Here is a 228,297-nt window from a genome sequence, read left to right on the forward strand (position 1 = left end):
ATAGATAAATTTTCTCAAAATTGTCTTATTACACATCAAAGAAATAATGTAGTAAAAAAAAAAAAAATTCATGAGGAGCACTCCCTTTTTCCTTGCCCACAAACAAAAATGGCTGAGATTTCAATTTGATACAGGTTTTTTGGAAGTTTATAATGCAGCTTTCAAAAGAGATTTTTTCTTAATTTTGTCAGGCATACATGTATAATGTCTATTGTCTTCACCACGTCTGCCTATCTGCATGAAAAAGCTCAACTCCTAATGGATGGATTTTCATAAAATTTTACAGTTGGCTCTTTTAGAAAAATTTGTCAGGCCATACTGTTAACAGCCTCCTGTCTTGCTGAATGCTTACATTCCCTTTATTCAGTCAAGACATTGTCAAGCCATCCAAAATTCATTAAAATCAGGCCAGAAATCCAGCAATTTTTTTTTTTTTTTTTCCATATCACACACACACAGGCTATCCACATATTGTATATATAGCAGCCAAAGTATCAACATCATCTTCAGCCATTGTTGGTTTACTGCAGGATGAAACCTCCTCAACACATTTCCAGCAACTGCAGTCTTGTGCATCAGCAAATTTCACAATTTCATTGATTCACCTTATCTTTGGTCTTTTTCTTGTACATTTAGAGTCAAGTGGTATCCATTCCAAAATTCATTTTGCCCATCTAGCATCAGTTCTTGATATGTGGCATTTCCATTTTAAGTGCTTTGTTCTTTCACTAATGTCACAGATCTTGGTTTGTTGGCAAATCCATGCATTTTTTTTGGTCTCTTTTGGTTATGTTCAAAATTCAGCACTCCATGCCTGTGTGGATACATTGATCAAAAACTTTTCATTTGATATAGAGTAGCAAGTTTGTCTTGAAGACTATGCATACCCAGGATCCTGAGCTGGATCTCTCTCTCTCTCTCTCTCTCTGCTATATGGCTAATAATATTTATATTAAGCTTTCCAAAATGCTTGCCATCCCAATTTTATATGCCGTTTAACTTTCATCAGAATATTTCCATCTATTGAAATTTCTTGTCCAGGGTAAACATACATTTCCACTTCTAGTTCTTGCCTATCGGCCATGATTTTCTTTGGTCTGGTAAATTTGTTGAACATAACCTGTGTTTTCTTGATATTCATCTTCAAACCAAACTTCTTGCTTTCATGCTGCAGTTCTTCAGCGTTTTGCTGTAATTCTTCCGGTTCATTGGCAAAGACAATGATATCATCTGCAAATCTTAAATGATTTAGGTAATCTCCATTAATCTTGAGTCCTTTATTATCCCAATTTAGCTTGCAAAAAATTCTAAACAGCAGGAAATAGTTGAGGAGATTGTCTCCACTTGTTGGGTGCCTTTTTCTATGACCTTTATTATTGTGATTTGAACTTTATCATTGTTGACACATATTGATGCAGTCACCTTTTCATATATTGATGTAAGCTCTGTCTATGTCTTGGTTGATTACACCCCAACCCCACCACCATGGCCATCCGATACGGGCAGCCAAAAACACCAACTACAATGTGAACAAGTTTTCCACCAAAAATCGTAATTAAACATTTAAAAAATAATAATAATAAAATAAATAAATTTTGCATATTTGTAGCATACACTACTTTTGTATCATTCTAATTTTTAACATTTTTTTTTTTTTTTTTTTGTTATTATATTGTCCTGGCATTGACTAATAATCAAATAGACCGTGGAACACTTTATTTTGGCAGGCTTTGCATAGAGAAGCATGTGTAGAGGTAATGATATCTACGAAAAAGTAGCAATGTAGTGATCCAATATGCTATTCATATGGGATTTAGCCTCGAGTACACAGGTTGAGAGATAGGGGGAAGCAAACCAATATCATGCATCGTTCGGGTGCATGAAAAAAAGTAGCCTTCTGCTGACATGTTTACAGTGCTGGTGGAGCAGACTGTCTTCACAATTACGAGATTAGTTCTGTAGTAGTGCAGAAAACTAGTAAGCGTAACTAAACTCACTTCCTTGTATAAATATTTTTTTGATAATTATCAGTATTTTTGAAATATTATTATTAAAATAAATGACCATGGATTTGTGGTTGAAAAAGGGAACTTTAAAACGAGAAGCAAGTACTTTTAGTAGTGCAACTGTGGTCAATGAAACGAACACAATATTGTCATGCTTCAAAGTGAGGATGAACAATTGCAGCAGTTTGATCCCCAAAAATCCAAAGTGAAAAAACAGGAACCAACTAATAAAAGACCAAAACAAAAGTATGATGACAGATATTTGACTTTCAGCTTTACATGCATTGGAAATAAAGATGCTCCTGATGCACAGTTAGCATTAGTAGAGGCATATGATGCAAGAAAGCAAGCTTATGTAGCATTAGCGAAAAGAAAAAAAAAACATCTCATTTCACTGATCCAATCATTCCAAATGTTTGTCTAATTTTGCCTTGAATTTATTTAAGCTATCAACTTCCACAACAAAAGATGGAAGTTTGTTCCAGTAATCAACTACCCGCTGGCTATAGGCAAATTTCCACACTTCTATTCTACAACTGTCTTTCCTCAGTTTGTAATCTGAGCAAGAAAAAGAATCTCATCAGCATTGAGCCTGCTCAATCCATTCAAGGCCTTATACACCTCAATCAGATCACCTTGCAGGTGTCTAGTCTCCAGAAGCTTCAATTTGCAGAACTTAAGCCTTTCTTTGTAAAAGCATCCCTTTATTTCACTCGCCAGTCTTGTTGCCCATCTCTGTACTACTTCTAGCAACTCTACATCCTTCCAGACCTGTACGCAGTACTCAAGGCATGGCCTGACCATTGCCTTATACAGAGGGACAATCACCTCCTTTTCCCTGCTAGCAAAATTTCTATATATCATTGACAAAACCCCATGACCTGCCCTGGCAGCCTGTCTGCATTGCTCAGAAAACTTCATATCTGACTGCACAATTACTCCCAGGTCTTTCATTTTGTACCACACAGTTGGTACGTTTCTCTGGGGTTACTTCTACCCATATACAGTACTTTGCATTTGTCAAGGTTAAACTTCAGTTGCCACTTCTTAGCCCATCTGCCCAAATTTTCTAGATCCTGTTGCAGTAGCACACTGCAATTATTGTCATTAACAACCCTGCCAATCTTTGTATCATCTGCAAACTTCAATACTAAGCCTGATATACCTTCATCAGTATCATTGATAAATATACAAAACAACAGAGGACCCAACACCAAAACCTGTGGGACTCTACTAATAACATTAGTTCACGAAGAGCAGCGCCCATTGATTACTACCCTCTGTCTTCTCCCACTCAACCATCCTTTTATCCATTGTAGCAACTTACCCTTAATACCATTCTGCTCCAATTTGTACAATAGTCTTCCATGTGCAACAGTGTCAAAAGCTTTCCTGAAATCCAAATATATGATATCAAAATTATTTTTTGCATCCAGTTCCTTTGTAACCATATCATAATATCCATCAAATTTGTCAGACAAGACTTTCCCTTAACAAACTTATGCTGTGTCTGAATTATTGCTGCAATCTTGTCTAGATGATCCTGCAATGCATCTTTAACCAGTGACTCCATTATTTTACCCAGAACAGAAGTTAATCTAACTGGTCTGTAATTACTCGTGTCACCATTCGATCCCCCCTTGTGAATTGGGGATACATTTGCACATCTCCAGTCCGTGGGGACCATCCCCTGAGTCCAAGGATGGTCTCATAATTATGGCTAAGGGTTTGCTTAGTTGCTTTGCCACCTCCTTTAATATAACTGGATAGATCCCATCCACCCCAGGTTCCTTTCTTATGTTTAACTTCAACAATTGTACTAAACTTGTTTGCTCTTTGAGTTGTCCTGCTTGTGCCTATTTTTTTTGAAAGTACCTTTGTGAAACCTTACAGACAACTGGTGGTAGGCTTGCATTTTTCCATACTACAAGTACTTTGTTAAGTAGAAGGCATTTTGAAAATAGTTTAGCTAGAGCTTTAAATACTGGCTGGCCTCCAGCTTTCAACAGTGACTATCAGATCCTGCTGCTTTGCCATTTTTCATTGGTTTTATAGCATCTTCTACTTCCACTAAAATTTCTGGTACAGCTCATGCATCTGTGTTGGATCTACTTGTTATCCTTAAAGATTTGAATAAAATTCTTCCACTTGTTTTAGTATTTGTTTTGCACCACCCTCAAGCTTCAAAGCAAGCATTTTACTTTTGTATGTAACCATTTTTCATTTTGCTTTCTTTAGCCCTCTGTTTTCTTCTAGTGTTCTTCTGATAAGATCAACATTGAACTTGCACATTTCTTCTTTTATGGTATTACACATTTCTACATATTCTACCTTGTTTCTTATGTTATCACTTTGCTTCATTTCTTGTCTCTTTTTCATCATGCCAACTGTTTCTTTTGATATTCTGGTTGGCTTTTCTTGTTTTACAGTAGATGCATGGGTATTGGCAGTATTTACAAGTCTCAATGACTGTTATCGGTTAAAATATCTGTCAGGAAGGTCTTGCAGCACGTGAAAATGATTGGACAGTTCAAGTTCAAATTTTTGATTTTTCTATAGTTGGTTAGTGTCACTTTAGTTGACCAGTTTCATTCATTCATTCTTGCAATCAATTTTGATTTTTGCTCTCAGTAACCAATAATTGCTTCCAACATTAAAATGGTTCAACTCTGAGCAGTCAATGAATATCATTTTACTGCTTGTCAGTGTGAAGTCAATTTCACTAGTAGTTCCAAGAGGGCTCTTCCACATCCATTTTCATTGGGGCTTTTTCTTGAAGAATGAGTTCATGATGAACAAATTTTGTTCCTCTGCAAATTCAATTAGTAGACTGCCTCTATCATCTCTTTTTCCAGCTCCATTTGGGCCAACAGATTCAGCTATTCAGCTTCATAAAAGCTGAATAGCACAGCAAGCAATTCCTTCGGTAATACTTTCTACTTTTATAGTTGAATCTATTAGTCTTTTGTTGATCAGGAACCCAATTCCACTACACCATCCACTGCTTGTTCCTTTGTAGTACTACCAATGTCCATTTAGTTTGACCAAATCTTTGCCTTTTCTTCAAATCTCATATAAACCGATCATGTCCCAATCGATGTTTTTCAGCTCTTGTAATAGTTCTTCTAGGCATGAATCTGTACTTGTAGACTGAATGTTAAGTGTTCCAATGTCTAAAGTTGATGGGCAGCCTGATCGAGCCCGGTGATTCTTAGCACCCTCTGCCAATGAGCTGGTCTTTCCGCTGCTGTAGGTAGTAGCTTGCAGGCTTCCCGGGAATGAGGACCATTTATTTTGTTGTGAAGCCATGTTAGGGGAATAATCTGCCACACTGGTCCAGTGCAGGGTTGGCAGATTTTCGATTGGTTTAATCTGAAGTGTTATTGCACTGGATATTGTTTTTTGCTGTGTACTAATTAGAGGAATGAATTCTTTTGGTTCATATGTACAAGTTGTTCCTTTCAACCTTCCCCCCCCCCCTTTTTTTTTTATAAATTGTGAATTATTATTATTTGTTAATGTGCCTAAAATGCAACATACTGTATACATAACTTGTTAGGTCAAATGCAGGAAAGGTCCGTAGAATATCATTTAGAGCAGTGTTTCTCAACCGGGGTCCACAGAAGCTTTGAAGGGGTCCACAAGAAAAAAAAATTTTTTTTTTCGGGGGTCCATAATATGAGCTAAGGGGTTCGTGATAAAATATAAATAAAATAATTTGTTTAATAATAAAATAAACTAATGTCATAGAAAAGTCCAGAAATTCGCAGTTAGAAGATACTCATATTTTCTGGAACCTTCTTTAGTTGACGCAAAAAAAAATTTCTTTCCATAGAAAATTCTCGAAGAAGAAAACATTTAAGCACCGACTAATCTAGAAAGAGTCAGTCAGTCAGTCAGAGGCAGTAATTTCATTCTATATTGAGTAATCGGCATCGTCATGGTGAAATCTATTGTTTGTGTTATTGTTCTAGTGAACTATATTTCCATTAGTACCTACAAGCATTTCCAACATTAAATATTTGAGGTTAATAATATTGTTTTCAGATTACCCATAGCTCATGCAAAGAAGAAAACAAGACAATATTTGACTGAATATCTGTCATATGGTTTTATTGAATCACCAGAGAATATCACAAAACCAATGTGTCTTATGTGTATGACTGTCTAAAGCCAAGTAAGCTTCATCACCATTTGGAGACAAGGCACGGCGAAAAGAAAAATAAATGTGGAGTATTTCCGAAAACTACGAGACAATTTTCAAGGAAGAAACAAATTGGATCAGATTTTTAGTAAAAATGCAAGCAATAAAGATAGCGGTTTATTAGCATCATATGAAATCAGCAAAATCTGGAAAGCCACATAGCATTGATGAAACTGTCATCTTGCCTTCGATATCAGTTGTAATTTCAACAATGTTAAACAAAAATGCACGTAAAATTACCGATAACCTTCCTTTGAGCAATAACACAATATCCAGATGCATTGATGAAATGTCTGAAGATGTAGAAAATCAACTTATTGTTCAATTACGAGTGAAACAGTTTGCAATGCAACTCGATGAATCAACTTTGATGGGCAATGAAGCACTTTTATTGGCATATGGACAATTTTATTGGTTGGCATATGTAACTCAGAAAGGAAATGCTTTTTGCAAGATTCCTCAAAACAGATACTAAAGATGAAACAATATTTAAGGAAGTCCAGTCTTATTTTAGAGAAAAAAAATATTCCACTCAAAAATTTAATGGCTTGTGCTACTGATGGCGCTCCTTCCATGGTCAGTAGGTACAGAGGGTTTATCACTCATTTAAAAAATTCATTGCCAAAAGTATTTTGCATACATTGCGTGATTCATTGCCAACATCTGGTGGCGAAGAGATTGAGTGGACATCTTCATGAAGCCTTAACTCTTGTAATAAAAGCTGTCAACCTCATTAAGGCTAATGCTCTTCACGATCGTCTCTTTCGCAAATTTTGTGATGAAAATGAAGAAGGATTTGACCATCTTGTACTGCATACAGAGGTGCAATGGTTGTCTAAAGGCAATTGTCTTTGTTGTCCTTTGGGACAGTATTGTATCATTTCTAAACGAAAAGGAGACTGGAAAACAGTTGGTTGCCATGAAAACAGACATATTTTACCTCTTAGATGTGTTTGAAAAACTGAATTCTCTTAAGCTGCAGCAAGGACATAATTGTGATTTAATATCTAGCAAAGAAGCCATTAATGCATTCCTAGGAAAATTCAAATTGTACAGTCTTAATATCTCATGCTGTGTGTTTGACCAGTTTCCAAACCTTGCTTCAGTTAGCAGTGATTTAAAAGATGATTGTGTTGTGTATGTTGATCATGTAAAAAAAATTTATGAAGATATGCAAGTTCGGTTCAAGGATCTACTAGAATTGAACATCCCAGATTGGGTGCTGATTCCATTTGAGGTAAATGTTGCTGACGTTGAAATTGATTTACAAGAGGAACTAGTTGAATTACAGTCTGATGAGACAGTCCGAAGTCTATTCAAAAAAGGAAAGCATGGTGTATGGAAAAATAGTGACATTGCATGTAAATATCCGCTTTTATGGGAGAAAGCTAAAATGTATGTCATTGTCTTCCCCATCATTTTATCTTGTGGAATCTGGCTTTAGTTGTGTAAAACAGTTGTTAACAAAAAATCATAATCGACTTGATATAGTAAAAAGAGGTGATCTTCGTCTGACTCTCACAAAATTGGAGCCAGATATAAAATACTAATATCAAAACAGCCACAAGGATCTCATTAGTAGGGCATATTTAATGGGATCCTATTTAATAGCCTTAGGAATAAATTTATATAGGTTGTTTGAAATAGTATATATATATATATATTTTTTTTTTTACTAATTCTGTAATTACAAGTAAAAATGTTTCAGTTTTATCAATTAAAATTTTCAAAATTTTTAATTTACATTTTTTATATTATATTGGAATTGTTTAATTATTAGCTTTTACTAACCTACAAATAAATATTTCATTTAGGAATATTACATATGCGTATATGGGGGTCCACATATGTAAAGTTAGGACTCAGGGGGTCCACAAGCAAAAAAAAAAGGTTGGGAACCCTTGATTTAGAGTAATGCAAACTTTTTTTTATCCAGTTTGCAAGGTAGTGTTTTCTATTTGGCACCAAGTTTTGTTCCGATCAATGTCTATTTGCCTAAATAATAATACCCACCAGAGGCAGATATAGGCTGTTTTTCTAGGAAGGACAGTATAACAGTGATGTGTGTTTAAGAGTAAATGAAAATTAAGTTTCACTTTAGTTTAAATTTTTAAGCAGTACATATAACATGAATAATTGTATATACCATATTTTCCCATGTATAAGATGCACTTTAATTTTGGGGCCCGAAATTTGAAAAAAAATGTATTACATAAAGTTATTGAACTCAAGTTTTATTCATCATAAAATTCATACAACTCATCACTGTCAAAACTCCCATCCATTAGCTTGTCCTCATCTGTGTCTGATGACAAATCACTGTCTTCATATATTGCCTCGTCCTCAGTTCCATCTATGGCATTTGAAATGCCACACTTCCTAAATGACTTGACAACAATCTCAATCTTGATATTATCCCAGGATCTTTTCACCCAGGTACAAACTTCTCCTATAGTTGGTTTCTTCACTCTTCCTGCTGGTGTCAAATTGTCACCAGAAGACTTCATCCCTTGGTTCCATTCATCTCTCTTGGCAGCTTTGAAGGGTTTGTTAATGCTGACATCAAGTGGTTGGAGCTGGGATTTCAAGCCTCCAGGTATGACGGCAAGTTTTGTTTTTTCTCTGCAGCAATCTTCTTTGTATTTTTTGTTACGTGTGCCTGAACTGATCAAGCACCAATATGGCAGGTTTGCGTAAGAGCCCACCTGGTCTCCTGCTCCAAACTTTCTCAAAGCAGATCTTCATCCCATCCTGATCCATCCAACCCTTGTCATGAACGTGGACAATCACTCCTTGAGGAATGTCTTCTTTTAGCATTGTTTTGCATTTGAAAATCAACATAGGAGGAACAACTGTATAATGGCTCTTTTCATGTCCACTTGTCTTCACAGTTACAGTTTTCACTCCCTTCTTATCAACAGTTGTTACCTGGGACATCAAATTGAAGGGGGGACTTTGTCCATATTTGCAATCTGTCCCAACTCAAACTGATGTGTCTTCCAACATTGAATGACAAAACGATGCAATTCAAGGACCTTCTGCTCATAGCTTTCAGGCAACTTTTGGGCAAGTCTGGTGCGTGTACACATGCTTAGTCCATTCTGTTTCATGAACCTGAAGCACCAATTGTGTCCTTTGAAATCAGTAACTTCTTTTTCATCAGCAATTCTTCTTGCCTCATGCTGAACCATCTTTGTGGACACAGGAATTCCAATTGCCATTTGCTCCTCAATCCATATCTTAAATTCCCTCTCTAAATCAGGCCATTTTGCTGACTTGCCTCTAATGGCCTTCTTCTGCCGTGGCGTTTTCAGTAGGGTTTCTTCTTGCCGTAGCCAGTGTCAGATTGTTTTCTCAGTTGGAGGGGGATCAAACTTACGTTCAGCAGCACGATTTCCATTCACTTTTGCAAACTGGATCACTTTTAACTTGAATTCAGCACTGTTATAGTACGAAAATCTTTTCTGAGCCATTTCTGGGCAGAATGTGGCAAAACATAACCTAATATACAGTAACAAGTGCGAAACAATGAGCACGAAAAAGCAGGAAATGCAAGTAAAAAAAATCTACAACCACTGTATAAGACGCACCCAGTTTTAAAACACCAAATTTTTCGAAAAAAGGTGCGTCTTATACATGAGGGAAATATGGTAATAGCAATATTATAAGATACTCAGTATTTGCTCCAATTTACTCAAGGTCTGGTGTAAAAAGCAATACAACAAAAGGGGGAACAGTGGCAAAGTAGGCCCTCTGGGGCTACATAAAAACTTTAGAATAACATTGGCTGCAGATGCACCACCCTCACAAGTGATATATGAACAAAATTAAATTGGAAGTCAAAATTATATACAGAGTTTGGGAAGGACATCAGGTTTCTGGGAGCATCGGCAAGAGGAGTCTATCGGTAGCATGGTCTGATGGGTATTGGTAAGATGCCTGAAACGTCACTTTAATGTATAGTAGTTTAGGCAAATAGCTTAATAAACAACATCATTAATGCCACATGGTATATGAGTGGTATTAAATATAATAATAATCTTAAATACAGAGATTTTATTAATTACCGTATAATTCAATTCAATATTTAGAATAAAAAACTTCTTTTTTACTTTCTATAATACTGCCTATATGTGAAGGCCCCTAGTCACACTGCTGTGCCTGGTGGTTAATTGTCAGTTGTAACTGTGGAAGAGGGCCGTCACTGATCTGCTATAAATTCATTGTGTAAAACAGCAACTAATTGCCAAAACAAGCAGTGCTGAGGGCACGTATTTAGCATTTTATCCCTGATGACTTCTGTTTAACTTGTGTCAAATCACAATATCCTTTGCTGAATCTCCAAACAGCATAACAGTGAAAGCATATCTGATTATATACAATTCTTGTTTCATTTTTGGTAGTCAGTATTTTTTTTTTCCATAAATGAATTGCTTGCTGTTATAATAGTTTTTTGGAGGCAAACTAATTTTTGTGGTGCAAGTCTATTTTTCTTTTATATCTTTACTGCTGCTGAAAACATCAGTAAAAGCCTTGATGCTATTCTGTTCAGTTCATTAAAAGTTTCTTTGTGCTCTATGGTGAAACATGACTCTGGGTTACATTAGTAATATGATATCTGTAGAAAAATAATAAATTTAATTGTTAGATAAATTCACAAAGTAGCAGAAGTGTGCATGGGCATTCCCCCAAGCCACGTTTAAATCAGCCATACAATACTGAATTATCTCCAGTTCATTCTTTGCTATCATTGACTACATTGCTTTAAATTTTTAATAATTTTCTCAAAAAAACTGGCACATTATAAAAATACAGAATTACTTCTTTGGACGACTCCCATTGCAATGACGTGATAGACATGAATCACAAGATCTAATTTCTACACCTACTCTAATTTATAATTAGGATAGATATATGGGTAATAACCCAAACCTAGCCTATTCAAACATGTTGCTATTCTGTACATGTACATCTGTGCCACTAGTATTGTTCTGTTGGGTGTTATGTAATCTAGCAAATGGTTATTAAATGAACTGAAATTATTAAAGCATAGGTTACTGCTTTTGAACTTCTGTTAATAAAATCTAAATTAAAGAAATATTTTTATATAGAATAATAAAGATATCTCTGCATTGTGAATTCCTATTTTTGTGCAGAGCTTGACCCTAAGAAATTTTTAGGTGTGTGCAAAAGTACATTAAGACGACCCTAATTCTACTTAACAAAATAAGCTAGAATTGGGCAACTAATAAACAGCTCAACAAGTATACAGAAAAGAAAAGACATTTAATAAAATGTTCACTGAATAACAACCTGAACATTTACATCTAATTATATGCAATATTTGGATAAACTTTAAGTCACATTAATTTGTGCTTTTGTAGCAGAAAAGTCTTTAATATGGTCAAGATTTAACTTACCCACAATATAATTTCCCCTGAAATTACTGTGGATCTAATGCTTCCGTGCCTCATTATAGACCACAAGTAATTTCTAATTAGCTTGACTTACTTCTACTGCTTTCAGCTAGCAGGAAAACATTTATCAAAATCTCAGAAATCTGAAGTTTTCAGCTATTCCTCCTCCATAGATTTTCAGAACATTCTAAGACATACTGAGCCCTTAGTACAATAAATGTACAAAGGTAACAAATATATTGTTCTCTCTATATGTATATAGGATACTATATATACACTATGCTGCCACTTTATTAGGTACACCTACCTAGTAGCATGTTGAGCCTCCTTTAACCTTCAAAACAGCCCGAATTCGTCTAGGCATGGATTGAACAAGATGCTGAAAACGTGCTGGAATTGAGTCCCATGCATACATGAAAGTGTCATGCAGTTCCTTGAGATTTGATGGAGGTGTAGGCTTGTAGCACACAGCCCTTTCCAGCTCATCCCAAAGATGTTCAATAGGATTCAGATCCACGGACTAAGTGGGCCACTACAGCAAAGAAAAGTCATTGTCATGTTCCTTGAACTTCCATAGTGATTTGGGCTCTGTGCACCGGCGCATTACCCTGCTGGAAGTAACCATCTGATGGAGGATAAACTGTCAACATGCACAGATGCACTTGGGCAGCAACAATGTTTAGGATGTGGCATTCAGACGTGAATCTATAGGTATCAATGGACCCAACGTGTGCCAAGAAAACATTCCCCATACCATAACACTGCCCCCACCACCTTGCACAGTAGTCGTCAGACATGATGGGTCCGTGGATTCATGTTATTTTCACCAAATTCTGAGCCTTCCATCAACATGATGCACCAGGAACTTCGACTCATCAGACCAAGCAACTGTTTTCCAATCCTCAATAGACCAGTGCTGGTGTTGCTGTGCCCACAGGAGGTCTGCTCTCTTGTTCTTCACTGATAACAAAGGTACACGATGTGGCCGTCGGCTGTTGTAGCCCATTCGCGACAAAGTGCGACTAGTCCATTGCGAAGGTTGGGTCTGTGCAACAAGGTTGTATTCTGACATGATGTGTGACATTGTGGCCTGTCTGTTTGCTTGCACAGTTCTAGCCATTTTCCTCTGACCTCTCTCATCAACAAACGATTTTCTTCCACAGGGGTGCCATTGAGAGGATGTTTTCTGTTTGTTGCACCATTCACGATACGCCCTTGAAACTGTGGTGCATGAAAAGTTCAGGAGAACTGCCGTTTCAGAGATGTTTTTCCAGCACATCTTGCACCTACTACCATGCCACGTTCGAAGTCGAAGTCCGTCAGATCAATCCTTTTTCCCATTCTTGCTATGGTTTGTACGCTTAACGCATACTAGAAAGGTTCTGCTGCATTTATATCACCAACTGTGGTCACGTGACTCGCAACGTTGTCGGACAAACTGTTTGTGTGCATAGCAGGGAAGTACCAAATAAAGTGGCAGCACTGTGTATATATATATATATATATATATATATATATAAAATAAGTAAAATTAATGTGAAGAATAAATATAAAAATAGTAATGCAAACATTTATTATTAAAGTATCAAAAATTAAATTGTATTAGGAGTATTCCTTCCACAATACCCTCCTCTTCATTTTCTGTTTCCCCCCATTCTTTTTCTCTTCTTTTCATATTATTCTGTGGGTTTAGTAATTATTTCCTTCTACTGGTTTTTTTTTTTTTTTTTTTTTTTATGAAAACCCCAAACACGAAAGGTATCAAAACCTATAGTACTTAGTACCGTGCATGGGTTGAAGGAGAAGTATGGGGGGGAAACTTTGCTCTAGAGACTAAACATGGGTTTCACCACTTCAAGCCTCCAATAAGCAAAGTGGTGGTATTTCACCGGTTGGCCATACTACTGGCATACATTTTACTTTAGTTTATATATACACACACTGATGTTCATAGAAAGTGCATCACCCCTTAAAATTGTAATTGTCATCCGAATAACTTAAGTATAGGGCAATGTTTCTTATAGATTGCATCAGATAAAATCAGTATGTGAAGGTGATGGTGTAATATTGCATCAGCTGTTACTTTCAGCTATATAAGCACGCTCTGCAAGAGTTGCAGTCATTCCTTGCTTGTGTTAGGATGGCGAGTTACATGCAGTTGACACCATGAAGAAAGAGTGCTATTGTTGCTTTACGTGAGGAAGGATGTTCTTCATGTCATATTGCTTGTAGAGTGTCTTGTAATCATTCAACAGCGAGTAGATTTCTTTCCAACCTCAAGAATACTGGTTCTGCTGATAGGAAAAAAAGAACCGGATGCAAACGAGTCTCTACGCCAAAACAGGACTGCGTTTTAAGGCACTTATGCCTTAAAAACCGTAAAGAATCTTCGTCTAAAGAACATACAAGAGTGGTGGCAAGTGCAGTAACAGTCAGAAGACGCCTCTTCAAAAATGGACTTAGCCCGTCATCCTAAGAAGACCCTCCTCACACAAAAAATGAAAAAAGGCCCGATTAATTTGGTGTAAGGAGCATGTCAAATGTACCCCCGAGCAGTGAAAGTGAGTTATTTTCTCTGATGAGAAAAAATTCAACCTGCATGGCTCTGATGGGAGATAAACAATTTGTTTGCTGTAGACATGGTGAAGAATACCATCCAGACATTATGGTGTCTACAGTGAAATTCTCTACCAGCCAAATGATATGGGGGTGCATTTCGTATCGCGAAGTAGGTCACCTGCAGTTTATAAAAGGTTCCATAAATGCCAATGGATACCTGGCTATATTGGAAAGCAAATTGCTGCCAACCATTAGAGACCATTTCAACCTGCCAAATAACTGCATCTTTCAGGACGACTCTGCTCCTTGTCATCAGGCGAAAAGTGTTAGTAAGCACTTTCTGTAGTTATTTTAGCTTCATTTCTGCACTAGAGGTTCGACAGTAATGTGTTTACATTTGTTACAGGTGAAAAAATGGTTGGAAGAACAGTCCATTACAATGCTTAGCTGGCCAGGAAACAGCCCGGACCTGAATCCTATAGAGAACCATTGACATCGTGTGGAATCGGCAGTTGCCAGAAAGAAACCAAAGACCCTTCGTGAACTTCAGGAAGCCATAATTCGTGTTTGGAACCACGAACTATCAGTTGATTATTTTCAGAAATTGATCTTGTCAATGCCTCGACAGTGTGCTTGCTGTCATCAGGGCCAGGGGTGGTTCAACTAAATATTAGTTTGCACCTGGTGAACTTTTCATTTTGTTTTCCATTTAAAATGATAAACTTAAGCAAATTGAGGGCTTCTGATAACATTTCATCCATAATTGTCATGTTTACTAAAACTGTTGTACAAGGGTGGTTCAATAAAGAATTTCCCTCACCTACTTCCACATATTGCAGAGTTGTGATATTTTGTGTAGCATTATACATATCTCTGTACTAAAGGTGTAAAATTTCAGCCCTGTGTTTTAATTTGTTTTTCTCTTACAGAGCTAAACGTGTGACGAAGTAGCATCATGGACAAAGTTGAAGCCAGAGCTGTAATCCGGTATTTGTTCTTGAAGGGGAAATCTCCTAAAGGAATCCATGAGGAGATGACTGCTGTGTATAAGGATGAAGCCCCATCCTATGGCATTGTGAAGCACTGGCATAGACAGTTTAGGTGTTGTCGGACATCGGTAGAATCTGAGCCCATTCCAGGTCATCCCCATTCAGCCATTGATGACAGCACGATCAGAAAAGTGGAGTCATTAATCATGGAAGATTGCCAGATATCTGTGTGAATTGTCCCAGGAGATGAAGATTAGTGTGGGCTCTGTTGAAACAGTCCTTCGTGACCAACTACATTTACGGAAATTGAGTGCTAGATTCCCTGATTATTGCCTGGTTTCCAGAAGACTGATCGACAACAGAAATCACAAGAGTTGTTAGCCCTGTGCCAAAAAAAAGAGGAAGATTTTTTCTCTCGTCTAATCACTCAGGATGAAAGTTGGATACACCATTTTGACCCTGAAAGTAAAAAGCAGTCTGTGGACTGGCGACATCGTGGTTCCCCACGCCACCAAGAAGGCAAGGGTCCAAGCATCAGCAGGAAAGGTCTTGCTGACAAAGGCGTAATAATGACTGATTACCTGCTGAAAGGTAGAACAATTACAGGTGCCTATTATGCCAACTTACTCACAAAATTACGGGAGAAAATCAAAACATGTAGGCGTGGCATGCTGTCCAAAGGTGTGAGAATGCTTCAAGACAATGCCCAGTTCACACTTCTGAAATTGCAACAACACAAGCGGCCACTTGTGGATATGAAATACTGCCCCATCCAGCCTATTCCCCCAATCTTGCACGATCGGACTTCTTCTTGTTTCCTTCCCTCAAATCATTTCTTCAGGGGACCCACTTCCCTGATGACAAGGCACTCATTTCTGCAACTGAGTCATGGTTCATAGACCAACCTCACCACTTCTACAAAAATGGTATCCATAGCCTCATCGATTGATGGAAAAAATGTGTAAATCTGCACGGTGGCTATGTAGAGAAGGACTAAAACCTGTGCCAAGACTCACAGGCTAGCACTTCTGCAGCTAGGTCAGGGTGATCTTTATTGAACAACCCTCATATAAAGGTTGCAAATGCTCATTTTGAAATATTTTGAGAGCACTTGTCAAATATTACTTAGCTTTGCCTTAACTATTAATAAATATCTTTGGGTTATATTTCTATTTGTGATGCTAGTCATTAATGTACTATACCATCGCAAAAAAGGGTTATAAATGTGAAATTCCCAGGTGATGCACTTTCTTTGAACACCAGTGTATATATACGTGCAGTAGTGTACAGTATACTCATATATATAATTTATAATTACATGCTATACACGAACTGTATAGTATGTAATTCATAACTATGTAGTTATGGGAGAAGAGTTTCCCTTCATCTTCAACATTGATATGTTGAACATTTTGAAGCTTTATTGCACTTTTCCCTAATAAGAAACAAAATTTGATGCAAATTCACTGCTAAATAAAATTTCTTATTTTAAAATGTGACAAAATGCATAAAACACCTTATTCAGCACATGCCAATTCAGACTGCTGATAAATGGACAATCTGTGTTATTATGGAAGAGTCACTGAACATGTGAAAAGTCACCACTCATTTGTGACAATATCACATTTATGGTGTGATCAAACTTTTTGATCACACGTCATGTATCTTAAAACGTTAAAAATAAAATTTTAAATCTTGTATAATATTTTAAATAATGCTCATGGTTATTTCTCATATTCATGTTGTTCTGCATGAAATCCTAATTTTTCAGTGTAAATATTTACAAACTGAAAATTTCAGGCTGCCTCATTTTGAAAAAATCAAAAAACCTTGTCAGTGGCTGTAATTGTGAAATACTGTTAATAATAATTTATAAATATATACCCGGCAACCCAAAGGTCGCGGGTTCGATTCCCGCCTCGGGCTTGGATCAAAGTACTGCAAAAACCTTGGGAGGTGCAATATGGCCACAGAAGCCGATGCGCCAACAACTACCAAATCAAAAAAAAAAAAAAAAAAAAAAAAAATATAAATATATATTACCTATAAGTATACAAAATGTGGTTTTATAGCGAATAATTTAAATGGAAGGAAAGTATACAATTTTTTTCAACTACTCTGTACCCTGGCATGGTCTTTGCTCATACTCAATAGCCAAAAATCAGTTGGCTAAGAGTAAGTGAGGTTAAAAGTAATGTAAAGGAGCTCTAAATTATTAATCATTGACTTTTTAGGCATATACAGAAGTACATTAAGTTAGTGTAGAAAGATTAAAAATTTTGGTCTAGAAAACAATTTAAACTTATTTACAGAAAAAGCTTGATTTAATTAAGAAAATAAAACAACCTAAAAAAAAAAAAAAAAGTAATGAGATTTTTGTGAGAAGAAATGTTTTGATGCTTGTGGCAGTTGGTGTGACATTAATAATTATGCAACTGCTAAACTTAGTATAATTCTACCTAACTACCAAGGGCTGGCAGTTGTGATTGTCCTTAAGATACATTAGTTCTTTTTCAGTACAGTTTTTAACTTTTTTCTTACTGCTGTTTGTGGGGGCTCGAATTTTTTCACTTCAAAACTGGAAAATTACAAAAATCTGGTATATATGTATATAAAATTATATAGTAATTATGCATTTCATTTTATGTAACAAAAAATCTGCAGAAAAAGTAAGATTGTGGCTCACATTATGAAGATTTAAAAAAAAAAAAAAAAAAAAAAAAAATGGAGGAAAAAGAAATGAAAGCACTAAATGTGTGTGGCTGAATGAAAAAGTTCATTCCTGGAAGGTTTTTGCCATTAGCACATTTGTTATCAACATGTGGAAAAGCCTTGATTCAAATCCTGTTCAAAGGGAGAAATATTCAACTTGTTTCTGAATTTGACCAGGTTAGTGAGTTTTATCTTCCAGAAACCCTGGTTTATTCATCCAGCAAACAGGCAGACTGATAAAAGCAGGGATCAAAATTGAAAATTTTACAAACGGATTGTACTTTAACAAAAATATCTTATTTTTATCAATAAAGTAACTACATGACATTACTAGTGTGCATGATAAATCAAAATTGCATTCTGCTCCAAAGAATATATGCTATAACAGCAGGTTTCGGTATTAGTAAAGCGCACCAGAATGCTAATTCAGTTCATCATGGGGATCAGTAATGTAATATACTTATTTCAATAAATAAAAATAAGATATTTTATTAAAGGGTGTTCTGCTTCCATTTCACCTCTTATTGTAGTCAATATACTGATGCTTCATGGCCTTAGTTGCCTTAACTACCACTTCTGCAAATCACTAAATTTGGCTTATGATTAATTATAATCATTGTCTTGGGAATGAGAATTTGTTCTCCACTGCTAGCTCTCACAGATAGTTGATATAATCACCGTCCTCCCACACCTGGTGGAAAAGGCCTGGGTTCAAATTCTTGTTAATAATACAAGGAATTTTTATTCTTTTTCACACCATGACTGAGTTCTAGTCAGTCTCAGGTGAGAGAGCATGATTTCGAATTAGTAGTGGCATATGATGCAAAAAAGCAAGCTTATACAGCATCAGCCAAAAAAAAAAACCTTCTCATTTCACCTATCCATTCACTCCAATAGTTTCTCTAGTTCTTTCTTGAATTTATTTAAACTATCAACTTCCACAACGAAAGATGGAAGTTTGATCCAGCAATCAACCACTTGCTGGCTAAAGGCAAATTTCCACACATTTATTCTGCAACTGTCCTTCCTCAACTTAAATCTATGACCCCTTGTGTAATTGGAGCAAGAGGAAGAATCCAATCAGCATTGAGCTTGCTCTAACCATTAAAAGCCTTAAACACCTCAATCAGATTGCCTCACACAAGCATAGTCTCCAGATGCTGCATTTTTTGCAGAACTGAAGCCTTTCGTGGTAAGAGCATTCCTTTGTTCGCCTCACCAATCTTGTCGCCCTTCTCTGTACTCATTCCTTCAGCTCTACATCCTAAAATGAGATCTCCACACCTGTATATAGTACTTAAGATGTGGCCTGACCATTGCCTTATACAATGGAATAATCACCTTACCCCTGCTTCCATATATCATTGACAAAACCCCATGATCTGTTCTGGCATTATGTCTGCACTGCTCAGAGAACTTCATATCTGACCGAACAATTACCCCCAGATCTTTTTCATTTTCCGCTAGGCTGAGTGAGTACCACATAGTTGGTACGTTAGTCCGGGATTACTGCTACCCATATGCAGTACCACTATTACTACTACACTGAAAGGACAGAATTCATGGGGTTCCTGGGCAACACGATGCTGTCACCCCTCTCGCTAGTGGACGAACCCACCACTTAGCAAGTATATAGGTACACTGCATTCACATAGATGGTAATTTGATGTCAGTATGGATAAACATTGTGAGTTAACAGACTAAAAGAGGGATCAGAGTGAGTCACTCTATCACAGAGTTCTGTTTGCACTATCTCCGTTTGTCAGTTTCAAGAGTGTATCAGGAATCGCCATTTCTGGAAAAACATTTCATCATGGACAGCACTGGGAGCAGAGAAAGGTGGTGGATGAACGTGGCCGTCGATGTCTGTCTCGCATTGTTTTGGCCAACCAGAGAGCAATGATGGCACAAATCACTGCCGACTTGAATGAGGGAGGTGCCAGAAACATTTCCACCAAGACCATCATTACCCACAATAGGTTATGGGAGTTGCCAACCCACCAGAGTCTCATTGCTAACACCACGACACAGGATTCACCTCAACTGGGCGAAAGAACATAGGCACTGGAACTTAGTTGATTGGTGATGGGTCTCCTGGTCCGATGAGTCACGTTTGCAGTTATTTCGAGCGGATGGGAGAGTGCATATCTGGGGGAAACTGCACGAAGCTATGAATGTGTCATGTCAACAAAGAACTGTTCAGGCAGGTGAACAATCAGTAATGATTTGGGACATTTTCAACTGGCACACGTGACCTCTAGTACGTCTAGGCACATCTCCGAACGGTACAGGTTACGTGTCCATCCTTGCCGATCATCTGCATCCATTCGTGGTCATTGTGCACCCACAGGGCATTGGATTCTTCCAGCAGGAAAATGTGCCTCCCCACAGAGCCATGGTTCGAAGATTATTCCACAGATTTTACCACCATGGAATGGCTGCCCCATTTGATGGGGGCATGAACCCTGTGGAGCATCTTTGGGATGCTATAGAAAGGTGTTTGAACTTTGGATCCTACACCCAGGAATGCGGCAGAATTATGGACAATGGTGCAGTAAGTATGGATGGAAATACCTGTGGATTGCTTTTGTGAACTAGTGGATTCAATGCCTCGTTGTGACTATGCTTATCCAGGCGAAAGGTGGGCTACCCGTTACCAGGTAAGTATTCCATGATTTCTGTCCATTCGGTGTATATTACTACTACCCATTTGCGGTACCTTGCATTTGTCTATTTTAAATTTCAGTTGCCCTTTCACAGCCCACCTGCCTAAATTTTCTATATCCTGTTGCAGCAGCATACTGTCATTAACCACCCTGCAAATCTTTGTATCATCTGCAACCTTGGATATATAGCCTGATATTAATATAGAAAACTTCATCAATATAATTGATATAGGAAACAACAATGGGCCTAACACTGAACCCTTGGGGGACTACACTAATAACATTAGTCTTGTGGACTAATAACATTAATTCTTGTGGACTAATAACACTAATAATATTAGTCCATGAAGAGCACACCAATTAGAACTCTGTCTTCTCCTACTTAACCATCCCTTTAACCATAGCAGCAACTTGCCCTTAATGCCACACTGCTCCAATTTGTACAGCAGTCTTTTATGTGCAACAGTATCAAAAGCTTTCCTGAAATCTAAGTATATGAAATCAAAATTATTTTTTACAGCCAGTTCTTTTGTGACCACATTGTAGTATCCAATCAAATTAGTCAGACAAGATTTCCCATGTTGTGTCTGAAGGATAACTGCAGTCTTGTCTGGATGATCCTGCATTACTTCTTTAACCAGTCATTACTTTCCCTAGAACAGAAGTCAAACTGACAGGCCTGTAATTACTTGTATCACCCTTTGATCCCCCTTTGTGAACTAAGGATACATTTGCACATCTCCAGTCTGCGGGGACCTCCACTGAATCCAAAGATGCTCTCAAAATTATGGTTAAGGGTTTGCTTACTTCCTTCGGTGCCTCTCTTGATATAATTGATAGTCCCATCCACCCTAGGTGCCATTCTTATGTTTAACTTCAGCAATTTTTCTTCCACTTTCCTCTCACTTATTACAAAATTGTTTAACTCCCTGTTAGATTGATAAACTTCTAGCCTCCATTTCCCTAAAGAATTCCTCTTTAGGAATAATAATAATAATAATTAATAGTAATAATAATTCCTCTTGTGTGAATGTAGATACAAAAAACTCAGTCAGTTTGTCAACAACCTGAGCAGAATCATCAATGGTTGAACAATTTGATTCATCCCCTTCCTAGAAGAATTTACATAAGAATCCTTTGCTGTTTTTTTGTGCATCCTTTGCCAAAGATTTCTCAAAATCTGCCTTCACTTGCCTGAACTTGTTTGTGACTTAATTACAGACTAGCTTATATCTACCATAGTTTCTGTGTTGGCTGATACTTTATATGCATCCCATGCATTTTTCTTTTCTGCCACAAGTCTCATTAGGTCAACTGACATCCATTTAGGCCTAAACCTTGAACAGTATTTCTTAGTTGGTATGAAAAGCTTAATAGCTTCCATGATTAATTCCTTGACTGCTTCCCATTTTAGAAATTGCTTATGGTAACATCATCAGTTGGTCCCACTGTATAGAATGTAAAAACTCTGAGACCACTGTAGTCACCGTTATGAAAGCAAAAACCCTTCCCTTCACCCCCTGATGGTACATCTTTAAGTAAATCCCACATCAATACACTAATCACTGCCACTTAGTTCCTTTATCTGCAGACTCTTAATGCATGAATAATCATTGCTGATAATCAGATCACAAGTATTACTCCCTCTGGTTACCTCTCTAACATGCTGCTCTATTAATAATCCAATAAATCCACAAGTCTTGCTAGTGTGCAAGTGACTAATCCACAAGTTCCAATCAATATCTGGAAAGTTAAAATCTCCCAGTATAAGACATTCTGATTTATTGGCCCACTCTATTTCTCTGTACATTTGTTTCTTGTACTCATCAGAGTCATTAAGCCTATAACACACTGCTACTCTCATTTTGCTTTCCCAGTGCTTATGTCACACCAGACTGACTCAACACTGCACTAGTCATCCATGTCAACTGGATGTGCGACTCGTCTCTGATATCCCAACAATGTCTGCATTTGATGTCTTGACCAGCACTTCAAATTCATCAAATTTATTTAATATGCTCCTAGCATTGGTGTATGTGTGAGTATACATGCACCTGTTCTCACTATTAGTTACCCTAACATAGCCCATGTATTTACTTGTTCCATGGTGAATCCCAGCAGTCCTTGAAATCCTCAGCACCTTGATTTTCAGGCTGCTACTCATTCCAATAGAAGCAATGCAAGAATCACCTTCACCTCTGCCTGTGGCTAGTGTTAATCTATTAGGCTGTGTATCACCCAAACTAACGTAGACACGGCCCGTTTAAAGCTAAACTTCACCAACTTGGTATCATAAATAATGCGGACTGTCCCTGTGGCAACCCGGAGTCCTGGAGACACTTAATGTTTGAGTGCGATTTGTATGACGACCTGCGACTACAGCTAATAACGTCAATCCAATATATCCCAGACAACCAAGAACCCAGACTGCTAGACACTCAAGAGGACTACAAGGCACTCAGTCAATATGCCCAGGATCTATTTTCTAGAAGGAAAACAATGATAGAAATATACCAAAGGCAACCCAACTAGAAAGAATGCAGGAGGTCAAACAAGTAAAAAAAAAAAAAAAAACACAAGCAAAAAACTCACCATACCACAGAAAGACAAGACTTTAGGATGATTTGAATGGCCTACTGTCGACCCAAAACTGCACTCCCTTGTGCGGGTTTTTTTTTTTTTTTGGGGAGGGGGAGGGGGTATTTGCTCTTCTCCTCTCCTCCCCATATTTTCACTCTGGTGGGGCATGGGCATGCCCCACTGAAAATGGGGGGGTCACCTCTCTATTCGACCCCTCTTCTTCCTATTTCATCCCCCCAGTCTTCACCCTTCCCTCCCAACACTTTCTCTTGTACAGCGACTGCCCCACATGTCCAAATTTAAATCACATCAAATTTTGCCCGACCTTTTAGGCTCTCTAGAAATAGTTCTTTCAGCGTAAAACCCCACGCAGCGCTTTCTAAATGCAATTTTACTTAAACCGATAACTCCAACCTTTATTTTAGGTCCTCGTCACCGAAATCCCAGGAAAGTAAGTGGCAGGACCTGCCAGAGTATAATTAGTCTCTTGGTACACCCGGCCGGCATCCCCGTCGCTAGGTATGGTAACGCCAGGTCCCACTGGGGGCCCGGCGGCCAACAGGCCGGATGAACAATGGGCACAACAAACTACATACCACATGACCCATACATTATTTTTAAACCTCTGGCATAGACAGGGTACTGTCACTCGATACAAAGAACATACGCGGAGATGGGAGAAATCCCCGGAGCCGTCAGACCCTCAACATACCTATACCTATACTAGCAGTCTTCTGACCCACCTAATACTGCTTCAATAGCATCAGCAAATATTCTTGCATCCTTCCTGTTTTAGTGTGTCTCATCCCTGTAGAAGCAGTCTCTCCTATTAACAAGCACAGAGCATACTGAGAAAAATTCTACTTCTGAGCCTTGCTCAATCTGTCCAGGGCCAAACTGATTGACAAGGCTCATCACATACTCCCTTCTGTCATGTCTGAGTGCAATTGTAGACACTTTTAAATTTAACTGCAACTCAACTTTTATTCAACATTGAACCTGTATTTGTTAAATAAGTACGCAGATATACTACTCTTATTGTCATCAGTGTCAATTTGCATAACAATATCACCCTTAACAGATATCTGCTGTACAACATCAACTTTTGCTCTTTGCAGACATACCCTGGTCCTATTTTACCTATTATTTTTGCACAATATATTTCCCCTTTTCCCTGATAATAGAGTCACAGACAACTAGGTCCTGTAGGACCAGCACTTTCTGCCTTTGGGTTGCCACTGTATTGCTTGATGATCAAGTGCAAGCTCTGGCATTGATGTGGGCAGCTGAGAGCTTAATGGCCCCCTAATTTAAATCCTTTGAGGCATCCACTCTGTTCTTCAAGCTCTCATAAAAAAGCCCATAACAACGCTGGCTGCTGCCTAATATCCTCACTCTCTTTACATTGAGCACACATGACATCCCTCTTGGCAATATCATTTCCCATTCTTGATAGTCCACAAACATCAAACAAGCAGTACATTTCATAAGGATGTGATTCAGAGCAGTGCTGAATCCAGGGAGTGACCAGAGGTTCATTTCATCCTAGTGGAATAAAATCCCCCCCCCTCCCGTGAAAATAGTAATTTTTATTTTAATATTCATTCAAAGACCTCAAACGTTGAAATTTTCACCACATTTTTTTTTTTTTTTTTTTATTTTAATTGAAATTTTCTTTTTACTGTGCTCTTTAGGTGCCATATCAGTTTACACAATGTTGTAATTATAAATCATGAATTCAAGAAAATTTATGTCAAATAAACACATCATTATACATTATTATAACATTCATAAATATACAGATTGGTTCGCAACATATACATATGTTGTAAATATCTAATAATAAGAAATATACTACATGTACCCCTCGAAGTTTGCATTCTTCCCCCAGGTGCATGTACCCCAAAGTTTAGAATCTCCCCCTCCGATGCAAACGCTCTGGATTCAACACTGATTCAGAGGACAACCGTTCCCCCCTCGGTTCTCCCCTAGCCACGACACTCTCACTACCTCGAGGCTTTTCTGCTCTGAGGCATGATTTCCATTTAAATTCAATAAAATTAAAAATACTACACTAAATTTATATACCTAATGCAGTGATAACACTATGCACTAGTACTCCAGACCTTGAGTACTGCGTACAGGTCTGGAGACCTCATTTTAGGAAGGATGTGGATTTGCTTGAGCGTGTACAGAGAAGGGCAACAAGATTGGTGAGGGGAATGAAGGGATCCTCTTAAGTTCTGCAAATTGCAGTGGCTGGAGACTGGACACCTGTGAGGTGATCTGATTGAGGTGTATAAGGCCTTGAATGGGTTGAGCAGGCTGAATTCTGATGGGATTCTTCCACTTGCTCAGATTATGAATCTAAGTGGGCATAAATTCAAATTGAGAAAAGACAGTTGTAGAACAGATGTGCAGAAATTTGCCTTTATTATTATTATCATCATTAGCCATATGGTGCAAGGAAGCCTGAGGCTTATGCTGCACCAGCCAAAAAAATTTTCTGAATTACCCCGAGAGAGAGATTAGCCAGCAGGTGGTTAATTGCTGGAACAAACTTCCATCTATCATTGTGGAAGTTGATAGCTTAAATAAATTCAAGGAGGAACTGGACAAACATTTAGAAGGAATGGTTGTGTGATTTTTTTTTTTTTTTTGGCTGATGCTACATAAGGTCATACTTGCTTTCTTGCATCACATACCTCTGTTCCTATTATTACTATATCGAGCTCACGGTATATATATTTCGTATCTCCTATTAAGTTTAAGTTATATATATATTACAGACCCCCCCCAGGAATAGGTTAGGCTACATTTTCTAACTGAATCTCCTGTTCCGTTTACACCTTTATAGAATTAATTTCTTAATTAATTTCTATAATACCTTTATAGAAATTAAATACCAGAAAATTGAAGTAGTTTAAACGATCAAACTATATATATATATAACGCTATACCATTACGTTTGTAAGTTTAAGTAGTTATAATAGATAGTAAATTTATCTAATGCCAACTTACGTGATTCGAATTTTCGAGCGACCTATTTGCGATACTACATTTATGCCAAACAACCGATACAAGAAGCATTGGTTAAAATTTAGTGACGGGTACGCCTTCCAAACGGCAGTGATTGACACCCTAACCTCCCTCCCGCTATGGTTAGTGTTAGTTAGGGTGTTTATTCTGGCGGGGGTTTAGGACTCTATTCTAAAGATCAGCCTACAATTCAATTAACTAATTAAGGTGTTTATCCCTCCCTCCCGCTGTTTTAAAATAGAAAAACGAGTTCCCGATTTTAAAACAGCGGCAAGGGGGGGGGGATAATACCCTAACTAACACTAACCATTGCGGGTTAGGCATGTCATTTTGCAATGGGGACCCTTTCTAAAGTTTTACCGAATTGTATATTCTCCATTAATGCTGATTACACTGCTACGTAGAAACCTCCGACTATCTACATCAAAACTAAAACAATGGCGGCAAATTTCGAACATTCTAAATCGATACAACACAGTGACGGCAGAAGTCGACTGTGGTTTTTTAAGCAATTACAATGGCCAAGTAAAGAACAAATGCACGAAATTAATCAGGGAATTGCAAATAAATACTACACTACTAATTTTAAATCAAAAGTTAGAAAAAAACTAATTTTAAACCAATAAATAAAGTTCCAATTAGCTGCTCCAGAAAGAGCATCTAATCAAATAGCCTCGTCAGCAGAAAATTTCCACACATCTCTCACGGTTTTTCCTCACTAAAACTTGGGTTTTTTGTTCAGCAGATAATTTTTTTTTTTTTTTTTTTTTATCATATGATGTGAGCCAGAGGTTCCCAACCTTTCTCGGTTCACGGCGCCCTTACTGTCCCAGTAATTTTTTCACGGCACCCCTAGGCCAAAAGAAATACATAACACAGTGGTTTTCGACCTTTTAATATATACCTATATATAATAACATTATTCTTTATATAGAGGTACTAAATAAAGATCAATTATAGATCACCACAAATTTAAAAAGATACGGTACAATGGATATTGTACTGTACCCTTTATATAATGAAATAAATAAATAAATTTCAAAATAATAATAACTTTAAGTAACTTAAACCCAAATTACACGGCACCCGGTTGAAAACCACTGATGTGAGCAATACACGACGTAACTAGTTTTTTCCTGCTTCGTGTATCGTGGCCATGGAATCCAACCGGATAGTGCGGCACCATCATGATATCCAAGCCCGAGGCGGGATTCGAACCCGCGACCTTTGGGTTGCCAGGCAGGCACTTTACAGCAGATAAATTATCCCCAGACTACGTGCAATTTACCCACAATACTGTATATTGATGACTCATTACCTTTAGATGATTTTCCGCTTAACACACGTACACTCCATAAAAGTTTGGCCGACCGGGCTAGCCGAGTGGGTAAAGTACCTGCCCGGCAACCCAAAGGTCGCGGGTTCGATTCCCGCCTCGGGCTTGGATCAAAGTACTGCAAAAACCTTGGGAGGTGCAATATGGCCACAGAAGCCGATGCGCCAACAACTACCAAATCAAAAAAAAAAAAAAAAATAAAAGTTTGGAATCACAGCTTGCAATAGTTTCCGTTAATATTTGGAAATTAGCTATGGCAATGTAAGGTTTAATAACGAGGGTTGAGTGTTAAACAACGTTAACTACAAAATCATTTAGTAGTAAACGTTTTGGAAATTTACCAAGAAATAGTCATTTGACATTTTCTTAATTTACCGGAAATGTGCTTAGCTTTATAGCCCAAGCTAGCTTGTAAAGTACTAAAGAAATACAGTTCTATGACATGATATGCATTGTTCTTTGTATAAAGTAAAACTAAAGTTGTCTCAAAACAAAAATTCAATTTTGTAATTAACATTGTTTGACACTAAACCTTCCATATATATATATAAACACATACGGAGTATTTTAAGATTTTTTTGAGCATTTAAGAATTTGCAAAAAAAAAAAAAAAAATATATATATATATATATATATATATATATTGAAATGATTACTATTAACCACTATACTGATTTATTATCAAAATATCCTCGAGGATATTTTATCACTGCCTTACACAGACGTGGCATTCTGGCGATTAATATTATAATCAATATTGTTAGTCAAGACACTGTAATATATTGTCTTGACTGACATTATTTTATTCCGAGGGATCTGCAAGGTTTCCCGTTAAATTTATGGAGATGGGCAGACTGGTCGGTGGTCTAGTGTTGACGCTGACAAGCCCACGCAAAGCACAATTTTTTGTATCTCTCAGTGAGTATGGATATCCGTGACGGCCGTCGATTGTCATTGCCTATACGAGTAATATCCAACCATAGTCCATGTGAATATTGGCTTTGCTATTCCTACGTTGTACTGGGTGGTTAGTTGGGCCACTTTACTGCATCGCTGCTGTGCTATGACACGAGACACTCACTATGGCCGTCGACCACACGTGTGATCTTTGGCTAGTTGTTCGACCGCTGTTGAGCAAGCACGGAATGCTAGTGATACTACAGAATAGGAGCACTTACCATGTTGGCTGTTGTCGAGATACTGTCACCTGTATGTCTTGTCCCCACAATCATTCCATGTTCGAAGTCGGAAAGATCTCAACGCCGACCCATTCTACTACGCAGATACTCAAAAACTGATCGCCACGAGTGCGAACCGCAATCTTATATCATCCATTCCCGGTTTTGAACCTTAACCAGCATCACAGACCAGTCCGTTCCTACACAAGGGGTATTGCTAATGCAAAGCCAAATCAGTGTAGTCCTAAGTTATTTTTAAAAAAATAAAAACTAAAACGGAGCATCATAGGAAAAAATAAATAACTATTTGCAGTCAATCAAAAATTTAAGGAATTTGTTTTTGAAAAAAGTTACAATTTTCACTACCAGAGGACTAAGATGTTACAACATACTTTTAAAAAGAGGGAAGTAGCGTTTTACTTTATTGTACTATACTATGAGAAAATGGATAAAGCTAACAGATGTTGCTGTAAGACAGAGCTTTAATAGTTTGCCTTTTATTTTTTTATTATATTATTATTTTTTAATAAAAATAACAGTGTTATTAAGGCTTTCTGCCGTTTTCAATCTCCCAGACATGTAATACGACTTCCCATATTCAATACAAACCAAGGATGTGCTGCCAACTTGCTAACAACGGGACTCGCTGGAGAAGAATTTCAGCCTGGAGTTAAAATAGCGTGTTAATTTTATCAAACAATTTTTTTAACAAAGAGATCGAATAATCCTTAAAAATTTAACAAGGGACCAGAGGCGGATTTAACGGCGGGCGCACCGGGCGCACGCCCTGGGCCTCGACTTCTGAAGGGCCCATGCAACACCCCAACTTTATACGCAAAACCCCAACAAATTAGTTGAACTAATATGTTCAACTATTAGTTCAAAACTTTGTGATTATTATTATGCTATTATTAATTATATTATACATATATAATATTCAAATCTTATTGGAAATAAAACATTAATAATACATAATATTTTTTATTTATTTAAAAAAATGGTTAACATGTATTTTTATTTCCCTGTCTCTCTCTTTTTTTTAAGGGGCCCAATATTTTCTTCTGCGCCCGGGGCCTCAACAGACCTTAATCCGCTACTGCAAGGGACTCGAACGAGCCCCGGTCCCGAGCCTTCCTCTAGCACACTCCAGAGACAAACTTTCATTGAAAACACGAGTGGACATCGTCGAGTTCGCCCGGTTGCTCTGTTTATACTCCGGCTCAACCATTACGTCAGAGGAGTTTTTACAACTAATTTTTCCAATTAATACAATCGTTAACATCATCAATCGTTTAATAGTCGCTTGGGCTTAAAGCTCGATCATCTGAAACGCGTGTTTATTGCACTCTCTCTCGTGCTTGACCACTCAGCTACGTCTGGACTTTGGAAACTGTCGAACAGGTAGTTGGATCTATTGATGAATAAAGTCTCCAGTGCTCACAGAGGGCGTCTCCGTAACCAGGTGGGAAGGAGCAGCAGTGCGTAGCACACGCTTCTTGATTAGACCGGGGTTCGAGCCCGTCACCACCAAATACGGAGGATGCGGAAAGGTCAGTGAATGACCACCGCATATTCCCGGAGCAATATGGCCTTAGTTGCTAATGCTCCTGAAAACCAAATAACAAACAAACAAGTGCTCACAGCACTTTTAGCATATGTATATGGTTATTGAACTGTTTATGTTTCTTGAAGAACTGTCAGGAGGGTCGACGCAAGGATATTGAGCCCCCTAGGCCAATCGTGAGCGCGCTTCTAAAGTCTTGATAAGTTCCTCTAGGAGCGAAACATTGATTTATTCTTCCTAAACGAAGTTTTTTTTCTTTTATCTTAACTAGCCTGCCATTCTTCCTTTAAGTTTTTAAATTAAGTTTTCATATTTTTACTGAAATTAGGTAATTTTATTCAATAAATTTTATTCAATAAACTTAAATGTCTGCCTTTGCCGAATACTGTAATTGTTCTGATAAAATGCACACATGCTCATCTTAGTTGACAAACGTGTTCTCTGTTAACGAAGAACATTTTCTGTTCATTGATGGGGGTGAACGTTCATAATTGTTGCGGTTGGCTCACAAATCTCCCAAAGTGATTTGAAAGTTATTCCATATCTATATTAAGTTTGTAATTTTGTTTTGTTTTACAATAACAGGTTAGCCCTCTGACGAACTATTTTTCTGTTTCTCAAAAAAAAAAAAAAAAAAAAAAAAATTCATTAAATTTTATGCCTGACTGGGTTTTTTTTTTTTTTTTTTTTTTTTTCATACCTATGTTTTGTTGTTGTTGTCGTCGTTGTTAATTAATATGATACGTTACTTATTGAAGGCCTCGATTTTGCGTGCTTTCAGGATCAAAATTCTAAATCATAAACCAATATTCCATATGTTATAATTGTTTCTGTTCGGAGGTTGCCCTTTATTGTTTTCCTGTAAATTTTCTATGATGACAAAACCCGAAACGCCTAAATTTTCACTTTTGTAGAACAGCTCCTTCCATCTTGAATCGGCACCCTTTAAGGGTGGGCAAACTCAATAGCCACCGTCCTAGGAAGTAAACCACCATCCCAGTTAGACTGTTCTGATTTCCTTGATTCCTGAAACGAGGCTCCTTGGCCCGGTCCCCCTTCTTTGAGTGACCCTTCCCGACCTACAATCATTCTCTCCGGCCTCGTCAACAACCGTCTGAACTCCTTTCGTTCACATCTCACCTACATACGATATTCACACTTCCGTACTGGCGATCCGCAAACGACGCAGGTTTCTAGAGCGGGACTCGTGCCAGAGCAGAGAGGATGTGGAGCGAGGAGGGCAACGTCTGCCAAACACGAGGGCAACGTCCGAACAATGCGGAAGGTTGAGGTCGTGTCGGTGAGTCCGTTCACTGATGCCGATGTAGAGCGATGACACGGTAAAAGCAACCTGTGGTTGCCCTCCACGCAGGTCAACTATCCGTGGAGTATCAGAACTTGGCAGGCCGTTAAATTGTTGATTTCACTCCGGCAGAGTGAAAGGAAACGTCTTAGGACATTCAATGGGTTGACCCCCCCCTCTCCGATTGAGGTCAGAAAAGAAATCAACCACGGAAATGGTAGTGGAAAAGAAAGTCGACTAAGGTATTGTTTGAAAGAATGTAGCGCATAAATGACAATTACAAGGAAATAAAAATAACTGAATGCTGCATTACCACACATTCAAATACCAAAAACTAATGCAGATATTCCTGTTTTGATTCACATATCTTCGTCTGCTTTAACTGCACTTTTGTTCGTTCGTTTCTTACTAATATCAATCCCCCTTTATGTTATGTTATTTTATGTTATTTCTTTTATTCATATAAATTCATCGAAATTTCCTTTCATTCATGAGAAATTATTAACTGAATATCTCATTCTTTCATAAGTATATTTCATATTCGCTCTTTCAAGTTTGTATTTGTTAAATTAACAGGAACATACTTCATCCCTGTAGCCATGCAACTTTGTTACAAATAAACGCACTACAGATTGAAGATAAATTGTAGTTTTTAAAACACTTATATACACAAAGTGAGCCCAAAAATAAATGTGGCAAAAAATCAATTAATATTTAATTTTTTTATATAAATACCTCTATAAAAGATCATAAAAAATGTCTGACCCTTTTAAACTAAATTATTGTAAAGTCTAAACGTGAATAATACTGGTTTTAACATGAATTTCGATAATAGCAGATTAATACATTTAAGTGATAATTAAAGAAATAAATAAATAGGTATATATCATTTATATTCCAGCATATAAGTAATTTCAGTTTTTGCCTTGAAATTTTGTATTTATTCACCATGTGCCATTTCATGAACTAGCTAATGTGGTCTGTCTGAGTATTGGCTCTGTGGAAGACATCATTCAGAACCAAATGCTCGTGCACAATGTTTCCGCTAGATGGATTCCTCAGCTATTATCAGAAGAGGCAAGATGCATTATTGCTGCAATGGTGACCAAAATGACCCCTTTTCCTTAGATGAGACTAGATTGAACATTTGTCCTTGAACAAGGAGCATTACAAAGAGTAAAAACGGTCACCACCCCAAAAGTGTAAACATGTGCTGGAAAGATGATTCTCTGTCAGTTCTCTGAGACTAGCGTACTGTAAAGCATATCATAGTTCACCTCGCCCGATGAATTCCTGGCTATTATCAGAAGATGCAAGATAGATTATTGGTGCAATGAGGACCAAAATGACTCCTTTTCCTTGGATGAGACCAGGTTTGACCATTAAAGAAAGTGTAATTATGATTATTCCAATTTTTTTTCTCGTTTCGTGTACATCTTTTAAGGAACAGTAGTGAGGAACATTACCAAAGATGTTACTTGGCGAATCTGACATGTTACCACATAGATAACAATGTGGCTTTGACAATTTGTCGCACCTTCCCAATTCTCCAGACCCTGTCTATTTAAATATTTTCCTCTTTCCATTCTTGAAGTCCTTTTTGCGTGACAAACAAAAGAAAAAAGAAAAAAACTTCAAGAAAGGAAACAGCCGTCCATCCCTTCTACAGAATGAACTCCGAAAATGTACCGATCGATAGGAAAAATGTATCTCCCAGCTAGTGGTTCTGAAGAAAAGGACTAATAAATGTGTTGATTTTAACTTTCTCTCATCAGGGTGTCTAGGTGAGTATGAATCTTAATTGAACCATCCCCATATATTATTTAATTCAATACGAAGTGCTACATAAGAATATTAATTATCCCTTAGAACTGAAATTAGTTTACTCTGTTTTGCTCTGTGGCACAATAACTTATTAATATTAATATTGAAATTATTTTGTATGATTTTTGCTTAATCATTTTGCTCATATGATTAAACCTTTTGTAGAAAAGCGTTTATAAACCAACATATAAACTTTTCAGGTGAAAAGGAATTTTCGTATTGAATAGGAAATGTTACTTTTATTACTTGGGGTCCAAGCCCCCAAGTATTAAGGGCTTAAAAAGTAGCGTCTCGGTGCCAAAAACAGTTCTGATTTGATTACTTTCTCCAGACTAAAAGCGGAAGAAAGCTATTTCGGAAGAACATAACAGTCACTTTTTCAGTCGAATTCTTCCCCCCCCCCCTAAAAATTGCAGAACATTAATTGATGAAATAAATACTCCATCCTAAATGAGGTTCGATTCCTTATAGTTCAAGCATGGAATTTATCCTGATATGCAGGTTGGTAAATCAAACCAAGTCCAGTTTTCTCTGTAAATAGGGAAGAGTGGGGAGGGAGGAAGAGTGGCACGGCCGTTGTCCGAGTTACATGAAAGGAAGAACGAGACAGTGAGGCAGGTTAATGGAACAGAGAAAGGAGGCGGAACTGGGCGAAACTCCAGTCAGCTATTCAACTAGGAAGAAATTAAAGGATCCGAATTTTCGTCGACCTACATTGGACTGTTTGTGACCTCCTGAAGTCCTCGGAGACCTCTTGGTCACCCCATGTGGCCTCCTTTCAACATAAGAATGCACCGTGTCACCTATTTTCTTACTTAACCCTCCGTTGCTCGAACCCAGGGCAATTACAGAAGAGAAATAGGAACGCCCTAGCTACATCTTCCGTGTATCCCAGTCGACCACCCGTTTGTGTTCTCCTGCATTCCGGTCTCAGAAATTAAACAAATAGAGCGGTCAATTAATGTAGGTCGACTGTAGTTTATAAAATATGTCAGTCCTTCGCTAAAAGTATGTGTGCAGTTCATCCAAAATATCCTGGTTTTCTTTTGGTTCTGAAGTGTTTCATTTTTGTTTCTGGGTATATTTTTGTTTCATTTTTCATTTTTGTTTCGCGGTATATTGACAGAGAGATATATTTATATCTCTCTGTCAATTCACATATTTATTGTGAAAACACTTTATTCTCTCTTCGTAGCTTACTTTAAAGGTGACAGTTATTACCCAAGTTCGTCGTCGCATAAATAAATAAAATTATCCTTTCTTTTTACTACTTCCAATGAAGATACAGGAGATCCCTATGCCCAGTTAGTATACATCCGCCGATATATACCGGTACATCACATTTTACTACCATCCATCCGTACGTGCGTACTTTACTATCATCAAATACATTGCTTGGTGATCGGTCAGAATCGTGCTTGCTACTTTCAGCTGGATGTTTACATTTAAATAATTTTTGTTTTATTGCATTTACTGCTTCTCATTTTAAAGGTAAGCATCACACGTGACAATATGTAATGAGTCACAGAAGAAATATGAAATATTTCTGATGAAATATTGAACTCTGTAGCAGAACTTTCTCTAGCTGATTGTGGTTTTTCCCTGTGCTAGTCATAGGGAATTATTATTATTAGCCATATTGTGCAAGGAAGCCTGAGGCTTATGCTGCAACAGCCAAAAAAAAAAAAAAAAAATTCCCAAGTTACCCTGAGAGAGAGAGAGAGTCAGAAGCAGAAAGGAATCACCAAGAAAGAGAAGAATGATGATATCCAGCTCAGGACCCTGGGTTTGCCAAGCCCATATGACTTTAAATTAAAACTTGGTGTACTCTTAAGCGAGATTGAGTCTCTGAGAAAACGAACTGATGCTTTTTAAAGCAAATTCATATTTGAGGTGGATGATCAACAGAAATCCAAATGTCTAAGTCTATACCAAGCGACGCTCTCTCAAGTCCCATCTCAGTACCGGATCATCAACGCAGAATGCTTTAGTCTTGTGCAGGGATTCAATTGTGAGGGAAACCTGGACTATGTTCTTCAATAAGGACAGATGAAACTGAACTAGACAATGTCTGCCGGGTAAAAGTATCGATGATGTAGCAAACCTGCTCTCGGTTTTTAAGAGTACTAAAGGGTGTATGGTGATCCATGTAGGAACTAATGCCTGAAACATAAATGAACTGAGACTTGGTCAGGAATACTGCATATATTAACCACACGAAGGAATCTACAAAGTATTATTATCTCGAAACTTGGCCAAATGCTATACTGAACATATCTCAAGTATGAGATTAGTTAATCATTACAGGGACACAATTACACAAAACTATAGAAAGAGAAAGAGAACTATTAACCATGATATGAAAACGAATGCCACTCTCCATACAGTGTGGTGACAAGAATAGCCAAAGCATCTGTTTTGGCTATTTTTGTCACCATATCAGTGAAGAGCTAGGCGTAAATAGAAAGACTTAAAGTGAAAATAATTATAGACAATGTCTTTTTGATCCAAAGTGGGTACAACTATGTTTGGCTCCGAAACTTGAATCTTGAAGAAAAAAGATGAAAGGAGGACATATAAATGTTTGGCTCTGAAACTTGAATCTTGAAGAAAAAAGATGAAAGGAGGCACTACAAATGAGATTTCTTAGGCCGCATTGAGAATACCCTGCAAATAGTACCCATATCCCAAACCACACCATTAGAAAACGTTTAGCATCAGCAATATAGTGGAAGATATTACAAGATGTAAAACACAGTGTAGGGAACACGTAATGAGGATGACTGACGAAAGACTACCTAAGAAGACTCTGTTTTATAGGCCACATGGACGGAGGAGTGTTGAAAGACCCGAGAAAAGATGGACAGACTAATTCGTGTCTCGGAACGGACCTTAACGGCCCAATCCCTGTTCGTAGAGAAGAGTGGGTGCAACCATTTTGACTAAGATTTCCAGTATACTTTGAGTCAAAATGATTTTGCCCATTTTGACTCACAAACTGGATGAGTTAGTCGGTCTCAGGCGAGGGTAGCATGGTTTTTTCTCCCGGAAACGGATTTTTCGTCCGGCACACAACAAATCGACCACAGAATATACAAAATTTATAGATATATTATATACTGTGCAATAGGGGTGATGAACCTAAAACCGTACAACAACAGCCATTTTGACTCATTGTTGCTCTGTATAAGACAGTGGTGAGACTACATTCTGAGACCATATTCATGTAACTTCATCAGTGAAGAGCTAAGGGTTAACAGAAAGACTTAATGCAGTGATTTTCGACATTTTTTTTAATAATGACGCCCTTAAGTAATTTATTTTATTTTGTGGCACGCACCCCCTATCCAGTTTTGTACCTTTTAGATCCGATTCTCTCTGTGTGTGTATATATATATATATATATATATAAAATAAAGTAATTTAAACCCAAATTATGGCACCCCTGGATTGTTGTTGCGGCAGTCCGGGTGAAAACCACTGACATATTGTGAAGACAATATCTTTTTTATCCAAAGTGGACATAACCATTTTGACTAAGTTTCTAGTTGACTCTGAGTCAAAATGGTTGTGCCCATTTTGACTCATTATCGCTCTTTATAAGATAGTGGTGAGTTTGTTGTTTGTAGGCCTTACGGCGCAAGGGTAGCAAAGCCATAATGCGCCGGTAGTGGTAAGACCGTTTTTGGAATATTGTATTCAGATCTGGAGGCCATATCAGGATAAACAGATAGAACTTCTAGAAACGGTTTGAAGCAGGGAAACAAAATTAGGGAGTGGCGCTTATCGATGTCCATGTGAAGAATGGCTTATAAGGTGCGAAGATTGGCAACTAGACATCTCAGGAGAAGGATCTAATTGAGGTACATAAGGCCCTGAAGTGGGGCGGTAAAATAAGCGAGTAAGGCATATTCTCACTGGAAAGACAGGGCCAGAGGTGACAAATATACCGAAAGTTTCCTTTCGGACAGCTCGTTCTAGATCATTGGAGTGCATTATCAGCACGCCTGTCGAAGCAGAAAGTTTGGTAAACTGAAAGCATAATTGGATAATCATTTTTTGGAGACGGGGAAAGTAGGAGTGTTGTCGGTGTTTATTTCATTTTATTTATTATTATTTTATTTATTTATTTTTTTTTTTATGGCAGATGCATGAAAGGCCACTTCGTAGCATAATTTAGCATTTCTAATACTAACGTAAATATTAATTTAGGTTTTTTTTTGTTGTTTGTTTGTTTTTGTTGTTATAAGGAGTCTGCAGAACTGTCTTGTCCTTTCATGTGATTTTACAGCCAGAAGAATTTAAACTGCTTACATAATGCAGTGGTCTTGTGCTCACAGCAGACTAAGCCTTGCCTTTACAACGAGTTACTCTAGTATTGCATTACTACAAATAGATGGCATCCGAAAGGCTAATTGGCCATTTGTTTAAAAGACGAAACACCGCTATGACAGCCTATTTCAGGGCTTACTGATCCCTCAATAGATAACAGGTTGTTGTTGTTGAAGTAGAGTTTTAGGGGCATTAGCGACTAAGGACATATTGCTCCTTATATACTGTCTAAGTCAAACTAAATGCAGCAAGGCATCATATGCTCAAGAGAATAAATTATCTATATAATATCAGTAGCAAAACTGGCAAATCGACCATAGAACATACGCATTTTACAGACACAAATGCGGGTTAATGTATTTAATTACGGGCAACCCTAAAATAATAATAATAATAATATATAATATCGATGTAAATACACCATAGATAACTCTTAAACAAAAAAACTACGATCGTACTGTAAAAAGGGAATCATTTTATCTGTATCTCATATTGTGCACCTCCTTCACAACCAGTTGCCATGTATTGCACTACCTCGAATAAGTAATGCTTCACTAAAAGAGAAGGCCTTCTCAAAATGAAGCATTACTTATTCGAGGTAGTGCAATACATGGCAACTGGTTCTGAAGGAGGAGGTGCACAATATGAGATACAGATAAAATGATGCCCATTTTACAGTACGATCGTAGTTTTCTGTTTAAGAGTTATCTATCGTGTATTTACACCGATATTATATAGTATATACTGTCTGTAAATTGCATATGTTCTGTGATCGATTTTCTGTTTGCTGGACGAAAAATCTGGCCCTCGTGGGTAGCACAATTGGTAGGATCGCCGTCCTCTCCACACCGGATGGAAAAGACCTGAGTTCGAGCCCCATCGATGACGGTAGAAATTTTTATGGGCCTTTTTCGGTCTCAGGCTAATGGTGTATTTACACCGATATTATATAGCATTTTAGCATTAGCATTAGTAGAGGCATTTGATGCAAGAAACCAAGCTTATGCAGCATCAGCCAAAAAAAAAAAAAATAATAATAATAATAAATAAATAAAAAATAATCACTTCCACTTCACCCCTCTGTTCGTTCGAAATACCTGTCCAGCTGAGCCTTAAACTTATTCAGGCTATCAACCTCCACGACAAGGGATGGAAGTCTGTTCCACCAACCAACCACCCGCTGGCTGAAGGCAAATTTCCGCACATCTATCCTACATCTGTCTTTCCTCAATTTGAATTTATGCCCTCTCAAGTGATTATTCTGAGCAAGAGGAAGAATCCCATCAGCAGTGAGCATGCTCAAACCATTCAAGGCTTTATACACCTCTATGAGATCACCTCGCTGGTGCCTAGTCTCCAGACACTGTAATTTGCAAAACTTAAGCCTTTCTTCGTAAGAGCACCCCTTTGTTCCATTCACCAATCTTGTTGCCCTTCTCTGTACTCGTTCCAGCATCTCTACATCCTTCTTGAAATGAGGCCTCCAGACCTGTATACAGTACTCTAAGTGTGGCCTGACCATTGCCTTATACAGGGGAATAATCACCTCCTTATCCCTGCTAGAAAAATTCCTATATATCATCGACAATACACCATGAGCTACTCTTGCAGCCCGTCTGCACTGCTCAGAAAACTTCATATCTGCCTGCACAACCACCCCCAGGTCCTTTTCATTCTCTACCACTGTCAGTGTAGTACCACAGAGTTGATACGTTGCTCTGGGGTTGCTGTTTCCCATATGTAGTACTTTACATTTGTCAATGTTAAACTTCATTTGCTACCTCTCAGCCCATCTGCTCAACCTTTCCAGATCCTGTTGCAGTAGCATAGTGTCAGTAGTGTCCTTGACAACCCTGCCAACCTTCGTATCGTTTGCAAACTTGGACATTAAGCTTGATATACCATCATCAATATCATTTATAAATACAGAAAACAATAATGGACCCAACACTGAACCCTGAGGGACTCCACTAATAACATTAGTCCACGATGAGCAGTGTCCATTGATTACCACTCTCTGTCTTCTCCCCCTCAACCACCTCTTTATCCATAGCAGCAATTTGCCTCCAATGCCACACTGCTCCAATTTGTGCAGCAGTCTTCCATGTGCAACAGTATCAAAAGCCTTTCTAAGATCCAAGTATATAATATCAAAGTTATTCCCTGCATCTAGTTCTTTTGTGACTGCATCATAGTATCCAATCAAATTGGTCAGGCAAGACTTCCCCTTAACAAAACCATGCTGTGTCTGAACTATATATACTGTCTGTAAATTGCATATGTTCTGTGAACGATTTTCTGTTTGCTGGACGAAAAATCCGGCTCTCGTGGGTAGCACAGTTGGTAGGATCGCCGTCCTCTCCACACCGGATGGAAAAGACTTGAGTTCGAGCCCCATCGATGACGGTAGAAATTTTTATGGGCCTTTATCGGTCTCAGGCTCATGTTCTGTTTGATGGACGAAAAACTTGGGTTTTTCGTCCATCAAACAGAACATCGATCACAGAACACACGAAATTTACAAGACAATACACACGGAGTAATATGGCCTTAGTCGCCGATGCTCCTAAAACCCTACTAGAAAAACAACGAAAAATCCGAGTTTCCGGGAGAAAAAACCATGGAGCCCTCGCCTGAGACCGACTAGCTCAGCCACCTTGTGAGAAAGGTCCACGGAATTTCTTCATCATCGACGGGACTCGAATTCAATTTTTCACCCGGTGAAAAATTGGGAGGACGGAGATTCTACCCACGAGGGCAAATAACAGGTAATCTCCAGTACACTAGCAGTCGTGCTTTCTAGAGTATATGCTAAACTCTTAAATTCCTATAATACTTTTAGTCAAAGCCACCAATAGGCTCTAGAAAGTTTGGAAACAAAATACTATGGGTCTCAGTGGGCAACTGCCAGTTTTGCCTTCTTAAGAAGTTATCTGGTAGCTGCCTAAGTATATAAAAAAAAAAAGGTAAAAGTGCAGCCATTATCAACCCACTGTAGGATGGAAGCCTCCTCACCTATTCATGCTGAGGGAAATGGACCATAATCTGCCACGCTGGTCCAGTGCGGGTTGACAGATCGACCGTATTCAGCAGTCAGGGGCTTGAACCCCGGTCTACTCAAAGAGCGTATGCTGCTGCACTCCAGCTCCTGACCACTCGGCTACGGAGGCCGGTTTTGACTTCTTAAGAAGTTATCTGGTAGCTGCCTAAGTATATTTGTTATTAGTTATTCTAATATATTATTTTTCAGAGCACTTAGTTCCAAGATATTACACGTCTGGAATGGAATTGACGACCCAGGCATCGCCCGAGTTATTTGGTATTATACCTTTGCCTCTTCGCTTTAGATGTTTTTTTGCTATCATCTGCTTCTATGTTTACGCCTTCCTGACATAACTAACAGACATGAAATTCACGAAAAGTTAATGAGATAAGTCATTAGTCATTAACGAAGGGTTTCTGTTTTTTTTTTTAACATAAATACCGGTAAATAAATGTCTGTTTATTCTCTAGAGTCTACACGGCCGAGGTCAGAAGAATAAGTGGATATTTATAGGGAAGAATTTTATAAAGTTTTTGTGGTAATTCGTAAAAATATTATTATATTAAAATAAAAGTGCGTAACTTTCCAATTTGTTATCTGTGTGGAATTATGAAACAGTCCAATATGCATTAACTGTAAAAACAGGAGCGGTTTAAGGTCAGTTGAGGCCCCGGGCGCAGAAGAAAATATTGGGCCCCTTAAAAAAAAAGAGAGAGACAGGGAAAATAAAAATACATGTTAACCATTTTTTTAAATAAATAAAAAATATTATGTACTATTAATGTTTTATTTCCAATAAAATTTGAATATAATATATGTATAATATAATTAATAATAGCATAATAATAATCACAAAGTTTTGAACTAATAGTTGAACATATTAGTTCAACTATTAGTTGAACTAATATGTTCAACTAATTTGTTGGGGTTTTGCGTGGGCCCTTCAGAAGTTGGGCCCAGGGCGCGCGCCCGGTGCGCCCGCCGTTAAATCCGCCTCTGTGTAAAAACTGTTTACATAACACATTGACAGAGTTCACCGCATCAATGTGTTGCTACGAAATACTGTAATGTGGCGCAACGACCTACTAAACCACCAGAAAGAGTTGGGGAGGTAGGGTTGTGCATTCTCAAGGAAAAATAGCGCACCAAGGCCAGAGACGAGTTGTCTGTGTCACGAGAGGACAGCAGGGGTGACAAATAGCGCAGAAATATAGGGAATTAGAATGTAGGAAGAATCCACTTGGTAAAAGGAAGGCTGATACCAAATTGGGCCGTGACAACTCCCATCTCAAATTGTGTTGCATTAATTATATATACAGTAGTTTGATAATTAGGAGCGTCGAAGCGATTACTTTAGAACACAGTACATGCTAAAGCCATTATATAATTTTTTAAATTAAAAATAGTCTCGAATTAGTATTTCGAACGTCATTATTTTAAAGTTTTCTACCGGGCTTCCTCGGGTCCATATATATGGATATTGGTCTATGGCCCACAGATGTGTTAAAAATGGCCATGAGTACATTTGTTTGTTTGTTTTTTTTTTGGAACAGTTTACTTCTTCAGATTTAAAAAATTGAAGAATTAACAACTTGATGCTAGAATTACATAATATAAGGCCTGACGTAACCGATTGGTCAGGAGCGAGAGTACAGTAACACGCGCTCTTTGAGGGGTTCAAGTCCGTGACTGCTAAATACGATTAATGTTTGTATTGATTATTTATTGTAAACTCCTTTCGTCTGGTGGTTGTGCCGGAGTATAAACAAGAACATTTTTATTAAATACAAATGCAGAGGCATGTGATGAAAGAAAGCAAGCGTTATGAGCTTGTTATTATTATTAGCGATATGGTGCAAGGAAGCCCGAAGCTTATGCTGCACCAGCCAAAAAAAAAAAAAAAATTCCCGAGTTACCCTGAGAGAGAGAGAGTCAGAAGTAGAAAGGAATCAACAAGAAAGAGAAGAATGATGATATCCAGCTCAGAACCCTGGGTTTGTCAAGTCCATACTCACCAGATGTGAGCCCCTAGTGGTTAAATATGTAGCATCAGCCAAAAAACAAAAAAAAAAAAAAAAAAAAACAATTTCACATCCATTCCCTCTAAAAGTTTGTTCAGTTCCTCCTTGAATTATTTAAACTATCAACTTCCACAACGACAGATGGAAGTTTGTTCCAGCAATCAACTACCCGCTGGCTAAAGTCAAATGTAATTTTAGTATACGAGTAGAAATATTTTATAACTGTACATGGAAAAATAAAATATACTAAATATACTACGCGACTTTTCGAGTCTGCTAAGAATTTCTGTTTTAATTTTCCTGCTGTATATATTTTTTATAATCAAATAATAATTCTTTACGCAGTGTCATATCCCTGGCGGAATGGGTAATAAATGGGCCTTGAGAAATGAAATAATTTATTTATTTATTTATTTTTATTTTTTATAATTTTCTTAGTGTTTTCTTTTGGATCCTAGTACAGTCTCGCCACCTGCTGTACGTTTTAAACAGTCTTATTTTGAGATATCAATTTTGAATATTTTAGGAAGCAGTAACGTAGCGAGGGTTAAAAGTGCTCGGGAAAGAACGAAGGTAAAGTAATTTTTTCTCCTTCTTTCCTTATTTTCCAGTAAAAATTTCATGCCAAAAGGTAATGTTGCGACCCGAAACCCCAACCCCCCCATGCAGTTGGGCCAAGGAACAGCTACCCCTCCCCATTATGCCCATTAGACTTCTTCTTCATAACAGACTTCTTCGACCCATGTCCCAGAGTGTGTGTAAACAGAAAATTTATTTCATTTAATATTTTTCAATTTGAGCACTGATTATTGTAAATGTAGGTTAGAGCTGGCCCACTTACCTGTCCCAAATCTTCACCAGACCACCCCAAACAATGGGACGGTAAACCGACCGTCCTACTGACTTCAAACTACTGTTGTGCAGCTTGGTTTCTGTCCTAGATTTTTGTAAAATGACCTTGTGATTAAAGAAATAACCTTGAAGTGTCAGTGGAGCAGTGATTCGAGCATTTTTTCTCTTCATGACCCACTCTACGGTTGCCATCGTATGGATCTGGGAGCTTTTGTTTTTAGGATAAAAAAATACAAAAAATTACTTAATGGAACAACCCTCTTTCTTTACTAAATTCGGGTTGTTCCAACGGGAATGAGAAAACTATGAAGCATGTCATCTTCTGAACTGAAGTACAAAAAATCCATATTGTGTTATATCCTTTAAATGAGAACTTTTTATTGGGAACAGGTTATTAAGATTTTGCCAGCTCATCGATGGGTGCACCTCTCGAAAATGCGGGACCTTTGAATCCCGAAGGGTGCAGGATTTTAAAGGGTTTGCTATACTTCAGTTCAGCAGATGCACTGCCACTTCTTATGGGGAAGTGGCATTCGGAATCATACTTAACAATAATAATATAATGAAACATTTTTACATGTTTATTACAATAGAAAAAGTAATGCTTAATTAAACGAATTTAAAATAGGTACATTTGAAACGAAGATATAAAGAAGATAATGTAAGAAAACTATAATAAAGTTTAAGTTTTCGTTCTTGTACAGTAGACTTCCAAAATAATGGCACCTTGGGGGATTCAAGATGCCGTTATTTCGATTTTTCCGTTATCTAGAAAATGTTATTTTAAATATATTTAATGCTGAAATAATGAGCCTAAATAAGAAATAGAGAGATTAAGAATGCAATTTTATTAATTGCACATAAAAAACATAAACATGTTGACGATTCAATGTTATATTCTGTCATTAACACACTCCTACTTACGCCCATTCTATTTTCTGTTATTTCAATTAATATTATTTCTATTATTATATCAAGTTTGCCACTTTAATGTTGTTCTTCTTTTCTTTTCTTCTCTGTACGAGGTTCATTAACTTTAGGAGACATAGTGAGGGGGTTTTTAATTTAAAATAAATGTAAAACAGCGGTATAATCAGTGATACAGTACAGAATTCACTTTCAAAATGGGGGAGTTACTAATGCAAGATATCTGCGCTGTATGTAAACATCCGATCGCAATGTGCCGTTAGCTCGAATGTTCCGTTATTTCGACAGTCTACTGTATTATGAAATATTACGCGTGAGCTGTTTAGATTATTAAAAATAAAATAATCATGTTTATAATAATATAATCATGTATCGGTGACTCCTGTTAGTAAAATAGCAAAGTACATGTTTGTCTCGCGTCAGGACGAGCTTGAATGCGTATCGCAGCCTGCGACAAATAACTGCACGCGCATAGTAACATAACTTTTGACCTATCTGTTATAGAAACAGTTGCTTAACCACTAGAAATTCGCTTTCCTTTGTATTTGAATTTTATTTTGTATACCGTATTATTTTCTACGCCGTTTTATAAGATTACGCTTATTCGGTTTTGAGATCATGTTATAACATTTGTTTGCGTAAAAATTTTTAACAACCAATTCGCACGAACCGGCTCCAGCTCATCACTGGTGCACCTGGCCATTGAGCAGTTTTAGAGTGCATTTCAATAAATATTAAACGCAAACACCTGAACTTATATACATCTGTAAACGTTTATATGGACTAAAAGATAAAATGTAAATTACTTCAATTTCTTAAATATGAACGAATGACAGTAAATATAGTCACAGCAAATTTTGTCAGAATATCAATGGATGTGCTTCAGAGAAAAAGTACTTTCACACTGGCGATTAAGAAAAAATATAACTGTTCTTCTTGAGAAATAATTATTATAACGAGGCAGTCTTTATCAGTTTACATGACTTTTTGCTTTTAATAATGTACTGTGACACACGTCGAATTTCTCAGACGTCGTTTTTGCTGCCATTATAGCTATAGCAGAAACAAAACAGGCTGCTTGGCCTTCTCTTCCAGAGTATTAGTACGGAATGGGAAGCCAGGTAAAGTGACCTTGAGCTACCTGTTGTTTGCGCCTTGCTTTTGTTATGAACTGACGAACTTCTTCACTATAGTCGAGAACATTTCTATACGCGGATCAAGGTTATTCACTAGGTATTCTCTGACGCATTCACGTTACATTTCACTTCAACCCCTTTTTATTACCACACTGTTGGTTGAAGAAACGCGCTGTTTACCTAAGCGGTCGGTACGACGAATTATACAGTTAGGCATACGGAATGAGCGAAACAGTGCATCTAGCAAATGACCTTGACCAGCCTAAAGACTATAGTCTCTTTTGACTATACTTATATATTAGCAGCAAAAAAAAAAAACCCTTTGGTTGTGGGAAATTAATTATTTGTGTGCGTCAATAAGTCGCTGTTTATAGAAGAGATCAACTATAGACTTAAAAGCAGAGATTTTCCCAACTGTACCCACATTGTACATTTACAGTCTTTCTCTGCCTTCGGCTATTCTAAAGTGATATTAGTCATCAGCTCAAGCAAGTGTTTTAGTCACGAATTAATGAGCTGTTTGACTATAGTTGAGATAACCCCATTGGCTCACATCTGGTGAGTATGGAGTTGCCACACCCAGGGTCCTGAGCTGGATATCATCATTCTTCCCTTTCTTGGTGATTCCTTTCTACTTCTGACTGTCTCTCTCAGGGTAATTCGGGAATTTTTTTTTTTTTTTTTTTTTTTTTTGATTGGTGCAGCATAAGCCTCAGGCTCCTTGCACCATATGGCTAATAACAATAAATTTCTAAGGGTGGGTCATTCACTAAGTATTTGTCGATGCATTCACGCTACATTTCAAATCCTTGTCATCAACATCAGTGTTGGTCGAAGAAACTGTGCGACTATGCATTGTCGATGCTGTTTACACCGTTTTTGCGGCCAGCAATATTCAAAATGGTACTGCATAGCGGTAATTTAGAAGCGCAGCCGCATAGCAGTAAGTTGACGAAGTTTACAGAATAAGAGATAGCACTAAATGAGTGAAATTCAAAGTTATAACATAGCTAAAGCTATACCGCTACAGAAAAATTATAGGATATTTGTAGGCCTATTCATCAATTCAGCAAAACTTAAAAAAAAAAAGAAGAAAGAAAACAAAAATCACACTTTCTAATGCGCAGTTTGGCCCAATATAGCGAAAGTATGTATGTCAGGTAATTATTAATAGGAATACTGTATACTGCACATTAATTTCCCTGGAATATTGAAATTTATGTGCTTCGTGGGCTGGAAGATTGCCCTATTGCAGTTTGCCTTGACATTTATATTTAATGGCTTTAACGCAGCCAGAAACATTTATTGTCTTTGTAAAGAGATCTGTGTGGAATTTATCCTGTTAACGCCCTTGAATTTAAAATATGAAAAAAAAAAAAAAAAAAAAAAGAAAGAAAGAAAGAAGGCATATTCTATGAGCACAGTGTCGAAAATGAATTGAGAAACTAAAAACCATAAATCATTAATGGACAGAAATTTGGATTTTGAGCGATACGTATTCCTGAGCCCGGAGCAGAATACAATTTTGGGCCTCCCTCCCCCACTTAGCTCCCTATAAATTAACAATGAATAAATTGTAGACGAAATGGTACCAAATGTGTTCTTGCTATTACTGATAATCTATGGCGCAAAGAGCGCACTTCGCCTGTCAATGTTCGTATTACAAAATGAGAGAATAAATTAATTCTTTTCAAGAAGGTGAAGAATTCGTTTGGATGCTGCATTGTCAAAGGCTCTTCCAATCTTGAAATGAATAAGAAAATTTTCATTTATATTATGCTGATACTCTAGTGTCTAGACAATTCAATAAGCACATGTGTAACTGTGATGGTGGAGTTCTAGTGAGTACATTGATGGGATCAATTTCCAGTTATCAGGTAGAAGCGTGCAAGATGAGTATGTTCAACCATGCCCTCACAGGGATAATTTCTTATTGGTTTGAAAGTGAACTGTATATCAAAAATTGCAGATCTTGCTTGATCTGCATGCGTTTATTATTTATATGGCATGTCACATTTGTTTCCACTGAATATGATAAGTAAGCTCTTCGTATCGAGGATCGATAGTCGATAAATGGCATACAAAGATGGGCCATGTAAGTTTTTATTGGATTTTTGGCCGCCTCATCAGCGTGCTCATTTCCTAAGGTTTCAGGATGAGCTGGGATGCAGCAAAAAAGTTACACACTGTTGGTTTTCTTGAATTTGTTTCTTAGCTGAGATCTGATTTGGTTCTGGATGAGGTGTTTATTGGTAGTTCCTGTTTGCAATACATGAATTGTACTTCAGGAGTCCATGTAAATTACATACATTTAATCAGGTGCTATTCTTAAGTTTTCAAGTGCTATTTCAATGACAACATTCTGCAATAAAAAGTTACTGCATTCAATTGGAATTCAGGTTAGAAGATATAGTAATGTCGAGAAAGGACAGTCACTACGCCAATTTTGAGCCATGCAGTGAAATACTAAATGGCTCAAAATGGCTAAATAGCTATAGCGAGGCATTTATTGAATGCTACATGTAGTTTGCTAGGCATTTCTTTTCTCAATGGCTAAAATATTTATCACAGGTTGGTGAGCAGACAAGTGCCCACGTGAATCAATACTTTCAGTTTCTTTCTAGATCTTGGCAAGGTCAATATTCCAAATCTGTGCTAGTTCAAATAATCTAAATATTGTTCATCTATTTGTTTTGGGTTTGTTTCTTTAAACGGTTTTCCACTGTGGCCTTTCTAAATGAGGTTAGGGTAAATAAAGACTTCGTGTTTTGTAATAAAATTTTCCTCGTAAGCTTCTAATACAGACTGTGAACTGATGGTGTTTTAAAAGCATCTCGCGGCAAAGGATATCAAAATCCTTCTGATATCCTTTGACGGAAGACCACAGGAGGCATTGGAGCGTGTTGGGAATGGTGGGAGGTGTTTTACCAAGATCATTAATACATGAGCTGGAAGAAAAATGGGATGCTAGCAGGTCAGCTTTATCCTTGGCTGAAGTGGCAACAGAACCATCTAGTTTGGACAGAGGTGGGAGCAAAGATGGGCAACAGTTGCGGCCAATAGCTTTGGCAAGAGACCAGAATGCTCGGCTACCATTAGGGCAAGAAGCAAGTTTTCTACTCTTAGCCTGTTCAAACTCTAGTTTGGACTGATTAATAACTGCTTTACAACTGTTGCGAGCTTCGGTGTAGGCAGAAAATGAAACTGAAGAATTAGAAACAAGCCAATTACGATATGCAACATTCTTCTCTTGGACAGCCTTAGCACATTTATTGGAAAACCAAGGTTTAGATAAAGGACGAGATTTTAAAGTGGAGTGTGGAATAAAGCATTCCATTCCTACAAGAATAATTTCATTGACACGATCTGAGCAAACGTTAACATCAGAAGTTTTGAAACTGTATTCCGACCAAAGAAAAGAAGAAAGGAAATCTCGCAGTTGATCCCATTTTGCATTCTTGTAATGCCAAACAATATGAGGTTGGGAATAGCCATGAGATAAAGGCTCCATTGGAGAAGAGAAAATCACCAAGCTGTGATCTTAGGTGCCTAAAGGACCACTCACTTTGACCGTGTACTTATAAGGGTTGTTTGTGAGAAAAAGATCAAACGTGTTGGCTGGATGGTTAGGACTGTCCAGTATTCTGGTAGGTAAATGAACACTCTGTGCGAGGTCATTAGTAATTGCAAAAGCCTTAGCATCTCGACCAGCTGGGTCTGTGTGACTAGAGAATGGAAGCCAGCTGGAGTTATGAACATTAAAATCACCAAGAAAAATTACCTCACTGTTAGGAAAGTTGGACTGGAGAAAGTCAAGTTGCAAAGAGAGGAAATCAAAGAGCTCCAAGTGATTGGAGTTGGGAGAACGGTAAAGACAACAGATGAATTTGACAGATTGAGGTAGAGAGATTTTAACCCAGAGAAGGTCGAAAAGAGGAGATTCCAAATTACTAAGTCTCTGACAGGGAATATCGGAACGGACATATGCATAAGTACAACCTTTGAGACGAAAGGAACTATACAGCGAATAATTTGGGCAACTGAGATAAGCAGTGGTTGAATCAACCAATAACTGAGATTCTGTCAGAAAACGTACATGGGGTTTGCCAGACTGCAGGCGGAAATGGACAACGTTTAGATTAGAACTGAGACCACGTATATTTGTGAAATGAACTAGGAAGTGTTTGGGAGGTTTAGATCTTTTCGCAGATAACCTTGCTCTATTAGTTTGACTATTCATGGCGTATTCAGTAGTAAGAAAAAGTGTGTGGGGGGGGACATGCTGTATGAAATAATGAAATTTTTGGATATGGCGTACACATATTCTTGTTTATACTCCGGCACAACTACCAGGTCAGTGGAGTTTACAATAAATCAATCAATACAAATATTAATCGTATTTGACACTCACGGGCTTGAAACCTGGTCCACTCAAAGAGTGTGTGCTGCACTCGCGCTCCTGATTACTCGGCTACGTCAGACCTGGTAAGAATATACCCAGATACGTGAAATAACATGGCCTCGACAATCCCCCCCCCCCGCATATATACTTCTCGGACTCCCTCCAGTCACTATCTGGTAGAGTAGAGGTAGCAAGATTATACACTAGTTGATCCGGAATCCTAGAGAGTTACCAATAGGTTCGGTCCAGTGCACTAACTAGCGGCCGGCCAGCGAACACCGTTTTAGAGCTGTACCCTCGAAATGTAAGGAAGTTTGGATCTCGCCATGATGTCCATCATAACCTCAAAAGACATCAGTCATACTGCATGATGGAAGATGTGGCGAGTCCTCCAATAAGCAAAGTGGTGGTATTGCACCAGTTGATGAGAGTCATCTACCACCTAGTATTGCCTGGTAACCCAGAGGGGCTGCATTCCTCCATGTGGTGTGGCGCCATACCTTGACCCCTGCTTACATTGTCTGACACCTGGGTGGTCATCTACCCAGGTTTCATCTGCTTGCGCGTGGGGGTTATACCCAGGATTACTAGCAGTCCCACCATCGTGAAGGTGCAAGCAGAGGATTTGGCTGTCACAGACCGTCCGGACTTCGCCTAAATTGGGTCCACTTGACTTAGTTGTCATCGAAATATCAGTTCCATCAGCGTTTTAGACTCCACAGGTAGCAAGTACAGCTTGTCTGGCATATCTGAGAGAATGTCTGCAACAACCTCAAGGATATGCCTCATTTCCACAAATACTTTACCAAGGCACTGATGAGGGAGATTATTTATATGAAATTTTGGATGATACGGATTTGGTCGGAACTTTTCCAGGTTTTGGAAAAGCTACCACAATTGGGCGGTGCTAAAATTTGACAGAAATGTTTCTGGAATATTTGATTGGAAAAATTCCGATGAATATGCCATGAGTTTCCATCAAGATATTGCAACATTAAACAGAAAGTTCCATCAAGTCCAGGAGCACTCTTATGGGCTCTAAGTATAGCATGGCAAAGATTGGAGAATGAAAAAGGTTGATTATACGAGAAGGAATGAGCAGTATTAAAATTAAGCTTACACCGTTCTGTTAAGGTTTTTATTCTTTGGAAGTTCTAATAGAATAGCTTTTATTGCAGATGCCCAAGTCGTCTGCAATCTTTGAAGAAGACAGTATTTTTCCATTCCAGAAAACAGTTGGAGTTTAAGCTGGAGAAAACTTGCCGTTAAGTTTTCTCATCTTTTTCCAAACTGAATTAAGATTTCTGTTAATGGTTCAGGCAAATTTACTTATTTTATAGCTTGACGGGCTTTCTTCCTGAACTTGTAATTTATGAGATTGTAAGTACAGTAGTTGAATGTCTGCGAAACAAATATCAGGCATTATTATTATTTATTTATTTTATTATTATTATTTTTTTTTACCTTTCTTACACCCAGTACATGGCATCTGTGGGTAAGTATAGTCAGTTCCCCCTCCTTTTGTTAAACTATGTTACAGTCATTTAAGTTAACATTTAATTAGATCGTATGTATAGCTTAGCTTAATTTTCAGCACTCACCTTCAATTTCTTTTTCTTCAATTCACTTTCAGTTTCTCCCCCATTTGGAATTTAGTACGTATTAAGTTTCCACGTGCACTGAAATGTATTTCGGGAACCAAACCCGTATATAACACAAGCGCGCTTTCTTCCCCCCCCCCCGCTATAGCTAACTGAAGACGAATTTCGAAAGTCGCTCGTGCGCGACTATTAGCTTCTAATTTTCTTCATTTAATTTAATTTAATTAGGCAACCGTAGAATGGAAGGTGCACTTTCCTTTCTTAAAAAAATTTTTATAGCCCATAACTTAGTTTTAAACCCATAATCCCTGTAAGTTATTAAAATCCTATAACCACTATGTATGTAGTAAAACTCTCCACCAGCTAAGCGGATTACTATGAGGTGAGTGCTGAAAATTAAGCTAAGCTAAGCTATACATACGATCTAGTTATTACATTACAGCACATAAGGACTCCTTAAAAAATCAAGAGTTAACATTTAATACGTTATAGCCATAAACTATGTTATAGTTGAGGCCCGAGTTACGTCGCATCCATCCCCACTCCTCTGCACGCCCCTGCATACCCTTTATTCCACAAGGAGTTGGTTTTAAGTATAAAGGTTTGACGATGAATAATCAGCCAGCAGTACTTTCAGCTGTAAGAATGTGAGACATGACATTATCTATGGGCTGCTGTTAAATAAAATTTTCATTAAGAGAGATGAGTTTTTTACACTTAGCTCAATCATCTTGAGGGAATTTCCATTTGTTACATGAGTTGATCCGAGGAACATTTGATTTGTAGACTGCAAATTATTGGAAAGTGATCACCACTAAGAGGTTCATTTGGAATTGTCCATTTTATGTTTTGATTTAGGGTAATAGAACGGACAGATCTATTGCTCAAGTTGTGCCAGTATTGAAACATACATGCGAACTTGAACCAGCATTAAGTATGGTTAGATTTTGTGTATAAAGCAATCTTTCTACCGTTCTTTTTCGCCCATCTAATTTGGTTGATCCCTATAATAGATGTATATTAAATTTTCCAAAATGCAGATGGGGGAGCAAATTTAATTGGTCTTCCAAGACCTTTGCTTGAATAAGATTCATTTCGCCGAAGATAAAATGACATGAGCATAAATGTGAGGTTAATGTTTAAGCGTATGGACACAGCTTGATTGTAGGACTGAAGAGGGATTTGCCTAGATGGGATTTTTGAATTACTAAGAATTTCCTATCACTTCAGAGGGGTCTGAAGTATTTTATTAAAGAGGAGACTTGTGGGACTCGGTGTCTACTTTAGACAAACCTGCAGTTAATTAATTCTTGGATATCATCAAAATTGGGAAGAAAGCCTTTCAAATTCCATTGTATAATACAGTATTATGCATAATTTGGATTTGGAGCATGATGATTCTGACTTTTTTTTTTTCTCTCCAAGTTAGCCTTTTTTCTTTTTATCTTTTTTTCGCAAATACTGGCCTCTCTGTGTCCATATCATCTTCAAGCTGAATCTTTGGTACTGATTCTTCTTGACTGAGTTTGTAATCGATGTTCATATTAGTTGCATGTCGTGCGCTTCCATGGAAGTTTCTGTATCTCTCAATTTTGTATTAACTATTACAGAAGAACAAGATAGTTTAATAGTAAGGGAAATATTATATGTCTGGTCTCTATATTGTCTATTTTTATGCCGTAAAGAAGCAGAGATTATTTCCACCCAATCAGAGATTGACTTACACTCGTGAATCAAAACATTATGACCACCTACCTAATAGTGTGTTGGGCTGCCTTTTGTCGTGATAACTGCTTACACCCGGCATGGCATCGACTCCACGAGACAACGAAAGGGCCAACTGGACAGAAGGACATCTTGGAATTCGGCAACAGACCGAGACGCTGGCGTGGACTGGAATGTTACGATTCGATATTCGTTCGATAGCATTGATGTCGGAGGAATTTGGCGGTCAGGAGATGGTTCCTCTTTGGACCCTTCCCTCCATACCTTCACTACGGCAGCCCTCGAACAGCCAAAAATGTTTGCTATTGCTGAGATGCTGGCCTCTGATGCTTCTGTGTAGCCAAGCGGCCAGACACAACAACAGAACACACACAAACCTATGTCACTCACATATCTGGCCCAAACTAGGCGGAGTTGAACTGAGGACTGAACTGAACTTCTAGGAGCCGCCCTTTACAAAAACACATGTCCCCACATGAGATGCTGGCCCCATCTTCCTAGAGCAACTCGCTCCCCTTTCAAATTCCATCAGGTCCTCCATTTCCCCACTGCACGGACTTCGCACTGATGAAATTACAGGCACTACCCGTTTTGTCACTATATATGCTGCGCCGGTCAGTGGCGTCACTGTGGAAGGCGTCCACTCGTGAAAACAGGGCAGTTATAATGTTTTGGCTTATGAGCGTATTTGGCGGAATTGTGACATCAGTCTGGTGGAAGTCTTAACTTTAAATTGTTCTCACTAGGATTAAGTAACACTCCTCTCTGTAGTTGTGGTGCTCAAGAAACTGTCGAGCACCTCGTGTTTCATTGTCCTCTGTACGATGATTTAAGACTGGACTTTCAACTACTCACAAATGTATTTGACTGCTCTGAACTGCCAAGATTGATTAACTGTTCTGAATATTATACTGCCTTCTCCACTTATGCAGAGAAATTGTTTAAACGGAGGAAAAGAATTCTTGCTCCTGAGGTTCAGTAAAATGCTAGACTGTTTCTTTGGATTACTCTTACCTGATGTATTGATCAGTCTGCTGGACTCCGAAGCCCAGTATTTAGTTATGTACCATCATTGTATATAGTCTTTTATGTACCATCATTGTATATAGTCTTTTTATGTACCATCATTGTATATAGTCTTTTTATGTACCACCACTGTATATAGTCTTTTTATGTATAACTAATCATTGTACTTTTATGTATAACTAATCATTGTACTTTTATGTATAACTAATCATTGTACTTTTATGTATAACTAATCATTGTACTTTTATGTACAATTAATCATTATAAATTGTACCCAATGTAGAGATTACTTTCAGCGGTGAATAGGGGAAACCTTGGAGCCCGCCAAAAAATAATAAAATACTTTGACTTTGACTTGAAGTCTGAGCAGCAACTTTGTTGAGCAGCTTTGTCTTTGCCTGAGACGATACAGACCTGTTTCTTTGCTATCGAGGTATTTAAGGTGTTTGTACCCATTATGTTCTATCATATGTTGCTTTGTTTTCTGCTTTATAATCTGTATTTGTTTCTTTACTTTCCACGTATTGTAGTTTTTTGAATAAGCGGGATGGCCTCCTTCACAATCGGGGCAGCAATGTTCCTCCGCAGTGCAGTTTGTTTGATTATGTTCCTTTGGGCGCATTGTGGCAGGTAGAATTTCATCTGCAAGCATTTTTAGAACGATCGAAACTCTGGCATTTAAAACAACTTATCGGATTTGGAATGATTTGGAATGAACGGGCAAAGTTTAGTTTAAATAACCTTCTGGTGCTCTCTGCGCGACACAGGGCAGACACACTCTCTCTCTCTCGCTCTCTCTCTCTCTCAGGGTAACTGAGAATTTTTTTTTTGCCTGGTGCAGCATAAGTCTCAGGGTAACTGAGAAATTTTTTTTTGGGTGGTACAGCATAAGTCTCAGGCTTCCTTGCACCATATGGCTAATAATAATAATTCGCTTTACATATACAACGAGTTGGTCACCTAGTTGTATTATCTCATCCTCACTAACAGCAAATCCCATTCTGATATTCCTTTTGATGAATTCTGAGTCGTGCAGAAACAAGACAACACTGTAACTGTTAATTCTGCAAACTTTGTTACTTTCAGCTGCTTCTTGGATTTTTTTTTTTTTTTTTTGAGCTTTTTTTTTATTAAGAGATCCCCAGACTGTAATCATTTTGCCATTTTTGGCGAGTTAGCAATACCTTCAATTTTTCTGTATAAAAGATGCGGGGGATGGTGGTTTCCCATGGATCGAAACTCGATTTATAGTCGAATGCATCATCAGAAAATTTGGTATCGAAGTTCACGAGGAACTTACTTTCATTCTTTAAGCGCGATACCATTACTACTGTTATTAATATTTCACTCTGTTTCGTAATAGGTAGCTTGATTTATATTTCCACGATTCAGTGTTAAGCCTAAATATAACGACTGGGCCAGAAAACACTTTAATATTAGAGAAAAACGTTCAACCTACCTTTTAATGAATAAGTAATGTTCCGTAGACTCTTCACTTGACAAACTTGTTTTTAATACTACAGAAAGATTAAAAATACTACATTTTTATTGTGTTCACTACAGAGCACAATTTAATTGATATGCGATTGCACAGCAACGCCACCCACCTCGCGCTCATTCATTTTGCTGTATAAAGTTAAAAAAAGTAACAATAAAAAATATAAATAAATATATATTATGTTTAAATAATACGTTATTGTGCTATCGGTTTCATGACCTTGGGAAAAGTACCACCAATAGTTTAAATTTTAAAACAAGCATTATAAAGTAATCTAATTTTAAAGCCAATGTGTAGAAGAACTATTTATGTTGTAAGAACTATTCTTACACTTATTTTTAGGAATTTATAAATTATCAAATTTTAATAAATAACTAAGTTAAAAACAGTCAAGCACTCAGCAGAATTGCTGGTCTGTTTACACTTCGAAAGTGAGAGATTATCGTAGCAGCAGGAGGGACGCTGACCAGACTATGATACAATGGGTAGGCCAGTTTGACGCAGTTCCTGCCTACAGAAAAAATAGGGCTGTGGCCTGCTGACGGTAGCGGGGGGACAAAAGAACGCCCACACCCCTAAAGTGGTTCCGACTCCGTCCAAAGGGAAGACCCAGATCAGAGAGCTCACCGTGTCCGCGCTGTAAACAAAGTACAAACAGGCCGACACGGGAGGCACTCTCACAAATTTCACAGGCGGTGTCTTGGAAGGAAGCGTGAAGGAAGAGGTAAGTGGTAGCGGGCATCCCAAAGATAGTTCTACAGATTGGTTAGAGCCCGGATGTTGTCAACACAAAGAAGGGAGCTCGACCTACCAGACGCAGGTCGGGACGACGCGAAAGAAAAAATGAGCAAATGAAGCTAAAGATGAAGAGGGAGAGAAAGCTATGATTGGACGAAAAATAAGGGAGTGTTGTAAACAAAAACTCTGATGCAAGGAGAAGAGGGAGCCAGAGTCCCGAAGCCTGGAAGGGAAAGATCCGGAGGAGAATCCCGGAGAGGCGTGAGAGTGGCGGAAAGATATTTTTGGGAGTGCGGGGAACGCATATAGAAAGTTCCGTAAAATGATAGTATAGTGGGAAAACTAATAGCGAAAGGCAGAATGACCTGGAGGAAGTCCTGAGTGTGGGAAGGTCAACGTGGAGACAGAAAAGAGCCGTAAGCCCAGCAGATCAGGGAAGAAATCGAAGGAAGACCTGAAGGATAGGAAACTCATCCAGGTGGTAGAGAAAGATACCAAGTAAGTCAGCTTAGTGAATGTTACTAACGAGAACGGGGTTGTAAAGAAATCCATGGGAGAAAATTGGGCAGGACAGTTTTAGAAGTATTGTAACGTGTAGAATACTAATTTGTAAAGATAGGAATAAGATATAATAGAAATAGAGAGAGAGTGAGTGAATGTTACTCATCTGTGACTAGAGGTATTGATGAGAAATTTTAAAGAAATGTGTTAAAAGTAAAACAGTGGGTTTCAGGAATTGCCTAATTGATATTAACGGAGTTAATTGTATTCGATAGAAATCTCCTCCTTAAAGTATGTAAGAGAGAGAGTGAAATATTATTGGAGTTATTCTATATATGTTGAAAAGGATATATATATATATATATATATGACCATATGTATAGGATAAAATATTTAAGAATTTATAATGAAACATAGTGGAAGTTTATGGATTGTTTAAGAAGAGTAATTAAGGGACGACACCTTTTCATGTATATGATAATTACTGTGTTGTAAAGTTTTGATATTATGAATAATGATGAATGTGTAAATAATCCTTATACAATGGTAAATAAATACTTGTTATGTTAATTCCCCTTGTTTCTTTTAATAAACTGATCTCAGAGCTATAATTAGTAGTACGAACTATCCAAGCTAGGAAGCTAATATAAAGAGAAAAAATAATAAAATAAAGTCCTCAGTACTTGGATCTTCTGATGAGCAAACAGGATAAAATTAAGGGAATAATATATTATGCAGCAGGTAGCGTGTGGGCCTTGGAAGAGAAGTTATGACCCCCCCCCCCTGTTTAAAGGAATAAAGAAAATAACAACAACAGCCTTTATGGTTCCAAGGAAAAGGGGGAAAGAAATAGCTAAGGGATAGATTAAAATAAGGTCTCTAAAATAATTCTCTATAATAAAAAAAATATATCAATAAGAAAGAATAATTAAAATTACCCCCCCCCCCACAATGTATCTTCTTTTGGTTAAGCTTTCGCGATCTTAAATCTACAGCTGGGCAAGGCAGTGAAAATTCATATAGAACACTATACATGAGTTTACACCGACTTATGAATTTCGGGTGCATTTAATTGTATTATATATTGTAAATGCAAATCACTTCTGATTTTAAACGAATACATTTTTTTCTAAAACAAAAGTGATGCAGTCAATATCACAAGTAGAAACAGGGGCGGATTAAGGTCGGTTGAGGCCCCGGGCGCTGAAGAAAATATTGGGCCCCTTAAAAAAAAGAGAGAGACAGGGAAAATAAAAATAAATACATGTTAACCATTTTTTCAAATAAATAAAAAATATTATGTACTATTAATGTTTTATTTCCAATAAAATTTTAATATAATATATGTATAATATAATTAATAATAGCATAATAATAATCACAAAGTTTTGAACTAATATGTTCAACTAATTTGTTGGGGTGGTGCGTGGGCCCTTCAGAAGTCGGGGCCCAGGGCGCGCGCCCGGTGCGCCCGCCGTTAAATCCGCCTCTGAGTAGAAACCTTTCTCAATTGCATGGTACCATGAAAACACTTGTCTGTCTACGCTGTGCTAAACACCATTGAGGCAAAAAACCCAAAAAACTGATACATTGACAGTGTACATGTATGAACTCAAAGTGATATATACAGGATGGGGGGGAGGCATGCTGCCCTTGCACCAGAGTGATTGAGTCAGCCATATTGTGAAAAAGCCTGTAAAAATTCTTGTGACTGCCGGATTCACTCTACCTCAAAGAGGCTCAATCAAAAAAGAAAGAAAGAAGAAAAAAAAAAGGACAAAGTAGTGGCTTTGATCCTCAGCCGTCATACCCTTAAAAAAAAAAAAATATATATATATATATATATATATATATATATATATATATATATATATAAAACTTGGGTCGCAATAGATCGATTTGTAGTGGTGCACCCAGAAATTTTGCTTATGTAGGAGGACATGTAGGTTCCTATCTTTGACGAGATGCGGGCCCGAGCTTTTTCTACATGGTGCGAAATGATGATGATTAACCACTGTGTACTTGTGAGGCACACCAATGAAGATGTGGCACATGGAAGTGGCTGCATCTAGACGTCAACTTTTAGACTCGAAAAATGATAAAAGTATTACTCCTTTTAATACATTATCTTTTTTGCGTCCAAGCACTTAAAAAATTATGACAAGCCCAGAGTGTATTCCTTAATACCAGCCAACACTCTGCAAATGGAATTAAGCTGTCAATCAGCTCATGCCAGATATCACCGAAGCCGTTACACGCGTTGCAATCACTGTCCCCACCCCCTGATTTTTCGCCTTAATTTAAACGGCTCTAATTCCTTGTTAGTTTAAAATTTACCATAAATATCAACAAGGCACACAGGGATAAACATTGAAAATTTCAGCCTTAGCTTGCAAAGATCATGCTTTCTTATGAGTAACTGGATATTGGCTGCAGCACTAGGAATTGGTAATGGCAGCAATTTTTTATATTGGTCCCCTAGTCGAAAAAAAAAGCAACACAAATATTAATATTAATTTTTTATTAGTAGTGACAAAATGATGTAAGCAAGAAAGAAATCTTATATAGTATCAACCAATAAAAAAAAAAAAAAATTAGCCACTTCATTTGTCCGTCCCTTCTAAATAAATTGTCCAATTCTTCTTTAAATTTATTCAGTATCCACTTTCACAATTTCAAATGAAAGTACAGTATGCTCCAACAATCCGTTAGTGTAGACAAAAATGTTTGTTATATTCTTTCTCTAATATATGTATTATCTACACAGAGCTCTGCATTAATAAAGTATGGTCTAATAAATACTTTTTGTTTGCAATAACGAATTTAAAATACATTTAAATGTTTATAACTTTCATAACACATTCAGCTCTCGCGGATAGCACAGCGGTTATAGTCACTCTCCTCTTACACCTGGTGAAGGCCCGAATTTGAATCTATTAAATGACGTGAGGAATTTTTATGTGCTTTTTTTAAAAAAATTGGCTGGGTTAGTAAGTCCCAGGCGATGGTTGCACGGGATTTTTCATCCAGCAAACCCACCAAATTTGGTGGGTTTGCTGGATGAAAAATCTGTTTACACGCAATTACAGACACAATATACTACCGCCTCAAACTTTAGTTGCTTTGCGCTAAATACATACTATTTCGCTTAACGAGTAACGTTTTAATTTGAACACAGAGAGCTTATCTGTTTGATTGAAAGACATAATGCACATGTGGAACTAAACTAGTTACTAAAAACCTACACATAACTTTGATTGTTATACTATGCGCAGGGGTATTTTAGTTGGTGATTAATTAATTAATAATGATATAATTTGCGAGATATTCAAAAGCAAAATATGAAAGAATATTTACCCTTTCTAATTTCTCTATAATAATAAAATTAAAAAACAGAACTGATCAATGGATAATTCATTTTCTTTACAAATCGGTCTTACGACAGAAGGAGCGCCCTCAGTGGGGAGTGACTGCTGGGTTCAGCTCTACCTCAAAGAGGCTCAATCAAAAAAAAAAAAAAAAAAAACTGCAATTTTCTGTAGGACAAAGTAGCAGTTGTGATCCTCAACCCCTATCCCCTTAAAAAATTTTGAATAGAACAGAATCTTTAATTGCAGCATGATATACATACAATTAGTCCCGTCACGGCATGGTGGTGCCAGGAGTTTACAGTACATATTTACGAAAGAGATACACATGAGAAAAACCATGTTACATAAATCCAGATTGGAAGGCAACAAAGCACAGTTCTACATTTTCAGTTCGACGAGGAATCCCTTCCTGTATTTTTTATTGTTGACCACTTCTTCGAGGTATTGGATTTGGGTTGCGATAGATCGATTTGCAGTAGAGCACCCATAAGTTTTGCTTGTGGGGGTGGGGGGGGTATGTACTTTCTACATTGCAAGCGTCAACACGTGAAGTACAATTATATAGTACTGTACAGACAAAACGTCCTTGGCGGGGCTTCATCCTCCTAATTCCCCCATGGTTGCTTCTATCTATGACTATTTGTAAAAGTATAAATTTTTTGCTTGATAAGTGCAACAGTAGTTTTAACTATGTAACGATTTTCTCGGGATCACCTGTACTAATTTGCAACTCTCTCTCACCCCCCCCCCCCAACTTTGGTTGTTAATAATTAAAAAAAATAAAAGTTAAATAAATATTTTAAACTTTGTGTTCACTATTTTATTTAATTAATTAATTAAAATCATTATGGGTTTTACCATATTTTGATATTTCATCATCATAGATATATTATTATTAAATGTGGAATTTATTTACAATATTCACTGTAAATTACAGTACTGTACACTGTTTTACATGGCAAACTGTTTACAAAATGAACGTGCGTTTGATATTAGAGAGGGTGTCCTCTGTCGTCAGAATCGCGTGGCAAGAGAACATGCAAGGCCAGGGAGAACTCCTGCTATTCAAACATTTATTACGGAAGTGAAAGTGTTGAGTTACTCTTTCGTTCACAGGTAACGTCTGAAGGTCGTTACTGTTCTATTCAAGGTCGTAGCCGGCATTTCGAGGTCATGAATGAAGGGGAAAGTCAATATCTGGGTCAGAGAAGAGGTGGTAAGGGAATGGGAAATGGAAACCTTGAACATAGCAGTAGCGGTAGGGTATTAGTAAATGTCAGGGTCACGTGATTTACCAAGGCTACTTCTCGCATCTCTCTCTCTCTCTCTCTGCATCAGGTAGGGGTATCGGAAACACATATGGAGTATGAAAGCGATAGTGAAACAAAGGAACTGGAGGGACATATAAGAAACCGATTTTGAACAAAAACAACAACAGCGACAACAACAAAAAACATAAGAAATATAGAATGGCAAATTGAGCAGATAATAAGAGTTTTATTAGTAAAGATATAAAGATATTATGCAAATAACATATTGGTAAAATGTGTTTAAATTCTGGCTGAGATCATAAGTATGCTAAGAACAGCGGCGTCAAGAGAGAGGGGATTCCGCGGATGCAATTACACCTGGCCTCTGTTTTAATCATTTCTGAATAACATTAAGCTAAGACAGGGCACAATTCTCTCGCACCTTTCGACACCACTGACTGTGAAACTATTAAACTAGTTGATGACATAGTTGGTAGACAGGTGGTATATGGTAGGTCGACAAGAGGATAAGTGGCAGATGATTCTCATCCAGGTGCAATATCACCAAAGTGGCGATATTGAATCAGATGATGCGAGGTCTGAAAAGTAGTAAAAACATTTGAATTTCATACTAAACCTCTATCTTTTCTTCATGTCCTTTGCCAGTTCCTGATAAGCCATGTCTTTTGACAGTAGCGTATCAAGGGTCTGGAGTGAACTTTAAAAAAAGTTACTATTTTTTCTGGAAAACTTTATTTTAATATTCAGTTATAAAACGATTAAAAATATGTAATGGTTGGCAAGGTTACTATGTCCAATTCCACATAGCGCTTAGAGCCATCGTGCGTCCGATTACTGCACTGACTGGCACGTTCTTCCATAGAATCTGAGGTCATAAGTTGTACGAGCATTCCATTTCGTCCCAAGTAACGAAGCTTACTTGAATTGAGATCTGGATGTAAAGATTCCGTGTGTTTATCCTGCGCTAGCCCTCCCGATAGCACAAGGATTATAATCAACGCCCTTCTATAGAATCTATACCATCTGGAGAACGCCTGAGTTTAAATCCAGTCAATGATGCGAGAAATTTTTATAGGCTCTTTTCACAACTTGGATGAATTAATCTGTTTCAGACAAGGCTTACATTTTTTCCCTTCATGAAATTTGGGCTTTTCGTCCAGCAAACAGCAAACCGACCAAAGATATATGCAATTATAGACACAATATACTGTCTCCTCCATAGTCTTAGTTGCTTTGGCGTTTAACACACACTTAACTTAACCTAACCAACTCCTCCCGCGCCAAATGTGTACTTTTATCTCAAAACTAGTAGCATTATCTATCGTCCTAGAAGAATCCAGTCTCATCAGGGTGAACGTGTAACCAGTGGTAAAGCTGCCATACCACCAGGGTAAGGCCGAGTAGGCACTGGCCTAGGGGCGCCAAGGTTTAGGGGTGCTAACGCCCCCTAAACCTTGGCGCAAATTGATAAAATTAATTATTCTAAAAAATAAAAATCTATGCATCGGTGGGAGGGGACGCCATCAGTCAATGTAACTTAAAGGTGCAATATACCTTTGAGTCGGCCCTGCATACCACCAGGTCCGCCACGACGGCGAGGAAGCCGCGGAGTTAGGGAACGCGACGGCTGAATTTGTATGGTTGTTAGAGATCACGTGGAACCCATTCAACAATTTGGTGTGGGGAGAATTTATAATTCCGTACTACGTATAACAGTGTAGTATGAACTTAATTGTCTTCACCAAGTTGCTACCATATTGATGAGAGAATTTTTTTTTTTTTTTTTTTCTTGTTTCAAAGCAACTAAAGCTATGTGATATTAGCATATTGTAAATGGCTTCTATAAGTAGCACATATTATATGGTTAGTTTGCATGTTTTATTGGATAAAAAACTATGGCGCTTCTTCAAGACAGACTAACAACTTAGTCATGGTGTAAAAAGTGGCTGAATTAGTGGGTCGCTTTTCCGCCTTGATCTCAAAGTTATTTTATTCATTTTTATATTTTCGAATACTTAAATATTTACTAGCTATTCGGAACAGCTAACAAGAGTAACTATCTTTTATATTGTAGAACCAGATGGACGCGCAAGGATGATCGTACCCAGGGCAGTGTCAAGAAACTACCGTTCCCCCTTCCATTACATGAAAAACAATAATAACAATAATAATAATTCCTCGACCAACAGTAACACCAGACATAACAACAACCACCCTGTGTACTTAGTAGCAATACCCGTCACGAGGTGGAACCCCAATCAGGGAGAAATAATAATAATAATAAACGGTTCCAGTAACTCAGTATTCATTTTGTGGCCTCTCAACTATATGTAAACGTCCCATTGATACTATTCATTTCGTTATCACTGAGAGCTGACGCCTGGATGCGGTCGTTTTCTGGCTTCCATTTTAACACGCCCCGGATAACACCTTATTTGAAGCAGGTGAGATACTTTCCCAATTGTAAAAGATGGTTGTCACATCCATAAACATCTTTATCGAGATCCCTTTCTAACGTCACATGCCGCATGCCGCATTCTCTCCTCTTAAGAAATTGAAGGCAAATGATTGCATTCATTGGCTTAAATGCAATCCGTTTTTTTTTTTACAGTGGCCAGACAGTGCATATGTGACAATTTATCACTGCTAAATAGGCCTATTACTCGCAGAGCAAATTGACAAAATTATGACAGCTGCATCTTTCATCTTTAACATGTGTTGGATATTGGAGTTAGGCCGTTGTCTCTCGGATCGTCTAAGCAAGTTGATGGAAAGTGCAGGATTTAAAAAAGGCGCCTATGCATGAATCCCAGTCTGATGCAATCTAACCAAATTATAAGGATGACTTCGTCATTAAGGTGAGAAAATAATCGCAAAATATCCAATAAATTATATCCTGCAATTTCAAGTCGGTAGTTATACGTTAACCTATAAAACTCAGATCGATTCCGTGGAAAAACCAAGGACAGCTCAAATAGTGTTGTCATACCAACCATTCCTCCAATGAGGCTAGCAGCTAGAAACTCGGAGGATATACTAGGATTATAATAAAAGCCAAGACCTTGAAAAGCTTTCACCTGTACCCCGTCTTGATTTGAATAGTTTCGCCGCATAGTAGGAATATGATACAGCTACCACGTCACCTTGCAATTAGCACGTCACCTCGAAAAACACATTGCAATATTTGCAGTTTTCACAACGATGCATTCTAGAAGAATACAATAAATATAAAGGCCAATTACATCTTAATTATAAACAAGGATAGAAAAGTTGTTCCCCGTATTTATGTCCAATATTTAATGTGCAATACTCTTCATTAGAGCTTTATTTAAATTTCGACATACATTCTTTATGACAACGTATATCCAAATCAACGCGATTGCTACTACACCAGGCTTCAAATATTTAAACACAGTATTCAGATTATCGTTCCGTTGAAATTCTATTCCTTTCCTACAAATCAGTGGTTCCCAAAGTTTACAGCCACCTGTTAAGTTTCTTTGATAAAGTTATGTATTCCCCCTCGTTAAACACCCCCCCCCCCAAAAAAAAATTAGAAAGAAAAACGAAATAATTTATTTTTTATTGTTTTTATCAAGATTTAATGCTATATAAAAACTACAACTACAGTACTGAAAAAAGGCACATTACGATGAATTCGGCATACATACAAATCCTTTTATTTTCCTTAAAAAAACAAGAAATTTTTAATATATTTTTAATGTTTTTTTTCTTAATGATTAAGGAAAAAAACATTAAGAAACGCATTAACACTTTTTTTTATATCTTATATTATTCAGTAGGAAAAAGTATATTATCTTTAACATATTTATTTTATAGTCAACTTACATGCGTAGTCGGAACTGCTTCATGCATCACAATGGCTGGATGCTTAGATCTACTACAGATCCAATCCAAATTCGGGAATTTGCAGCTGTCCCTAATTTAATTACTGTACTCAATTCGCCCAAACCACTTATTTCGTACAAATTTCTCATGATATTTAACTCCTGCACCGCATTCGCTCAATCCTTCAGCTGTCGGACTGGACTGTCCCTTTCAACCTGTTAATGTGAGTAACCAATCGAATTAAAGCTCTCTTCATTTAATTATGACCTATTCTTTCAGTTATTATATTGACATCAATTAATATTACAAAATTTCAACGTAATTAAACGTTTTAAAGATATCACTTGTTTCATTTATTGAGAGAAAACATTTACTTAATTTGTTTCATTTACAACATTGAAATTTATTAATATCTCAAATTGAATTAAAACTTCCTTTCGCTGAAGTTCATAAGTTGGTCAAGTGACATTGGTGACACCTTCTTTCTTTCTTTGATGGCACTTTAATGACATCGAAGTGCACACCCCTAAGGTTGACCCCCTCAGTATGAACTCAAAGTTTCATAGTTGTTGTTGTTGTTATTTGGTTTTTAGAAGCATTAGCAACTAAGGCCATATTGCTCCGGTGCGGTGGTCATTCCCTGACCTTTCCGCATCCTCCGTATTTGGTGGTGACGGGCTCGAACCCCGGTCTAATCAAGAAGCGTGTGCTACGCACTGCTGCTCCTTCCCACCTGGCTACGGAGGCGCCTAGTTTCATAGTGTTGGAGTATGGTCCAGGCAAACAATCACGCTCTTTTTTTTATTATTATAGTTTATTTTTACAATACTGTAACAAACAAAAAAATAAATAGTAATAAATTTAAATATTAGGTATATATGTTCGGAATAAATGCTAGTGTCATTGATCAAAAAACTATATATATATATATATACACTGAGTGATCACTGAATTATGACCACCTACCTAATACTTCGTAGGTCTTCCTTTTGCCCTCAGTACAGCAGCTATCCGACGTGGCATTGATTCAACAAGATGTCAGAAGCGTTCGGGAGGTATGGCCAACCAAACTGTGTGTAATGCGGTCAGCAATGTAGGTAATTGGTTTATCCAGACGACTGATATGCCTTTCCATAGTATCCCACAAGTGCTCTATGGGATTGATATCGAGGGAGTTCGGAGGCCAATCGATATGCTGGAAGTCAGAACTTTGTTCCTCAAACCATTCCTGCACAACAAGAGTCTGATGGCTCGGCGCATTGTCATTTTGGAAGAGACCATCGCCATTCGGGAAAAAGTGTGACATAGCGGGGTGTACACAGTCAGCAAGTAGTTGACGATAGCGGAGACCACTCATACGTTGATCCACATACACCAGGGGTCTAAGTTCCTGCCAGTGAAACATACCCCACCATACAACCGCCTCCACCGGCCTGCACTTTTGATACCATGCATGATGGATCAACAGCGTCATGTTGTTAACGCCAAATCCGTACACAACCGTCCACGGTGTAGAGTAAATAACGTGACTCTTCCGACCAGCACACCTTCTTTCAGTCTTCTAACGTCTAACTTGCATGATCTTTGCACTAGGCGAGTCTTTTACGCCTATGAACCTTGATTAGGAGAGGATGCCGTAGGGGGTTGTCTGCTGGTATAGCCCATGCATGCGACGCATGGTCATGCCAGATATTGTTCCGGGTTGGCCTATGTTGTATTGGGTAGTCAACTCTTCAAAAGTGCTGTGCCTGTACGAGTCGTCGGACCCGGTGCTCACCTCTAACATCAACCTTTTGCTGCCGTTGGGTCGTTGTTTGACCATTTTGACGCCAGTCCTAGTACACTTTAACTACAGCGGCTCTCGAACACCCCACCAGTTCAGCCGTTTGGGAAATCGAGGCACTAGCTCGTCGAGCACCCACAATTCTTCCTTTTACCCATCACCCTCGGAATTTTAGTACCTACTGAACCACTGACACCTTACCTATGCTACGTACTTCGACTAACTCCATACTCTCGTACCTCACATGGTCAACAGTCGCATTCAGTTTTATATATATATATATATACACACTGGTTTTCAAAGAAATATATGTATACACTGGTGTTCAAAGAAATATATGTATACACTGGTGTTCAAAGAAATATATATATACACTGATGTTCAAAGAAATATATACAGGGTGTTTCAGTTAAACGTTTCAGAACTTCTAAGAGGGGTAGGGTACATCCTGACAACTCGAAATCATATAGCAATGTGGGGTTGGAAATGCTTTCCTGAAGCGGTATTGTACACAGAAGTCGTCGTGCGATGTCGTGCAGCACAGATTCGATTTTCGGTCAATGAATGGGCCGGTATTATGGGAGATCACCTCATCGGACCTTACCTGTTACCGTGTCGTCTAACCGGACCTATCTACTTGATCTTTCTGCAGCAAGTATTGCCACAACTTTTGAGAGATGAACAGATTTCTGCATCGACGCAACAGACAAGGTGGTTCCAACACGATGGAGCCCCTGCCCATTATAGCGGAGATGTTCGTAACTACCTGAATGTCACATTTGGTCAACAGTGGATCGGACGTGGTGGTCCCGTGCGTTGGCCTGCTCGGTCACCCGACCTATCATGTCTTGATTTTTATTTCTGGGGTCATATGAAATCGCTAGTTTATGACACCCCTGTTGACAATGCTGAGGAGCTGGTTGCAAGAATCGCAGTAGCTGTCGAAGAAATTCGAAATTCGCCTGGAGTATTCCAGAATGTTCGGATGTCCATGCGTCGGAGATGTGAGGCGTGCATTGTAGCCCGTGGAAGAAACTTCGAACACTTACTTTAATCCTGTACCTTTTGCTTCTTTTCATGTATTATTAAAACGATTTCTCACTTACGGTCTCTTTTCTTTATGGTGCTTCTGTGTACAACACCACTTCAGGAAAGCATTTCCGACCCCACATTGCTATATGATTTCGAGTTGTCAGGATGTACCCTACCCCTCTTAGAAGTTCTGAAACGTTTAACTGAAACACCCTGTATATATATATTTTTTACTGGTGTTCAAAGAAAGTGCATTAACCCCCTAAAACTGTAATTGTCGTCCGAATAACGTAAGTATATGGCAATATTTCTTACAGATTGCATCAGATAAGATCGACACGCGTATGTGATGACGTAATATTGCATCAGCCGTTACTCTCAGCTATATAAGCACGCTCTGCAAGAGTTGCAGTCATTCCTTGCTTGTGCCAGAATGGCCAGTTACGTGCAGTTGACGCCACGAAGAAAGAGTGCTATTGTTGCTTTAAGTGAGGAAGGATGTTCTTCCCGTCATATTACTTATAGAGTGTCTTGTAATCAATCGACAGTGAGTAGATTTCTTTCCAAAGTCAAGAATACTGGTTCTGCTGATAGGAAAAATAAAAGGAACCGGATGGAAACGAGTCTCCACGCCAAAACAGGACCGTGTTTTGAAGCACCTATGCCTTAAAAACCGTAAAGCTTCTTCGTCTGAGCTGAAAAGAGAATGGGAAGAGCATACAGGAGTGGTAGCAAGTGCAATAACAGTCAGAAGACTCCTCTTCAAAAATGGACTTTTAGCCCGTCGTCCTAAGAAGAAGCCCCTCCTCACACAAAAAATAAAAAAAGGTCCGATTAATTTGGTGTAAGGAGCATGTCAAATGGACCCCCGAGCAGTTTCTCGGATGAGAAGAAATTCAACCTGCATGGCTCTGATGGGAGACGAACGATTCGTTTGTCGTAGACGTGGTGAAAAATACCATCCAGACTGTGTGTTGTCTACAGTGAAATTCCCTATCAGCCAAATAATATGGGGGTGCATTTCGTATCGCGGAGTAGGTCACCTGCAGTTTATAAAAGGTTCCGTAAATGCCAATGGATACCTGGCTATATTGGAAGGCAAATTGCTGCCAAACATTAGAGACCATTTCAACCTTCCAAGTAACGGCATCTTTCAGGACGACTCTGCACCTTGTCATCGGGCAAAAAGTGTAAGTAGGCAATTGTATAGTTACTTTAGCTTCATTTCTGCATTAATGTGTAAACACATTAATGCAGAAATTTACACACAAATGTAAACACATTTCGACAGTAATGTGTTTACATTTGTTAAAGGCGAAAAAAATGGTTGGAAGAACGGTCCATTACAACTCTTAGCTAGCCAGGAAATAGCTCGGACCTGAACCCTATAGAGAACTGTTGGCATCGTGTGGAATATGCAGTTGCCAGAAAGAAACCAAAGACCCTTCGTGAACTTCAGGAAGCCATAATTCGTGTTTGGAACCACGAACTATCAGTTGATTATCTTCAGAAATTGATCTTGTCAATGCCTCGACGGTGTGTTGCTGTCATCAGTACCAGAGTTCAACTAAATATTAGTTTGCTCCTGGTGAATTTTTCATTTTGTTTTCCATTTAAAATGATAAACTGAAGCAAATTGAGGGCTTCTGATAACATTTCAGCCATAATTGTGTTTACCAAAACTGTTGTATAAAGGTTGCAAATGCTGATTTTGGAATATTTTGAGAGAACTGTCAAATATTACTTAGCTTTGCCTTAACTATTAATAAATATCTTTTGTTTATATTTCTATTTATGATGCTAGTCATTAATTTAACATACCATCACGAAAAAGGGTTAGAAATGTGAAATTCCTAGGTGATGCAATTTCTTTGAACATCAGTGTGTGTGTGTATATATATATATATATATATATATATATATATTCAAGGGGTTATTTGCTTAACAACGGGCAAGATGTGGGCATTTTATCACCCTGTGCTGCGCATTTACACTGAATTGCATTGCACTTTGCTGAATGCCCAGTAATCAAAGTGAAATATGAAAATTACAAATATAAAATTAAAATCGTTTTTCAGAAAGTATTGTTAGGATTTTTAAAATTTGAACCGAAAAATTATAAGAGGAATGGTTTAAGCTCTGGCGATTTTCACTGCAACCCAGTGAACTATTTGTTTAGGTGATTAAGTGAAGAAGTTGTATTACGTCACGTTCTGTGAAGTAGCTGATGAAGTTCGACACCTGCATGGCGAACGTGCGTTACTAGGAAACAGTACAGCTGCAGTGACGTCATTGCTTTTCCTTTCCTATCTTAGTATCCGCCCTCTCTTGTATCCTAACTCTTTTTTTTTTTTTTTTTTAACTGCAGCTGGCCGACGTGGCTTGTACAGTTAGGATTAAACGAAGGTCTCCTGAAGGTCGAGGGGAGTCGTTTGCGGGGATGAACCTATACAAAGTGTGTCAGCTCTGGCTGCTCATGGTCACAAGCTGCAATTTTCACGGCCACGACTGCATTCAAGGTCATATAGCACCAAGATTCGGGAGATGCTCATGCATCCTTCACTCTGTCGAAGAACGGCCTTGGTATGCTCGACGAGGTCGAGTACAACCTTCGGCACAGAAAGGGAAGGAAGAGACAGGAGATACTGGCAGAAAAGTAGTGACCTTGCTTCAAAATCCTCTCCTACCTTTGCGACTTAGAATGTGACATGGTTATCACCGAATCACTAGAGAGGCTGACGTGATAGCAAAGAACAACGAAAGCGCTTCATTCATTTTGCTTCTGTTTTAAAGCTTCGTTTTATATATTCGGCAAGAAATTTTACATTTTGTACTGAACGAAATGTTAAAAAATGCAATTCTACAAGCATACTGTTCATTAAATTCGATTAGGCGGGATATATTTGTTATTCGTATTACTTTTATATTATTTATTGTACATCATACACACAACAAAACATTAGATGACTACAAATAAAAATAATAAATGATTAAGGGTTATTCGTTATTGGAACAGCAGATTTTATTCAGAAAAAGAATACGTGATGTAATTTTGGCGGGATCCAATAATAATCAAGCAGTTAATTGCGAATTTCAGCAGTTGTGTTAGAAGTACTACTGGTCAGCAGTGTTGAGGAAAGATGCAGTTCATCTCTTATTAAAAATATTAACTGATTGCATTAATGACTTTAGTTTTATGACGAGTACAAAGACTATTAAATACATGTTAATTAGTTCTTTTTATTTCTTATAATTCAGTCTCAGATCTCTCTCTCTCTCCAGGATGTTATCTATGACTTAGGCATTGGGATCTCACAATAGCTTTTTATTATAGTTTACCCAGGGGAGGGGGGCTGACTGTTAAACAACTCCCAACTTTTTTTTTTTTTTTTTTTTTGCTAGATTCTTAAAAAAGAATGCCTTTTACTTAATAAATTTTGTCACAACAGCTGATAGTCATAAATCTAGCCATGGCTTCCAGGTCCCAGTTATCATGAGGAGAGGGAACTATGATGTTCTGAGATCTGGATGGCCGGAGTGCTGGTTTGGCAGGTAAATCGCCCCCCCCCCCTTGAAAGGGAAACAGCATTAGCAACCTTCGAGGATGGTGGAGGGGGTGTAATCTCCCAACGAGCGTTTGTACTGGAACCCACAAACTGATGATTGCGTCTTGAGCCAGCTCCTTTAAATTGGTTAAACTGTCTGTATATCGGAGCACGCTGCACGTAATGGGCCCTTGAAAAGTCTAAAAATCACAAAAGCACACAGAGTTATCCAGAACATCCATGCAGGACACAGCATTCATAATTTCATTATGAATGCTGTGTCCTGCATGAATACTACGATAATGAAATTATCGTAGTATCCATTCATTCATAATTTCATTATGAATGCATACTATAATTTTATTATCGTAGTGTGGACTTAGTCCATACTACGAGAAACAACCCAGACCATGACACTTCCTTCCATCTTCACACACACACACACACACACACACACACACACACACACACACACACACACACACACACACACACACACACACACACAGTACATCAGAACTAGTAGTGGTAAGCGTTCTGCAGGTATCCTTAACATCCAACTACGATCATCATATTATAAGAGCGTGTACTATGACTCACTTGCTCCACAAGACTCATTACAATTGATCTACAATCCAGGTTCGGCGTACTTTCCACCGTGTCAATCGACATTCTGCATTTATTTTTGTTACTGAAGGCTTATGGGCTGTAGCTCTGCCCAAAAATTCTGACTGTGCAACTTTCTATGTCTTACCGGTTTTTCTGTGGAAAGCCTTTCAGGTTTTTCTGAGACCACTCATAGCTTCGAAGATTCTATAGGGAAGGGGTTTCGTAATATTTTAGTGCAGTTACCTTCCTTCCAGTTTTGCCCTGTCACCACTCCTTTATCCTAGTCTCAAAATTTGTAAATGAAATACAGTGGCGGACAAAAAAACAGCATCACTTGTGAATTTTGCAAATAATGTGTTTTGCGCTGCATTGTGGGTTGCAAAAATGTTCGAAATGCATTTGTTACATGGGATATATATCTCTGTGAATGAAATCCTATAAAAAGACTCCACCTGATATACCTAATTGCCATAAATATCTTCCCAAAGGGTAAAATGCGTAATTAATGGAAATATGAGAAATCATGCAAATCAATCATGACAACTAAACATACATTTTATTGCATTTACGTGTACAAACTGAAATGACAAGTTAACATAACATTATTATGTACTGTAAATCAGCAAAATAAGTCCTCAATATTTTGTTGTTCCTCTTTGCAATTACAGCCGTGCAACGATCTGGCATAGAGTTAATCAACTTCAGGATATACGGTTGTCCAATTTCGTGGTACCACACCCTTACATTGCTCTCCTGCAGCTGAATCTTACTTGTTGACTTCTTATGAGCAATTTTAGACGACATTATGTACCAGCAATTTTCAATAGGGTTCAAATCTGTATTGTTACCCGGCCAGTCGAACACTGTAATGCCAGCATTTCTGAGGTATGACTGCACCTTAAGGGAGAAAAACAAGGAAAAACATTTGTGAAAGTATGTTTTAAGCCTTGTGAGACAAGAAGACAAGCTCATCATTAAATCTAAATAGCATAAAACTTATCAATTTTGCTCTGTGGCAAGGTGCTGAGTCCTGTTGAAAAATACAGTTTTGTACGCAGTAGTAGTGGCATGTGATGCAAGAAAGCAAGTGTATGAGCTTATGCAGCATCAGCCAAAAAAAAAAAAATCACACCATTCCCTCCAAATGCCTGTCCAGTTGCTCCTTAAATTTATTTAACCTATCAACTTCCACAACGACAGATGGAAGTTTGTTCCAGCAATTAACCACCCGCTGGCTAAAGGCAAATTTCCGCACATCTATTCTACATCTGTCTTTCTGTCTTTTCTTAATCTGAATTTATGACCCCTTAGGTTCGTAATCTGAACAAGTGGAAGGATCCCATCAGAATTCAGCGTGCTCAACCCATTCAAGGCCTTATACACTTCAATCAGATCACCGCACAGGTGCCTATTCTCCAGCCACTACAATTTGCAGAACTTAAGCCTCTCTTGGTAAGAGGATCCCTTCATTCCCCTCACCAATCTTGTTGCCCTTCTCTGTACACGCTCAAGCAAATCTACATCCTTCCTAAAATGAGCCTTCCAGACCTGTACGCAGTACACCATTGCCTTATACAGAGGGACAATCACCTCCTTTTCCCTGCTAGCAAAATTCCTATATATCATTGACAAAACCCCATGACCTGCCCTGGCAGCCTGTCTGCATTGCTCAGAAAACTTCATATCTGACTGCACAATTACTCCCAGGTCTTTTTCATTTTCAACCACCTTAAGTGTAGTACCACACAGTTGGTATGTTTCTCTGGGGTTACTTATACCCATATGCTGTACTTTGCATTTGTCAAGGTTAAACTTCAGTTGCCACTTCTTAGCCCATCTGCCCAAATTATCTAGATCCTGTTGCAGTAGCAGACTGCCATTACTGTCATTAGCAACCCTGCCAACCTTTGTATCATCTGCAACGTTCGACACTAAGCCTGATATACCTTCATCAATATCATTGATAAATATACAAAACAACAGAGGACCCAACACCGAACCCTGTGGGACTCCACTAATAACATTAGTCCACGAAGAACAGCACCCATTAATTACCACACTCTGTCTTCTCCCACTCAACCATCCTTTTATCCATTGCAGCAACTTATCCTTAATACCATTCTGCTCCAATTTGTAAAATAGTCTTCCATGCACAACAGTGTCAAAAGCTTTCCTGAAATCCAAATATATGATATCAAAATTATTTTTTGCATCCAGTTCCTTTGTAACCACATCATAATATCCTATCAAATTTATTAGACAAGACTTTCCCTTAACAAACTCATGCTGTGTCTGAATTATTGCTGCAGTCTTGTCTAGATGACCCTGCAATGCATCTTTAACCAGTGACTCCATTATTTTACCCGGAACAGAAGTTCCGGGTAAAATAATGGAGTAAAATCCCGTTATAAGAGATCACCACACGTCTGTGTGGTGATCCCTTATATTCTCAGATGGATACCACCACCCAGACCGCACCGTTTTGAAATATGGTATGGGATAATAGTTCTCGGTTATCCTCATGCTATCCCTATTAGACTAAGAACAGCAATAAAGATGTAGGAAGGTGATAGTAGGAGAGGTAGAGGAAGGAAATGCCGTAGAAGGAAGAAAGGGACAGTTACTCCTTCAACTCACACTCAAAGCTCATATATTCCTCGAATAGGCAACGCTTCCCCGGTAGGGAAGACTTTTGTTACCTATTGGAGGAAACTCAGCTCCTTCAACTCACACACACAAAGCTCATATATTCCTCGAATAGGCAACGCTTCCCCAGTGGAGAAGACTGTTGTTACCTATTCGAGGAAACTCCGGATATCATCAGGCTCCCCCTGGTGCCGTTTCAGGGCTATTTGGCCCCTCTTCGGTGGGTGGGTAGGTACCCGAGCGATGCAATGATGGCAAAACAGTTACGAAGTATAACTCCGCAATATGAGAGATGCCTGATGGTGTATGATGTGTTTAGACTATAAAGCGTTTAGGGCGTAAGCTTCAAGCTATGGAAAAGTCTAGACTATGTATAAATATAGTGCGAAAGCATCAATAATACATAGCCAAGTCTGAATGAATGATACTTATACTTATACACCCATAAGGCTACCACAAGAGAAATGCAAGACCATTCAGCCCCACCAACTGGAAGTGCTTCCTGCACTACCGGGCTAGTGACCACCCAGGAAGAAAGAAAATGCCAACGCATGAAGTGGAGCATTGAAATGAATACGTACATCATGCGAGCATACTATGAAATAACCAGGCTAGAGTCCGATATGACAATGTACAGATCGCGACTACAACATACCCGGGAAAGATACCCGGATATTCAGATCACCGAACAACGATTGGTTGGAACGATACCCGGATATTTAGGTCACCGAACAACGATTAGCAGACCAAAGAACGACCATCGTCACGAAGAACCTAATAGCACCTGCCATCTTGGAAAAAATCAAGCAGGATGTCAGCGATCAACTACGAAGCACAAAGAATATGGTCAATATGGAACCAGAGGAGGAACAGTATACCATGGAACAAGAGGAGGAACACCAAGAAGAAATACAACCCAGAGTAGCTGAAGTGGAAAGAGATGAAGTCATGATATCCAGAATAGAAAACGAGTGGAAGAAGGCCCTAACAGAATTCGAAGGAATGGACCCCACAAGAACCCACGTCATACCTAAGCAGAGGCCAAATAAAATCCTGTGGAGAGTAACAGACTACCTCAATCGGCAAATAATGCCACATTACCTTGACAAAAATGGTGCAACGCTGGAGGCTATCCACACAGCCATATACTGTGCTGCCATAGCAGCTACTAGGATTAAAACAAAAACCGCCAGCTTCGGAAAGAAGACTTCAGCAGAAGATAGAAGAGTTAAGAGTCAAGATAGGTCAGTTGACCCAGTACCAACAGGGTAATAGAAGTAAGAAAATGATTGGAAAGGTGAAGAGCATCCTCAAGAGAGACAGCGTCCACAGCAAACATGAAACCAGAAATCAAAGAATAGGAGAATACTTGGACACACTGAAGCAGAAGCTCCTCGCACTTAGCAAGAGACTGCACCGATACAAAGAGAGCTTCCAGAGGAAAATAAACAACCGGATCTTCGATGAGGACCAAAGAGCCTTCTACAGGAAACTGGGTGAAGATGAGAAAGCAGGAAACGGACCACCCAAGAAGAAGACGATCGAGGAGATCTGGAGAAATATTTGGAGCAGTGAAGTAAGATATAACAGCAGAGCACCCTGGATAGAAGTAAAACGAAAAAAAACCAAGGACATACAAGAGATGAGAGAGTGGGAGATTCAAGAAGAAGTAAAACAGTCGATGAGGAAAACCCACAACTAGCGAACCCCAGGAATTGATAACATCCACAACTACTGGTACAAGAAGCTCACCTGCACACACAAGCACTTAACAGAGCAGTTCACTCGAATGATAAGGCACCCGGAGACAATCTCGAAGTTTCTCACTGAAGGAGTCACATACCCGAAGCCTAAAGACGAAGATACAAGAAACCCGGCGAAATACAGGCCAATCGCTTGCCTCCCAACAATATACAAGATCCTGACCAGCTGCATAACCAAGAAGATATCAGACCACTTAGAGAGTCAGAACATAATGGCAGAACAGCAGGAAGGATGCAGGCGGAGGAGCAAAGGATGCAAGGAGCAATTAACCATAGATGCCGCAGTTGAGGAGCAAACCTACAAGAAGCACCGCAACCTATACACGGCCTACATCGATTACCTCAAGGCCTTCGACTCCGTACCTTATAGCTGGCTAATAGAGACCTTGAAGATCTAAAGGCCAATCCGATAGTGACAAACTTCCTAGGAGCAACAATTGCGAAATGGAGTTGTACCACCATTAAAATCGAGAACATCACAACCAGTCCGATCCCCATTAGAAGAGGAATCTCTCAGGGAGATGCTCTGAGCCCACTGTGGTTTTGTCTAGCACTCAACCCGCTATCCACCATGCTTAATGGCAGCAAGTATGGATATAGCCTCAAAGAAGGAAGAAAGAACCTGTACACCCTCACCCACCTGATGTACATGGATGACATCAAGCTCTACGCGGCAACCGAGAAGCAACTCCAGCAACTACTCCGGATCACCGAAGAATTCAGCAAGGACATCAGGATGGAATTTAGTCTAGACAAATGCAAGACCCACACACTGCACCAGGGAAAATTAGTTGACCGAAACTACCAGCTGCTGACTGGTAAAGAGATCGAAGCTATGACAGAAGGAGAGACCTACAAATACCTAAGGATGATGCAGGCTCAGCAGTTAGAGCACAAGGAAATCGAGAAGTGCCTGACCGAAAAATATCATCTGAGACTCAGAAGCCTGCTGAAAGCAAAATTGAACGGAGGGAACATAGTTAACGCCATAAACACCTATGCAGCTCCAGTGCTAACTGGATCATAGATTGGACTAACACCGAGCTAGAAGATATAATGCGAAAGACAAGGACAATGATGACCAAGAGCCACCAACACTACCCGAAGTCAGCAGTGGAGAGACTAACAACAGTTCCAAAAGACGGAAGAAGGGGCCTGATTGAGCAACAGAAAACAGCGATAGTTAACCTGAAGGATTACTTCGAGAACAACTCAGCATCCCTCCACCAGACCATAAAGAAGATAGATAAGTGGTATACCGCACTCAACCTAAGCGAGGAACCCCTCCCACCCAGACAGTACAAGAAACGAAGTTATAAAGATGGGCAAAAAAGACACTCCATGGCAGACACTACAATGACCTTCATCAAGGTCACATCGATAACATTGCTTCCAATGTATGGCTCACAAGCGGGACGCTCTTCCCCGACACTGAAGGATTCATGCTGGCCATCCAAGACCAGGTAATCAACACCAGAAACTATAGAAAATACATCGCAAAGGAGCCCGGAATGTCAGATGACACATGTCGACGATGCCACCTGACCTCAGAAACGATCCAACACATCACCGCGGGGTGCAAAATGATCCCCTAGACTGAGTACAGTCGTAGACATGACCAGTTAGCCAGGACAATACATCAGAAGCTACCGAGGAAATACCAGTTGACCAAAGAAAGTGTAATATACTACAAGTACGAATCCCAGGCAGTACTAGAGACCTGAACCCACAAGCTGTACTGGGACCTCGCCATAATAACGGATAAGACCATCCCGCACAACAAACCGGACAGAACCCTCGTGAACAAGATGGAAAAGGCTACCTACCTGATTGACATAGCGGTGCCCAACACTAGCAATGTCCAGAAAACCCATGAGGAAAAAATTAGGAAGTACACGGACCTGAGACATGAGGTCAAGGAGATGTGGCATATGCAAGAAGTATCGACCATCCCGATCATCGTGTCAACCATCGATATGGTACCAAAGACTCTACATAGCAGCCTAGCAGCAATAGGTCTCCCAGAGAACACCTATAAGGAACTCCAGAAAGTCGCAATTCTGAACACCTGTAGGATAGTCAGAGATTTCCTCGACCAACAGTAACATCAGATATTACAGCCACCATGTGTACTTGGTAGCAATACCCGTCACCGACTGTAATCCCCCAACAGGGAGAAATAATATAAGAACAACAATAATAATATCTTATATGCTTCACTACAAATGTTATTTTTTTTTAAGCTGATGCAGTTTTTTTGTCCACCACTGTACATGGACAGAATATATTCTTTGGGAGGCTTTTCACCTTCCTTGGACCCCTGCCTTACCTCCGCAAGGGAGATAAGCCTCTCTAGTTAAGAATCTCTTTCTCTCTCTCTCTCTCTTTAGGTTGTGATGGTGGGACCAGGTAACCATTTGTATTTAAGCGCATCGGCTCCTGTCAATGAGTATTTTATATCTATCTGTTTGGCCGTTTCTTGGATTCAGCGCCACCCTAACAGTTCTATTTCCTCAGCGCGAATTGTTGAGTTAAAAATTCAATTCCTGTGGATAAAGGGATGGTGAAGTGGCAGAAGACTGTCTATAGTTATGAATGGCCACTACTCTTCGTGGAAACTGGGGCTACCTATTCTATTGGCCCCATATTTCTGTCTTTCTCCCCCCAGCCTTCTGCCTCCCCCTCTACCTATACGCTAGCGAAAGCCCTACACACCAAAAACTTGACATGTTTAAATTACCTTACGCCCATAACTTGGCCTAGGAAAACTAAGCGATCTACACCTACGTCGACGCGTTTTTTTTTTATCTCTCTCTTTTTTTTTTTTTTTTTTAAAGGTCCTAGCCGCCGAAATCTCAGGAAATTAAGCGGCAGGACCTGCCAGAGTGAAACAGACTACTGGGTTCCTTGTCTGCTCCACGGAGCGTAAGTGGGACAACGTTTGGCCTCAGTAGGGGCCCAGGCTAAATGACCAGATGAACAACGGTACAAGGCATCACACATATACAAAGTCCATACATTTTTAAATCTCTGGCTTTTCCAGTCAACTGGTTCACCCACAATGTAAACTACGCAGAGATGAGGGAAACCTCTGGTGCCGTTTGACACTAAACAACACCCTTTACACTTTAGTCTTCATGGATTAATGTTGTAAGTGAAGTTCCTCGGGGTTTTGTGCTGCGTCCTTACTGTTTTCAGTATTTACTACCGACATTGATGAAAACATCAAGTTTAAAGTTTAATAGTACGCCTTGATAGAGATCTAGGTGTACTATTGCAAAAAGACCTAGAAAAGTTTGGTAGATGGGCTGAAAGTTTAACATTTATAAAATTGAAGGTACTGCATATGGACAACATAATCGCAGAATGTTGTTGTTGTTGTTTTGGTTTTTAGGAGCATTAGCAACTAAGGCTATATTTTTCCGGGGATATGCGGTGGACATTCTCTGACCTTTCCGCATCCTCCGTATTTGGTGGTCACGGGCTCGAACCCCGGTCTAATCAAGAAGCGTGTGCTACGCACTGCCGCTCCTGCCCACCTGGCTACCAAGGCGCCTAATATCAGAATAACCAACTGAGTAGAACCAAATTCAAAGTGGTGGAAATGAAAGCGACATACAGGAAATTGTACAGACCGACATGAAATTCTCCGAGCAGGCTGTTAGGACAGCCTGCTCGGAGTGAATACAAAATATTTGTATTAAAGTGAATACAAAATATGACTTTTTCTCTCATAAATAAAATTTTTGCTGCTGGAGCACGGAAAAAGAGATTTGGAATGCAGAAAGCTACCAACAATTAAATTTGGCTTTGTTATTCCTTAATAATGAAGAAGAATTCGAAGTGTTTCAATCCCAAAAGAACACAACCCTTAAACCTGAGTGCAATGAAATCTATTCAAAGGAAATTCGTTATTCCGAATAAAAAAACCCAAAAAACTTATCTAGCTACTTCTATATAATTTCGGCAGCAAAGATGAAGGACAGAATTGAAAATCTTTGCTTAGGGCACAAGAATGCGTGCGCGAGCATGTTAATACTAGAATATCCTTGAATGTCAAATCATCTGCATATATACCCCCAGGTGCTCACATCTGGTGAGTATGGACTTGGCACACCCAGGGTCCTGAGTTCGATATCATCATTCTTCTTTTTCTTGGTGATTCTCTCTCTCTCTCTCCCTCTCTCTCAGGGTAACTCGGAAATATTTTTTGGCTGGTGCAACATAAGCCTCAGGCTTCTTTGCATTATGTGGCTAGTAATAATAATAACCTATGCAGTCCCAGTGCTAACATACTCCTTAGGGATCATAGATTGGACTAACACCGAGCTGGAGGATATCACGAGAAAGACAAGGACAATGATAACCAAGAGCCGCCAACACCACCCGAAATCTGCCGTGGAGAGACTGACAATTGCCCGGGAAGAACGAGGAAGGGGCCTGATAGACCTAATTGAGTAACAGAATGCAGCAATAGTTAACCTGAAGGATTACTTCCAGAAACAGACAGCGGCACTCCACCACGCCATAAGGAAGATAGACAAGCGGTATACCCCACTCAATCTAAGCGAGGAGTCCCCCCAACCAGGAGGTACAAACGAAGCTAGAAATATGGGCAGAGAAGACACACCATGGCAAACACTACAACGATCTACATCAAAATCACATAGATAAAATTGCTTCCGATGCATGGCTCACGAGCGGGACGCTCTTCCCCGAGACTGAAGGATTCATGCTCGCCATCCAAGACCAGGCAATCAACACCAGGAACTATAGAAAATACATCGCCAAGGAGCACGAAGTGTTCGATGACGTATGTCGACGATGCCACCTGGCCTCAGAAACGATCTAACACATCACCGCGAGATGCAAGGTGATCACCCAGACTGAGTACACTCATAGACACGACCAGGAAACCAGGATAATACATCAGAAGCAAGCAAGAAAATACCAATTGATCGAAGAAAGAGTACTGTACTATTTTATTATTTTTAGGCCACCCGAATAATGAAATTCATCTGCCGTGCTGTGTATCTTATTTCTGTTAATTGCATGTGTTCTATGGTTGATTTGTCAGTTTTGCTGGACGAAAAATCCCAGTTTCTGCGGGAAAAAACCTTGCTATCTACCCCTGAGACCGACTAACTCAGCCAAGGAGTGAAAAAAGCCCATTAAAGTTCTTCGCGTCATCGACGGGATTTGAACCCGGGTATTTTCCACCCGGTGTGGGGCGGAAGGTGACGATACCACTGTGCTACCCATGCAGACAGAGTACCGTACTACAAGTACGAACCCCAGGCAGTACTAGAGACTCCATCCCACAAGCTGTACTGAGACAGCGCCATAATAACGGATAGGACAATCCCGCACAACAGACCAGAAATAACCCTTGTGGACAAGAAGGAAAAGGCTACCTATCTGGTTGACATAGTGGTACCCAACACTGGCGACCACCAGAAAACCCATGTGGAAAAAATCAGGAAGTACACGAACCTAAGACAGATCAGAGATGTGGAATATGCAACAAGTAATGACCATCCCGATCATCGTGTCAACCACAGGCATGGTGCCAAAGACCCTACATAACAGCCTAGCAGCAATAGATCTACCAGCGAACACCTACAAGGAACTCCAGAAAGTCGCAATCCTGAACACCTGTAGGATAGTTAGAGTTCTCGACCAACAGTAACGCCAGACATAACAACAACCACCCTGTGGACTTGGTAGCAATACCCGTCAGGTGGTGGAACCCCAATCAGGGAGAAATAATAATATATAAGTAACTTGCATCTGTTGAAATCTGTTTAATAGGTCATCAAGGTCACAATTGTACAATATTAGTCCTATAACTAATCCTTCTGGGAAACCCCCTGGAAGCACATTTGGTTGGTAAAATCACCCCCTCCCCACAACGGTTGGAAAAGACCTCAGTTCGAGTCCCATCAATGACGGGTGGAATTTTATTGTTCATTTTCACAACGTGGTCGAGTTTAGCATGCAAGAAAAAAAGCTTATACAGCATCAGCTAATAAAAAAAAAATAATAATCCCATTTCACTCATCCATTCACTCCAAAAGTATGTCCCTTTCTTCCTTGAATTTATTTAAGCTATCAACTTGCACAACGACAGATGGAAGTTTGTTCCAGCAATCAACTATCCATTGGTTAAAGGCAAATTTCCGCACATGCATTCGACAACTGTCTTTCATCAATTAGAGTTTATGCCTCATCAGGTTTGTAATCTGAGCAAGAGGAAGGGAAGAATCCCATCAGCATTAAGCCTGCTCAATCCATTCAAAGCCTTATACACCTCAAACAGATCACCTCACAGGTGCCTAGCCTCCAGATGCTGCAATTTACAGAACTTAAGCCTTTCTTCATGAGAGCACCCCTTTGGTCCCCTCACCAATCTTGTTGCCCATTCTCTGCACCCGCTCCAGCAACTCTACATCCTTCCTAAAATGAGGCCTCCAGAACTGTACAGTGCTCAAAGTATGGCCTCAACATTGCCTTATAGAAGGGGGATAATCCTCCTTTTCTCTGCTCATCTCCCATAAGTGGTTTCCTTCATCACAAAGAACTGACAGAATCTGGTGGTTTTCCATTCTGACCATGTTCTCAAATCAGGAGCAAGCAGATATGCACTTTATGTATGGTTTGGCAATGCTCTGAAGGCTCGTCATTTGTACCACAAAAGGTTCCCAGAACAAAGATGTCCAGACAGGAAAACGTTTGAAGGTATCCATCGCCGCCTTTGTGAACATGGGACCTTTACACCTTGTGCTGCCGACAGAGGACGACCAAGATCTACAACTCCTGAAGTAGAGGAGGAGATTTTGAATGTTGTGCATGCCACTCCTGGAATCAGCACACGCAGAATAGCAATGCAACTGTTTTTTCAATGTTCGACTATTTGGAGAGTGTTGCGAGAACACCAACTGTATCCTTACCATCTGCAATGGGTAAAGGCCTTGTCACCAGATTACCATGTGTGAGTAATGTTCTGCCAGTGGTTCTTGCAGTAGTGTGGTGTAACTCCTCTCTTTCCTGCCTTAGCAATATTCACAGTTCACATGAGACAGAATCCAAAACTTTCACAATGAGCACATATGGGCTGAGGAAAACCCACATGCAATTCTTTCCCACATCACCAACAGCGGTTCAGCCTCAACATCTGGGCAGGTGTTTTTGGTGATAAGTTATTTGGGCCCCATGTACTTCCATACTCACAGGGCAGCCATACAGAAACTTTCTGGAAAACAACATGCATGATTTCTTGGACGGCACGCCACTGGTCATTCGTCAACAAGCACACTTCATGCACGATGGCGCTCCCGCACATTTCAGCCACCTAGCCCGCAATTACCTGAATCGAAGGTTACCTGGTTGGTGGATAGGTAGAGGTGGACCAACTGCCTGGCCTCCATGCTCGCTGATTTAAACCCACTAGATTTCTTCTTGTGGTGCCATTTAAAGTCATTGGTATATTCGACTCTGGTAGCTAATGTGGAAACTCTCCACAATCGAATCGTGGCAGGTTGTGAGAAAATACAAACCATGCCAGGAATTTGGCATCGTGTTTGCGAGTCCATGAGACGCCGATGTGAGGCCTGTATTCAGACAAAAGGTGGATATTTTGAACAATTACTATAAGGTGATGTGAACAGTTAATTGTCATAGACAGACCTTCAAAACTAGGAAACCAAACATTTCCAGAACTATGTTGATATAAAATATTTTTGTCTACATATGAGGAACTCATTCCTGAAGTTATGCTGTGTATTTTTGAGACACCCTATATAATGCCTGTCTTTTTTGATGAAATAAAACTCAAAACCTGGTTTTAAGTCTTGCAAACCATCTATTCCTTACCCAAGGCTGAATAACTGGGCTATAGTGAAAAAAGCCCATAAATAACCCACTCCCCCTTCCCCAAGGATCTTCATGAGATTTGAACCTACACCTTTTTTCCATGATGGAAGAATGATGACCCTAACTCAATTGTCAGCTGCAAGAGTCTAGTTTAGCCACATAAGATTGATTCCTGGACCTCTCTACATTGAAAAAATTAGTCATTCCAAATTATTCATCTCTCTCTGTACTGTGTCCGTTAAGGACATTTGTGATCATGGTCTTCCACAGCTCTCGATCTTTTGCCATTCTCAGCAGGTCTAGACTCCGTACAATCATCCAATTGGTCAGACTACTAATATAGTTTATTTTTTGTCTTCCTCTGTTTCGCCTTCCTTCCTTCACCTTGCCTGTCATGATGATTTCCCCCACACCTTCATTCCATATGATGTGCCCCAAAAATTTCAGCTGCTTTTAGCTTATGTTCCTCAGTAATGATCTTTGCATTCCTGCTCTTTGTATTACCTCTACATTCGTGGTATGTTCAGTCCAGGATATTCTGAGCATCCATCTATAAAACCATATTTCTGTCGCCTCCAAACACATTGCCATTTCTCTGGAGATTGTCCAGCATTCACTACCATACATAAGGACAGGTATAACATAACAGTTCAAAATTCTGTTTTGTTTTCAGTGACAATTTCCTATCTTTTAGTATGTTGCCCAGTTTCTGAAACGTGGCCTTGGCCATACCAATCCGTCTTTTGATTACATTATCTGATCATCCATCTTGTGTAACACAACTCCCTAGATAATTGTATTTCTCTACTTGTCTTATGATGTTGTTCCCTATTTTCAGTATGCATTTGGGCACAATTTTCTTTTTGCTGAAAACTATGCACTCTGTTTTTTTAATGTTTATTGTTAAGCCTTTCCTTCTACCTTGTTCCACTACTTTGTCTAGAAGTTCCTGTAGTTCTTCTTCTGTCTCGGCAATGAGAGATATCGTCTGCATGTCTGATGTTGTTTACATTCTGTCCGCCAAATGCAAATCCTCCAATTCCATGTGTTCCTTTCATAATTTTCTCTCTGTAGAGGTTGAATAGGTCCAGAGAGCAAACACAGCCGTCTTACTCCCCTCAGAATTCTTATGTTCTCACCCTTGTCTTTTCCAATTCTCAGGCTGGCTGTTTGTTCCCAGTATAAGTTCCTGAGTATCCTTATGTCTTTCCCATCAATGTCTAAACAATCTAGAATGTTGAAGAGTTCTTCATGTTTCACCCTGTCGAATGCCTTTGTAAGATCAATGAAACACATAAACAGGTCTCTCTGCATTTCAATAGCCCTCTCTGACATTATCCTTATCACGAAGATAACATTTCTTGTTCCAGTGTTTTGCATAAATCCTCATTGTTCTTCTCCTATCTCCAGCCTTATTTTATTCATTATCCTCATCAATATTATTCTTAGAAGAATTTTAGTAATATTACTCATTAGGCTAATGGTGTGATGTAGTTCACAATCAATAGCCCCTGGTTTCTTTGGCAGAGCTATGAATATGGATTTACTAAGATCCTCTGGTATCACTCCACTCTCATATCTCATTTAACATCTCAGCTATTATCACAATGCCAAAATCATCCAAAGCCATTATTATTTCTGTCACAATGGCATCTGGTCCAGCCGCCTTATTACTTTTCAATCGGGATACAGCTGCCCTTACTTCCTATTTCAGTATTTCCGGACCTTTCAGGGTCCTATGGCCTTTTGGTTTTTCCCCGCGTTCATCCTGAAAGAGTTCTTCGATGTATTCTGTCCATAACTTTGCCCTTTTCCATGATTACTGTTCCGTCCTTCACTTGTATACAGCCCGACACTGGAAATTATTCATCACCATATTAATTCTTTTTTTTTTTTGCCCCTATTAACCTGTATACTTATGTATTTAAAGATAAATAAAACTTTTGGAAATATGAAAAATACTCAGCACAGTAGTAAAGGTTACAAGGTTAGAATTTAATACAGGCAAATTTCAAATTATTATAAAAAATATCTCTTTATTGTTGAACTTTACAAGATTTTTTGAAACAAAGTTTATATATATAAAAAAAAACTTAAATAAAAAAATACAAGAGATATGGAATATTCCTGGCAAACTGCCAGCTACAAATCCATGTTATGTGAGAAAACAAACGATAGTCTAGTGACTTGGTACCTGCCTTTTCAAATATTGTATTACATTAATATTAATTTTATATACATGAATGATTTTTCTTCATATATAAATAAATATATACAGGTGAATAAAAAATGCAGCAGTTTAATTTCATTATCCAGAGCATTCAGAATTACACAGTACAGTTATAAACTCCAAAAGATACATCTGTAATCGAATTTCATTTGGGCTATTAGTCACAAAGAATCCTGGAACACCAGCTTTTTCTAATGTCACTTGCTGTTCACTGACCTATAAAAAACAGACAAATAATATTATATTACATTAGCAAGCTTCTTAATTTCATCCACATGTTGAGAGTAAGTGCTACTCAATAAGTTTTAGATGTGTTTACTGACTTTTTATCTTTGTGCATGCCAAAGATTCAGCCTAATGAATGTCTAAGTTTAACCTGAAGTTTGTTGCAGACATTTTTCCAGTGCAACAGTTTCAAATTTCAGCATATTGAAAATGTATCATGTCTACCACATGGTTCTGATATTCTCCACCTAAATGATATTACTGCTGACAAAGCTGTCATTCCAGCTAAGAAATGTCATTAATCTAGGAGCCAGTTTAACATTACAGCAAATATTTAGCTGCACGTTAGTAGTTCATGTAGCTATATATATTTATCAGAAAAAATATTATAATATAATAATGTGACAAATGAATGCAATTAGGCCACTAATTTCAAAACAGTGTGACTGCAAGTCTTAAATGCAAGCTAATGAGGTGCATCTTTACCATCCCATTTGGAAAAAGGGATATTCTGTTTTTTTATTTCTAATATAATTAATAACAATCCTCCCTTCCAGCTGAAACTGTAAGTCCACAGATATTACTGCATGTTAAAGGCTTTAAGTAATATAAAATTATTGTGATTATGTGATTAATAGTGATTTTAATATTCCCTTGCCATTGCATACTGAACTTCAGAATTTTGTTGACAATCAACTCTTTGGCACAACGGCCTTTAGTTGCCATTGCTTTGTAAAAACTCCACTAACAATGTGACATGACAGGGTGACCATATTCATATAACTTCCTGATATGACAAAATAAACTCTCAATCTTCATGTTACTAATGTCAGAGATAATGATTCTCTGATTTATAATTTAAGCTCTGATTATCTTTCTTTGAATTGAATATGATAGGCTTAATGTCACTAATGACAGTACGCTGCTGCAATGCTGAGCAGGTGGGCTGAGAGGTGGCAACTGAAGTTTAACATTGACAAATGTAGAGTACTGCATATGGGAAGCAGTAACCCCAGAATAACGTATCAACTGTGTGGTACTACACTGACAGTTGTAGAGAGTGAAAAGGACCTGGGGGTAATTGTGCAGGTCAGATATGAAATTTTCTGAGCAGTGGAGATGGTCTGCAAGAGTAGCTCATGGTGTCTTTTCAATGATATATAGGAATTTTTCTAGCAGGGATAAGGAGGTGATTATCCCCTTGTATAAGCCAATGGTCAGGCCACATCTTGAGTACTGTATACAGGTCTGGAGGCCACATTTTAAGAAGGATGTAGAGCTGTTGGAACGAGTACAGAGAAGGGCAACAAGATTAGTGAATGGAACAAAGGGTTGCGCTTATGAAGAAAGGCTTAAGTTTTGAAAATTAGTGTCTGGAGACTAGGCACCTGCGAGGTGATCTGATTGAGGTGTATAAAGCCTTGAATGGTTTGAGCGTGTTCAATGCTGATGGGATTCTTCCTCTTTCTCAGAATAATTACCTGAGGAAAGAGAGTTGTAGGGTAGATGTGCGGAAGTTTGCCTTTAGCCAGCCGGTGGTTGATTGCTGGAACAAACTTCCATCTGTCATTGTAGAAGTTGATAGCTTAAATATATTCAAGGCAGAACTAGACAAACATTTGAAGTGAGTGGATGGGTGAAATGAGAAGGGTGTGTTTTTTTTTTTGGCTGATGCTATATAAGCTTGCTTTCTTGCATCATGTGCCTGTGCTAATGGTAATCTTTCTATTACTCTTTTCAGAAATGAAAAAATGCACTCCTCCATTGCACATGTTTATAGCAGTCCTTCAAATTTACAGAGGACAAGAATCTTTTCACCTAAATTTCTTAATACCACTATGGCTCATGATCTTTGACTATTTTCTTGGAATCTCCTCACTTTGGTTTCAACTGATTTAGTACTTTAGTAATATCAGTTTGGTGCTCTCTTCTATTGTGGAAGGGGGGGGACCTCTCCTTCCAAAATTGTGCACGTTTCTCCTCTAAAAATCCTGGTGGGATGTTAACCTTGACAAAGCTTCTAAAATTAAACAACTGTTTTAGCACAAAAGAGAAACTTCAGTCTTTCAATCTCTTCAGGATTATTCCAGCTCATTTTATGATATTAAAAACAAAGATTTCCAACTGTTTGAGCCAAGAGTATCCAACAACAAAAAGTTAGTTTCTGGCAAAACATCCAAATTGCATCTCCTTTTTTGTGACACTCAACAAGCTTGAAGATTGGTTTGAGAACATAAAAAGATAATCCTCTTGTATAGCAAAATAGCATTTCTCCTCCTTCCTGCCAACTTCTCATCTATTTCTACTGATTCAGAAATGGCAAAAAAGGTAATTAATATTTTCCTTTGGTAATTATTTATACACTGATTTTCTATTCTATAATTTTCCAACTTGAATATGATATCAATATTATTATCAAATTTACGAGCTTCTCTATCTTTAAACTGTTTGTAATAAAACTTAATATGTGGAAATAACTTTCCCACCAACTGTGGAGAGGCTATTCAATTTTTCCTGTCAAGAAAATGCCAGGTTGGGTACATCTAAAAGAATGTAGAGCAACTTTCTTCCTCTTTAAACTATATGGGAAATGCTGGAGTAGTACTCGCGGCATTGTGTGCTTTCGTACCACGTAATTTTTTTCATGTTTTTAAGTTGTTGAATCCATATATGTAGCATAAGTAATTTTTAAAAAAGTGTATAAATAAATTGCATCTCCTTTTTTAAAAAAAGAGGAGACACAATGGAAGAAGAGGTAGGGAAAAGATAGGAGGAGGAGGAGGAGGAGGGAGAGAGAGAGAGAGAGAGAGATATCAAGAAATGAAGTGGTAGCAGAAATGGAAAAGATGAAAAAAGATAAATTGCCAGGGTGTGATGAAGTGACTACAGAAATGGTAAGATGTGCAGGTCAAGCAGGGCTGCAATGGTTACAGAGTAATGAAAATAGTATGGGAGAAGAAAAGGATACCAAGAGATTGGAAAAGAGAACTGATTTTGCCTATATAGAAAAAAGGGGATAGGAAAAAAGTGAGAATCATAGAGGGATCACCCTGATTAGTCACATAAGGAAATTGTACAAAAGAATAGTAGAAAGAAGAGTATGAGAAAAAGTTGAAAGTAGGATAAACGAAGAGCAGAGTGGCTTCAGAAAAAGTAGATTGACCATGAATCTAATTTTTGCTGTGAAACAAACAATGGAAAACCATTAAAAGTATGGAAGGGATCCATGCATGGTTTTTTGGATATTGAAAAGGCATATGATAGCATAGAGAGAAGGTGTGGGAAGTGTTAAGGAAACAGGGAGTAAGAAAAGTCACTGATAGAGAATATTAAAAGTCTATACAGAGAGACTGAAAGCTATGTGAAAAAAATGGTTGGAAATATAGGCTGGTTTGAAATTAATAATGGACAGAGACTATGAATAGCAGAGATACACTCTTCCTCTGCTGTTCATGCTAGTTAGTAACGTATGATATAGCAACTGCTGTGGAGAAAAGGATTGGGACAGAAAAAAATTAACATGATGATGTTTGCTCATTTGTTGATTTATGGGGATGAGGAGAAGTATAGGAGCAAGTGGAAAGCTGGGTGGAGGAGGGTAAAGAAATACAATTTAAAAGAAATACATCACTAAACTTTAAAATTTAAAGTTTAGTGATGCTTAGAGTAACACAATGAGAATGACAAGGAAGGAAGGAGAGGAGGGGATTAATTTCTTTATTGAGGTAAGGAGATAAAAGAAGTGGAAAGGTCAGATATTTAGGAAGTGCAGTAGATAAAGAAGGGAGAACTGATAAGGAGATATGTAGAAGAGCAGACCAATGAAGAATGTTTTATAACTATGTAAAAGATGTGGTTTGAAGAAAGGAAGTACCTGAGAAGTGAAAGATGAGAATTTATAGAGCTTATTATGTACCAATAATTACCCATGGATTGGAATTATATAATGCATATTATCAGAATGCAAGTGATGGAAATGAGTTTCTGAGAGGTGTGTGCAGAAAGCCCAGGACAGACAGAGTAAGAAACATGGCCATTTGGGACATGTTGGAGAAGAACAATTACAAGAAATGATTGATAGAAACAGAGTGAGATGGTTTGGCCATGTAAAGAGAATGGAGAATAACAGACTGCCAAAGAGGATGTTAAGAAATGAAAATGGAGGGTAAAGACCAAGGGGAAAGGCCGAGAAGATAGCAAGAAGAGGTGAAGAGCGACTTGGAGAGAAGCTTTTGCTAGGAGGGGCTAGAGAGAGAGAAATGGTGGGAAGGTAGGGCTAAATGGAGAAGACTGGTTTTGCTATCAACCCAGAAAGAAGTTGGAATGACAACAGATAAGTAAAGTAAGTAGGTAAGTATAAATAAAAAAATTCCAAATTAAACTTTTCTTAAAGTTAAAAACAGTTAAGTGTCTTTAATTGCAGTCTTTTGTTTTCTTAGAGTTTTGTTTTTGAAATTTCATTAAAAAAAACAACTAATAAAGATATTTCTTGGATATATCTATATAGAGAAAACTCTATATAGATATATTTTATATTTCATTAAAAATTAGCAAGCAATATCTAATTTCATTCATACCACAGTGCCTCTAAAGTATCAGTGTAATACTGCACTTAGGTTCAGACATTTTTTTTAAAAACTAATCACTAAAGACATGAAAATATTTTATTTTTAAAATTCATAAAATTTTGCTGATCAATAATAAAAAGACTGGAAAGAAATATTCGAAAATAGGCAGGTAGCTTGGGACTGTGTTACAGCCCCACAAAACTACGCAAGGTTTACTTTATTCTGCTACCACTTAAAAATATTGAATGGCATAAAAAAACATGCGGCACATTTCTTATGCCATTTAGTACTTCAGCACTTAAACTTTTTTGACATGCATATAGGGGAGTTATGCAAAACCCAACTAAGCAAATTTGATCTGAATTTGAAATAGGAGTCAGTTAGTTGGGAAATCATAATAATAAAGGGATGGAGAAATAAGAGCTTACTGTACAATCCTTACAGAAAGGACAGAAGGTAGGGAAGAGGTTATACTTTTGATCAAGAAGCACATAGACACAAACAATATGACCAGCAGACAGGAAATGTCAGTGTAATATGAGGCACTGTAAAATGAGTAAGAGCATGTTAAGACCAAATGACTGTGATTATAATGAACACCTATAAAGACAAACACAGCGGGCCAGCAGATGAGAATGTCCGATTAAGGACTTTAATTTTCCAGATATTAAATTGAACTAATGATTGGTTTCTTACTTAGTAGACCATTTCCGGATTTTCTAGATGACTGCTTTCAATATTAGCATGTAAGGTAGCACAAGGGAAAGCAATATTCTTCTGGTTATCAACATGGAATTATTAGAATTATCATCAGAATTATCAGAATTAAGAATCTTCAAGTGAAATTTATTCAGAGAAATAACTACTATCATGGAAAATTTATTTCTCTGAATAGGAAGAGATTTTCACAGGGGCAATTACACATCTTTTGAATTCTTGTCAGTGGGTTGCTATTACTAATTTTAAAAAAAAAATTAAAAAAAAAAAAAAAAAAAATATATATATATATATATATATATATATATGTAAATGGTAAAAGGAAATGACTGTGATAAGTTCAATGAATATCTGTAAAGAAAACTAAGTAGGTTAATTGATGAGAATCCAAGCATGTTATGTTTAAAGAAGTAATTCTAGAAAAAATTGCTAAGCTTTTTATACCAACAAAGAGGCATTACCCAAGTTGCAGACCAAAATGGATGTCAAAAGAAGCAATGAACTTAGTGGCAGAGGAGAGGAATGCATGAGATAATAATAAATTATAGGAGAATCCCAAATCTTACAGTAACGATAAATTAATCCCAAATGAAGTTATTCAGGGTTACACATGCTTAAGGTAAATTACGCGAAGTTTTTGGCTAAGAATGCAAAGAATTCTTTTATATAAACATTTTATATAAAGGGACGAACCCAGTGGTGAGCTATAGTGGGCTCGCAGAAGCCCATTTTTTTTTTTTTTTTTTTTTTTTTTGAAAACTTGCGAGCCCATTGTTGAGACGATCACTTATTTTACAAATGAAATCCTGAATGCAATTATTGAATATCCAGAGCCGAAACTACGGCGGGGCAAGCGGGGCCCCATCCCCAGCGTTTTAATGGTGAAATTGATCAGTTATGTATTTTAAAACTGCTTCATTTTTGATTTAATTACAGTCGGACTTGAATTCCCCTTGGTAATTACATTTAAAATAGTTTCCATATAATGAACGGATTATGAGAGACAACTTTGTATGCATTGTTCTCACCTCTGGCCTTTAGGCAATTTAGGTAAATTAGAAAGCACAAATTAATGATGAAAGGGATTACCGTGAAACGGTAATCCTTTTCATCATTGTATCCGTAAAACCTATGCAGTATCCGTATAGTGGTATCTATACGGATACTATCCGTATCCGTAAAACCTATGCAGTCACATACTGAGAAGCCGCCCTAGTCAATAAGCTTGAAATAGCCAGTCAGAGGATTAAGAAGATTCCTGACATGGATAGCCTCTGGTCAGCATGTGTTGTGGTTCCCCTTTACTCTGACAAACAGCATTTTTTTTTGGAGAAGTGAGTGATCCACGCCTTCCAGTAAATTTTTTTTTCCTGTCTACGTTTATATGGCCAAAGTAGCTGAATATCCATGCGATTCTGACATTTTGCATAGTATTCAAACAACTCGTGACAGTAGCAACACGGGGGGGGGGATTGAGGCAACTAAGATATTATATTAACTTTACGAAGATGAAATGTTGGCATATTTTGAAACTTTGTTGAGGCTTTCACTGTGTAGAAAACATTCTAAAACATAATGGCATACAAGCAATAATAAAAAAAAAACAAAAAAAAAAAATGTTGGCATATTTTGAAACTTTGTTGAGGCTTTCACTGTGTAGAAAACATTCTAAAACATAATGGCATACAAGCAATAATAAAAAAAAAACAAAAAAAAAAAAAACTGTATGCATTATATCACCAATCTCCAAAAAACCAGCATGAATTAAGGATGATTGCTAAAGAATTTGATGTGGAAACTATAAAGATCAGTTGTGTGTTCGGGCCACGAAGGGTAGCTTGTGGATGGCAATTGAGGGTTGGAGGAATTATCCCGCTTTGTGCAAACATTTTGAATCAGAAGTTAAATATTCCGGATTACTAAATTGACTTTTAAATCTGGAATTTCTTAACCATTTAGCACTAATGATCGACAGGACCTCTCTTACCTTTCAGAAGCGTTACAGAATAACTATGGTAAAAGCAGATGATTTAATTATTCGAACTATCAAAGCTATTGCTAATTTGAAAAATTCTGAAGGAAATTATGAAGCTAAAATTAAGAGCATGTTGAAGTGGAAAGAATTTGAAGGAATCAAAATCGAAAGAAAGAACACATTTAAAAAATTACCTAGTGACAAGTTATTAAATGCATTATTTTATCCTTAAAGGATAAGTTATTAATGCAACAGAATGATTTTAAATTAAATAAAGAAAATAATGATTCCATTGACGACGATGAATTGAAAGAAATTTTAAAACATCCGCTACCTGAAATCATGGAATATGAAAGAACTTTCATCTAGGTGGCAAGACGGTGAAATCTGAATAAGAAATTTAAGTTTTCTGATAAAATATGAAATAAAAATTAATGATTTTAGAGATTTTGTCAAAGACAGTTTATCTTTTGAAATGAAATCTAATGAAATTCCCTTTTCAATTAAGAAAGCCAGAAATATCTTTGAAACCACTGCGATTAGCAGTTTTGAAGCCGAGCGTGCTTTCAGCGTAATGAATAATATAGTGTGAATGAATGAATGAATGAATAACGTTGACAGTTAAACATGCAGTAGTAACTTCAGGAAGTATGATTGTGATGTCGTACTATTCAAAAATTCTAAAAAGTTAGAACTCTAGACACTATCGTATCCAGGTAGCATCATAAGGGAAGGCATGACAACCAGGTTTTTAAGTTTTTTTTATAGACAGACTTAGGAACATTATACACACACTTATACGCATGGTTAAGGGGGTAATAAGCCCCATCTGTCCCCCCCCAAATCCACCCCTGACTTGAGATATCATATTGGTCACGAAAAATGCATCACGTGCTCTAATACACTACTAGTAGTGTGAGCGTGGCAGTGTGAGTGTCTGGTGGAAGCAGCAGATTCGACTTCCACCAGAGGCGCTTCCGTGACCGATCAAATTTACTCGGTAGAAAGTCAGAACAACTGTGAGCCCATTGTTAAAATATTCACAGCTCACCACTGGATGAACTTACTTGATATCAATGGTAACACCACTGATGACACTCAACATGAATTTGAAAGTGTCTGCAATTCTGCCCAGGCACGATAGGAGGGAGTATATGATGAGAGCCTTGTCGATCAATTCGGCCCTGGAAAGATTGTGCAAGGCTCAAGGGGTAGAATTTTTTTCAGCCTGGACTGTACTTGTTAACAGGAGAGACTGCTTCTACAGGGATGGGATACACTTAAATAGAAAGGGTGCAAGAATATTTGCTGATGCTATCGAGGCAGTGTTAGGTGGGTCGGAAAACTGCTAGCTTGGGGGGAGACAAAGATGAATAGATTAACAGTAGCCACTGGCAGAAGTGAAAGAGATTCTTGCACTGCTTCTATTGGAATGAGCAGAAGCCTGAAAAACAAGATGCAGGATATTTCAGAGACTGCCGGGAGTCATTGCGGTACAAGTAAACACATGGGTTGTGTTAGAGTAGCTAAGAATAGAAATAGGTGCATGTATACTTGCATGTACACCAATGCTAGGAGTTTAGTAAATAAATTTGATGAATTTAAGGTATTGCTCAAAACATCAAAGGCAGATTTTGTTGGGATATCAGAGACGTGGTGTCACACAGATATAAGGAATGCAGAACTGGAATTTGGGGAGTACAACGTCTACAGAAAGGATAGACTGGATGGGAAGGGAGGAGGGGTTATGCTACTAGTTAAGAAATACATAAAATCCAAGGAAGTGAAGCCAGTGGACAGTGCAGTGTCGAGTCAGTTTGGTGTGATATAAGCATTGGGAGATCAAAATTGAGAGTAGGAGTGTGCTATAGGCCTAATGACTCTGATGAGTATAATAAGAAACTGTAGAGGGAAATAGAGTGGGCCAGTAAATCAGAGTCTTATAATGGGAGATTTTAATTTCCCAGATATTGACTGGAATTTGGGGGCTGGTCACTCACACACTAGCAAGGCTTTTGTGGATTTACTGGATGATTGTTTTCTACATCAGCATGTTCGGGAGGCAACTAGAGGGAGGAATACTCTTGATTTGATTATCAGCAGTGATTCTTCATGCATTAAGAATCTGCAGATAAATGAACCACTAGGTGGCAGTGATCACAGTGTGCTGAAGTGGGATTTACTCAAAGAGGTAACTACCATTAGGGGTAAAGGGAAGGGTTATTGCTTTCGTAAAGGCGACTATGATGGACTGAGACTGTTTAAATTCTATTCAGTGGGACCAACTGATGATGTTACCAACAGCAAATGCAAAATGGGAAGCATTCAAAGAACTTATCTTGGAAGCTACTAGGCTTTACATACCAACTAAGAAATATTGTTCAAGGTTTAGGCCTAAATGGATGTCAGATGAACTGATGAGGCATAGGGCAGAGAAGAAACATGCATGGGATACATACAAATTAACACATGACACAGAAGCCTATGATAGATACAAGTTGATCTGTAACCAAGTTACAAAGGAGGTTAAGCAGGCGAAGGCAGATTATGAGAAATCTTTGGCAAGGGATGCAAAGAAAAACAGCAAAGAGTTCTTTTCTTATGTAAACTCTAGAAGGAAGGGGATGAATCAGATTGGTCCACTTGATATCGATGGGTCAACCGTTGATGATCCTGCTCAGGTAGCTAACAAACTAAATGAATATTTTGCATCCACATTCACACATGAGGAGTTATTTAGCGAGGGGAAAGCCAGAGGTGTATTCAACTCTAGCAGTAAGCTAGAGAATCTTGTAATAACTGAGAGTAAAGTGGAGGAGAAATTGTTGAAGATAAACACAAGGAAGGCACCCGGGGTGGATGGGATCTATCCAGTTATATTAAAGGAGGCAGCAGAGGCAGTAAGCAAACCCTTAGCCATAATTATGAGAGCTTCCTTGGACTCAGGGGAGGTACCCACAGACTGGAGATGTGCAAATGTGACCCCAATTCACAAAGGAGGATCAAAGGCTGACACAAGTAATTATAGACCTGTGAGTTTAACTTCTGTTCCAGGAAAATTAATGGAGGCACTAGTTAAAGAAGCACTGCAGGATCATTTAGACAAGACTTCAGTTATAGCTCAGACACAGCATGGTTTTGTTAAGGGGAAGTCTTGCCTGACCAACTTGATTGGATACTATGATGCAGTCACAAAGGAACTGGATGCAGGGAATAACTTTGATATTATATACTTGGATCTTAGAAAGGCTTTTGATACTGTTGCACATGGAAGACTGCTGCACAAATTGGAGCAGTGTGACATTGGAGGCAAATTGCTGCTGTGGATAAAGGGGTGGCTGAGGGGGAGAAGACAAAGAGTGGTCATCAATGAACACTGCTCGTCATGGACTAATGTTATTAGTGGAGTCTCTCAGGGCTCAGTGTTGGGTCCATTATTGTTTTCTGTATTCATAAATGATATTGATGATGGTATATCAAGCTTAATGTCGAAGTTTGCAGACGATACAAAGGTAGGCAGGGTTGTCAAGGACACTACTGACACTATGCTGCTGCAACAGGATCTGGAAAGGTTGAGCAGATGGGCTGAGAGGTGGCAAATGAAGTTTAACATTGACAAATGTAAAGTACTACACATGGGAAACAGCAACCCCAGAGCAACGTATCAACTCTGTGGTACTACACTGACAGTGGTAGAGAATGAAAGGGACCTGGGGGTGGTTGTGCAGGCAGATATGAAGTTCTCTGAGCAGTGCAGACGGGCTGCAAGAGTAGCTCATGGTGTATTGTCAATGATATATAGGAATTTTTCTAGCAGGGATAAGGAGGTGATTATTCCCTTGTATAAGGCAATGGTCAGGCCACACCTAGAGTACTGTATACAGGTCTGGAGGCCTCATTTTAAGAAGGATGTAGAGCTGCTGGAACGAGTACAGAGAAGGGCAACAAGATTAGTGAATGGAACAAAGGGGTGCTCTTACGAAGAAAGGCTTAAGATTTGCAAATTACAGTGTCTGGAGACTAGGCACCAGCGAGGTTTTTTTTTTTTTTTTTTTTGATTTGGTAGTTGTTGGCGCATCGGCTTCTGTGGCCATATTGCACCTCCCAAGGTTTTTGCAGTACTCTGATCCAAGCCCGAGGAGGGAATCGAACCCGCGACCTTTGGGTTGCCGGGCAGGTACTTTACCCACTCGGCTAGCCCGGTCGGCACCACCGAGGTGATCTGATAGAGGTGTATAAAGCATTGAATGGTTTGAGCATGCTCAATGCTGATGGGATTCTTCCTCTCGCTAAGAATAATCACCTGAGAGGGCATAAATTCAAATTGAGGAAAGACAGATGTAGGATAGACGTGCGGAAATTTGCCTTTAGCCAGCGAGTGGTTGGTTGGTGGAACAGACTTCCATCCCTTGTCGTGGAAGTTGATAGCCTAAATAAGTTTAAGGCTCAGCTGGACAGATATTTTGAACGAACAGAGGGGTGAAGTGGAAGTGGTTTTTTTTTTTTTTTTTTTTGGCTGATGCTGCATAAGCTTGCTTTCTTGCATCAAATGCCTCTACTAATGCTAATGCTAACATGTTGCTGTTAAGATGAATAAATATTGTGTATCAACAATCACATGTGAAGAAGTTTTTAAGCTCAAGAACAACTAGTGGCCTCGTTAGTACTAATGTGGAGTTGCATGATTTTATGTTACTATTGACACTGCTTAGGTCTATTGAAATCTTCAAGAAATTGGATTACTATGGCAATCCTAAAGTAAAGGATAGCTAAAAGGTCAATCACCGTGAAGGATTCTATCCCTTAACAGAAGTGGGTCCAACTGAATAGCAGTCGTACTACAGGTAGTTTGTTTGTTTGTTTGTTTGTTATTTGGTTTTTAGGAGCATTAGCAACTAAGGCCATATTGCTCCGGGATATACGGTGGTCATTCCATGACCTTTCCGCATTCTCCATATTTGGTGGTGTCAGGCTCGAATCCCGGTCTAATCAAGAAGCGTGTGCTACGCACTGCTGCTCCTTCCCACCTGGCTACGGAGGCGCCACTACAGGTAGTATTAATATTACAAAATATTCTTAGGAAAACTCACATAAGTAAATGTCTGGAAAGAAGACAAATCAGTAAGCTGACCATATTATACATTCAATAATATTCCACGACTTTTCTGCAGATATAAAACTGGCTCAATTCAAAAGAAATATGTCATAAATTCTTTGTTTTCTGATGAAAGCAGTTTGAATTTTTATTTTCGAGCAAGCTAGAAAGAATGATAACTTACTGCTTGATCCATTTCAATTATAATCTTCATATCAGTTCTTGTTAATTCTTCTTCATGCCATTTTCTCATTTCCTAGAAAAAAAAAACCCAATAATTAAAGGGAAAAAAATTAGCATATGCCCACAATGGTGTAACAATTTTTTTTTTTTTTTTTTTTTTGTGATTATTCTGCATTATGAAATGAACTTAACATAGCCTTGTTTATATTTCACTATTTTCATTCTTCATTTAAAAAAGGCAATGCAAATGTCTCTGGAGCACAAATTAATTAAGCATCTTTATTTCAAAAAGATATTGGTTTTATCTCCACCTTTTTTTCTGCAGTTAAATTACAGATATATATGAAAGTAGTATATCTTGGCAAAGATGAAATCAGTGATTATCATATTTTATGAAATGGGTAACACCCAAGATTTTTTTTTTTATATAAACCACAAATACAAAAGGTATCAGAACCTATAGTACTTAGAACCATGCATGAATTGAACAGTAAAAAAATGTGGGAAGGACATGTTATATGAAGTAATGAAATTTTTGGATATGGAGTACACACAGCAAGAATATACCAAGCTCTTTGACATAACATGGCTTCAACAATTCCCCCGCACACTACTCAGACTCCCTACAGTCATTATCTGGCAGAGTAGTGGCAGCAAGATTATACGCTCACTGATCCAGATGCTTCCTAGAGACTTACCAATAGGTTCAGTCTGGTGGATTATCTAGAGACCAGCCTATGAACACCATTTTAGAGCTGTATCCTTGAAATGTAAGGAAGATTGAATCTCACCATGATGCCCATCATAACCTCAAAAGACATTAATCCTAATGCATGATGAGGGACATGGGGAGTTTCCAAAGCTTTGTTGCTCTGGAGATTAAACATGAGTTCCACCACTTAAAGCCTCCAATAAGTAAAGTGGTGGTATTGGATCAGTTGATGAGAGTCATCTACCACCTAGACAGAAGATACTTGTCAACATTAAGCATGAATTTTGGTAGCTTGCAAATTTCAAAAAATACATATGAAGGAAGACTGTTCTGGAAAACAGAAGTAGAAGTGATAAATGAGAAAGTGAAAAAGTTAGTTTGAAGTTTACAGCGATGGATGCTGACTGCTTGTAGCATATGTTCCAACTGGTTTGGAAGAGAGTGGAAAAATTACAGATGCCAATTCAGAAGAACAGTGCCCATGGAAGGCAAGTAGCAGAAAGTGAATATCTGTTACACAAAGTGGAAAGACTTTGTAAGAGATGAGGCATTACTTAACCTGGCTGCCCTCTTTTGGATAGTCTAGAAGACAGATTATGGGGCACCACACCACATCAATCATTATTTTCAAACTTACAAGTTGTGATCAAAAAGTTCAGCAACTGAACTAATATTTGGGAAATAATGAATTTTACTAGCTATTCATATGGATTTCCTTCAAAGTAGTCTCCTTGATACTGTATATACTGACATCAACACTTCTACAACTTCTGAAAGCATTCCCAATATGCTTTTTTGAGAATTTAAATAATAAATAAATGTTCTATTTATACTCTGGCACAAACACTAGGTCAGAGGAGTTCGCAAGGGGTGTTTGAAAAGTTTGTGACCTGAGTATGAAAGGGAAGAGACATTTTGTTAAATTTTTTTTTACTTAATGTATAATGGTCTAGTAACCCACCAAGTTTCACAGTTAGTTTCAGTAATGTTTTTTTTTAATTATAGGCTCAGAAGTCAACAAAATTGTGTGAATAAGGAAAGATCGACAAAATCAGTCACTGTGCAAGTCATCCAATATTTGGGGGGGGGAAAAGGGACTAATGCCAAAAGCAATTCATGAGGGTATTACAACACAGGGGGAGGATGCCCCTTCCTATTCCATGGTTTAGAAGTGGGCAGCAAAATTTGAATGAGGGAGGGCTGGAAGATGACCCATGCTGTTGAAGACCTACAACATTCATCACTCCAGAAATTTTTGATGGTGTGCATGATCTGGTGATGAGTGATCAACGAGTGACAGTTTAGTACATTGCCAGCATCTTTTGCAGACTATCTGAATATGTATACCATTTTAACATATTTCTCGCTATGAAAGAGGTGTCAGCATGATGGGTCCTAAAATTGTTAAGTAGATCATAAATACACAAGTTGTCAAGTCAAGTGAACATTTGCATTATTTTTATAATTAGCTCCAGCAAATTTCCTTACAAGGTTTGTGACAATGGATGGAGACACAGGCCCATCACTTACAGCTAGAGACAAAGGAACAGTCCAAGCATGTGGAAACACTGCTCTCTTCCCCCCTCCAAAGAATGCCAAGTCAGTTCCTTCTGTTGGCAAGGTGAGATGGCATTGGTTTTTTGGGATGCTGGTGGAGTGTTGCTAGTGGATTACTTTCAGAAAGGCCAGACAGTCACATGGGCATATTATGCACACCTTGTGAGGTGCTTGTGTGAAAACATCAAAGACAAATGCTTAGGAAAACTCAGCAAACCAGTCTTGTTTCACCAGGGCAATACATCTATTCACAAGTCTGCCATTGCCATGGCTGCACTGCACTACCTAGGTGCAGCTTTAAAATCTTGGACCATTCCCCATATTCACCAGATCTAGCACAAACGAACTTTCACCTATTTCCTAATTTGAAAAAATACCTGGCTGGCATCCATTTTTCCACCAACAGTGACATCACTGCTGCAGTGGATGCATTCCTGGAATGCCCAAGAGAAAACTTTCTTTGCAGCTGGAATCAACACATTGCAGCATTGGTGGCAAAAGTGTACTGACTCCAAAGGGGACTATGTTAAAAAGTAACATGTTACTAGACTCCTTAAATAAACTCTTCATATTCAGGCCACAAACTTTTAAAATGCCTCTCGTACAATTAATAAATTTGACAATGAATGCAACTGTTAACTGCATTTAGCAGTCACATAGGCTTAAATCATGGTCACTCAAGATCAGGTGCTGTGCACGCTTTCAGTAGACCACTTGGCTATATCGAGCCTAAAGTTCCTTTGTCGCATGCTGAATAATTTCCTCATTCATTACAAATCTCTGACCTTTTAAGGAGGCTTTAAGCTTTGGGATGAGGGAAATCACAGGAAATTCTTGAATAGAAAGCAAGCAATGAATATGCAGGGGTGTTCTCATGATGCAAGTGTCAATTCTCTGAAAATTGCTTTTCACCCATTTTCACTGAGCAGCATTGTGTAATCACTGTAGATCTATTTTGTAATATTCCTGGCTTGCTGTTTGATAGTGTGGGATAAGTTCATAATGAACAATGCTCTGTGGGTCAGAAAATACAATAAGCATAATCTTCCATTTTAATGAGATTGTCTTTATTTTTTTTTTGGACTTTTTGGATGAGAGCGTCCTCCACTGAGATGGCTGGACCTTTGTTTCTAGGTCACAGCTGATGATTCATTACCAGTAATGATGGAAGAAACAAAGTATGAGTTAGCAGCAGATTGACGAAGATCCTGACATGCAAGAACTCACTTCTCTCTGTGATCATCAATGAGAATGCAAGGCATAAACTTAGCTGAAACACTTTTTTGAAGTTCAGCCAGAGCAAGTATCTTCTTTGACAGATAAGCACCCCTCTTTAAACTTGTGAAGCACTGAAAAGTCTTCAAATGACACATGGCATCTTCTCCAAAAGCTTTTTTTTCAATATTTAGTGGGTTTCTATTATTATGATACTTGGCCCTAATTTGAAATAAAATTTGCTGCTGAGAAATAACTCATTTTAAAATTCGATGAAATACATAAAACAGCTTCTATGAACGTACACTAATTCAGATTAGTGTATGTTACTATATTGTCTAGATGAGTTACTGAACATGTTGAGACAAGTTGCAACTTGCTAAGATGCCACAGTTCCAAGATACAAAGTCAGTTCCTCTGAACTTTTGATTACACCTCATAGTTCACATGGCACATAAGGTTCAACACAACACACATGACAATCATTTAGCAATACTGGTCTGTTAAATAGTTAATCCATTTAATACAGCCATCTACCACTTTCTTTATTAATTTTACAGGGAATTTTTTTTTTCTCAGTCTAAATGGATGAAAGAAAGTTTGCATTAACTTAGTAAAGAAGCTAAGTACTATTTCAATGCAGGCATTGAAATAGTTTGAGACAATAACTGTAACTTATGTTTTCCTGTCTTTATTGTCTGATGATACTATTGTCCCTCCAGTGAGTAATGGAGCTGGGCTTAAATTAAATGGCCACCACAGAAACATTAAAGTACAGAAGTACATGTACTTGGGTGGCTGTGGTCCAAGCTCACTTAACTACTAAATACAATGATGTTCTTGTATTTGTTTTATATTGTGTGAAGACAGAAAAGTCCTCTGACCTTATGGGATGACCATACATAAGGTCCTCTGACTTATATGTTGCCATCTCGGATTATAATCAGAAAATTTATTTAAACAATTACATTTATATAAAATTGATCTAAAGTTATTGATATTATTTTTAATCAAATAACATTGCCAAGAAGGTAAATTCATTATTGATTTAAAACAAAACATTAACATTCAGTTTGCACTTCTCAGAATTTTGAGAGTACAAGTTAGTCTAAACATTGCCACAGGTCACGGTGAATATTTTGTTGAATTGGGAACAAATTATCTATAAAAATTGCGCGCGCACGCACGCACGCGCACGCACACACACGCACGCACACACACGCACACGCACACACATTCTTCTCCCCCCCACGAGAAATAAATGCACAGTTTAGCATTCATTTCAAATTTGCACTTTCTGGTGTTTGATAGGTCAGCAGAAGAGACAAAGATTTCTGGCAGGTAGCAGGAATTTTAATCAGTGATTTCTCAAATATTGGGCACAATTTGGTCATACTGCAGTAGAAGTAAAAATTTCAATAAACAGACCAAAAAGCTGCAATTCACAAATGCTTCTTATTTTGTAGGTAATGCTTAGAAGATTTATTCAGTCTTTTGTTGTAATGCACTGATAACTTTAGAGGCCAAAACTGCTTTCTAAGCTTTGGTCATCCATTGACACAGCTATCCCCAGCACCCACAGTATTAGATATATATATATATTTTTTTTTTTTTTTTTTTCACTTTTTCCATTTACTCTAGCTGGTTATAACTGAATTCCAGGTTCCACATATATTTATCTCAAGTTTGTTTATTTCTAGAATATCCTCATATAGGGTCCACTTTTCATTAAGTGGACACTATCAGGGGAAATGGATATATGGTAAAACAAAAACTGGATATTGTTGGGCTCTGGTGAATAATGCTTGCTATCTACAAAACATCCCATTCTGTCACGCCACGCAGTAAAACTAACAATGACTAATCACTATGATTAATTTTTATTGTTAATGATGATAATAATTTGTAGAAGTCTATATATTATTTAAAGGATTGCTTTATAACTGCTCAAGTAGAATTTATTTCAGATTTAGTTTAATTATAATTTATAATGTAACCTAGGAATATTATATCTGTAAACATTATTCACTACCAACATTGTTAGATACTTATGCCATAAAGTATATTATGCCATATTAGTATTAGCAAATGATGCAAGAAAGCAAGCTTATAAAGCATCAGCCAAAAAAATAAAAAATAAACTACACACTTCACCCATACTCCGCAAGAATTTGGAGGGTATGGATGGGTGAAGTGTATAGTTTTTCCTTGAATTTATTCAAACCACCCACTTCCACACCAATGGAAGGAAGTTCCATCAATCAACCACCTGCTGGCTGAAGGAAAGCTTCCACACATCTATCCTGCAACCATCCTTCCTCAACTTGAATTTATGCTCCCTCATGTGTGTAGCCTTCAAGAGGAAGAATGCCATCAATATTTATCTTACTCAATCCATTCAAGGCCTTAAACACCTCAATCAGATCACCATGCAGGTGCCCAGTCTCCAGATGCTGCAATTTGCAGAACTGAAGCCTTTTTTGGTAAGCACACTCCTTTGTTCCCTTCACCATTCTGGCTGGTTGGCCTTCTCTGCACTAGTTCCAGCAGATTGACATCCTTCCTAAAGCAAGGCCTCCAAACAAATCAGTATACTGTACTCAAAATGCAGCCTAACCATGAGCTTGTACAAAGGGATAATCACCACCTTGTCCTTGCAATGACATACAGAAACAAAGTTTCTGTATGTCATTGACAAAACCCCATAAGCTGTCCTGGAAGCATGCCTGCACTGCTCAGAGAATGTCATATCTGACTGCACAATTTCCCCCCCCCCCAATCATTTTCCACTATGCTCAGTGTTGTACCACACAATTGGCATGTTAATCTGGATTACTACTATCTATATGCAGTAGCTTACATTTCTCAATGTTAAAACTTCAACTGCCATTTCTCAGCCCATCAACCTAATTTTCTTAGATCTTGTGGCAGTAGCTCACCCTGATTACTGCCATTAACCACCCTGCCAACATTTGTATTATCTGCAAACTTAGATGTCAAGCCTGATATACCTTCATCAGTATCATTGATAAATATAGAAAAATACAATGGGCCCGACACCGAACCCTGGGGAATCAACTAATGACATAAGTTCACAAAGGTCAGTGCCCATTGATAACCACTCTCTGTATTCTCCCACTCAACCACCCCTTTATCCATAGCAGTAACTTGCTCTTAATGCCTCACTGCTCCAAGTTGTACAGCAGTCTTTTATGTGTAATAGTATCAAAAGCTTTCCTGAAATCCAAGTATATGATATCAATATTATTTTTCACATCCAGTTCCCTAGTCACTACATCATAGTATTGAATCAAATTGGTCAAACAAGACTGCCACTTAACAGATTCATTCTGTGACTGCAGTATAATTGCATTACTGCCTAGATGGTCTACATTACTTCTTTAACAAGTGACTACATTATTTTCCCATGAAAAGATTAAGCTAACGGGTCTGTAATTACATCACCTTTAGATCACCTTTGTGAATTGGGAATACATTTGCACATCTCCAGTGCAAATGTATTCCCACCTAACCTGAATCCAAGGATGCTCTCCTAATTATGGCTAAGAGTTCGCTTACCCCCTTTGCTGCCTTCTTTAATATAATTGAACAGATTTCATCCATACCAAGAATCTTTTTCATGTTTAGCTTCAATAAATTTCTCTTCCACCTTCCTTTCAGTTATCACAAAATCATTTAGCTCCCCATTAGAGTTTGATAAACTTATGGGATCCCCTTCCCTAAAGAATTCCTCGTGTGAATGTAGATGCAAAATATCTATTCAATTTGTGAGCAACTTGAGCAGGGTCACCAACAGGTAACTCCTTATCATAATCTGCCTTAGCGTGCTTAACTTCCTTTGTGACATTTTTTACAGCCTAATTGATATATACCATAGGTTTCTGTATTACCTGATAATTTATATGCATCCCATGTATTTTTCTTCACTGTCACAAGCCTTGTGAGTTCATTTGCATCCATTTAGGTAGGTCTGGGCCTTGAAATATTCCTTAGTTGGTATGAAAAAAGCCTAGTAGCTCCTACAATGATTTCCTGAATGCTTTCCCATTTAAAATTTGTTGTTGCTAACACCATCAGTTGGTTCCACTGTATAGAATTTAAAATCTGTCTGAGGCCACTGTAGTCACCTTTCCGAAAGCAAAAGCCTTTCCCTTTATGTTTTTCATTAAATTCCACATTAGAACACCGTGATCACTGCCACCCAGTAAGTCTTTTACCTGATATGTTTTTCATTAAATTCCACATTAGAACACCGTGATCACTGCCACCCAGTAAGTCTTTTACCTGATATGTTTTTCATTAAATTCCACATTAGAACACCGTGATCACTGCCACCCAGTAAGTCTTTTACCTGAAGATTTTTAATGCATGAAGAATTGCTGCTGATAACCAGATCAAGAGTACTGCTTCCTCTTGTTGCCATTTTAATATGTTGCTGTAGAAAACAGTGATCCAATAAATCTACAAAAGTCTTGCTAGTGTGTGAGTGACCAACCCACAAATTCTAGTTAACATCTGGAATGTTAAGATTCCTCATTATAAGGCAGTATATTCTGATTTACTATTCCACTCTATTTCTCTGTATAAATGTTTTTACACTCATTACAGTCATTAGGTCTATAGCACACTCCTACTCTAATATTTGTTTACGCAGTGTTTACAGTGTGCCAATTAAATAACGAGACTGATGCTAATACAAAAAAAAAAGAAGAATTAACACTAATGGCAAAGAAAGGTTATATATTTTCAAAGTAATCACCTCTGATGTGTACACACTGTTTACATCTTTTACACAAGTTTTGAAAACACTTCTGGAACTCCTCTTTTGGTACTGCTTTCAGCTGGTCAGTCACTGCAGCCTGGATATCTTCTATCATCCCATATTGCATTCCTTTCAAGGCTATTTTCATTTTGGGGAACAAAAAGTAATCTACAGAAGCCAAATCTGGAGAATTATGGGGGGTATTCGATGACTGGAATAAATTTTTTTGCCAAAAACACTTGACTCTTTTCTCGTTGCTCAAAACTCAACGAATGCGGCACAAAATAGGAACAAATTTTTTCCTTACCTAAATCTTCTTTTAGAATTTCTTGTACAGATTCCTTATTGTTACCGATCATCTCAGCAAGCAGCCTGGTTGAAACTGATCAGTCTTCAGTCACAATTCTTCTAACCTTTGTGAAAATCTCTGGTGTTCAAATAGAGATTGGTCGGCCAGGTCAAGGATTATCATCTAACGACTTACGTCCTTTACGAAAATGAGAAAACCATTCAAACACTCTTGGTCAAGACAAACATTTATCAGCATAAACTTTTTTAAATCAAAAGTTTCTGTAGCACTTTTTCCCAATTTACGATAAAATTTGATAACTGCTCTTTGCTCCATTTTCAATTTTCTGACGACATGCACAAAACTACTATTATTCTTTCCATCATAAATCACGAACTACTGACTGGACAAGTTTCAACTTGCACTTGTTGGAAAGAGCACACTCTAGCAGATCTAATCATGTACTATTTTGGCTTCTTACATTAATACTAGACGCAGAGCACATGCAATCTCATTATTTAATTGGCGCACTGTGTATGTCACATCAAATTGACTCGACATTGCACTGGTAACCCATGTCAACTGGCTGTACTGCCTTAGATTTAATATGCTTCTTAGCTTATACTCTTAGCACTTTTATCTCTGCCTGTGGCTCTAGTTAATCTATGTCTGCGTATCCTCCCAAGCTAGCAGTTTTTCAACCCACCTATCACTGCTTTGATAGCATCAGTAAATATTCATTCACCACTTCTATTTAAGTGTATCCCATCTCTGTAAAAACAGTCTCTCCTGTTAACAAGCACTGACCAACCACGCCGAGAAAAAATTACTCTGAAAGTTTTGCACACTCTCACCAGGGCTGAACTGATTAACAATGCTCTCAACATATAATTCCTCCTATCGTGTTTGGGTAGAAATGCAGACACTTTCAAATTCAATCTTAACCCATGACTTTTTTCAGAGTAGAATATCTGAGAGTAGAATATTTGAGTAGAATACTTTATTAAGAGTAGAATATCTGAGTCCTCAGATATTCTACTCTTAATATCATTAGTGCCAATGCATGCAACAATCACTTAAAGGATGATATCTGCTCTACAAAGTCATCTACCTTTCAATAACCAGTGCATTCAAAGCACATTCTGCCTTGGGGATTACCACCGTTGTCTGATGCACAAATGTGAGCTCTGGCATTGAGTTGGACAGCTTAGAGCTTGATGGACTCCCCAATTTAATTTCTTTGAATCTGTCCTACTCTTCAAGTTTTCATAAATGTCCCGCAGAACACTAAGTTGGCACCTTTCAAGGATTGCTATAAAGAGCTCAGTACAAATTAAATTAAGGGAAGACTTACCTGTTAGTACATTTTGTAATTCCAGAAATGTTAACTTTATATGTCACAAATTGAATTATTTGAATATCCTTGAACACTAAGTTTGTCAGAGCTTTATAACTAATACTTTATGTGAGAACAAAATCTTTGCCAATATTTGAAAATATAGGTGTACGCGTGATATCTGCAAAATACATAGCACTTTAAAAGAAGCTTTGATAGCTGGCATTAGAAATATGACATATGAATGGAGCATTCTAATGAATTGAGAGAGAGAGAGAGAGAGACTCTCTTTTTAGAGTTCCTGAGGATAGTATTTTCCTTAGGAAGGGAGTAAAGGAAATTTTGTAGAATCATGTTACATGCCTTATTTCATTGCAATTTTTCCAAAACTGAAGTAAAAATGGGAATAGAAATTCATTAGTAATTTTATTATAAGAATGAGTAATTGCCTATGGATATGTCTATTCAATTTTGTGAATTAAGCATTTTCACACTAAATTAGTTAAGGCAATTATTATATGAATTATTATATGACTAAGAAGCTCAAATAGTTAATGTAATTATTATATGACTAAGAAGCTCAAATATCCTGTGAAAATTGTAAGGCTCGGTAGTAATAATTAATGCACGCAAAATCAACTTTATATGAAACTTCTAGTTCTTGCTTTGAACTGAAGGTGCCATATTCACACCTTGCTAAAGGAAAGGAAAAAAAATTTTTAAATTTATAGGAAAGTAAATTTATATTAGGATGTTGGGCTTTTTTTGGCGCAAGGCCAAATTGCACCAATTGATATGATAAATTATTACTATGGCCAAATTGCCCCAATTGATAAGATAAATTATAAGAATAAATTTGAACAGCCCACTAAAAGTATCATAAACTTGTCAAGAACAGTTAAATAGATTTTTGTTATCGCAAGATGACTGGAAATTTTGGAATTAATTTATTTAAAGACATTAAACCTCATATGAAGAAAAATGAAAATTTTATGTTTAATCTCTATTTTAACATTGAAAAGTCAACTGTACCTTTTAACTTTTCAATAAATTTTCAATAAATGTAACTGTACATTTATTGAAAATTCATACACATTTATAAAATATGAAATATAGACAAACAGTATCCATGGAAACTATTTGTCTATATGTCTATTTGTATGTGAGCAGTATGAAATCATTATTTAGAAGCAAAAGTACTTCTATAAGATAGATCTTTGATAAAAAAAAAAAAATCCACCCCTCCCTGTATAAGGAGAATCAGCAGTTTTAATACATTTAAAGATTTCTCAGGCCCTAAAGACAAATCATTTCAATTACAAAATTTTAAATGTATATTTTTCATCTCGCATACTAAATTCAACATAATAGTCAAAACAACAATCTCACTTCTCTTTCCATTTCTTGTTTAGTCTGTAAAAGAGCTACATTATGGGGTTTAACAAGAGCTTCTGTGGCCATAGCTTCTTTATGTTTCCTCTGCATGTCTGCTCTTGCAGCTGAAATTAAGAATTTTAAAAGTAACAGTAAACAACCAAACAGAAAATTAACAGGATAATTAACAGATAAAAAACAGAAAATTAACAGTCTGACAAATTGTTTTTATTTAAATGCTGTCATGGTCTTCTAATGTTATCTGAAAATGGCGTAGTTGTTATACACAAGTCAATAATTACTATATTAATAAATTTCACCATGTAATGGAAATGCATTTAATATCTTTTAATTAGAAGACACACAGTAATTTAAATATGTGCTACATGTAGAGTTACTTCTAACCTACAGAATTTCATGGTAACTGAAGTTAAATTAAAATACAGAGCAACTTTAATATAGTGTGGGTGTCAGAGGTAACTTTAATACCCACATGATAAAATTCACCCAATTTTTTTTTCCAATTTTTTAACATGAATATGCATTGACAAAGAACCTCTTAAGCAAACATTTTTATATAAGCAAATTTTATTTCACATGTTTTTTTTTCTCTTTTAATTTTACCGTTATAATTGCAATTTGGGTGTTCAGGGGTGGTGACGTGCATTTCATAACCTCTCCTGCCCAAATGCCAATCTCATCTTTTCGTGGCAAACTAACCTGTTTCTACAGACAAGGCTCTGGCAACTGAGTCACAGCAGTATAACTGTCCCATCACACACAGAGGAAATGCTGTACCCGAATCCTGTCTAGACGCTATATGGTGGCAGCCCCACCACTAGAATTATCCCAGAAAAGGCTGGTAACCTATCCAGGGGACACTCCAAATACTCAAAATAAGCTCAGAGGTAAAAACTGGATGGATCTCAAGGATAACAACCTAGGCAATGGATACAGGACTATGATTAAGGACATTAAAGTAACAACCTGGAATGTTAGGGGAATAAATCATAAATCTGATGAATTAATCACGGAATTATAAAATAGAAATATTGATATTGCAGTCATTACCAAAACAAAAAAGAAGAATAAAGGATCTAAAGAAATAGGTAACTTCATAATGATATATGCAAACATAGCAAATGAAATGTGGGCATTGTTGGGAGTTGCAGTTATAATAAAAAAAGGATGGGAAAACAAGATATTAGATTGCACTTGGATATCAAACAGAATGTTGAAATTAAGACTAAAAATCATACCATATACATTAACAATCATTGGCATCTACACAACAGTAGAAAGCATTATTGATGAAACTGTAGAATTTTATAATGAATAACAAGAGATCATAGACCAAACTAACAAAATTGAATAGCATATACTAACAGGAGATTTTAATGCAAGAGTTGGTGCTCAATCAATAGACAAATGTGTAGGATCAGAAAGTGAACCTGTGGTAAACAATAATGGAAGATGGACGTCTGCATTTTTAACAAACTTAAAGTCACAAATACATTTTTTAGACACAAGAATATCCATAAATTCACATGGGAAGCAAAAACACAAAATCTATAATAGACTATATCTTTCTATACATTAAAATAATTTTCCTCCTAGTGATATTTATTCAGCCAATGGGAGAAGAGAGATGCAGGCTACATGGTGATACATAAAAAATACAAAAGTATGTAACAGAAGCTTGTTCTACTGTGGTAAAACAAGCTTCTGTTTAAGGGTGGTCATGCACTATGTTTATCTAACATGACCACGTGGTACCATTCTTGATTTCCATATGTAACGTTTTTATTTAAATAAACTAAATGCAACAAGGCATAATATTTTAGGAGTTTAAGATTCTATATCTATATAATATCAGTGTAGATACACCATAGGCAACTCTTAAAGAAAATCTATGATCGATCGTAGTGTGAAAGGCACCCACCGATGAAAAGCCAACTAGCTTTGAAATGGTGCCTCCTGGGTGGTGGCACCCAACAAGAATAAGTAACAATAGTCTTCTCTATTAGTGAGGCATTATTTATTCAAGGTAGTGCAATACTTGGTAACTCTTTGTGAATGATGAGCACAATATGAGATGCAAATGAAATGATGCCTTTCACACTACGATCGTAGTTTTTCTTTAAGAGTTGTCTATAGTGTATCTACACAGATATTATATAGATATAGTAACATATTTATGTATTCAAAGCTGAGGAAGAGAGACACAGTGTCGAAAACTTCTGTATTTTATTTTATTTTATCAAAAGGAGTGCAGCAAGCAAGGGGCGAATCCCCCTAGTTATCATTAATGAAAAATTAAATAACAAAATTAGACACGAATATTTAGAGGCAGTGAAATTAACAGTGATCACTACCCATTAGAAAACCCTTTCAAAATAAAAAGAAGAAAATACCAACAAAAACTACTAAGAAATTAAAAATACAGTTGTTGGAAGATGAAAGCACTAAATTACTCTATCAAAGCTGACTGAAAGATAATTTGTTATTGTTATTTGGTTTTTTGTTAGGAGCATTAGCAACCAAGGCCATATTGCTCCACGGATATGCGGTGATCATTCCCTGACCTTTCTGCATCCTCCATATTTGGTGGCTCACGGGCTCGAACCCTGGTCTAATCAAGAAGCGTGTGCTACGCACTGCTGCTCCTGCCCACCTGGCTATGGAGGCACCGACTGAAAATGTTGAGGAAATCTGGTCAAATAAAAAAAAATCAATTCTAGGAGCTGTTGAAGAAAGTCTTGGAAAGACCTATAAAAAATAAAAACTGGTTAAGAACATGAAATAAAGAAATGAATTGAAGAATTGTTTCTTTCCAAACTCAAAAATACTGATTCTGCTGATAGGAAAAAGGAACCGGATGCAAACGAGTCTCTACGCCAAAACAGGACCGTGTTTCGAAGTGCTTACGCCTTAAAAACCGTAAAGCTTCTTCGTCTGAGCTGAAAAGAGAATAGGAAGAACATACAGGAGTGGTAGCAAGTGCAGTAACAGTCAGAAGACTCCTCTTCAAAAATGGACTTGTAGCCCTTTGTCCTAAGAAGAAGCCCTTCCTCACACAAAAAATGAAAAAGGCCCGATTAATTCTGTGTAAGGAGCATGTCAAATGGACACCCGAGCAGTGGAAGTCAGTTGTTTTCTCGGATGAGAAGAAATTCAACCTGCATGGCTCTGATGGGAGACAAACAATTTGTTTGCCGTAGACGTGGTGAAGAATACCATCCAGACTGTATGGTGTCTACAGTGAAATTCCCTACCAGCCAAATGATATGGGGGGGGTGCATTTCGTATCACGGAGTAGGTCACCTACAGTTTATAAAAGGTTCTGTAAATGCCAATGGATACCTGGCTATATTTGAAGGCAAATTGCTGCCAACCATTAGAGAACACTTCAACCTGCCAAGTAACTGCATCTTTCAGGACGACTCTATCCTATAGAGAATTGTTGGCATTGTGTGAAATCTGCAGTTGCCAGAAAGAAACCAAAGACCCTTCGTGAACTTCAGAAAGCCATAATTCATGTTTGGAACCACAAACTATCAGTTGATTATCTTCAGAAATTGATCTTGTCAATGCCTCGACGGTGTGTTGCTGTCATCAGGGCTAGAGGCGGTTCAACTAAATATTAGTTTGCACCTGATGAACTTTTCATTTTGTTTTCCATTTAAAATGATAAACTGAAGCAAATTGAGGGCTTCTGATAATATTTCAGCCATAATTGTCGTGTTTACCAGAACTGTTATATTTTGAGAGCACCTGTCAAATATTACTTAGCTTTGCCTTAACTATTAATAAATATGTTTATATTTCTATTTGTGATGCTAATAGAAATATTAATAAATATCTTTGAACACCAGTGTAGATTTCAAGAATTGAACAACTCGTTAAAGTAACTACTTCGTTTAGTTACTTTGCATTTGTCGAGCAGTGTGGTTGTGTTTCATTTAGTTAAGTTGTGATGATGCTGAAAGTTACATCAACTAAACGTGTTCAAAGATTGACAAAATCACAAATCTAACGTTGAAAAGCAAGCACCAAAGTCGGCGGCGAAATGCAAGAGAGAGAGAGAATCATAAGCATAAATGTGAGCATGATTAATTAGAGGCAGATGTCCGGCCATCAACATCGAAAAGAACAGTGCAAAAATGCAACAATAAAGGTTACCACAAACCTTTATTGTTGATTGTAAATGAAAATACTGAATAAAATAAAACTGATTTTATTAAGCTTAAATTGTATTTTTTCATTTCACATGACATTATTCACAGATCCACCTTCGGCTCCATGGAGCCAACGTTGAATATTTTCAACCACAGAAGAGGAAACCTAACTTTTATGATATTGGTAAAAATTTGACATATCAGTTGAAAATTGAAAGAAAATGAAACTCAATTGCTGAAGTATTGAATAGTTTAAATCAGTGAGGAACATCCAACTAAAATGTTCATTCCTCAAAAAATTAAATCATTACTTGTAGAAAAATGTGCACAAGTTCAATATGTGTGTGAAGAATTTTGTGATGAGTCCCTGTATAGTAATTGCCTGGAGTATGGGTTAAGAGAATGAAACACCTCTAGAAGAATTTTCATGTTTCACGTGGATGAACCTAAATGAAATGCCAACTTGGAAGGTGTGGAAAGTAGTGTCCAGTATTTGATTAATAAAGAGATTCAAATTGATGATTTAAAAATTTCATGGAAATTAAAAGTAAAAACACAATTTAATCAACTGACAACCCATGAAAAATGGACCAAATTTTCCAAAAATGAAAGAAGTTCAGAGAAGTCAAAATTTGCCTTTTTTTCTTGCAATAATCCCTCAAAATGCATATACAGAAGGGTAATGAATTGTCAATAAACAAAATTATGTACTGATAATATAAAAACAGTTTTTCATTATAACTAAAGAAATTTTTTACCCTCATTTCTATACCTACTTACTTTCTAACCTATCACTGCTAAAATAAATAATGTCATTGGCAAAATGAAATGGTCACAGGTATAGTGGAAGTCTTTAATTTTATTAATTTGATAGTATATAACAGAGCTATGGTGCTCAATACGTTCTAAGTTGATAACAATATTTGTAGAAGAATAAGAGAAATTTACCTCAATATGATACGTAGAACACTTCTGTCTGATACTCTCCAGAAATTAAAACGAATAAAAGATTAACGCAAAACAGTAAAAAATCAATTGAAGACAATTCAAAAATTAATTAAAATTCAAAAACCAATTTAAAAAATTAATTTAAGTTAAATGTAAATTTTGAAAAACGATTTTCCTTCCTAAAGTAGACAATGCTTTTCGACCATATGTCATGATCACAGAAATGAAAATTACAGCGTGTGTGAGCTTGAATCTTAAATAGAAAGATTATTTGTCCTCACCCATGCACTTGAAAGGCCGTGATTATTGTCTTCACACATACAAGCAAAAGACCACGAATCGGAGATTAGATATGGACGGTAAACATTAATAGAATTCTCGTGTAATTTAATTTCAATGGTTTCTGCAATTAATAGTCTCGTATAATTATGTTCAACACTAAGTATTTTGGCCTCGTTAAATAAAAATGTATGTTTTTCGTTAATGGAATGTATTTCATTAACGGCACAAAAGGCTAATTCTGACACTGCCGAACGAACTGAGGACACCTGCTGTTTTACGCAAACAGTCAGCAGGAATCATGTAGATCCTTGGTAAGATGAGCTGCAATCGCTGCAAGAAATGTTGTATACAAAGTCATTTATTTGGGTCGCGAAAGAGGAAAGGATTGAGCAGTTGTTCAGTATAGTTTGTAATTTCCATATTGGTCTGGCCAGAATCTTAAATTCGATATCTTTATAAAGAATCTGTTAAGCTGCTTGTGCCACTGTTCAACGTATGGGACAGAAATAAAGTATTTTTTGATGTTACTATTGTTGGTTGGTGTAGTTTTTGTATCCTATCCTTAGCTTGTATCCTAATTTGGTTTACTGTAGCAAGGGGTTAACCCCTGTTTAAGAATCTGCTGGTTAATATCTGTATTTCTGAGTCTAAAGCGGATTCCGTCGTTGAATATTTATAGGCATTGAGAAACTGATTAAAGATAATAGCCCTTTTGTAGGTGAACGGGTGATAACTGTTATAATGTAGAAGCATACCAGTGTTTGTTGGTTTACAATAGATGTTAAATTGGATTTTATTCGCGTCTCAAGCAAGAATGAAATTTAGAAAATTTATATGAAGCTTCCTATTAAAGAAATTTTTCACTTAAACTTTTAGTTGAAGCCAACTATATCACCTTTCGAGAAAAGTATATACACAAATTTTTGGCTTGCCAATGAGATTGAGTCTAAATGGCTTAATATCGGAGGTCTGTCTCTCAACCATTGCATGTATACATTTGATGCCATTTCTACCACATATCACATACTACAGGAGGTATTTAGACGATGTTCTGGTTATTACTGATAGCAGCACTATTCAAGACATTTTAAATTTGTTTAATAACATTCATCCTAGACTCAATTTTACATTGGAAAGGGAAAATATGGATACTAAGTCAATAAATTTTCTAAATTTCACACTTACTCAGGATAAGTGTGAAATTTAGTCAGAAAAAAAGAAACTTACTCAGAATAAAATCCAATTTAATATATATCGTAAACCAACAAACACTGGTATGCTTCTACATTATAACAGCTATCACCCATTCACCTACAAAAGGGTTATCATCTTTAATCAGTTTCTCAATGCCTATAAACATTCAACAACGGAATCTGCTTTAGACTCAGAAATACAGATATTAACCAGCACATTCTTAAACAGGGGTTACCCAGTGGTGAGCTGTGAATATTTTAACAATGGGCTAGCACTTTTTCCAACTTTCTACCAAGTAATTTGATCGGACACGGAAGTGACGTCATCCGCGGTTTCCACCAGAGGCGCTTCCCACGCTTGCACTTCTAGTAGTGTGGATTAGTGCGCGTGATGCATTTTTCGTGACTGCCAGTATGATGATATCTTGAGTCAGGAGCGAATTCGGGAGGGAGGGGGGTGGACAGATGGGGCTTGTTACCAGTGTATGTGTATAAGGTCTATCTAAAAAAAAAAAAAAACATAAAACGTTGGTCCTCATGCCTCCCCTTACGATGATACCTGGATACGATAAAATCTGGAGTTCTTTTTAGAATTTTTGAATAGTATGACGTCACAATCATACTTTCTGAAGTTACTACTGCAGTAAGTATGATTACAACAATACAAGTATTTGTCATATGACTGCAAGACTACAAGTGTTTATCATATAAACAAAAACATCAAAAAATACTTTATTTCTGTCCTATACATTGAACAGTGGCACAAGCAGCTTAACATATTCTTTAAAGATATCGAATTTAAAATTTTGCCCAGACCAATACAGAAATTACATGCTATGAACAACTGCTTAGTCCTTTCCTCTTCAGCGACACAAATAAATGACTTGGTATACATTTCTTGCAGTGATTGAAACTTGTCTTCCCAAGGCTCTATGCGATTCCTGCTGATTGTTCACATAAAACAGCACGTGTCCTCAGTTCGTTCAGCAGCGTCAGAATTAGCTTTTCATGCCGGTAAAGAAAAACATACATTTTTATTTAACAAGGCCAAAATAATTAGGGTCCAACATAATTATACGAGACTATTAATTACAGAAACCATTGAAATTAAATTAAATGTGAATTCTATTAATGTTCACCATCCATATCTAATCTCCAATTCGTAGTCTTTTGCATGCATGTGCGAAGACAAATAATTGCAGCCTTTCACGCACATGTGCAAGGACAAATAATCTCTATTTAAGATTCAAGCTCACGACATAGTCGTAAACCGTATGTCGTGATCACAGGAATGGAAATTATGGAGTGTGTGAGCTTTAACTTTAATTAATTTTTTAAAATTGTTTTTGAATTGCTTTTGATGGATTTTTTACTGTTTTGCTTTAAACTTTTATTCATTTTAATTTCTGGAGAGTATCATATGGAAGTGTTCTATGTATCATATTGAGGTAAATTTCTCTTATTCTTCTAAAAATATTAATTTTATTAAAAAAAAGTAATTTTTAGTGATTATTAATAGTTTATTTTGGCCCTATACTGTTAAATACAATATTTTATATATTTTAAAGTGCTGAATATACACAAATATTATGTATTACTATAAACATATTTGTAAGTGTATTATATAAATCATTAAAACTCAGTTTATCAGTGCATCACCTTATTTGTCCTCCATTCTCTGTTGATATATATCCCCTTTTTGTTCTCTTTTTCAAACCCAATTCTTGGAAATGTTCTCTTTTTTAGTGATTTAGATATGGCATTCCTAACCCATGATAGTATTAGAAGTCTGACATTAAAGTTTATTTATATAAAGGTAAAGGAATGGTAAAATAATCAGAGTATTTGGCTTCAACAAGACAGATAAATTATGCACACATTCAGAAAAATGGGACATAAGGTACAATATTGTTAAATGAATTAAAGACAGTGGGAGTTGAAAGATTTAGTTTGTATCTAATGACACAATTAAATAAGAAACTCTCATGGTGTATAGTTCTCAAAACAGGCAAATGAGTTTTATTGTAAGAAAAAAAAAAAGACAGGAAGTTTGGCAACTGAGACAACGAGGCGATTATTTCACTGTGTAATGTAATAGTTAGGTCACCTCGAGTAACACTGAGGTTTGGACACTACATTTCTAGAAGGGGATAGAAAGACTTTAAACTACAAAGTTTGGACATAAGATGTGATTGAATCTAAACAAAGGGGGATATTTTTTCTCTTTTTCATGTGCATAGAAAATATAGATTTAATTTAAGAAAGAATAACTGTAACCACAAACCACATATAAGAAAATTTGCTATTTGTCAAAGAGTAATTAGCTAACGGAATAAAATTCCATGCAACCCTGTGGAACTCTAAAGCAGGATTAGACAAATATTTAGATGAAATAACAAAAGCACCTAATGAAAGATGCTTTATTTATATTTATGCAATTTTTTATTTTTAGGCTGATAATACACAAGCTTTTTGCTTCCTTGAATAATTTTGCCAATGTTAATATTAATATATTTGTGAACAAAATTTAATTTATTCTGATTTAGTGATTTTTATACCAGTTCATAATTTTCAATTTGAACATCTAACATTCACATCTCATAAGTAATGGTACGAACTTTAAAAAAAAAAAAAAAAATAGATACCTACATCGATGTGAATTAACAACTTTATTCCTTTTTTCTAAGAGGTTCCTTTCAGTAATGTGTTGAATATCTTTCAATCCTCGAACAATCTCAAACACTGTGCCATCTAGAAGTGAACTTGCTAAGTTTGACAGAAGTTCATATGGAAGCCTCTGCTGAAATTTCCTAATAACAATATAATATATTTCTGTTGAAATCAGGGTATTTAACACATATCACTCAGAAAAACTTGATTGGTTTTATTTGAATTATTTATTTAATTTTATCATAATACAGTAGAATCTCCGTTAACCGTAATTCAAGCAACCGGCAAAAAATCTTGGAAATAGTAGGTAGTTGAAAAATTAAAATGATACATAATAATTTCTAGATAAAATGATTCAAACTTGGCATGCCGCTTTGCGCTGTGAGTATGCATACGCACGTCCCTCATCATATGTTTGTCTTTCACTCCCGACAATTCGCTGTGTAAATATACCGGTTGATTTATTGTTATTCAAATTCTGTGTTCTCTTTCAACCCCTAGTATGCCAAAACAGGTAGCAAGTATGCGTAAACGTGTAGTGCTTACCCTCAAGCAGAAGATGGAAATATGCAAGAGGCTTGAGAAAGGTGCAAGTCGTGCAGTGCTCATGGAAGAATTGAATGTTGGCTTGTCAATGATCTATGACATTAAGGCTCAGTCTCAGAAAATAAAGGAGTTTTATGCCAAGTCAGAGCAACAAGAGCGTAGAGAAGCGTCATACTCTTCATACACCGAGAATTGAAGTGCTTGACCAGGCCCTGTATGAGTGGTTTTTGTTGAAAAGATCCGAGGGTGGTTGCATTTCTGGATCCATGTTGCAAGAAAAAGCGAAAGAATTTCATGAGAAAATGAAAATTGAAGGTAAGGGTTCATTTTCAAGTGGCTGGTTTATTCGATTCAAGGTTCATCACGGCATCCGCCGGAGCAATATGGCCTTAGTTGCTAATGCTCCTAAAAACCAAATAACAAACAAACAAACAAACACGGCATCCGTAAGCTGGATTTGTCAGGGGAGCAGAAATTCGCTGATTTTCAGGCTGCAGCTTCATTTCATGAGATGTTTAGTGAAATAGTGGGAAAAAAATGACTCGACACAAGAACAGATTTATATGCAGATGAGACAGGAGTAATGTGGAAGTGTCTGCCTAATTCTACTTTGTCTGGTGGTAATGAGAAGGTAGCTCATGGGTTTAAGCAAAATAAAGAGCTTGTAACTGTGCTCATTTGTGCAAATGCATCAGGAAATCATAAGGTAAAGCTGGGTGTGGTCGACAAATTTGCTAAACTAAGGTGCTTTAAAGGCATAAGTAACCTTCCTGTACATTATCATGCACAGAGTAATAGTTGGGTGGATGCAGGAACCTTTACCAAGTGGTTTCATTATTCATTTGTCCCTAGTGTTAAAGAAAATTTACGAAAGAAAGGATTACCAGAGAATAGTAAAGTTTTGTTGCTCTTGGATAACTGTCGCACACATCTTCATGCTGAAGAGCTAGTTAATAGCAACATTTTCGTGTGTTATCTTCCAGCTAACGTCACAAGTCTGATCCAACAAATGGATCAAAACATAATTATGTTTTACAGGCGCGATTTCATGCAGAAAATGACTAATTTTGACAGGACAATTCTGGATTTTCAGAAGAAATATAATCTCAAAGATGCTATCTACACTATCAGTTGTTCTTGGGACTCTGTGAGAAATGAAACGTTAAGGAAATGTTGGAGAAAGTTGTGGCCAGCTGTGATATTTGAGAAGTCCTCCTCCGTTGAATTTGAGGAGTTTCCAGGCAATAGTGCAGCTGTCAATAGCACTGTTTATGATGAAATCTGTGAGTTAGTTGACGAAATGAATTTGCCTCGAGATGAAGTCGATGACTGGCTTGTTGTGGATGAAGATATACCAGTAACTCATACACTGAATACGGAAGACATTATAGAAGCTGTTGTGAATCATGGAAAAATGAAAGTTGCAGAGGAGAAAGAAAGCGATGACGATGTGTGTCAGGTGGGAAAAGTATCCTGGCAGAGAGCTACTGCAGCATTTGAAACTTTAATAGCTTTTGCAGAACAGCAACCCTTCTTCACTTCTCAGCATCTTATGTAGCTCCACATCATACATAACTTGACTTTGTCTGAGAGACGTAAGACCTCAAAGCAAGGTAATATTTGTTCATTTTTGAAGAATGCTGAAAGCAAGTTTGGCAGCACAACATCATCTATTGATGCAGATCCAAAATCATCTACAGACCCTCATGATCCTGTCCCAGCTATATCAGCAGATCCTGACTATCCTCATGCGATGTCTACCCAGTAAACTCTACCTACTGCAACAGTTTTGAGTGTGTTTTTTTTGTAAGTTACTGTATTCAAAAAGCGGTTTCTATAATAAAACTCAGTTTCTTTAGTAAAATTTGTCTATGTTTGTCTTAATTTTCTAAGTAGTGGGCTTAGTATAATAGTCAAGTATTTTTTTAATACTAACTCTCAAGTAACCAGAAACAACAGTCATCCAGCATCTACCAATCCCCATGGTGCCGGTTAACTGGGAGTCTACTGTAATATGATAAAATTACCTGTGAATAGATAAAAATGCTATTAAAACAATGAGCAATAAAATTTAATGATCTAATGAGGTGCAATCCAAAAGTAAATTCTGCCCACATATAGTAAATGAGAGATTGGGATACAATCAATAGCCCTTTCTTATTTTTAAAAGGAGTCAAATTAATAATATGGCAAGAGCCTAGTTCATCGGTACTCACCTCAAATTATCTGTGTATTATCACATTGAAGTTATAGTAAAGACATTGAAATATAATTAATTAAAAGCTTTTAATTAATTATATTTCAATGTCTTTACTATAACTTCAATGTGATAATACACAGATAATTTGAGGTGAGTACCGATAAACTAGGCTATTGCCATATTATTAATTTTGGCAATCAATACAGTACTTTAAGACTTACTATAAATTTTTTCATTGTCATTTTTAAAAGGAGTTTATGAGTTAAAGTTAAAAAAAAAAAAAAAAAGGTATTTATGAGGTAGCCAAACTGATATTAAATTCATTACTGAATTGAATTACCAGTTCTATCATAAAATTCCTTTTTACAATATGCAGCTAGCATCCATTGTGCATCATTGGTATTCTAAAATTTTGTGGTGAATGGTGCAAAATCCAATTGCTCCAGTGGTCATGCCAAATCATTAGCCATTAATCAGTTCAGTCAACGTGAGGAGGGAAGTGGAAATTATACTTTCCACTTCCCTTACGACTAAGACTGCCAAGGAAATTATTCCAAAATTAACAGTTTACGGCTTGAAATAAGAATAGTTATCTCAGATCTTAAATTTTTATATTTTATTCTGAAGCATAATAAGATTTATACCATTGTCAATACTTTTGTTCCAGATGGTATATTCAAATACTTATGTGGTCAGCAAGTTATTAAAGAAATACAATTAATTATTCTAATCCCAGTGGCAAAAAGGCATTTGAAGTTTCTGTAGCAAAACCACAAAAATAATAATTCCTGTAATTCCTTATTTTCTTTCTTTTCACAGCCTTTGTTTTAAGAAAATGTTACACAAAAACACTTTATACTTGTCACTCATTTCAATATTTTCACTGTTTTTACAAAAGAATATTATAGTTATCATTTTATATTATTATTTTTGTGTTAAATAATTTCTTGTTTTATCAACCAATTTTAAAGGTTATTTTTAACAGCTGGTAAATACCTTTTGTAACACTACTATACTGCACTATTAGGAAATGATTCACCAATACAAAGGCAACAAACAGCCAACTGAAAATGAGCAAAGCCAGGAAGAACTCACGCATCATATTTATCTCAAAATTAACCTGGATGGAATAACTGGTAATGGACAACATATAAATATACATTCAGGATATTTGTGAATGTCAAGGGTTATCATAAGATATCTCATCACAGGTTTAATTTAAGCCTTTTAAACCGCTCAAGGCCAGCAGGCAACTTACAAGAGAACAAAGGGGTTATAAAAGGAAAAAGGACATTGCACCATTTTCATATTATCAAGTATATATATATATTTTTTTTCAAGACCCAGCATAAACTGACAAAATATTAATATTCTATTCTAATTTCTATTCTAACAAAAATACCATCATGTTTGAAAATGCCTGAAACATGACTAGCAATATCACATCTAACAAATCATGTTAAGAAGAACTTGAAGTTTTTATTTATTTATTTTTTTTATATAAACGTTCCGAATGCGAAAGGTATTAGAACCTATAGTACATAATACCATATATGGGCTGAAGGTTGAGAAGAAAGAAGGTACTTGTTGACACAGACTTGAATTTCTGCAGATTGTTATTTACAGGAAACACATGTGGAGGAAAGTTGTTCCAGAAAGAAGAAGCAGAAGGATAAATGAGGAAGAGGAAAAGTTGGCTCCGAGTTTTGAGTTGGACAGTGAATAGATACTGACTGTTTACAGCACATGTTCTGACTGGTTTGGAAGATGGTAGAGAATTATAGATACCATTACAGAAGGACAGTGCCCATGGCAATATCTAGACAGAAGGCATATAACAGAAACTAAACATTTGTGAGACAGTGTGTGGAGAAACTTTTAAAGAGTTGGATCATTAATTAACCTGACTGCCCTCATTTTGAGTGGAGTGCAGAACACTGAAAAGGTCTTAGGGCACACCAGATGTGGGAACAATAATCTATAGTAAGACAAATGACAACATTTTACTGAACAAACAGGACTTTTTCAGTCACTAGATCATTTATCAAGGCATTCACCATAAATATCCATTAAATAACAAGCATTTCTTGATAAAAGCCAGGTGGGGTGTGTGTGTAACTACTATGGTGCAAAGGGGACACCACTATGGCCTGGCAATGAGGGACAGGGAGCAGGTGGGTCAGCTGCACCAGGCCCAGACATTGAGAAGAGATCTATATATGGAAGGGAAAAGAAAGCCTGATCAGGCTGTTTACCCTGTGGGAGGGGGGTGCACTTGCTCTTGACATCCTCGATGGCTATGAGCGTTAAGGAGTCCTTTTCTTAAAGGGATCCAATGTATCTCTGTATATTATTGTTCATATGCTATAAACAATAATATATACTATTAACAAATTACATACTATTTAATTTAATGTAATAAAAAAAATTAGGATTAATTTAATGCTTTTCAGTACCATGTGCAAAAATTAAGTCTAATTTTTGCACTAAGTAACTAAGAATGGAATGGAACAGTATTAGCAAATGATGCAAGAAAGCACACTTATAAAGTATCAGCTAAAAAAAAAAAAAAACTTCAGACTTCACCCACATATACCCTCCAAGAATTTGTCTAATTCTTCCTTGAATTTATTCAAACCACCCACTTCCACAACAACAGATGGAAATTTGTTCCGAAAATCAACTATCTGCTGGCTGAATAGATAGATTCTGCACATCTATCTATCCTGCAACCACCCTTCCTCAACTTGAATTTATGCCCCCTCGTGTGTAGTCTCAGTAATGGGAAAAACACCATCAACGTTTAGCTTACTCAATCAATTCAAAGCCTTAAACATCTCAATCAGATCTCCTTGAAGGTGCCTAGTCTTCAGATGCTGGCTGCCCTTCTCTACTCCCATTCCAGCAGATCTACATCCTTCCTAAAGTGAGGCCTCCAGACCTGTATACAATACTCAAGATGTGGCCTACCCATGGCCTTGTACAAAGGGATAATCATCTCCTTAGCCCTGCTAGCAAAATTCCTGTATGTCATTGACAAAACTTCATGAGCTGTCCTGGCATCCTGTCTGCACTGCTCAGAGAATTTCATATCTGAATGCACAATTATCTCAAGTCTTTTTCATTTTCCACTTCACTGAGTACATTAATCTGGGATTACTGCTACCCATATACAGCACGTTGCATTTCTCAATATTAAAACTTCAACTGCCATTTCTCAACCCATCAACCTAATTTTCCTAGATTTTGCAGTAGCTCACCAGGGGTAATCTCATTAACCACCCTGCAAACTTTTCATCATCTGCACACAAACACCAAGCCTGATACACTTTCACCAATATTATTAATAAATATTGAAAACAATAATGGGCCAAACACTGAACCCCAAGGCACTCCACTAATAACATTAGTCCACAAAGAGCAGTGCCCATTGATAACCACTTTGTTTTCTTCCACTCAACCATCCCTTTATCCATAACAGTAACCTGCCCTTAATGTGACATTTCTCCAGTTTTTAGAGCAGTATTTTTTTTTACTGCTGGATGCAAAATTATTTTTTGCATCCAGCTCACTACACAATAGTATCCAATCAGATTGGTCAGACAGGACTCCTCCTTAACAAATCCATGCTGTGTCAGTATAATGGCATTCCTGTTTAGATGATCCTACATTACTTCTTTAACCAGTGACTTCATTATTTTTCTTGAAATAGAGGTGAAGCTAACAATTGTAATTATATCAACTTTTGATCACCATTTTTGAATTGAGGATAATCTGCACATCTCTAGTCCATAGAGACATCACCTGAAATCAATGAATGATCTGTTTATCTGCAGTTAGTCTGAGTTAGCATGCCTAAAATAGGTGTTTTGTGTGTTTTCCTGCAATTGAAAAGCCAATTTTACTGAGCAATGAATTTCCATCAAATTTTGTTTCAAATTAAGAAAAAGATGCAACTGAAACCCATAAAATGTTAAAATAATTTTCTGAGAAGATACTATAAGTTGTTTGAAGAATTTCAGTGGCCTGCAAAATTTAAAGTCTGTTGAAGATGATCCTTGCTCTGTCTGCCATTCAACTTCAAAAACTAATGATTTAATATCTCATATTTGTGATTTGATCTGAATGTGATGCATTTCAGCCAAGTTTTGTCCTTAGCATCCTCACTGATGAACAGAGAGCAGCAAGTTCTTGCATGTCAGATCTTTGACATGACCGGTACTTTGTTTCTTCCATCATTATTGGTGAAAAATTGTGGGCATATAGCTGTGACCTGGAAACAAAAGTTCTTTAATTGGAAGAATATCTTCTAAAAGACCCTCCAAAAAAAAAAAAAAAAAAAAAAGGTAGGCAATCTCAATCAGATGTGAAGATCACATTCTATGATTACTTACCAGAATGAACCCCATTCAGAATTTACAGTTGATAACATCATCAGCTGGTCCCACTGAAAAGAATTTAAGCACTATCAGAGATCACTGTAGTCACCTTTAAGATAGGAAAATCCCTTTTCTTTATCCACGATAGTAGTTATATCTTTAAGTAAATCCCGCATCAATACACTATGATCACTACTACCTAGTGGTTCCTTTATCTGGAGATGTGCAAAGAATCACTGTTGATAATCAGATCAAGAGTATTTCTTTCTCTCGTTCCCTTTCTAATAAGCTGATGTAGAAAACATTCATCCAGTAAATCCAGAAAAGTTCTGTTACTATGTGAATGACCAACCCACAAGTTCTAGTCCAACATGAAGTTCACTGAGCAGCGGAGACAAGCTGCTAAGACAACTCATGGACTTCTGTCAGGAATTAGTAATAGTAACAGTAATGGTATCCACCATATGGTGCAAGGATGCCGCAGGTTTTTTGATGCACTGGCAAAAAAAAAAAAAACCCCCACCAACTAGATAAGAAAATACAAATTATATGCTACCCTCCTCTTACAGGTAACTATCTAGTTGAAGCTGAATTTATTCAAACTGTCAGCCTCAACTACCTGCAAGGGAAACTTCTTCCAGCTATCAATGACTTGCTGGCTAAAGGAAAACTTCTTACAATCTAATCTAAACCTCAAGCCCTGTAATTTGAATTTATTACCCATAGTTCTAGAATTGTTTAGAACAGTGAGAATTCCACCTTCATTCATTTTACTAATCTCTTTCAGAGCCTTATAAACCTCAATCGGGTCACCTCTGAGGTATCTGGTTGCCAAGCTCTGTAGCCCACATAATCAGAAGAGTCGTTCCTCATACAGTCATCCTTCTGCCAATCTCACCATATGAGTTGCACACCTTTGGGCCTTTTCAAGAAGCACAATGTCATTTTTCAGATGAGGTCTATATACAGGGTGATTCACTACCAGTGCGACAAACTTGCAGGAGGTGTAGGGAGCACAAAGACGAATCGGAATCACATAGCATTGCAGGGTCCGAAATGCCTTCGTCATGTGGTAGAGGACGTTGAACGGGAGGTCGCGTGAACAGCGATCCCGCTGGTAGTCAGCATTTGCAAAGCGGTTCATGAGGCGGTAGGATGGACAAGTATTCAAATGTTGAACTGGCCGACATGCACCTTGCGTATGGAGCTGCGGACTGTAATGGGCGCGCCGCTCTGCGCTTGTACCAGGAACGTTTCCTGCACAGGCATGCTCCTCACCATACGATTTTCGCACGTGTGCACAGAAGGACTTACGTAAGACTGGTTGTTTCACGAGAGGTACCATGAATCGAGAGTGAACGACGAGGACACCAGACAATGAGCAGAATGTCCAACGTCTTGCAGAAGGCAATCCGAGTACGAGTACTCGAGCGATAGGCCAACGATTGGGTATTTCCCAATCCACTGTATGGAGGATACTGTCAACAAACCAAATGAGTTCATACCATCTGCAACGCGTCCAATCATTGGAGCCTGCGGATTATCCACTCCGGAGGACTTTTGCTACTTGGTTTCTTCAACAGAAACGGTTCGCAAATGCTGACTTCCAGCGGGATCGCTGTTCACGCGACCTCCCGTTTAACGTCCTCTACCGCATGACGAAGGCATTTTGGACCCCTGCAATGCTATGTGATTCCGACTCGTCTTTGTGCCCCTACACCTCCTGCAAGTTTGTCGCACTGGTAGTGAATCACCCTGCATACTTGAACACAGTATTCCAAATGTGGTCTTACAATTGCCTTATACAGTGGAATTATGACCTCCCTATCTCTACAGGATAATGTTCGATAAATCATCAATAGGACACGATTGGCTTTCTTGGCTGCCTGGCAAACGCCGTCCAAATCCCTTTCTTCCTCTACTGTTTTTAATTCAACTCCAACAAGTGTATAATTTATTCTAGAGTTGCTGTTCCCCAAATTCAAAACCTTGCATTTTGCTGAATTAAAACATAGCTGCCACTTTTCTGAATATTCCTGAAGCCCATTTAAGTCATCCTGAAGGAGCACTGCTTGGAATCAATCATTAACGACTCTACCAATCTTTATGTAGTCTGCAAATTTTGCCATCATGCCTTCTATCCCTTTGTCAATGTAATTTATGAAAATGAGAAATAACAGTGGTCCAAGAACTGATCCTTGAGGAATCCCACTCCTGACATTACACAAATCTGAAAAATATCCATTAATCACAACCCTCTGCCTTCTGCCACAGAGCAATCTATCTTAGAATCTTACCAGTAATCCCAACCTGTTCAAGCTTATACAGCAACCCCTCATGAGGGACTGAGTGAAATGCTTTGCTAAAATCCAAATAAACTATGTCGGAATTGTTCCCTACATCCAGCTCTTGAGTAACATGTCAAAATATCCTATTAAATTAGTTAAACATGATTTTCCCTTAACAAAACCATGTTGTATGTCCTTCAGAATGCCATATCTATCTAAATGGCCTTGGACTGTACTCTTAATTATTGTCTCTAAAATTTTTCCTACCACTCAGACTAACCTGCCTGTAGTTACCAACTTCACTCTTAGAACCACCGTTATGCATTGTTGATAATTTGGCACTTCTCCAATCCAAAGGAATCTCCCACGAGTCCTCATAATTAACCTCGATGGTTCAATACACTCCCTGGCGGTCTCCCTCAGAACTACAGGGTATATGCCATAAACTCTGGGAGCCTTACTTGCCTTTATGCTCAAAGGTTTTTCTAATAAACAGTCATCTGTAATTATGAAATCTAACTTCATATGGCTCAGCCTCACTCGCACAACCTCTTCTCAGCATGAAGGGTTTTTCATCAGTAAAGCCCAATGAAAAATATTCAATTTATTCGCAACATCTGGGTTATCTAAGAATTTCCCCACACACCCAGTGCACAAGGGTTTCATTTGGTTAGCTTTCTTCTTTTTTGTTGTATTCACCTACATTAAAAATTCCCATGCTAGATTTTTCTAGCATGGGATAGTTATTTGACCAGCCAGCTCTGCAGTCATCCATTTTGGCATCCTCCTCCTGCAATATTTTCTTAATAATATGTATGCATTCATGGCTTCTGTGATTTTTGCTTTAAAAGTATTCCATTAATACAAATGTATTCAATCTCCCTCAGCCCAATTCACAGATGCCATACAGCACCTTAAACTATCAGAATCTCCTCTTCTGAAGTCTAAAACCTGTGCCTTTACCTACTGCAACATCTTTCTTTATTTTCCAACTGACAATTGTATGATCACATCTGACAATGGTTCCTGTACTTTAAGCCCTGTAATGTCATCTGATTCTTTAGTAATGATGAGGTCAAGAATATGTTCATTCACCCCTAGTACTTTCTGTAACATGCTAGTACAAATAATAATCCCCTAGTTTATTTAAAAAAAAAATTCCCCCATGGTGAGTTTCCTTCCCACTTATTCCAATCAATCTGGAGCAGGTTAAATTCACTCATAATAAGACATTCTTGATTGCTTGCCCTCCACCTGCATGTAGAGACTCTTGTCATACTCTTCTGGTCTGTAGATTATTCCAACTCTCATTAAACCTTTGCTTCTAACTCACACCACACAGATTCTATGCTGGCAGACATAACTTTAGACTCAGCAAAAGCTCTTTTTGCCCTCAGGCTGCTTTTGATAAGAATTATCAAAACCATCCCCCTCTATCTTCCCTACATACCTTATACATACTGTCGTGGAACTCTTTATCCTCAATTTCCAGGTGGCACTATGTTTCTGTTAGCCTTTTATATCAATGCCAGTTGTCCTAACTAGGAGTTCAAATCCAGCCATTTTATTGACAACACTCCTGACATTATATAGACACAGTTAAGACTAAGTATTCTTCTACACCATAATAAGACATTCTTGGCACTGATCATTAACAATTCTAACAATCTTTATGTAGTCTGCAAATTTTTCCATCATGCCATCTATCCCTGACACACTCCTTGAAATTATTTGGGCTTGTTTCCCCTATCTTTATCATTCTGCTCATTTGAAACATTGCTACTCTCAGAACATCTTGCCAACATTGACTGTTGTGGCAACAAACAAGAATTCTTGAGGTGAGTGCAAGTATTACTTTAACCCATATCATCAGATAAACGGAGATCTAAATTATCCCCCCAACTAGCAGTTCCTCCCGAACCCATAAAGTATCCTCAATGATACTGGCAAAAATTCTTGCACCATCTTTGTTCAAATGAATACCATCTCCACAAAATAGATTCCTTCTACCTACAAATGCAGACCACGCTGATAAAAAATTTCCCCTGCCCCTAGAACCTTGAAAACCTTCCCCCAAGTCTTCAGTTAATCCACAAGGCTTTCAGCACATAATCCTCGTGTCTGGGCAGAATTGTACACAAATACATGTTCTGACCTAACTTGCAGAATTTTTTCAGCATAGTTCTATATTTATCCAACAAATGGTCAGGTCTTGTATGTTTAATAGCATTACTCCCCACAAGAACAATAATGCTCCCTTTACCTCCCTTAAAATCTGGCAATCTCTTGGTATCATCAATTGTTGCTCCTGGCAAACACACTTTAGTTCTGGACCACCTATCTTTATTACAAAAAATGTTACCCATTTCCCTGACAATAGAGTCGTCCAATAAAACTAGATCACCTTCAACCAGAGCAGTTTGCACATGACTATTCTTTTCTGGGACTCAAATTGGAGGTGTATCACTTGGAAGGTCACGAGATACGTGAATCCCTCATGAGCTCCCAGTTACATTTGTTTCTAGGGCAAGCACTTGATTCTTCAATGACTCAAATTCTTCTAATAATGCAACAAGTTCTAATTTGAGATCGGTACACTCCTCAGTCACTTGCAAAGAAAAGAATCATCAGCTGAGCTAGGTCTATATACTAGACAAGCTTTAGAATACATGCCACAAGCTATACAAATGACGAAGTCGCGACTCACATCAGAAATGCCTGCATGCATTTTGTCTGAGTCCCGATGTTCTTGGACTTTGTATTGTAAGTGGATCTTGTGACAACCATTATTTAAGTAAAATTTGGTAGAAGGGACAAGGAGGTAATTATCCCATTGCATAAGGCAAAAGCCAGGATGCACCTTGAGTACTACATACAGATCTGGAAACCTCAAGTTAGGGAGGATGTAGCTCTGTTGGAATGGGTGCAGTTTTTTGTTATTTGGTTTTTAGGAGCATTAGCAACTAAGGCCATATTGCTCCGGGGATATGCGGTGGTCATTCCCTGACCTTTCCGCATCCTTCGTATTTGGTGGTCACGGGCTTGAACCCCAGTCTAATCAAGAAGCGTGTGCTACGCACTGCTGCTCCTGCCCACCTGGCTACGGAGGCGCAATGGAGGGCAACAAGATTAGTCAGAGACACCAAAGGATTCTCTTACTAAGAAATACTTCAGCTCTGCAATATGCAGTGTCTCAAAACTAGGCACCTGAAAGGAGACATTGAACTATTTAAAGCTTTATACGGGCTCAGCAAACTTAATGCTAAAGACATCCTTAATATTTCTCAGATTACATACATAATGGGGAATAAATTTAAATTGAAAAAGGATAACTGTAGGATAGATGGGCAAAACTTTACGTTCATCCAGTAACTGACTGTAGGAGTAAACTTCCGTCCGATGCAATTGTTGGAACAAACTTTCATCCAGCACAGAAGGGAATAGTTTGAATAAATTTAAGGAAGATTTACACAGATTATTAGAAGGGATAGACAGATGATGATGTAGGTATTTTTATTTATTCATTTTTTTGTCCCTTGGCCGGTTATGTTTAAGCTTGCTTCCTTGCATCATAATTTGCACTACTAATACTAATATCCGGAAAGTTAAAATCCTCCAATATAAGGCATTCTGGTTTACTAGCCCACTCCATTTGTATAGTTTTTCATTACACTCATTAGCGCTATTTGGGCTATAATATACTCCTACTCTCATTTTTGTCTTCCCAGATCTTATGATATCAAACTGACTCACATCAGACTGGCCACTCACATCAACTGGGTGTGAGATTAGCATTATATTGGTAATGCTAATATTTCCCAAATATTAGCATTATATTGTAAATCCAAACCTTTTGACCATACTTTGCATGTCAAGTTAAAATATGTACATTTGGAAGAATATTATTACGGACTTAATTATGGAGTTTTGAAAGAAATATGCTCTATTTTTATGTATAATATACATGAGATCATGGGTACTCAAAACTAAACAAGCAGTCCTGAATAATCTGGGCATTTAATAGGGAATATGATCACCTCTGACAATGAGCTTTTTTGTTGTTTACAAGGTTGATGAATCCAATTAAGCATCCAGACATGCTCAATCGAATTCAGATACAGGGATGTCTGGCTGATTACTCCATCTGAAAAATATTCTTCAATTTGAGGAAATTTGTTGACAAGCTCAGCTATAAGTGGAAGTTTATCATGGAAACTAGATTCGAGGCAAAGAACAACCTGTAAAGCTTCAGATAAGGATAAAGAATCTCATTCCAGTAGTAGCTTTGAGCAGTAAAAGTGCCTCACTCACTAATGTGGGGTTCAGGATGGCCGTTCCTCATGATACTTCTCTATACCACTGCAACAGCAGTGGCCCTTTCAAAAAGAATCCAGCTCCACCCAATTCAGGGGTATTAAGTTATTCTTTTCCAAACATGATATGATATGTATTGAAAAAGTCAACATTCATCAAAACTGATCAAGCTCAGTTTTGGGAAAGGAAATTTTTCTTAACAAAGTTATTGCTCAATATATTCATACTGAGGCAACTAAGTCTGGGAGGCATTAGTATATTATGTCTATAAAATGCATATAGTCTATAGTCAGTCTGTTTCTTTTTCTTGATGATAAACCCTAGCTTCTGGTAGGAATAAAACCATGTACTAGTTGTACACGTTGGCACTAATGATATTAAGAGTAGGAGACCAGCGGAATTACTTAACAAGTACAGGTCACTGTTGAAAAAAAGCCGTGAATTAGGGTTGAATTTGAAAGTGTCTGCAATTCTGCCCAGACACGATAGGAGGGAGTATATGATGAGAGCCATGTCAATCAATTCGGCCCTGGAAAGATTGTGCAAGGCTCAAGGGGTAGAATTTTTTTTAGCCTGGTCTGTACTTGTTAACAGGAGAGACTGCTTCTACAGGGATGGGATACACTTAAATAGAAAGGGTGCAAGAATGTTTGCTGATGCTATCGAGGCAGTGTTAGGTCGGTCGGAAAACTGCTAGATTGGGGGGGGGGATACAAGAACTAATAGATTAACAGTAGCCACTGGCAGAGGTGAAAGTGATTCTTGCACTGCTTCTATTGGAATGAGCTGCAGCCTGGAAAATAAGATGCAGGATATTTCAGAGACTGCTGGGAGTCATTGGGGTACAAATAAACACATAGGTTGTGTTAGGGTAGCTAAGAGAAAGAACAGGTGCATGTATACTTGCGTGTACACCAATGCTAGGAGTTTAGTAAATAAATTTGATGAATTTGAGGTATTGCTCAAAACAGCAAAGACAGATATTGTGGGGATTTCAGAGACGTGGTGTCACACAGATATAAGGAATGCAGAACTGGAATTTGGGGAGTACAACGTCTACAGAAAGGATAGACAGGATAGGAAGGGAAGAGGGGTTATGCTATTAGTTAAGAAATACATAAAATCCAAGGAAGTGAAGCCAGTCGACATCGATGGACAGTGCAGTGTCGAGTCAGTTTTGTGTGACATAAGCATTGGGAGATCAAAATTGAGAGTAGAAGTATGCTATAGGCCTAATGACTCTGATGAGTATAATAAGAAACTGTACAGGGAAATAGAGTGGGCCAGTAAATCAGAGAGTCTTATAATGGGGGATTTTAATTTCCCAGATATTGACTGGAATTTGGGGGCTGGTCACTCACACACTAGCAAGGCTTTTGTGGATTTATTGGATGATTGTTTTCTACATCAGCATGTTCGGGAGGCAACTAGAGGGAGTAATACTCTTGATTTGATTATCAGTAGTGATTCTTCATGCATTAAGAATCTGCAGGTAAATGAACCACTAGGTGGCAGTGATCACAGTGTGCTGAAGTGGGATTTACTCAAAGAGGTAACTACCATTAGGGGTAAGGGGAAGGGTTATTGCTTCTGTAAAGGCGACTATGATGGACTGAGACAGTATTTAAATTCTATACAGTGGGACCAACTGATGATGTTACCAACAGCAAATTCAAAATGGGAAGCATTCAAAGAACTTATCTTGGAAGCTACTAGGCTTTACATACCAACTAAGAAATACTGTTCAAGGTTTAGGCCTAAGTGGATGTCAGATGAACTAATGAGACATATGGCAGAGAAGAAAAATGCATGGTATACATACAAATTAACACGTGACACAGAAGCCTATGATAGATACAAGTTGATCTGTAACCAAGTTACAAAGGAGATTAGGCAGGCGAAGGCAGATTACGAGAAATCTTTGGCAAGGGATGCAAAGAATTCTTTACTTATGTAAACTCTAGAAGGAAGGGGATGAATCAGATTGGTCCACTTGATATCGATGGACCAACTGTTGATGATCCTGCTCAGGTAGCTAACAAACTGAATGAATATTTTGCATCGACATTCACACATGAGGAGTTATTCAGCGAGGGGAATGCCAGAGGTGTATTCAACTCTGGCAGTAAGCTAGAGAATCTTGTAATAACTGAGAGTAAAGTGGAGGAGAAATTGTTGAACATAAATACAAGAAAGGCACCTGGGGTGGATGGGATCTATCCAGTTATATTAAAGGAGGCAGCAAAGGAAGTAAGCAAACACTTAGCCATAATTATGAGAGCTTCCTTGGACTCAGGGGAAGTACCCATGGACTGAAAATGTGTAAATGTGACCCCAATTCACAAAGGAGGATCAAAGGGCGACACAAGTAATTATAGACCTGTTAGTTTAACTTCTGTTCGTGGAAAATTAATGGAGGCACCGGTTAAAGAAGCACTGCAGGATCATCTAGACAAGACTTCAGTTATAGCTCAGACACAGCATGGTTTTGTTAAGGGGAAGTCTTGCCTGACCAATTTGATTGGATACTATGATGCAGTCACAAAAGAACTGGATGCAGGGAATAACTTTGATATTATATACTTGGATCTTAGAAAGGCTTTTGATACTGTTGCACATGGAAGCCTGCTGCACAAATTGGAGCAGTGTGGCATTGGAGGCAAACTGCTGCTATGGATAAAGGGGTGGTTGAGGGGGAGAAGACAGAGTGGTAATCAATGGACACTGCTCATCGTGGACTAATGTTATTAGTGGAGTCCCTCAGGGTTCAGTATTGGGTCCATTATTGTTTTCTGTATTTATAAATGATATTGATGATAGTATATCAAGCTTAATGTCGAAGTTTGCAGACGATACGAAGGTTGACAGGGTTGTCAAGGACACTACTGACACTATGCTACTGCAACAAGATTTGGAAAGGTTGAGCAGATGGGCTGAGAGGTGGCAAATGAAGTTTAACATTGACAAATGTAAAGTACTACATATGGGAAACAGCAACCCCAGAGCAACGTATCAATTTTTCTAGCAGGGATAAGGAGGTGATTGTTCCCTTGTATAAGACAATGGTCAGGCCACACCTAGAGTACTGTATACAGGTGTGGAGGCCTCATTTCAAGAAGGATGTAGAGATGCTGGGACGAGTACAGAGAAGGGCAACAAGATTAGTGAATGGAACAAAGGGGTGCTCTTACGAAGAAAGGCTTAAGTTTTGCAAATTACAGTGTCTGGGGACTAGGCACCAGCGAGGTGATCTGATAGAGGTGTATAAAGCCTTGAATGGTTTGAGCATGCTCAATGCTGATGGGATTCTTCCTCTTGCTCAGAATAATCACCTGAGAGGACATAAATTCAAATTGAGAAAAGACAGATGTAGGATAGACATGAGGAAATTTGCCTTTAGCCAGCGGGTGGTTGGTTGGTGAAATAGACTTCCATCCCTTGTCGTGGAAGTTGATAGCCTAAATAAGTTTAAGGCTCAGCTGGACAGGTATTTCGAACAAACAGCGGGGTGAAGTGGAAGTGGTTATTTTTTATTTATTTACTTTTTTTTTTTTTTTTGGCTGATGCTGCATAAGCTTGCTTTCTTACATCAAATGCCTCTACTAATGCTAATGCTAACTCTTTCCCGAGACCAGCTAACTCAGTCACAGTATGAGGACAGCCCTTTGAAATTACTTCTATTAATGTCTAAAAAAATACAGGGATTGTACATCGAAATATAACTGCTTCATTGCGAAATGAATTTTACTTTGGGGATGAATCTCACAAATACATTTCCAACAAAAAAGAAATACAAAGCATAAAATATAATAAAATCATATCCTAATAATGTGATTAAATATAAAATTTCATTAATTAAGGATTTGAACATTCTTAAATTGAGTCCAAAGTAGTATGCTTTGCCTTGAAGCTTAAAACTGACAGTTAAAATAATCTATTGAAGCATGATTTGGTTTCAAGCAGCATGAATACAAGATAACCTGTATTATTTCTTAAATTAATTGAATTTTTCTTTTTCTGTGATAAACAGAAGTGAAAATTAACTAATTATTTTGTTACCAATTAATTACTAAATGATTAAACTAAAATATACATAAAATTGTTTTCATTTCACTGCACGTACACTTAATATTCACTCCATGTTTTATAATACTTAATAATCAACAGCACATGAAATGCAATGTATATTTCGGGCACTGTGATTTAATAAATTAAATCACAAAAAAATTAAATTAAATGCAATTTTACTTATTTTTCTTGGATTTTAATAACAATTGAAATATAACACACATTTAATATTTCTTCTATAATAAGCAAATAGTAATAATTTCTTATTTATGTATTTAGTAAAAACCAACAAAAAATAACTCTCATTGGCCCAGGCAGCTAGCAATGATTACCACCAAGTCCAAGTGTCTGTAGCGTGTTACTGCTACAAAAAAAAAGTGATCAAAAACTGTTGGGCATATCGGTTTTTTTTTTTTTTTTTTTTTTGGGAGCATTAGCAACTAAGGCCATATTGCTCCGGGATATGCGGTGGTCATTTCCTGACCTTTCCGCATCTTCCGTATTTGGTGGTGACCGCTCGAACCCCGGTCTAATCAAGAAGCATATTGATACGCACTACTGCTCCTTCCCACCTGGCTACGGAGGCACCCTGGGCATATTGTAACTGTTTTAATCATTAGTGAATATAAAATGCATATGACACAAAGATTACTATCAAAGTTGCATATTTCATTAAAATTTTATCAGTTTTTCAGACATTCAACTTGGAAATGTGATTTCGGTCACTGAAAACATTGCAATATTACAATAAAGTTAGTGCTGGAAAACATTTCAATTAGCATATGAAAGCATGTCAAAGGGGATTTTGCTTTAATTCTTGTGCTGTCAATAATAGCTTATGAAAGTACGCACTTTGTATGCATATCCTAACAATTCAATTTTGCTTTAAATACTTTAGAAAATAAGTAACTGGAGCTTTCAATCGAAATTCCAAAAATCAAATCTACCAAACTTTATGGAATCGTGGATTGTCAGTCAAAGATTTTTACTATGGATGGCAGTATTGTCCTTTGTGAAAAGAAATCCCAGAACGAGCAACGTCGCACATTGCCGTCAAAAAAAAAAAAAAAAGAAAAAGAAAAAATTGTTAGATAAGATAAAAGGGACTTTTCAAAGAGTCTATGCTTTAACTTGCCAAACAGCAATCTTCCTTTAAAAAAGTTAGGCAATTCAATTTACAAATAATTTTTGAAAAAAATCAAAATGTGTAAATCAAAACATTCCAGATGTTTTGAGGAAGAATTATCTTACTGCTATTTATGATAACATTATTTGTGAAATTTTTAAAGATATTGTAGAAAAATGCATCTGCCGTTTCATCATTCTGATGAAATGGCAGATGCATGTGGCAGTTATACTGTCCACTTTCTATGTGATAAATTGGGAGAGCCTTCTCATCCAAATCTGCTTACATGTAAAGTTCTTGAAAACATGACTCACTCTACAATTGTCAGATTTGTGATTGATTCTTTGTAGCTCTTATGGCCAGATGGAGAATTAACCCATGGCAAAAAAGTCTGCATTATTATTGATGATGCTGCTCCATATATGACAAAAGCAGCTTCTACACTAAAGATTTTTTATCCATACTTAATTCACATTACTTGCTTGGCCCAGGGCTTACAGAAACAATATGGGAGAATTTACTGAGATAATTAATGTGGCCTTCCTCTTTCACCAAAGTTTATTTTGACAAGGAGACTGGTTAAGTGCAGCATTGTTTTATGACAAAAATTTCTATAAAAATAGTTGTAAATGATATGGATAGTGCAACTATCAGTACTGCTAAGCAATTCTTTAGTGAGAAAACATTTTATATTCAAGAATCATTTTAATCGGTTACCTAATTCTATAACTGGACTTGAAATACGGGAGTCTTTCTTTGAGCAAAGTTAAAAGGTAGAAAAAATTCAGTTAGAAATTTCAGCAGTCCTTGGAGACACTAGACAGAAAATAAGTAAATTTGATTTTTATAATAAAAGAATTCTGGATTCCATATTTTAAGGAAAATTGATGACCTGGTCATGGAAATGAAGTGGCACTTCCATTCTAAGTAGAAGCTTTGAAGGCTCACATTTTTAAATTTGGCCCAGTCATTTTCTGTCAGTGTGGAAAAACTGGTCTTTACTTGAAATTTCTTTTCAGGCCAGTTTAGTGCTAATATATCTGTGCATGCAGGAGTGAAGGAGATGAATATAAGAAATATTATAAAAGTGAATATAAACCAAATGTAACATAAATAGCACTATATTACCATTGCAAACAAAGTGCACTCAAAACAATCTAATTTGAAAGCATGCTACAGTATTTTATACATGACATTGATTAGTGCTCTGTCCAAACGCTGGTCCTTAATCCTAGAAATTTATACAGACTGCTGTAATAATTTTCTACTGTCTTATGCACCTGTGTATCCTGGGCCAGTCTGCCTGACTGCAGAGAATAAAACTTGCAGACTAACTCATTGGGGTAAATCCTGCATCTATGCTTGAGCCCAATTATCTCAAATAAATAGACTTTTTTTTCAAACAGGTGGCAAGTGACTGAGAATCTATATTAGCACAAAGATCAGTTTATATCTAGTAACTAATTTATAACATTCCTCACTAATACAAATTTTAAGTATCAGATTTTAAAAATGAGGAAAATTAACATTGCTAACTTCAAACCATACATACCTTCTTCCATTAGCTTTATCCAAATTATCTGGATTTTTTTGTGCTATAGAAAATCACAGAAAAAGTGGCACATTTAGCTTTCATGCACAGTTGCAGTGGGGCTCAGTTGAAAAGGCCTGTAACCAAGGTACATTTACTTTTAGCCCCTGGGGCCAATGATTTTTTACAGTGTGGTCAATTTTCTGTAGTTGTTCGATTGCTATGTAATTCGAATTAATTATTTTTTTTATTTTCATTAATTCTTAATTGGATTTAGTTCAAGCTCATTTTACTTTCTTGGATCGTAAACCTAATTGTAAGCCAGTACTGCAATATCCTTTATTATTGAGTAATTGTAGGGTATATAAGTATTATCAATATTTTATATAAAAATTTGTGCTATAGAAAATCACAGAAAAAGTGGCACATTTAGCTTTCATGCACAGTTGCAGTGGGGCTCAGTTGAAAAGGCCTGTAACCAAGGTACATTTACTTTTAGCCCCTGGGGCCAATGATTTTTTACAGTGTGGTCAATTTTCTGTAGTTGTTCGATTGCTATGTAATTCGAATTAATTATTTTTTTTATTTTCATTAATTCTTAATTGGATTTAGTTCAAGCTCATTTTACTTTCTTGGATCGTAAACCTGATTGTAAGCCAGTACTGCAATATCCTTTATTATTGAGTAATTGTAGGGTATATAAGTATTATCAATATTTTATATAAAAAAACACAGGCATTAATGCAGAAAGTGGAGTGGATTGGCAACCATCGCCCAAAATTTTTTGAAAGGGACTGACTGTAGGCACGCCAACGAGTTGCGCCTCCGTAGCCAGGTGGGAAGGAGCAGCAGTGCATAGCACACGCTTCTTGATTAGACCGGGGTTCTAGCCCGTCACCACCAAATACGGAGGATGCGGAAAGGTCAGGGTTTTACCACCGCATATTCCCGGAGCAATATGGCCTTAGTTGCTAATGCTCCTAAAAACCAAACAAACAACAAACAGCCAACGAGTTGAGAGGTGCTTAGGGAACTAGTCTCCCATAAGAACGCTGCTTTATAAGTCGCGTGATCAAGCTTTCAAAAGCTACCGATGTAGAACGTACAAACTTCCCCACACCAAACAAAATTTCTGGGTACATCAAGGATCGTGCCTTACAAAAGTATTAAGCCCTTTGTTTTACAGAAGAATAAATGGTAAAATTAGCATACAAACTTTTACCTTTTTCATATTATAGTTAATTTATTCAATAACCAAACTTTAATAAGAACTGACACTAAAAAAATAAGGATGCATTCAATTTACTTCTTAAGTTATACTAGTGTATTACAATATTACAAACGCACTGAGGCAACTCTCTAGACATATTCTGAAGTTCATTTTGAAGAACGTAATGTCTTTGCTGAAGCTTCTCTTTCCTCGCCATCTGTTCTTCAACACTCTCCCGAGTACTGTTTTCGTCACTTCTCATAAACTGTGCCATTTCCTCAATCTGTTTATTTTTAAACTGAATATACGTATCAGCCTTTCACAATCACATTTCTTTCCGTATGATTTGTTTAACGCTGGTGCTTTAACGTACTCTCGAAACAGTACATTTGAGGGGGATAAAAAAAAAGTTTTGTTTATACAGTACTCTGTTCTGATTACAAGTTTACAAGTATGTACAGTAATCATTTTAGCAATGAATACAGTCATTAACAAGAGTATTTGGAAGACTTACTTCCAGAAGAGTATTTGGAAGAGTACTTCCTTAGTCACTTAAAAAATAAAAATAAAAAATAGGGGGCGTTAATATACTTTTATTAGTTGCATAGTTATAGGGCAATTAGTACATCGTAATAAGTTTTATAGGTGATGATAGTTAATACGGTTTGTAATACTAATTGGATACTTTTTCAATTTTGGTTTTTCTGTGCAATATGGCCTTCAGTATTATTATTATTAGTGAATTTCTTTGTCTTATAACGTTATGTATCGTATCAATAGCTGTTTTAATTTGCAGTTATAGCATGGAACAAGATACATCGGGAACTTATTCTTCGAATATAATTGATTCAAAAGCATTTCAGCAGGCAAAAATACATCAGTTTGAAAATAAATCGGAGACTGCGATTACATATCCGTTTTATAATAAAAGTTCTGTACCTCATACATGGCTTTCGGAAATAGAACTGATTCCAACCAAAGAAGCTAGTTACGAACCAAGTCATGTGAAAGATGTTTTTCATGACAAAAATGGTAATTTATCCGATTCGTATATAACTAAAGTAGGAGAGTTGTCTTTAAAAGTACAGATGGCTGGAATAACTGAAAAAAGTATAAGGAAAACGTTTCAGCTGACATCATCCATATACGAAATTCTTCCGGATGTATGTTACAGTTTACTTAGTGAGTATGCGGATGCAATAGCAAACTTTTCTGTATGTGTTGTTATGAACGCTAAGCCCGTTTTTGTCTGTAGGAAATGCATACTTACTTTCAGAAAATGTGAAGAAAGCTACCAGAAAATCCAGGTATGTTCATACATAAGATTCTCCACTAAGTGTGGAGAATAATTCATAAAATTTTCTTGCACATCTTTGCAATATTGTGCTTAATTTGCTCATAAATACGTCTTATTGTGGCTGATGTAAATATATATATATAAAAAAAAAAGCCTTAGGAAAAAAAAAAAGAAATGAGACAATGTATAGCTTATGTAGTACACCCTCCCCCAATCAATCCAGTGGATTCAACAGCCATTCAGTATGATATTTCCTGATTCTAACAACTGCTCACATGTTTGAGTCAGTAAATAGTGTTGGTGGTAGTAGTAGTGGCATGTGATGCAAGAAAGCATGTGTATGAGCTTATGCAGCATCAGCCAAAAAAAAAAATCGCACCATTCCCTCCAAATGCCTATCCAGTTCCTCCTTAAATTTATTCAACCTATCAACTTCCACAACGACAGATAGAAGTTTGTTCCAGCAATTAACCACCCGCTGGCCAAAGGCAAATTTCCACACATCTATTCTACATCTGTCTTTTCTTAATTTGAATTTATGCCCCCTTATCCGTAGCCGAGTGGTCAGGAGCGGGAGTGCAGTAGCACATGCTCTTTGAGTAGACCGGAGTTCAAACCCCTGACTGCTGAATACGGTCGATCTGCCAACCCCACTGGACTAGCATGGCAGATTATGGTCCACTTCCCTCAGCATGAATTGTTGAGGAGGCTTCCATCCTGCAGTTGATTGATAATGGCTACACTTTACTTTACTTTACTTTTTTAGGTTCGTAATCTGAACAAGTGGAAGGATCCCATCAGAATTCAGCGTGCTCAACCCATTCAAGGCCTTATACACCTCAGTCAGATCACCATGCAGGTGCCTAGTCTCCAGCCACTGCAATTTGCAGAACTTAAGCCTCTCTTGGTAAGAGGATCCCTTCATTCCCCTCACCAATCTTGTTCCCCTTCTCTGTACACGCTCAAGTAAATCTACATCATTCCTAAAATGAGGCCTCCAGACCTGTACACAGTACTCAAGGCAAGTACTCCTGACTACGCCTTGGTGTTATGCTCATTCATGTAAGATGTGTTTTATCACCTCTGGTGGAAAAGGCATAATTGAAATATAAAGTAACACAACCCATTAACATCATATTTTACATGTCTAAAAGGCTAAATTTAAAAATGTTTGGAATTTTGATCAAGCAGAGGAGAGAGAGAGAGAGAGAGAGAGTACATGCTGAGAGTCTTGTCAACTAATCTATCCTTGGAGAGATTGTGTAACGTTCATGATGCAGAATTTGTCTCAGCACAGTTTGCGCTGTTAACAGGAAGGGGCTGTTTTTACATTGAGATGCACTTAAATAGAAGTGATACAACCAATATTTGCTGTTAGGGGTGTCAGAAAACTGCTAGTTTGGCGGGATACACAGGCTAATAGTTTAATGGAAACTGTAAGCAAAGACAAAATTGATTCTATCAGTGCTGCTATTCATGTATGCAGTACATTGTGTTAAGCCAGGGGGTGGTTACAAGGCTTACTGGGACTCCTCATTCATGCGACAAGCAATTATATGGGCTGTGTTAGAATTACTAAGAGTACAAACAGGCACACATATACTTACTTATACACTAATACCAGCAGCGTAATAACTAAATATGAAGTATTAAGTCACAAAAGCAGACATTGGAATATCAGAAGCATGATATCACTCTGACACAGATAATGCATTACTTGAATATGGTGAATGTGTATAGAGAGGAGAGAGAGAGAGGTTAGGTTCTTGGTTATTAAGAGTAATGCTCTAGGTTAAGAAGCACTTAGATTGTAAAACAATACACCCATTTAATTGGGTTGCCAGTGTGGCCTAAAAATCATCTTATACTGTGCATATGCTGTTGCAAAACCCCAAAGAGAAAATTTTAAAACTGAGTATTTATGCCTTGAGCAAATCAGATAATATGCAACTTTGAACATTTTGCTATAAATATATAACTCCATAAAGATGATAACAACCAGAGCATACTTATTTCCACTTTTGGTAAAGGGAAGAGGAACAATGACATCCATGGCCACGTTTTGGAAAGGTCTAGATTCAGCAGTTCTTAACCTTTTTAAGCCACAACTCAGATTCAGGTAATAGTTTGGTCTTGTGACCCATGAATCAAAAACAAAAAGGGAATTGCAAATTAATCACAAATGAATAAACATAATAAATGTTAGATTTTAATTAATGAAAATACACATACGTACATACATTATTTATACATAAGGAAATCTCCAAAGGTATCAAATGTAAAAATACATAATCCACTGCTTGTTAATGTGAACCTTGACTGAACAATTTTCTAAAGTTCTTCAAATCATGATTTTAAGTTTGAAAGGTAGTATCTTAAATCATTTTTTGGCTGTTTTTTATTTATTTAGTAATTATCATATTACAGGAAATATTCCCAATTACAGTATACAAACATGTATAATTTGCATGGTCGGTAAGAATAGTCAAAGAGAATTAGATGACATGGTATTAAAAAAAAATTGTAAATTGAATAGAATAATCAATGACTGAATACATTTAAAAAGCATTAAAATATAAGTAGAAAATCAGTTTCATAACTTTTTTTTTTTTTTTTTAAATTTGCATGACTGAAAAAACCTGACTTGCACAGATACGTAGTAGAAAAGGGGAGTATTACTTTTAGGGCTTTATTTCCCAAGATTGGTTTTTGCTTTCAGCCAGAATGCATGTAGGAACTCCATATGTTTATTAAAATTGTAACAAAGTATCTCATCACTCTGCATTTAGATAAGTTGCTCTTACAGATTACTGATATATACAAAATCATTCATGTCAAAATTAAATGGGATTCGCATTCAATTGTATTTTGCATTAACTTCTTTTGGAATGCAGTGATTGAATTCTATTATTAGTTTTCCTAAATGCTCCATGATAATATTCTATGTGCCACTAAAATTAACATTTTCTTCTTCAGTAAGTAGATTCAGAGCAGGAAACAAAGAGCAAGTCTCCTTTCTTTCATATTTCTCGTCCACAACTTTTAGTCTTTGAACTCGGTTATTTTCTTACTTAATTCAATGTGTCTGTTCACGGCTTTGCATGGATATATTTAGGTTGTTGATTTCAGAAAATATATCTGAAAGATAGGCTACTTCTAGCATCCACTGGATTAAGTTAGATTTTTTTAAAGTTTTTGCATTATAGAATTTCTACAGTAGATTTATACAATACAATGGTTAAACATATTTAGCAGTCACATGGGCTGAAACCACAGTCAACTCAAATGCATGTGCTGCTGCAATCCTATGATTACCACTCGGCTACGTCATGCCCTAGGAGCTTGGCCCTCAGTTGGAACAAAATATTGAAGTACAGTGAAGCACCTTCTAATTGGTTCAACTCAAATTGTGTATTTTGATAGATATTCAGGGTTGTTAAAATTAAAGTATCCCTATGTAGAGGGCTCTGGAATGAGTTCTAAGGCTCGTACTGAAGAGAAATTTGGACAACAGGTACAATACAGAATGCGCTCTCCATTTATTGGAAAAAAAAAATGAGTTACAAATTTTGTCACTGTTTGGTGCATAACTATCTTAGTTACGATTTTGCAAATAACTTATGTTATTTGCATAATCGTAAGTTATTGCCACAGCGGCACCACTATTCAGTTCTACTGTACTGTATAAAAGCAAAGCAGTCTCTTCAAAATCATACAGTAGATGTTTGTTTGCACTACAGCAGCAATGCCAACAACATTGCAGGAAAAGATGCTATTAGTGAAGCTGTACTATCAGAACAGCAACAATGCATCTGCGGCTATCAGAGAATTTCGGCGTCAGAAGTGCATAAGGCCCACATGGACCTATGACTGTTTGTGCTGTCTGCAAAATGATTGCAAACTTTAAAGCGACAGGACATCTTGGTGTTCAACCAGGTAGAGGGTAAAAATGAGTGGATTCCTTTCGTTTTGAAGATGTGGCTATGGCTGTCGTGGATTTATCAAGTCAATCTCCATGTGGTAGTGCAAGCGTGCTGCCAGCTGTTTCTAGTAAAGTGTACATGCCGTATTCCACTGTAAGGCTAGTAATGTGTCAGGTGTTGTGGTACTATCCTTACAAGATGCACATGCTACAGTAGCTAAAGCATGGTGATGCAGATATTCGTTTCACATATGCACTTCAGTTTCTGGCACGAATGACAGTGGATATCACTTGGCCATGGAACATCCTTTGGAGTGATGAAGCCCACTTCTGTTTAAATGGACAAGTGAATACGCACAACTGTTGCATTTGGGCAACAGAAAACCCTCGAGTTATCCAAGAGGTCCCGTTGCATTCCCCAAAAGTGACAGCGTGGATTTACAGCCACATTCATGATTGGGCCATATTTTTTTGAACAGGTAACACCGACTGGACCCCGCACCTGTTCCGTCACTGGACAGCGATATTATGAAATGTTGGCAAATATCGCAATACCAGAGCTGCAACAACATGGGTGCCTTTAGGATACTATATTCATGCAAGATGGTGCACCACCCCGCATCCACCGTTGTGTCCAAAGATTGCTAAGGCACCACTTTACAGTGTCTCCGTAGCCAGGTGGGCAGGAGCAGCAGTGTGTAGCACACGCTTCTTGATTAGACCGGGGTTCGAGCCCGTGACCACCAAATACGGAGGATGCGGAAAGGTCAGAGAATGACCACCGCTTATGCTCAGAGCAATATGGCCTTAGTTGCTAATGCTCCTAAAAACCAAAAAAACAACAGCAACACTTTACAGACAAACGGGTCATCAGCCATTGTTTCCAGACATCTTGGCCACCCTGATCACCGGATCTCACCTCATGCAACTTCTGGTTGTAAGGTTTTTTAAAGAACCAGGTGTATCAGGAAGGATGTCAAACTCTGGCAGATCTGAAGGACAGCATTAGATGTCATGTGCTGGCTATTCCAGTTGACATGTTACATTCTGCTGTAGAAAATGCTGTTCTTCGAATGGAAACTGTTGTTGACCAAAATGGAGGACACATTGAACAATTGTAGCACTGTTCAAGTGATTTGTATTTCCACAGTGCCATATAGTGATAAATTTTGTAACTAATTTTTTTTCCAATAAATGGCGAGCGCATTCTTTATTGTACCTGTTGTCCAAATTTCTCTTCAGTACGAGCCTTAGAACTCGCTCCAGAGCCCTCTACATAAGGATACTTTAATTTTAACAACCCTGTATTTAGACATAAAATTTGGCATTTATTTTTTGTCAATAATTAACATTAATTTCAGAATTCCAGTGAATGCAGAAATCTTTTACTATCTGAAGATAAACTGACAGTGATTACAATTTCCAATGAGGCTGTTAATGGAGCTTGGCAAGGAGCATTTTGTGATAGTAAGTTAAAAAATGGAGTATATATATTATATATAATTTAAAGTTCTCTATTGTAATGTTTTAGTACTAGTGGATGCGAATCTTTCATTTCTTTTCTTTTTAATGGAGGAAAAAAAAAATTTACATTAAAATTTTAATGTAAAATTTTTATGTAATCCACAAACCAGAGGAGTTTTCACTCTTCTGGTTGTTTGAAAATTAACTTTTAAGTAATCGAGTTGTTTAAATCATATTAATTGAAAAAGCTTATACCCTGAGCAGAAATATTTATTTAAATACCTTCCATTAAAATAAAACTAATATTTTTATTTTCAGTATGTGCATGTGTATATATATGTATGTATATATATATATATATATATATATATATCTTGAAATTATTTTGTCACTGCAAGATCTTAAGTACAAATACAGTTAAATATTACCAAAATAACCTGTCTAACCTTTTTTTTGTACCAAGTTATCAGAGTAAAAAGAGTTATAGCAGAGTAAAAACATTTATTTTAACAACTCATATTCTGTAGATAATTATATTAAGAATGCTGTCAGTCATTTGTGGCTGGTCATTAAACACAAATAATATTTGAGATATTTTTATTTATTTAGCTGAAGTGACAGTTTCGGAATTGTTAACTTTATTCTTAATTACAATACTCATAGATTTAGATGCAAATCCTCTAATTGGTTAGAACAAATTGTTTTTAAATATTTTTCTTGTACTCTACAGTTGAGAGGAACGATAATTCAAAATAGTTTAAATTCCCTATGCAGATTTAATTTATTTAAGCTGTCAACTTCCACAATGACAGATGGAAGTTTGTTCCAGCAATCAACACCCGCTGGCTGGTGGTTGATGAGCTTTTATGACATGAACAGTGTTGTTTCCTAGCAACTTGCACAGTTCATTCAAATATAAAGGTTGTGATTTTTGGCGAAAATGAAACAAATAAAAACACCAGTATCGTTTATTAAAAGTTAGAACACCAGTATTGTTTATTAAAAATTTAATAAAACTTTTATTAAATAAAAGTTAGTGGGTAAAGAACTCATGCATATGTCACTTTCCTTTACACATGACAGAAATTGCTTAGCCCGCTTCATAGCACTTGAGATTCCAAGTTTGGTACCTCTTACTAGTGAATATATTCTGTAACATATTGTGTATATGTTCTGCTAAACATGAGTACTAAAAGCATGCAATCTTTTAGTACTCACTAGTCTTTTACAATTCTTGAAAAACAAAATAATTCAAGAGGTAGGAAAAAAAATCTGAATTGTGCGTCTTGTAAAAAAAAAAAAATTCACATACAGTCAGACCTCTATATAACGAAATTTATTATTCCCTTGAAAAAATTCATTATACAGAAATTTCATTATAAAGAAATGTGACCTTTTCAACAATGAAAAATACTGTAAATTTAGAAATATAGTAAAAGATGGGAAAGAAGTGGGAATGAATAAATTTTCTAACATTTTAAAACAATTTATTAATACATACATATTAAGAAATTACTACTTACATGATGCCCACAATTTATTAGTACACTTTTAAGAATTATGTCTAAAATATTTGGTTATTTTTTGTTGTACACTGGATTCTACTGTGCGCCATTCATAAAAATGTTCGCATTTGTTTAAACTTTAAACACTCAGATATGTTTTGTGTTACATTTTCTTCCCACTGAAGGCCTCGATGCAAAGTTTCAAATGCTGCCAACATTTGCTTGGAAGGTTTAATATTGCCCTCATTTTCATCCACTCATTCTCGATATTGTCACTAGTTCTTTGAATACTTTCCAAAATGTTGGAGTCACTCGGATATTCAGCTACTATGACATCATTATCAACTCCTGAAAATTCATCAAGAACAATTTCTCCACTGATCAAACCTTGCTTGAAACTCTTCCCAAGATTGCTCAATGTCTTTTAGTAGTTCATTCCTCTCATCTCTGTTAATTAGCATTTTATCAAAACCTGTTTTTGCAAAACAATTCTTAATCATTGTTTCCATCACATCTTGACTCCACATTTTCGCCAACTCTGATATGAACACCCACAAATCTATAACAGAATCTATAGGTTGGTTGGTTTCTATTCTCAGTATAATTTTTTTTTTTGAATACGCCTTCGGTAGTGCATTATCAAATTCTTGATAATGCCTTAGTCCATTGACTGCAGTTAAGATGAATTGTTCAGAAGGAAGAAAAGCTTCGCACTTGCAAGTCTCGAAATTACAGAGTGTAGGTGGGCAGGGCAATTGTCGACAATCAACGCGATTTTTCTGTTTTCTTTCATCATCTTTCTGTCGAAATTTAAACTCCACTGCTCAAAAATTTCACTTGTCATTCAAGGTTTTTGTTGTAGTTGTAGTCCAACTCTAACGACTTTACTCCTGTGAAACATCGGGATTGCTTACTTTTACCTATTACCAAAAGCTTCAGTTTTTCGTTATCAGCCATATTTGCAACCAAGAGTGTAATTCTCTCCTTACTATTTATACCGCCTAAACATTTATCACCTTTAAAAGTCAGTGTCTTGTTCGGCAAACATTTAAAAAATAGACGTTTCATCAATGTTGAATATGTCTTTAGATTCGTAGTCCTCCATAATTTTTTTTCAAAACTGTTTCTTTCCAATGAGTATAGTCTTCTTCGATTGCAACTCCACTTTCGTCAGAAATAACTTTTTCAAGTAAGCCATGACGCTCTTTAAATTTGTCCAGCCAACCAGAACTGGCTTGGAATGTTTTGTGTCCTAGAAAAGATGCGTACTCCATAGCCTTTTCTTTTATTAATAGCCCTGATATCGGCATGTTTTGTTCTTGAATCAACTTCATCCACTTAAAAACTGCTTCATCTATATCTTCCCAAAGGCATAATTTCGCACGCTTCCAACTGGGTCCCGTTTCCTCAAACAGTTTGAGAATCGAAACAGGGTTTTTCAGAATGGTTGATACACTACTGGCAGGGGACATAAAATTTTAAAGCGATTTCTTTTCTTTTTTTTTTTAACGTCACAATCTACACTACTAAGCACTCACTTTTTCACACTACACTCAAGGATTTCCTCTTAGACACTGTAAGGTTACTTGCACAGCAGTTAAAACAAAGCTGAAATTAGTGACCACTTGTAGCTACCATGTAAACAGAGACAGTTGAAATTTAGTGAAAGTGTGGATGACTCATTTCTTCGAAACAACAGATGAATTTCTGAGATAAAGGAAAATCACTCTCTCCTAATTCTCTAATAGGATGCTTAAGGTAGAAAATAGGTTGACCAGAGCCAATGCCCACGTTGCGAATATGCCTTAATCTTTGCCAATGGCTGTGGACAGCTGACCAGTGGGACTTCTCAGCATAGTAGTGTATAAGTTGTATAGGTTTTACTTATTTTTAGCTATTGCTGACCCACTGCTGGGCAAAGGCCTCTCCCAAACTTCCATCTTTTTCTGTCCCATGCCTTAGTTGGCCAGTTTCCTCCTGCAGGATTTTACAGGCATCATTAAATTGTAAAATGTTTTAGCCCTTAATTTGTGGAATTAAAACCTTTAGCTATTAAAAGCTAAAGGAATTAATGCTTAATCCATCAGCTTTTTTGCCTAAAGGCCAGAGGTGCGAACGATCATTCCCAGGTCTCTCGAAATCAGTTTGTTATATGGAAATTTCTTCATTATACGGAAACTATTTTCAATGTAAGGACCAAGGGGAAATCAAAAAAGTTCGCTATGTTGAAGTTTGTTAAAGAGAAGTCCGACTGTATATATTTTTTTCTTTTTTTGTATCTCGAAGAAGGGGTTACATGCCTTATTCAGGGGGGGGGGGGTATTTAATAAAATATGGCAGTTCTTCTGCATCAGCATTAATTTGTTTTGCGTGATTCATATATTAAAATATTTTCATTTTCTTTGACAACCACTTTTATCTTAAATTCTGGACTTAAATGAAAGTCCTTGTGTATCACATATCTCAGAGGTTGTATATAGAACATTTTTCATTTGAGTGATGCTGCTTAAAAAAAAAAAAAAAAAAGAAAAGTCTTTGGCTAAGGTAACGAAAGCCAACATGAGAACGACGAGAAATGTCGGATAACTTACGCGGAAAATTAGTTTCCTGACACCGGACTCTGGCACTGCTCTCTTGGTAAACAGACAGTAGGTGTTATAAGTCTGGAGCCGAAATCAAGAAGGATATATTGATTGACAGGTAGGCGTGGCGAACTATGAAATGATTGGTGGTGGGTGCGACAGATGACAAGCTACTGTGTAGTCATTGGTTGGCATTATGATGTGTATTTATGAGTAAAGAACGGTGCATAATAGTTTTGTGATGAACAGTAAACAGGTAATAGTAGCGATGAATCTTAAAGATGGAAGAAATTGGTAAGGAAAATAAAACATTGGTTGATTTTTTGATGGAAACTAAATTAATAAAAGTTTCATTCTGTTCATTTTTATGTTCTTCATTATGTTTTTTTCATATTATTATTAAAAGCAGATTTTTGGAGTTCATGAGTGTTTTTACTATATTGTTGATTTATGTTTGGTTATGAAAAAAGGAAAAGGTTTCTTTATTTTTCGTTATATTTCATAATCTGACCTTAAGTGGTAGGTTAGGAAAAGAAAGATTCTTTTTATATATATATAAAAAAAAAACACACACACAGGGTGATTCACTACCAGTGCGACAAACTTGCAGGAGGTGTAGGGGGCACGAAGACAAATCGGAATCGCATAGCATTGCAGGGTCCGAAATGCCTTCGTCATGCGGTAGATGACGTTGAACGGGAGGTCGTGTGAACAGCGATCCCGCTGGAAGTCAGCGCTTGCGAACCGGTTCCCGAGGCAGTAGGATGGACGAGTATTCAAATGTTGAACTGGCCGACATGCACCTCGTGTGTGGAGCTGCGGACTATAACGGGCGCGCCGCTCTGCGCTTGTACCAGGAACGATTCCCGCACAGGCGTGCTCCTCGTCATACGATTTTTGCACATGTGCACAGAAGATTATGTGAGACTGGTTGTTTCACGAGAGGTACCATGAATCGAGAGTGAACGACGAGGACGCTAGACAATGAGCAGAATGTCCAACATCTTGCAGAAGGCAATCAGAGTACGAGTACTCTAGCGATAGGCCAACGATTGGGTATTTCCCAATCAACTGTATGGAGGATACTGTCAACAAACCAAATGAGTTCATACCATCTGCAACGCGTCCAATCATTGGAGCCTGCGGATTATCCACTGCGAAGGATTTTCGCTACTTGGTTTCTTCAACAGAAATGGTTCGCAAATGCTGACTTCCAGCGGGATCGCTGTTCACGCGACCTCCCGTTCAACGTCCTCTACCACATGATGAAGGCATTTCGGACTCTGCAATGCTATGTGATTCCGATTCGTCTTTGTGCCCCCTACATCTTCTGCAAGTTTGTCACACTGGTAGTGAATCACCCTGTATATATATATATATATATATATATATAGTGAATAGCTATTGAGGTGTTGGCGTTATGATACATGTGTAGCCGCATGAGTATCTTTATAAATAAAAGTACAGTAATAAAAAATTAATATTTTGTTAATAAACAATTTATGCACTAGTCCACCCATGATTCTAAAGAAAAAAGGTTATGTTACCCCCTCCACTTCGGTAGGGGTTCAAGCTCCCATGGGATTCAAGTGGAGGTAACCTGACCTTTTTTAACCATTATGGAAAGCATTCATTAGGGCAAGTTACCATTAGTGCTTCTGAGTGATACTAAACCGATATTCAGCACATTGTTTGCCACGCCTACCCCTCAATCAGTATATTGTTCTCGACTTTAGACCGATAACACTTACCGTCTGTTTACCGAGCAAGCAGCGCAAGAGTGCCGTATCGAGAAACTAATTTTCCGCGTAAGTTATCTGACGTTCTCGTGTTGGCTTTCTTTACCTTCGCCAAGTCTTTAAATGTTTTTAAACCACATATGTCTATACAGGAGTTTTATAATATTTTTCTTGTTATATTCACTGTACTTAATGAAAATTCAAAAGATATAAAGTATGTTATTTTACTGAAATAATTTATGATTTAATTTATGATCTGCAATGGTATTCAAAACTTTTTTTATAAGTCTTGTTTATTCCTCCTATTTGAAAAAAAGTATCATTTTCATTCTGTCTATTCTGGTCATTCTGTCTCAAGGATGGAAAGAATTCGAAAGGCAACTAGAGTAATATTCTAGATCTGATTATCAGCAGTGATTATTCATGCATTAAGATAAAGGATAAAGATAAAGGAACCACAAGGGGTAGCATTGATCACAGTGCACTCATGTGGGATTTACTTAAAGATGTAATTACCATCAAAGGTAGAAGAAAGGGTTTTTGCTTTCGTAAAGGTGACTACAGTAGTCTCAGACAGTTCTTAAATTCCAAACAGTGAGGCCAACTGATGATGTTACCAACAGCAAATTCTAAATGGGAAGCATTCAAGGAGGTAATCTTGGAAGCTACTAGGCTTTTTGTTCCAACTAAGAAATACTGTTCAAGGTTTAGGCCTAAATGGATGTCAAATGAACTAATGCGACTCGTGGTAGAGAAGAAAAATATATGGGATATATAAATTATCAGGCAACACAGAGGCATATGTTAGATATAAGCTAGTCTATAATAAAGTCACAGAGGACGTTAGGCAAGTGAAAGCATATTACAAGAAATCTTTGGCAAACTATACAAAGAGGAACAGCAAATACTTCTTTACTTATGTAAACTCTATTAGGAAGGGGATAAATCAGATTAGTCCACTTGATATCAATGGTTTGACCATTGATGATTCTGCTCAGGTAGCTGACAAACTGAATGAGTATTTTACATCAACATTCAAACATGAGGAGTTATTTAGGGAGGGGAAAGCCAGAAGTCTATCAAACTCTAACAGGGAACTAAAAAAATTTTGTAATAATTGAGAGCAAAATGGAGGAGAAATTGTTGAAGTTAAACATAAAGGCACCTGGGGTGGGTGTACAAATTGTAGTAGTGTGACATTAAGGGCAAGTTGCTGCTGTGGATAAAGAGATGACTGAGTGGGAGAAGACAGAGAGTGGTAATCAGTGGACAATGTTCCTTCGTGGACTAATGTTATTAGTGGGGTCTCCCAGTGTTCGGTTTTGGACCAATTGTTGTTTTCTATATTTATTAGTGATATTGATGAAGGTATATCAGGCTTAATGTTCAAGTTTGCTGATGATATGGAGGTTGGCAGGGTTGTTAATGACAGTACTACTGAAACAGGATCTAGAAAAGTTGGGAAGATGGGCTGAGAGGTGGTAAATGAAGTTCAAAGTTTACAAAGGCAAAGTAAACTGTGTGGTACTACACTCAGAGTAATGGAGAATGAAAAAGACCTGGGGATAATTGTGGTGTCAGATATGAAGTTTTCTGAGCAGTGCAGACAGACTGCCAGAATAGCACATGGGGTCTTGTAAATGATATACAGGAATTTTGCTAGCAGGATAGAGGTGATTATCCCCTTGTGTAAGGTGATGGTCAGGCCACACCTTGAGTACTGCATACAGGTGTGGAGACCTCATTTTAGGAAGGATGTACAGCTGCTGGAATGAGTACAGAGAAGAGCAACGAGATTGGTGAGGGGAACAGAGAATTGCACTTACCAAGAAAGGCTTTAGTTCTGTAAATTACAGCATCTGGAGATTAGACACGTGAGGTGATCTCTTTGAGGTGTATAAGGCCTTGAATGGTTTGAGCAAGCTCAGTGCTGATGTGATTCTTCCTCTTGCTCAGATTATGCACTTGAGGGGGCATAAATTGAAATTGAAGAAAGACATTTTCAGAATAGATGTGTGGAAATTTGCCTTTAGCCAGCAGGTGGTTGATTGTTGAAACAAACTTTCACCTGTCATTGTGGAAGTTGATAGCTTAAATAAATTCAAATAAAAACTAGACAAACTTTTGGAGTTAATGGATGGGTGAAATTTGGAGGGTTTTTTTTGCTGATGCTGTATAAGTGTGTTTTCTTGCATCATATGCCTCTACTAATTCTGATGCTATTCTTCACTCTCACTCTGGTTTTTGATAGTAGTTTTGCTGATAATGAAGAGGCAATTTTTTTTTTTTTTTTAAATCATCAATCGAGTAGTCTGTTTACATTTATCTGTTTTCCTGAAGATCTCTGAAAACATAATTTAGATTAAATTAAAATATGAGGGTTGTTCAATTAAAACACATTCAGTGCATCAAAGTTCTCAGTAGGGTGTGGGAAATGAATGCACATATGCTTAAGCTAACACATTGATGTGCTAGTTCATACTAAGACCTGTGTCTGTTTATTTTGCTCATTATTATGGTTGTGTGTAATTTTTTATATTGAGGGTTTAGTATCAAAGAATGTTAACTACAAAATCATTTTATAGTTCATGTTTTTGTAATTTCCCATTTTCTTGGTTTACCAGAAATGTACTTACAGCCTAAGCTAACTTGTAAAGTACTAGAGGGATACAGTTCTGTGACATGATATGCATTGTTATTTGTATAAAGTTATCACAAGAAGAAAATTCAGTTTTGTAGTTAACATTGTTTGACACTAAACCCTCAATATGGTATTTCAAATAGATGACTGGAAGCATTTACATATAAGCTAAACAAGTTACAGCTTAGCGCAGCACACCATCTTAAAAAATCAATTTTTTAATATTGTCACAGGTGAACTGTAAGAGAGAAGGGCTTCGTACATCTTACAGATTAAGGCCACAACAAGTTTAAATTCGGCCCTGCTTCCAGTATGTACCGGAAGCATTTACTGAAATTGTTTCAATTCTAGATGTCTTCAGGAAATGGTATGATAGAGACTTTCTTTTATCAGTGTGGTTTTTCCTGTTGTATTTTAAAGAAACTGATCCAGTATTAACTGGAAATGATGCTAAAACTTTGAACCACTTGTACCTGCATCAAATGCAAATGGCCTGGACAAATCACACAAAGAATCGTTCCGTTTCAACAGATGTGCTGCAGATGGTACTCAAACACTTTGTATAAAGTTCAGATTTGTCACCATATGACTTTTGAATTTGTTTGGTTTGTTGAAGAAACTTTCAGAGAATGTTTCAGTTTGAGCGATGAAGTTAAAACAGCCATCGGATAGTTATATTAACGCCCAAAATAAATTTTTGAAACTTGTTGGGTGGATGGGATCTATCTAGTGATATTAAAGGAGGCGGCAAAGGAACTAAGCAAACCCTTAGCCATAATTATGAGAGCATCCTTGGATTCAGGGGAGGTTCCCACGGACTGGAGATGTGCAAATATATCCCCAATTCACAAAGGGGGATCAAAGGATGACACGAGTAATTACAGACCAGTTAGTTTAATTCTGTTCCAGGTAAAATTAATGGAGGCACTGGTTAAAGAAGCACTGCAGGATCACCTAGACAAGACTGCAGCAGTAATTCAGACACAACATGGGTTTGTTAAGGGAAAGTTTTGTCTGACAAATTTGATTGGTTATTATGATGTGGTTACAAAGGAACTGGATGCAAAAAATAATTTTGATATCATTTACTTGGATTTCAGGAAAGCTTTTGACACTTGCGTATGGAAGACTACTGTACAAATTGGAGCAGAATGGTATTAAGGGTAAATTGCTTCAATGGATAAAAGGATGGTTGAGTGGGAGAGAAGACAGAGGGTGTTAATCAATGGGTGCTGCTCTTTGTGGACTAATGTTATTAGTGAAGTCCCACAGGGTTTGGTGTTGGGTCCACTGTTGTTTTGTATGTTTATCAATGATATTGATGAAGATATATCAGACTTAGTGTCGAAGTTTGCAGATGATACAAAGGTTGGCAGGGTTGTTAATGGCAGTGTGCTGCTGCAACAGGATCTAGAAAATTTGGGCAGATGGGCTGAGAAGTGGCAACTGAAGTTTAACCTTGACAAATGCAAAGTACTGCATATGGGTAGAAGTAACCCCAGAGAAACGTACCAACTGTGTGGTACTACACTTAAGGTAGTAGAAAATGAAGAAGACCTGGGAGTAATTGTGCAGTCAGATATGAAGTTTTCTGAGCAATGCAGACAGGCTGCCAGGGCAGGTCATGGGGTTTTGTCAATGATAAATAGGAATTTGGCTAGCAGGAAAAAGGAGGTGATTGTCCCTCGTATAAGGCAATGGTCAAGCCACACCTTGAGTACTGCATACAGGTCTGGAGGCCTCATTTTAGAAAGGATGTAGATTTGCTTGAGTGTGTACAGAGAAGGGCAACAAGATTGGTGAGGGGAATGAAGGGATCCTCTTACCAAGAGAGGCTTAAGTTCTGCAAATTGCAGTGGCTGGAGACTAGGTGCCTGCATGGTGATCTGATTGAGATGTATAAGGCCTTGAATGGGTTGAGCACGCTGATGGGATTTTTCCACTTGTTCAGATTACGAACCTGAGTTGGCATAAATTCAAATTAAGGAAAGACAGATGTAGAATAGATGTGCGGAAATTTGCCTTTAGCTAGCGGGTGGTTAATTGCTGGAACAAACTTCCATCTGTCGTTGTGGAAGTTGATAGGTTAAATAAATTTAAGGAGGAACTGGACAAACATTTAGAGGGAATGGTTGTGTGAAAATTTTTTTTTTTTTTTTTTTTGGCTGATGCTGCATAAGCTCATATACTTGCTTTCTTGCATCACATGCCACTACTACTACTACTACCACTACCCAAGTAACTCATGTTTCCTCAGTCAACAAGTGAGCTTTTATACTAGTGGGAGAAATAGCATAAAGGCTTAATTTTCGGTACTCACCTCAATTGATCTGCTTTGTTTCATGATGTTAAAGTGAAATAGGATTAAAACTAATTAAGAATTTTGGTTAAAATTAATAAATAAAGACAGAAACATTAAAAGATCTGTGATTAAAAGTAGCCTGGGAAGAAGTGCACCAACTTATGCCTGGTTGTCTTGTATAAAATATTAAAGTGAAGGTGAAATGCGGCTAATAGTCATAACAATAAACTTTTGTATAAGCATCTTCGGTTGGCATGATAGATATAATTATAATTACCTATTTAAAGAATCCTGATTTCCCTTGATGCATTGCAAAATACATGGGAACCTCACAGGTTCCAGGCCAGTGAAAGACTTGTCGGGAGTTTTGTGTTCAAACATTAAGATTAGTATAATGATGACACCATTCTATGACGAGTGCTTCATATTGAAAGATTTTGTAATTGGATTTTAAATTAATAATAGGATCGGCTGAATCGTGGGTTGTTGTTGTTGTTATGCAAATTTCACGACACAAGGACAACTATGGCCAATATGTGTCTGTCAGAGTCACTATATTCATTTTAATGATTTATGGATATATCAAAGTGTATTTATTATTCCAAGATGTTTAATATATACAGTAGACTTTTGATTTTCCGGGATAGATGGTAAAAAACAAATCCCAGATAATCGATTTCCCGGTTAATACTAAGTGGGTGGTGCGATCGGAAATATAGGTATTTACCTGTGTTTGTTTATTTTCTATAGATTTTAGTTCCTAATTTTGTACCTGTTTTATATATTGTGAGACAACCGAAGACGTCTATACGAAAGTCTCTCGTTATGACTATTGGCCGCATTTAACCTTCACTTTAATATTTTATACAAGACAACCAGGAATAAGTTGGTACAATTCTTCTTCCCAAGCTACTTTTAATCACAGATCTTTTAATGTTTGTCTTTATTTGTTAATTTTAACCAAAATGCTTAATTAGTTTTAATCCTATTTCACTTTAACATCATGTAACAAAGCAGATCAGTTGAGGTGAGTACCAAAAATTAAGCCTTTATGCTATTTCTCCCATTAGTCTAATTCTTATACGGTACTTTAAGAGATTCTATCAGTCACCTAAATTGTCAGCTTTTATACTCACAGCCAGCTGCTATGAGTTTAGATTGCTTTCCTCCTGCCATACTGACATGGTTTCAGCCTACAATTTATCCAGTTTGGTTGGCTTAGTCCCATATTGACAGCCCAGTGTTGCTCCCTACCGATAAGCAACACTTCACCACAACACCAGGTGAAAACTGAACATGTATCTAAATCTCAGTTGGTTCTCTTCCAATCTTAGTTTAGGAGGTATAGCAGTCTTCTCATGTATAACCTCAGACCCCTCTGTAATCCTTTTTGGGAATCATGAAATTTAATTTTGTAATTTTATGCTAAATAGGGCCCACAAACTATTGTAACCTCCCCAACAGTTTAAATCACATGATTGAGACTTTCCTTTCCTTTCTGTACCTACAAAATTTATGTAAACTCATTCAGCTAAAATGTTTGCTAAATTTATGTGAATGTCATATGAAAATGTTGTACAAAAATTAAGGGAAAGAATTTGATATTTTAAAGTTCTTTATTGTAATGTGTTAGTTGATTATATTCAGGGTGATTTAAAATGAAGTGAATAGTATAAAAAAAATCAAAGAGAAAATTGTCATTTATTATTATTGGGATATATACACAGATGGACAGAAAATTTTTGAAAGTTTGCAACTTATTGACCCAGGGACCCTCAAAGCCCCAGAAGTTGCATAGCAGTTATCAGTTTGATGATCCATCTCTTTCCAGACCTTTCAGCCATTTCATATTTACTTTGTTTTTTTAAATCTCTGTGGTACTTTACCACTGTTTCCTTGGGGTCTCTTGTGAGGGGCTATGTCATCTCTTTTGGTACTTCATCCCATCCATCACTTAGATAATGTGTTAATGATATTTTTTTGTCACACATCTACATGAAAGTGAGGAGATGCCATCTTGCTGAAGTTGAAGATCTATGTGGTCTTCATGAAGTTGAAACATAAGCCAGTTATTCAACATGCCCAGGTAAATGTTCCTATTGATAATCTTTTACAAAAAAAGAATGACCATATTTTTTTCTTATGAAATGGCACAAAATGTATTTATTTTTGTTGAGTCCCATACTTTGATGACTTCATAAGGATTTTAATTGCCCTTTGCTTTCATGTGGTAGCTTTTGACTTTACCACCCAATTGAAAAGTAGCTTTTTCACTGAAAGAAAACACAATTTGATGTACATACTCCACTTTCTGTTGAAAGTTAAAACAAACAAAAAAAAACTTATTTCTTGCATTTTGTAATATAGCCTTTGGTATAAGACTGCTTACACCAATTTTTAATTGATAGGTCTTGTAATTTATAAACTTGTGGATCATTTTTGTAGCATCTATCATTGGATACTAGTTATTACTGAATTTGCCTTTGTGGAGTAAAGAAGCCATTTTAATATGTTCCATCCTGGTAGACATAATGGAAATTACATTTCGATTTGTTTTTGGAAGAAATTGGCATCAATATTTAAATCTCTCTCATAATGATATATACATTCAATTTGTCAGTACAATACAAAATGGGGGAAAAAAAAAAAAAACAGTCATAATTTTGATGTAATCATAAATATTATAAACAAAAAAATGTTGTTCAGCTATCAGATATATTGAAGAGCTGTTTATACAAACAAAAGTTGTTGTTTTTTTTTTTTCCTTATAGATTGCATTGAAAATGATGTGCCAGAAAATACAACAATCATTTTTTTTGAAAGTATTACCACTGTAAACAAATGCCTTGATGAAAACAACAGCAGTGTAAGTATCTATTTACTTGTCCATAGTTTTTCTGCAAGTTACTGATGAAGAATTGATAAACAGTTTGATACTGGGCATATCTCTATACTTATTGCTGGCCAGGGAAATAATTTTTTCATATTTAAGACATGTAAAAGTAAATTTACACAATCTATATATTTAATACAGATGCCATTTTCTTCACTTCATTAGTGTGAACGATAGGCTTAACCAATCAGGCTGGAAGTGGTCTCAAATTGAAGATATTTCTTCCTAGATGTGCACAATGTTGTTAAAATTTAAAAATTCCAAATAGTTTTATTTTACGGAACGGGCCAGTTTTGTACTACAAACGAGACTAGTTCAACATTTGCTTCATAGATGGAGACACACATGAAGATGTTAACTGTTAAGCAGTTGTCTAAGTTAAGGCATTTTTTTTTATTAACAATTTGCATGTTCACACAATCATGTCCTTTGTTCTGAAAAAAAAAAAAAAAAAATAAATAATAATAACAAAACTGTGCTACCAATTGCAAAATTCTTTACTAGTGCTGTCTACCTTAAAAGAAGAAACTAATCGTTAGGATTCCATCACAGCTCATTATGTCCCCACGTTGCGCACACAAGCTCATACACTCATTGCCATTTGTTATGTTTAATACATTAAGAACTCATCATGTTATCATTACCATCTTCGAGTTTATTTGTTTCGAGGTTATTTAAGGTAAGTTAAGGATTTAGAAGTATGTCACAGTCAAAATGCTACTCTGACTGGTCGTGTTGAACATACCTTGCAGCAAAGGAGAAACATGCCTTTTCGTGTTTCTGCAAATGATTTTGAAGGACTGATCCTGAATACATTTACACGTATATATTGATACTACATTTCTTTAGGACAGCTAGAGAAAAACTCTGCTACCAATTGAGAAATCTTTGCAACTGGTACAGCTAGCTGTAGCCATTGTGTACAATAGGCCTAACTGATTTGGTCTCAAATTGAAGATATTTTTCCTAGGTGCAGAAAAATGGGAAAATATAAAAATTATGCAGAAACATGGGAAAATATTAATTTACAGGTTCTCTGCCTACCTTAAAAGAAAGAATAGTTTTATTTTACAGAAATAAGAAAGGATTCGATGCATACTGGCTTACCTGCTCATGACAAAACATGGGCCACATTTCTTTAGGACAGCTAGAGAAAAACTCTGCTACCAATTCCGAAATTTTTGCAAGGGGTACTGCTAGTTTAGTATAATAAGTGGCACTGTGATTGGTTCATTGTTTACATTGGCTGTGTATAAGATCACTTAATACATCCTCAGTGTATCCTAGTGTTCAAACTTGATTTAATCTTGAACACGAGTATAAAAAGTTGCAAAATTGAGAGGTCAGCTACTAAATAATCCTGTTTGAAGATGATTCAGTGGGTTGCTGTTATGATGGTTTAAACAAAGAGACAACATGAAACAAAGCACTTAATGTATACCTTGCCAAAAATTGCCCTACAAACCATAAACAGATAACTCACTTATTGTGATACCAGTTGTGTGAAGAATCTCCTGTGGTGTAATCCTCTTCCACAGCGTGTTCTTGATTGAGGTGCAGGGTGCCCAAAACTATCTAGGGAAAAATCATATAGGCTTGAATCATATATTCATTGTCAATGTACAATGAATCTCTATTGTGTTTTTAGAGATTATTTCTCAGATAGAACTATAGTGGTAAGAAATAAATATTGTGAAGTTATTAAGAATGTGAGTCGGGGATGTCCTCAGGGTTCCGTAATAGGACCTTTTGTCTGGAACATCATCATGGACGAATTGCTGGAGAACAACTTTGACGGTGTACAGAGTATAGCGTATGCTGATGACCTAGTTTTATTGGTTCATGGTGATTCCCGTCTTCAGTTGGAGACTAGAGCTGAATTAGCTCTAAACTCACTGGACGGATGGTGCAAGCAAAATAGGTTGGAAATATCAATGACTAAGACTGTCCAAACATTGCTAAAGGGAAGGTTAAGTATAAATCATTCCCCTACTGTTCGGCTGAGTGGAGTGGCTGTGCGATATGCCAGAGTGGCGAAATATTTGGGAATTATGCTAGAAGAAAGACTGTATTTTACAGAGCATATAAAGTATTTGAAAAATAAAGTTAGAGTATTGTATTCCAAGCTCCGGAGAGTTGTGAGGTGTGATTGGGGCATCAAGGCACGTTCATTGAACTTATTGTATGATTGCGTATTTGTCCCGATTATTACTTATGCCTCTGGAGCTTGGGTACATCGAATAGAAAATTCGCTCGTACAAAAATATGTCCCAAGCTCAACGGTTTGTTTTACTAAGCATCACTCGGGCGTGTCGTACAGTCTCGACTGACGCTTTACAGGTAGTTGCGGGCAGGACTCCAGCTTTATATAATGTTTTATTAGCTGGAATGATGCACTACACCAAGAATAATATAAGGAAGACAATATTAGGAGTTTCCTCCTGTCCAGAAGAAAATTATATATATTCAAGAAATGACTTAAAATTGGAAAAGAAAAGGATTATTCTTGAGATAGGAAACCTTTGGCAACTGAATTGGCAAAATTCAGAAAAGGGCAGGCAGTCTTACATGTTCTTACCTTTAGTTCAAACTATTAATTTGAAAATGAAACCATGGCTCCAATTTGGCTTAAACGCTATGTTTTTGATGACTGGTCACGGCTTATCAAAAAGGTTGTTTGAACTTGGGCTTAGAGAGTCTGATCTCTGCACCTGTGGTGGCGTGGAGACTTCTGAACATATAATGTTTGAATGTGTTCAATATTGTAATTTTAGAAATATTTTGGAATGTTCAATTGGAGAGTCGATGGAACGGGATCGTCTAAGTGTTCTGTTTTCTTGTAGAAGAAATTTTGATTTTTTTAATGAATTTGTGAGCGCAGTTTTTAGAAAAAGGAAAAGTTTACTAGATAGTAGTGGCCTGCCACGAGGCAGGGATGGAAACCGCCCTTATTAAGATATGTGGAAGAACAAAACATATTGTTCCTAAGAGCGGGCTAAATGGCCAAAATAAAAACTTGAGTTCAGTTTTAATTTACTAAATTTAATTTTCTACTCTGATGCCAGTCTACGATGAGACAAGCCACGGATGTGCAGTTGCACAGGTAGTGGTTGGCTCAGGCGCTTTAAATGGAATGCACCTTGGTCTATTTTACCTGTTCCAATGTGCATTTACAGCCAGTTTACATGTTGTTTGAGCTCAAAAACACCCAAATAGCTTGTGAGGAGAAAACTGTTCCTTCTGCCTCAGATTTGCTGAGTTTTGACTGAAGACTCCTTTAGAAATTTCTCCAGTCCATCAAATCAGCTGTCCATGAGAGGACTCAGACTAAGTGACAGAGCTCTCCATATGAGTGAAAAGTAGCAAATGACTACATTGTCACAGCTGATTGTTATGACATACAAGTTTTTTTTATACTCAGAATTATAAAAACCTTTTCTGCGAATAAACTTCACAACTCTATCTAACCTTCACTATTTCTCATTGAGCACTAGGGAGGTTGTTTGCTAGCAAACAGCTTCAAGGATCTCTACTGGAAAACTGATTAAAATCTGTTTGTTTGTAAAGATCACTGAAGCAGCTAATGGTGAACACACTTGGGACGAAAATATCATCCTTCTTTCAGTTAAATAACTTTTTAAAATTGTCACTTTGCTGTTCTAATTGATGTATGGCATAGGAATTGCCTTTTCTGACTTGTTTTATTGCAAAAGATGAGTGACTCATTTTATTGCATTTATACAACTCTAAACAGTTGAGGCTTCTACATTTTGATCTCAGGTGAGGAGATTAATTGATTGAGAGAGAGAGATTTTCCCATGAGTTTTTCAGCTTTCATAATTTGCAGGTTAGCCCATCCACAAATATTAATGCCTGTACATTCATAATATACAATGAAAAAAGTTAACAGCTAATATCATAGCAATTGGCTCAATATAATTAAAATAGCTGATGTGCCAAGAAAGGTATGAGTTACCCTATTTTTCTGGCCCACAAGACATCCTTTTTTTCTTGTAAAACGTTGTCCAAAATTCTGATGTTTTATGGTTGCAGAGTACACAGCGATGTTTTTATCTCTGATTTGCTAGAGAAAGTATGGTCAAAATGTCCAGATAGTCTCCTGAAAAAGCTAGTTTTTTTAGGGTGTGACCATTTCAGATCACCCTTATCAGAGACAACAGAAAGGATGGTTGCTAAATTAAACATTACGTTAGCTTTAATCCCAGCAGGTCTTAGCATTGGATATCTCAATTAAAGCATTTATGCACAAGGAGTGGACCAGCTGAATAGAGACATCAAATCATGATTTGACACCAAGAGGACAAATGAAGCAACCAACATTTCATAAATATGTGAATAGGTGAAAAATTTGTGGGAGTTATGAAACACAAGATAGTTGCCATCTTTCAAGAAATCAGCAGTGCCCTTGATAGCACAAAAGATGTTATACTTTCAGCAGTGACTGTGATATTTTGGCGTTCAATGATGAATAAAATATATCTGTTTCAATTATATGCAATAAAATTTTTTTTTCCAAATTTGCCTTAAATGTGGATGTGTCTTATTGTCTGGAAAATATTCTAAATTATAAGGCATTGTACTTCGGTGCCTGTTTAAAAAGAAAACGTGCCTTAAGCATCATATTCCAGTTCAGAATTTTATAAACTGTTCTGGGGCCTACAGTATATGGCAAAGGCAAAGAAAAAGACTGAAAATTGTCAGCAACTGTCCCAGTGCTCACTTGATAAACAGAGAACATTTGCACTTGGTTAGTCCTCTATTGACAATTTTTCTTTCTCTCTATGTACTGAACAAATAGAGGCCATGTGTACTAAATAAATGGAAAGCTTGTTTACTCAGAACATTCAAAACATCATTCTGATACCACCTGTGACAGCAAAACAAAGCAACTAACATTTCATTGTGCTGTTGTTAAATTCCCAAATAGTACACGACTTTCCAATTTCAGAGAGTGAGAATTCATGAGGCAAATGAAGAACACAAGCACTTTATCAGAAGCATAACATTTTACAAAACAATGAAACATAATTGATCATGTGCTGGCAGCCAACCCTGTAACAAGTATGAACAGTATAACTTCAGCAACAACAAAATAACTTATTTGAAGAATCCGAATGTATTATATTAATTGGCTATTCTGAAAATTTTCTCCTGCCTATCTTAATGTAATGTTTTTTTTTTAAATATTTAATCCATTTTTATGCTTAGAAATGGTTGCTGGTGGCTGATTTATGCAACTGTCAAGCGGGAATGTTAAGGTCATTTGAAGACTTGCCCTAAACAAATAAAACCCCTGAACACAAATAAGTATGGTTCTTTTCAGAAATTTACATATTCACAGTTCTACAGCATAAAATTACATTGTATTTTGTAATAGCTAGGCATCTTCTTATGCTGTTACTAAAGAAAATCATGGAGACAGTGTGGTTATGTCACCTGGCAAACATGTGTGGCTTTCACACATGTAAATGAACTCTGATGAAAATTGGAAAATCATGTACCACTTGTAAATTTTTTTTTTTTTTACAATGGCCTGAGATATCTTGCATTGAGAAACAAAAGTTAAAAATTATTACAGCATACAGATTGATTTTATCCATTGTAAAAACTTTTGTTGCATGCAAATAAACTTAACCACAACTCTAGCTTTCACTACCTTTCATCGAATACTATGAAAGGTTGCATCCATTGAACATTAAAATTAGTTTGTTAGTGGAGATCCTTTAGAAAGTCGTGAAGTACTTGGGGTGATATCACCCTGCTTCCAGTTAAATAACTTTTATCTTTTTATGTTGTTGGTTATATATAAAATTTGGTTATTTATAAAATTTTATAGCATTAACACCCAGGTCACATGAAAACAGCTCCGATTGAAATTGGAAAGTTGTGTACTAATTGGTAATTTAACAACAGCACAATGTCTGTCATACAGAAACAAAAATTAAAACTCAGTGGATAAAATAAATGTGCTGTGGTCAACTAATGATGTCTAAATTATAAAACGTTCTTATATTGCATATAAAAATTGCTAATGAATTCAAAATTAACAACTGCGTATACATGGCAAACATTCAGTTACTGATATAACTGGCTACAGCAGGAATGTTTGAAAGCACAGAACAAATCCCCCCATACCATACCAAATATGGCTCATTTCACTAATTTACAAAATTCACAGATCAGGTGCTTACACAGCAGGTGAACAAAATTTGATAAGAAAACACAAATTATATGCTTCCCTCCTTGCACAGTTAAATATCCAGTAGACCATTGAATTTATTCAAACTGTCAGCCTCAACTACCTGAGAGGGCAACTTGTTCCAGCTTTCACTGACTGAAAGAAAACTTCCTACAATCTAATCGAAACCTCAAGCCCAGTAATTTGAATTTGTGATCCCTATTTCTGGAATTGTTTAGAACAGTGAGAATTCCACCTTCATTCATTTTACTAATCCCTCTCAGAGCCTTAAATCTCAATCAGATCACCTCTGAGGTGCCTGGTTGCCAAGCTCTGTAGCATAATCGGAGTATTTCCTCATATGATCTTCCTTTTACCGATCTCACCATTTGATTTGCCTGTCTTTGGTCCCTTTCAAGAAGCTCAATGACTTTTTTTTTTAAATGAGGTCTCCATACTTGAACACAGTATTCCAAATGTGGTCTTACAATTGCCTTATTCAGTGGGATTATGACCTCCCTATCTCTACAGAATAGTGTTCAATAAATAATTGATAGGACACCATGGGCTTTCCTGGCTGCCTGTTTACACTGTTCAGGAAACTTCATATCTGCCCGTACTGTAACTCCCAGAGCCCTTTCTTCCTGCACTGTTTTTAATTCAACCCCACTAAGTGTATAGTTGATTTGTGGGTTGCTATTCCCCAAGTGTAACCTTGCATTTAGCAGCATTAAAACATAGTTGCCACTTCTCTGACCATCTTTGAAGTATGTTCAAGTCATCCAGAAGGAGCACTGCCTGGCACTGATCATTAACAACTCTGCCAATATTTACATCATCTGCAAATTTTGACATCACGCCTTCTATCCCTTCGTCAGTGTCATTTATGAAAATCAGAAACAACAGTGATCCAAGAACTGATCCTTGAGGGACCCCACTCCTGATGTTACACAAATCTGAAGAATGTCCATTAATCACAACCCCCTGTCTTCTGCCCTGCAACTACCCAACAGTCCATCTTAGAACCTTACCAGTAATCACAACCTGTTCAAGCTTATACAGCAACCTCTCATGAGGGACTGAATCAAATGCTTTTCTAAAATGCAAATAAACTACATTGAAATTATTCCCTAAATCCAGCTCCTGAGTAAATGTCAAAATAGCCTACTAAGTTAGTTAAGCATGATTTACCCTTAACAAAGCCATGTTGTGTGTCCTTCGGAATGCCATATCTATCTTAATATTCCTGGATTGCACTCTTAATCGCTACCTCTAATATTTTTCGGACCACTGAAGTCAGACTAATTGGTCTGTTGTTACCAACTTTACTCTTAGAACTGCTTTTATGTATTGGCACTTCTCCAATCCAAAGGAACTCCCTTGAGTCTAAAGATGCCTGCATAATTAACCTCAAAATTTCAATACACTCCCTTGCACTCTCCCTCAAAACTACAGGGTATATGCTATCAACTCTGGGAAGCCTTGCCTTTTGTTAGAAAAACTTTTGAGCATAAAGCTTAGAAGTTTTTCTAATAAATAATCATCTATAATTACAGCATCACTAATTTCTTATGGTTCAGTCTCACTCACACAGCCTCTTCTCAGCATAAAGGGTCTTTCATCAGTAAAGACAGATGCAGAGTACCTGTTCAATTCACCTGCAACATCAGCTGGGTTGTCTAAGACTTTTCCAAACCCAGTGCACAAGGGTCCAATCTGATTTGCTTTTTTCTTCCTTGTATTTACATACATGAAAAATTACTTGTCCCTGTTCTTTGCTCTCTTAGCCAATGTTTTCTGTTATGCAGCCTTGGCCTCCCCAACCTTATATGTGGTACTATTACAGATCAACTTGTACCTGTTGTAGGCTTCAATACATTTCATTGCTCTCTAACTGTCCCATGCTATCTTTTTCTGCTCTATTTGGCCAGCCAGCTCTGCACTCATCCATTTCGGCATGCTTCTCCTGCAATATTTTCTTAAAGGTATGTGTGCATTCATGACTTCTGTGATTTTTGCTTTAAAAGTATACCATAATTCAAATGTATTTGCCATCCCTTGTCAATCTGTCCAGTCCACAGATACCACATAGCACCTTAAATTGTCAAAGCCCCCTCTTCTGAAGTTAAAACCCATGCCTTTAACTACTGCAACATCTTTCTTCATCTTTCAGCTGATAATTGCATGATCACTTCTTGACAATGGTTCTTATACTTTAAGCTTTGCGATGTCATCTGAATCACTAGTAATGATGAGGTCAAGAATATTCTAATCCCTAGTACTTTCTCTAACATGCTGGTACAAATAATAATCTAGTTTATTTAAAAAGGTTTTTTCCCATTGTGAGTTTCCCCTCCCACTTATTCCAATCAGTCTAGGGCAGATTAAAGTTACCCATAATAAGACATTCATGCTTGCTTGCCCATTCCATCTGCATGTAAAGACTCTCATCATATTCTTCACAATCTTCTGGTTTGTAGATTACTCCCATTCTCATTGTTTCTTTGCTTCCGATTAATTCCCCACACATATTCTATGCTGGCAGACGTAACTTCAGACTCAACAAAAGCTCTTTTTGCACTCAGGTTGCTTTTAATAAGAAGTATGACCCTTTCTATCTTTCCTAAACACGTTATACATACCATAGTGGAGCTTATTATCACCAATTTCCTGGTGGCAACACGTTTCTGTTAGCCCTGTTATATCAGCATTAGTTGTCCTAACCAGGAGTTCAAATTCGGCCATTTTATTGATAACACTCCTGACATTACTGTAGACACAGTTGAGACTAAGTAATCTTCTATAGTTTACTACTTTACACACCCCTTGAACTTATTTAGGTTTATATCCCAAGCTATATCTTCCCCCTCATTTTAAACATTGCTGCCCTCAGAATATCCTGTCAACATTGGCTGTAGTGGCAACAAACAAGAATTCATGAGGTGAGTGCAAGCATTACTTTGACCCATATCATCAGATAAACACTGATCTAAATTACCCTTCTCTCCCCCTAACTCACAGTTTCCCTAAACCCTTAGTGCAGTGTTTCTCGAACTTTTCATTGCTGTGGCCACTTTTAAAGGTGCTAAAATTTTGCAGCACACTACAATTGCTACCATATATTAACAAATAGATAGTTATTTCTGTTGGGTGTATACACAAATAATACACTCATTATTTGTGTAGGTTAGGTGAACCTAACTCAGGTGAACGGATCTAGTACATCAAAATGTGACATCACATTGACTGCCAGAAGACACTCAGATTGGTACAGCTTAAATAAATGAATTAATTTTTATTATAAAACTTGGATTTATTATTGTTATTTTTTTATTTGTATTTTCAGTGGCACTCTTGAAGCATACTCGCAGCATACAGGTTGAGAAACACTGCCTTAGGGTATCATCAATGATACTGGTAAAAATCCTTGCACCACCTTTGTTTAAATGAATACCATCTCTACAAAATAAATTCTTACTACCTGCAGATGCGGGCCATGCTGATAAAAATTTCCTCCTAGAGCCTTGCATATTCCCTCAAATCTGGTGTTAATCCACAAAGTTTTCAGCATATAGTCCCTCCTATTGTGTCTTGGCAGAATTGCAGATACATAGACATTGTGACCTAACTTTTCCTCAGCATTTTCTCAATTTAGTCCTGTATTTCTCCAACAGATGGTCAAGTTATGTATGCTTAACATCGTTAGTTCCCACATGAATAAAACTTTCTCTTTACCTCTCTTAAAATTTGGCAGTCTGTTAGTAACATCATCATTTGTAGCTCATGGCAAACACACTCAGGTTCTGGACCACCTATCTTTATTACAAAAAATGTTACCCATTTCCCTGACAATAGATTCACCCAATAAAACTAGATCATCTTTGACCAGAGCAGTCTGCGCTTGACTGTTCTTTTGTGGGTCCCAAATCTGGGATGCATCACTTGGCAGGTCAGGAGATATTTGAGTCCCTGATGAGCTCCCAGTTACATTTGTTTCTAGAGCAAGCACTCATTTTTTCACTGACTCAAATTCTTTTGTAACACACCAAGTTGTAATTTGAGATCAGTACATGCCTTACATCGGTTGCAAAGAAAAGAATTACCAGATGAGTTAGGTCTGTCTACTAGACCAGTCTTTGAATACGTGTCACAGGCTGTACAAACGATGAAGTTTCTACTCACACCGGAAATGCCCTCAGGCATTTCCGTTTAAGTCCCATTGTCTCTGGATTTTGCATTGTAAGTGGATCTTGCAGCAACCATAATTTAAGTAAAATTTGAACTTTACAAAGATTACGAAATTAAAATTTACAGAATTTATGTTAACAAAATAAATGCAAAAATTAAACTGTTGACAAAAATTAAATCACTAAAGAAGTTAAATTTAAGCTACCGAATCCTTCCAAAATATTGATTACAGCTATCTGAAATTCATATTAAGCTGTAGCTTTCCAAATACCGTATTTCCACATGTATAAGAAGCACCTTAATTTTTTGGGGCCCGAAATTTAAAAAAAAATGTATTACATAAAGTTATTGACCTCAAGTTTTATTCATCATAAAATTCATACAACTCCTCATCACTGTCAAAACTCCCATCCATTAGCTTGTCCTTATCTGTGTCTGATGACAAATCACTGTCTTCATATATTGCCTCGTCCTCAGTTCCATCTATGGCATTTGAAATGCCACACTTCTTAAATGACTTGATAACAATCTCAATCTTGATATTATCCCAGGATCTTTTCATCCAGGTACAAACTTCTATAGTTGGTTTCTTCACTTTTCCTGCTGGTGTCAAATTGTCCCCAGAAGACTTCATCCATTGGTTCCATTCGTCTCTCGTGGCAGCTTTGAAGAGTTTGTTAATGCTGACATCAAGTGTTTGGAGCTGGGATGTCAAGCCTCCAGGTATGACGGCAAGTTTTGTTTTTTGCTCTGCAGCAATTTTCTTTGTGTTTTTTGTTATGTGTGCCCTGAACTGATCAAGCACCAATAGGGCAGGTTTATGTAAGAGCCAACCTGGTCTCCTGCTCCAAACTTTCTCAAACCAGATCTTCATCCCGTCCTGATCCATCCAACCCTTGTCATGAACGTGGACAATCACTCCTCGAGGAATGTCTTCTTTTGCCATTGTTTTGCATTTGAAAATCAGCATAGGAGGTAGCTTGGTTCCGTCCACACAACAAGCTAGAACAACTGTATAATGGCTCTTTTCATGTCCACTTGTCTTCACAGTTACAGTTTTCACCCCCTTCTTAACAACAGTTTTGTTACTTGGGACATAAAATTGAAGGGGGACTTCGTCCATGTTTGCAATCTGTCCCAACTCAAACTGATGTGTCTTCCGACATTGAACGACAAAACGATGAAATTCAAAGACCTTCTGCTCATAGCTTTCAGGCATCTTTTGGGCAAGTCTGGTGCGTGTACGCATTCTTAGTCCATTCCGTTTCATGAACCTGAAGCACCAATTGTGTCCTCCTTTGAAATCAGTAACTTCTTTTTCATCAGCAATTCTTCTTGCCTCATGCTGAACCATCTTTTTGGACACAGGAATTCCAATTGCCCTTTGCTCTTCAATCCATATCTTCAATTCCCTCTCTAAATCAGGCCATTTTGCTGACTTGCCTCTCATGGCCTTCTTCTGCTGTGGTGTTTTCAGTAGGGTTTCTTCTTCCCATAGCCAGTCTCAGATTGTTTTCTCAGTTGGAGGAGGAGAACCAACTTACATTCAGCAGCACGATTTCCATTCACATTTGCAAACTGGATCACTTTTAACTTTAATTCAGCACTGTACGAAAATATTTTCTGAGCCATTTCTGGGCAGAACATGGCAAAACGTAACCTAATATACCGGTAACAAGTACGAAACAATGAGCACAAAGACAACAAGCACGAAAAAGCGGGAAATGCAAGTAAAAAAATCTACAACCACTGTATAAGATGCACCCAGTTTTTAGACCCCAAATTTTTCGAAAAAGGGTGCGTTTTATACATGGTAAAATATGGTACTTTACAAATTTAAATTTACAATATAGATACGATACTTACAATACAATTTTAAGTATCGTATTTTAATCACCAGTGAAATTAAATTTAAGCTACACAACAAAAGTTACGAAGTTCCCACCAAAATATCGATAGCAAAGGCTATCTGAATATTAAGCTGTAGCTTTCTGAATACTTAACTAAATAAACACAAACTAACCTGTAGCCTTGATCCCTTATTTTTATGATGCCACCTATATTTTTAGTCGTTTCTGAAAACAACTATTTAAAAAACTGTCAATGTCACAAAACCAAAAGGAATTACCAATTAGAGGAAAGTGCATCATAGTAAAGCAAATTTACAATCAATAACTCATCATAACATATGCAAGTCAGCCTGTGCATATAATTAATATTAGTTGAGGCATACGATGGAAGAAATCAAGCTTATGCAGCATGAGCCAAAAAAACTCCCATTTCACCCATCGATTCACTCAAAATGTCTGTCTAACTCAGCTTTAAATTTATTTAAGTTATCAACTTCCACAACAAGAGATGAAAGTCAGTCTGTTGCAGCAATCAACTTCCCGCTGGCTAAAGGCAAATTTCTGCACATCTATTCTACAACTGTCTTTCCTCAATTTGAATCTATGCCTCCTCAGTTTCTTAATCTGAGCAAGAGGAAAAATCCCATCAGCATTGAGCTTGCTCAACCCATTCAAGGCCTTATACACCTCAACCAGATCACCTCGCAGGTGCCTAGTCTCCAGGCATTGCAATTTGCAGAACTTAAGCTTATCTTGGTACGAGCACTCCTTTGTTTCTTTCGCCAATCTTGTTGCCCTTCTTTGTACTTGTCTTACAACTCTACATCCTTCCTAAAATGAGGCCTCCAGACCTGTAGACAATATTTAAGTTGTGGCCTGACCATTGTCTTGTACAATGAGATAATTACCTCCTTGTCCCTGCTAGCAAAATTCCTGTATATCATTGACAAGTCTCCATGACCTGCTCTGGCAGCCCATCTGCACTGCTCAGCGAACTTCATATCTGACTGCACAATTACCCCCAGGTCTTTTTCACTCTCCATTTCCCTGAGTGTAGTACAACACAGTATCTTTCTCTTGGTTTACTGCTACCCATATGCAGTACTTTGCGTTTGTCAATGTTAAACTTCATTTGCCCAACTTATCTAGATCCAGTTGCAGTAGCATGCCAACATTTGTATCATCTGCAAACTTGGACATTAAGCCTGATATACCTTCATTTATATCATTGATGAATACACAAAACAACAATGGGCCCAGTACTGAACCCTGGGGACTCAAGTAATAACATTAGTCCACAAAGAGCAGTGTCCATTGATTACCACTCTCTGTCCTCTTCCACTCAACCGCCCCTTTATCCATAGCGGCAACTTGCCCTTAATGCCATACTGTTCCAATTTGTACAGTAGTCTTCCATGTACAATGGTATCAAAAGCTTTCCTGAAATCCAAGTATATGATATTAAAATTATTTTTTGCATTCAGTTCCTTTGTGACCACATCATAGTATCAAATTGGTCAGACAAGATCTCCCTTTAACAAACCCATGCTGTGACTTGACTGCTACTGCTGTCTTGCCTAGATGAGTCCTGCAATGCTTCTTTAACCAGTGACTCCATTATTTTCCCCAGAACACAAGTTAAACTAACAAGTCTATAGTTACTTGTGTCACCTTTTGAACCCCCTTTGTGAATTGGTGATACGTTTGCACACCTCCAATCTATGGGGACCTCCCCTGAGTCCAATGAAGTCCTTGTAATTATGGCTAAGGGTTTGCTTACTTCCTTTGCTGCCTCCTTTACTATAACTGGATAGTCCCATCTACCCCAGGTGCCTTCCTTATGTTTAACTTCAACAATTCCTCCATCACTTTGCTCTCAGTTATTACAAAATCATTTATCTCCCTGTTAGAGTGTGATAAACGTCTGGCATTCCCCTCCTTGATGTGAATGTAGATGCAAAATAGTCATTCATTTTATCAGCTACCTGAGCATGATCATCAATAGTCAAACCATCTATGTTAAGTGGACCAATTTGATTCATCCCTTTCCTTCTAGAGGTTACATAAGTAAAAAACTCTTTGCTGTTTTTCTTTGCATCCTTTGCCAAAAATTTTTTATAATCTGCCTTCACCTGCCTAACATCCTTTGTAACTTGATTACAGACTATCTTATATCTGCCATAGGCTTCTGTGTTGGCTGATAATTTATATGCATCCGATGCATTTGTCTTCTCTGCCACGAGCCTCATTAATTTATCTAACATCCATTTAGGCCTAAACCTTGAACAGTATTTCTTAGTAGGTATGAAAAACCTAGTAGCCTCCAAGATTAAGTTCCTGAAGGCTTCCATTTAGAATTCACCATTGGCAACATCAGTTGATCCCCCACTGTATAGAATTTAAAAACTGTCTGAGACCACTGTAGTCACCTTTACGGAAGCAAAAGCCCTTCCTTTTACCATTGATGATAGTTACATCTTTTGGTTGGTTGGTTGTGTTAGGGTTTAATGGCACATGGACTACTTTGGTCATAATGCACCAGTTCATAGGGTATGATGTATTTCAGAGATGTTTACTTTGGATTTAAATTGTTCCTTTTAACCTGATTCGTACTTCATTGTGTTATTCTGTTGCTTATGTTTACTTATTTAGAGGAGTTGGTATAAATTAATAACTTTTTAAGCAAGGTGAAAACATCTATAAGGTCATCTCTGTTATTCAAGAGATCTGCTAGGGTAATGGTGTGATGTGTCCTATAAACATTTTTGAAGGCTTGTTTGCAATCATTTGCATATTTTGGACAGTCAATTAATGTATGTTTTACTGTCTGGATGCTATCACAAGTCTGGCGTTGTGGTGGTTCTTCTGCTCGCAATAGAAAAGAATGCATAAGATGGGTATGCCTGATTCTTAGTCTGGCCAGTTCTGTTTTTTCCGCATATCTCAGGTGCAAATAAGAAGGTGCAAATAAGTTTAATGCACATCACCCAAAATAGTCCCTAATAACTTATTCCTGTGGGTGCAAGTTGCTAGTGAAATTTAAGGGGATGGGATTGGCATTGGACAATGAATGCACTATACCTTCCCAGAGAGTTTCCTGTGAAGCACAGCGAATTTTTGCACTCAGCCCCAATTAGTGCACGAGTTTTGTGATTGAGAATTGCTCTCAGAGCAAGAAAATCCTGGTTTCATTGATGAGATAAATTTTGTGTCATTGAGATTAATCAACAAAACTATAATACATTATACATTACCAGTTCAAAAGTAACTAACTGGGTTAGCCTGTCTGTGGAGCAGGGTGATAGCTGTATTATAGTATAGTGTGGTCTTTGGAAGGACTGTAATTTACTCATTTTTCATCAGACACAGTGACAGAAGAGGTGTATCTTTATATGTTGCTGAAAGAAGCTGTTTTTCCAAATCTAAGTAAGCAAAATGAATATTCAGAATAGTTCATGCAAGATGGTATGCCTGCCCATTACAGATGTGCCGACAGAGAATGGCTAGATGAGCAGTTCCCTCACCATAGGATTGGAAGGTATTGACCAGTAGAATGACTGCCACTGTCCTCTCACCTTAACCTCTGAAGTTTTACTTGTGGAGGACATGTTAAAGCCAAAGTTTAAATGTCTAATGTCATGCTTCTTAAAGAATGAATTGTCACTGTATGCAGTGAAATCATGCCCCAAACAATTTATGCCCTCCTCCTGGACTGACAGAAATGTTTGTATTGTTGCATTCCTATGAACATTGCACATATTGAACATAATTCAGAAACAGTTACCTACCGTTCCAGACTTATGGGACATCTACCATATATAATACCCTCTAAGTAGTACTGATGGTATTCCCTCACAAGATCTGTACAGTCCATACCCTTGAAGATCTGAAATAGTGTATTGAGTATATATTGTTGTTTCTCTCATGACTGAAAGGTAATGAGAAGTGATAAAACACACAGTGATGAAGCACATCTTATTCTATCTGGAGTAGTGAACTCCCAAAATTTCATCATCTGGATATTTTCAAACTATTATATGCACTCAAGGTGACAGCATGATTGCGGCTTTACAGCCAGTTTGTCAGACTTCACTTTTTCAAATAAGAAATATCAGATTGTCTGCAAACTTCCATCATCATAGCAATGATGATTTTTTGATGCACACAGTATTTAAACAAGACAGTACTGTGCCATGCATTAGTTAAAATATGAAGGGGATCTTTCAAGATAGGTAATTTCTGATTTCTTTCTTTGTCATCTCTTTTACTATCATAGTCATTGATTTCTTTTCCCTTGCTTTCTGAATGTGGAGGTCATGGATGTACAGTCAGTCCTCGTATAACACGTGTTTGCACTACACGAATTCGATCATACATGATTTATAAATAGGGGAATAATATTGTATAACACGAACCGAATTTGCTTATGCACGATTCGCCTTTGTGTTTACAAGAAAATGGCAGTCGAACGTGGAATCACCCCAACTGAATGCAACACGATAGGAATGAAGAGAAGATTCTGAAAATGTATTTGTTTTTTATATCAGCGAAGGGGAAACACATTCACATAATAACGTAAAAACCCACACAATTTCAGCTATTGGTATTATAGCAGATGCAATTAGATTGAGTTTACTACCAGTTTATAACAGATTCCACTAGCAGGAATGCAGCTGGAAATTGTTTTATGGTATTGGGTCAGCATTGGGTCCCCTCCTATTTCTGATTTTAGTAAATAATATTGATGAGGGTATCCATAGGAAGTATCTGAGTTTGCTTATGATTTAAAGGTGGAATGGTTTTTAACAGTTCACGTCAAACCAGGTTGCTTCAAAAAGACTTGGATCAGAAAAATGGCAACTAAAGTTTAATGCTTCTAAATGTTATGCATTTGGGGAAAAGAAATCCTAGATCATATATAAGGGAAGGGAACTAAAAGTGATTCAAGATGAAAAAGACTTAGGTGTTAGGGTTCAGTGTAAACAGGCAGCTAGGAAGGCACATGGTGTCCTGTCCATGATTTATAGGGCTCATATAGCATTATAGGGAGAAGGATGTCATTATCCCTCTATACAATATGATGGTTACACCACATTTGGAATACTGTATTCAGTTCCACAGTGTTCAAAGAAGTGCAATCAGATTGGTGATGAGTTCAAATCGATGCATATATGAAGAGCAGTTTAGAAGCAAAGCTGCAAAGTTTGACATCTAAGGGGAGATCTGATTGAGGTGTATAGAGTGCTGAAGGGATTGAGTGAAATGAATGAGGAAGGTCTATTCTCCATCATAGGTAGGACAAGAACCATGGACATAAATATAAAATCTCAGGAATAATAGTTGCCTGGATCTCATGAAGTTTTTCTTATGGACAATGGATTGTTGACTGCTACGATGAATTACCTCCACGTGTGGCAGAGGCAGTGAGGCTGACTAAATTCAAATGAGAATTGATGGTTATCTTGTGGGAATAGGAATATTATGAATATTGTTTTATTATTATCATTTTATTTGTTTTTTGATGGGCACAGAAAAAGTCTGCTCTTGCATCATTCTTTCATTGACACAAATTGTTGGTTTAAGTTTCCATTTAGGGTGTTGTTTCTTCCTTTACACAAAGCTGTGTTTTTTGAAAACTTTGTGAAAGCACTAGATTAAAGTAGGTGATAGTGTCGCCTGCTTTAAACTGGAAGTGCATTTCCTCCAATTCGAGAAGCACTTCTCTAGGCAACAACTACTTAACAGTTAGGGATTTTTTTTAAAGAAAATGTTCCAAACACTTGATTTATAAGATTGCAGCATGTATCTGTGAGAGTTGCATGTGTAACAAATTTGGTTTTGTGAACAAAACCAACTTGCTACATATACAATTCTCCCATTAGAATGCTCATCTATTTTTAGTATGATCCAAACAGATTTGGAGTAGGATTAGTTAATTTTATCCACCATTTTGAAACAATATGGCTAACATTTGATTTAAACATCACCTATTTATCTCATTTGTTTACAGTGTGATTCAAACCAAATGTATGATATTTGGGGGTCATGAGCAGCCTGGCGGGGGATAGTTCTGTTTCAATATGGCATTTTGTGCTATCAGTTTGCCACTCAGCATAGGAGGCAATCTGTTTGAAACTCTTTTGTTGACAGTCTGATTGAAATAGATTCTATGGTACTTGATTTACAGTACAGAATTATGTAGTTATACTAAAATCACCTTCATCATCTTCTTTTGAACTAGTATTATCTGATAAATTGGAAATATATGTTAACCCAGAACCTTATTCACTAGAAGAATTTAGATTTCTGAATCTCTCTTATCCACCAGTTTTCATTACTGTAATATAAAAGTAAATACTCTCAGAAGAAAAGCTAAAATGTTATTTATTCATTATATTTGGCAATAATGGAATGTCAAAAAGCAAATATCCCAAAGTTAAAGAAATCTTCACTTTATGTATTCACACAAAAGGACATTGATATTATTGAATTGATAAAAATAGAGCCATCTGGTGTAGTAACCAAATATGATTATAGAAAAAACAACTGTTTTATGGGCAAATCATATGACATTGACAGTTTAGCAAATATTTGCATGTAAAACAAACTGGGACATTGAAGCATCAGTGTGCATATCATGTTCATGTTCCTGTAAAAGACAAAACAGGAACTTGAAAAATATGAGCATTAAAAAAATGAATTTAAAATTTAATGATTTTTAAACACAGATATATTTCTAAGATAAATTCTTCTTCAACTTTTTGTGTCAGCAAAATCATTAACAACATCAAAGTTCATATTGTGAGTACGTTTATACTGGAATAAGTGTTGTGGAAATAACTTCAAAACTAAATTTAATGAAATGCTTTTTAATTTCTTTAAAAACAAAAAATTAGATTTACTACAACTGGATTTTTATATATTTGATATAATGTAGTAAGGCCTCGAAATGAAGGATGTCTACGGCCTATCAACACCAAAAGGACAAGGTAATTTTTGATTGGTGCATTTACCTGTACCATTATATGACAATAATGGAACAATGATATCAGGGAAGATGTAACCCTACTGTGATGAGTGGTTACTGTTGATTCCTGTAAAGAGGCAATAATGCTACATGCAAGTGAAAATCTGAATGTGCACTTAAGTATATACTTTATTTGGTTATCAACATTATTATTAAAACCCTATATCTTAGATATACAAATGTTCTGTAATCATTCTGCCTTTAAAATATTTACTTAATGTAAAATTTGCCATTCATCTTTTTTTATATATTTGTAATTTTCTACATTTGGCACATGTAACAATTTCTGAAAAAATATGCCACAAGTATGAAAAAGTACCATTATGTAGTATTTTCAGTTTTCATCATTTTCAATTTCACTTTTAAAACTTCTAATTCACAAAAAGAAGTAACTTTCACTTTTACTTTTTCATAACATGGGGACATACTTTCAGGACTTTAAAATAAAGACAGTTTATACAAACATGTCCTCTGATTGGTTAAGGAGCTATGTTCTGTAATCATTCTTTTGTTATGTTTTGTAATCATATTTGAATTTTAAAAAATGGCAATGAGTTTTCAGTGGCAAGAAATAATAAAAAAGAATAAGCAGACACATACTTATATGTGTCTGCTTATTATACTAAGTACATGTTTGCATGTTCTTCTTCTTTATTATTTTTTATCATTGAAAACTCCATAGCCATTTTTTAAAATTCAAACAGCTGTGACTCTGCAACTGTTCAGAACTGGACACATGTTTATATAAATGTTTTACATTGTTTTCATGTCCTGAACCAATCCTGAAATTAAGGCCCATTTTGAAACATATCTCTTCATGAATCCCTACATTAGCCTTATGTAACATAGTAGTACAAATGTGCCAAGCTCAAAACTCCGTGATAGAAAATTTTTTAATTTCATTTTTTAAATCAGGGTGTCAGTTATTAGGCAAAATCACTTACTTTCATCTTGGCTAATTTTTTTTATTGCCTAATGTAATTATAGTTATTATAAAGTTTGCATACAATATATTATGTATAAAGTGTAAATTTTATTTTTTATTTTTTTTTTACAGTTACTTGATCCCTCAAACAATACAGAAATATGCAGAAATTGTGCAAAGGATTATAAAAAACTTAATGTTCTTTATAATAATCTCCTGAAGCAAAATAAGGCATGCTTAGATATTACAGATGCCGTAAGTTTTTTCTGTATAGCCCTGATTTACAGATTTTTATTTTTTAAAATATTTATGTCCTTCATGATTTTATGATTTATTTTCATGGTTTATGTTATTTACAATTTTACTTATACAGGTAGTTCTCGACTTTACAAGTTAATTTATTCCTAGCGCACGCTCTTAAAGCGGGAATTTATTCCCCATAGACCTAATGTTAAAAATAGGGGTTACGTTATCAACAATGAAATTAGTTAGCTAATTAGTTTGTTTAAACAATGATTGATTTATCCACAGAAATGAAAATGTAACCTGTAAAATCAAGCAAATTATAATAATGGAGAAATTATTTATGACTTACAAATGTTAAAGAATGTTTATTCTTCATCATCGACTAAATGCACACTTGTTGATCACTCATTATTGGCTTGTCACTCGTTGGTTTGTTCCACAAGGAGTAATCTTCTTCAGAAATGTTTCAAGAGGCATTTGTTTACAGGATAATCTTCTCTTTTAATTATAAATTTCACGATTGCACGCATAAGCATTTTTTAACGGCACACACATTGCAACTAACATGATTCGTGTGGAGTAACAAGTTTATGAAACTTAAGAAAAAAAGGAATGAAGAGAAGATTTTGAAAATTTATTTATGTTTTTTATACGATTGAAGATTTCAGTAAAGGACAAACACATTTCACCATAATAACGTAAAAACCAACACAATTCCAGCTATCGGTATTTTCCCAAATGCAATAACACTGAGTTTACTACCCGTTTATAATTGCTTGCAGTAACAGAAAAGCCCAATAAACTGGAAAGTGCAAATTATTTTTATTGTTTTATGGTAGCGACTTCCAGAAATGTGCTTTTGAAAAATATCACAAAGCAGTTCAAAATTGGTTCTTATAACGATGAAAGTGTAGTGCGTTTAATGATTTGAATTGGTTACTAATACAATTTTTACACAATAAAAAACAACCTTTTAGGGAGTTATATAGTGAAAATTTGATCTTCCGAGGTCATGGAATGAATTACCAAAAAACAATGAGTTATTGGGTTCACATTACAATATTTTTGCGATACAATGGTAACGGATTAATATCGTAAAGCAGGGTACACTGTATTGTATAGCTACGCACGTGGTTTGAAATGCGGTATTTATGAATGTTTAACATTCATTTTTTTGCAATTAATGTTCATATTTTTGATTTTGTTGATACTTGGGGGGGGGGAACGTAAACCTGGGAACTCATATAATCCAGTTGGGGGGAAAAACTACCTGATTTGAGAATAATTTTCTTGGGATTTGACAGAAGGAAAAGCTATATTTTTGCAAAGCAACTTTAGCCAGCAGCTGACTAATTAAGCCGTAGTGAGAAGAAAGCTGAAAAATGTTTCTGCCCTTCCCAATCCAAGTCAAAAAAGTTGTCAGAAAACACATAGCAAAAGTGTTTGCTACAGAATACTTGTGTATGAAATTTTTTCTTTTTGCAATGTTCATGCTCTGTATTGGCTAGTTTTTGAGTTAAATCCTTCTTAATACCATCAAATGAAGTTTGGCTGTTATTTACAATCACTTGTAGCATAATACAAGTCATATGAGTGTTAGGTATAAAATGGTTTCATTTTTCATCTGTAAGTTTGGGTGATTAGTATTTACTTAAGTTTTTGGAATATTTTATCAACATAAAAATGTATTTGGGACCAAGATTACTGAATCAAAATAATCCTGACCAGTAGAGATTATGCTGACTGCAACCAAAATGTCTGCATGGACTGTGCCCTAGACTCATAAAATTTGTGATTTTACCATTTCACTAAAATTTTTTTAGTAAAATGAAAATAATGAAAAAAAATTAAACTGTGATCCATAATAGATTGCATTTTGATTTTTTTATTAAATACAAACTGTATTTAAAAAAAATTGAACTTGTTGACTTTCCTTTTTTTTTTTTTTTTTTTGTAATTACTTCAAAAATTACTCCAAATTAATAACCCCTGTTCTAAATTTTCTAATCCAAAACAGGATCCAGTTTAGCAGGTAGGTTTGAACATAGACCATTAACTTTTAAGGCTCTAACATATAATAAAATATGAAAGGAAAAATTCAGATAACATCAGTGTTAATGTCATGAATAAGTTAGTCTGTACTTTAAGGTTAAAGGATGTTATCTAGATACAGAGACTTTCAGAAGTTGGTAATGAATAACTTTACTTTAGCAGAAATTGTTTCTGAAGCACTACACTTTTCCTTTTAATTGCTAATAGTTAATGTCTAACTTAGAATGATATGAAATCAGCAAATTAAACAAGAAGTTCAGGAGATGGAGAATCTGATGTAATATCCTTGGTGACTGCAGGTCATAAGTTACAATTGCCTTGGTTTGTTTGGAGTCTGTTAGTTATTCTGCCATGGACATGCCCTATATCAACATTTTTAAAAATTATGTACTACCTGTACTGCAGAAGTGCTTGTATCAGCATGCTAGTGCTCAATTCTATAAAGCCAGGTCTTTTAAGGACCTGCTCCAAACACATTGCAGAATCACTGTGACCAGCTAAGGATCTTTATTTAAATCCTCTGTCATCTTTAGGATGAACTAGGACAACGGATCATAATACAGCCAGCATAGTCCCTCTTTGACTGCACTGGTAATGAACACTTTGAGGGAGAAGGGAGTAAAATATTAGCTATCTATTATTGTAAATTAATCAGAAGGATTATGGCTACCATTAACACCAAGGGCAGACCCATTTTCAGTATCTTTGCAAGAGTATGCTTTACATACTCTGCAGTATTACCCCCTAAATATTTGCATACAAACAAACAGAAGTCTGTACACAATGAACTCCCATTTTCTTGGGGCTGTTTTTTTTTTTTTTTTACATTATTTACAAATCAGTGGTTTACGTGTAAGTTGAAAACCAGCACACTTAATATATAATGCTTAGTTTTTGGGCAACTTCAACCATTTTTGTATGTTATTAAAATGAATAAAATTTTTAAAAAAGAGTTTATTAAATTGAAATGGCTTGAGTATTACAAACATGTTAATATGGTGTTAATGTAGACTAGTCTGCAACAGTGAATGGATTATTGCTCTTTATAAGATTGTAACATTTGTTAACATTTTTGAATCAAATGGAGAATTTTTTTTTTGATATTTTGAGTGCAGTAAAGATTTTCTCTCTAAAAGAGTAAAATTTCATTTTCATCTTTCGCATGTTCCAAAAAGGAACATGTGGAAGATGATGGACATATCCTTACACTTCACACAAACTTAAGCTGAAGAAGACAAGCCTGCTCCAAAAATTTATCAAATGTTGGTAACTTCATGATTGCAGTTGAAATTACTGTTTTCTACTAATTTGAGGTGTTAGAATACACTATCAGACACAATAGGGTAGTGTTTGAGCATCCATAACTTTGGCATTGCTTGGTACAGGGCTCCTCATTGCCATTACCATCTTCATTGCTCTCATACATTAGGTAAATTGATAATTTGTACCTTACTAGCAATGAGATTATTATCCATAGAAACAGTCATCAAAATTAGCTAGACCAGTGCTCTCTGACATCAGAAGTTATCTTCATCTAATTAGAAATAATGTTGAAGATTTCAAGAAAAAAAAAAAGATCAAGGAAAAATTAAATATAATCTGCTATGCAGTTCATGCAGTACTAATTCATAGCTGTCGGCTTTCCAGATTTCAAATGGAGAATTCATCTTTTTTACTCAATTCGACCCTTCTCTGTCTTTTTATTTTCACAGAAAAATAATAAAACTATAATTTTTTAAAAATTTAATGAATTTCTGCTTATTTTCATTAATAGATTGGCTATCAGGCATTCTGTTGTAGTATATGTTACTAAATAGAAACTTGGGATATAATAGTATTGTTCTCTTATGTGCAATCATTTCCATTATACTTGTATAGTTCAAAGCTAATAAACAATATTTTTCAGTAAGATGCCAAAGAAATACAATGTAACATTTCAGAAGATATATACTTAAGATTTTCCATGTGTTCTTGGATCTTAAAAAGGTAACACATTTGCATTTTGTACCATATGCCGTTGTGATTTTTCAATTTCGAGCAGCTTGGAAACACAGTTTTATCAGGTATTTGCAAACAGATAAAAATAATGACAGCTTGTAATTCATAGGAAGAAATGCAAAAATTGATGTTGAATTTCATGGTGACAATGATGCCATGCATGCCGAAACTTTATTTTCATCATTTATCATAATTTTCTGCTGAGTTGTGCTGATCATGCAGGCACATGGTTCAAAAATGTTTCCCAATAGTAAACTATCAAAAAAAAAATAAAGTTGTGGAAGAACAAAAACAAGAGGCATTGTTAGTGAAATTGCACGGATAAAGAAAAGAGGTTGTGATGTCTCTGAAAAAGCAACCATTTTCGATTGCTACAGATGACAATAATCAAAGTGATTCCAAACTATATCCCATTGTGGCGACTATTTGTAATAAAAAAAATAATAATAACAATAATAAATAGAATTGTCAAAATGAAAGCAGCTTGATCTCACTGACAATATTAGGTGATTCTACAGGTACAACATTGGACATCTATTTGTGAACAACCTGAAAGCATGTGGGATTACTTCAAAAACTGTCTAGCACTTAGTGTGGGTCCTAAAATTTAAAATAGCAATGGTATTAAAAGAGGAGATTGAGCAGTTGGTGGTAATAGGTAATCCTTTTCATTTTATTAGTTTGTGTGCTGAAAAGGGAGCAGCATGCATTTGTGTGAAAGCAATAAATACTTGATGGAAATTGACTACTATCTAGAAAGAGGTGCTAAAAGAAAAAATAGATTTAAGCAGTTCAGCTAATGCATGCCACTGAAGTAAAGATTTTGAAATGTGTGTACACGTTGGCTGTCTTTGTTAAATTAGGAATGACACATGAGGAATTCTTTAGGGAAAGGGATGCCAAAAGTTTATCAGATTCTAACGAGAGCAAAATGATTTTGTGATAATTTGAAAGGAAAGAGGAAGAGAAATTGTTGATGTGAAACATAGAAATGGGATCTATCTAGTTACGTTAAGAGAGGCAGCAAAGGAGGTAAGCAAACCCTTTGCAACAATTATGAGAGCATCCTTGGATTCAGGGGAGGTCCCCATGGACTGGAGATGTGTGAATGCATCCTCAATTCACAAAGAGGATCAAAAATTGACATGAGTAATTACAGACGTGTATCTTAACTTCTGTTTGAGGAAAAATAATGGAGTCACTGGTTAAAGAAGTAATGCAAGACTATCTAGACAGGAATGCAATTATACTGCAGTCACAGCATGAATTTGTTAAGGGACAGTCTTGTCTGACTAATCTGATTGAATACTATGATGCAGTAACAAAGGAACTGGATGCAAAAAATAATTTTGATATCATATACTTGGATTTCAGGAAGACTTTGAATGTTGTACATAGCAGTGCTGTGCAACCTGGAGCAATGTAGCATTAGGCACATGCTACTGCTATGGATAAAGGGATAGCTGAGTGAGAGAAGACAGAGATTTGTTATCAATGGACATTGCTCTTCGTGGACTAATGTTATTAGTGGAGCCAATCAAGGTTCATTGCTTGGCCCATTGTTGTGTTCAATATTTATTAATGAAGGTATATATCAGGTGTAATATCTAAATGATGTTACAACTTCCACAACAAGGGATGGAAGTCTGTTCCACCAACCAACTAGCCGCTGGCTAAAGGCAAATTTCCGCACATCTATCTTACATCTGTCTTTCCTCAATTTGAATTTATGCCCTCTCAGGTGATTATTCTGAGCAAGAGGAAGAATCCCATCAGCATTGAGCATGCTCAAACCATTCAAGGCTTTATACACCTCTATCAGATCACCTCGCCGGTGCCTAGTCTCCAGACACTGTAATTTGCAAAACTTAAGCCTTTCTTCATAAGAGCAACCCTTTGTTCCATTCACTAATCTTGTTGCCCTTCTCTGTACTCATTCCAGCAGCTCTACATCCTTGAAATGAGGCCTCCAGACCTGTATACAGTACTCAATGTGTGGCCTGACCATTGCCTTATACAAGGGAATAATCACCTGCTAGAAAAATTCCTGTATATCATTGACAAGACACCATGAGCTACTCTTGCAGCCCATCTGCACTGCTCAGAGAACTTCATATCTGCCTGCACAACCACCCCCAGGTCCCTTTCATTCTCTACCACTGTCAGTGTAGTACCACAGAGTTGATACGTTGCTCTGGGGTTGCTGTTTCCCATATATAGTACTTTACATTTGTCAATGTTAAACTTCATTTGCCACCTCTCAGCCCATCTGCTCAACTTTTACAGATCCTGTTGCAGCAGCATAGCATCAGTAGTGTCCTTAACAACCCTGCCAACTTTTGTATCGTCTGCAAACTTGGGCATTAAGCTTGATATACCATCATCAATATCATTTATAAATACAGAAAACAATAATGGACCCAACACTGAACCCTGAGGTACTCCCTAGGTGCCTTTCTTTTATGTGCAGCAGTATCAAAAGCCTTCCTGAAATCCAAGTATATGATATCAGAATTATTTTTCGTATCCAACGCATCGTAGTAACCTATGAGATTGGGTAGACAAGACCACCCCTTAACAAATCCATGCAGTGATTGCAGTATAATTGCATGCCTTTCCAGATGGTCCTGCATTACATTTTTAACCAGCAATTCCATTATTTTCCCTGGAACAGACGTTAAGCTAATAGGTCTGTAATTCTTTGTGTTGCCTTTTGATTCCCCTTTGTGAATTGGGGATACATTTGCACATCTTCAGTCCACAGTGGCCTCCTCTGAATCTGTAAATGCTCTGCTAATTATGGCTAAAGGTTTGCTGCCCCCTTAATATAATTGGATACATTCAATCCACCCCAGGTGCTTTTTTTATGTTCATCTTCAACAATTTCTTCTCCACTTTCCTTTCAGTTATCACAAAGTCATTTAGTTCCTCATTAAAGTTTGATGAACTTCTGGCATCATCTTCCCTAAAGAATTTCTCATGTGTGAATGTAGATGCAAAATACCTATTCAGTTTGACTAAGCAGGATCATCAACAGTTAATTCATAGACATCAAGTGGCCCAATGTGATTCAACCCTTTCCTTCTACTGTTTATGTAAGCATAGAAGTCTTTGCTGTTTTTCTTTGCCAGGCACTTCTCATAATCTCCAATTACTTGCCTAGCCTCCTTTGTGACTTGATTACAGACTAATTTATATCTACAATAGGCTTCTGTATCACCCGATAATTTATAGATATCCCATGAACTTTTCTTCTCTGCCATGTGTCTCAATAGTTCATCTGACATCCATTTAGGTCTAAGCCTTGAACAGTATTTCTTCTTTGGTATGAAAAGCCCAGTAGCATCTTTGATTACTTCCCATTTAGAATTTCATGCTGATAACATCATTAGTTGATCCCACTGTGCAGTATTTAAAAACTTTCTGAGATCCCTGTAGTCGCCCTTACAAAAGCCTTTCCTTTTACACTTGACAGTAGTTATGTCTTTAATTAAATTCCACATTAGTACACTGTGATCGCTGCCGCTCAGTGGATCTTTTACGTGCAGATTCTTAATGCATGAAGAATCACTGCTGATAACCAGATCAAGAATATTGCTTCCTCTTGTTGCCTCTCTAACATTCTGCCGTTGAAAACAGGCATCCAAGAAATACACAAAAGTCTTGCTAGTGTGTGCGTGACCAACTCACAAATTAGTCAACATCTGGAAAATTAAAAACACCCATTATGAGACATTCTGATTTGCTGGCCCAGTCTATTTCCCTCTATAACTGTTTGGTATACTCATCACAGTCATTAGGCCTATAACACACTCCTACTCTCAGTTTTGTTTTCCCAGTGCTTATATCACACCAAACTGGCTCAACTTTGCACTGGCCACCCATGTTGACTGGATGCACTGCCTTAGATTTAATATGCTTCTTAACTAAGAGCATAACCCCTCCACCTCTCTGGTCCTGTCTGTCCTTCATGTATACGTTGTACTCTCCATATTCAAATTCAGCATTACTTATATCTGAGTGACACTTTTCTGCTATTCCTACAATATCTGTATTTGATTACTCAATCAGTAATTCAAATTCATCAGATTTATTTACAGTGCTCCTACCATACTGTTCATTCAAGTATACATACACATGTTCTTACTCTTAGTTACCCTAACACAGCCCATTATTTATTTGTTCCATCATGACCCACAGCAGCACCAGACACCTTGCTTTCCAGGCTGCTGCATGTACCAATAGTAGCAGTGCAAGAATCACTTTCACCTCTGCCTGCAGCTCTAGTTAGACTATTAGTCTGTGTATCACCCAAGCTAGCGGTTTTCTGACCCACCTATTGCTACCTTAATAGTATCACCAAATATCCTTGCACCACTTCTGTTCAAGTGTATCCCAACCCTATAAAAACAGTCTACCCTATTAACAAGCACATACTAAGCTGGAAAAAATTCTACACTATGAGCCTTGCACATTCTCTCCAGGGCCAAATTGATTGACAAGGCTCTCAACATGTACTCCCTCCTATCGTGTTTGGGCAGAATTGCAGACACTTTCAAATTCAATTTTAAATTGCAGCATCTGGAGACTAGGCACCTATAAGTAGATCTGATTGAGGTGTTTAAGGCCTTGAATGGATTGAGTAAGCTCAATGTTGATGGTATTCTTCCTCTTGCTGAGACTATACACATGAGGGGGGGGGGCATAAATTCAAATAGAGGAAGGTTGGTTGCAGGATAGATGTGTGGATGTTTTCCTTCAGCCAGCAATTGGTTGATTGGTGGAACAAACTTCTACCTGTTGTGGAAGTGGATAATTTGAATAAATTTGAGGAAGAACTAGTTTTTTTTTTTTTTTTTTTTTTTGTGATGCTCTATAAGCTTGCTTTCTTGCATCATTTGTCAATACTAATATTAAATTTGTAACTAAACTGGCAGAACAGTGACAGCCTTTAACAAGTCTGTTAAAGAAGAGGTTATAAAAGCAATATCAGCACTTTTTAGAGTTACCAAATTGAAAAATATGACAAACAATCACTAGCAGTGAGTGCCACTGACTCAAATCTTGTTCATGATTCAAAAGTTTTGATAGAAGGCAAATTGAAAAGAATGTTATGTGTAAATTTGTTACATCATTATTTTTTTTATCTTTCACTGCCATTTTAGAAGTTGATTACCTAACTAGACAGAGTCAGAAGGATGATTCCAATTTACTCAAAGACATTTCTACTCTAAAGATCACGAAGAGTCTAAAATAGAAGATTCTTTTCTTTTGTTTAGTGAGGAAGTATTTTATTGGTGCATGTGGACTACATGGTGCACAAGTTTCCATTGAAGAATTATGTTTTTATAAATTCTGAGGTAGCACAAATTTTATCAATTTGCAGTGCATCATTTTCAAACTTGGAAAATTTTTATGGACTAAGTGTAGAGTACTTGGTAGGAATCTACATTATCATTAAAGATAAGGGAACAGATGAAGCAATAGATGTTTATCGGTATTATTTCTGTCAGTTTCAGTGTGGGAACCTATCAGATACAAGTATTGGCAATGGCCACGTAGTGCAAGGAAGCCTATGGTTTATGCTGCACCAGCCAAAAAATAAATAAATAAAATAAAATAAATAATTAATAAGGGAAAATGAAATAGGCAACCTGTGCATTTCCCCACCTCCTGTACATAATTATCCAGCTGACCTTTGAATTTCCACAAACTGTCAGCCTTTACCACCCATGTAGGTAACTTATTCCAGTAATTTATAACTTGCTGGCTAAAATAAAACTTCCTGCAATTCAGTCTAAACATCTCTCCCCATTACTTGAAATTATGACTTCTAGTTCTAGAATCATTCATAACTGTGAAACTTTCATCCTCATTCATTTTACTTATGCTTCTCAGAGCCTTAAACACCTCAATCAAGTCTCCTCTAAGGTGCCTAGTTTCCAAGCTCTGCATCCCACATATTTGAAGTCTCCTCATATGAACCCCCTTTTGCCAATCTCACCAAGCGAGTTACCTATCTTTACACCCTTTCAAGAAGCACAATGTCTTTCTTTAGGTACAGTCTCCATATTTGAACACAGTATTCCAAGTGTGATCTAACAATAGTCTTATATAATGGTATTATGATGTCCTTATCTCTACTAGCAATTGCTGGATAAATCATTGATAGGACACCGTGGACCTTCCTTGCAACCAGTCTACAATGCTCGGAGAACTTCATGCCTGACTGTATCGTTACACCCAAGTCCCTTTCCTCTGCTACCGGCTTTAGTTCAACACTGCCAAGCATATAAGTTAATTTGGGGTTACTGTTCCCCAGGTTCAGTACCTTACACTTTGCTGGATTAAAGCATAGCTGCATTTTTCTGACCATCCCTGAAGTCTATCTAGGTCACTCTGAAGAAGCTCTGCTTGGCAGTGATCATTAACTACTCTACCAATCTTTACATCATCTGCAAATTTAGACATGATGCTCTCTATCCCTTCATCGATGTCATTTTTGAAAATCAAAATCAACAGTGGTCCTAATACTGATCCTTGGGGAACTCCACTTCTTACATCAACCCAATCTGAGGAATAACTATTTATCACAATGCTCTGCCTCCTGCCCTGAAGTCATCCAGCTATCCATCTAAGGATTTTCTCTGTGATTCCAACCTGTTCCAGCTTATGAAGTAACCGTGCATGTGGGACTGAGTCAAATGCTTTGCTGAAAAACAAATAAACAATGTTGAAATTATTCCCTAAATCCAGCTCTTGAGTGACCCTATCAAAATAGCTAACCAGATTAGTGTACAAGTTAGTGCAATTGCATCATTTTTGTACATAGCCAACTACTTAAGTAGTTATAAATTGGCATCATTAAGTATATCTCATATTGTGAATACCTTCACAACTAGATGCCATGATATTGTGCTACCTCAAATAAGTAATGCTTCACCATAGGAGAAGACTATTGTTACTTATTCTCAGTGGATAAGTTAGTTAAACATGATTTTCCCTTTATAAAACCATGCTGAGTATCCAGAATTCCATTTCTATATAAATGATCCTGAATTCCACCCTTGATCATTGTCTCCATGATTTTCCCTACTACTGAAGTTAGACTGACCGGCCAGTAATTTCCCATTTCACTCTTAGAACCACCCTTATGTATTGGAGATACATTGGCACTTTTCCAATCCGATGGAATCACTACTGAGTACAGCGATGCACTCATAATTAGCCTCAATGGTTCAAATGCACTATTATGAAATAAGAGAGAATTGATGTACAGTAAAAAATTTTGGTTAAGAAACTGACAAGTTCACAAGAAAGCTTGAAATATAACAAATTATTCTGTCATGCTTGTTAGTTTAAGAATTCCTTATATAGCAGTGCTGAGTGTGAAAAGGTATTTAACCTGGTAAGAAAACAAAAACCAAGTTCAGTTTCCTTTCTGGTGAAACTTTGGAAGTGCTCTTGACAAGCAAGTCTAGATAGGGACCATTGTTATTAACAAAGAACTTTTGTCTTAACATTTTTGAAGAGGTTGGGAAAGTCCAGAATTATCTTTCTTGAAGCAGTCATAATCAGTTGATATCTGATAGAAAATCCTAACAGAAATTTACAGACAGAAAAATCCTAGGTAAGCTAATGATCAAAAGTGTACTGTAAATAATTCTATGAGTGTATTTTTCTCTTACTTACAGGTACTCAATCACATTTTCCAAAGTCTGAATCTTGGCAGTTATGTCATTACAGTAATTCATTTAAGCTTTCTTTACTACCTTTTTTTTTTTTTTTTTTTTTGGTATCTTTCATTATTACTACAAATGTATTATTTCAATGTATTCCTAATATATTATGAAATTCATTATTAAAAAATTCAGTTTTAATTAAATTAACTGTTTTAAAGAATACTGAATTTTCTCCCAATATATTGATTTATTCCTTAACTTTTTTTTTTCTCCCAGATGAGTACTACTCGCCGCAAATGGAGCAGTAAAAATTGTGTGAACTTCCACTATACTGGTTTTGAAACCTACTTAATAACTTTCTTTATTGTTCTTTTACCTCTTTGTTTGTACATTGGAGCAAGAATAATAACGGAAGTGCCAGATATTAAACTTTTACAACGTAAGTAGCATTATTATAACAATGTTAAATTTTTTTATATTGGGAAAAGGCCTTCACTATCAGAGATTTATTCATAAATACATACATATAAAATGCACTCGGTTGCATTCCTCCCCTTTGTCAGCTCACTAGTAATGGTAAACTATAAGAAGGCAGGAATGTTACTGTCTTCCAGAATTCTGCTTTATCCCATGTGACAATGAACAGGAGAGTTGCACATCATAGAAAAAATTAAGTGTTAAGAGAATAAAAGTAAAGAAGAGAGAAAGGAAAGAGTAATTTCCAGTTTTCCTCAGGTTGGTGCAACTTCGAGCCACGAACTACTCATATGAAGGGAGGAAGGTGACAGGCAGAAATGGGAAGAGACAGGTTGACATTCATCCAACGTGCTGGATCAGTACTAGGAGTTGCCTTTAGCCATGGAACCAGTGAATGTTGCTTTCCCCATCACAGAACTCTACATCTGACTTGAACTGTGCTTCCAATATGGCTTGCATTACTTTCTACCCAGAGGTATCTCAAAATATCATTAGGATTTTGGGTAGTTACAATATTAACGCTGTGCAAATTTCTGGTAAGAAACTACAAAATGTGTATCCCCTTTTAAAAAAACTCTATACCAGTTATGCAAAGAAGTGGGATGGTTTACAGCAGTGTTACCCAAACTTTTTTAGTCACGGAACGCTTTTCATCTCACAACATATTTATGGACTACTTACGAAACACAAGGTTAGCGGTAGCCAAAGAACTGTTTGCAAACCTTGACTTGACCCTAAAGTCTTTCGGGCTTAAGTAAGAGACTACTCCCCCTACCAGAGAATCTCAAGCCCTCGACCTGTCTACCAAGCATGGTTCCTATCCCACAAAATTTCAAACTTAGATCTTATCATCAGCCTTTTTCATTTGAATTCCCCACTGATGGCTTAAGTTCACCGACTTGTACCACAGTCTAAAACAATCTACTCGACAAAATTTATTAAAACGGAGGTCATTATCCAACACCTCAGGTTGCTTGATTGGCAGAGTATGTGCTCTTTATCAGTTGAAGACGTGACATTAGCACTCTCAAAAGAGCTTTCTCAAATTGCACTTTTGGGTGCTTCCAAAGATGTGCGTATCACCCTGAGGACTAGTCCCTGGTTCTCTAGAGACTTGAAAACGATTTTCCTTAGGAAGCAAAAAGCCTTCAGAAAATGGAGAAAAACCAAAACATGAGCAGATCAACATCGTCTTTAAGAAAGAGAGAGCCCACTTCATCAGACTAAAAAGGCAGGCTCATTCACATATGATTTTCAATAGTCTTTCACAAGCCAAGCAGGTCTATTTAAAAAATTCCAATACTGTCCTTGACGAGAGTACATTCTCTGAGTGGGCTGACAATGCATTCGGTGAGCTGGCACGTGATGACTTCCAACGCCCTCTACCGTGCATTCAGCCTACTAATAGACCTGCACTATCAGCAGTTACTATCTCGAGAGATCATATCATTGCAGTAATTAACAAGATCCCCAATAAAGCGACAGTGGGCCCAAATGGATTTCCCTTATTCATAATAAAGTTATTCAGCACCTACATAATTGACACTCTCATACACATTTTTCAGGAAATCTTCAAAACTGCTATGATCCCTAGAAACTGGAACAACTACTTTAAGTCAATCCCAAAAATTAAAAGTCCAAAGGGTCTGAAAGATTTTCGGCCCATCTCAATAGGATGTTCACTACTTAAAATATTTGAAAACATCATACGCACATCAATAATCGATCACTGCTTTAACTATCAACTTTCCTATCTACATTCAATGATTAGTGGAAGATTCACTACTACCAACTTTCTAGACACCCTTTTCAGGATACAAAGAGCTTTCAACTGCAGGTCGCAACTTGATATTTTGTTTCTTGATGTAAAGGCAGCATATGATCAGATATCCATCCTTGCCCTCCTGCACATCCTGGAATCCTATTTCAATATCACCGGCAATCTCTTGAAAGTCTTGGCATCAGTCCTTCAACCTAGACATCTGCTAGTCACACATCAGTACTTCAGCAGAAGTTTCACCATCTCGAGGGGTGTCCTACAAGGGGCCATCATCTCAACATTATTTGCAGCTGCACTGGAACCCTTGCTGTCCTGTGCCAATGACTTGAAACTATTCATCACTTCAGAAGACCCAAACTCGGCCAGTTTAATCTATGATGAAGTAACACGGAAACTCTCACTCCTTGAAGAGTGGGCTCACATCTGGTGAGTATGGGCTTGGCACACCTAGGGTCCTGAGCTGGATATCATCATTCTCTTTCTTGGTGATTCCCTTCTACTTTCTCTCTCTCTCTCTCTCTCTCTCTGGGTAATTCAGAAATTTTTTGTTTTTTGGCTGGTGCAGCATAAGCCTCAGACTTCCTTACACCATATGGCTAATAATAATAATAATCTACATGCCATTGGTCTGCAGATAAATGAAGAAAAATAAATGCAAGTTACTTTCGCTAAAAAGAAAATAAAGAACCACATTCCTGCCATCATTAATGGTTCCGAAATCGCTAAGGTATCTCATCACAAAGATCTTGGGTTAACATGGGACCAAAACCTAACTTTCTTCCCTCATTTCATAGACTCCAGAAGCAAGTACTTCTCTGCCATGTGGGCCATTCGGCAAGAGCTCACCAGTTTTTGTAATGCAAATCTAATCGTTCAGTATGTCCAGAGATGTATCATCTCAGTTATCATGTATGCATCAGTGATTTGGTCATCTGCCCCACCCTTCTACCTGAAATGCCACCTTGGATTAGAATACTGGTACCTGCGATGGTTGAACTGGGCCACGAGGAAGCCCTTCACAATCTTCAAAGCGATACTGTTCTCAAATCTGAACATCCCACCGTGGAAACATCTCAGTTAAATGGAATATTATAATCCTTAGTCAGCTGTTTACACACACTTTGGATGCCCCCAGCATTGACAACATCCTATACAGCAGAAAGAGAAGAAGAGATCAAAATTACAACTTTACTATCTACAGAAATGCACTTCAAAGCCTAACATGTATTTCATACATGTTCCCCTCCAATACCATTAATTTCTGCAACATCCTTGAAATAGACCCAAGGCAGTGGCATAGCTACCATGTAGGCAGGCAAGGCAATTGCCTTCGGGCCCTTTAGGGGCCCGGCATCTTTGGCTGTCTCCTGTTTTTGCAATTTTCATTAATTAAGTAGGGGCCTGAACATGTTCTTTGCCTCCAGGCCCGAAAAAGGGTAGCTACGCTAGTGACCCGAGAAAAATATATTTTGAAAAGAAATACAGAAAACAAATCCTGGCCGAAACCTCTGTGGTTCAATGCTGACACAGCACGAGCGATTCCATGGTTGATTAGCTCTACAAACCAGAAACCCAACATAGTCTGCTGCAAGGGCCAATTTGGAATGCTGTTTTCTTCTTGGGATGTGCCAATGGCCACCTTTTATAATGGAGTTCAAAACGGACCTCAGACTTTCTCCTATTAATCGCATTGATAAATTCTGTTCATTTTTATCGAATTAATTTAATCTAATTTACTCATGTCATTATACATTTATTGTTATTTTGTTCATTCACACAAATGAATGAATGTTATACACTAATCATTTATCTCTTGAGCCTTGTAATCATTGTAATTACTGACTTGTCACTAATGTAAACCCCATTAGCACTGCTATCCAGGGGTGAGATTATGATCTCTAACTGAATAAATAATAATAATTTTATTATATACGATGCACTGTGCATCACCCCCCCCCAATACTTCTCTTTCAACCCATGCACGGTACTAAGTACTATTGGTTTTGATACCTTTCGTGTTTGGGGTTTCCATTAAAAAAAAAACGTAAAGCTGAAATTCAAATAACTGTCATCATACTTTTGTTTTGGTCTTTTATTAGTTGGTTCCTGTTTTTTAACTTCAGATTTTTGGGTTAAAAAAGGCCGCAATTGTTCATCCTCACTTTGAAGTGTGACAATATTGTGTTTGTTTTCATCAACCATAGTTGCAATACTAGAAGTAATTGCTTCTCGTTTTAAAGTTCTTCTTGCTTATTCATCTGTAAAGTACCTTTTTTCAACCACAAATCCATGGTCATTTATTTTTAAAATAGTATTTCAAAATACTGATAATTATCAAAAAAATTTATACAAGGAAGTGAGTTTAGTTATGATATCAGTTCCCTTCCCACTTTCCTTCAACTGGTATACTCCCGAAAAAAACGGCATACAAATGACATATTAGATCACTACATTGCTACTTTTTCGTAGATGTCATTACCTCTACATATACTTTTCTATGCAAAGCCCGCCGAAATAGTGTTCTGAGGTCTGTTTGATTATTAGTCTATGCCAGTATATTAGTAAATGGGAAAAAAAATAATATTAAAAATTGTAATGATACAAAAGTGATGCATGCTACCAAATTTGCAAAATTTATTTATTTTATTTTTTTAATTATTAATTACAATTTTTCAAGGACCACTTGTTCACATCTCACAGAACACAGTTTGGGAAACACTGATTTACAATATACTATGTAGAGACTAGTGCAACTGTATCATTGAAGCCATGCATCATCTGGGGGACCACTTGAAAGATCACATTACATCCATTGAGAATGCTGATTGTAACCAGTCAGCGATAGCTCAGCACTATTGGCAGAAGGGACATGACCTCCGGCCAAATGTTGTTCAAATTATTGATAGTGCTTGAGATTTCAAGGTCCATTGTTGGTTGGAATCCACCCTTGTGTGTAGCACTAGACACATTTTTACCAGAAATGATGGTATGCAGATACGTCCTATCTTTGAATCTATAGTGTTTGTTAACTTAGATTAACATCCCCTCCCCACCTTCTCTTCCCCATTCCTTTCCACCACCTACCTCTCCTTTCGAGTAGTGTGTGAGTGACTGGTGGTTATGCTAACTTTGAGACAATTGGAAATTTGCTTTTTCCTTTCCTTCTGTTCTTTACTTTTATTTTCTGTTGACACTTATATGCTTTATTTTTATATTCTTTCTTATGTATTTATACTCACTGCCTCCTTGCAAATGTTACATTTGATAAATGCAACATACAAATGCCAAAAGCTGTCATTGTATTTTCAATGCTTTTAATTCAGTATATTTTAAATATTTTACTGTAATATTTTATTGTACATTTTAATCAGTTATTTAGATTTTATATTTTTATTTTTAATAACAAATAAGTATATTCTGAAATTTGGTCTGAGCAGTCAAGAATTTTTCGTGTATAAAAGGCATGTACTGGACCATAAGATACACCCATATTTAGAAAGTAAATTTTGGGAAAAAATATTTTGCGAAAAAGTGTAAAACAAAGATTTTGCTCATCGCATAATGCCAATAAGGCATTGTTGCTGCTGTCACACTGAAGTTACTGATGGGAAAGTCATCTGGGCATTTGAATCATACTGTCTCTAGTCATAGCTAAAGATGAAGACATTACTGCACTGCATGGACTATAAGGTATAGGGGAATATTTGGCAATATTTTCTTGGGTGGAAAAAGTGCCTTATGGTCTGGAAAATACAATAATAATAATAATGATTTTAAAAATGTGTTTTTGAATCATTATTAATTTGACAAAAATAGCAGCTAAATAGTACCAAGCCTAATATATCTTTGTATTTATATTATCTTTTTTCTGTTTTTTATAGAAAGCCGTTTAAGTCCACATACCAGTTTAAGTACCAGTATTAACAGACATCAAATATGAAATTATAAGTATTTCTGTTTATAGTATATCTAATTGTGTCAAAGAGGTGATACATGTGCAAGTTTGAAATAATTGTATATAATGAAATGCTTTGAATTTTAATACATTGAACTCTGACTGGATATAAGAGGCAACAGCAAGATATAAATAAACAAAAAATAGTATTAATCACTTAAATTATTACAGAACTGGGAGAAAAAAAATTATATGCATAAATGGCAAGTACTGGAGATGTGGTCATTTTAATGTTATTTTAATAATAGCAAAAATATTAAAATTTTTGCTCTTATTACAATATTTGTTTTAAACACTTGTGCACCCTCCACATGTGTAAAGTTTTAATATGCAGCAATGAGCAAATTTATTCTTCTCTTATGTCATATGTATATAAAAACATGGTATACAATATATTTATGTAACTTGCATTAGTCATGTGAGAATAAAAGTTTGTAAATAATGTATTATATATTCATCTGTAAAGTACTTTTTAATTAAACCAGTTATCAGTTTACTCTGAGAACCAGCGAGATATGAACAGTTTTAAAAAAAATAGTGTAAATCAAAAAAGTGGAGGGGAGGGAGAAATATAGACAGAGAGAGAGATTATAATATTTTATATATTATTTTTAAATACTAAGAATTGTTTTTAATTTTAATAGCAAATATACTTTCTTATAAAATTGCTTGGAAGGCAGTTTGCACCACTGTTTATAACCCTTAAAATTAGAAATTAATGAATGCGTGAACCTAAAACTTTGCAGATAATTTCTATGCTCACATATTTAAAAGTGTGGACATCAGCACATCACATGATGTAATATATCTACTCTGAAATACTTAGACTGTATCATTTGATTTTGTCTTTTTAAAAATGTGATAAACCTTAATGTGCCTTAAATAAGTAGTGATGAAAGTTTCTAAATATGTTTATAATATTTCTGACAGCTGAAATAGCATTTGCCAGTAATAATTTTCATTTAAGCCATTCATTAAACCGAAAATTTGGTGTGAAAACTGGTTTAAGTAATGATTTCTCTCAAGAGGATTTGAAATAAAGCTTCTTATTGGGGTTTGTTTTTTTTTTTTTTTTTGTTTCTTCCTCCTTTCTATGTTTTTAAATGGCATGAAAAAAATAATCTTTACTGTAGTTTGTCTAAGACAGTGCTCCTCCTCGTTAATGTTTAGAACTGAATAGTGCTTGGTTTTTTTTGTTTTCTTCACAGTCATAATGCTTAAATTGTGACGTTTATAAGATAAGTTTAAAGACAGGTGAACAAAAGTTCTAATAGCAAAAAATCAAATCTAAATCATTCCTATACATGGATTTGGCAGTCACAGAGTGCAAACATGCATCAATTACTTACTCTATTGGCATAGATATTCAAGAAGATTAAAAGATTGGTTAAGAGTTTAGCCAAAATAAACTTATAAATATCTTAAATTTAATCCTTATATCCTTTTCAGTATCTTGTACACTTAAAGTTCAGTAGTTTTCTTTTCCTTCATTTGATTACTGCTTTAAATCATCTGATGTCAACGTTTGCTCAGATTGTGTCAGAGAAATTATTCATGTAGGGATGGAATCACTGCATTTTTTGGCGCCTCCGTAGCCAGGTGGGAAAGAGCAACAGTGCGTAGCACACACTTCTTGATTAGACTGGGGTTCGAGCCCGTCACCACCAAATACGGAGGATACGGAAAGGTCAGGGAATGACCACCGCATATTCCCGGAGCAATATGGCCTTAGTTGCTAATGCTCCTAAAAAAAAAAAAAAAAAAGCCAAACAACAACTGCATTTTTCCAAATTACACCTTAAAATCTCATCCTTTATGTGCTAAGGCTGTTCAAAATAAGAACACTGCATATCAAAATTGGCTTGCATCCAAATCTCCAGGTTCATTTTCTGTCTACACTAAAGCTGACGACAATTGTAAAGCAATTATTGATCAATCCAAATGTAATTTTGAACAGAAAGATTCCTCTTGTCCAAATAGTAATTGAGCATTCTGGTTTCTTGCCAAAACTATTGATCATAACTATACTCCCAACTCTGTTAAAACTTGATGGTTCTATTGCCTTCTCAGCTAAAGACGAAGCTGACTTACAAGTATCCTATTTTTTTTCTGACCCTTGTCTTGATGATCTTGGTAAACTACATTTTACCATTCCTATTAACAGAACAAAACGTTTTTCGTGAATATTTTATTGTGAAATGTGTCACCGAAGGCAAATATTTGATATAATAGGCATCCTGGCATGCAAATCAGAGTAGCCAATAAAAATCGATCTACCGCCTTACAGAGCCACACATTATGCAAATTATTCATGATTCTGAAAACGGGTTGCAACCGCATCACTTCATTCCCCTATCTTGGCTTGCTTGGTGGGATAGCCACATCTTCAGTGCTCGGATGGCAAGTCATCATCATTTAGATGATTCTTTGAGTGGCAGGCCGTTGGACAACTTGAAACCGAGCAGGCAGAGGTGGCACACTATGGAAGCAGTACAGGTCTCTCACCAACTACTTTGAGCAAAAAAGATCTCAATAAAAACAAAACATTCTATTACCAAGGAAATTATAAGGGGATGGTCCCAAAGATGCGTCCTGGGACCCACTGAGCTGTAATATTGTACTTGATGAAGGTTAAGCACTCCAATACACTTCTGCCCTTTCCTGTGCAGATGATGGCATTCTCCTTGTTGAGGGTCCATCATGCTCAGCACTGGAAACCCAGGAAAACATTGTTTTGTCTGACCTGGCTGCCTGGACAGCAGTTCACAAGCTTATACCATCTCCATCAAAAAGTGCAATACCCACATGCTGAAGGGCAACCTTGACATCCGTCATCCTCCAACTACAAAGATCAGCAAGCAGTCGCTCACCAACTGCTGTTCTATGAAATTTCTTGGTGTCACCCTCTATCACTGGTCCTTTATCCCTCACCTAAAGGTAATAAGACAAGACTTTACTGCCATGCTCTCACAAGTAGAGGCTGGGGATTGAAGGGCAGATCCCTTCATCTCATGTACTCTGCCATCTTCATTCCAATTGTTCTGTATGATGCAGAAATATGGTACCACTGGACCAACGAGCGATTCATCCTACTCCATAAGACCCGTGCATGCAGAACAACCTCTGCTGCAACCCTCCAAGCGCTCACTGGTTATCTTCCCTTAGATCTTCATGCCATTTTCCAGGGTTTCATTTACTGTGTTTGCAAGAATCAAGTTTCCTCCTTCCTTGGTAATCAAACACAGATTGACACCGACATCAAAGTAAAGAGGAAACACAGGCACACCTGGTCAACTGGGGACAAGGGTCATATTACCAGGAACTTTCTTCCATTAATAAGAAGTGCCTTCGATGGTTTACACTAAACCTAGAAACATCATATCTCTTAACTGGATGTGGCTCCTTCAAGGAAAAGATGCATGATCTGGGTTTTTCTGAAGATAATCTGTTTCTGTGGAGAAAGGGAAAAGTGGGAACACAATCTCTTCTTACACCATCTATCTTGACCTCCCACAACAACTATTCACAGATCTTAACCTGACTAATATGTAACTTGTTAGCACATTAATAAATTCCAAATATGCTTTCACAGCTTTTTCCACATTTGCTACTTCTCTCCACATGAAGATGCCTTATCCTGACAACTCCTCTACAAACCATCCCACAACCAGCTCCCAGTCACCTATAATGTTTCAACTTGCTTCTCTAAGTCATTCGATGCGTTCCCTTTCTAGGGTCACCTCTTCAACACTGGATTTTTGCTTTACCAAGTTATACCAGCTGTTTGCTTCTGCTAAACTAGATGGCTTGACTTATGGATAGGATTGTGCTGATGATGGCTCCTTTCCTGTTGAGGGATTTCTGCTTTTCAGGATAGTACTTTCTCCTTTGCTGCTGCACTTTTTCACTGCTCCCTGCAACTTCTCTTCTCCTTGCTGACTAGGATACACTTCTCATCCAGGTGGAATTTATGTGCAAATCTTGGCACAGTGCAAATTCAGGCCATTTCTGCGGAGTAGCATCTGCTGACGTTGAACTCTCCGTCGTGGGATTTATATGATGTCATGGTATAGTAACCTCCTCCCAGGCATAGGATTGATACCTGCTATGTGGGCTTCGTGTGGTGTTCCCATGAGAGCATCCATTTCTCGTGACGTTTTACCCCTGGAGCCAGTCCTCTTCCCCACTCCTCCCTGTTTCCATTTCTAGCAGGCCCACTTCTCCATGGGTTCTTTAACTATATTCTGACCAATCTTTCATTGCTATTTCCTTACTAATTCCTTCCAAACTTTTTTTTTTTTTTTGTCTCTTTCGGGCAACCCTGGCAGAGGCCAGTCAGAATATAATAGGCAACCTTGCTCACATAATGGTGGTGGTGGGCAACATAGGGGCCACAGACACAAGATCAGAACATAACACTTCTGACAAATCAGATATTACACTTTCTGGCCTTTACAGAAGTTCTGTACTCCACAAAGTGCCACAGTGCGGACGTGGAAAACCATTTGGGGAGCCTTCCACAAAACACTATCTGGAAGCAGTTTCAGGAGACGAGACATTACAAGAAGAGTTGGCCAAGGTTCCCCAAGGGCTCTGTCAACCAGAAGAAACCATTATCTGGTTCTAATGGCATAACCCTACGATGCCCTGCCATCAATGTGTCCTGTTTTAGCCTACAAACAGATTCTAGACATTATTTCATCTGGAGACAGAGGAATGTGGTACCATCCTTCCAACATCAGAGAAAGGGATACTTATGGTGGAGGCAGTGTTCTTGTGTAAGGTGGAATAATGATCAATGGTTGCACTCCATGTTTTTGATAGGTGCACCGTGACTGTGCAGAGGTATTGAGAACAGCTTTTTAGGAGTGCGGCTGGCCTAGATTTTTTTTTTTTCATGCACAACAAATCCACTGCACATGCAGCTCAAGTGGTGGTGGAATATCTTTAAACTGAAGATATCCAACTGCTGTGGCCAGCATGATCACCATACTTAAATCTGAACGTATGTGGGACGTGGGTGCTATCGCTGTGTGCAGGAGGTTGTTGTCGTAAGGTTTTAGGAGCATCGACTAAGGACATATTGCTCTGTGTATATTTTCTGTAAATTGTGTGTTCTGATTTCAATTTTCTGGTTGCTAGATAAAGCACTTGAGTTTCCAGGAGAAAAAATCATGCTACTCTCACCTGAGGCCAACTAACTCAGCAACATTGTGAAAAAGGCCCATAAAAATTCCTCATGTCATTGACAGGACATGAACTCAGGTCTTTTCCATCTGATGTGGGGAGGACAGCGATTCTACCAACTTTGCTACCCACAAGGGTACTCACTTTTGCAAAGATTATACAATGTTCAGACATGACGACCACAGATCCAATTTGTGTTATTGACCCTTCTACTTCTGACAATCTAAAAATTTTATCCCTTTCAAAGAACATTGCTCTCGTGGGTAGCACAGTTGGTAGAATCGCAGTCCTCCACACCCCATGTGGAAAAAACCTGGGTTCGAGTCCTGTTGATGATGAGAGGAATTTCCTGTGATCCTTTTTCACAACATGGCTGAGGTAGTTGGTCTCGGTGCGTGTAGCATGATTTTTTTTCTCCTAAAAACTCTGGTTTTTCTTGCAGCAAACAGAAAATCCACCATAGAACACATAATTTAGAGACAGTATATATGGAGCAATATGGTCCTATTTGCTAATGCTCTTTAAAAACCCTATTACAGCAAAGAATCAGTTGTATACATTCTTTGCATTATGCTCTTAAAGGGAGTTCAACCTTACACCTATCCAACAATGACCATGTATAACCCCAAGGGCTCATATCTGGTGAGCATGGGCTTGACAAACCCAGGGTCCTGAGCTGGATATCATCATTCTTCTCTTTCTTGGTAATTCTTTCTCTCTCTCTCTCTCAAGGTAATGCGGGAATTTTTTTTTGGCTGGTGCAGCATAAGCTTCAGGCTTCCTTGCACCATATGGCTATTAATAATAATAATAATAATAAAAATCTGTTATTTTTAGCTGTTTAAAATCAGTAAACCTTTTTACGCATATTTAAAATTTATCTTTTATTGTCCGTAGCCGAGTGGGCAGGAGCGGGAGTGCAATAGCACACGCTCTTTGAGTAGACCGGGGTTCAAGCCCTTGACTGCTGAATACGGTCGATCTGCCAACCCGCACTGGACCAGCGTGGCAGATTATGGTCCATTTCCCTCAACATGAATTGTTGAGGAGGCTTCCATCCTGCAGTGGGTTGATAATGGCTGCACTTTACTTTATTATATCTATATCATTATATCACCTAAAGATTCTAGAGCAATAACAAGCACATATTAGAATTTATATTATACCAATCCACTTGACATTAATCATTTACATCCATATGTCCGTTATACATGAAATATTTCACATAAAATTCATCCATTACTTATGGGTGGGCAGTGTCAATGACAAGAAGTGTATTCGGACAGAAATCAGACTAGAGGAATTATTTTTTAATTTTTTGTTTATAGAATATTTGCAGTAATATTAGTTGGTCTGAGGTGCAGATAGGAAGGTTTTTTGCCCAGAAGCGGGTTTTTTTCATATGGATCCACTTGACATTAATCATTTACATCCATATGTCCGTTATACATGAAATATTTCACATAAAATTCATCCATTACTTATGGGTGGGCAGTGTCAATGACAAGAAGTGTATTCGGACAGAAATCAGACTAGAGGAATTATTTTTTTAATTTTTTGTTTTTAGAATATTTGCAGTAATATTAGTTGGTCTGAGGTGTAGATAGGAAGGTTTTTTGCCCAGAAGCGGGTTTTTTTCATCCAGTGAAACAGGCAAATCAACCAGAGAACACACGCTATTTACAGATATAATGCATATATGGGCATATATAAGAAATTATGGGTGGCCCTAATATAATTGTTTGGTTTTTTTTTGTAATATTAGCTATATGATGCAAACGTTTTGTTTTTGGTTACCGAACGTCACCAAAATTGACTACCTGTTCCTGGAAATTTTGCACCTGATTTTTAGAATGTGATCCTGCAAAGCTGACTAACAAGAACTGCAAATCAACTTGAAAGTACGCTCTCGCTAGGTCAATATTTTGCACACCATATAACAAGCTCTCTCGAAATGGTTGGTGACATCTGTTTATCACTACAATAGTTACACTCATGTGAATGTCAGTGGCAACTATGGTTAAGCTCAACTTTGCTGTTTGGGAGGGAGTGGTTAAGTAAGAAAGCTGACTGCAGGATCCCCTCTAGTGAGTACTATTGTTTATGTCAACCCAGTTGATCCTACTATTATTTGCAATGGTGGACTACTTTGTTAAAAATAAAATAAGTAAAACTAGAATTTTTAGTATTCACTGCAGAAAAATGATCACTAATCCCCAAAATTAAGTAAGAACTTAAAACTGGAAAGGTAAGAATTTGCATAGTTGATATTCTAATTTAAAAACAAACTCACAAGATTTACTTAATGCATAATTAACTGCATATGTGCATATATTAACTGCAGTTAATTACGCATTAAGTAAAGCTTATATCTTATGTAAGGCATTTCGACACTGGTTCAGCTCTATTATATCTATTATGGGGCATTTAACACCAAATTAACCTACTTTAGGATCACCCAGGACCCTCTTTGTATCTGTGGCAAAGTGGAGAGTTGGCATCAGCTGAAGTTTGACTGTGAACTCTAGGAAGACATCAGATTCATTCTCATCACAAAAATAACATACCTGCCACGAAACATGGAATCGCACCTACTGGACACGGCGGATGAATATAAAGCCTTTACGAAGTTTGCGCAAGCACTATTTGGGCAAAGAAAAGCCCTCGTAGTGGCAAACTTGTAACTCCCAAAAATGACCATCTGGTTTATGCCCACTGTTGATTGACCAAAGGGGACTCAACACTGGACTACTCAGACTCCAAACACTACACTGCCCAAATAGTGCATGTATGGGTAGCACAATGGCCTAAATGACTCGGCAATGCCACAAGTAGACTCTATGGGCGGGACAATGTTCCCATGTATGACCGAAAACCAACCTGACAACTCTTGGATGGGCCTGCACTGTCCCAGGAACTGCAAAGGACTTGACCTATTTGATTTGACCATGACATCTGGAGCTTTGCTGCCAGTGCCATTCTGGCGATCAGTAGACTTACTTGCTCGGTACCTTTATTCCTTCCCCTGGGTGGGAGGAGACAGGCTTCTGTCTCCAATCCCTCCCAGCCGGCCCCTTCCTTTGTTTGGCTTGTCCCCACTGATCTGTCTGGGGTCACCTCTATAGTTCCCATATTTCTATTTTTCCTCCCTCCACACTAACTAAAATAACAGTGTGCGCCCCTAAATTAACACAGCCAAATTACTAGCATCAAAATTTCAACCTCTCTCGTTAAATAATTTCAGTCTAACCAAACTCTAGCACTTATACTTTTTTTTTTTTTTTTCGGAAACTAGGTATCAGGGCCTGCCAGAGTACGAAATATAATCTATTGGGTACCTGACACGCCTCCTCATGGCAAGTGTGGGCAACGGTGGGTCCCAACAGCTAAATGGTCAGAAAGATACAACGCACTATGACATTACACGAAAACAATACCCATATACTTTTTAAATCTCTGGCCTCCACAGGGTACTGTGTTTCAGAAACAATGCAGAGATGGGGGAAAGCCCTGGTGCCGTTAGACCCTAAATACTTTATATTTCTTACTATTCCCCCCCCTTTCATATTTCCCAATCTATCATGTTTTTTTTATATTTACAGGGTGTCTCAAAAATACACGGCATAACTTCAGGAATGAGTTCCTCATATGTAGACAATAAAAATATTTTATATCAACATAGTTCGGGAAATGCTTGGTTCCTGAGTTATTAACCAGAATGTCTTATCTCCCACAGGTGATTTCCTTCATCACAAGGTACTGACAGAATCTGGTGGTTTTCCATTCCGACCATGTACTCAAATCAGGAGCAAGCAGATATGCACTTTATGTATGGTTTGGTGGACAGCAATGCTCTGGAGGCTCGTCATTTGTACCACAAAAGGTTCCCAGAACGAAGATGTCCAGACAGGAAAACGTTTGAAGGTATCCATCGCCGCCTTTGTGAACATGGGACCTTTACACCTTGTGTTGCCGACAGAGGACGACCAAGATCTACGACTCCTGAAGTGGAGGAGGAGATGTTGTTCATGCCACAACTGGAATCGGCACATGCAGAATAGCAGTGCAACTGGCTGTTCAACGTTCGACTATTTGGAGAGAGTTGCGAGAACACCAACTGTATCCTTACCATCTGCAACGGGCACAGGCCTTGTCACCAGCAGATTACCCTGTGCGAGTAATGTTCTGCCGGTGGTTCTTGCAGCAGTGTGGTGCAACTCCTCACTTTCCTGCCTTAGCAATATTCACAGATGAAGCACAGTTCACATGAGACAGAATCCAAAACTTTCACAATGAGCATGTATGGGCTGAAGAAAACCCACGTGCAATTCTTTCACACATAACCAACAGCAGTTCAGCCTCAACGTCTGGCACATTTATACCTTCAAGTGCAGGCTATGCTGATAAAAATTTCTCCCCAAAAGCTTTGCAGTCCCTCAGTCTTGAGTTAATCTACAAAACGTTCTGCTCTCTCCAAATCATCAGTTCGAATGCATTTAATATTAGTTACCACACTCTTTTCCCTTCTTAAACTGTGACAATCTGTTGGTGACATCAATTGTTTCTCCAAAAAGGCACACCCTGGCTCTAGTCCGCGTATCATTACAAAAAACATTCCAATTTCCATGATAATGAGTCTCCTAATAAAAGTAATTACCGTCCTCTCCACACCTGGTAGAAACCTAAGTTATAATCCTGTCGGTGACGAGGAATTTTTATAGGTCTTTTTTACCATGTGGCTAAGTTGGTCAGTCTCAGTCAAGAATAAGTGGATTTTCTCTCAAAAACCTGTGTTTTTTATACCGCAAATCACAGAAATTTACTGACATTATATATTCTGTAAATTTCTGTGGTTGATTTGCTTCTAGGGCAATTATCTGTTTCTTCAGCCTCAAATTCATCTCGTAACATACGAAGTCTTAATTTGAATTTATACATTCCTTATATCAGGAATAAAGAAAAAAATCAGTTGAGCTAGGATTATCTATTGGACTGAATAACATCCTCAGCCGAAATATTTCAAGCTGGTCTTGTAGCAAAAATTTTTAAAAAATATTACAGTAAATAAACAGTTACAAATCTTTATTTTTTGAATGAAACTCCAAACACAAAACGTATTAGAACTTATAGTACTTTGCATGAATTGGAAGTTGGGAAAAGTAAAGATTCTCATTAACATTAGACTTGAATTTCTGTAAATTGCAAATTTCAGGAAATCCACGTGAAGCAAGATTCTTCCAGAAAACAAAAGTTGAAGGAATATATGAGGAAGAAGAAAGTTGATTCTGTGAGTTTGAAGTTGTACAGCAGATGGACACTGATTGGTTGCTGCACATGTTCGAACTGGTTTGGAAAAGAGTACGGATATTACAGTTACCAATTCAAAAGAGCAGTGACCATTTTGAGTATCTATAGAAGAGGCATGCAGCAGAAACATGTATGGGTCAGAGTGGTGCAACTTTGTAAGAGTTCAGTCATTAATCTAATTGCCCTCTTTTGAACTGTAGAAGAGATTATGGGCACCACCCGAGATGTGGTAACAATATTCCATTGTAGAACAGATTTAAGATTTGTACAGCGTTTGGAAGAAAGGTAATGATAAAAACATTTTTTGATATGAAGGAAACAATATTTGCTATATGCTTTAGCCAAAAGAGATTAGAAAGTTAGGATAATCCTAATAGACGTGATCTTATCTAGAAATCGGATTTTTACCAAAGATGAGTCTTCTGAGATATTGCAGAATTTAATTTTAAGACTGAAATTAACTAAGTTTTCTTTACCCTATTTAAAAAATTACGTGTAGATCTGCATTTAAGGAATTAGTTGGATATTCAAGAAGTTGAAGCATTTGTGCAGGGCAAGGTTTCTCAAACTGAAAGGTGGAATGCAATGTGATATCATCAGAAAACTATGGATAGGATTTTCATTCAGAAGGTCAATATACAAGAGGAAAAGAGTAGGAGAAAGAAGTGTGAGTTCTTTCTCACACTAAGTTAAACTCTGGGGAATACCAGTACTAGCAGAGAAGTTAGAAGAAGTTAGCCGTCGACCATTATCTGCACACAGTAGTCAGGAAGAAAATTGGTTACCCATTTACGAAAAACAGTCTGTAATCCATAAGATTGCTGCCTATTTAGAAGATGCCAAACAAAAAAGCTTTATAAATGTAGAGAATCAGCCTGGGTTTTACTAAACTTTTCCATTCAACTTATCCCTAAGTAGGTAATATAAGGAATCCATACTCGCATGGAAGGTTGATATAAATTAAGAGGTTGGTAGTTAATGGATATCTCCATTACTTTGGAAAGAGTAGAGGCAACTGCAATGGGACTATAAACTGAATGGTAGGGATTTCCCTACAATCCAGTTTATAGTTTACATATTTTTAGAAAATAGCTAGATATAAGCAAATTTCCAAGTAGAAGGAAAAACACTATTGAATAAAAAAGTGTAAAAAAAAGTCACAAAACTGGAGCAACGTAAGGGACACAGGCTAAGAGAACAAGCAGAAAAATGTCATCAGGACCTGAGCTCTCTTTGCAAGAAGACTGTTCAAAATTCTTCTGACATCCTTTTGATGGACATCAGAAAAATGGTGTCCAGAGGTGGCATGGAGTGGAGCGCACTACACTGCTCAACAAAATTAACATGACACTTAGAAAACATACTGTGCTGCCACTTTATTAGGTACACCTACCTAGTAGCGTGTTGAGCCTCCTTTAGCCTTCAAAACAGCCTGAATTCGCCTAGGCATGGATTGAACAAGATGCTGAAAACGATGTGCAGGAATAGAGTACCATGCAGACATGAGTGTCACGCAGTGCCTTGAGATTCGACGGAGGTGTAGTCACGTTCCTGGAACTATTCCATAGTGATTCGGGCTTTGTGCACCGGCGAATTATCCTGCTGAGAGTAACTATCTGACTGAGGATAAACTGTCAACATGAACGGATGCACTTGGTCAGCAACAGTGTTTTTGTATGATGTGGCATTCATACGTGAATCTATGGGTATAAATGGACCCAACGTGTGCCAAGAAAACATTCCCCACACCATAACACTGCCCACACCACCTTGCACAGTAGTCGTCAGACATGACGGGTCCATGGATTCATGTTGTTTTCGCCAAATTCTGACCCTTCCATCAATATGATGCTTTAAGAAATTTGACTCGTCAGACCAAGCAACTGTTTTACAATGCAATACTCAATGGTCCAGTGCTGGTTTTGCTGTGCCCACAGGAGGCGTGCTCTCTTGTTCTTCATTGATAACAAAGGTATGCGATGTGGCCGTCAGCTGTTGTAGCCCAATCGCCACAGTGCGACTAGTGGTCCGTTGCGATATTTTGTTCTGGGCACCAAGGTTGTATTCTAACGTGATGTGCGACAATGTGGCCCGTCTGTTTGCTTGCACAATTCTAGCCATCTTCTTCTGACCTTTCTCATCAACAAGCGATTTTTTTCCAAAGGAGTGCCGTTGAGAGGATGTTTTCTGTTCGTTGCACCATTCTCGATACACCCTTCAAACTGTGGTGCCTGAAAAGTTCAGAATAACTGCGGTTTCAGAGATGTTTTGTCCAGCACATCTTACACCTACTACCATGCCACGTTCGAAGTCCGGTAGATCACTCCTTTTTCCCCATTCTTGCTAGGGTTTGTACGCTTAGCTGATACTAGTAACGTTTTTCTGCTGCATTTATATTCACATCTGTGGTCATGTGACTTGCAACGTTGCTGGACAAATCATTTGTGTTCACAGCAGGGGTTTAACTAATAAAGTAAAAGCAAACTCGTGCAGCTTGTGCTGAAGTGGGACAAAATTTGTTATGATGGTGTACTATAGAATAACGATGAAATGAGGAGACAACGATAAATTTCGGACATTTCTAGGTTTTGTGTATTTGAATAACCAAGAAGGTTACTATAAAGAAGTTGACACAAGTTGCTCAAAAATATGGTCACACGGCTTCAGTATGGCGTATGTTCCCCTCCAACAGCTAAACAGGTACGACAGTTGTGAACTATGTCTTATATAAGGGTGTCTATAAGATTATGCGGTAATAAATCCCATTTTTCCACCATTGCAGACCTTAGTTCATCAAGTGGCCAAGGTGTAGGTAGCCAGCGTGCAGTCACTATGCACAGGGTGGTCATCTATGCGTAGATTGTCCAAACAAAGCTAAAGACCCGATTTATGCACACTCAAAACTGTAGACCACATAATCACTCAAAAAGAAGATCTAGCTGTCTGAGTATAAAAAGGCGTTGGAAATAGCAAGTACGACACAAGATGGATCGTTCTAGATGAGTGTTAATCAAAATGAGAATCACAATTTAAATTGCTGCAGCTCAAAGGTGTCGGTCAGATACTGACGATATAAGAAAGTTGTTGACGATCAAGGTATTGATATCTTGTGTATGCAGAAGCCCTATGACAGCTCTTTTGCAAAACAATAAGATTGTGGGCTTTCGTGTAGAGGCCCATGTAATTTGTGATTTGAAGGAGAAGCCAAAAAAGAACCATTGTTCTGTTTAATGAGTTTATGAAGGACACAGGGATTTCAAGTGTTTGTAATCAGTATGTAACATATGTTAATTTCAGTACTCCAGTGCTGTCCTTTTATTCAGTCTCACTTTATTGTGCTCTTAGTCAAGATATATCATTTTCCATTCAATACTTAGAATCATTGTGTAATGTAATAGGTAATAATAATATAGTGATAGCTATGGACTCAAATGAAAAGTCTACCTCGTGGCACTGTGGTTTTCATGACCAAAGGGAAAGGAAAAATTAGATTAGGTATGTGTTATAGGCCTAATGAATCTGATGATTATAATGAGCAATTGTGCAGAGAAATAGAGCGGGCCAGTAAATCAGAGTGGCTTATAATTGGGGGATTTTAATTTCCCAAAGATTGTCTGGAATTTGTGGGTTGATCACTCAGACACCACTGTTGTTTTTAATTTTCATAAACGACATCGATGAAGGGATAGAGAGCGTGATGTTAAAATTGGTAGAGTAGTTAATGATCACTGTCAAGCTGAGCTTCTTCAGAGAGACCTAGATAGACTTCAGGAATGGTCAGAAAAATGGCAGCTATGCTTTAATCCCACAAGTGTAAGGTATTACACCTGGGAAACAGTAATCTCAAATAACTTATTCACTTGGTGGAGTTCAACTAAACCCAATACTGGAGGAAAGGGACTTGGGTGTTACGACACGGTCGGACATGAAATTCTCTGAGCATTGAAAACAGGTTGCAAAGAAGGCCAATGGTGTCCTATCGAACTTTTGCAAGTAGAGATAGGGATGTGATAATCCCATTATATAAGGCTTTTGTTAGACCACACTTGGAATACTGTTCAAGCATGGGGACCGCACCTAAAGAAAGACATCGAGCTTCTTGAAAGGGTGCAAAGACGGGTAACTCGCCTGGTGAGATCGGCAAAAGGGCGTCCTTATGAAGAAAGACTTCGAATATGTGGGTTGCAGAGTTTAGAAACTAGACACCTTAGAGGAGATTTGATTCAGGTGTTTAAGGCTCTGAGAGGCATCAGTAAAATGAATGAGGACGAAATTTTCAAGATTATAAATGATGCTAGAACTAGGGGACATAAATTCAAGTTACGGGGGGAAATGTTTAGATTGGATTGCAGGAAGTTTTATTTTAGCCAGCGATTTGTAAATTACTGGAATAGGTTGCCTACATGGGTGGTAGAGGCTGACAGTTTGGGGAAATTCAAAGGTCATCTGGATAGTACCTTCGGGAGAGGGAAGCGCATAGGATGATTGGTTTAATTTCTTTTTCTTTTATTAATTATTATTATTATTTATTTATTTTATTTTTTTTTTTTTTCATGGTTTTATTCGGGTTTTTTTTTTTTTTTTTTTTTTGGCCGGTGCAGCATAAGCCATAGGCTTTCATGCACCATGCGGCCATTACTAATACTAATACACTACCAAGGCTTTTGTGGATTTATAGGATGATTGTTTTCTATAGCAGCATGTTTATAGTCAACTAGAGGCCCATGTAATTTGTGACCAGGTCACGAATTATTAACTGATCTGATTATCAGCTAATAATCCCCTAATGGGAGATTATTAGTGATTCTTCATGAATTTAGAATCTGGAGATAAAGAAACCACTAGGTGGCGGTGATCACAGTGTGTTGAAGTGGAATTTACTCAAAGAGGTAACTACCATCAGGGGTAGTGGGAAGGGTTATTGCTTTCGTAAAAGCGACTACGATGATCTGAGACAGTATTTAAATTCTATACAGTGGGACCAACTGATGATCTTACCAACAGCAAATTCAAAATGGGAAGCATTCAAAGAAATAATCTGGAAGCTACCAGGCTTTTCATCCAACTAAGATATACTGTTCAAGATTTAGGCCTAAATTCATGTCAGATGAACTAATTGGACATGTGGCAGAGAAGAAAATTGCATGGAATACATATAAATTAACAGGTGACACAGAAGCCTATGATAGATATAAGCTGGTCTATAACTAAGTCACAGAGGAGGTTACGCAGGCAAAGGCATATTATGAGAAATCTTTGGCAATGGATGTAAAGTAAAACAGCAAAGAGTTCTTTACTTATGTAAACTCTAGAAGGAAGGGGATGAATCACATTGGTCCACTTGATATCGATGGTTCACTGCTGCTCAGGTAACTAAAAAACTCAATGAATATTTTCCATCTACATTGACACGTGAGGAGTTATTCAGGGAGGGGAATGCCAGAGGTGTATTAAACTCTGGCAGTAAGCTAGATAATCTTGTAATAACTGAGAGTAAAGTGGAGGAGAAATTGATGAAGATAAACATAAAAAAGGCACTTGGGATGGATGGAATCTATCCAGTTATATTAAAGGAGGCAGTAAAGAAAGTAAGTAAACCCTTAGCCAAAATTATGAGGGCTTCCTTGGACTCAGGGGATCTACCCATGGACTGGAAATGTGCAAATGTGACACCAATCCACAAAGGAGAATCAAAGGGAGACACAGGTAATTACAGACCTGTTAGTTTAACTTCTGTTCTAGGGAAATTAATGGGGGCACTGGTTAAAGAAGCATTGCAGGATCATCTAGACAATACTTCAATTATAGCTCTTACATAGCATGGCTTTGTTAAGGGGAAGTCTTGTCTGACCAATTTGATTGGATATTATGATGTAGTTACAAAGGAACTGGATGCAAAGAATACTTTTGATATCATATATTTGGATCTTAGAAAGGCTTTTGATACTGTTGGACATGGAAGACTGCTGCACAAATAAGAGCAGTGTGGCATTGGAGGAAAATTGCTGCTATGGATAAAGGGATGCTTGAGAGGGAGAAAAAGAGAGTGGTAATCAATGGATACTGCTCTTCGTGAACTGATGTTATTAGTGGAGTCCCCCAGAGTTCAGTGTTGGGTCCATTGTTGTTTTCTGTATTTATTTATGATACTGATGATGGGTATATCAGGCTTAATGTCCAAGTTTGCAGACGATACGAAGGTAGGCAGGGTTGTTAATGACACTAATGAGAGTACGCTGCTGAAACAGGATATAGAAAAGTTGGCAGGTGGGCTGAGAGGTGGCAACTGAAGTTTAACATTGACAAATGTAAAGTATGCATATACTTTACATTTGTCAGTAACCCCAGAGTAACGTATCAACTGTGTGGTACTACACTGACAGTGGTAGAGAGTGAAAAGAACCTGGGGTAATTGTGCAGGCAGATATGAAGTTTTCTGAGCAGTGCAGACTGTCTGCAAAAGTAGCTCATGGTGTCTTATCAATGATATACAGGAATGTTTCTAGCAGGGATAAGGAGGCGATTATCCCCTTGTATAAGGCAATGGTGAGGCTACACATTGAGTACAGGTCTGGATGCCTCATTTTAAGAACGACGTAGATCTGCTGGAAACGAGTACAGAGAAGAGCAACAAGATTAGTGAATGGAACAAACGGTTGGACTTACGAAGAAAAGCTTACGTTTTGCAAATTACAGTGTCTGGAGACTAGGCACCCGCGAGGTGATCAGATTGAGGTGTATAAAGCCTTGAATGGCTTGAGCATGCTTAATGCTGATGGGATTGTTCCTCTTGTTCAGAATAATCGCCTGAGAAGGCATAAATTCAAATTGAGGACAGACAATTGTAGGATAGATGTGCAGTAGTTTGCCTTTAGGCAGCAGATGGTTGATTGTTGGAACAAACTTCCATCTGTCTTTTTAGAAGTTGAAAGCTTAAACAGATTCAAGGCAGAACTGGACAATCTTTTGGAGCGAGTGGATGGGTGAAATGAGAAGTGGGTGTGTGTGCGTTTCTTTTTTTTTTTTTGTGGCTGATGGTATATAAGCTTGCTTTCTTGCATCATGTGCCCTTGCTAATACTAATGCTAAAAGAGGATGTATGTATATTAGAATATTTCATATTACAGAATAATTTATGTGTAGTGAATATACGAGTTCCGCCATATACTTTCCTAAATTTACTTGTAAGTCCAACATAGACTTAACATTGGTGACTCATGGGTTATATAGAAGAATCTGTGATTGGAATACACAAACTGATTATACAAATTGTGATCACAGATCATTAGTCTTCCCTCTAAATTTTGAGGTTTTCTATACTTTTGTAAACTGAAAATACACATTTATTAGGTTTCCATATAGGAAGGTTAATTGGATAAGTTTTGTAAGGTCACTTGATTTAGAATTTTCATAAGAAACTCTTATGTCTCTGAGTGATTTAAATGCTGGTGAATACGCTTTTTGTGTTCAAAACGATGTTCTTAAGGCTTTGTGGTGTGCTACAAAAAGAAAGAAACTTAAGAGGCGTGTTATAAAATGGTAGTCACCAGAACTGACCAGGGTGAGGAAAAGCCAGTTTTTGCAATTATGAAGTTGTATCACAGGTTTAGGCAGTGGGAGCCAGATGTGTGCGCGGGTAGCACAGTGGTATTGTCACAGTCCTCACACCGTGTGGAAAAGGCCCAGGTTCGAAACCTGTCGATGACGCGAGGAACTTTAATAGCTTTTTACATTCCGTAGCTGAGTTAGTCGGTCTTAGGCGTAAATAGCAAGGTTTTTTCCTCCAGATAAGGGTTTTTTCGTCCAGTAAACAGGCAAATCGACCAGAGAACACATGCAACTTACAAACAAAATAAATATATGGGTAGATGTAATCATTTACAGGTGACCCTAATATCATAATTTGTTTTTTTTTAGTGGGGGCCAGTTCATTACCTAGCATTATATAGAAGTAAAAGAAAAGCTTATTTTAAGACTTTATGCATGGAGGAATTTGGTTACTGAGCAGTACAGATCCCTGGGGGTTGATTATAAGTTAAACCAAAATAAAATTAAATCGGGTGATATATTTAACACAGTGAGTGTTAATGGTATGGAAACCTCAGATTGGGTTACTACTGCTCAGGCTATTACCTCTGAATTGTTTCCAAATGAGGAAACGGGGCGGGGGGGGAAATTTTGAGCATTATAATATTATAATACGTAATGCATCGTATAGTGGAGAGGAAGCAATTGATTTGTTAATCCAATATGAATAACAAAATATGCTTAAAAAGGTAAATATAACAAAACTCCAGGATCTAGTGGAGAATGTTGCAATCCTTAAAATGGGAAAGGTTTACCCTGGTACCTTAGTTAATTTTATAATAAATGCTTGCTGCAAGGTACATCTCCTGGAATATGGAAGGTGGGACTGGTAAGCCTTTTGCAGGAACCAGGAAATGAACTGAATGATCCAAGGTGCATTAGGCCTATTTCATTTTGCCTAATCTTGGAAAAGTACTTGAAAGATTGCTGTTTTTAAGGATTAATCAGGTAATGGATGCAAGGGGATTAAGTTTGCCCTCTCACTATGCTTTTAAGAAAGCACACTCTGCTAAGGATGCTATTAATGAATTAATGTCTTTTACTAGGGAGGCTATGAAAAAATATATTCTGACTGTATTTATAGATTTTACTGGTACCTTTGACACTGTCTGGCATGACAGCATTCTAATGGCAGTTAGGGAAATGCAATGTCCAATACTATTGTATCGAACTATACAAAGTTATTTAACTGGAAAGAAAATTATACTTAAGGCAAAGTATTTGAAATATGAGAGAAGGCTTGGGAGAGTCTGCCCACAGGGATCTGTATTGGGACCACTATTTTGGAACCTGGTGCTTAACCTATGGTTACAGTTCCAAACTAGGGCTTACAATACCGGTCAAAATCTTAATACCGGTATTTCGGTATTTTTAATTTATGAAACTAGGATACCAGTATTAATACCGGTATTCCAAAAACCGTTTTTCTCAATAAATTTTGATGACAATTAGTGCAATAAACTAAGGAAAAAACCAGGTACTGAATCCATGTTTTAAATAAACTTTTATTGCAATAATAAATATTCTGCAAAAAATCATTAAAATACAGTTATTCTAAAAACAAAAAAAAATACATATTGTTACTGCAAAGTTTAGTTATGTTTAAGCATCCACGCTCTCTATCCGAATAAAGTGAGCTCTTAAGAAACATAAGCAATAAATAGTATTATCGTTTAAAATGGATCTAATTTTGGTACATATTTGATTAGCGGCAGAAAACGCCCTTTCGGAATCTATTCTGGTACTATTGTACTGAAATAATCGTAGACGATCTCAGTCCATATTTTCTAGGCTTTGAACTCTTTTAGCAAAAATAGTTAAAAGTATTTCATTAATTTCCGACTGAAGTTCATCTTTTAAAATCTTATTAGAATCAGGTAATTTCTTATTTTGAAAAGAATTTGCGGAACACTGATGTTCTGTTCCATGTTGGTCTTCCATGGTTGATTTATGTTCATCATTTTCTGAAGGAGAAGGACGTTTTATTAAGCGAAGTATAAATTTCACTATAGTATCTTTACTGAGTCTGGGAGAGAGCAAAGAGTGGGGATAAGGAATAAAGAGAGAAAAGAGTGCAGTAAAGGAATTCTTCACATATATAAATGCAAAGAAGAGAAGGACAAATCAGATTGGACCCTTATGTAATGGACGTGGGACAAAGTATTAGATACCACAGCTGAAGTTGCAGATGAACTCAACAGCTACTTTGCATCGATATTTACACAAAAAAAAACCCCTTTGTGTCAATGAGATATTATGGAAGTGAAGTTGAAAAAAAATGTAATTAATGATGTTGAAATTTCAAATGATTATTTAATGAGAACCTTCGAGCCTCCAAGCGAGTAAGGCTCCTGTGGGTGATGGCATATACCCTATAATCTTAAAAGACGCGGCAAGTGAGTGCATTGAACCATTAAGGCATAGTTCACTGAGAGCATCGCTGGACTCAGGAGAGATTCCGTTGGATTCGTGTAAATTGGAACATAAAGGCGGTTTGTTCTAGGAGTGTAACGGGAAATTACCGACCGGCTAGTGTAACTTCAGTAGTAGAGAAAACCATGGAGACAATGAGCAAGGGTGGAATTCAGGATCATTTAGATGGAACAGAATTCTGTAGGATACACAGATTGGTTTTTTAAAGGGAAAATCATGTTTAACACTGGTTAGGCATTTTGACTGGTCACTCGTGAGCTGGATTTAGGGAAATTTCGACATTGTTTATTTGGATTTCAGCAAAGCATTTGACTCAGTCCCATATGAGTGGTTACTTTATAAGTTGGAGCAGGCTGGAATCATAGGAAAAATTCTTAGATGGATGGTACGATGGCTTGAGGGCACCAGGCAGAGGATTGTGATAAACGGTTAAACTTCAGATTGGGTTAATGTAAACAGTGGGATTCCCCAAGGATCAGTATTCGGACCACTGTTGTTTTTGATTATCTTAAATGACATCTATGAAGGGATGGAGGGTGTGAGGTCTAAACTTGCAGATGATGTAAAGATCAGTAGAGTAGTTAATGATTGCCGCCAAGCAGAGCTTCTTCAGAGTAACCTAGATAGACTTCCGAGATGGTTATAAAAGTTGCAGCTATGCTTTAATTCTGCAAAATTCAAAGTCTTACACCTGGGGAACAGTAACCCCAAACTAACTTATACACTTGGTGGAGCTGAACTAAAGTCAATAGTGGAGAAACGGGACTTGGGAGATACGAGTCAGACATGAAGTTGTCCGAGAATTGTGGGCAGGTTGCAATTTGCATGGTGTCTTATCGAACATTTTCTAGTAGAGATAACGTTGTCATAATCACATAAAGGTGATTTTATAACCTTTATGTGATTAAATTATAAGCAATTATTTTTTTTTTAATTAGTACCGAAAAACCGGTATTTTTTGTATCAATACCGGAAAAAAATTACTGGGATTCCATTATTCGAGATCCCGGTATTGTAAGCCCTGTTCCAAACGTACATAAAATTGCATATGCTTATGATTTGGTGTTATGTGTTAAGGGAAATTCGAGGTCAATATCAGAGAACAGGTTGTTTCAAGGATTAGATAATTTAGCCAAATAGGCTAATTCAGTAATTTTCAGAACTAAAACAGTAATGGTGCTTCTTAAAGAGAAGTTAAGTTTTCAGCGTCCCGCTAAGCATTAATTAATGGGGTACTGTAATATCAAGGCTCAAATGTCCTATGTCTAAATTTGATTAAAAATTTCACAAGAGTTTCTGCTATTTTTCTTCATAGGAATGCTTTTCTTCCAAACTCTCCTTCTTTATACACGAATCGGATTTAAATAATTAAAAGTATAGTACATTAAAATCTACTAAATGCATTCAATTCTCTAAGCTACTGTATGCTTTTACTTCCCCGGAATCACATCAGAAGGCCCCCAATTCAACCCCAGATCCATCCAACCCACCGCTCATCCTCGAGAAATGATATACATTGTGTCAAAGTTTTTTTAAAGTTAAACAATTTTAATAATCGTTAAAAATCAGGAATGTTTAAATATACGGTAATAAATATTTAAAATTACTTTCCTTCCTAAAGGGACAAAACTTTTCAAATTTCGTGATCACAGATAGGAAACTGACTAATGTGTAATGTTTAAGGAAGCTAACTTTTTGAGCATACAACATGATAACACAAGACTTTTAACAGCTGAAACCTTAGAAACCCCCGTGGGCTCACATCTGGTGAGTATGGGCTTGGCACACCCAGGGTCCTGAGCTGGGTATCATCATTTTCTTCTTTTTCTTGGTGATTCCCTTCTACTTTTTTTCTCTCTGGGTAATTCAGAATTTTTTTTTTTTTTAGCCTGGGGCAGCATAAGCCTCAGGCTTCCTTCCACCATATGGCTAATAATAATAATAATAATAAAAATAATAATAATAATAATAATAATGAAAATAAAATACAGTAAAATGCAATTAACATACGGAGACCTTTCCTCATATCAGATTTATGGACTCTTTCGCGCATGCGGGTTAGCAAGTAATCTCATAGTATAAATAGCGCGGGGACAGTTAAAAAAACAAAAGCACATTAATCAGTTTCCTACCTGTGATCACGACAACAAGTCGAAAAGTTTTGTCCCTTTAGGAAGGAAAGTAATTTTAAATATTATTACCGTATATTTATACATTCATGATTTTTAACGATGTTTAACTTTTAAAAAACTTTGACACAATGTATTCAATCTCGAGGTTGTGAGGTGTGTTGGATGGATCTGGGGTAGGATTGCTTGCCTTCTGATATGATTCCGGGGAAGTCTAAGAATTCAGTAGCTTAGAGAATTGAATGCATTTAATAGATATTAATGTACTATACTTTTAATTATTTTAATCCGATTCGTGTATAAACAAGGAGAGTTTGGAACAAAAGCATTTCTATGAAGAAAAATAGAGAACTCTTGTGAAATTTTTAATGAATTGTGTACAGATTCCATTGGTAGCAGTGGTTAAGTAGTTGAGTTCGAGAATAGACGACAGGCTTTCATTTTTACCACACTTAAATTATTTGCATGATAAAGTGAAAAGATTTACCTCTGTTATAATCAGAATAACAAGATCGGAATGGGGCTTGAAAAGAAGGGTACTCAATTTATACTACAAAGCTGTTCATTTATCAAGTGTAACATATGGAGCGTCTGTGTGGTATCATAGTGTAACCATTGTAAAGATTAAACAAAAATTATTGTCAGTTCAGATGTCTATGCTTTATGCTATAATGAATGTACGTAGAACAGTTTTAACCAATACTATGCAGATTCTTGCTGGCCATTTACCATTGGATTTGTATATAGTTCATCGGGCATATTATTATTTTATTAAGAAAGGTGTGAATGTCTCGTTTATGAGCATTACTTGTGATCTAACTAGTGATTTGGCCACAGCCAGGAAGGATCACATCTGGTGAGTATGGGCTTGGCACACCCAGGGTCATGAGCTGGATATCATCATTCTTCTCTTTCTTGGTGATTCCCTTCTACTTCTGATTCTCTCTCTCTGTCTCAGATAATTCAGAATTTTTTTTTTTTTTGGCTGGTACAGCATAAGCCTCAGGCTTCCTTGCACCATGTGCTAATAATAATAATAATAATAATACAATACAAATTTATTTATCATTTGAATTTGTTTACAATACAAGAACTCGTTAAGAAAAGTAAATTTCTTGACAACAAGTTGCAATTCATCAGTTAAATGTTTTATGCATACAAAATTGTTAGCTAACAGAAAAGACAATGAAGTCATTACACATAGCACATTCCACTCTGTAGACAGAGGTAGTGATTGATCCGCATTGAAAATCTATTCTACTGTATCATTGAGTATCAAAAATTTTCTTACTAGGAATTTTAATTTGGAGATTGAATAACCTCTCCTGAGCCTGAAATCAACGCTTGCCAAAAAGTTGTTTAATATGTTCATTGTATGCCTATCTCCAAATCTATTTAGTACCCTAGGGTGAGGCAAAACAACTGCTTTCGGATTCCTTAAGTTGTGTGAAACATTCCTTTGAAGATTCAACTCTTCATAAATAGTGTTAAGGTTTTTCAAGAATAAATTTAACTTCAGTTTTTGAATTGGATATAGTATTTTGTATTTTAACAAAAATTGCCTTCTCTTATTCAGATAATTCCAAGAGTTTGTCATCATTAACAGTTTCAGAATCCCATTTAGTAAATTGTTTATAACCATTATTTCAGTTATATTTGCTCTTACCCATACATTTACTAAATAATTGAGTTGGAAGTCCACTAATGCAGAGTCCAATAATAATAATAATATGTAAATGGCACCAGTGACACTGTGGAGGTAACAAGGTTATTTGTCCCCAGTGTCACTTTTACTTTTTCTAATAATATTAATACATGGTTTTTCTGGTAATGGAAACATCATATCTCCTTACTGGCCAAGAGTCACTAAACTTTAAGTTGTATTATTTTAATTTGGTAAGTTCTCAATTGTGTATTTGGGGATTGCTTGAAACTTGGAGGCATATTGAAAAGGCTGTTTAAGCACGGGTAATGCATCTCCATCATTTATAATCCCCAGGTAATATGTATGCATCGTTTTATTATATCTCATATTGTGAATACTTTCACAACGAGTTGCCTAAGTATTACACTACTTCGATTAAGTAACGCTTCTCTGGTAGAGAAGACTACTGTTATTTACTCTCAGATGGGCACCACCACCACCCACACGAGACCGTTTCGAAGCTGGTTGACTTCATTATCGGTGGGTGGGCAGGTACCTTGTTGCAATAGTGACAACGCCAGGGGTTCACTTCTGGTGAGTTATGGGCTTGGCGCACCCAGGGTCCTGAGCTGGATATCATCATTCTTCTCTGTCTTGTTGATTCCCTTCTACTTTTGACTCTCTCTCTCTCTCTCTGTTTTCAGGGTAACTGGGGAATTTTTGTTTTGGCTGGTGCAGCATAAGCCTCAGGCTTCCTTGCACTATAATAATAATAATAATAATAATAATAATAATAATAATAATAACCCAGTTATGAAGTATAACTCCACAATATGAGAAATGCTTGATGGTGGGCATGGTTTAATCAAAATATATTTCTTGACTAAATATCAAAGAATATGAAAAGGCTGTTTTTTTCATTCTCTTTGATATTTAGTCAAGAAATATATTTAGATTGGAGGCATATTCTTTACGATGATGATAATCTATATACTGTGCAAAGAGAGTGTTTGATGTCTCAAATTTAGGATTTTAACCATGGTAATGAAACTAGTTATTTATGTAGTAAATTTAGATTCGAAGCATTGCAACAATATTGTGTTGTCATGTTCAAGAGGAGAAGACACTGAATTAACCAAGCAATTACGTATTATGGCGGTTATTATTTCTTACTGTAGTTTTGTTGATAGTGGGGAGTAAAAGATTTTCTTTTATTTCTTGCCGTTTTGTTTGAGGGTTGGGTTTTTTTATGTTATGTTTGAAAGTGTGAGTCTACTTTTTTTTTTCTTTTTTTTTTTTTGAGGGCTTCCAGGTTTGGGCAGTCTGGGAGCAGGATTGCTAGCACCCACCAGTCTTGCGCGTCACTGGTGGGTGCAGGATTGTTTGTTTGTTATTTGGTTTTTGGGAGCATTAGCAACTAAGGCTTTATTGCTCCTGGGATATGCGGTGGTCATTCCCTGACCTTTCCGCATCCTCCGTATTTGGTGGTCACGGGCTCGAACCCCGGTCTAATCAAAAAGCGTGTGCTACGCATTGCTGCTCCAGGCTACGGAGGCGCAATGTGGGTGCAAGATGATTGTGTTTAACTGCACAGATTGAGATAGTGAATCCGGATCCGGCTCCTCATGCCGGGAACGGGAGCCGGGTTGCGTTTGTCTATTTGATGGATTTTTCCTGATGGTAGAGAGGCCTGTTAATATACACACACACACTGGGTGTGTATGTAATATAATTGTATTTCTTACAGGCCAATACATTTGAGAATTTTCTTTTGTATACAATGAATACAGGTGGAGATAGGTATAAGCCTGGGTGCCACCGATGACAATAAAAAAAAAATAATAATAAAATTCGATAAGGAAGCACCCTTCGCACGAGCTCCCACAATCATTTCCTTTTGAAACTCCGTAAAATCTTTACCACTTCCCATAACTTCTACCATATCACTTTGACTCTCAGCATAAAAAGGAGCGTTCTGCTTTTTATGCTGAGAGCTATGCATCATAGTTCCTTATATGATGGAATGGTTATAATTCGCGAGTATAAATAGAAAAGGGGTTGATATTTGAACACAGTTCTACTTCAACAATGCTGGACAGGGCCGACCCTAGGGGTGCATAAGTGAGGCACTTGCCAGAGACGCAGTCTAAGATACGATATGAATTAGTCACCTTTACAAGGTTTTGCCCCAGGCGCTATAAACGCTAGCGCCAGTCCTGATGCTGGATGCACTGAAATTTTTTATTTGATGATGTGCTACAACATGATCAAATTCCTGTCAAATCGAGTTGGATTTAGCGTTACGAGATGACCTGCTAAGATAACTAAATAACTATCGGTTTCACAATTCTGCAAAATCCGGGTTCGCGCTTTCGCGTCAATTACTTCAAAATAAATGTTCTCAATTTAAAGCAACCAGTTTCAACACATCATTTTTATCACTTTTAGTTCATTATCAGTTTCAACTACCAGTGATTACATTTTAAAGCGAATTGGGTGGCTTGTTTTAGGCTGTGGAAATGTTGATATTTAACTTTAATAAATAAATAAACAAACAACAATAAAGTTTTACAAATCCTAATGCTACATATTATTGTATTTTTGATTCTCACCTTTACTTACTCTTGGTCTTATTAGAGTCTCAGTACTAGGTTAGGGTTACCAAATGTCGTTTCCGAGGACATATCCTAGTTTTTAGAGCGTCCTCGCGGATTTTACACTGTGTCTTAGTTTTTTATAATTAAAAAAAAAATCATCTCATCATAAAATGAATTTTCAATAAATATTCTGTGCGTTGCACCTTCGGTCAATACAACAGAATAAATAAAAACAATGCATTTTTATTTATTCTGTTGTATGTATTAATTTATTCTGTTGTGAACAAATTTATTACAAAAAAAATATTTTTTAGTAATAAATATAATTTTTAAAATGTCCTCGTTTCATACTCGTTTTTAAAACTAAAAATGTCCTAGTGTTTGAATTCTAGATCTGCTAACCCTATACCACAGAGTAGTAACATATTTTACTATACTAGTGAAACAGTAACAACGCCAGGGGCTCACATCTTGAGTATGGGTTTCGCACACCCAGGGTCCTAAACTGGATATCATCGTCCTTCTCTTTCTTTGTGATTCCCTCCTCTCCCTCTCTGTCTGGGTAACTCAAATTTC

At 37.2% G+C, this 228,297-nt stretch overlaps 2 protein-coding genes across 2 annotated transcripts; one reads left to right on the forward strand and one right to left on the reverse strand.

Annotated features, from left to right (window-relative positions):
• Positions 1–87,218: 87,218 nt before the first annotated feature.
• gdl (gonadal protein gdl) lies at positions 87,219–142,450 on the reverse strand. The gene is made up of 5 exons (XM_090383801.1): positions 142,250–142,450; positions 120,430–120,590; positions 111,195–111,304; positions 99,915–99,986; positions 87,219–87,366 (listed from the first exon to the last, which is right to left on the reverse strand). The coding sequence occupies exons 1-5, from the start codon at positions 142,384–142,386 to the stop codon at positions 87,229–87,231; spliced, it is 618 nt and encodes a 205-aa protein (XP_090239927.1). The 5' UTR covers positions 142,387–142,450; the 3' UTR covers positions 87,219–87,228.
• A 316-nt stretch (positions 142,451–142,766) lies between these two features.
• LOC150091416 (osteopetrosis-associated transmembrane protein 1-like) lies at positions 142,767–201,136 on the forward strand. The gene is made up of 6 exons (XM_090383789.1): positions 142,767–143,419; positions 148,693–148,798; positions 162,336–162,430; positions 182,779–182,901; positions 194,901–195,063; positions 200,763–201,136. Exons 1-6 carry the CDS (start codon positions 142,826–142,828, stop codon positions 200,819–200,821), a joined length of 1,140 nt encoding a protein of 379 aa, XP_090239915.1. The 5' UTR covers positions 142,767–142,825; the 3' UTR covers positions 200,822–201,136.
• The last annotated feature ends 27,161 nt before the right edge of the window (positions 201,137–228,297 follow it).

This window comes from Mastigoproctus giganteus, chromosome 1 (assembly GCF_048544385.1).
Source record: "Mastigoproctus giganteus isolate SK-2022 chromosome 1, ASM4854438v1, whole genome shotgun sequence".
NCBI classification, from domain to species: domain Eukaryota; kingdom Metazoa; phylum Arthropoda; class Arachnida; order Uropygi; family Thelyphonidae; genus Mastigoproctus; species Mastigoproctus giganteus.

Coding starts and splice junctions, on each gene's coding strand:
- gdl (XM_090383801.1), bottom strand. CDS start 142,386: ATGGCACAGTTTATGAGAAGTGACGAAAACAGTACTCGGGAGAGTGTT. Junction 111,305..120,429: donor AGTTGTTAATTCACATCGAT/GTAGGTATCTAT, acceptor TCTTAATTTCAG/CTGCAAGAGCAGACATGCAG. Junction 87,367..99,914: donor TAATTGAAATGGATCAAGCA/GTAAGTTATCAT, acceptor TGTTTTTTATAG/GTCAGTGAACAGCAAGTGAC.
- LOC150091416 (XM_090383789.1), top strand. CDS start 142,826: ATGGCCTTCAGTATTATTATTATTAGTGAATTTCTTTGTCTTATAACG. Junction 148,799..162,335: donor GCAAGGAGCATTTTGTGATA/GTAAGTTAAAAA, acceptor TTTTCCTTATAG/ATTGCATTGAAAATGATGTG. Junction 162,431..182,778: donor TTGATGAAAACAACAGCAGT/GTAAGTATCTAT, acceptor TTTTTTTTACAG/TTACTTGATCCCTCAAACAA.